The sequence below is a fragment of the Lagenorhynchus albirostris genome, chromosome 10, assembly GCF_949774975.1.
Source record: "Lagenorhynchus albirostris chromosome 10, mLagAlb1.1, whole genome shotgun sequence".
NCBI classification, from domain to species: Eukaryota; Metazoa; Chordata; class Mammalia; order Artiodactyla; family Delphinidae; genus Lagenorhynchus; species Lagenorhynchus albirostris.
The window spans coordinates 85,174,944-85,463,301 of record NC_083104.1 but is presented as its reverse complement, the minus strand read 5'-3'; the positions used below and the strand labels follow the sequence as shown (position 1 = coordinate 85,463,301).

Sequence of the window (288,358 nt, the reverse complement as noted above, 5' to 3'; positions counted from 1 at the left end):
CACTTTATTTCTTCACATTTCTGCTCTTATAAGATTCATCTAAAGTGAGTATTTCTACAAGTCTCCATTCTGACCAGGGCATGTATTCTGGATAATGTCTCCATACATATATCCACTGTATGGTTCTATAACTTACTACTGATTTAGCATTTATTTAAATGTAAGCAATAAAGTACTTTAAATTGTTATAGACAAAAGAAAATCAATACATAATCACCAAAGAAGAATATCTGTTCTACTCCCTGAAACAATATATTATCTATAAAATGTATTTATGTTAGAAATCGAAAACTTGACATGCTCTGTCTCTTCAAAGCTTCCTGTAAAATAAATGTATTAAATTTTTACTTATATTTCCAAACACATGTGCATGCTCACATACAGATGCACATACAAACATTCAATAAGTAAAGGGGAAAATCACCTAAATAATCACATAAGAACGATCTTTTTTTAAATAAATTTATTTATTTTTGGCTGTGTTAGGTCTTCGTTTCTGCGCGAGGGCTTTCTCTAGTTGTGGCAATCGGGGGCCACTCTTCATCACTTTTTAAAGCCCTCAGAATGTGTACTATCACTATACAGGTTTGTGATTTGTTAAAAATAGATCTAAACTCACCAAGTAAGCAAGATAACTTCATGATCAGTCTCCAGAATAGTTCTTAGAATTTAAAAATTGCCTATAAATAAAATGACTTACACATCTCTTTGATACTCACATCACTCTGTTGTTGGTCAAATCAGTCATACAATCCACTGGGTCATTCCATCATTGGAAGACTTGAATAATATATATATATATATATATTTATATATTTTATACAGCAGGTTCTTATTAGTCATCAATTTTATACACATCAGTGTATACATGTCAATCCCAATCGCCAAATTCATCACACCACCACCACCACCACCCTGCCGCTTTCCCCGCTTGGTATCCATACCTTTGTTCTCTACATCTGTGTCTCAATTTCTGCCCTGCAAACCAGTTCATCTGTACCATTTTTCTAGGTTCCACATATATATGTTAATAAACGATGTCTGTTTTTCTCTATCTGACTTACTTCACTCTGTAGGACACTCTCTAGATCCATCCACATCTCAACAAATGACCCAATTTCGTTCCTTTTTATGCCTGAGTAATATTCCATTGTATATATGTACCACATCTTCTTTAACCATTCATCTGTCGATGGGCATTTAGGTTGCTTCCATGACCTGGCTATTGTAAATAGTGCTGCAATGAACATTGCGGTGCATGTGTCTTTCTGAATTATGGTTTTCTCTGGGTATATACAGAGGAGTGGGATTGCTGGATCCTAAGTAATTCTATATTTAGTTTTTTAAGGAACCTCCATACTATTCTCCATTGTAGCTGTATCAATTTACATTCCCACCAACACTACAAGAGGGTACCCTTTTCTCCACACCCTCCCCAGCATTTGTTGTTTGTAGATTTTCTGATTATGCCCATTCTAACTGGTGTCAGGGGATACCTCGTTGTAGTTTCCATTTCCATTTCTCTAATAATTAGTGATGTTGAGCAGCTTTTCATCTGTTTCCTGGTCATCTGTATGTCTTCTTTGAAGAAATGTCTATTTAGGTCTTCTGCCCATTTTTGGATTTGGTTGTTTGTTTTTTTGATATTGAGCTGCGTGAGCTGTTTATATATTTTGGAGATTAATCCTTTGTCCATTGATTCATTTGCAAATATTTTCTCCCATTCTGAGGGTCATCCTTCCGTCTTGTTTATGGTTTCCTTTGCTGTGCAAAAGCTTTTAAGTTTCATTAGGTCCCATTTGTTTATTTTTGTGTTTATTTCCATTACTCTAGGAGGTGGATCAAAAAAGATCTTGCTTTATTTATGTCAAAGAGTGTTCTTCCTATGTTTTCCTCTAAGAGTTTTATAGTGTCCGGTCTTATATTTAGGCCTTTAATCCATTTTGAGTTTATTTTTGTGTATGGTGTTAGGGAGTGTTCTAATTTCATTCTTTTACATGAAGCTGTCCAATTTTCCCAGCACCACTTATTGAAGAGACTGTTTTTTTCTCCATTGTATATCCTTGCCTCCTTTGTCACAGATTAGTTGACCATAGATGCGTGGGTTTATCTCTGGGCTTTCTATCTTCTTCCATTGACCTATGTTTCTGTTTTTGTGCCAGTATCATACTGTCTTGATTCCTGTAGCTTTATAGTATAGTCTGAGGTCAGGGAGTCTGATTCCTCCAGCTCCGTTTTTTTCCCTCAAGAACGCTTTGGCTATTCACAGTCTTGTGTCTCCACACAGATTTTAAGATTTTTTGTTATAGTTCTGTATAAAAGGCCATTGGTAATTTGATAGGGATTGCATTGAATATGTAGATTGCTTTGGGTAGTATAGTCATTTTCACAATATTGATTCTTCCAATCCAAGAACATGGTATATGTCTCCATCTGTGGGTATCATCTTTAATTTCTTTCATCAGTGTCTTATAGTTTTCTGCATACAGGTCTTTGGTCTCCCTAGGTAGGTTTATTCCTAGGTATTTTATTCTTTTTGCTGCAATGGTAAATGGGAGTGTGTTTCCTTAATTTCTCTTTCAGATTTTTCATCATAAGTGTATAGGAATGCAAGAGATTTCTGTGCATTAATTTTTTATCCTGCTACTTTACCAATTCATTGGTTAGCTCTAGTAGTTTTCTGGTACCATCTTTAGGATTCTCTATGTATAGTATCATGTCATCTGCAAACAGTGACAGTTTTACTTCTTCTTTTCCAATTTGTATTCCTTTTATTTCTTTTTCTTCTCTGATTGCTGTGGCTAGGACTTCCAAAACTATGTTGAATAACAGTGGTGAGAGTGGACATCCTTGTCTTGTTCCTGATCTTAGAGGAAATGCTTTCAATTTTTCACCATTGAGAATGATGTTTGCTGTGGGTTTGTCGTATATGCCCTTTATTATTTTGAGGTAGGTTCCCTCTATGCCCACTTTCTAGAGAGTTTTTATCATAAATCGGTGTTGAATTTTGTCAAAAGCTTTTTCTGCATCTATTGAGATGATCATATGGCTTTTATTCTTCAATTTGTTAATATGGTGTATCACATTGATTGATTCGCGTATATTGAAGAATCCTTGCATCCCTGGGATACATCCCACTTGGTAATGGTGTATGATCCTTTTAATGTGTTGTTGGATTCTGTTTGCTAGAACTTTGTTGAGGATTTTTGCATCTATATACAACAGTGATATTGGTCTGTAATTTTCCTTTTTTGTAGTATCTTTGTGTGGTTTCAGTATCAGGGTGATGGTGGCCTCATAGAATGAGTTTGGGAGTGTTCCTTCCGCCGCAATTTTTTGGAAGAGCTTGAGAAGGATGGGTATTAGCTCTTCTCTAAATGTTTGATACAATTCACCTGTGCAGCCATCTGGTCCTGGACTTTTGTTTGTTAGAAGATTTTTAATCACAGTTTCATTTTCATTGCTTGTGTTTGGTCTATTCATATTTTCTATTTCAACCTGGTTCAGTCTTGGAAGGTTATACCTTGCTAAGAATTTGCCCATTTCTTCCAGGTTGTCCATTTTCTTGACATACAGTTGCTTGTAGTAGTCTCTTCGGATGCTTTGTATTTCTACCGTGTCTGTGGTAACTTCTCCTTTTTCATTTCTAATTTTATTGATTTGAGTCCTCTCCCTAGTTTTCTTGATGAGTCTGGCTAATGGTTTATCAATTTTCTTTATCTTCTCAAAGAACCAGCTTTTAGTTTCATTGATCTTTGCTATTGTTTTCTTTGTTTCTATTTCATTTTTTTCTGCTCTGATCTTTATGACTTCTTTCCTTCTGCCAACTTTGGGTTTTTTGTGTTCTTCTTTCTCTAGTTCCTTTAGGTGTAAGCTTATATTGTTTGAGACTTTTCTTGTTTCTTGAGGTAGGCTTGTAGAGCTATAAACTTCCCTCTTAGAACTGCTTTTGCTGCATCCCGTAGGTTTTGGATGATCGTGTTTTCATTGTCATTTGTCTCTAGGTATTTTTTGATTTCCTCATTGATTTCTTCAGAGATCTCTTGGTTATTTAGTACTGTATTGTTTAGCCTCCGTGTGTTTGTGATTTTTTACATTTTTTTCCCTGCAATTGATTTCTAATCTCATAGCGTTGTGGTCAGCAAAGATGCTTGATATGATTTCAATTTTCTTAAATTTACTGCGGCTTGATTTGTGACCCAAAATGTGATCTATCCTGGAGAATGCTCTGTGCGCACTTGAGAAGAAAGTGTAATCTGCTGCTTTTGGATGGAATGTCCTATAAATGTCAATTAAATCTATCTGGTCTATTGTGTCATTTAAAGCTTGTGTTTCTTTATAATTTTCTGTTTGGATGATCTGTCCATTGGTATAAGTGAGGTGTTAAAAGTCTCCCACTATTATTGTGTTACTGTCGATTTCCTCTTTTATAGCTGTTAGCAGTTGCCTTATGTATTGAGATGCTCCTATGCTGGGTGCATATATATTTATAATTGTTATATCTTCTTCTTAGATTGATCCCCTGATCATTATGTAGTGTCCTTCCTTGTCTCTTGTAATAGTCTTTATTTTAAAGTCTATTTTATGTGATATGAGTATTGCTACTCCAGCTTTCCTTTTATTTCCATTTTCATGGAATATCTTTTTCCATCCCCTCACTTTCAGTCTGAATGTGTCCCTAGGTCTCAAGTGGGTCTCTTGTACACAGCATATATATGGGCCTTGTTTTTGTATCTATTCAGCAAGACTGTGTCTTTTGGTTGGAGCATTTAATCCATTCACGTTTAAGGTAATTATCAATATGTATGATCCTATAACCATTTTCTATTATAATTGTTTTGGGTTTGTTTTTGTAGGTCCTTTTCTCCTGCTGTGTTTCCCACTTAGAGAAGTTCCTTTAGCATTTGCTGTAGAGCTGGTTTGGTGGTGCTGAATTCTCATAGCTTTTGCTTGTCAGTAAAGCTTCTGATTTCTCCAGCGAATCTGAATAAGATCCTTGCTGGATAGAGTAATCTTGGTTGTAGGTTCTTCCCTTTCATCACTTCAAGTATATCACGCCATTCCCTTCTGGCTTGTAGAGTTTCTGCTAAGAAATCAGCTGTTAACCTTATGGGACTTCTCTTGCATGATATTTGTCATTTTTCCCTTGCCGCTTTTAGTAACTTTTGTTTGTCTTTAATTTTTGCCAATTTGATTACTATGTGTCTCGGAGTGTTTCTCCTTGGGTTTATCCTGTATGGGACTCTCTGCGCTTCCTGGACTTGTGTGGCTAATTCCTTTCCCATGTTAGGGAAGTTTTCAACTATAATCTCTTCAAATATTTTCTTGAGTCCTTTCTCTCTCTTCTTCTTCTTCTGGGACCCCTATAATGTGAATGTTGTTGTGTTTAATGTTGTCCCAGAGGTCTCTTAGGCTGTCTTCATTTCTTTTCATTCTTTTTTCTTTATTCTGTTGCGCAGGAGTGAATTCCACCATTCTGTCTTCCAGGTCACTTATCCGTTCTTCTGCCTCAGTTATTCCGCTATTGATTCCTTCTAGGGTAGTTTTCATTTCAGTTACTGTATTGTTCATCTCTGTTTGTTTGTTCTTTAATTCTTCTAGGTCTTTGTTAAACATTTCTTGCATCTTCTCGATCTTTGCCTCCATTCTTTTTCCGAGGTCCTGGATCATCTTCACTATCATTATTCTGAATTATTTTTCTGGAAGGTTGCCTATCTCCACTTCATTTAGTTGTTTTTCTGAGGTTTTATCTTGTTCCTTCATCTGGTACATAGCCATCTGCCTTTTCATCGTGTCTATCTTTCTGTGAATGTGGTTTTTGTTCCACAGGCTGCAGGATTGTAGCTCTTCTTGCTTCTGCTATCTGCCCTCTGTCTCCCTTTTCTTTTGAGCCGTATGGCTGACACGGTGGTCTTGGTGCTCCAGCAGGGTGTCATGCCTGTGCCTCTGAGATGGGAGAGCTTAGTTCAGGACATTAGTACACCAGTCATCTCCCGGCTCCACGTAATATCAAAGGGCAAAAGCTGTCCCAGAGATCTCCATCACAACACTAAGACCAAGCTCCACTCAACGACCAGCAAGCTACAGTGCTGGACACCCTACGCCAAACAACTAGCAAGACAGGAACATCACCCCACCCATTAGCAGAGAGGCTGCCTAAAATCATAGTAAGATCACAGACACCACAAAAGACACCATTGGACGTGGTCCTGCCCACCAGAAAGACAAGATTCAGCCTCATCCACCAGAACACAGGTACGAGTCCACTCCACCAGGAAGTCTACACAACCCACTGAACCAACCTTACCCACTGAGGGCACACACCAAAAACAATGAGAACTACGAACCTGTAGCCTGCAAAAAGGAGACCCCAAACACAGTAAGTTAAGCAAAATGAGAGGACATAAAAACACACAGCAGATGAGGAAGCAAGGTAAAAACCAACCAGACCAAACAAATGAAGAGGAAATAGGCAGTCTACCTGGAAAAGAATTCAGAGTAATGATAGTAAAGGTGATCCAAAATCTAGGAAATAGAATGGAGAAAATACAAGAAACGTTTAACAAGGATCTAGAAGGACTAAAGATAAACGAACAATAATGAACAACACAATATATGAAATTAAAAATTCTCTAGAAGGAATCAATAGCAGAATAACTGAGGCAGAAGAATGGATAAGTGAACTGTAAGATAAAATAGTGGAAATAACTGCCACAGAAGAATAAACAAAAAAGAATGAAAAGAATTGAGGACAGTCTCACAGACCTCTGGGACAAAATTAAATGAACCAACATTCGAATTATAGGGGTCCCAGAAGAAGAAGAGAAAAAGAAAGGGACTGAGAAAATATTTGAAGAGATTATAGTTGAAAACTTCCCTAATATGGGAAAGGAAATAGTCAATCAAGTGCAGGAAGCGCAGACAGCCCCATACAGGATAAATCCAAGGAGAAACACGCCAAGACACATATTAATCAAACTATCAAAAATTAAATACAAAGAAACAATATTAAAAGCAGCAAGGGAAAAAGAACAAATAACATACAAAGGAATCCCCATAAGGTTAACAGCTGATCTTTCAGCAGAAACACTACAAGTCAGAAGGGAGTGGCAGGACATATTTAAAGTGATGAAAGGGAAAAACCTACAACCAAGATAACTCTACCCAGCAAGGACCTCATTCAGATTCGATGGAGAAATTAAACCTTTACAGTCAAGCAAAGGCTAAGAGAATTCTGCACCACCAAACCAGCTTTGCGACAAATGCTAAAGGAACTTCGCTAGGCAGGAAACACAAGAGAAGGAAAAGACCTACAATAATAAACCCAAAACAATTAAGAAAATGGTCATAGGAACATACATATCAATAACTACCTTAAATGTAAATGGATTAAATGCTCCAACCAAAAGACATAGACTGGCTGAATGGATAAAAAAAACAAGACCCATATATATGCGGTCTAAAAGAGACCCATTTGAGACCTAGGGACACATTCAGACTGAAAGTGAGGGGATGGAAAAAGATATTCCATGAAAATGGAAATCAAAAGAAAGCTGGAGTAGCAATTCTCATATCACACAAAATAGACTTTAACACAAAGACTATGAAAAGAGACAAAGAAGGACACTACATAATGATCAAGGGATCGATCCAGGAAGAAGATATAACAATTGTAAATAGTTATGCATCCAACATAGGACCACCTCGATACATAAGGCAAATGCTAACAGCCATAAAAGGGGAAATCGACAGTAACAAAATCATAGTAGGGGACTTTAGCACCCCACTTTCACCAATGGACAGATCATCCAAAATGAAAATAAATAAGGAAACACAAGCTTTAAATGATACATTAAACAAGATGGACTTAACTGATATTTATAGGACATTCCATCCAAAAACAACAGAATATACTTTCTTCTCAAGTGCTCATGGAACATTCTCCAGGATAGATCATATCTTGGTTCACAAATCAAGCCTTGTTAAATTTAAGAAAATTGAAATCATATCAAGTATCTTTTCTGACCACAACGCTATGAGACTAGATATCAATTACAGGAAAAAATATGAAAAAAAATACAAACACATGGAGGCTAAACAATATGCTACTAAATAACCAAGAGATCAATGAAAAAATAAAAGAGGAAATCAAAAAATACCTAGAACCAACAAATGATAATGAAAACACAATGACCCAAAACCTATTCGATGCAGGAAAAGCAGTTCTAAGAGGGAAGTTTATAGGCATACAATCCTACCTTAAGAAACAAGTCACATGTCAAATAAACAACCTAACCTTACACCTAAAGCAATTGGAGAAAGAAGAACAAAAAAACCCCAAAGTTAGAAGGAAACCAATTATAAAGATCAGATCAGAAATAAATGAAGAAGAGATGAAGGAAACAATAGCAAAGATCAATAACACTAAAAGCTGGTTCTTTGAGAAGGTAAACAAAATTGATAAACCATTAGCCAAACTCATCAAGAAATAAAGGGAGAAGGCTCAAATCAACAGAATTGGAAATGAAAATGGAGAAGTTACAACTGACACTACAGAAATACAAAGGATCATGAAAGATTACTACAAGCAATTATATGCCAATAAAACGGACAACCTGGAAGAAATGGACACATTCTTAGAAAAGCACAACCTTCTGAGACTGAACCAGGGAGAAATAGAATATATAAACAGACCAATCACAAGCACTGAAATTGAGACTGTGATTAAAAATCTTTCAACAAACAAAAGTCACAAGCACTGAAATTGAGACTGTGATTAAAAATCTTTCAACAAACAAAAGTCCAGGACCAGATGGCTTCACAGGCAAATTCTATCAAACGTTTAGAGAAGAGCTAACACCTATCCTTCTCAAACTCTTCCAAAATATAGCAGAGGGAGGAACACTCCCAAACTCATTCTACGAGGCCACCATCACCCTGACACCAAAACCAGACAACCATGTCACAAGTAAAGAAAACTGCAGGCCAATATCTCTGATGAACATAGATGCAAAAATCCTCAAGAAAATACTAGCAAACAGATTCCAACAGCACATTAAAAGGATCATACACCATGATCAGGTGGGATTTATCCCAGGAAGCAAGAATTCTTCAATATACGCAAATCAATCAGTGTGATAAACCATATTAACAAATTGAAGGAGAAAAACCACATGATCATCTCAATAGATGCAGAACAAGCTTTCGACACCCATGTTGATAAAAACCCTCCAGAAAGCAGGCACAGAGGGAACTTACCTCAACATAATAAAGGCAATATGTGACAAACCCACAGCCAACATTGTTCTCATTGTGAAAAACTGAAATCATTTCCTCTAAGTTCAAGAACAAGACAAGGTTGTCCACTCTCACCACTCTTATTCAACATAGTTTTGGAAGTTTTACTCAAAGCATCAGAGAAGAAAAAGAAATAAAAGGAATCCAAATTGGTAACGAAGAAGTAAAGCTGTCACTATTTGCAGATGACATGATACTTTACATAGAGAATCCTAAAGATGGTACCAGAAAACTACTAGAGCTAATTAACAAATTTGGTAAAGTAGCAGGATACAAAATTAATGCACAGAAATCTCTTGCATTCCTACATCATTCCTAATGATAAAAAATCTGAAAGAGAAATTAAGGGAACACTCTCATTTACCATTGCAACAAAAAGAATAAAATACCTAGGAATAAACCTACCTAAGGAGACAAAAGACCTGTATGCAGAAAACAATAAGACACTGATGAAAGAAATTAAAGATGATACAAACAGGTGGAGAGATACAGCTTGTTCATGGATTGGAAGAATCAACATTGTGAAAATGACTAGACTCCCTGAAGCAATCTACAGATTCAGTGCAATCCATATCAATCTACCAATGGCATTTTTCACAGAACTAGAACAAAAAGTTTCACAATTTGTATGGAAACACAAAAGACCCCAAAGAGCCAAAGCAATCTTGAGAAAGAAAAACAGAGCTGGAGGAATTAGGCTCCCTGACTTCAGACTATACTACAGAGCTACAGTAATCAAGACAGTATGGTATTGGCACAAAAACAGAAATATAGATCAATGGAATAGGATAGAGACCCCAGAGATAAACACACACACATATGGTCACCTTAGTTTTCATAAAGGAGGCAAGAATATACAATGGAGAAAAGACAGCCTCTTCAACAAGTGGTGCTGGGAAAACTGGACTGCTACATCTAGAAGAATAAAATTAGAACACTCCCTAGATCCATACACAAAAGTAAACTCAAAATGGATTAAAGACCTAAATGTAAGGGCAGATACTGTAAAACTCGTAGAGGAAAACAAAGGCAGAACACTCTATGACATAAATCACAGCAAGATCCTTTTTGACCCACCTCCTACAGAAACGGAAATAAAAACGAAAATAAACAAATGGGACCTAATGAAACTTAAAAGCTTTTGCACAGCAAAGGAAACCATAAACAAGACCAAAAGACAACCCTCAGAATGGGAGAAAATATTTGCAAATGAAGAAACTGACAAAGGATTAATCTCCAAAATTTACAAGCAGCTCATGCAGCTCAATAACAAAAAAACAAACAACCCAATCCAAAAATGGGCAGAAGACCTAAATAGACATTTCTCCGAAGAAGATATACAGATTGCCAACAAACACATGAAAGAATGCTCAACCTCATTAATCATTAGAGATGCAAATCAAAACTACAGTGAGGTATCACCTCACACCGGTCATAATGGCCATCATCAAAATATCTACAAACAATAAATGCTGGAGAGGGTGTGGAGAAAACGGAACACTCTTGCACTGTTGGTGGGAATGTAAATTGATACAGCCACTATGGAGAACAGTATGGAGGTTCCTTAGAAAACTACAGAGAGAACTACCATACGACCCAGCAATCCCACTACTAGGCATATACCCTGAGAAGACCATAATTCAAAAGGAGTCATGTACCACAATGTTCATTGCAGCACTATTTACAATAGCCAGGACATGGAAGCAACCTCATGGAAGCAACCTAAGTGTCCATCAACAGATGAATGGATAAAGAAGATGTGGCACATATATACAATGGAATATTAGCCATAAAAAGAAACGAAATTGAGTTATCTGTAGTGAGGTGGATGGATCTAGAGACTGTCATACAGAGTGAAGTCAGAAAGAGAAAAACAAATACCGTATGCTAATACATATATATGGAATCTATAAAAAAAAATGGTTCTGAAGAACCTCGGGGCAGGACAGGAATAAAGACGCAGACGTAGAGAATGGACTTGAGGACATGGGGAGGGGGAAGTGTAATCTAGGACAAAGTGAGAGAGTGGCATGGTCTTATATATACTACCAAATGTAAAATAGATAGCTAGTGGGAAGCAGCCGCATAGCACAGGGAGATCAGCTTGGTGCTTTGTGACCACCTAGAGGGGTGAGATAGGGAGGGTGGGAGGGAGAAGCAAGAGGGAGGGGATATGGGGATATACGTATAGCTGATTCACTTTATTATAAATCAGAAACTAACACACCATTGTAAAGCAATTATACTCCAATAAAGGTGTTTTTAATAATAGATAAAATAAAATAAATTAATTTAAAAAAACAGGTCTGGGCTTCCCTGGTGGCGCAGTGGTTGAGAATCTGCCTGCCGAGGCAGGGGATGCGGGTTCAAGCCCTGGTCTGGGAAGATCCCACATGCCGTGGAGCAACTGGGCCCATGAGCCACAACTACTGAGCCTGCGTGTCTGGAGCTCGTGCTCCACAACAAAAGAGGCCGCGATAGTGAGGCCCACGCACCGCGATGAAGAGTGGCCCCTGCTCGCCACAGCTGGAGAAAGCCCTTGCACAAAAACGAAGACCCTTACACAGCCAAAAATAAATAAATAAAATTTAAAAAAAAAAAAAACAGGTCTGTCCAAACCAAATCAGAGCTATAGCTCACAGTGTAGGATGCATGGTTGCCATAGCTACAGTAGACTTGTGGTTCAATAGCTTGGGCAAGGTAAAAAAAGAGCAAGGTAGAACTAAATGTACCTGGGGAAACCAGTGTAAGTTTCAGAGAGGAGGTAACACTTGAGCAGAGAGGATTTCAAAAAGAAGACAGGGTAGGGAGGAAAAGAGGCATTTCAACCTAAGGAGCAATCTCCTACTGGGGTTTGAGTGATGAGGATCAAATGAGCTCTGATAGCTATTTAAATCCAATACTTTCCACTTCCTTGTTTGGGACAGTTGATCTGTTCACTTGATCTGTTCACTCCAGTAGTATTTATCGAGCAACTACTCTGGATAAGGCACCACATTAGGCACTGTCATGGATACAAAGAATATTCCAAAGCACACTCTGCCTCCAAGGATCTTCCTCGAGGAAGGAGCTGACTAGGTTAGCTCACTCTTTTTTTCTTGGCTGCGCTGCACAGCATATGGGCATCTTGGTTCCCCAACCAGGGATCAAACCCATGCCCCCTGCATTGGAAGCGCTGAGTCTTAACCACTGGACCACCAAGGAAGTCCTGGTTAGCTCACTCTTTATCCCTTTTCTTCTGGTCTCACAATGCATGTGTAGTTGTCCTCCCACCCTGGCATAGAAAGCAGGTATAAAATGTTTCTGATTAGAGCATAATTCCTGTTACTCTAAGATTGACTATTTCAAATAACAGAATACAGGTTATGAAGATTAATTTTATTTTCAGGAGAAGCAAAACTGTGTCAGTGTCCAAACTAATAAATTTGAAAAATAATTAGGGCTCTAGTTTAACCTAGACTATGAATGTGAAATGTGATCCAAAAGTGAGTTGACAGAGAGAGTATGACGTTTCCATGGAGCGCACTTATGATGAGGAAATTCCAGGCTGGAAATATGAAGAGGTGAGCTCATGGTGCAGGCTAGGGAGCAGCGTCAGAAATTGAACCCAGGTATAGACCAGATGTTAATGAGCCTTCTTTGAGCCTGGTAAACACGATGAGAGGTTATGTAGATGGAAGGAAAGTGATTAGAAAATCTACTGCAGTTTTAATAAATTTGAAAACTTATTACATTTTCTATGATTGTATGACAAAGCACGATTACACCACTTGTGCACACTCTATTTGCCCCAGGAAAAGCTCACTGGGTGAACAAGATGTGCCCCCTTTTCCTGTGGGTTCCATAGTCAAACTTGATAGGAAAACATGTAAATAGGCACTACTGTTACTACTAATGGTAATAATAGTAGCTAACATGTAAGGACTGTCTTTTATGTACCCAGTGCTTTATCTTTATTTTCTCTAATCCTTACACATACTCTGAGGCAGGTATTATTAACTTCATTTTACAGGTAAGTTAACCAAGACTCAGAGAAGTTTAGAAACTTTCCCAAAATGACACAGCTAGTAAGTAGAAAACCCAGACTAACTTGAAACCCAGATTAACTCGAAAGCCCACCGTTAAATGCCTCCTCCAAAAGGCTCATATTGCTCAGAGTAAGAGAAGAGATTGCCATCTCGGACATGGTAACTGGTGGCTGAACAAGATAACAATGCAAGAGACCTGGATTCAGATCTTGGGTGTGCCACTTGCTGACTCTGTGAGCCTTGAGCAAGTCACTAAACACATGGACCTTATGTGCAGAATGGAAGTGGTTCTTGAGAGAATTAGTATATCTCATTTCACGTTAAAAAAGTGCCAGAACAATACATAGCACATAACAGATTCTCATTTAAAGCAAGTTGAACTGAGTAACCAAGTATATTTCACTTTAGGAAACCAAAACTAATACGCCAAAATTAGTTAACCAAACTCATATTTCCATTTCCAAAGAAAAGGATTCCTCTAGGATACCATTTACAGAAGGATATTCTTAATGTGTGTAAAATATAATTTAGTTTATAGGGCTTCCCTGGTGGCGCAGTGGTTGAGAGTCCGCCTGCCGATGCAGGGGACACGGGTTCGTGCCCCGGTCCGGGAGGATCCCACATGCCGCGGAGCGGCTGGGCCCGTGAGCCATGGCCGCTGAGCCTGCGCGTCCGGAGCCTGTGCTCCGCAACAGGAGAGGCCACAACAGTGAGAGGCCTGTGTACCGCAAGAAAAAAAAAAATGTGTTCATGGTATCTTTAATTTAGAGCCTATTTAAAGTATGGATTCTTCAGGAAGGAAGGAACGGAGGGAGGGAGGAAGAAAGGAAGAGGGAAAGAAAGATAGAGAGAGAGAGAGAGAGAGAGAGAAAGAAAGAGAAAGAAAGAAAGAAAGAAAGAAAAGAAAGAAAGAAAGAAAGAAAGAAAGAAAGAAAGAAAGAAAGAAAGAAAGAAAGAAAGAAAGAAAGAAAAGAAAAGAAAAGAAAAGAAAGAAAGAAAGAAAGAAAGGAAGGAAGAAAGAAAGAAAGAAAGAAAGAAAGAAAGAAAGAAAGAAAGAAAGAAAGGGGAATGAAGGAAGGAAGGAAGCTTTCCCTTCACCCACACATGGACCACATTAGGCAAGCAGCACACACATTTATCCAGGAGATTGACGTTACAGCCACAAGGGATTCGTTCACAAGGGGAAACTACAACCCTCGAAGAGGCAAAAATTATGAGTACATCAGGCTTAGCAGTAAAGCCTCGTGCATTTGCAGGTCTATCTGTCCTACCATCTCCCACCCCAACCTCCCCGCACCTTTTTATGTATTTCATGGTCTTTTGTAGAACTAATCAACTGCTGGATGAGGTGTGAATTTGGGCTCCTTTGCTTGTATCTGGCAAGACTGCTTCCCCTACCCTGACAAATTAATTACCTGTGAATACGTCCTAGCAGCCCCATTCTCTCTTAGATGAAAGAACAGTGGGTACCCTGTCCGTGCTCACCATTTCAAAACAAGAGCATAATAAATGAAGTGATCAAAACACAAGGCTCTGACCTGGAGCCAAGAACAGAGAGCCTGCTGAGGGTTCTTTTCGACATTGTTTTCCTCAGCATCAAGTACCACAGAGCACAAGTCCGAGGAATGCCAGCAGAATAGATTTAATATTGCCACGTGGGAGGAAGGAAAAGCCACAGGGGCAAAGGAGCTGTTAGAAGGAGAGAGGCCCCTAGTAACTGGGAGGCTCAGCCTGGAAAGTTCTCCCGGAGAGCGAGAGCTTTTAAAAGATGGAGGAGAAAGAGAAGGTGAAGCAGGAGAAGCTGCCTACCCTAATGGGAGACAGAACAAGGGGAGGCCCCACCTGCACAGGGTGTCAGAGCTGGTTCTGCGAACACCAGCTCCCTGTGTTCTATTAGCACTTAGGGCTACATTTTCATTATATTTGCAGGAGCTTGCTTCCAAGTTACCTTGCAATTTCTCCTTAATTGTTCCACCTAGATCTGAGCCTCCAGCTGGTTTTAAATGTCTCAAGGGCAGGAACCAAGGTGGCCATTTCATTTATAACTTTCTACAGGGCTGGGCAGCAAAAGAACATTTGTATAATGCTTTCTAGCTTACAGATGGCTTCTTGTACATCAGCACATTTGTTCTTCATCATAACCCTGAGAGGTGGGAACTCTTATTATCCTTATTTTATGTGGTCAGTGCACACATGAATGCTGCTTTATCTGTGGATGATTAGTCCATTTTGTTAAGAGGCTAATATATATATATATATATATATATATACTTTATATACTGGGTACCTATAACATACATAGAGAGAAGAGGAAAACATGCACAATTTTGTGAAAGACAAACTATATACAAGTTAAAGGCCTGGAGAATTTTAAATATAGGCTTTAGTTTTGAATACCTCCCAGGAGTATAAAAGGATGTGACAAAAAAATGAGATTACATAAGATAGGCCTTGGTCTTCAAGTACATCCAGCTGAGAGGCTTGCAGAATTCCCTGGAAGAGAAGTTCTTTATCTGTCAGCACAACGGGTTCTCCAAACCTTGTGGACACCAAGCACCATCTACAGCTGAATAAGTAATATGTCTTATACATACATACCCATTTTATAAGTGATGCAATCATACTCAAGAATTATTTCACTCACAGTAGCCTTTTATCATATATGTATTCTCAAACAACAATTCCTAGAAGAATAACTGCTTTCACATGAGAGCCATCATATGGGGTCTTCACACAGTAGATGGTCTTACTGCCCAAGAGCCGGTGTAGTATCTTGGAATGGACCCTGGGTTCCTGAGCCCCAGATGACCCTCGGGACAAGTGTGAACAGCTCAGATGCCATACTGGAGAACATACCATAAGCATCAGCTACTGCTGAATGATGCTTGACCTCCTTAATCAAAGATCTCTTCAGATCTCATCTGTGCTTTGTTCTAAAGAGACTTCAATCAGGGAAAAGGGCTCATCTAAGGAGAGAAACAGTAAAGAGAGACGATGGCTCATCACCATCACGATCATCTTCACTTGTCCCAGCTGATCCTATTTGGAAATCCAGGAAATGCTCTGACAGAAATCAGAAATCCATCTTTGTCTTCCTCGTCAACAGTGTCATTATCATCATCACTTCCCCCAGAATAAAGCTATGCATTCAATATGATTTCAATAAAAGCCCGGTAAATTTCTTCACAAAACATTCAAACTGATTCTCTAATTCATTTGGAAGAGCAAATGGGCAAGAAGAGCCAAGATAATTTTATAAAAGGGCAGAATTGGAACCAGCCCTCCCACATGTCAAGACATTAAACACTATAGCAATTATATAGTATCAGTGTCTGAACAAATGGATTATTTGAAGAGAATCAAAAATAAAACAGAGCTCTGTATATGTAGGAATTTATTTGATAAAGATGACACTGTAAATCTATGAAGAAAAAGATTATTCAGTAAGTGATGTTGGGAATAATGGACTTTTTTTGAAGCAAAAAACATTTTTTCATATGGAGATTCTATATGAATTAAAGAATTAAATATAAAAAATATAGCTATAAAAGTGCTTAAAAAAATTAGGGAATATCTCTGTGACTCTGAGGATAGGGAAAGTTCTCCTTAAACAAGATGCAAAAAAAGTGTAAAAACAAACACAAAATCACAAAGAGAATGATAAATATAGGCACATCAAAATTTAAACTATTTATCAAATGACATCATAGACTAATTGAAACATATGGAAAAATCGGAAGAAAATATTTGCAACATAGAGTACAAAGGATCAGTATCCCCTATTAATAGTAGAAAAATGGGCAACATATATTACCAGGCAGTTCACAGAAAAGGAAATATAAATGTCCAATAAAGATGTGAAAGGCTACTCAATCCCACTGGTCATTAGCACATTAAAACCACAAATGATGTATCTTTTCTTTTTTTATCCACAAGATTAGCAAAACTGTTAAAAGTGTTGACAAGTCTGACAAGAGGATAGGGAAAAGAACTACTCTTGTGTGTTGTGGTTTGAAATCTAAACTGGTAGAGTCATTTTGCTGGTCATTGTGCAGAAGTAGTTGAAGCTAAAACTGTGTGCACCTTATGATCCTACATATCTAATTCCTGATGGCTTCCCCTAGAGAAATACTTGCACAAGAGAGCTGGAAAGGTATTTATTGCAACAGTGCTTTTGTAAGTGAAACACTAGAATTTACCTAGATATCCATCAATAGGGAAATGGCTTTAAAACACATCATGCACACTTAATAAGGGACTCTGCAGTAGTTAAAAATAATAAAGTTATTTTACATCTATTAACTTGGATAATTTTGAAAACATAGTGAGTAGGAAAAAAAGCTGTGGAATAATACTATTGATATGTACTATCTCTGGGGCAAAAAAAGAAATTTTATATATTTCAATACACAGCAAAAGACCAGGAAAGATACACCAAAAAATGGCAAGAGTAATTACCTCTCAATAGAGGGGTAGAAGGATAAGAAGGAAAATTTTTTTCAAGCCAGCACTGGCAGACTCCATCACACAGAAGACTCTGACTGGATTCTTTTCCTAGGTAAGGTAAGCCCAAAGGCATAAAGACAAACAGCAACTGAATTATCTATCTGTTCACTGAAGCTGGCAGTTGACTCAAGCAACTAAAGCAGTGAAAGGAGGAGTTTGAGGAGGAGAGGAAGCCAATGAGAAACTTGTGATGATCTCCTCTGAGGACTTTTAAATCAGGCAGGTTATGTTCATTTGATTTAAGTGATTTGCAATGTTGTAATATAAATTCCCTCTGTAACTCTGAAGCTCTTGGTACGAGCAGGCTCCCTCTCAACCCTGTGGAGACAGTATTCTTGGGAGCAAAAGCACACCAGAGGATTTCTAGCATGGAATAATATTCATTAATTCAACAGGGTGCTGAGGCTGAGACAATCCCAATAAACTGGATGAATTCAGTAGAAGCAAGAAAATAGAGTTAATGAAGGAAAACAATCCATCTCATCCTATTCAATCAAAAGCCTCCCAAAGAGACTGGGAGCATCCCACTGCCAGAAGAATAAAGGTTCAAGTGAATTCCATTTGACTTTCAAAAGCCAGTGTGACCCCAGTGAACATCTGTATTACAGAGTCAAATTAAATTGCTTTCTTTCACGTTTTGCCTTTATGTGTCATGTCTTAGACACCAAAAAATAAAATAAAATGAAATAAAAATAGGGCAGACTGGAAGAGTCAGTCCCAGTGTCAGTTGATGTGAGCCTAGTAGAAAATAAAGTTGGTCATGAGCAAAGTATGTGGCCAAGAAATCTTAAGTAGAACGACAGATCTGAACCAAAGTCCAGAAGGCAAGCATGGGTGAGGGAGGAATAGGAGGGAAGGGTTTTCCAAACGGGCAAGCAACGTTCTGTGTCTAGAAAGTCAATACAGTTGAGTAGGACAAACACTGAGTGAGCCAAAGATAAATGAGCAGCACCTCCAGGACCAGGGACTCAGCAGAAGCAGAAGGGAGAGGTTGGCATCCCAACAGATGGCTCAGAAGCTAAAGGGGCAGCTTTCCCCAGGTGGCTGGATGCTGATCATCAAAACAGCAGCAGAGGGCTTCCCTGGTGGCGCAGTGGTTGAGAGTCCGCCTGCCGATGCAGAGGACACGGGTTCGTGCCCTGGTCTGGGAAGATCCCACATGCCGCGGAGCAGCTGGGCCCGTGAGCCATGGCCGCTGCGCGTCCGGGGCCTGTGCTCCTCAATGGGAGAGGCCACAACAGTGAGAGGCCCACGTACCGCAAAAAAAAAAAAAAAACCAGCAGCAGATGCTCTGTGCCCAGGCGTGGGGTCCCCTCCTCCACGTGGGTGAGCCAGGTTGTGGCTGAGGTCTGTTAGAAAGAGGTGGGATCACAGCCTGAGGCTACCTACAGCTGACAGTCTCCTCTGGTGGTTTTAATGATCTCTCAGCTCTGCTCGCAGGGCACGTGGTAACACTGTAGGCCACAACTTCTTTGATTCAACTACAGGCGGATGACCAGTCGTCATCTTTTGCCGTTTTTTTTTCCTCTCTGTGCGAAGCCAATTCTTAAGGAGAGGCTCCTGCCAGTTGAAGTTTAGTTCATCCCTTGTAATGAGCCTGCTGACTCTAACTGGGCAACTATCATTCACCTTTGGAAACCATAAAGGAAAACACAATATAACAGCTTTGGTGAGAGGAGGGGAATATTTTAATGGAAAACTTGACCATCAACAAAATAAAAACCAGAAAGCATTAGTGAACACCAAATACCCCAGGAGCCCCATAGCAGCTGTAACGTAGACCAGGACTGTCACGTCTGGCTACGTGGAGTCCTTTTTGTCCCCCTTTGTACAGAGAACAATGAACTAAAGGAGCAACAGACCTATGAGAGGACTGATTATTTTGAAACGCTTGCACATTTTTTTCCCATAGGAATAAATTCTTTTGGTCTTTAGCCCCATGCAGCTCAGAAGAGAAGGAGTTTGGCAATTAGCATGCCACTTGCACACTCAGAAAATCTCACACAGTCAGATACACCCTGGAATTCATCTTGGTGATTTTATTAAGTCTCACTCAGCTCTAAATTACTGATTCTGAGCTCAGAAATGGCACCACAGGGGGCTGAAAGAGGTCATTTGGATTCCCAGCGTTTCCACGTCCTCCTGAGTCTTCTGGCCAACACACCATTGCTGAGGAAATTAGGCAAGAATCTAAGGATCTAACCATTTCTCAAAGCCCTCACTTCTCCCCAGCCCCCTGACACCCCCCAGCTCTGACCCCTGTCCTTTCCTGGAGGTCTTCCCACATCCAATCTCACCCCTTCCCAACTTCCACATAGCAACACAGAGTGATCATTCTAAAGAACAAATCTGATTATATGATTGCTCTGTTTAAAAGCAGGTTAAGGTCTGCTTAACATGATCTGGCCTCTGCTTTCATCTGTAGCTTTATCCTTCACCACTGTCCTCACCACATGTCCCCATGCTCCAGAGACATTAAATTTCAGGTCCTGGAGCACCCTTCCTCTCTTCAGTCTCTGGACCTTCCTACTTGCTGTGCCCTTGGGCTGAAACAATGACCCTCTTGCATCTTTGCCTAATTAAGTCTGATTCACTCCTTCCAGGTTGGATGCAGTTTACTCTGGGAAGCGTGTCCTGATCCCAAGGCCTGAGTGAGGGACTCAGCAGTGCTGGCCAGCATCTGCCGCAGCCCTTATCACACACTCCTTTGTAATACACTCTGATTGCTTGTCTGGTCGTCACGGCCACACTGTCAGCCAGAATTCAGCAAAGCCACAGGATACGTACATTACTTCACAGAGTACATGTACAATCAATATCTACTGACTATATAAATGAAAACAAGAAGCATTGAGTAAGTATAATACACTGCATCCGCATTATCTCAAGTAAGTTAAAGAAAGATAGTAACACTTGCATAAAACCTTAACTTTTTTTCTGATTTTGTGTGTGTGTGCAAATCTCTGAGCCCATCACAAGTGTTAGATTAGGGGGCGGACAGGCAAGTGTTAGTTTGCAACCTCAGGAATTACCCCAGGTGAAGTCTGGCCCCCATGCAGAGGGGCAAAGAGAGACAGAAGAGACAGGCCATCCAGACTGGTAGGTGGTGGATTTAAAAGCAAGGGGACTCACCTGTGAGGCTTATCTAGGTGGCTGCAAGACCAGGAGATCTCTGCAACCCCCTCCCCACCAGAATCTTAAAAGCTTACATAGAACCCTTAACTGGGTTCAGTCACATATTCAGTCCAGATGTTGATTCAGTCAACCACACTCTCTAGGCTGTGTCCTTGAAAACAGCTCCCACTGTGGGAACAGTAGGCAGACCGTATATTCCAAGGATGGAGGAGGGGGTGTGATTGCCTGGCTCCAGCTCAAGGGTCAACTGGCAGGCACATCCTCTCGATGGCCTCCTCCAACAGCAAGCCATGAAAGTTGGGAGATCTGCACCTTGCCTAAAGTCCTCGTGCCAGGTCTTCCTAAAACCTGCGCTAGATGCCCTCCACTGCACAGGCAACCCATTACTGCATATGGGAGGAAAAAATCTGACTTCTGGCAAAGACAAGAGCCTCAATGGGTTCCTGTATGCAACATTTAGAGAGCAAAAGAAGTCACCATGCAATATATGATTATCTTCAGAGAATTTTTAGGTTGTCAACTTCAAATTCTTGGAAGAAAAATAATCACATTGCAGACAATTTCATTTGTTCATTTCATTTTTTTTTTTTTTTGCTATACGCGGGCCTTTCACTGTTGTGGCCTCTCCCATTGCAGAGCACAGGCTCCGGACACGCAGGCTCAGCGGCCATGGCTCACAGGCCCAGCCACTCCACGGCATGTGGGATCCTCCCGGACCAGGACACGAACCCGTGTCCCCTGCATTGGCAGGCGGACTCTCAACCACTGCGCCACCAGGGAAGCACTGTCCATTTCATTTTTTAATGGGAATATATTAAGGTGAGAGGAGAAAATCTAAGAATCAAAGAAAGAACCATTTTCATGACACTATCTAGCATCAATCAAAGGGCAAATGCAGGGAGGAGGCCAGCTGAGGTAGGAGAGGGAAGCTGGCCAATAAGAGAGCCCAGCTCGTCTGTTTCTCTGCTCTCTTGAACTTGTTATTGCTGAACAGACCTTGATTCGAAAAAGTGCCACCCACATCCAGCAGCTGCTAAGAAGCCCTGACTAATTACCTAACTGTCAGAGAGACAGAATGAGAGAGAGAGAGAAGGAGAGAGAGAACCACAGTCAGTCGTTCCTAACTGCCTCCAAGGGAACAGCACAGTTGTAAGGGTTTGAAAGCATTTGGTGGTAACAGCCCTTCCTCATCTGTCCTCCTTACAAAACAGTCTACAAAAGTTTCTTAGCAGCAAGAAATCAACAGCAAGACATTAAGCACCCATTATGTTCCTGGCCTTGTGTTTGGTGTAGTCCAGTATTTAAGGAAAGTATAATAGGCAGAGCCTCTGCCCTCAAAGAATCTGAAATCTCACTGGAGAGCAAACGCACATGGAAAAGAGGAAGGTACACCACGGACAGAGAGCTTTGTTGAAAACAAAAACATTGAAGTCCAACTTGCCAAACCACAATGAAATACCATTTCACAACCACTAGAAGGACTAAAATCAAAAAGGCTCAGAACACCCAGTTGGTACTCTCTTACACTGCTGGTGGGACTGTAAAATGGTGCAACCACTTTGGAAATCTGTTTGGTGGTTTCTGATAAAACTAAACATATACTTAACCCAAAGATCCCACTGTGGTACACAAAAGACATGAAAATATATGTCCACCAAAAGGCTTGTATGAGAATGTTTATAGCGTTCTTACTCATAAGTAGTCAAAGCTGGAAACAACCTCAAATGCCCACTAACAGGAGAATGGATAAATCGTGGTATATCTTTACAATGGAATGCAACCCAGTGATTAAACATAGTTATCTACTGATATATGAATGAATCTCAAAATATTATGTTGAATGAAAGAAACCAAACACAAATGAGTGTATACTGTATGATTCCATTTATATGAAACCCAAATACAGGAAAAATGAATACATTGTGAGAGAAATCAGAAAGCTGTGGAGAGTACAAGTTACCAAAAAGATGCAGAGAACTTTCTGAGGGAGATGGAAATTTTACATATCTTATTTTGCGTGGTAACTATATAAGTGTATGTAACTGTCAATATTCATCAAATTTGTCTTAAATCCATGTTTTATTTTATGTTAATTATTTATCAATTAAAAAAAAGAAAAAAGTCTAATTTGCCAATTTGGCAAAAGGAGCCCTATTCAGAGTTGCCAGATCTTCCTGGTCTGTATACTTTACTACCAAGTCCTTCCTTCTTAAACCTTTTATATGCCCCAAACCTCCCAGAAAAGGGACTTGTCAACATCTCCAGGTTTTGAGAATAGATACGGTCTTTGGGGAAGACAGATATTATTATTCCATTTTACAATAGGAAACAGAAGCTCAGAGAAGTTAAGCAACTCTCCCAGTGTCACCCAGCTGGTAAATGACAGAACCAATATTCAATGTCAGACTACCTGTCTTTAAAGTTGATGTCCTTTTCAATACCCCTATGACATCATTCTATAGGGTAGATACTTCCCAAAAATTCAGTACCAAGATTCTGCATCTGGTGTTCCAAAAGAAGGAGGAAATTTTATGACCCATGGAGTTTCTCAGGGAAGGGGAGATTAATACCCATTAACAAGGAATAAGAGGAGATTTACTCAAGAACAAGGAAAAGCAAACCCTTGCAATGTGTCTAACAAACAAATCTTAACCTCCAAAAGACATAAAGACCTCCTACAACTCAGTGAAGAAAAGCCATTGAAGAATGGCTGAAAGATCTGAAATAGCAATTTACAGAAGAAATAAAAAAGCAAGGGGCTTCCCTGGTGGCGCAGTGGTTGAGAATCCGCCTGCCGATGCAGGGGACGTGGGTTCGTGCCCCAGTCTGGGAAGATCCCACATGCCGTGGAGCAGCTGGGCCCATGAGCCATGGCCGCTGAGCCTGCACATTCGGAGCCTGTGCTCCGCAACAGGAGAGGCCACAACAGTGAGAGGCCCTTGTACCACAAAAAAAAAAAAAAAAAAAAAGCCAAAAAACATGCTCAATCTTTTTAACAATTAAAGAACCACAAGGTAAATAATGAAATATGAATTTTGTCCATAAGTCTGTCAAATGTTTTTAATCATTGATAACATCCTATGTTGGCAAGAATTTGGAGTATTCATATATGTAGTGTAAGAGAGTTAAATTGGTACAGCCTTCTGGGAAGACAACTTGGCAGTATCTATCAAAATATAAAACATAAATTCTCCCCAACTCACAATCCCACTTTCACTGTACAGAAATACAAATCCACAAAGGCATATGTCCAAGGATTTTCATTAAAGCATTGTTTGCAATGAGAATAATTAGAAGCAATATAAATGCCCATGAAGAAGGAACTGATTAAATATATGACACTAAACCATAGTAAAATACTATGCAACTGTTAAAAAGAATCAAGTGGTCTTAAAGTAGCAAAGAAAGGGTTATACTTGTAAAGTTGTCTATGATAAATAACTAAGTGGAGGGGCTTCCCTGGTGGCGCAGTGGTTGAGAGTCCACCTGCCGATGCAGAGGACACAGGTTCGTGCCCCAGTCCGGGAAGATCCCACATGCCGCGGAGCGGCTGGGCCCGTGAGCCATGGCCGCCGAGCCTGCGTGTCCGGAGCCTGTGCTCCGCAACGGGAGAGGCCACAACAGTGAGAGGCCCGCATACCGCAAAATAAATAAATAAATAAATAAATAAGTGGAAAAAGCAAGCTGCACAGAATATAAGTAAAATGTTGCCATTTTTATTTTAGAGCAAAGTAGGCAGGAGCTAAACTATGCCCTGAGCAATGATTCCTCATTCACTAGACTTTCAGGTATTGAATACGATTATGTATTTGAGCATAGTAGGAACTCAAATACGATTTGAAATTTAATTTCAAGAATGGTAATTTAAGTAACCAGCAAAGAGGACAGATGCTGATTCTTGGCAGGAATCCTAGGAGTTGAGGCAAGGTCCCATCTTGATAATCCACTAAAATATAAATGACAGCAGTGTTTTTTGTTTCTTCAGTACATCAGAGTTAATGAAGTGCTTTCACATGTATTCTCTCATTTAATTTAATACTCTCATCAATTTCTTGAGGTTGGCATTGTCATCCTCATGCTGTGGCAAGGAAATCTTCCAGTAGGTTAAATGAATAACACATGTCAACTCTAGAAAGCCACAGATCAAATCTGATCAATTCCCCCACAGGATCCCAGGCTCCTATCACAGTACATCACAAAAAGGGTGAGGGGGCACTCAAAAGTTTATTTGATGAATGTGTGAATGAGTGAGTGAAAGTGAGCAAATTTGCCCCCAAGGTCTTCGGTTTGTTGATTGAACCTCTTTCTGTTACCGACTCGGGGCCTTGGACTCTTGAACCAATAGAAATTGAGCAGAGGCCAGAAGAGGAATTTAGGCAAGGCTTTACTGGGACTCACGCTGCAGCATAAGGGAGCGAAAACAAGTAACAGGTGCCCTTGCTCACTCCCCGAAGAGTGCGACCTAGTCCCTTTAATGGGATGAGGGTGGGGGCAGATCGATGGGTTAGGCAGGTGGGATGGGATGGCTTAGGTGCTCTGCTGACCCCTTTGGTGGTGCTGTGTGTGGGGATCACGTGCAGTACCCTGCTTTTGCTCCCAGCACCTCAGAAGTGGCTGTTGGGTTTTGGCCTTTTTGTATCTTATTGTTCATAATTTGCATGCAATTATTTTTAGTCCCTTGTAGTTTCTTTTTATTCTGTTGCTCGAGGAACGCTTATCTAGGTGTAAGTGCTCCAGTAAAGGGTCCCAGGTCCCGGACTATCTCATTTCCACTCGATGCCACCACGGCCAGGAGGTACGCAGGCAGGAAGTGATCAATATGAGACAAGAAGGTCTCAAGAACAGAAACCAAAATGTCCAGCAGCCTAATTCCCATCTCCTATAGTAGTGAGAGCCTCTAGGGCAGAAGGAATGGCTCCTAGTTCTGAGCGTCTGCGGCACAGGCTTAGCAATGCCAACAGATGCCAGCAGGGCAGTCTCTGGGGCTCTCCCATTACTGTGAGTTCTAGCTCCCACAAACTCCCTGATCTCTCTTGCATCAAAACATGGTGGAGTGTGGCAGAGACGTGACTTCATATCTCTGCTCTGCCCCTCACTACCTTCATGGACTGAGGCAAATCATGTAACTTCTCTGAGCCTGTTTGTTCATCTGCAAAAGAGAGATGCTAATAGTTGCTACCCAGCAGGTATATGAAGGATTAATGGGATCATGAACAGCATCTGATACCTGGCAAACACTCAATAGTTTGCTATTAGTTTCTAATTATGACATGGTAGGAAAAACATCAAAGGTATGGCCACAGAAAATCTGCAGAGAACACAGGAAGCCAAGACGTATGTGTACAAATGTGTGTGTGTGCATGTGTATACATTCGTGTGTGTATGTGTGTGTTTAAGGAGTGGGGAGTCTGGGTCCTGAGCAGAGAAAGGGCTATTTTGAATAAGCTCTCTGAAGAGTGAGGTTCTCAAACTGTGTTAATGCCCTTTTGGAAAACCATTAAGACAGTTCTCAGGCCCAGACTAAAGGTTGGAGTCACCCCAGGCATCTCTCCCCTGCCTGAGTGGCCTCTCTAACATCCTTTCACACACATGGGTACAATCGGGGCTCCTGTAGAAAGAAGGCATTCTAATTGGAAGCTTGCTGTTCCATCATTCAGCCCCCCAAGTAGTAATGTTTTGTTACCTGATTATTGTAAAGAATGAAAGTGATGCCACAATTTGCTAAGCTTTTGTGATCCAATCGCATTTGTTAATCAAGAGTCTCTATTCCAACATGGTACCAAAGTGTTAGTCCTTCAAATTGGAGATGCCTCCATTAGCAATTTTTTTCAGTCTATAAACACTGGGGAAATGAAAAGAAATAGCTTTTCTGTTATCACTCTCATCTCCCACCAGAGATTCTTCACACTCCCGTTATTAACAGAGCAGTGCCAATCACAGGGACTCAGCTGTGTTTTTCCCACTGGCAATGTTGCCACGATACTCTGAGCAGGCTGCACCAGAGGGGCAGAGCCTGGGCTGGGCTGTCTCTCTCACTAAAACCCTCTAATACAAGATCTTAAGAAATATCATGGAGTAGCACAGGCAGCAAAGAGGAAGGGAAGACTTTTCAGAACAATCATGTGGCTCCCCACACCACACCAGCCCCTGCTCAAAAACTGAGCATTTTCCCAGCAAAACTGCCTCTGCTTTCTGTTTCTTTCCAAAAAATAAAAAAAGAGCAGCTGTGGTATACTCCTCACCAGCCTGCCAGAATTCTAATGAGCTCACATGGGGATAGCCTGCAAGGATTGGTGGAGGCCGCCCACGGCACTTAGATACATAGTAATGCAGAAAGCCATAGGGTTGCAGGGGGCAGTGAGGAGGGAGGGAGAGCTGGCTGAGTATTGCTAAGGTAAAAAGAAACCGGGTGGCCCCTTCCAGTAGTCTCTACATGAGCTGTCTGCTAGAGTCTCCAAGTAATATTCCTAAAAAAGCCAACACAGAAGTTTCTGTTTTGGGACACCAACACGTGTAGATCATTGTCCTAATGCTGAGTATATAAAAATGAGCATAGCACAGGTCTGGCCCTTGAGGAACTCGCAAGCTAATATTAAAAGGTCCTTGGAATTCCCTGGCAGTCCAGTGGTTAGGACGCCACACTTCCACCACAAGGGGCACGGGTTTGATCCCTGCTGGTGGTCAGGGAACTAAGATCCCGCATGCCGTGCGGCACAGCCAAAAAAAAAAAAGAAAAAGAAGGTCCACCTGCTTACCTGTTGCTCAGATTTTAAAAAACAATGACAGAATATGATACTGTTACAGCTTGAACTGTGTTTCAGAAAAAGATATGTTCTAAGCCCCCAATACCTGTGAATGTGACCTTGTGTGGAAATAAGGTCACTGCAGATGTAATCAAGTTGAGATCAGATCAATTAAGGTGGGCTCCAGTCATTATAAGTGTCTTTATAAGAAGAAGAAAATACCAGTGAAGACACAGACACACACAGGGACAATGTTATATGATGAGAGAGGCAGAGATTAGAGTGATATAGCTGCAAGCCAAGGATTGCCAGCCATCACCAGAAACTAGGAAGAGCCAAGGAAGGATTCCATCCAGAGTCACAGAGGGAGCACGGCCCTGCTGACACCTTGATTTTGGATTTACAGTCTACAAAACTGTCGAAGACTAAATTTCTATTGCTTTATGCTGCCCAGTTTATGGTACTTTGTTACAGCAGCCCTAGGAAACTAATAAACTCACCATATACTGTTAAATGGAAAAAAAAATAGAAAACACAAAACTTCTATTCTCTCACTAGTGAGTTAGTATTTTTCACTATATGTTTACTGGCCCTCTTAGTTTCTTATATGACTTATCTGTTCACACACTTCCAGGAAAGGTAATTCTTTTTTTTTAGTTTTATTTATTTATTTATGGCTGTGTTGGGTCTTCGTTTCTGTGTGAGGGCTTTCTCTAGTTGCAGCAAGTGGGGGCCACTCTTCATCACGGTGTGCGGGCCTCTCACTATCGCGGCCTCTCTTGTTGCGGAGCACAGGCTCCAGACGCGCAGGCTCAGTAATTGTGGCTCACGGGCCTAGTTGCTCCACGGCATGTGGGATCTTCCCAGACCAGGGCTCGAACCCGTGTCCCCTGCATTGGCAGGCAGATTCTCAACCACTGTGCCACCAGGGAAGCCCCAGGAAAGGTAATTCTTGAGGTTGAGAATTAGTCAGCTCTGGGTGCTCCAGGACTGACCGCTTGGCCAATCCCCTTGAGTCTCCTTTGCTCTACTCAGAGCAGGAACTCAATGCTGTGAGGGTTAAAAATCTCCCCTCCATTGCCCCTTAGTTCCCTTCCAACAGTTGGTCTGGCCACTGACCTGAGCTTCTTCTTTGGCACAGAACAGATTTAATGCAAAATCATTTAGCTTCAATTACTCCCAGTGTTTCAAACACATTTCCTGTTTCAGGACTACAGAATTAGTACAATAGCTTAGGAACATTAAACGTTGCATAAATTGCCTGATCGGACTCTTACTGTTGTCAAGCTTTTGGCTGACCTTCCTTGGAATTTAAGATGGGTCCAACTGGGCAAGATGCATATTCCCTCCTGTCCCTTTCCTTCCTCACCCAAGCCCTCCACTCTCAAAACCCAACACTGTGAGGTGGGAATTCACAGGCATGAGAATCTGCAGACTTGCCCTCCTCCCTCCATGCCTCTCCCCATCTACAGCAAGCCTCAGACTCTCTCCCTCTCCAGAGGAGGCTGGCCACAGGGCAAGGCTGTTGATAGGGGGACAGGGCATGACCATTTTACAGGACACACTTTATGGCGTCAGTTGCTTACTAAGTAGCTTCAAACTATTCACCTTGCTAATATGTAGAGATTTCTAAATATAATCTGCAGTCATTACTGTATAATTTTTCACAAGTAACCTATTATCTTTATTATTATTTTTTTTTTTTTTGCGGTACGCGGGCCTCTCACTGTTGTGGCCTCTCCCATTGCAGAGCACAGGCTCCGGACACACAGGCTCAGCGGCCATGGCTCACGGACCCAGCCACTCCGCGGTATGTGGGATCTTCCCGGACCGGGGCACGAACCCGTGTTCCCTGCATCGGCAGGTGGACTCTCAACCACTGTGCCACCAGGGAAGCCCCCTATTACCTTTTTTAATCCCAAAATAATGAGTCTCAAATTGGGACTACTCAAAGTAGCTATCGAGTATAAACCCTGATTCTCTTATAGCCTTTATGTGTTGTTTTATGTACAAGCATGGTTTTATGTACATGTATGGGTTTCCATACCAGACTATGAGCTCTTAAGTTCAGGGTCATGATTGTTTTAATTGTGTATCTTCCTAGCTTGTACCTTGCATGGTACATGCTCAATACAGTCAATGTTTTCTTTTGTTTTTGTTTTTGAAAGATTGTCAAAAGCTTAATCTGAACATCTTCAGCCCCAAATTGGCACAGGATGGAGGGACATGTAAGAGAGAGGTACAGAAATAATCAGGATACCCTTATGGAATAGTAGTTGGAGCAGTTTAGACAAGGTCTCTCGTATGAGGTGACCTTTTAATTGAGCCTTGAAAGGTGACCATAATTTCATCAAATGGGAAGGGGAAATGATTCAGGAACCAGCACAAGATGGTGCACAAGCAAGTCTTTGGAAAACTGTAATTAGCCTGGTATGGCTGGAGCATAAGATGGAGAGAGGACCCAATGGAAACTTGCAAAAAGTTGCAAAGCGTTTTTCCAAATTAGCCCTTGACCAATAATGAGCACAAACATTGTACTGTGGTTTCTTCCTTACTTTCAATCCAACCACTCTTTCTCTCATTCAGCAAGCACATTGAGTACCTATAGAATTTGGGGCACTCTGTTAAGATTCAGTATCTGCGTTAACCCCACCCCTACAGTAGATTATCCATGCTTCAGAAATGTTATATGGATGTTTAATGTAGTTTGCCTTAGCTCTGATCATATAGGATAAGCTAGAGATTGCATCTTTAATTCCTTAATATCTTTCCACACAATCTACATAAATGATTTATAGACACTGTTGTTTAATAAATGCTTTCAAATTGAGTTAAGCTAACTTTAAGAGGAAGGATAGTAGAAGGAAGAGGGTTAATAGGCAGAAAGAATAAATGTGAAAAGAAAAACATAGAAAGGAAAATATTAGTGCAAGGAAGGAAAATTAGAACTGAGAATAAAGGAGAATTAATTAAAAGATGTTAAAGAGCATAGAATCTTAGGTCTAGAAGGGATGAATCTGAGGTTTAGATGGATTTCTAGAAGCCACCACTTAAGGATACCTAAATTTTGTAGAAGGATAAACAGGCCTCTAACGTTCAGTCTAATGTCAAGGTTCTAGGCAGCATACAGCAATATTACTTTGACTCATATTTGACTAGGCAACTGTAAGACTATTTAAATACCCCTCCCAAAGATGTGGCCCTTATGCCCACATTCTGAGCCATCTGGCAAAAGGTGGAATGGTAGTTATAGCAGCTGAAATAACTCCTCGGTATTGAGAAAATTAGGTTGATAGAATTTCAAAGCATTTTTTAAAAACCACAATACTCTTTCTTCGTTATTTCAAAACTAGAGTGTTCAAGTTCTGAGCCTGTGAAATCAGAGGACCCTGTCTGGATTGCATTATGTATCCACATGCATTATTTCTGACAGGCCAAGTTAACAACACTGTTTCTAACTTGTGCAAATCACACTGCTCTTCAAATTTGCTGCTTCCTGATAGAAGAAACATTCCTCCAAAGTCCTATCTGTCCATTAATGGTCTTGGTGGGCATACAGGCATCATAATAGTGACACATACCTCTCCTGTACTGTTATTATTACATCAGGTTCAAGGGGACCTTGGACAAAAGATGACTAATGACACCCCCTCCTCCTTCAGTGTGGCATAAATGAATCAGACACCACACCAGGAAGCAGTGGAAATAGAAGAAGACTATGAATCAGGAGGCATGGGTCTTAGTTAAAGTTTTGTCTCTAGCTAGTGATGAACTCTTACAAAAGTCCCTCGTGGCATCATTGATGACCTCCTCTTTAAAATGTGTCCCCATTAAACTTTAATATTACTGACTCTTGACTAGTCCCCCCAATCTAATTGAATTGCTATTTATTGTGAAATAGGTTTTATATTTTCATTGTCTGAATATTTTGGAGAACGAAGTACTCTACCCAGGTACTTGGATACCTGCTGAGAAAAACCCAGCTTATGCTTCTTTGTCTCCATGACAGCAATTTAAAACAGAGAAAGCCTTCAGCACTGATTCCTCTGGAACTTAGAGAAGCTACTTCATATGAGGTCTGCCACTTAGTTAGATGGAATTTTTTAAGCATGTGCATGCAACCAGCAAAGCTGGAGCCAAGGTAAGCTAGGAGAAAGAAGCTATTGCACACACTTAGTCATTTTACATTATAAAATCATGCTTCCATTTCTTCAAGAATTCAAGGCATTCATTAGACTACCAGGTTATACTATTAGACAGAACCCAGAATGGAAGAAATCCGTAGTCTTACTCCACAAGAGGCAGGGACATCATCAAATTCTTTGATGTACTCTATTCATCTTACAAAATAGTATAAATACACTAATATTGTTACTGATGGTATTTATATTTGCCATGACAACAAAGAGGGAAGTCATCCAGCTTTAACCTAGAGAACATAAAACTTCAGAAGGCAGCTATCATCATGATTGCCAAGCATTTATTGAGCATGTACTAGGAACAGGAATTATAAAAATTTGAGAAGCTTCAAATCAAATTGGAAGAGGTAGGACATACGTAGAAAAAGAAAAAAAAAAAGAACCCAGAAGTAAAAACACTTAAATTTCTAGAGCTATGAGGGTCCACAGTGGGCATCTCACCAGTCTCATCTCTGAATTTTCTCCCTATAGTCACGAGTTTAAAAATCTCACTTATGTTTCAAGATCCAGGTCATTCGCAGACGTAGAGAATGGACTTGAGGACACAGCGATGGGGAAGGGTAAGCTGGGATGAAGTGAGAGAGTGGCATGGACATATATACACTATCAAATGTAAAACAGATAGCTAGGGCTTCCCTGGTGGCGCAGTGGTTGAGAGTTCGCCTGCCAATGCAGGCAACACGGGTTCGTGCCCCGGTCCGGGAAGATCCCACATGCTGCAGAGCGGCTAGGCCCGTGAGCCATGGCTGCTGAGCCTGTGCATCCAGAGCCTGTGCTCCACAACGGGAGAGGCCACAACAGTGAGAGGCCCACGTACCGCAAAAGAAATAAAAAATAAAAAAACCCAAAAAAACAGATAGCTAGTGGGAAGCAGCTGCATAGCACAGGGAGATCAGCTCTGTGCTTTATGACCACCTAGAGGGGTGGGAGGGAGAGGCAAGAGGGAGGAGATATGGGGATATATGTGTATGTATAGTTGATTCACTTTGTTATAAAGCAGAAACTATCACACCATCGTAAAGCAATTATATTCCATGTTAAAAAAAAAAAAGATCCAGGTCATTGACCATTGACCATACTTTTCCCAAAGGCTTCCCAGATCTATCCCATTTGTCCACATATCAGAAGTAATTTCTCAGCTCTTTTAACTCCAACAGCAGCTTATCTATTTCTCTCCTAGGGTGCCTTCTACCTTGCATCATAATTATTTATGTACATGTCTTATTTCCAGGGCCTGATTAGATTAGAAACCTCTGGGAGACAGAATCTTACATATCTGTGAACCTCAACATAACCTAGTAGAGAACATTGGCCATATAGGTAATACATGTTTGAGGAGTGAATCATTCATTGTAACCTGCTCATTTGACAGTTTAAAGAAGTAAGAACTAGAGAAACTATTAAATATCTTGTCCAGGGTCACACTATCAGGGCTGATGTTCAACTGGGAAGCTCCAGTACGACCTTACAGGATGCCAGAATATTGAAACACATCTGTGTCAGTTCATAAGTAACTACTGATCCCAAGTGGCCTCCTGCTGTTCCAGAATATCCCTTGGAATCTCTTGGGTCCCTCATCCAGCATCTACAGAAGTGATAACCAGCAGAGCAGGGGACTTCCAAGACACTGCTAGTTCTGCTGCTGACATCCATCTGGATTGTTCCATGCTCCTGCTGAACCAGTTATTAATGTTTTGAATATCACCATGAGCATAAAATAGTGACTTACAGAGCTCTGACAAGAAACAAATGTCTTACTGCTCTCCCCAATACACTGATGCTAATTTAGCATATGATAAACTGAGTTCTACAGAACAGAATTCACAGCAATGAGTTCTTAGTGACTGGACTTTTTAAAAGGAGTTGAACCAGACCTCAATGTTGAAAAAATAAGAAGAAGCTGAATAAGCAGAGTTTTGGGAGGTCACTCTGAGCATGAAAATGAAATCACAGAATGGCTTAGGAGCAGATCTTTCGTATGTTCTGTGTTGGCTACATAATTTGCAGAACCTGGTATAAAATAAAAGTGAAGAGCCTCTGGTCCAAAAAGCAGGAAAAAGTCTTCTTCCTTTCTTGTGGGATCTCTCTCCCAACCTGTCGTGTGTTCTTTATTTGCTATTTAATGTTGTGCTCCCTTGAGCACAAGATAATCACAGAGCAAGTACATACCCTTGTAGGAGTCCAGGGCCCCAGTTATATACATATGACCTCAATTCTCCCAGTGTCCCCACCAAGCCCAGGCCAGAGAGAGCTGAATGAGTGGCTGGCAATCTGTCCTGAGAAGGTGGGTGGGGAAGCAGCAGTAGGTGGGACCACATGTAAACCAAGGCTCCAAACCCCCAGCACATGCTCCATTTTCCCATGAGACTTCACTTACAAAACACAAATCAAAATATAAAATTATTAAGAAGTTCAAGATGGCAACCACAGAGCAGCTTTCAAGCGCAGAGCCCCGTGTAACTGCACTGGCTGCATATGCCCATGAAAGTGGAGCTGGATGTGTCCAGAAGGCAGTGGACAACAGAGTCGGGTGGGAGTGTGGGGCCCGTGTAGGGGAGGAGTAGGACGAGGTGGGGCAGGAGAGGTGTAATCTGTAGGGAAAGCCCACAAGCCATGCATCGCAACACACATCTTAATTTCTATGTCCCACAAATCAGTTACTTTGGGGACCCAAATAAAATTAAGCAATAACAAAGTTTCTAGCTACCCCTTTAAGATCCTCCCCTTGACTTGCTTCTCCAAAACACTAAAAACGGTAGTCTAGAAGGAGAGGAGAGGAGAGGGAGGAAGGGGCAGAAAGCACACTTGAAGAAATAATAGCTGAGAACCTCCCAAATCTGGGGACAGATATGGATATCCAAATTCATGAAGCTCAAAGCTCACCAAACAAAATCAACTTACAGAGATCCTCTCCAAGACACATTATAATAGAACTATCAAAAATCAAAGACAAAGAGAGAATCTTAAAAGCAGCAAGAGAAAGCTTACAGGGAAACCCCCATAAGGCTATCAGAAATTTTTCAGCAGAAATCTTACAGGACAAGAGAGATGGGATAATATAGTCAAAGTGTTGAAAGAAACTGCCAACCAAGAATACCTTACCTGGCAAAGCTGTCCTTCAGAAACATTACAGCGATTAAAGAGATTAAAAACATTCCCAGACAAACAAAACTTGGGAAAATTTGTCACCCGCAGACCTACTTTACAAGAAATGCTGAAGGAGCTCTTTGAGCTGAAATGGAAGGACGCTAATTGATAACATGAAAATATAAAACACACTGGTAAAGGTAAGTATATAGTCAGAAAACTATAATAATGTAGTATGGTGGAGTGTTAACCACTTAACTCTAGTACAAAGGTTAACAGACAGAAGTGTTACAAATAAGTATAGCTATACTAAGTTGTTAATGAATACACAATACAAAAAAGAGGTAAATTGTGACATGAAATAGGAGGGGAAATAGGACATACAAGGAGAGGAGGCAAAGGATAGATTTCGTGTGTAATCAGAATTAAGTTATCAGCATGTAATAGACTATTATATCTATAAAATGTTTTATGTAAACCTCATGACAACCACAAAGCAAAAACGTATAATAGATTCACAAAAATAAAGAGAAGGGAATCAAAGCATACCACTCTGGAAAATTATCAATTCACAAAGGAATGCAGCATGAAAGCAAGAAGTGAATGAGGGAATACAAAACAGCCAGAAAATAATAAGATGGCATTAGTTAGTCCTTACTTTCCAATAATTACTCTAAATGTAAACAGATCGAACTGTCTCTCCAAAGACAGCAAGTGGCTAGATGCATTCAAAAATAAGATCCAACTCTATGATGCCTGCAAGAGACTCACTTCAGCTTTAAGGACACACATAGGCTCAAAGTGAAGGGATGGTAAAAGATATTCCATACAAGTGGAAACCAAAAGAAAGCAGGAGTAGCTATACTTTTATTAGACTAAATAGCTGTTAAGTCAAGAACTGTAACAAGAGACAAAGAAGGTCATTATACATTGACAAGGGGTCAATTCATAAAAAAGATACAACAATCTTAAGTATACATGCACCCAACATCAGAGCACCTAAATATTTTAAGCAAATGGTAACAGATCTGAAAGGAGTATAAACAACAATACAATAATAGTAGGGGATTCAATACCCCACTTTCATCAATGGATAGATCATCCAGAGCAAAAGCAATAAGGAAACAATAGACTTAAACTATACTTTAGACCAGATAAACCTAACAGACATGTACAGAACATTCTACCCAACAACAACAGACTACACATTCTTTTCAAGCACACATGGAACATTCTCCAGGATAAATCATATGTTAGACCACAAAAAAAGTCTTGGAAATTTAGGAAGACTGAAATCATACCAAGTATCTTTTCTGACTGAAATAGTATAAAACTAGAAATCAATAATTTAATATTATTATTAAATTATTATTAATAATAAATATGAAACTAGAAATCAAGAGAGAAGCTTGAAAATGCACAAATATATGGAAATTAAGTATCACACTTCTGAAAATACAAGTCAAAGAAGAAAACAAAAAGGAAAATCAAAAAATACCTTGAAACAAACAAAACTGGAAACAACATAAAACTGTGGAATGCAGCAAAAGCAGTTCTAAAAAAGAAGGTTATAGGGCTTCCCTGGTGGCGCAGTGGTTGAAAGTCCGCCTGCCGATGCAGGGGACGCGGGTTCGTGCCCCAGTCTGGGAAGATTCCACATGCAGCGGAGCGGCTGGGTCCGTGAGCCATGGCCGCTGAGCCTGTGCATCCGGAGCCTGTGCTCCGCAACGGGAGAGGCCACAACAGTGAGAGGCCCGCGAACCGCAAAAAAAAAAAAAGAAGGTTATAGTGATAAATTCTTACATTAAGAAAAAAGAAAGATCTCATATAAACAACTTAATTATCTCAAAGAATAGAGAAAGAATGACAAAATAAGACCGAAGTTAGCAGAAGGAAGGAAATAAAGATCATAGAATAAATAAAATAGAAACAACCAAAAAAAAACAGAAAAGATCAACAAAACTAAGAGCTGGTTTTTGAAAAGATAAACAAAATTGACAAAACTTTACCTAGAATAATCAAGAAAAAAAAAGAGAAAACTCAAATAAATAAGATCAAAAGTTAAAGAGGAGACATTACAACTAATACAGCAGAAATACAAAGGATCTTAAGAGACTACTGTGAACAATTATAAGCCAACAAATTGGACAACCCAGAATAAATGGATAAATTCCTAGAAACATAAAACTTGCCAAGACTGGGGCTTCCCTGGTGGTGCAGTGGTTAAGAATCTGCCTGCCAATGCAGGGGACACGGGTTCGAGCCCTGGTCTGGGAAGATCCCACATGCCACGGAGCAACTGGGCCCGTGAGCCACAATTACTGAGCCTGCGCGTCTGGAGCCTGTGCTCCGCAACAAGAGAGGCCACGATAGTGAGAGGCCCGCGCACCGCGATGAAGGGTGGCCCCCGCTTGCCACAACTGGAGAAAGCCCTCACACAGAAACGAAGACCCAACACAGCCATAAATAAATTAATTAATTAAAAAAAAAAACTTACCAAGACTGAATCACGAAGAAATAGAAAACCTGAACAGACCAATATGAGTAAGATTGAATTAGTGTTCAAAAACTTCCCAACAAAGAAAAGTCCATGACCAGATGGTTCCATTGGTGAATTCTACCAAACTTTTAAAGAATTAACACCAGTCCTTCTCAAACAGTTCAAAAAATTGAAGAGAACACTCCCAAACTCATTCTATGAGGCCAGCATTACCCTGATTCCAAAGCACAAGAAAAATATTACAGACCAGTATCTCTGATGCATAGAGATGCAAAAATTCTCAATAAAATATTACCAAACTAAATTCAACAGCACATTAAAAGGATCACACAAATTGATCAAGTGGGATTGTTAGCACTGGGACTCAAGAATGGTTCAACAAATGCAAATCAGTAAATGTGATGTACAACATCAACAGAATAAAAGACAAAAATCATATGATCATCTCAATAGATGCAGAAAAAGCTTTTGACAAAATTCAACATCATTTCATGATAAAAATTTCAACAGGGCTTCCCTGGTGGCGCAGTGGTTGAGAGTCCGCCTGCCGATGCAGGGGACGCGGGTTCGTGCCCCGGTCCGGGAAGATCCCACATGCCGCGGAGCGGCTGGGCCCGTGAGCCATGGCCGCTGAGCCTGCGCGTCCGGAGCCTGTTCTCCGCAACGGGAGAGGCCGCAACAGTGAGAGGCCCGCGTACAGCAAAAAAAAAAAAAAAAATTTCAACAAATTAGGTACTGAAGGAATGTACCTCAGCATGATAAAGGCCATACATGACAAGCCCAAAGCTAACATCATACTTAATGGTGAAAGGTTGAAAGCTTTTCCTCTAAGATCAGGAATAAGACAAGGGTGCCCACTCACCACTTCTAATCTACGTAGTACTGGAAGTCTTAGCCAAAATAATCAGGGAAGGGAGGGAGGGAGGGAGGGAGGGAGAAAGGGTATCCAAATTGGAAAGGAAGAAGTAAAGTTGTCTTTGTTTCTGAATGATATGATCTTACATAAAGTCCTAAATACTCCATCAAAAAAAAAAAAAACTAATCAGTAAATTCAGTACAGTTTTAGGAGACAAAATTAACACACAAAAGTTAGTTGTGTTTGTATATAGGTATACCTCTCATTTTGTTGTACTCTGGTTTACTGCGTTTCACAGACATTACATTTTTTACAAACTGAAGGTCTGTGTCCACCCTGCATCAAGCAAGTCTATCAGCACCATTTTCCAACAACATTTGCTCACTTGGTGTCTCTGTGTCACACTTTGGTAATTCTTGCAATATTTCAAACTTTTTCATTATTATTATATGTGTTATGGTGATCTGTTATCAGTGATCTTTGATGTTACCATTACAAAAAGCTTATAACTTGCTGAAGGCTCAAATGATGGCTAGAATTTTTCAGCAATAAAGCATTTTTAAATTAAGGTATGTACATTTTTTAGATATAATGATATTGCACACTTAATACATTACAGTGTAAGGTACTTAATAAATTACAGTAACTTTTATATGCACTGAGAAACCAAAGAATTCATATGATTCCCACTATTGCAATATTCGCTTTGTTGTGGCAGGCTGGAACCAAATCCACAGTATCTCCAGTGTGGCTGTGTGCTAACAGTGTAATATCTGAAGGAGAAAAAAGTACTCCCTCCAGTCGCCTGCTCCACCCGAGCAAGGCTAAGTGCCGCTGCCGCTCCTGCCCACTGCACCCTCTGTCCACACTAATCTGCAAAGCAAAGATTTCCTGCAAAGAGGGAAGCTGGGCCTCAGAACTGACCAAACAGAATTTCTCAGCCCAGGATTTCAGAAAATGTGAAACTGGATCTTGATCATTGGGAACCTGCCACCATCATGAAGCAGAAAAAAGCAGACAGACATCTGTTCTGTCCAGGAACACAGAGAGCATACTAATCACAAGCTACTGCCTGGTACAGAACACTGTGGCCTTGGCATGGCAAGCTCACAGCCAGGCAGGCAGAGGCTGACCAGGCTGCAGTAATCCCAGGAGCAATCGAGGCCACCACCAAAGTGTCCAGTGGCTGAAGGCTCTGCCTCTCAACAGTGGTAAATGAGTAACATGGAGTCCCTTCTCCATCCTCCTCTTAGGGACCCTAAATTCCAGGAACAAGTCTGAGAACTGAGCCTGCAAGCTGAATCTTGTGCTTTTTTATTCCCTAAGCCTGTCATAATACTCTCTTCTCTCTTCCTTTTATCCAAAACTTATCCACCTGTCTCTCCAGATCCCATCATTCATTTACTAATTTATTCATTTACCATAAATGAGCGCTTAATTTTTACAAAGTGATGTACTACACAGTGAATTGTAGGTAAATCCTACACAGTGAATTGTAGGTAAATCCTTCCTTCACGATGTTTACAAGCCTAACAAGGGAGAGTAAACAGATATATAAATAACGCCAATACAAGGCAAAAATAAAAGTGGCAGTACAAGATAGATATAGTCATATATATATATATGTACATATATATTCAAAATAAAGAACAATGAATCATATTCAAGCATATCAAAGAAGGCTTTATGGAAAAGACACTCGCCACGCTAGGACCAAACAACCAGCACTTGGAGACACAGATATGAGGGAAGAAGCATAGAGAACCACTGAAGTAAATAAAGGCAAGGAAGAAAGTACAAGCTGTGTTTGAAAAACACCGAATATGTTCAGTGCGATGAGAAATGAACTTGGAAGGGGAACAGCATCCCTCTGGAAAACAACTCAGGAATTGGCAATCTCTCCTGACCTCTCTTCTCTGTGACTTTCCAAAATGCTTCTGTTTGTATCTCACCCTTTGTGCTCTAAATGGCAGACACTAAATAAATGTGTGTTGAATAATGAATTAATAAGGCATTTGCTGGTAAATATTTCTATGTAATATAACTCAGGGAAAATGTGCAGTGTGTTTGAAGTGAAAACTTAACTGCTTCAAAGTGATCTCTGTTCCCTAATGTTTGCAAAACTCATAAAAACTACGGTTTGTAAAATGCAAGATAATGGTGATAACTCACATTTTAAGGACATCTTTGGGTGTGTAACTGATATCTTACTTTATCTCACTAATTCATGTTACTTCAGATAGAAAGAAAACCAAAGGCAGATGCACTAGTGAATCTGGAAGACCCGTATTGCCCCCAGGTTCCTGGATAGGTATGTCCATCCCTGTGTTACTTCATCAGAAACTTACAGAAAGGCCAGAGATGCCACAGGTTGGAAACAGATCTGGTAAAAGGAGATGAAGCAAGTGGATAGTGCCTAAGAAACTCAGAAGGCTTGAGACTCCAAGCTGAAAATATTCATAGGCTCCCAAAAGGTTTAACTAAATCATCAACATCATCATCATCACATCATCATCATCACCATGGCTATCATTTATTGAGTAATTTCTAAGAACCAAGCATTGTGATAAATGCTTTATAAATATAATTTTATTTAATTCTCATAACTACCATATGAAGTAGCTATTACTATAACCATTTTTTAGATGGAGAAAATGGGGCCTACTGTGGTGAAGCAACTTAACCAGGTTAAACAGCAGGAGGTTGTAGAAGCCAGGATTAAACCCACATCTGTCTGATTCCAAGCCCTATTTAGACTAACTCTCCGGATTAATGGATGATAGATTCTTCGTGCATTGTCAAAAGAGACCATCACACTTAGTAGAAACCAAAAAGAAGTCAGCCACGCCCTTCCCAAAGACTAACCTCTGATAGATGTACAACTCTGAGCCCCTGAATTTTTCCACATGTGCTGATTCTTTTGGACTTTCAAGGATAGGAAAACACAGTAGCCATGTCACAACCTAAGAATAAATAAACCTTCACCGGATCCACACACTGAATATGGAAAAAAAGCAAGCTAACAAGCCACAAGTCAAAACTCCTGAAAGATGCACTTTCATGAAGACTGGGAAGGGAGAAAGAAATAAGTGGCACCTACAGGCTTAAGTGGTGTTGAAACTGGGACATGAGTTGCAAACCAGAGGAACATGGAAAACACAGCCATCTTTTGGTTCTCCTCAAAGCATTTGCTCGACATTTGCTTTGATATATTCACTGTTTAATAAAAACAGAGTTGTTTCTTAGTTTTTTTAAGCAAAATATCACTTATACCCTAAATCCTCTCCAGGAGATAACTTTGTAGATTCCAGTGCCCCTCCACCATTTAGCAGCTGTGTGACCCGTGACGAGCGATTGTGAGCCTGTATCACCATGGGGGCAGGTCACTTCTCTCTATGCCTCAGCCCCCTCATTTGTAAAATTGGAATAATAAAGAATAACCCCCACACATAGGGCTGATGTGAGGATTTAATGATTTAATATGCATATAATGAATATATATATGTACAATACTGAAAGCAACGCCTGGGACATAGTAAACACCACGTAAATATTGGATGTTATTATGTGTAGAATGGTTGTGCAAATATTAATTATTTTAGTAATCATTTTCAGCATTATGCCACTTACCAGGGGTCTGCAGAAAGTTTCCTGAAGCAGGGGTCGTTGTATTTATATGCTAACCTGCCCACACCTACACACATTTTTCTGAGGTGTTCACAGGTAATTTTCTAGTATGTTCTTGCCTTCGTGCATTTGTGTGTTTTTCTTGAATATCATCATTTAATTCATTTTCTCCATCATTCTTCCACATCACCCATGTAAGTCTAAATGACCTTGGGATCGGGGGTGAGGGGAGACACTGAAAGTGCCCAACGCTGACAAAAGTGAAAAGGTTCTTTCAGTCGGGCACCGCTCTGCCAGCCGAAGTTCCTCACCTCGGGTCTCGTCAAGGACAAAAAACAGGGTCCGGATAAGCCTTTACAAATGGGGGGCCGGGGTGGGGGGTGTGGAAGAAACAGCAGGTCCGTCTGCCTTCTCCATCCATCTAAAAAATACGTGTATGGAGGCCGCTACGGCCAGATACTGTGCTGGGCAGAAGAAAACTGGACATGGCAGAAGGCAGAGAAGATGCCCGTCCCCGTGGAGCTTCCGAAGAGCGAAGTAACCAGCCTCCCAGAAGGCCGGCCACCCTCCTGTGCGGACCACCAGACTCGGGGCGCCGGAAGCGGGACTGGCCAATCCGGGCCCCGCCCACTCGCCTCACGTCCGCACAGCGCCGACCCGGCCCCTTCGGCGGCGGCGGCTGCGCGGGCCTCAGATGCGCGGGCACGCGGGACGCCCAGCTGTCAATCACGCGCAGGTTGAGCTCAGCTAGGCTGGAGCAGCAGCGGCAGCGGCGGCGGCGGCGGCGGCGGCGGCGGCGGCGGCGGCGGCGGCGGCGGCGGCGGTGGCGGCGATGGGACCCCAGCGAGAGATCTGCGGCTAGCTGGCTGCATTTGCTCCACGGGTCAGGGGATCGCAGGCGGCAGGTAAAGCCTTGCGGAGCCCAGGGGTGAGGTTTTCTAGGCTCGATGTGTCCTTCTCCCGCTCCTTTTTCTTTCCTTCCTCTCTCCACGCGCACAAATATTCATATTTTCTCTGTCTCTCTCTCTCTCTCTCTCTGTCTCTCTCTCTCTCAGTCTCTCACACACACACACACACACACACACACACACACACACACACACACACACACACACACACACACCACCCCTAACTCGTTCACGATTATATGGACACAAATCTCTACAAAACCCATGCGTATTAAAATCCACGAACACGTACAAATTAGGAGTAGCTAACTCCATGCTTTGGCGGTTTGTGGTTTGTGTTATGTAAGAATTTGGGAGGTATACAGGGAAAACTCAGGAGTTTCTTTCCTGTGAGACAAGAAAAGTTGTAATATTAGATAAGAGTAAAAATGTATGTATTTGGAGTTTGCAAAACTGATTTGATTTCTTTTCCAGGCTGAATTTACCCCCTCCTTGCCTTCCCCACTCCTCTGCCGTATCTAAAGACGTCTGAGTTTTTGATATGATCTCAGCACCTACTTCTTCGTGTTGTTAGAAAGGGGGCTTGGGTGGGGGTCCTACCAAAGCTGATGACCTCAAAGAAAACAGAGCTGGAGTTGAACAGCTTATGTATACTTAATTGGTTCCTGGCTCTGTAGCAGAAATGTTTTCAGCACCTTGAAGAGCTCCTTTGGCTCCAGACCAAGCCAGCCTTTAGTGAAGGGCATGTGTGGAGTCAATTCCCTCAAAGAAAAGGGGGAAGGCGACAGATAAAAAGAAGGGACATTTAATGAGAGAGACAGGCACAGATGAGAGACAGACAGACAGACTTGTTTTCTTTTACTTATCCAGACCCAGAATCCTAATATAATTTGCTTCTTTGTCCAAATCTGCTCACGTACCACCCACAAAATAAAATTTCAGGACAAATAAATGAGTCTTGAAGAAGGCTGGCTTGGCCATGGTACATACAGACTGAACCTGGAAAATACTGAAAACAGTTTTTCAGGGCTCAACTAGGCGTACACTCCTCAAGTCTTTGAGATTCTCCTGCATATGGATGGGGAACTGTTCATCAGAAAGAATTCTTAATGCCTCTTGAAAAATACAGCCCGAGTTATTTTATTTCACATGACTACAGTAATGTAGGAAACCAATAGCTCTATAGCTGGCAATGGCTTTTTAATTAAATCTTGCATGGGCACCTGCTTTTCTTAGGCAGATGGAAAGTAACATGATCGTGATAGGAAGAAAATGGATATAGGAGTAAAAATCAACCTAATGAGTAAATCATCCAAAGAGCCTTAGTAAGTCTAAAATGCATGTAAATGGATCATAAAATACAATAGCTATAAGATTAATTTATTTTACACTATAATGGGATAGGCACCAAAGAGATCAAGTCTGGAGTATCTGGGAAGCAAGTCATCTTTTTCTTTACAATTTGTAAAACACAAATTGGTCAGTCTAGTTGGTATTATTGACTACATGGAATAGAATTATATCAAAATGAGAATATATTTGTATAATGTGTTATAGTTTACATAGCCCTTTTCATTTATATTGTTTCATTGACTCTATAAACTCTCATGAGAGCCCATTAAAAAGTTATAAAATATGTTATACTTTTGTAAAAAAGAAAAAACTATCTTTGCTCTTGAACAGGAAGTCCTTTGTCAATGTTTTTGTCAATATTAAATGATTCTTTACAAGTTATAAAAATGACTTATGAAGTTTAGACTTTTATCTGGATCACATTCTGCAGAGATTTTTGTTCTTAAATAGGTTTGAAGAATGAGCCATTAAAAGGAAAGGTCAAAGAGTAAACAACAAGAAGAGGAAGAGGAGGATTTCAAAGGTAAGACTCAAACCTTGTCACATGTAAATTCATAAGCACCTTCTGGCCTGCACATCGATAAAGAAGAGGTTTAAAGAGAATATGGGTTCTGTTTCTCTTCTCATTGCGGTTTTGGACTTTATTTTACCTTACTTAAAAGTACATCTCAAAGGGGCAAAGTAATAAGATAACTGCGTATCATTACCCCCTTTTTTAAAAATTATAAAAGTGGCTGCATAGCCACTGACTTAGAGGAAATAAAAATTCACAGTGCAGAGCCACAATCTCTACCACTATTCCAGGACAATAAAATATCTCTGAAATGGTTCATTGGTAAAAATACATTTTCAGGTTTTAAGGTTATGCTTATATAATTCTAGAATGCCTGATTTAAATATGAAAAAGCTGTTAGCAGGCTTTCATGCCTTCCTGTATCCACTCTTGAGTCTAACTGATTCTTTTAAGCGAATTGACCTTTTGGTGTAGTGTTGGATAAATGGTCTAAATCAGCTATGCGCCTATACCTTGCAGCACTGGCCCTGTGGAAAAGTGTCTCTAATGGGAACTTCACTCTCATTATCTCAGAATGATTTTATGGGAGAGAAAAGCGCAGTATGAAAACTTGAGTGATCTTTCAGAGAGAATAAATAGAACAGGGCCTGTGCCTGGCTTCACAACTGACTCACACATAGAGCCATGGGAAAACACTCACCCTTTTTGTGCCTCAGTTTTCTGCCTCTCTTCTCTCAAGGAGACCATGTAGACAAATACCATAAAATCTCTGGTATTCTTAAGGTTTCATGAGGCATAAAGCCTTATTTCTATTTCCATGGCTATGAACATTTTTCAAGTAAAATAAAGAGTAACTGCTTCTATTAGACTGAAATTCAAATTTCCAACAAACTGATACTTTAGTGTAGTAGTACACATATAGATCATGGTAACACACACATGAGTTTGTTTGCTGAATAGAGTAATCATTCGAGGGATTCTCAGCATTTATACTTCTTCCTGCTGCAAATACCTCGTTTTGGTGCCCATTTTGTTGCACTTACTGCTTCAGAAGTGTTTCTTCTTCTAACCCGAGTCAACTGAGAGCAAAATGTGTGTCCCACTCATCTTTGTAAGCACCGTCTCACGTAATCTGGCATATAACTAGTGGTTTAAAAACACCGAAGGAAGGGAGGAATGAAAAATCAAGGACCACTCAGGCCATCATCCACACCAACCCATCTGGAACTCTGTGCCAAGAAATTTCAAAGTGGTAAACAGGACAGAAAATGTCCTTGCCCTGGTGAAGTTTACAGTTTATCATGTACAAGTTCTATCAGACCATCAAATAAACCACATAACAGAGGATCAGGTAATAACAAGTTCTATGAAGGGGAACAAATCTAGACAAGGGGATAGAGAGTAATAGAGGGCTGATATTGATTATGCTCATTGTAGAAAGCCTCTCAGAAGAGTTTGGGGGTTTGAATATCCATTTAATGTATAACTGTGCATGCGGTTGAGATAGATACCATAAACAAATAATAAAAAGAAGAAAACCATGGATGGATCCTCACTTATCAGCACCCATAAGGTCGTTCAGGAAAAATGAAAACAATTCCCCCTTCATAGATGACCAAGTAACCAGACACTTATGCTGCTTGTGCTCCATCACGATGGCCATGCTGGCAGTGAAGATGCAACAGGCTCCACCAGAGTGTTTATAAAATGAAAACTCACAAGGACTCATTTAAATACAATACTGGAGAATATTTTCACTCACCTCCCCCTATGCATGTACTTCCTAGGATGTTAAGTCTTTCTCTCAAGAAAGGAGCCCCTTCAGGATCCATCACTAACAGCAGCCATAGATTTAACATTACTGTTTTTGCTGCCACTACTACACCTATTGAAACACAAACACGGCAATTCTCATGAAACCTTACTCATTAAATAAATGCTGAGGCAAGCTGAAACGCCTTTGCACATAACTTCCCTTTCTTCTCAACCCTGGTGTATCATATACTCATTGCCCAGCTTTTAAAGTGACTTTATGAAATGACCTCATGTATATCAACCAGGTAGATTCCAAATAACTGTAACATTTTCTATATTGGGACAAAAAGTTACCTATGAGGAATGTAACTCTCTTGAGTTTTTGCAAGTGCAAAATTTCTACTCTAAAATGTTATATTTTAAAATACATGTTCTACCAAGTGATCCGTCTCCTCTAACAGTGAATTCCAACAAATTATATGTTTGGAAAGAGGTATGAAACCTCTAAGACCCCCCAGGGACTACTATTTTAGGCAACATACACTATACTAAAATAACTTATTGAACAAATAAACAATACACAACCATTCAGTCTACTGAATACCAAGTAACTAACCTAACTAGTAGCTTATATACTCTTTTAAACTAAAGCTTCATGCACACTATAATAAAGCAATCTGACAATCAATCATTGAGAGCATGGGAGGAGATGGGAAATCCCTAAACCCAGTTGTTTATCAAACAAAAATAATCGACTCATTCTGTAAATTCATGGCCAAAAACTCTTGAAAAATCTATGTCTAGAAGGAATTAGAGGTTATCTGGTCCAGCCATCTTATTTTAAGGACGATGCAACCATAGCCCAGAGAGGTTACTGAGCTTACCTGAGATGTCAAAACCAGTAAGCTGCAGATCAAGAACTAGCATTAGAGCCCATTCTCTGCTCGGTGTGGTTATCACAGCGCAGGCCGTGTTCTTGTACTTTGTACGCCTGGAGGGGAGAATAAGATTTGTTGGGATTTCTCTTCTGGAATGTATCTAACATCACTAAAAATCTATTCTGACTTAGAGTAGAGCCATCTATCACTCAGGCTCAAAAGCATTTGTTTTATGACATTTTCTATCTCTTTTATGATTTTACCTATATTGTGTTTAACCAAGTTGGACTACTGAGTCTCATCCTATAAAGCAGAAACATTTAACCTAGTGTGCTGGAAACAAGCAGTGCAGGGAATGACTACAATATGTCACAAGGTCCTGCTCTGCACCAAAGCTAAATCCTGAGAAAGAATGATTTTAGCATCTAAGGAAGATAACTCTTACTGTTGCTATGAGGGATTGTTTTTATTCCTATCATATCTATTTTTGTCCTTTTTTCATGTTAAAGTCTCCAATGCTTTATTGAAAACCTGAACATATATATTTGTATGAGTTGGTTCTGATTATGCAAATATATGATTCAATCTATACTCCTGTTTACTGTATTGTCATCTTTCATCTGCTCCCTGACTCATGATATAAACTGTAGCAGATGATTTTTCTTTGCCTCAGTTTCTTCAGTGACAAAGCAGACTTAGTAATACTAATCCCATTTCCCCTTGACTGAAAGTTTATTAGAATGTCTTAAAAGAAAGTGCCTTTAAAATTATTCTACTTGGATATCACTAGTAATGGCCCCTTATTAATCATCTTCTTTGTGTAAGCATTAAATAAAAGGTACTGAAGAGATCATCCTAGCATTTAAAATATGAAAACTAGGTTAACAAAAGAATTTGGTCCATCAGACATTGCAGCTCTAATCAGGCAAAGTCCCTTCTGAAATCTTGATTTTTTTATGAAATAATATCCTTCTGAAATGTTAAAAAGCAAAAAAACAAAAATAAATTTCCTTTCCTGATCTCTCCTCCTGGGTGATTTCTTTAGATGGTAGCTGGACCTGAGACAGGAAGAAGTCACTAGGAGGTAGGCACTAAATGTAACATTGACCAACACTTTAAAAGATGAGGTTATCAGTCACCATCAGTTACACCTGTTTGCATCATTTTTCTAAGGTCAGGGCCACATTTTCCTGAATTTGACCACATGTTCTAACCAAAACCCACTTGTGGCTGAGGGCACACATTTACAAGATATTCTTAAGGGTTCACTTTGTGGCCATGGGACAGTGAGTCCCTGGGTTCAACTTTGACTTTAGCCCCATGATTCTATACAACCAAATTAAGTGGCCACACAGGAACACCTGCTAGAATTTTAGATTAAGTTTTTCTTGTAGGTAAACATTACTACTTGGTTTCTTGGCAAGTAATTGAAAACATTTAATATGTCTTCTTATTGCCTGGATTATAGCACAGGTCCTGAGAACCTGGGTCAGTGAGAAAATTATCCTCCTTCTATATCGTTCCTTGCTTTGTCATGTTGAGACAGGGAAAACTGTCTAGAGTTTAAAACTATGTCCACACAGGGAAAACCATCTAGAGGATAACTGAACAATCTAAAAAAGTATTTCATATTTCTAGCTACCTATTTATCTGCTTATATGGAGATCAAAAAACCAAAGAACAAACAGAATAACTGAGAATTCTCTTACTCACCAAAATTTCTGTCCTTCAGTAATTCCTTTTTTTTACCATGAATTATTAACCACATGCCTCTAAGGTCAAATTAGATCAGATCAAGTTGAAATTTCCATCTGAAGAAGGCAGAGTCCCAAACAACCCACCCAGAGCTTAGTGTCATTAAACAATTCTCTGAATTTTTTATTTATAGTAGACACTTAATGGGAAATAGTAAAAGGCAGGTCTACCTTCTGCATTATGCTCTAGCATCCCACGTGGACAGATGTATCCACAAATAATGCCTGAAATATCTGGAGTTAGAGTCAGTGAGGTATCAATTATTGGCCAAGCCATTTGTGATAAAGCATGAAGCAACTTTTTAATAAAGCTTCTGTACAACTTGACAATTGTTAGAGCAAGATACATGAGATCCGAAGGCAAAATTTCAAATAGCTACGTAACACCATGTAGTTTCCACAAGGGAACATGGTTAAGCATTGAAGAGGACAGTCCAGGACAAATTCCATCTGTACCAAGTGAGAGTGCCTTCCTAATCCTTTAACATGGAAGTGTAAAGACTACTAGATTCTAAGAGATTAAAGATTTCTTGTCAAGACACTGAAAATCTCAGCTTCTTTGTTGCCATTTCTCATGTGCTTCCTGCTTAAATTTTTGCATCATCTAAGTGAGCTGTGCTGTTATGTCTTGTTTCATTTATGGAGAACCAGTTCTAGACATTGAGTGTTTGGGATAATTTTGCATTCAGTAGAGAAGAGCGGCTTGGGTTAAAAAGGCAGGTCTTTAAACATGTCTTTTCTTGCCAGAAAAGAGCATTGTTCAAACAGGCTGACATTATTCAGCCTGGTTCTTACCTTTAATTTGCCTTTTGATCCTGAGGCCAGAGCTCATGTGGTTGATGCCTGTGGGTGCTGTCATTCCAGCTGGGAAGGATGAGTTCTTGCAGCAACGTTTGTGGGTCCAAGCAGGCACAGGCTGCTACCGAGGGCGGGTACCAGCGCTATGGAGTCCGGTCCTACCTGCACCAGTTTTATGAGGACTGTACCACCTCGATCTGGGAGTATGAGGATGATTTCCAGATCCAGAGATCACCTAACAGGTGGAGCTCAGTATTCTGGAAGGTAAGTAAAGAGCATGTGTTTAACTCAGGAAGTGGAGAAGTCATTTGATATGGGAAATAACTCAGCTATAGAGAACTGAGAAGTCTGGGACTCTGTGTGTGGATCCCTCTCAGTGTCACTAAGTTCAGTTTTCTTCCTTAGGAAAGGAGACTATAACCCTTGGGCTGAAGAAAGCCTCTACACACAGCACAATTGTTGATTTGCAGGTTAAACATAAATAGATATAATTGCCATCATTAATTATTATTTTTGCTATTGTTATTAACATGCCACTAAATTCACCAACTATGACAGCCATCCAAAGGCAAAACATGCTTTCAGCCTCCCTTAAGGTTTGGTAAGTATCATTTGACAAATTACAATAATTATTAGAAGAAACAGTTGGATATTAGAGAGAGTTAATACTGAGACATAATACAGTGGTCAGTCTGCCAGCTCTGCCTCTCCTGGATATGTGGTCATGAGGCTTTATGAGCTTCAGCTTCCTCAAGTGGAAGGAGCCTCACTAGACAATAAGTTCAGTCATTCAGCATATAATTAGTGAGCACCTACTCTGTGCCAAGAAGTTGCAAAGTACCAGAAATTAAAGTGGTAAATGGGAGAAGAAAAAGTCCCTTGCCCTCAAGGAACTTACAATCTATCGTGGGAAACAGACCATAAACAAATAAACCACACAACAGAATGGTAGTGGCAAGTGCTATGAAGAGAAATAAATCAGAATAAGAGGATAGGGAAGGATGGAGAACTGGTATTTAGTTGTGCTGATCACAGAAAGCCTGTCAGAGGAGATGACCTTTGAGCAAATACCAGGGAGTAAACCATAAAATTACCTGGCTGAAGGTCACTGTAGGCTGGGAAAATAGCAAGTCCAAAAGCTCTGAAATGGGAACACTGGTGTGTTTGAAAAATAGCAAGAGATCCAATCTGGTTGGAGAGGAATGAGAGAGGGGAAAGAACAGATGATGGATTCAGAAAAATAACAGGACACAGATGATGTGTGTGGAGCCTTGTAGGTGACAGTGAGGACTTTGGCTTTTACCTTGAGATCCATGGGAAGCCACCTGAACATTTCAAGTAGATGAGTGACATGACCCGACCAGTATTTTAACAAGATCATTCTGGCTACAGTACAGAAAATAAATTATAGGAAGGCAAGGATAGAAGCAGCTAGATTATTTAAGAGGCTGTTAAAGTATCCAGGCAAGAATAATAGTGGCTTAGATTACGGTGGTGTTAATGGAGATGGCGAGAAGTAGTCAGATTTAGCATAAAGTTTGAAGGGCAAGCTGTCAGTACATGTTGGCATATTAGAAACGAAAGAAAGAAGAGTCAAGCATGACTTAGACTCGCAGCCTGAGCTCTTTAGTGGATGATGTTATAATTCACTGGGATGGAGAACACCAGGAGAGCAGTGGGATGGGTGGGGAGTCAAGAGTTTGATTTTGGCATTGCTACATTGGAGGTGCCTATTAAACATGCAAGTGGAGATCTCTAGTAGCAATTTAAATATACTTCAGCTCATGAATTGGGAGTCGCTGATACATACAGTGTATATAAGGTACCAGACTAGACAAGATCACCTAGGAAGAGAGTATAGACATAAGAGAGAAGAAGGCATCGAATGTTCCAACATTTAGAAATCAAAAAAAGGACAAGGATGTAGGAAGGGCTATTGAGAAGGCACAGCTTTAGATGATGCCTCGGATTCCCTCCAGGTCTAATATTCTGTGTTTTGGAGGTTTCTGATCATCCCCAACTTTCTCCCGAAAGATCCCAGAAACTTTGACATTGATACCGACATAAAGTTACAATGTACTGGCAATAGAGTTTAACAAGAGGCAGTGTAACATAGTGATGATTATGAGCACGGACTCTGGCCTCAGATTACATGGGTTCAAATCTCAGCTCTGTAACTTTGGGTAATTTAATTGACCTTAAATGAGCCTCTAATGGTGATACTTATAGTACCTACCACATAAGTTGTGAGAATTAAATAAGATAATAGATGCAAAGAGCTTAGAACAATGTCTGGTAGGCACTCAATAAGCACTTAATATATTAGCTCCTAGTACCAAATGTCATATGGAACACTGAGTTCTGAAATAGAAATAAAACTGGAAATCTAGTTAATAAATAAAATATTGGTAATGTGATTATTACTATGGATTACCCAAGACCTGTGTTGATTCAAAATCTTACTAGTGTCAGGCACTCTGTATTAGAATTGGTCAAGCCAGCCTTCTTATTCTGTACAAGTGTCACCTCTGATGACTCCGTACTGGCCTGGACCAATGAAATACATAGCCAAGCTTGGCACATCTTGTATTTACCCAGGCAAGTGGGTGGTTGCTTCTCTATATGTCAAAAAAACAAATATTTGCCTCACAGGTCTATTGTGCCAAGAGCCTAAAATGCCACTGACATACAGAATACTGCAAATGCTAGTGGTTCCAAAGCACTAGTAGTGATACGAGTTGTGAAGCTATAACTCCATCAAATAATACATGGGTATGGATTTACAATAAAGAACTCTCAGTAAATTACCAAGCCTAGAATTCAGATTTCAGTATTTTCTCTCTTCTGTTTAACGCAAACAAGATCCAAAAGTATTTGTTGCCTGTTGTGCTTGACCTACTTCAGAGAATAAAACCAGGCAAAAGTCCATGGCCTCACAGAGATTATATTCCAGCAAAATCCAAATCTTAGACTTACATCCTAACCATAAAACACTAGACTGGGCACTCAGAAGCCTACAGTCAACTTGAAAAACCAAAGAATTCACTGTCTTAGAGACCTCACCCCTACCAAGGGAATAAACCAACCATTCTTGGGTTTCCTCCTAGGGAATATAAGGGAACTCATGCCAGCGAGCGTATGAAGTGCTTTGAATCAACACAGAGAGAAGCACTGATTATGCACGTGTTTCTATTATGATACTTTTCTTATGTTTTTTCTTTCATTTCAACCTGCATCTTGTAAGTGGTTCAAGATGTGGGCTCCCCCTTCCCTCTCTTCCACTATAGCATTGCTGAGGCCACGTGGGTCTCTCACTGTGGGCCACGCTCACAGAGCCTCAGGAGGACTCTGCTGGTGAGCCAGCTCCTTAGCGGTGGGCAGCAAGGAGGGGCTTAATGAGAACAGGGATTGGAATCAAATGGGCCTGAGCCAGAAACTTTGCTCTACCACATGGACCGATGTAACCTCGCTCTCACAATGCTGTTCTTTCTACACATGTTTATATGTCCACTGTGCACAAACCTCTGTGGTGGGCTCCGGGATTCAGTTGTGAACACAACACTGTTCTTCACCTGACGGAGTTCACAGTCAAATAAGGAAGGTAGATGTGTACAGAGATTGTTACAATCCACCATGCCAGTTGTTGCAGTACTTACTGGACAGATCTGATGCAGCCTGGGGAGGAAGTGACTCCACAGAAGAGTTCACAGGCACAGAAAAGCACTATAGAAAGAAGAGCATCGCAGAAGCTGCGTCATGAGAGAAGATGGCATGCTCAGGAGATGCCAACAGTTCACTGTGGCTGGGGTAAGAGTTAGGCGTGGAGGACAAAGGCCAAGAGATGAACACGGTAATGTATACAAGAGCCAGATCACAGAGACTCAGCAAGGCTGTGAAGTTTCTCCAGAACCTTCCTGCTTGACTGAGTACAGTGAGTAGGTAAGATAATAAAGCTAGGCTTTCTTGGGAAGGTTGTCTCACAATCAGGTGTAAACAGCCCACACACACACACACACACACACACACACACACACACACACACACACACACACACACACACACACACACACACACACACACACACACACACACACACACACACACACACACACACACAGTATTATACACATTCTCTGTGCCTCACAGCTTCTGGATTACTGCATGGTGGCCTCCGCCACTGCTAATTTACCTGCAACTGCTGCCATCTGCAAAAATCTATGTGACACAGTCCCACCTACCCCCTGCCACCCACTGCCTCTGCCCAAGGGCCTAACAGGCTGTGGTGGAGTTTTTCTTTCTCACCCTTGCACTTGACCTTGACTAAGACTGCTGCTACTTGATGGTGCAGCAGACAGCTGAAGTACTGCAGGTATGAACTAATGGGAGCAGTCTTCTTACCCCAGTCGTTCTTTCCTCACCCCAGGGTTATCCTCCTCCTTACCTTTCCCTCAACCAATATCAGAAATCTCCCAAAGGGTGTTAAATAGCAACGGGCAGGTACAAGGCAAGACCGCTTCCTCCACAGACTTACTAAAAGTGAAAATGATGCTGGTACCTCTCTTTTCTCTCAAGACCCTCCTCCTACCTGTCCCAATCTCTCCAGTTTCCCCCTTAAGCTAAGTCAGAGTTTAAACTTACATCTTGGATTTCTCTTCAGAGTCTTGCTAGATATTAAGGAGATGGTTTTATTCTAGAAATGAATAAGGAAGTCCCTTAAGAGGAGAAACCATGTGGTATTATTAAAAAAAAAAAATTTCTCAGATGACACTTGAAAAATGGACAAAGGATGAGACTAGCCATGGAGACCATCAGAATGCTGTTGCAATGATCTGGCCAAGAGTTAATAATGCTCTGTTACCATTAGAGTAGCTGTAGTGATGGAGAGACAAGATTCAAGAGAATTCTGAGATAGAATCAATAAGATTTAATTATCCATTGACTACGAATGTGAGGAAGGACTCAGTGAATGGGCAGGTGGCAGGAATGCAGAAAAACTGGGAAGGAAAGAAGAAAGGAACACCATTTTGAATATTTGGGTTTTGCAGAGCCTTTGGGACACTTTTGTGTAGATCCTCCCATTGGCTGTCATAAATGTGGGGCTACAGCCCAGGAGAGAAATCTAGGCTGGAGCTGGACATTTGGAAGTCACTGGTATATAGATGCGAGTTGAAACTGCGGCCACAAATTAAACCATAGAGAGAACATATTGAGTAAGAGATGTGAGTCAGGGCTGGAACCCTGGGGGACACCAATAATTTAAGAGTGTCTGGCAAAGCAGGTTAAGAGTGAGTTGGTAAAGACAGAAGTGGAAGAGAGTTGTGTCAGCGATAATCATTGGTGAGGGTTTTAAGAAAGCCTAAGTACTTAAAATCAATGACTGCAGAATATGCAAATGAAGAAAAGAAAAATTGGATTTGACAATTAGGAAGTCATCAGTGACCTCAGAGAGAGGGGCTTCAGTGAAATGGTGGAGGACTAGGCTTGGCTACCAAGGGTAGGAATGAGTTCAAGCAGTAGCTAGTGGAGGACACAGGGCTCTAGAATAGGTTTTGAAGATGGAAGTGATTGAATGTGCTGACAGGCTGGAGGGACAGAGCCTCTGTAAGGCAGCGGAGCCAATGCAGGATCCTGCTACCCAGGTGAAGGAGGGCTGTGGAGACTGTACCAGGTGACGCATATGTGGAAGGACCTGATCCCAGCCCGGCACTGGTCACTGCTTTGCAAAGCTCAGTGTCCCTACAAGCAGGTCAGGCAAGAGGGTCAGGACAGATGAGTTAGAATCTGCCATCACTCTGGCAGGTGACAGCACTCCGAGCTCAGGTCCTGCTAAGGAGCGGTGGGTAGCAGCCCTCAGGGCTGATGCAGAAGAAGAAAAGCCAGTCTTCACTCTTGCTGCACTTCCTCTGAATTTTACCTCTAACCCAGAAGGCTTCTTTCCCATTTAGCTCCATCCAGCAATCTCTCCCCACATGCCGCTCTTCCCTGCCATGCTGGTTCTTGCCTCCACCAGTCATTACCGCCTCCTCTCTGCCAGAACAGCTGTGTTGCTCCTGCTGCCAGCTCCGCTTATTGGAGTGAACTGCATTTTCAGATCTCATCAGCTCACAGACAGACCACGAAGGGGATGCTGGTCAAAAAACAGCAGCTTCTGGCTTGTGGGCCCCAGAAGCAGAATTTCTGGAATCCAAGCTCTCCCCTCTGTCCAATCCTCCTTTCCAACAGCAGGGACTGGGTTTTCACCCATCCTTTGCACAGTCAAGAGAGTCATCAGAAGTCACAGCACAAAAACTGCTCTTGCTGCTCTCTTTAAAGTTTGCTTTTCATCACCTGGAGAGGCCCTTCTCTCTCCCTATTGGTGCTGATCTAACATCCCACACCACCAGGCTACTCTGGGAAGTCCCTCACCCAGCAGCATTGCAACTCTTTGCATGGCTCCAAACAGAGCTGGTTTGCTCTCTTAGAACCTTTTAAAAAAACCTCTGTGTTGCATTTCTTAAACTCTATTTAATAGAACCCCTTTTCTCTTAGACCTGGGACCACTTCAACTTAGAGCTGTGTCCAAAGTTTATGATACCATATGGCATCACTCCCAAAATTTTTATTCCATTCAGTACTCCAAGATGGTACCAGGATTAAGCTGATATATCCCAGCATCCCTCCTCACCACTACTACACTCAGGGAAGTATTCCCAGCATTTTCCCTTCATGCCTACCATCCCACGCTCTCCCTGACATGTTTTAACAGGTTTGGAGTCCCTCTCTGGGCACATCTTTTGGAGATCCTCATTAGACTTGCATTGATGGCACCCTCAGAATCCTGGGCATTACATACTATTCATTACGTCATGCTCCCCTCCACAGATGGCGGGCCTCTCTCTGATCCTCTGATTTAACAGGGAATAGGGAGAAGGCTTGGGGAGGCCAGCCACTTTCCAGTTCTTGAAATGAGCAGGAGTTCTGCCATCTGCAAGGCAGGGTTTGCCTTTTAGCTTCTGAGTGATATTCCAAGAGTGGATTTTAATCTATAAAGCACTGCTCAACTGAGGAACAGACTGCTCTGAGAATCAATCACCTGGCTCCGGATTCAGCAGTCTGGTGGTTTAAGTGAGTCAGTCAGGAATATATATTGGACACAGGCTGGACTGACTGCTGCGGAGAGAAAGACAGAAATAGAAGATGGAGCACCCTGGCCTCCCTTGCTCTTAAGAACCTTAGAACCGAAGATGGATACATTTTTGCTGCCCTCAATTTTTGAGAATCTGTACCAGTTCTTGAGGAGGGAGGTAATTTAGTGACATATGAAGCATGTCACCATGGATATTTAAGTTAATTTAGTTTGTGCATTCAGAATATTCCAACGTGAGTCATCTTTTAAATATTGTAACGGTTAGTCTTTGAAGGTGAATTTGACACCATTCTTCAAAAAATGTAGAAAGCCATCCAAAGTGTGATTTTACGACCCAATTTTTTCTGCAGTACTTATATCTTATGTACAATAGTTTTTCTTTTTTTCCAGAAGACATTATACTGACTCTTTTTGTTGGTTTTTCAGTTTCTTTACACTATTACATAATGGAAATTTGTTCGTATATGGTGACTAAAACTTTATTGTAATTTTTTTTAAATTATAGAGGTAATGTACAAAATAGTAATCGGTGAAGTATCATGGGAGAATGAAGTCTTAGAAGTCATGCAGACCTGGGTTAGAGACCACGTGCTTAAAGAGTGGACTTTGAACTATGTTTCTTCAATCCAATAAACCTCAGTTTCTTATAGGTGAAATGGGGATAAAAATATCTACATCTCATAAGATGCTGGTGAGGATTAAGTGGAAAGCACAGTGCCTAGGTCATAATCGATGCTCAATAATATGAGCTCTCTCCCCCCCTTTGTTAGAGTGATGGATTTGCAAATGTTTTCTATTATCCAAACTCTCTACTAAAGAAGTATCTAATAAAGTGTATTACCCTGAAACATAGTAAATAAATAGATAAATATACTTTAGATGTTCAAGATTAAATGGTGTTATACATTTGGTTATTTTTCCAACCTTGTTATTTTAACTAAAAGCAATTAGGAACAGGAGGAAATGAAAAATGTGTTTAAAAAATAAGCTGTATTAGCTGTTCTTTATTCCAAGTACTGAGTGACTGTTGCAATGCTCTTGCCAATGCAGCATAATTTTACAAGAGGCACATTTCCAAATAATAATAATAATATCTACTTATTAAAATGTATGACTTAGGCAGGCACAGGGCTGAGTGCTCTCGTTTTGTCCTCACAGCTTTATGAGGTAGGTACTGTTATCATTTATCATTTTATAAATGGGAAAATTAACGAGAGTATTTAAGTAACTTTCCTTCTATGATTCAAGTACTAGTTGGCAGTGCTAGAATCCAAGGCTGAGTCTGTTAATTCCAAACCTCCGAGCTTAAACTGCCAAATGGTATATTACTTTCCATTTTCAGTGGGTTACATTTTATTAGAACTTGAGCTAATGCAGTTTCATCTCCATCTGCTGCTCTTAACATTTCTCAACATCTGCACAAGTAAAGCCCAAACAGCTACATGTTAGAAGAGAAAGAGCACTGGCCTGGAGGTCAGATCTGTGGCTTCTAGCCCATCCTCTGCTACTTGCCAGTTGTTTATCTTTGGGGCAGTGACCTACCCTCCACGAGGCTACATTTCCTTGCCTATAAACTGGTAATGATGGTTCCTTCTTCACTTGCTTGGGGAAGGGGTGAGTAGTTACACAGACTGTCGATGGCCACCTGCCGAAATCACCTCTATGTTGAACAAGTTGAGTATATTACTCATCACAGTGAGACAGAATGACACCATAGGGGCTCCTGGGCATTTCAGTAAGAGAGTGTAAGAAAGGATGTATTATAGGATGTGGGCTTTAGTTGGGTGACTTGGGATTGCAGGGGTTTGGGAAGTCTACAGGAGCCAGAGTTCACTCTGGATTATCAGGAATGATCCTATGATTGGGTATCTTAATAAATCCTATCTATACAGAGGGCGGACTAGAGTGAGACTAAGACTGTAACTGTAAAGAAGCAGCAGTCATTTATATTGGGTGGGGTGGGAGGTGTGCAGAATCTTGTGGTTTGCACAATGACCTTGTTTTTGTCTGCGCTTAGACAAAATTATGAAGTGGCCTTGGTTTGTCACACTTCATCATGGGTGCAGAATGAGCCTGTCTGATGTTGAGGTTCTGCAAGATTGACTGTGCCCACAAAACAACATGGTATCAGTGGGGGCCCCAGGCCAGCTTCTAAGAACATCAAAGCCTAGTGGATAGAGTAAGGCCAGCTCCTGGGTATCCGGGCTGCTTTTCTCTTGCTCAAGACCAAACAAGACAAAGTAAACCAAAGGGGGCGCTGTTGATTGCAAAGCATTGGACAAACAGGAAGCTCAAAGGAAAAATCAAGGCAGTGCTGCAGTTCCTGGTTGGCATCAAAATCAGAAAAGTCCTCCTTCACCTTCTTTTTTAACTACAAAAATTATGCAGGCTTCTCATACAAATTAGAAGTGACTGGGGAAAGTCTCTTCTCTCAGAAAACAAGGCCAGTCCTGCCCTGGAGACCTGAAGTACCAGGTTTACTCTGTCTTATTTCACTGTGTCTTTCGCTAGGTTGGACTCATCTTGGGCACAGTCTTCGTGATTCTCGGATTGACTGTCCTGGCAGTGGGCTTTCTTGTGCCCCCCAAAATCGAAGCCTTTGGTGAGGCCAATTTCGTGATGGTGGACACACACGCTGTCCAGTTTAATGGAGCCCTTGACATGTGCAAGCTGGCGGGCGCCGTGCTCTTCTGCATCGGGGGCACGTCCATGGCAGGGTGCCTGCTGATGTCAGTGTTCGCAAAAAGCTACTCCAAAGAAGAGAAATTCCTTCAGCAAAAGTTTAAAGAGCGAATCGCAGACATCAAGGCCCACACCCAGCCCATTACAAGAGCTCCAGGCCCGGGAGAAACAAAGATACCAGTCACTTTGTCCAGGGTTCAAAATGTCCAGCCCATAGCGGCAACCTGAAACATTTTCCAGCCCGGTCCTCCCCTCTGTAATTTATGCCCAGTGTTACAAGGGAGCAGACCAGTTTGGGAAATGATATAGATTTGGTGTTGACCTGCCCCAAGGCTGTGCTGGGCTGTGGGCAGTGTGGTGTGTGAGCTCACACTCATTCCGTTCAGTGGCCCTGGGAACCGTTGATGCCATGGGTCAGCCTGGGCACATGCACCCGGCTGCTTAAAAGGTGTTGCTGGGTGCCCACCAGGAACTCTCTGGAACTCCCCTCTCATATAGTGTGACTCTGTGTCATTTTCTGTGTTCTTGGAAAGCGCTGAACAGTTTAGACCAGCCTACCAATGGCTGACGTGGTCCGTTTTACTTTCTAGTATTGGTTTTTCTAATCTTTCCTGTGTGGTGCTGCCTTCCATTCCTTGTCTCACTACATGTAAGATATTGTCCTGTGTTCACAGAAAAATCAAGTTCCCTGATTTTGACCCAAACTTTGGTCTTTTAACTCTAACTTAACATGAGGTTCTTGAAATCAGACACAAACGTATCAGAATTCTCCATAAGTCTTTTGCTGTTTTCTGTAGTGTTTTCCCACTTAAAGAGCTCAAATTGCCAACTTTAGAATCTTGGGAAATAAATTAATATTAGGAGAATCTATTTATGCAGTGTACAAAAGCACTGAATTAGAAGCCAAGAAATTTGAGTTCCTATTACTAACTAGCTGTGTGATCTTGGGGAAAGCATTTAACCTCCCAGGCCTCAGTTTCCCCACCTGTAGAACAGGCATCCTGGTCTGTGATGTCTGAGATTCCGTTTTTGCCGTGCATCATTGTGTGTCCACGACCAAGGATGTTTACAGTGTTCTTGTAGCTCTCACCACAGTGGGATTCTTCCAGACCTGGACTCCCAGAAAGTCACCAAATCAGCAGCCTCGATGCCACCTACTTCTAAATATCCAACTCCAGCAGTTTATACAATGCAGTCATATTTTTATAAAAACAAAAGTAAGCCATCCTCCAATAAGAAACCCCTGAGTAGATATTAACCTTAAAGAGGGTTTTCTTTCTCAGAGAAGACATTTTCTTCTCCAGTAAAATGTTCATCTCATCCCTTTACACTTTTATTTAATCTGTGGACTTAAACTAGCCTGAGGGAAATGGAACACATGACCTTGGTATCCTCTCAGAATCTGTGACACCTTCAAAGTCTGCCTTTTTTTTTTTTTTCCTTTCCTTCACTGGATAAATAAAATATGTGAACAAGCAGAACTCGAATTGCATTGTCATTCCTTTGGTGTGGCTGTTTTCTCTCCAACATGTAATTTTCCATTCTGAGGCTAAGTGAGCTCTGCTGGTCCCCTGGCAAAATGGAAGAATAAATGAAGCAATTAGTGCTTTTGTGCACATGGTTTGTTTTGCATCGTCCAGCATAAAACACGGGGCAAATTAGCATCCTTAACATGGATCATTAGCTAGGTTCAGGAGAAACTGTTCTAGTTTCCTCAGGTTCTTACCTTCCTGTGGCAATGCCGTTTTACTTTTGTTCTTTGAAGCCTTATTCAAGTCCCCAGGCACCTGTTCAAGGCAACATCGTGAGGCTTTCCATGTTGGCTTGTGTTGTATACCAAGAAATCTTTGAGAATGAGATGACTTTCAAAAGCCTCCAGAATGAAAAATAATGACTGTAGGGCTTGGGAATTTTTAGGTGCAGGCATGCGAGCAGCCATAAAAAAATCAGCTCTGTGCCTCATACAAAGGCCTCAAAGGAACAGAGATGGAGGAAGTAAGAGCTGAGTCTGAAAGAGGGATTCGGCATGCCCTGTCTTTGCTGTCCTGCCTAAGCTTTGTGGAAACAGGTACTTGTAAGGACCCTCCCAGTCCGTGGAGCAAGGATTGAGGGATATTGAAGGAAAGCAGAGGAAGGAGGCTGAATGGTATTAGGAAATACAGCTTGATCTTTGCAAAGAGTACAGGCCTGTGCAATCAGAGGGTGAGGAGCAGCCAACTAAAGACTTCACAAAGCCATTTTCAGGCCTGTTTGGGCAGATGTCAGGGGTATGGCAAACTGCAACAGTCCTAGAGCCTTGGTCTCAGCCTGCTTGCTGGCACTGAACCAATCCATCCCTTCAGTACTGAAACTTCTAAAGCAAAGTAAAACCACAACCCTACAGTTGGGGAAAGAGGTGGACAGAAGATGCTGGGACTGCAACAGAATAAACTCAGAAATGAGTTCTGGCCTAGAGATCACATAAGCTGAGGCACGTGGAGTCAGTAAAACCTCGAATGATGTAGGACCAACCCAGGCAGAAAACCCCACGCCCACCCCACATCAGCTCTGATCTAGCGACCTCCATTCGCTCAGGCACTGCCAGTGACTGAAGCCCTCCTTCCTCACAGGACAAGCCACTACATCTTCTGATGGCTCTAGATGGTTAGAAAGCTTATCTTCACATCTTCCCAAAATCTGCTTTCTAACCCTTCCATGTCTTGGGCCAAATTCTCTAATTCAAGGTTACCTACAAGCCTAATCCCTCTTACAAAGGACCACCTAACCTCCAGTCCATCACCACCACCCCAGGCTACGAACGTTTCCATTCAATTACTTTCAATCCTGTCACCTCTTTGATTATCTTCTTCAGGGAGACATTTCTATAAAATCTCAATGTTCCCCATTTGTCCATGTGAAACTGAGCAGGACCCTGTGGGGCTCCTGGACACAAGAGCCTTCCTGTGTCCCCTTCCCTGAGTTCCAAAGGGCAGTTTCTCTGTAATCAGAGAAAGGAGGAAATACAGAGATAAGGGAGGAACAGTCAAAAAACAATAGCGTAGCCTTGGGGGCAGGGTCCTGGTTCCCCCTCAAGGGATACACATCACAACATCTTAGAGCTGTTTTGCAGATACTGAAGCCCCCACCAGGTGGGAGAAGTTAACAGTATGCCACCTACTAGCAGGTAGACCCCAGACCAGTTGGAACCAGAAGGTTGATGATGCTGACTCCCACTTACCTCACCACCAACCAGTCAGAAGAATATCCATGAGCTGATCACACCCTCTTTGAACCCTTGCCATAAAACTTCTCGCTACCCCTTCCAAGTTGGGACACACAGTTTTGACAGCATTAGCCCACTGTGACCCCCTTTGCCTGGCAAAGCAATAAAGCTATTCATTTCCACCTCACCCAAAACTGAGATTTAATTCAATGTCGGGGTACAGAGGCCGGATTCAGCTTCACATGCCACCTATTAAATGGAGCACCTAGAAGTTTTCAATTTGACGTAGGTTGTAGATTCCCTGACTTCATTAATTGCCTTGCTTACTATGTACACAGTACCTCAAGCCAGAAAACTGATTGTGCAAGCAGCAACTCCGTGTGCTTCCAAGGCCTCCTGTCATCTGGTCCAGCTCCTCTCTAGTTTTATTCTGACACATTCCCCGGAACCCTGCATCCTACTTGTACTCAACCACTCTCCTCTCTAAATGTGCCTGCACTTTCATGCCACCGCGCCTTCACTCAGCATGCTTATTTTACCAGCAATAACCATCTGCCCATTCTCTGCCTGTTGAACTCTTCATTCAAGGCCACATCAAGATACGATAGCAATAAAGGGAAGAACTAGTATGTACTGAATGGGAAGCACCACTGAAGCATTTTGTGTATAGTAACTCATTTAACCCTCATGTTAGGGGAAACACTGACTGAAACAGCCCGCCCTGGCCAGGCAAAGACAGTAACAATTTGCATGAGTTATTTTATGACAGGAGATCCTGGTAAAGAACACGGAACTAACAAGCCACCATCAAGCAGAATAATACAGGAAAGGTCAAAAGGAGAGAGGAGACACCACTCCACATTTCCTACCAACCTCCCAGAATCCTCCTTGTTGGAATCCATCTTGGCTGAACGGTTCTGCTCACCACCCGAAAGGACCCTGAGTCAGAACGACTGGCCAGAGACAACCCGGAAACTAATCCCATCACCATAAAACTTGAGACTGCGAGCCACGTGGCAGAGCAGTCCTCCTGGGTTCCCTTACCCTCCTGCTCTCCACCCGGGTGCCCCTTCCCAATACAGTATCTTGCTTTTCAGCACGTGTGTCTCCTCAGACAATTCATTTCCAAGTGTTAGACAAGAGCCCACTCTTGGGCCCTAGAAGGGGTCCCCCTTCCTGCAACACTCACAAAAACCCTATGAGGTTGGGAGTATTATCATATGCCCATGATACAAGGGAGAAAACAGGCAAAGAGAGGATAACTTGTCCAAGGAGAACTAGTAAGTGACAGAAGCAGGATTCAAATCTAGGCAGCCTGGCTCCAGGGGCTGCAGGCTACACTTTCATCCAATATTCTCTTCTGCCTCTAGAAAGTCACCTTCTGTCTGCAGCGTTCTCGCTCTCTCTCTCTCTCTCTCTCTCTCTCTCTCTGGCTCTCATTCTCTCTCTCTCTCTTACTCTCCCCATGGTTCAGACTTAATGTCTCTTCCTCAAGTGCCAGCATGTTGTACAAACATATTCTATTGCACTTATTATAGTGATTTGTTTCCATATCTGTTTCTTCCATTAGAAGCTAGACTATTAGCTGTTTGGGTACAGGGAGTATATCTTAATGAGTGGTGAACCCTCAGAAATGAATATATAAAAAGCTATGTGCTATTATACGGTCATTTAAAACAATTATTGCATTTTTACTTAGAGCCAGGCATTGTGCTGGCACTACAGAAAACAAAGAGATGATTAACAGGAGCACTAAAGTTTTTTCATATCTAACGTGTGTGTGTGTGTGTGTGTGTGTAAAAAAATGGATTTTGGGAGAGGACTAAAGACTGAGAGTATAGATTTGAGTACCCCTGAGCAAAGCTCTCCTTAATCTAACATTTGGGGTGGGGGGAGCCTGGTCTAATGGCTAGCTGGCCATTACTATATGTAAAAGCAAACTTCTCCAGCCAACCAGCCCTGCTCTGGGGAGCAGAGCTACCAGCTGTACTTCCCAGTCCTGGAAGGAACTGATGGAAGAGATAGACCTGCCTAGTCATGAGCAAAGGAAGTTGTCTCCAGCAGTCCTAAATAAACAACCAGATCTTCATCCTTAAATATGAAAGTAAAATCAGAATCATCAGACATCTGAGGGAAAACCAGCACCTTGAAAGAGTATATACGTATAACAGACTTCATAGGAAACATAAGTATTTCAGAAATCACAGGAGAATTCTAAAAAAAAATCCAATTAGTCTTCAGGAAGAAATTGCATCTGTAAGATAAAAATAGAATACTATGAAAGGGAACATCATATAGTTTTAAAATAACAAATGAATAAAAGAATAAGTTGAAGAAGTTTTTCAGAACGTAAAATCTCCCTCACCCATTAAAAAAAATTTTTTTAAATGAGACAAAAGGTGAAAGACATAGAAACTTAATCAAAGAGAAAAATACAGGAAAAAAGATTAGAAGTTTTAAATGAATTAACAGAAGAAAATTTCTCAAGGCTATAGAATACAAAAATCTTCAGACTGGAAGTACCTGCTGAAGATTCAGCAGTGTGAACGGTTAAAAAAGGTCCCATGTTTTTGTGAAATTTTAGAAAAGATAAAAGATAAAAAGAAAAGATAAAAAGGATCCAAGAAGCTTCCAGAGAAAACAACCAACATCTATAAAAAAATAAAAATCAGACTGGGAAAAGAGAAGGGCTGTGATTTCATGCACCAGATGGTAAGGTAACTTTTAGTCTATGGAAAATACATTTACTCTCATCAACAAGGGGGAAAATAAGCAATAGAAACTCCAAAAGGAAAATTTAGAAATTTACAAAGCCAAAATAATGCAAACTGTTTACTTGTTTTCAACTTTCATTATCAAATTAAAGTCTAAATTATGATTATGAAACTGACTGCATATGTGATAAATCTGATGATGTTAGAGTAAAGGTAAAGCTAGCAAAAATCTGTAAGCAGAAGGGAAAAGATAATAGGAGATAATGGTAGGAATACTAATGTCCTCACCTAATCTAGTGAGAAGTCAAGAGTAACTGTTGAATGTTTATGGAAAGAAATAATGGCCTAAGTTTATAATTTGCAATTATAAAGATAACCCAACTAAAGAACTAAAAATGAAACATAAACACTGGAAAGGAGAGAGAAAATAACATGAGATGTAGAGAGAGTAAATTAATCCCTCATCTTTCATTACAGGAAATCAATCATTACTGTGTCAGTTAATAAATCAAGATATTATAAATAAGTACATTATTTAGGGTCATGGAAGAAGTCACTGGAAGAATTTCAAACAGGAAACATTAAAAGAGGCTGCCCTGAGAAAGGCTGGGGGAGGCCAGGGGTAAGGTCAGACTGTATTTATTCACATAATGAAGACAAGACAGATGCAGTTCCTGCCCCTGTGGTCTTTATATAGACTGTAAGCAAATCACTGTTGTATTAGAAGCTACAAAAAGGAGTATCAAGGGATCTTGCTTAAACAAAGGGATTTTTCCTAGATTAAGGTTCTGGGAAGGACTCTCTGAAGTGATCATGTTAATCTGTGTCTTGAAATATGAGTAGAAGTTAACCAGAGTGATCCTGGCCTAAGGAGAAATTTGTTCTTCTGGTGTTGGGGGGCGAGGGCAGTGGACTATGGGAAGAGAGATGAGCTTTCAAGGCAGAGGCAATGGCACCTACAAACTCACGGGGCCAAGAGTGAGCACGGCACAGTGAAGGAACTGTATTTAGTACCTTCTAGATGAAGCGACCACACACCCTGGGAAGAGCGTCTGGGATGCCAAGGCATCTGGGATGAGCGTCTGGGATGCCAAGGCCACCCAGCCGCACAACCCCAACCTCCAACATGAACAACACCCCCTAGAGTTGTGCAACAGGCTGTATGGACGATGAAGGTGAGCAATAGTGCAGGGTAAGGTTTTCTAAAGAAGACAAAGATTAGGCCAGAGGAGACAAGAGAAGTTTGAGGATAGCAGAGGACCGCTGAGAGCAGCCACTGTGGGGACAGCAGCTGGGAGTCGATCAGAATACCCTGAATACAGAGCTGATGGAGGAGAGGAGATGCCTGGTGCCCCAGTGCTTGAGTGCTCTGGCTTCTTCTCCAGGTCCCTGTCTGCAGCACATCCCCAACCTCAGAGTCTAGTCCAGAGGACTCACTCCCTTGTCACTTCCTTTGCCTTCTGAGAAATGAAAAATGCCAGCAAGAAACTCTGAGCTTCTCACTCCAATATCCTACCCCTGCATAAATTTACTATCTGCTCTAGGGGGTAAAAACAGAAGAAAGAATCTATCATCTTTGTTTTGCTAGACAGCCTCTTCCAGAGTACTGCATGATGCCATGGAACTCAGAAATGAAACAATGCCCAGAAAATAATGAAAACAGCTTATGCTTATCGAGAGCTTTCTCTGCTGCATGCGATGTGACAAAATTCTTATGCATTTTTGCATTTTATTTAATCTATTCTTGAAAGAATCCTAAGGCTGACGACTACTAATTCTTCCATTTTACAGATGAGAAAGTCCAGGCTGAGAAAGATGAAGCATTGATAATTCACCCAAGAACATGCAGCCAGAAAGTGATCAAACCAGCATTTACTCTCAGGTAGCACCTCAATGATCTCCCTCCCTATGAACAGATTCTTCTGGAAAGGATGAGAAAGTAGGTACATCTCGTCTCTGTTCAAAATGTCCCAGATTAAACATGTCCTTTATCACAGAGCTCTGCACTTCTATGGAGCATTAAAAAATGGGCAGGAAATATTATATACGTATGTTACCACTACATGGGAATTCAGTCTAAACCAGTGCAAGGCAAGACTCCCTCTGAACTCAAGTGCAAAGTTTACCAAAAAATCAGTCCAGATTGCTATTTGTTTCCCCAGAAATTTGATAAAGGGAAAATCTGCTAATCTGTGAGCTCCTTGAGGTCAACACCTTGTCTTACTTGTATTTCTCCCCAACACCTAGCACAGTATCTGGTTCCCAGTAGAAACTCAATAAATGTTTGCTGAAGCTATGTGTTTTAGTTCAAAAAAAACTGCAAAAATTGTTTTCTCCAGCCCAACCTCCTGGTGACCTCCACCACTCCAGATGGCATTGGTAAGAATCACGTTTCCCCTGCAGCACCCAAGTGCTTCGCATTGTTTGATCTGTCCTAAAATGCGTTTGCTGGAACTCCCAGAAGTATCAGTGCCTCAAAACTCACAGGAAGCTTGTGCATTTTTAACTATGTGAGCACAGCCCAACCCCTAGTTGCGAGAGGCAGCAGAGCCTACAGGTTCTGAAGGTTCTGGACACAGGCTCTGGAGACAGACCTTGTCAAATCTTGGTCCTGTCACTTTGTAGACTACAGAACTCTGGCAAATCACTACAAATCTCTGTGCCTCAGTTTCCTCCACTATCAAGAATGATAACAGCGGGCTTCCCTGGTGGCACAGTGGTTGAGAGTCTGCCTGCCGATGCAGGGGACACGGGTTCGTGCCCCGGTCCGGGAGGATCCCACATGCCGCGGAGCGGCTGGGCCCGTGAGCCATGGCCGCTGAGCCTGCGCGTCCGGAGCCTGTGCTCCGCAACGGGAGAGGCCGCAACAGTGAGAGGCCCGCGTACCGCAAAAAAAAAAAAAAGAATGATAACAGCATGCATCCACAAGGGTTGTTGTTGAGGAGTAAATGAGTGAATGCAGATAAAGCAATTCGGAGCAGTGACTTACACAGAGCTGGCACTTAATAAAAGCTAGTTGTTATTTACAGGGTGTGGCTCATTTAAAAGGCACCACTTAAGGCTACAACAGAAGGCAGGTGTCTCCTGCACACACTTGCAGACACCCCTACAATCACCCCTACTGTCGGTCTAAAGTGATTTGGAACACGCCAGACAGGGCACTGACCTTTTCAACATCAAGTTTAATTAAGGTTGGTGAGGAGCTAACATGAAATGTTTCATGTCTTTCCATGTAGCTCAGTAAGAAAGATTTATTAACTCATTAACATGTCTTGTTAGTTATTTTCAGCTGCTCAAAATGACTGCTCTTTCCAGCCAGCGACTTCTCCCAGGAAAGACCAAAAATAGATTCTGACCATGTTGACTTCCTAGGCTGGCATTTGCGTCACTAGACCATGTTTCTCCAACATGAGTATCAAAAGCTTAAACAAGTGTGGTGCTTGATTAAAACTCACCTGCCTCTGGTAACATGCAGAAGGCTGTAGATGTGTCATGGTGAGGCCACGTCAGGCTAGAACTTTCTCCTGCTTCTCCTTGCTATGGAGTGTTGCACTGGCCAGAGGAACCTGGTTCCAGAGAGCCGGGTCTCTGTGATGTGCTGACCTTGCTTCCTGAAGACCAACTATCTGAGCCCATCAAACTCAAGCTAATTCACCCCACTCTCCATTTAGCTCATCAGACTGTGTCCATTTCTACAACAATAAAACCACCCCAGCTGTTGCCCCAGCTGCCTCACCCTACCTCTTCTGTCAAGTTGCAGATGTCTTCTGTTTTTTTTTTGAAGAGAGCAGAAATTCTCTTCAATACACAACTCCTGAAATTTCTTTCTCACCTCCATCTCACAAAATGTGCTTAACTCAAGTGTACAATAATAAATCCCCGCTTACATTGTTCGTGGATATATGCTTCCTCTCTGCTCTTTCTAGTGTTTTCTGGCTAGATTAGAAGCAGTAAAACATAGTAGTTAATAATGTGAGCTGAGAAGGGAGGAATCCAGACACTTCTTTTTACTAGCTGTGTAACTTTGAGCAAATTATTTAATTCATGTCTCACACACTTTGTCAAAAGCATGAAAGTCATAATAGTACCTTCCTCATACGGCTGTTGTATTAAATCTTTTAAAAACCAAATAAGATGCTCAGAAGAGTGTTTATCGACAGTTATGTATCAAATTAATACTATCATTTTTGTTGTTGCAGTTTTGTTGCTGTTATTATTGTTACAACCTGCTAGTGGGCAGGGGTCAGATCACCCAGTCATAGTGCCAAGCAGAGATAGATATTTAATAAACTTCTTTTGATAATGGCTATTGATGAAGATAAGAATGAGGGGAGAAAATGCCAAATAAGGTCTGGGTTTTTAATAAAGTAGGCAAAAATGATTTCCCTAGCAACCAAATTTCTGAATGCATTTCCACCATCTTCTCAAGCTTCCTATTTATTATGACAATTTCCTGCTTTCAAATATTGAACACTAAACAGGAAATTAGTTTGAGGATGATGGTCTCCAGCCAAGGAGAGTAATGCAATTTCCGTGGCAAAAGTAACCAGACACTCTTCCTAGGACACTTTCTTCAGAAAATGGATATAATGAACATGGACCTTGAAATAATCTCAGTGGACTTAAAAGTTTCACTCCTAGAAATGAAGGGCAAAGTTCCACTTCATCTGAATAGCCCAAATTGTCATCACAATTATGGTTAATTTTCTAACTGGAGACTGCCTTTCATAAACGCAAAGAAGAATCTGATGCTGCAAGTTGGAAAGTGGGTGGCCCCCTGGCGACACCCTCACGGTGTCAGGGTCACTTATGTGTACATGAGCAGAGAGGCCAGGATGAAGAGCCTGGAGGCACGGTGCTAAAAGTGCAGGTGTTACCACCGTAGGGGCCTTGGACACTTTAATCAATAGAAATAGGTAAGAAGCCAGACGAATTCAGGAAAGGCTTTATTGGGACTCGTGCTGCAGCATGAGGGAGTGGAAACAAGTAACAGGTGCGCTTGCTCACTCCCCAAGGAGGGCGAGCTGGTCCCTCAAATGGGGTGAGGGTGGGGGCAGATAGGTGGGTGGCGTTGCAGGGGTGGCATAGGCAGTCTGCCCACCCCCTTGGTGGTACTGTGTGCAGGGAGCATGCACAGGACCGTTTTGCGCTCCCCACACCTCAAAAGTGGCAGGTGGTTTTGGGCCTTTTTCTATCTTATTGTTCATAATCTGCCCCAACGGTGCATGTGCATGCCTGCATTATTTTTGTCCCTTATAGTTACTTTGTATTCCACTGCTCAATAAACATTTCATTTAAATATTAACCTTGTGAATAATCCTTACACCATTAAAACAAAACTCCTTGAGCAACATCATAATTTATATCTATATCTGTATCTGTATTTGCATATAGTAAACACAATGAAAAGGATAAATAAAAATAAACATTTAATTAATGATGAAGATGGTAATTTTTAAAACTTTACACTAACATGATGTCCAAACCAGTATCTGGTTACCTACTAGTATTTCATAGAAAGTCTACCACTTTGGTCATTTCACATTCACATAATAGAAACTTTCCAATATGCATCCAGATTATCTGTGGCTTTTCACTTGGGCTGCGTGGGTTGGGATTAACAGTAATTAAGGCTCTAAGGTAAATACAAAGAGGAAATCCCTGAATTTTACATGTAAACAGCTTGTGTGATCAATGTAAAACTTACCAAAACTAATGCCAAGATGATAAAACATCAAGCAGTATGGGTTTGATCCACCCCACTCTCATCCATACACATACTCACACACCAGCATCACCATCAACACCATCTCCTCCTTAAGATTAATCAGCAACTTTAGTAACAGACAAAAGTTGTGAACCTAGCCGGTCCAAGCTAATATAGGTACAGCAAGACCGAAAGTATGAGCTTTGGAGAGTATTTTTGTCAATAATGGAAAAGCACCAATAAAGAATCAATTCTGGCTCAAAGGTGGATAGTAAAGAGGCGGTAAGAAGCCAGGGAAAGTTGGCAGGAGTCTCAAAAGAAGATGCCAAAAACCAAGTCAGAAAGCTAATAATCCTAATATCTAACAGCTGCGGATGCTTACTCTGTGCTGACTACTGTACATGCGTTCTCTCTTTATGGCCTCCCAGGTCAACAAGGTAGCTACTATTATTTTCTCTTTTGCATAAATAAGCAAACTGAGGCTCAGAGAGGTTGAAAAAGTTGCCTAAGTCACACAGTAAGTGTTGAAAGACAAAACTCAAACCAGGTCTGCCTGGTGCTGAAGCCTGGGTATTTAAGCACGAGGGACAGTGGAAGTGACCCAAGAGGAAGGGAGTAGAGAAGGCAGCAGGAGGCGGACAAGCCCTGGTCATCCAGCACCTCCACGGATGAGGGATTATGGCTCAGGACAGCATGTAAAAAGCCAAGCTCATACTTGTCTGCTCATGGCATCTGTGTCTCATACGAAGTAAAGAATCCAGAGATAGTCCTACACCAAGTCTTGGGGTCCCAGTTCTTCCCCACTGAGGACCTGACATTGCCACAGGGGACTTGCCTAGGCTGAGAATTCAGCCTTCTTTGAGTTCTTCGACCTAGGTTTGGCCTTCAGCTCTATCTGCCTTTGAATGTAAGAAAAAATAATTCTTTTAAATGCTGCCAATGAGGCCCTCTGTATTTCACACTCAGCTTTAAATTCTTGATTAATAGATCCGAACCTGTCATTTTCTTTCTTCAATGTTTAAAGGATACTTAGCAAAAGCAACCTAATTCCATAGCCCTCCTTAGGGTAACTATTTCCCCACATACCTCTCAAATCCCAGAGACACTGCATTTATTGCATCCCCTTCCATTTATATACTGTCCCAATTTACCACAAGTGACATAATATGCCAGAGAGACCATCAAAACTCCACCTACCCCAGTGATGGGGTATTGCTATCTGGCTGATGAGTTATCCACCTCCAGAATTCCATCCTAAAAATCTATTTCCAAAGCCTGTGCTATTATAGGACCCCCGTCTTGGGTTATGTCCCCTAGATGCAGGACCTGAGATGGGGGTTTTTATATGATTTATTGATGGAGGGTTCTTAGAATAAGAGGAATGCGGAAAACAGGGGAGGGCAGTGGCGAAAGGAGAGCAAGGATATACCTCAGCTAAAAAGTGGGCTGATCCCACAGGGAGTCCTGGAGCACAAACTGCACCACGGAGTTAGCCCTACCTTGAAAAAGAAGGTGGACATTTTTTCCTCCCATGTCAGTCAGTCATTCACTGTAAGCTACCAGTGTGAGAATGTAACCTCCTGGGAAATGCAGCTTCTGTTTGGCTGAGGGGAATTCTCTGAAGGAAGTCAGCACTCATAGCATTTGGTGGAAGGGTGCCCTGGCCAAGTAAAATGGGATCTGGATGGGGCACCAACAGCATCACCCATTTACCCAAGAGTCAATGAAGAAACAGAGAAAATTACAAGCCAAATGACAAAAAGAAACAATATGTCTTAAAACTTGTGGTTATAGCTAATGTGATACATACTGGTAAATTTATAGCCTCAAACGCTTATGTTAGAAATGAATAAAGCCAAAATATATTAGCAAGGCATTCAACTTAAGGAGTTACAGAAAACACACAGAAAGGAGAAGGAAAGAAATATTAGTGGTAATAAGAGAGAGCAATAATGAAATAGAAAAATTATGCAGAGGATCAAAGAAATTGAGTATTTTTAAAACATTAATAAAAACAAATATCTGGCAATATTGAACAAAAAAGAAAAACACATATAAACCATGTTAGAAATGAAAAAAGAGAGACTATGACTAGATTTAGACAAGAGTTTTTTAAAGTTCTAAAAGAATACTATAATTTTGGCAAATAAATTTGAAAACATGAAAGAAATGAACAACTTTCTAAATAATATCAGTTGCCAATTTGATTCGATAAACAGAAAACCTGAATAGACATATAACCTTAAAAGAAATCGAATCTTTTAAAACACCACTTCAAACATACAAACACAACACCAGGCTGAGGCCATTTTAAAAGATTCTTCCTTCTAAGGAAGGGCACTCAGTAGCAGAAGATAAAAACTTAATGTTATCTTGAGTATAAAATAAACAGAACTTGTTTTAAAAAAAACACTTCTGAACTAATATCTTCTCATGTATATTCACTGACAAAAAAAAAAAATATCCCATTACGTAATTTAGGACTCAGCAAAGAGAAGGAATTTATATTAGTCGGCTCAGCCGCCATAACAAAATACCACAGACTGAGTGGCTTAAACAACAGGCAATTATTTTTCTCACAGTTCTGGAGCTAGACGTCCATAATCAAGGTGCTGGCAGATTTCGTTTCTGGTGAGGCCTCTCTTCTTGGCTTACAGATGCCTACCTTCTTGCTGTGTCCTCTCAAGAGCCTTTCCTTTGCGCCTGTCCAGAGAGAGCGAGCTCCTCCGGTGTCTCTTCCTCTTCTTATAAGGACATCCTTATAAGCATATTCTTATAGAATAGAACCCCACCCTCATGACGACATTTAACCTGAATTTCCTCCACAAAGGCCCTGTCTCCAAATACAGTCACACTGTGCGTTGGGAGCTTCAACCTACAAATTTGGAGGAATGTGATTCAGTCCATAATAGGCTTGTCCTCCAAACTTGGGCCAAGAATTTCCCTAAAACACATGAGAATTTGGTATAGTTCCCAACACAAATTAATGCGGGAAAACCGCATGTTCAATAAACGCCGCTAGTGTAATGGCGGGTGGGGCGGGCGGGCGTAGCGCTCGACCTTCCGCCGGAGACCTGGATACCGCGAGACTGTCTGCGCGAGACCGGGAGCAAGGCGGGTCGAGGTCCCGCTCCAACAGTGGTCAGCGGGGAAGGGTTCCTCCCGGTGACAGGCGCGGTGCGGCCGTCTCCGCAGAGCCCTCCAGGCCCTCTGGCCTCGGGCCGGCGGGTGAGCTGGGCGGCCCAGGGACAGACTGGGAGCTGTGTTCCTGCAGAGCTCCAGAGCCCTCGCCACGGCCACCCTCTGGCCAGGGCCCAGGCCTTGAGGCGGCGGCTAACCTATCCCCCATCCCCGCCTCCATGACCTGACGGTGGCCGCGGTCTCCACGGGTCGAAGTTCGCAGGACCCGGCGGCCTCAGGAACAAATACAGTGAAACCAAGGGGAGTATCTCATTGAATTTTAAACTCTGTGGGTATTTTTTGCAATTTAAAATCATTTTTGTTATTACTAAACCCATAATAAACGAAAAGAGAACGGCGGGACATCCTTGCATCATTGTCTCTTTAATGGAAGATTGAGTTTGTGAGGGCATTTGAGAGACCTGTACGATGATTTAGTAGATTAAGGTCACATTCCGGGGAGAAAAAAACACTTAGAAACCTGCAGAAAAGCTGTATGTTTAGTCTCATAAATATAACCAATGCATGCTAGCCATTTTACAGCACCTTGTAGAAATTACAGTCCTTGTTGGTTACGGGAAGTTTCTAATGTCAGTTAGCCATGTGGTCTAAAGAGATTTGACTTTGGCAATCTAGATGCCTCCTCAGTTGCCCAGGTTTGCCTATGGAATAACAAAGATACAGGGGTCAGCTATACAAGAGATGCATTAATGAGTTCTCAGTGATGGTACCTGAATCACACCCATTTTGTTATTACATATTAAGAAGGCAAAATGCTTTTGCTTAACTGTTTTTGCTTCTCAAACATGAAAGGAAAACACAAAACTATTTTAATTCAATAGAATGAAGGCAGTGAATATCTTACAAACTGAAGCAGAATTTTAACCAATCTCTTTGTAAAACTGTGAATTTATTCCTATAGCTATATCTACACTAAATGTGCATAATTTGTTTTTACCTTTATCATAACAAAAATTCTGAACCTGTGTTTCTCTAATACCATTTCATAAAAGAAAAAACTGAGTTTTTTTAAAATATCCCTCAAATTTTTATCAACTAAACAACATGTATATGAAGCTGTAAAAAAATTTTCTTTACATAATGAAGTTTAATATCTATGCCAAATAGAAACAAATATCTTTTAATGTGCTGAATTTCCACATGGTTTAAATCAAAAGTATCTATTACGCTTGTGAAAAAATGTCATAAAAACAATTAATACATGAAATATTTGCAACACAACATCATAAACAACAAACTATCCAAACCCATTTTAATTATATAAAACACAGATCTATTTGCTAAAAAAAATACAGCAAACTTACAGAGTGAGCACTGATACAGAAGTAAAAACCTAAAAGCTCGTAATTTGATCAAAACAAATAATTGTCCTTAAAAGAAGAGTTCTAAACATATACAAAAATGATGAGCTCAACTTAATCTTTACCTACAACTTCAATAATCACCCATTATCATTGTACATATTAAGGATTTAAGACACAAGAAAAACACTGAAGCAAAAAAAACAGAATAGGTTTTCTTCAATCTTCTTCTAAAATTGACTACTGTCATTCCTTCTTCCCATATGCCATTACATTTGTGACAGTAACTCAACCCCTCAATTAAACTATGTGGTTTAAGTGGATTAAGCAACAGAGAACACATTTGGTTCCATTCATAGATTAAAGCTAAGTCGTTGTTGGCTTAAGTCAGCGGAGCTCCATTAGTTACCTCCTGATTTTATAAATGCTTTATTGTTATCCAGACATTTTTTAATTCCCCATCTCCTACAGTATGCTATGCCTCTTCAAAAATAATATTTTTCTTCCTCATCAACATGTAGGGGCACATATTCATTCTCCAAGTCACTTAGACTTCATGGTAGGAAATATACAAATTTCATGTGGTAAGAACAAAAATCAGACCCATCTAAATACCAGGATAGTTTCTGAAAAGCAAAAATCGTACACTATTTACAAAAATGATATTTAATAATGAAGAACTGTATGTGCTCATCACCTTAGAAAAACAGACTAACCTTGAAAAAAAAATCCTTCCATTCCAGGTTATTACACTCATACAAGGAAGCTAAAAAGCTTCTGCACTGAACTTGAACATTAGATAAACTAATAGACTAATAAGTCATACTTTTATTCTGTTTGTGGTGAACTTGGCTACTTGGTACCGAAAAGAGTCCTCTCTACATGTTCATGGAATTCACACACACATTCACAAGCAGTAAGGACCTTTTGACAGAGCCTGTGTTTGGTTGGTACAAAATATTCTGAGCCAAAGTATATGGTACTTAAGACTGATTACAAAGGACTAAAGAACTGTATTCTGTAGTTACTTTAGAAAAAAAGATTTTATATATTAATATATATCTCACCCCTCCCTAGAATAAATTTTCCATTAAAATGCTGGTAGCTTTTTTATTTTGAGAAGAATGTTAAACCTCTTAAAGTCTTCAGGAACCATGTTTTAAAGTACCATTGATATACATCATTTCTTAGCATTTCCTTACCAACAGTTTTTGTCCATTGCTTCTCTCAAAAGAGCCCTAGTCCATTAATAACATTTTAAAGTGTGTGAGTGCATCTGTGTGAGTGTTTGTTATGTGTCTGTGTATATCTACATAGTCTATTTCTGTTCAGATTGGCAACAGTTCAGATGTGATGCTTTCTGCTTAGCAATTAATCTACTTTATAAACTTTTGCCTTGGCTCCTTGTTGAGCAAAAAATGAAAGGATAGAGCTAATTCTTTAGGAGAGTCAGTTAACAAGATAAAGAAGCCTTCCTGTTGTTCTGTGGCCACAATTTTAACTAGGTGAATTAGCTTTATCCTTTGCGTAGAAGGTAAGTTATTTAGTGAAATTTTCGAGGATGTTGGTTTTTGAGCTATAACTGAAAGAGTTAACATGAATAAGCTCACATTAATATGGCTTCACGATCGTGAGCCTACAGAGAGCTCTGACTGACTCTGAGCCACATATATATAGGATGGGTCTGTGCTTACAGACGACAGCAGGAATCAACACTCTCATCATAAAATGGGAGGCACGAGAGGGTATCATACTCTTCCTATGAGTCTGGCTTTCTAATATTCCCCCCCAAAATGTCTTAATAAACAAAAAGTCATCCTATGTCCATAGAGAAATATAATGAGGAAAAAGTTATCTTATGGCCAGAGTATCTTGTTTTATAATTAGAAATCCATGGATGCTCAAATGCAATTTTAACAGAAGCTAAACCAGGTAATACGTCTTTTGCATGAAAATGACTTTAGTTAAAAATCTTCTTTATTTGCGCTGCAAAACTCCTAATGTTCCATTTCAACTAACAAACCAGTTGCTGACAAATGTGTTAAAACCCAATTAAATTTAAGAAAAGCATTTCATTAAAACTATGAAAATCTATCACAAAGAACAGATGAAAGCATTCTGTGATTGGTTACCACATAAAAGCTCCATGAGTTTTTCTTATTAACACCCTCTATAAAACAATACCTGAAGCCTAACCAAGATCTCTTCTGCTCACTCACATAAATGTTCTCCAAATCTGTCAGTGAGTCTCACTTAATTTGTGGAGCTACTCTGCCACGGAGGCCACCATTCCCACAAGGAAAATGTCCACATTTGGAAGGTGAATTAACTTTCATCATGTGTGTTAAAGTCATCTCCAAAATGACATTTACAATTTTAATCATCTGTCAGTGATTTCTTCCTTGGTTGGATGACATAGTTCTTTTTTTTTTAGTAACATATGCTTGCAAAGTGTTTTAAAGTTATTAGTGACTGTTCATCCCTCAAGTTAAGTCACAATTATATCCTACAGACAGGTGGTGAAATATGCACATAAAAGGTAAGTATTATGTCCCAATTTTTTAATTTTTTGCTACAGGTATTGTGGCCTATCACCTTCTTGAAGTATACTTAAAATACCAAACTTTGTTTTTCATTTAAAGTAACATTGTGCTTCACTAAGATGACTATTAAAAAGTTCCTGAAAACCTAAATATTAAATATGATGAAGCAAAGAACAGGGGAAAAAAAGAGACAGAATATCTTTATTGAAGAAGGAAAAGAGAGAGAGAGAGAGATAAAATCCTCATTAAAGAAAGAAAAAAGAATCACCTTGATAATCAGTTATAATTTCTTATATGTAATCCCACATTTTTATAAACTATTTGAAATCATTAACCCCAGGCCCGGTAATAGTGTGGGAATTTAAAAGACCAGGTAGTCTATTTCCCTAGCAACAAGAATTATTAAGATTGTTGCTTATAGTCTGCAATGCTTTACATTGTCCCATTTGAAAAAATAAGCCTATTAGTAGAAAGCACCATCTCGTGCTTATATTAGAAATACAGGACCCCATTTATAATCATCCTCCCAGATTACTATACCCTTATATCAGTATCTCTTTCCAATACTGTTACATTATATTCTCTGCATATACTTCCTATTTGTGGAAAACATTAAAATAGCTTCTAGGAAAAATACACCAGTTTTCTATAGTATTATTAAGTGCTTTATGTAACTACTTTGATTCCAAGTGATTGGTTACGAAACCTGGAGGGGAAAAAAATCTTTTAAACTTATCATTAATAATGAATTCTATGAAAGCACAAGAAGTTAAAATTTCAAATTTATAACTTATACATAATTAACAAAAATATTCTTTAATATGAGAAAAACATATTTCTATATTTAAGGAAGAACTGCATCATCTCTTAAGAATTCAAAAAACTAATACGATTATTTTTTTCTCCATATATACCTAACAAGGCAATTTGAGTTAATTAACCCCTAAAACTGTAATCAGGAACTGGTTTCATTATGACAATTTTTAAACTTTTTTCAACAATTTCTATCCTATAGCTTCTAATTATATAGAAAGGAATCTGCTTGAAAGTCTAAATATAACTGACCATGAAAATAAATATTTGCTGATACCCCTAGAGGAAAAAATATGACAAGGCGGTCCTAATAGAAATAAGGCAAAAGGCAAGAGAAATTGAGGAGTAACAAACTCTTCATATAGCCTACTTTTTTTCTACTATGCTGTCTTGTTCTTTCTGTTAAAAAACTGTTTGGAGAAAATTCAATCTTTGGAATAGCCAATATTGAGTTTTCTAATATTGAACAATAATGCAGAGAAGAGAGGAGTATTATTGGTAATGGTAGACTGGATCAACGAAAATCCATAGGATACCAGAATTTGCAAAACACCCAGCCAGGCTCAGTGATATAATTGGGTGTTCCTTTATAATTCCTTCCTGAGTATGTGTCATTAAAGCCATAAGGATTAAAACCTGCAGCAGTTAAGGGAGGGGCATGACAATATTTGTCAGGAATACACTGAATGAATACTTCCTCCTTCCAAAATGAATACCTTGCATTTTCCTTTTTGTTCTCTTAAGGTGGATTTTGGCTAAGGAGGAAGAAAGAAAGGAGTGTCAACAAGACACAGAAACATTTCAATCTATTGCCATCTTCAAATTATCTCTGAAACTAAATTGCAATTTGTTTATTCAAGAGTTTATTGCTTTAAAAAAAATAGTACATGCTTTCCTATTATCATTTTTTTTTAATTCTGTGCCTTCTTAGATAAGTGCTTTAGCATAAGCTGCCATCTAATAATCTCACTTACCAAGAACAGGAATGATCTTGTTCTTTTTCATCTTTACAAAGACAAGTGGCCAATTGTCTTCCAGTGCAAATTCCCCTCTATTACTCTTGTTTAATTTTTCTAAATGACTTTTTAAAACACATCTCATAAAAAGTCACTCTGCTTTAGTAGCTATTCAAAGTTATCTAGTGTTTCCCATTAGTTTGGCCTCTAACTTTAAATTTCAGTAGGTAGTATTCAACCATATTGTCACATTATGTTTAGCAATAACTATATGCTTATTATTCGAGTATTATAACCCTTAATTTTTCTTATACTCAATATACTCTCTTTTTAAAAATCATCCATGCTATAACAGATTATCCTTGTTTTGTTCATTGTTATCATTTTCTTGTGAGCTGGTGATTTTTACTTCTGGCTTTGGTGGTCTTTGAGGGTCCAAGTCAGCCTGGAGGAAAACAGATGAAAACAAAGATATTTAGCTCTTTAGTTACAGAGGCAATAAAATTTACAAAGGAAAAATGACTCACTATTGCCTTTAATCTTATAAATATTCAACTAAAAATAGTTCCTTGGGTTCCCTATGTTGTTTAGTCTATCATCACCCAGTGGACATGACAATCTCAAACTTTACTTGTTCAGAAACCCTTTCTGGGACCATAACCTACCATGTGCTTAAAGGGCACAGACTCACCTCTTAAGCTTCAGGTGTTATTTTTCTCAATTTTTTTCTTTATTTCCTTTTGAGCTTTTCTTTTCAACAACATACCTATACTTTTCATTTTAGCATTTTCAGAGAAAAGGGAAGAGTAAAATGCAGTTCTCCTCTCATGTCACATTAATAATCCAGCCCCATACCAGATGTCTTTTATTAGTTTTCTACTAGAATTCACAAATTCTTTGTGACTATGGTACCAAGCACCATCGAGTAGATAAGAGGACAGAAAATGAAAACATAAAGGCAGCTTTTGGAACAGCAACCCTGCCCCCTTGGATTTCTCATACATTAATGATATCTCATTACAGTTTGTCTTTTATCCACTGGACTGAAAACTAAGGGGGTAAGATTAGAATTAGCTGGTTTTCAAACTCTGTTCCATGGAATCCTGGAAGTGCCATAGCTTTCAAGTCCTAAGTGCTTGAATAATTCCCTAAATGTGAGCACAGATGCACACACACACACACAAACTTCATACATGCACACAAGTGAGCAAAAGCAATAGAAATACCTCTTCACATCCACTGCCAGCTCCTTGAGACTTTATTTCCTCGTCCACTGCTTCTTGAAGCTCATTATTAACCTGGTCCAGTTCCTCGCCATTTTCTTCATTGGTGCCTCTGCTCACACGAGCAGGACCTGCCTGCTCCTCCCTGTGATCCAGGATCTCCTCTGCTTGCTCTGGAGCTTCAGTGGCCTCCCCGCCTCCTTCCTCTTCAACTCCACCATTCATTCCTGAAAAGTCTTCCTTCTGTCCCACTTCCTTATTTTCTTTCTCTCTATCTTCCTCATCTACTATTTCTGCTGGCCTCTGATGGATCAAAAGGAATAATGGATAAAAATAGAAAGTATAACAGAGATTTTCCATGGCACATTATAATAATGTAATAATTATAATATTACTGTCAAGTGAAACTTCCTTACATTTGCATATATACAGTATATCTTGTGTTAACCTTTACAAATATACCACTCTTCACAAATATTGTCTCATTTAATTCTCACAATCATCCTGTGAGGTTGGTATTATTCCCATTTTACAGGTGAGAAAACTAAGGTCTGGGGAGACCAAGTATCTAGCCCAAGATTCCACTGTTTGTAAGTGGAACAGCCAGAATGAAAATGAACCATGTGACTCCAAAATCAATGTTCTTAATCCCCATGGCAAAGAGAAAACTAAACTGCAGGATACTTGGCCAATGTCTAGTGGCCCAGAGGAGGAGGTAAAAAAAAATTCTTTGTGGAGAGATTATCATCCCCACCACTAGTGTCTGGTATGTATTTAAATCTCTAAGTATGAAAAAGGGCAATGGCGATGGCCAGGATGTGAAGCCTGGTTTTCTAAAAATAAACATGGACAGCTTTCCATACAATGCCTAAGAGAGTTGACTGTATATCTCTAAATAACAAAAAGTGATTGTCGAGGGGCTTCTCTGGTGGCGCAGTGGTTGAGAGTCCGCTTACCGATGCAGGGGACACGGGTTCGTGCCCCGGTCCGGGAAGATCCCACATGCCACGGAGCGGCTGGGCCCTTAGCCATGGCTGCTCAGCCTGCGCGTCCGGAGCCTGTGCTCCGCAACGGGAGAGGCCACAACAGTGAGAGGCCCGCGTACCGCAAAAAAAAAAAAAAGTGATTGTCTTGCAGATCCAAGGCCAAGAAACTATATATTCTTTCTATAAAAAATAAGAAACGCTCAAGTATTTTATAAACTAGGTATTTTTACTGTTATTTAGATACATGTAAGTCTGTTTTAAAAGAGAACAGGAGGCCAAGTTCCAGAGCCAAGACTTTGGAGAGAGAAAGACCCAGGTTCAAGTCCTGGCCAGGCACTTACTGGCTGTTACCTAACTTCTTTGAACTTCATATTCCCCACTTGTAAAATGAGAATATAATAAAACTTCCACGGAGATTAAATAAGTTACATACAGTGCCTAGCAAAGCACCTGGCACATCATGATCCTAAAAAAAAAAAAAAATTAAAATATCTTCCCATTTGTTATAATCTTTCCTGGACCTACATGAGTTTTTTAAAGGATAGGGTTGAAAGAGAATTTGTTTTATGTTAGGACCCCACTCCTGCCGCTTTCTAGTCATCTGACACTGGACAGGTCAGTTAATCCCCTGGTATCTGTAAAACAAAGGTTTGAGGTGCAATTAACTCTGACCTCCCTTCCAACTCTGGAAGTTCATTCTCCTCTAACTACCCAAATTCTTATTATGGGACTATTAATGGTCTTCTTATAAAAGTTATCATAATGCTCTCAGTTTAGGAAGTAAAGAAGGAAGGAAATGGAGCAGAGTAGACTAAAAAAACTCAGGATAAAATTCAACACAACATTATTTGGAAGAGGAAAGGGGCAGAACCATGAATTCTTATACTCTGTCCAACATAAAGTCTCAGATTTGATTACATGATATCAAAGATGCCCTTTAAAAAAATGAAGGTTAAAAAAATGAATTCTTAAAATATTCCAATAACCATCGTGTTTGTCATCAAAGACGATGTCATCAAAGACTAAATTAAATAATAGTACAGTGCTTCTGCATCTTTCAAATTTCCATTCAGTTGCTTAATGTCAAACTGCGTAGAGCCCTAGTGATCCCTAAGCATGCTGCCCAGGGGGAGGCCCTTACGAAGGCCAAATGCTGGACAGAAACTAAAGGTGGGAGGGGATGGATCTGCCAGATGATGTGGAAAGAAAAGGCAAGAGATTTATAAAATGAAACCCACAGCGCTTGGTAAGGATTTCTGGTTTTTATGCATGAGACCTAAATGAATGACGGTGAGAAAATTTTTCAATTTCCAAAGGAGAAAACACTGTGTTCCCATCTCCACACACTTGTCCCACCCTCTCTCAATGCAGAGAACAAAGACGGCAGAGCATTGACGCAGACGCACTAGAAGTGATGACAGGAGAGTGTGGCAAGGGACAGGGTGGGCACTGTCATTGTGAAAACAGAGCAGAGGAAATGTCTGGGGCCAAAGATGACATTTATGTCACTGAGGAGAAAGGGCTTCTGAGGGACCCAGGGAAGGAACCGGCAGCACCAGGAGGTCCAGAGGCTTCCTCAATAAGACACTGGGACACAGAGGGGACTCTGGGTGGGAGAGAGTTAGAATAAAGAGCCATATGTAAAATAGATAGCTAGTGGGAAGGAGCCACATAGCACAGGGAGATCAGCTCGGTGCTTTGTGTCCACCTAGAGGGGTGGGATAGGGAGGGTGGGAGGGAGACGCAAGAGGGAGGGGATATGGGGATATATGTATATGTATAGCTGATTCACTTTGTTATAAAGCAGAAAATAACACACCATTGTAAAGCAATTATAGTCCAATAAAGATGTTAAAAAAAAATTTACAGAGAAAAAAAAAAGAGCCAACTCAGAGAAACACGGCGGGTGGCTCCCCACTAACCTATCAGAAGAGGCCATGAAAAGGCTCAGGGGTCTTGGACCAAGAGACAGCAAGTTCCCTTGCTGGTGACTCTGAGGGATTTTTTAGGCTATACTCACAGGGGGAGTCTGAGAGACACTGGAGGGCTCTCAGGCACCATGACTCGAGCTAATGGGCCTGGAGCAGCTGTTTGTGCTGGGCTAGATGCCAGGCATTCAGAGACAAATACGACTGTGACATCAAAGAGCTCAGAGCGGTACAGCAGCACATCACAGTGATCGTGGGGCAGGAGGAAGGAGCAGTAACTCAGGGTGGGGTGTGGCAGCCTGGGGCCACATCCCACACAGTCTGGGCACTGAGGTTTCTACAGCACTGTGTGAATGGTGTCCATAGGTGGAGAGCAAAGGACAGGCAGCAAATACACCAAGCACCCGTCACCTGTATGTGCCGAATGTCACTCTCAGCATTCATACATTCATCGTTTCCTAAAACCCTCACAAGAACCCTACGAAACAGGCTTCTGATGCCCATTATATGAATGAGGAAAGTGAGAAATCCCTCAACGCTGCCTGCATCACACCGCAGGTGAACCAACAGGGTTAAGATGGAACCCAAGGTGGTCTTGTCCCAAAGTCCTATATTCTTTCTCAAAGTAATAACACAAGCAGTTGCTAATGTACCTAGCACTGCTCCAAGCACACCCAAGTATACTTTCAATGGCCAGAAAATATGACGTCTGCAGTAGGCAACGTGACTTTTATTGTTTAAAGAATTACTGACCTGAAAACAAAACATTTCTGGATTTCTATTAAAGACTGGTAGATCTAGGGAAGGAACATTATAAACATTGTTAGTCAGAGTACTTGAAGCAGGACATAACGAAAATCCAGAAATACTACAGCGCTAACGGCCAATGAGAGCAAGAAGATTTCTGTGCAAGTTACCTCTGAAAATTGGATAATCGTGTATCGCACTTCTAGAAATTGTAATCCTTACCGTGCCTAAAGTTGCCTTATTCAAAGCAACTTTGGGTTTTGGGTTTTGTTTTTTTTTTTGCGGTACGCGGGCCTCTCACTGTTGTGGCCTCTCCTGTTGCGGAGCACAGGCTCCGGACGCGCAGGCTCCGCGGCCATGGCTCACGGGCCCAGCCGCTCCGCGGCATGCGGGATCTTCCCGGACCGGGGCACGAACCCGTGTCCCCTGCATCGGCAGGCGGACTCTCAACCACTGCGCCACCAGGGAAGCCCTGGGTTTTGGTTTTAAAGAGAAGTTATACAGCATTTTTAATACAAACTCTTTAATAATGATACCAGAAAACTCAAATTTTATTTTAACCATTCAGGAATCTAGATATGTCCCTTGCCTCTGAGAATCTATTACAAGAGCTTGCTAAAGTCTGCTAAGGTGACTACGGCTGTCTAAATGGGAAAAAGTCTGTTTTCCTTTACTGATATCTGGATTTATACCTAAAAGTTACAGAATGATAGTGTTGGTTTCTAGTTTTTAGCTTTAAGTCTATCACCCTACCCCTTTCTTTGCTCCCAATCCCCAAACGCATATACATTTTTTCCCCCTTTAATGAAAAGAGCTGGGCTGGGATATACCCTAATCTCTTTTTAAGGATGGAGACACCTAGCCCGAAATTCAGCTCTGTTCTCTTCACTGTTATTACCACCACTACTAACAAGCAGTATTATGCTTTCATCCCATTATTTCTATTAGACTTTCCCAGCACAGCTATTTTAGTAGTCATCAAACGAAGCCATATCTGGTTGGCTCAACTTTAAGAAATGCTGGATTATGGGGCTGAAATACCAATTTGATCAATTTAAATAAGATGGTAACATTAGTTAAAAGGCTTATAATCCTTTAAAATATCCTGAGTGTAGTACGAAATTTATTATTACTACAACACAATTCAGGACAAAAAAAAGAAAGAAAGAAAAAAATGCTTCTATGACAGATCTGTAATGAATAAATGAAAAGCAATGCGCTTTTTGGTGTAATCTCCTTTGAAGCAAGCATTAAATTATTAAAGATGTTTCTAGTGTATACATCAATCAAATCATCCCCAGAAGGAACACTGAGTTTTACACCTATACACATGCACACAGATAAAATCTATACCGTGGTTAGGGCCTACAAAGAAGTAAAAAAAAAAAAAAAACAGCACTCCTTCTATAAGAGAGTGGGTGTCCATTATTAGATAGCCACACTATATTTGAATAATGTGTTCCCACTCCACCCCACCAAAAAACAAAACAAAACAAAACTTTGCAACTATTTAATTTCTTCAAAATTCCCAAGTAGTTCTCAGCCTCTGCCCGTTTAGCTGGCCCTGCCTGATTGCCCAGCTAAGCAGGGACAGTCACAGCCAGCCAGACGCCAGTGTTAGCGCAGTGAGCCGGGGTGACGTGTACACAGAACCCACCTTCCACCCGCACCTCAAAGAACCTTACAAGATTCTGATGATGTTTGCAATGTTGACAGAGAAAAGTGGACACAGGAGGCAAAAGGGCGAGGGTGGAGGGTGTGGGGAGAAAGGGACAGGGACATGGATGGAAAAGGTAAGAGTTAGACATCGCAAGTTCAACTTGAGAGAGTGAGGAAGGAGGAAGAGAAGCAGGAAGGGAAGAACCCTCTTTCCCAGGTCCAATCACACTGTCCCTTTTACACTGAAGGGAAGCAGAGCTCCCACATGTGACGCTGCCTCTCCTTCCTGCAGAAGCCAGTTCTCATGTGATTCCAAGAGACTGTGTTCATAACTGAAGAAGCTCGCCAGGCAGGGGTGGGGGTTCCTGGACAAAATTTCTGCCTGCTGATGTTTTCTACAATGGTGATGTCAGCTGCGTGAAATGAAGCAGCCGTGGTCTGTTGGGAAGGCAGGGGTCACTCTGCAGCTTCAGGCTAGTGAACCCACCTCACCCTTTGGAAACTGAGGATAATAATGACCTCACAGAAGTGCAGTAAGGACCAAATGAGATCATGCACATGGAAGACCACTATAAACTGAAAAAGCTACAAATATATATATATACATATATGTGTGTGTGTATATGTATGTTTATTATCGTTACCACTCCATTTTTCTTGCCCTTGGATGGAAAGAGTTGAGAGGCTGTTGTCTGATGAAATAGTATAATACAGGATTTGCACTACAGTCATGAAATCGTATTCTGGTGGGCCACTTAGAGCAGTGTCCCTTCTAAGTCTCATTCACATGAAAACAAACAAACAAAATGTATCAAGACACTTAGCAGTTATCTTGCCCTTCTTAGTTAATACAGTTAATATGCAGGCTGGTGTTCAACTTCTGGTCCAATGAGACGGTTAGGTGTGATTTTCATAAACTAATCACCCTTGCTTTTAGTTACTTAGTTTATTCTTTGCTTCTGCGTTCCCTGGTATGCACTTCTCACAACAAATTTACCATCCAATAGCTTTTATTTTTTCTGAACTCTATTCGCTCTTAAAAGTAATACAAATGTACCAGCAGTAAATACCAAAAAAGGGTGACCTCGTAAATGAGTACATGCATTTAGGGAACGCACGACTTTGTCTTCAGTTGTCATGACAGGTTGGCAGTAGCCGGTTATTCATCCTGTTTCTCCTACCTTTACCCGGAAGGCTCTTCCTTCCCTTCGTTAGACCCACCTTCTCTCGAAGCCTTCCTGCTCCCCTCAGGCAGTTGTCACTCCTGATTTGCGCCCTCAGAACACCTGTCAAACTCTGATCACAGTGTGCCATTATCCCCTACTTATGTTTGATATGAAAATAGTGAACGTGGGGCACTTCCCTGGCAGTCCGGTGGTTAAGGCTTCGCCTTCCAATGCAGGGGGTGCGGGTTTGATCCCTGGTCAGGGAGCTAGTATCCCACGTGCCTCTCGGCCAAAAACCCAAAACATAAAACAGAAGCAACGTTGGAACAAATTCAATAAAGACTTTAAAAATGGCTCATGTCAAAAAAATCTTTGAAAAACAAAAAAGGAAAACTGTGAACGTGAATTGCTATCGAGTACGTAGATGCCTCAGACGATGTTTGGAATGATTGTGGAATAATGGGGAAATAACCTTGGCTCTAGGGAGGCCTTCTGGAAGTTTCTAGAAGCAAGGGCTCTTTCTTCTTCATCTTTGTGTCCATCACCACATTTCCCACAGGATTGTAATTCACTGTCTTGAATTAAACCCAAATGTGCCTCCCACAGATAAAAGCCACCAGAGTATGTGCCTTCAGGAAAGGACAGATGATGGTGACAAGGCTCACGTCTGTCGGGCGCTCTCCAGGGACCTGGTCCTATGTTCCATGCACCTCACCTGCCTAATCGTATTTAAACTAACCTCACCACCATTTGAGGAAAATACTATTCTCATCCCAACTTGCAGATAAACAAACTGAAGCATAAAGAGTTAGGTAAACTTGTCCAAAAGCCCACCAATAGTGGCAGAGGGATAAGAATGCTTTTTTGACCACAGGACTGTACTATTTCCCCAAGATAATGTACAGAGCAACATCCCAAACTCAACACGATGTTAAATAGTTACTCCCAGCCTCGTGTCTTCTAAGCCAATGCCTCTCCATCACCGGGCATCCTGTTAAATGCAGATTCTGAGTCAGCAGTTCTGAGCCTCTGCATCTCCAGCAGCTCAGGTGCTACTGATGCTGCTGGTCCCCAGGTGACACTTGGTGAGGCTCTAAACCACACGTAACACAGGTATGGTCATAAATACACCACCACCCCTAAAAGACATCTTTGGTTAAAATTTCTAATTGTAATTATGCCTCGTTAGATGAAGGTCATATTTTAACTTAAAAAGTATGAATTTTATTGAAAACTGGGAGAAAATAGTACTGACTGTTGACAGAATGATATTTAGCCATAAAGACAGTTCTACAAGATTTATTCTAATTACATCACCCTGCCACTCTTTCTTAGGAGTCACTTTATAAAAAAGAAACACATCATTGCCAAGGCGATAAACCAGGAAGATATTTTTACCTGTGCTTAAAGGTCTTCTCCCCTGGTGTTTATGTTGAATTTAGTCAATTTGTGACTAAAATTTTAAGAGAACCAGTTTTCAGGTAGACACTGTTTCTCCATCCTGAACTTTCAGGACTAGCTCATTCCTATGAGTAATTGTGCAATACTATATTCTGTATAAAGCACAATTCTTATGTTTCGCTGGAGTCAAGAAAGGGTATTCATTATACTCTCTCCTATATACTCACTAAACTGATGTATATAATGATTGCACAAATCATTTAGATGGTTCCAGTCTCAAAGCCACACTGACATCAAGAACGTCCGGAGTGCGGCTAGATTAACAGACATATTACACATATATGTACAATTACAGATAATACGTACCCTTAAACATAGAAGTGTTTATAAGAAAGGTGAGACTTTTACCTTTCAAAAAGCACTTTATTTATCATAAGCAATTGCTCTTGATACTGTTACTAGAAAAGTGACACCAGATTTTCTCCCTAACATGACACCAGCATTGATATTCCAAGCGCCTTTTTGCCTGCATTTGCCTACGTGCATATCTTACTATTTATTTTGTAAGGGACATCCTGGGAAAATGGTTGATTTGTATGGCAAGACAGAAAAGGTCTGGTAGTTATTATTGCTGTCTGCATCCTAGCAGGGACGGCTCAGGGGAAACCATAAGTATTCAGGTTTTCTAGAGAATATGCATGCAGTTACAAAGGTTAACTCAGGATTCCTGAGTGGTAAGAGGAAAGAAGATGGAATATGGAAATCATATGGAAATGAGCCACAAAATATCAGAAGCATCAATTACTTGGAAGGTATTTTCACAGACAGATGAGGCTGCTCAAGTGACTTACACTTTAAACTCGCATCACACCTTTGACAGTAACAGCGGCACCAAAATTTAGAAATGGGAAAAGGCATCTAAACAGACAGTACAACTGATGTCCCACCTACTTTAGAAGTAAATGTTGGGACTTCCCTGGTGGTGCAGTGGTTAAGAATCCACCTGCCAATGCAGGGGACGTGGGTTCTGAGCCCTGGCCAGGGAAGATTCCACATGCCGCAGAGCAAATATGCCCTCGCGCCACAACCACTGAAGCCCACGCACCTAGAGCCCGTGCTCCACAACAAGAGAAGCCACCGCAATGAGTAGCCCCTGTTCACAGCAACTAGAGAAAGCCCATGTGCAGCAACAAAGACCCAATGCAGCCAAAAATAAATAAAATATTAAAAAAAAATTTAAGAGAAAATAAATGTTGCTTTTTCTTATATTTATATCAGAATTCCCTGAGGAGTATATTTGAATGTTTAAGACCCTCGCTATCTGAGATAACAGCACACGCTACAACTTTCTAGGCAAGAGAGCCTACCTAACCACCCAACTGTCCTCCTCATTCTTACCTGTCAGGTCTCCCTCCCTGAAATACCCTAGACCTAGAAACTGGAGCTCAGAACGCCCCCATACACACACACACACACATGAAAATACTACCTTAAATGTCCATTTCTCCATGAAGCATTTGCTATCTTTGAAATTTGGGAGTAGGATTTGTTATAGGCTTTGGATAGAAGGTGTTTCTGTGGATTTGATGGCAGAATTCAGGCAGAGATGTTGAAAGTAAGGAAGTTACTACACTTGTTTTTATTTCTGTTCCCATAGAGACTAAAATCATCTCCTACCCAAGCTGAATGAGGTGTTTGGAAATAATCAGTTTCAATTTTTCATGACAGCAAAGTACTGCTTCCCGTTTTCAGCTTTCAGAGGCTTACATTCACAGAAGGGAAAAAATGGTTTAATGTGGTTTGAAGTACAATGGCCTACAAAAAAGAGTGGTTCTATTTACAGACATGACCCTCTAAGGACACAGGGAGAGGGAAGCTTTGGCCAGCCACCTGCTGAGAGCTGGCTCACCCAGGCCCGCTGAACTCCACAAGTTCCCACAACACTCATAGAATAAGATATAATACCTTGAAAACTTATATTTATATAGCTATTTAGTCATCTTAGAAAAAAACCTGCCCCATTAAGTCTTCTCACTTTAGAAGTAAATGTTGATTTTCTTTCGCTTACATCAGAAATCGCTGAAGGCTATGTTTTAATGTTTAACACCATTCCATCAATTAAACACAAATCAACAAAGGGGATGTCACAGAAGGCCTTGTTGATGATGCACAGGGAAGTTAAGAAGCCAGAGCATCCTCATCTTAGCTCTTCCCACTGTGTGTGATGCTTATAGCACCAACCACGAACATGATTCACTAAGAGGAGGTGACCTGAACGTAGAGAATGGTGAAAATACTGTTTGCACGCAATTCCTTTCATTTCAGGGAAGGCAGTGGAGGCCGAGTAGCCCTCCGCACAGATGGAATCTGTTTGTGAGATAATTAGAAGCCCCTAATCTCCCCATTTCCCTTCCTTGAAGTGTTGAGACAGAGCACCAGACTGGAAGCCAGGAACCCTGGGCGCCTGTGTAGACTCCCCAACCCTCAGCAGGCTGTGTGTTTGTGGGAAAATGGCTTTCCTCACTATAGTATGGGGATTTGTTTCTTCAATGGCAAAGCAAGGAGTTTATTCCAGCCTCCTTTCTGGTTCTGAACATTTCCTAATTCTTATTTTAATAAATACATTTCACTGAAATAGATTCAGGGGTCTGGTCAAAAGAAGCAGCCTCCTTTATCTTTCTGTGTATTTTACACATGAACATGAACAAGTAACACAAACAAGCTCTCCATTGAGCTTACCCTTCATAAGAGAAGCTGTCGGTGACTGCTGGTTCTCCAGAAGGGACAAAATATGTCAATGGGCATATCTGGACTTCAAACCTCCTGCTTCTGGTTATAGCCTCTAGGCTGCAGATTCTTTAAAATGGCATTGTGTTCTATATGTGTAGATCAATCATCACAAACTTAAATGCCCCCAGTGGCTGGGCAAATAACATAAATATGTAATTCAGGACAGGTGTGAGGTAATAGGGAGTGCTGAGGTCTGCAGTAAACTGAAGAGTACACGCCCACTAAAGAGATTCCATATTGTAAGCCCTGGGCCAGCCAAAAAAATTCTCTCATAGGAGATTTGGTCACAGGCTGCCAGTTTATCATCCCTACTGCAGATTCTATGAAGACAGTTTATTTTCACAGTGATGAATTAGTGTGAAAGATTTCTGGTTAAACACAGCAGACTGAACAAATGTGTGTGTGGGGGGTTTGTAGCTTCCTTCCAATTTCCCTCTAAATTTTAGGTAAGCCACAGAATTTGGGAAACTGTAAAGGCACTGGACATGGGGCCGATTAACAGCAGAACCAAGTAAGCTAAAATTTGAGTCTGTAGGGAGGGGAAGCCAAGAAGCAAACTTTGCACATTGAAAAACCTATAGAAGGCTTGGGGATTGGAGGCACCATCTGTCTCTGGAAGAATGGGCATAGGTATCGATATAACTAAAAACAGGTGGATTGGCTTAGAGTCTTTAAATGAAGGAGGCAGACTCCCAAGATCCCCTTGCTGACCTTGGAGAAATAAATGAGGTTTATTCTTTAAAGATATTGAACTATAAGGAAGCTGCACTCAAGCACAGTGAGAACAAGGGCACCGTACTGAAACCCAGAAGGATACATCTCTCTACTTCAAGTCTTTTACTTAAGGTCCCCAAGCCACATTCCCACAGTCAGATCCCAAAGTGCTCACAGCCGGGCTTACACCATTAAGGCAAGAGGTTGAAAGACTCCACTCAAAAGAAATAGACCAACGCAAAGGAACTACACAGATACTGAAAATTGGAGGTACGCCAATGAAATGGCAAAACGAATCACTCTACAGTGAAACATCCCCAGCCTGATGAGCTCTGCCTGTACACAGAGAGTTTCCTTAACGCTTCCTTCTAAAATCTAACCAGACATACACCTTAAATGTATACAATGTTACATGTCAAATATATTGCAATTAAAAAAAATCTCACCAGACAACCAAGGAGAGCCTCTAACATGGAGACAGAGATCATGGAGATAGAAAGAAAAAAGAAACAGAAGAAACAAACATAGTTCTGGAAAAGAAAGTTTAAAATAATAGGTTAATCCTTGGAGAAATAAGGGAAGAGACCACATACATAAAATAAGAATAGGATGCTATAAAAAGGAACATTCAGAGAATATGAAAGAGCTCTTAAAAATTAAAACCACGATGGCTAGAAAAAAATCAATAGATGGAAAATAAACCCTGAAGCTTGTTGATTTTTTTTTTAAAGTTGAGAAAATAGAAAAAAATCCATAGAGGTGGAAAGTAGGAGAGATAAGTAGAGGATCAATCTAGGAGGTCCTATATCTGAATACTTGCAGTTCCAGAGGAAAGTAAAGAAATAGAAAAAAATTATCTAAGACATAATTCAACAATTTTTTCCAGAACTGAAAAACAAACATTTTCAGAATAAAAAAGCCCATTGAGGGACTTCCCTGGTAGTCCAGTGGTGAAGAATCTGCCTTACAATGCAGGGGACGTGGGTTCGATTCCTCGTCAGGGAACTAAGATCCCACATGCTGCAGGGCAACTAAGCCCACGAGCCACAACTACTGAGCTCACGCCTCAACTTAGAGAGGCCATGTGCCACAAACTACAGAGCCCGTGTGTCCTGGAGCCTGCGCACCACAACTAGAGAAGAGAAAACCCGCATACCACAACTAGAGAGAAGCCCACGCGCTGCAACAAAAGATCCCACATGCCTCAACGAAGATCCCACGGCTGCAACTAAGACCTGACACAGTCAAAAATAAATGAAATAAATAAATAATAGATAAATAAATCTTAAAAAAAACACAAAAAGCCCATTGAGTACCCAGTCGAATAAGTAAAATGACCTGCACCAAGGCACATAACTGGAAATTTTCAGAACACCAGGAACAAAGGAAAAAGCCTAACAGCTTCCAGAGAGAGAAAAAGGATTATTTACAAAGGATCAGGAAACAGAATGACATCAAACTTCCCAACTGCAAATCTGGATGGGAAGGCCAACTGAGCAACACATTCAGAATTCTGAGAGAAATTATATCTAACCTAGAATTTTATATCTAGTCATGCTTACAGTCAAGTTTGCTAGAGAAAAAAAAAAAGACATTTTCAGACATGCAGAGTCTCAAAAAATAAAAGTTCCTCCCATGAAGCTTTTCCGAGGCAGCTGCTAGAGGTGAGCTCCACAAAAACAACGAAGGTATAACCAAGAAAGAGGAAGATGTAGAACCCAGGAAATAGGGAATCCATCCACGGGAGAAGCAAAAAAATTCCCAAAATAATGGTGAAGAAAAATACCAGGATGACTCTGAAAAGCAGATCCAAAGAACAACTAACCAGCCTGAGGCAGATGATCGAAAGGCTTGAGAAAAAGATCCAATTGAGATTTATTATCACTGTGTACATCTGAGTACATCAAGAGGAGATCAACAGTTCTGGCAGAGTTTGGAGATGGCTTGGTAATGACTACAGAGAATAGAAAACTAAGCAAATGAAAAAAACATAGGCAATTACTAAAATAGGGAGGAGGAAAAAATATTACACAAGAATATTTCTCTATTCCATGAGAAACAGCTAATAGCTCAAATCGGTTAGGTCTATAGAGCAGGAAGAATCCAGGCGGGGAAAGCTGGGGCAAGTGGTTGCAATTTTTGTCATAATTTTTCTTGGATTGGTTGACTTTTAAAAAGAGTACATGTGTAACTTTGTTATTAAGGATTTATTACGTTTTAAATCAATCAACAAATAAGAAAATAATATATACCACAACCTCCAATTTAAAAAAAAAAAGAAAGCTTTCACTGCTCCTGTGTTCATGACGCTGGTTTAAATGCTATTTAATGAAACTACTTAGCATAAAAACATCTTGCAATTCTCATTTTATTACTACTCAAAATCAACTACAAGTGGATGGAAAAAGCTATAAAACAATCCAAAACCACGCTGAAGTTACAATCCACATCTTCTGCTCTCTTCTCTCAAATGGAACAAAATCCAAAATATAATTGCTTCTTTGCCTATTTTATAGGTATGTATTTGCCTGTGTCTTTGAGATGGTGGCTTCTCCTGCCTGATCTTTACTTACTAGAGGCAGTTTACTTAACTATAATGGAACGGTCTCATTTCTTGCCTCCTTAGCTTGGAAAAGCATCAGTTTATAAATGGAACACAATGACACATAAGTCATTGGTGCCAGGTATAGCCACAGATATTGGTTAATCAGGCACTTGCTTCACTGCTTACGGGAAACCAGATTGATTTAGAATGTGCATGCAAAACAATTAATTTTTAAAAGAGTACTTTATTCTTATGAGACCTAAACTCTCCCCTGAGAAAAGGTATTTGTTCTGGCCTCCCCAAACCTATAAAAGAATGTGACATTCTTCAGTTTCCCATGGGTTTGGACATAGTATTAGATCCAGGATCATTCATTTGTCTCTAAAAAATTAAGAGTCTAGACCTTGGGACAGAGCTCACACATGTTTTTAGCTGAAATTAGTCCACAGTGCCCCATTACACACACTTAAACACATAAACACAATGCCAGATGGGATCAGTAGAGGCTATGAAAGACTATGGAAGATCTGAAATTTTTCCATACTTAACAAGCTAACACATCAGCCTGCCATCTCTTCATGGGTGCTGGCAGAAGACAAGAGACTACTGGGTCAGAGACAAAGGACTTTATTGCTCACAGCAATAGCAGTAGCCAGAGGATCAGCATTTGCACCCACTCCCTGAGGCCCCATTTCCACAGGGCAATGCGAAGGGGGTGATACACATGGTGGCTTACATTACAGGGGAAGGACCCCATGCTTAGAGAACCCAAATCTTTTTTCTCCAAATATTTTCATTGTGATAAAATAAACACAGCAAAAAATTTGACCATTTTAACTAGTTTTAAGTATAAAATTCAATGGCACATCTTTTATAATGGATAGTAAACGTGCCTGACCTTTGCACTCTAGGGAGACATTATCTTTATTATACTGGACCATCAACAAACCTAGCCTTTGCTCCACACCAGGATTTCTCAGTCTCAGCACTATTGACATTTTGCACTGGATAATTTTTTGCTGTGAGGACAGTCGTGTGCTTTACAAGATATTTAGCAGATTCCCTGGCCACTACCCACTAGATGTCAGTAGCACTCCCTCACTTACAATGATCAAAAATGTCTCCAGAAATTGCCAAATATCCCCTTGGAGGCAAATCACCTCCAGCTGAGAATGACTGCTCCAGAGGAAGTCACGATCTCTGTCTTTTGAGGCTGTTCACTACACAAACATCCTGGAAAAAACAGTCCAGAACAAAGGCAATCTGTGCCTCTACTCACAAAACATGCAAAACACAAGAGATCCACGGAGAACTGCCTCTCAACAGAGGCCTTAATATTTACTTCTGAAACTTGATCTGCTTTTCAGGCATAGATAAAGTACTTGGCCAATTTGCACATGATATTACACGCACACACACCCTTCTTCGTGGTACTTTGAAAGGAAATGTATGTATCATTTACAGCTGAGCCAAGTAGTATATAACAGTTCTTTTCTTATGCAGGAATTTTTCCCCTCCTTGGGTTAATGATTGGCTTTTGTGGGGGAGGAGTGCATTTAATACTCTTCCCCAGATCACTCCTGTGCTTTGAAGTTAGACACACCTGCATTCAAATCCCAATTCCTCTACTTAACAGTACAAACCTGGACATGTAATTCCACCCATAGGAGCTTACTTTATTTCCATACATAAAGTGAAGGTGATAAGACCTATCTTACAGGGTTGTCATAACAATTATATGAGAAAGTGCCTAGTACAGTGCCTGGCACTCAGTAGGTACTGAATAAAGAGTAGCTATTGCTACTATTACAGGTCCTCAGAGTGGTTCTTACTATAATGGAGCTTTACACTAATTTCTCCACACTCTCACTTGGTTTTTCACAATATTTATAACATAGCTGCTTAGGATATGGAGCAAAGACCACCAGGCCACAGAGAGAATGACTCTAAGACCTGACTTCATAAGCATCTCATGCCAACCCCATGAGCTAAACAATCCTAACTCTATTACTAATAGGGTCAAAGAAGAAAGCAATTCTGACCTTTTGTTACCTGGTTTTCTTTTCTTCAAACTGACCTCAATTTGTTGATATTGCCCAGCTTTCACCAATCTGTTTTTTTTTTTTTTTTTTCGGTACGTGGGCCTCTCACTGTTGTGGCCTCTCCCGTTGCAGAGCACAGGCTCTGGACGTGCAGGCTCAGCGGCCATGGCTCACGGGCCCAGCCACTCCGCGGCATGCGGGATCTTCCCGGACCAGGGCACGAACCCGTGTCCCCTGCAACGGCAGGCGGACCCTCAACTACTGCGCCACCAGGGAAGCCCTACCAATCTGTTTAATCTGTCTCTCCTGCATACTTGTATTTTAATAAGTTAGCACTCTTGTGTCAAATAAGAAATCAAGCTCTGCAGACACTTTGGATGGCTGTTCAAGTTATCATCAGGGATCAACTCGTCTCGTGCCCTCCCCTTCCTGGTGATCATGAAACTCACAAGAAATACCGATCACAGATTTCAAAACTAAGTGATTAACAAAGAGATCTCCTTTTTGGTAATAATGCTATGACTTTCTCTTGATATTTGGTATTTTTGACTTTGGAATATAAATTAGTCTTGGTTTCTGCTGCTATTAGGTGTTGTACATACGTGATGATTTCTCTTCTTTGTCTTAAAATATAATATTTAATTATAGCTTCGCTGAAGACTTAAAATTCCAATTTCCCTCAGGGGAAAAAAAATACCTATAACTGGAGCTTATGAAAAATTGTTAGTTGCAGCTAATCCTGGATAATAACTTGGATTTTTGAAATCTGTGTGATTTTTAACACATTAAGCTTTTCATCAGGAAGGTGATGCTTTTACAGAGAATGCCTGTGGAATAATCAGGCAGCAATTTCACTGCTGCAATGTTAAGACAAATACAGCTGAGAACATCAACTATGGAATTTGCTGGATTGTGAGGTTTGCTCTTTGAAAAGGAAATATCACATAATAGTCAGGAAAAAAGTGGCAATTCCTGGTGACTTTGTATTCCCTTGAGCCTGGGATTATGAATTCCCCCTCCTCACCTAAATTCCAATCCTCCACTTAGGATTGTAAGAAACTTGATTGAATTCTATTAAAAAGCCTAAACAACTTTTATTTCTTGTATCATTTAGCCAGAATGAACACTACTTAGTTCCTTCTATAAGCACATGTGTGTACACACACACACTCCTAAAAGTACAGTGTCCCATTGGCCTAAAAAGAAAATCAATACACACTTAGCAAATATTTGAGCTGCATTTATATAAGCAATTCCTTTACAAAAAACAAATTCCAACCATCGCCATTTCAAGGACCCTAAAGGAGAGAAAATAACGGCACTTTTAAACTGCTTTTCTAAATGGAGGACTTTTTTCTAGATTAAAAACGCCCAAGCCAATACTCTTTTTTGTATCAAACTTTCGCCCTCTGTTTCTCATACCTAACTCCAACCCACCTCGTTCTTCAATGCTGTTTATTAAAGATATACCATTGTCTGTAACAATAAAGACTCTGTCCAAATGGCTCCTCTTTGTGGGAATATGAGGAAGGACTGAAGGTGTTTTGTTTTATTTTTAAGGTCGTTCAGCCACATAGCTAGCACCTGAGAGCGTTTAACTCGCATCTGCATAAGAACAGCACAGGGCAGGTAACACAAAACTTGAAAGAAAAGTAGTATTTGGTTTACACATATTTTTAAGGCATGGAGACTACCTGGTCAAGTGGAATCTCAACTTGAGTATCTTCATCTTCTTGGACTTCTGCAGCCCCCCGCGTTTCTGATCTTTCCTCTCCAGCTTTGAAAACGCCTTCATCTATTATTTGAGAGAAATACACAGTGAGAATCAAAATCCAATTGTGACATCGTGTGGCTGAATGTTGAAATTACAGTCAAATCCCTAATGAAGATTATTTTTTGTAGGTATTCTGATTCCCCTTGTATTGACAAGATTTTTGTAGCCCCCATTTCTTCTATATTTTCATTGGGAAAAGGTTCAGTGACCAAAACAAGGCTGACCCAGAAGAGCAGGGCTATTTTCCAGCCTCTCCTCACCCCCTGGCTACTGATTTAATAACACAGCGCTTGGGAAAACTGGACAGCTACATGTAAAAGAATGAAATCAGAACACTCCCTAACACCATACACAAAAATAAACTCAAAATGGATTAAAGACCTAAATGTAAGGCCAGACACCATCAAACTCTTAGAGGAAAAGATAGGCAGAACACTCTGTGAAATAAATCACAGCAGGATCCTTTTTGACCCACCTCCTAGAGAAATGGAAATAAAAACAAAAATAAACAAATGGGACCTAATGAAACTTAAAAGTTTTTGCACAGCAATGGTAACCATAAACAAGACGAAAAGACAACCCTCAGAATGGGAGAAAATATTTGCAAATGAAGCAACTGACAAAGGATTAATCTCCAAAACATACAAGCAACTCATGCAGCTCAATATCAAGGAAAAAAACAACCCAATCCAAAAATGGGCAGAAGATCTAAATAGACATTTCTCCAAAGAAGATATACAGATTGCCAACAAACACATGAAAGAATGCTCAACATCATTAATCATTAGAGAAATGCAAATCAAAACTACAATGAGATATCATCTCACACCAGTCAGAATGGCCATCATCAAAAAGTCTACAAACAATAAATGCTTGAGAGGGTGTGGAGAAAAAGGAACCCTCTTGCACTGTTGGTGGGAATGTAAGTTGATACAGCCACTATGGAGAACAGTATGGAGGTTCCTTAAAAACTAAAAATAGAACTACCATATGACCCAGCAATCCCACTACTGGGCAGATACGCTGAGAAAACCATAATTCAAAAAGAGTCATGTACCAAAATGTTCATTGCAGCTCTATTTACAATAGCCAGGACATGGAAGCAACCTAAGTGTCCATCGACAGATGCATGGATAAAGAAGATGTGGCACATATATACAACGGAATTACTCAGCCATAAAAAGGAACGAAACTGAGTTATTTGTAGTGAGGTGGATGGACCTAGAGACTGTCATACATAGTGAAGTAAGTCAGAAAGAGAAAAACAAATACCGTATGCTAACACATATATATGGAATCTAAAAGAAAATGGTCAGAAGAACCTAGGGGCAAGATGGGAATAAAGATGCAGACCTACTAGAGAATGGACTTGAGGATATGGGGAGGGGGAAGGGTAAGCTGGGACAAAGTGAGAGAGTGGCATGGACATATATACACTACCAAACGTAAAATAGATAGCTAGTGGGAAGCAGCCGCATAGCACAGGGAGATCAGCTCGGTGCTTTGTGACCACCTAGAGGGGTGGGATAGGGATGGTGGGAGGGAGGGAGATGCAAGAGGGAAGAGATATGGGGACATATGTATATGTATAAGTGATTCACTTCGCTATAAAGCAGAAACTGACACACCATTGTAAAGCAATTATACTCTAATAAAGATGTTAAAAATTTTTTTAAATTAAAAATAAATAAATAAAAGAGAATTGGATTAAAAAAATAAGCCAGTGTTGGGAAAAAATAAAAATAAAAAATAACACAGCCTTGTACAAGTACTTAGATGGGAAGGATTTCCTACCTACTACCTCTGCTCTCTCCTCCTAGCCCTGAAACAGTGATGATGCTTGATGCTTGAAAATACTCCTTTTAGAAGTTTGCCTTTCCCAAAAGAATGTTATACACCGAAATAATGTATTGGAATAATTCTCTCTATTCAGAGTAATATAAAAAAATATTTTTTACTGTACCAGGATCATAGAGCTGACTCCACATCTCACACAAATCAATCTTTTACTCTGAAGGTGTCCACAGTATTTTCACAGCCTATGTCTTAAAACCCTTAACGATAAAATGTAACCCAAATTTCTAAGACTTTAGGTTAAGCTCCTTCGACTTGTTCTCCCACAGGAAGCAATAAGAGCTGTTTTCCATATTTGAAGTAGTTTTAACGTCTTCCCTCCGTCTTCTCTTCTCCAGGCCAAGTAATCAAAGAATCACAGGACCATTTGTCATTCTGTCCATCTATTTGCCTCAGGACAGGTCTAATGCTTCAGTCATTCGCATGGATGTTTTCTCTGCCCAATCATTTAAAATCCCTGGGGATGGAGATTTCACCTCCTTGTCTGATCATCTATTCCAGTATTTGATTACCCTTACAGTCTAGAAAATGTTTTTATCTTTTGTCTTAAAACCCCTTCTATTTCTCAAATGGAAGCTTGTTTCCCAGAGCACAAATAGTTAACACATTTCACATGATAATACTTCATATTGTTAAAGTTATGAAGTCACTCTTAATTAAGCATAAAATATGTCTTTACCTTCACTGAGGATCAATTATATGTAAGGCACAATATGAGTCGATGTGACCTCCTAGGATATAAATGAGATGTAGACTTTTTCCAGTTGCTTACAGACCAATGAGTAGACAGAAATACATACACACCACTAATAAGGTGCCCTGAGGTAAGAGGCATAAGGGCTATGGCAGGCCCTAGTGGAAGCTTAGAAGGTACAGCCAAGTGAAAAAGGAAGGAAGGAAGAGAGAGAGGAAATATAACCAAACTCAAGCCCTTTTTGTTTCTCCTAGAGAAACAATTTTCCCTTTTAATTACTTTTTAATTACTTCTCTACTATCCTTTTCAAAAACCAGGAACAACAGAGCTATCCCCAAAGCTGATTAGACATGTTAGATTAATTTACATGGATTAATTCCATTTTTTATTGAAGTATAATTTACAATGTTGTGTTAGTTTCAAGCGTACAGCAAAGTGGTTCAGTTATACATATGTACTATTTTTCATATTCTTTTCTATTATAGGCTATTACAAGATATTGAATATAGTTCCCTATGCTATACAGTAGGTCCTTATTATTTAACTATTTTATATATAGTAGTGTGTATATGTTAATCCCAAACTCCTAATTTATCTCCCCGCCCCCTCCTGCCACTACCCCCTTTGGTAACCATAAGTTTGTTTTCTATGTCTGTGAGTCTTTCTGTTTCGTAAATAACGAATTTACGAAACAGAAAGATGTGTTTCTAAAGATGTGTCATACTTTAGATGTGTTTCTAAAGATGTGTCATACTTTAGATTCCACATATAAATGATATCATATGATATTTGTCTTTCTCTAACTTACTTCACTTAATATGATAATCTCTAGGTCCATCCATGTTGCTGCAACTGGCATTATTCTTTTTTATGGCTAACATTCCATCGTGTATATATACCACATCTTCTTTATCCATTCATCTGTCATTTTGAGGATTACCTGCAGCAATAATGTAATCCCAGACTGGTTTTTACTCTCAGCCAACAACCTTGTCACCTAATAATCCTTTCCTTCCACCAGCTCATGTGTGCATAAGCAATCCAAGGTAATTTTTCATTCACTAGAGTTTTCTCAGTTAAATCATCCTGTGTATATATTAATTGAATATATATATATAATATATATATATTATATATTATATATATATTATATATAATATTAATATATAATATATTAATATATTAATATATATTAATATATATAATATATTAATATATTAATATATTAATATATTATATATATTAATATATATATTTTATATATATATATATATATATATATACAGGAATCACTAAACAATCATCACCAAAATGATGATTTCTGCATAGGCAGCAGCTATTTTGGGTTATCTCTGCAACCCATCTCCCCAAGGACACAGCTCACCTAGCAGGTCTAATGATTCTGTCCTAACTCCATAGCATCTTATAACTCAGAGCATGGAGGCAAACGAAACTGCAGTTCAGCAATATCAGAAAAAAGAATATAGAGAACAAAACAATATGTGATGATGTTCTCATGTATTTGGCCTGGAGTAAATGCAAAGTTATGGTCACAAGCTCAACAAAGCAATCCTTGAGCTAAGAAAAGTACAGGGAAGGACACTTCAAAGGGCAAGGAAAATAGCTTACAATTATTCTGTCCTAAAAGAAGTGAAAGGGAGTAATCCAAGTCTATAAAATTGGAGTCAACAGGATAGGGCAAGCTGATGTTTGTCTCTCCATCAAATTCTGGAACACAGAACTCAAGGAAATAATAAACATTACATTGATGGTAGAAAACATTAATTAAATGATAGAAAAATAAATTCCACTTTATTCACATGTGGAGTCCATAATTCTGAGAATGTACAGAGGCAGAATAAACTAATTTCAAATAGGGTTGCACATTTTATCAAATGTTCTCTCCAAAATGGTTTAAAAAGGAAAGTTAAGGTGTGTCTGACATTCATTTCCACCTTCTGAAATACCTTAGAAGACAACAATCATACTCATCCACAAAGTGTCCCTGGAGTCAACCGTCTGAGATAGATGCTGGTCTCAGTAGACTATGACCTATGTCCATGACTTTTTTGGACAACGTTTTTTCATCCAAGTATGGCACCTGCTTTCAAGGGAACCACAAAGAGAAACCTACAGATACCAGAGAAATATATTGTTAATGCTCACATTCAATGAAATGTTTAACTGTATCCAAGCAGAGCTCTGAATGGCTTGCAGATGTGTTTTAGGATAAACATTTCACAAGAAAAGAAGAATGAGATCAATAATAACAAATAAAATGGAAAGGGCACTGAGATGGAAAATGGCAACCATAATGATATAAACAGCAAGGAGACAAATCAACAAAGCTCAACATTGAGTATGGTGACAAAAAGAGAAAATACGAAGATAAAAGTGTTTGGTTGAGCCATGGTGTAGGATTTGTTCACCACTAAATGGAGATGTGTAAGCCACCTCCTTCAGCAGCACAGAGCAAGAAAGTAAGGCTGGAAAGGAATTCACAGAAATAAACAGTGATGGAAAAAAGAAAAGCAAGAAAGTTACTTTGTGATACGAAAAAGGACTTGAATTTTTATTAAAAATGTTACATAAAATTTAAAATAGGGGAATATGAATTTCCAGGGGAAATATTTTTAAATAGCATTTTCTGATTATAGATTATTTAAGACACATGCATGCATTTTAGAAAACTTGGAAGATGAAGAAAATAAACGTCCTAATCTCCTGATCCAGAGTTTCTCTCTCGCTCTCTCACACACTCATAAAACTGAGATACTAATGTATATATAATTTCAAGAGATTTTTAAACTTTGAAATCATATCATGAGCATTTCCCACATCATTAAATGTTATCTGAACACATAATAAATTGGTGGTACCATGCTGTAATTAATGGACAGTGAACCTGGATTCTTGCATCATCCCATACTTAGAAAAGCACTAAAACCATTAACTAAGATGTCTGTTCCTCACAATTAGCTAGCAATAACCTTCTGTCAAGATGAGCGCTTGAATTGGGTGATTGGGATTGACATGTATACACTGATGTGTATAAAATTGATGACTAAAAAGAGCCTACTGTATAAAAAAGTAAATTAAATTAAATTAAAAAAAAAAGCTGAGCGCTTGATTGCATATATCCCTTTGTCAAAATCATATATATGTACTGGCCTCCCCCCTTTACCTCTTCAAACAGTTCTCAGAGCTCTCAGAGACTGTCTTCCAGGTTATAATCCACAGATTGGCTCAAATAAAATTCTCCATTTCTTGCTTAGATTGACTATTGACTTATTATTTCCACTGAAAATACTATCTTTTTTCCTATATGAACATACTACGATAAACTTTAATTTCTAAATTAGGCACAGTAAGAGAATATCCGAATTGCCAGCATCACTACTCTTGCACTTTGGGGCCATTATTAAGTAAAATAAGGGTTACTCCGAACACAAGCACTGCAATACCTCTACAGTCGATCTAATAACCAAGAGAGTCTTTAGACTGAAGTATCTAAAGAGCGGGCCACACCAGACAAAGGGATGCTTCACCTCTCAGATGGGAAGAGGTGGGAGAGCACAAGATTTCACGGCGCTTCTCAGAACAGCCTGAAATTTAAAACATGTCAACATAATAAAGGCCATGTATGACAAACCCACAGCCAACATCGTTCCCAATGGTGAAAAACTGAAACCACTTCCTCTAACATCAGGAACAAGAAAAGGGTGCCCACTCTCACCACTATTATTCAATATAGTTTTGGAAGTTTTAGCCACGGTAATCAGAGAAGAAAAAGAAATAAAAGGAATCCAAATCGGAAGTGAAGAAGTAAAGCTGTCACTGTTTGCAGATGACATGATACTTTACATAGAGAATCCTAAAGATGGTACCAGAAAACTACTAGAACTAATCAATAAATTTGGTAAAGTAGCAGGATACAAAATTAATGCACAGAAATCTCTTGCATTCCTACATGCTAATGATGAAAAATCTGAAAGAGAAATTAAGGAAACACTCTCATTTACCATTGCAACAAAAAGAATAAAATACCTAGGAATAAACCTATCTAAGGAGACAAAAGACCTGTATACAGAAAACTATAAGACACTGATGAAAGAAATTAAAGATGATACAAACAGATGGAGAGATATAGCATGTTCTTGGATTGGAAGAATCACCAATGTGAAAGTAATTATACTACCCAAAGCAATCTACAGATTCAGTGCAATCCGTAACAAACTACCAATGGCATTTTTCACAGAACTAGAACAAAAAATTTCACAATTTGTATGGAAACACGAAAGACCCCGAATAGCCTAAGCAATCTTGAGAAAGAAATACGGAACTGGAGGATCCAAGCTCCCTGACTTCAAGCTATACTACAAAGCTACAGTAATCAAGACAGTATGGTACTGGCACAAAAACAGAAATATAGATCAATGGAACAGGATAGAAAGCCCAGAGACACACACATATGGTCACCTTATTTTTGATAAAGGAGGCAAGAATATACCATGGAGAAAAGACAGCCTCTTCAATAAGTGGTGCTGGGAAAACTGGACAGCTACATGTAAAAGAATGAAAATAGAACACTCCCTAACACCATACACAAAAATAAACTCAAAATGGACTAAAGACCTAAATGTAAGCCCAGACACTATAAAACTCTTAGAGGAAAAGAGAGGCAGAACACTCTATGACATAAATCACAGCAACATCCTTTTTGACCCACCTCCTAGAGAAATGGAAATAAACACAAAAATAAACAAATGGGACCTAATGAAACTTAAAAGCTTTTGCACAGCAAAGGAAACCATAAACAAGACGAAAAGACAACTCTCAGAATGGGAGAAAATATTTGCAAACAAAGCAACTGACAAAGGAATAATCTCCAAAACATACAGCAGCTCATGCAGCTCAATATGAAAAAAACAAACAACCCAATCCAAAAATGGGCAAAAGACCTAAATAGACAGTTCTCCAAAGAAGATATACAAATTGCCAATAAACACATGAAAGGATGCTCAACATCACTAATCATTAGAGAAATGCAAATCAAAACTACAGTGAGGTATCACCTCACACCGGTCAGAATGGCCATCATCATAAAGTCTATAAACAATAAATGCTGGAGAGGGTGTGGAGAAAAGGGAACCCTCTTGCACCCCCTAACACACCATTGTGTAGCAATTATACTCCAATAAAGATGTAAAACACAAAACTAAAAATGTATAAATTGAAGAAGTAAAATAAAACTTATGAACTGTTGTTTCTGGAATTTTCCATTTACCATTTTCAAACCACAGTTGACTGCAGAAAGCAAAACCACAGGTAAGGGGGAACTACTGTACTTCATCCAGGGCCAAGATCAGTGAGCCAATGTGAATGTTCAAAAATACGATGAACATTCATGATGAGTGTTCAAAGTTATGTGAACGCTCAAGATGAAAGTTCAAAAGCAGGCCTGAAAACCAGGAAATTAACACCAAAGGATTGCCAGCAAGGCCAAAATACAATGGTAAAGAATTTGAACGATACAATATGTTCCCCTTCTGTCAGTGCCACAGTAAAAAGCAACTAAAAAGGGGAGGGGGCGGATAAATTGGTAGATTGGGATTGACATATACACACTGCTAAATATAAAACAGGTAACTAATAAGAACCTGCTGTATAGCACAGGGAACTCTTCAGTACTCTGTAATGCGCTATATGGGAAAAGAATCTAAAAAAGAGTGGGTATATGTATATGTATAACTGATTCACTTTGCTGTACACCTGAAACTAACACAACAATGTAAATCAACTATACTCCACTAAAAATTAATTTACAAAAAGAAAATCACACACAAAGAAGCAACTAAAGACACACTCCATGGAAGAAGGTAAAGATGCAACATTAAAAACTTAAAACACCTTCTTGCGAGGATAGATTACACAAGAAATTTAAGTTTTTACAAAACTATTCAGTTTTTCATCGAGGGCAATATTATGCAAGCACTTCAAAACCTCACATTTTCCCTTTCTTACGACCGCTCGTTCAAAGTGGCACAGTAAATTTAGATCGTAACAGCCATCGTTATGCGCAATCGTTGTATAGTTACTGCTATAAATAGCTCAGACGTCCTAACCACAACCCACTAAGGGTAGTTGCCAGCTAGGGTAGGGGGTTTAGCCTCTAATGGGACACGTGATTAGTTTTAGCGTCCCTCAGGATTTTCATAAAAACAGAGGTTTAGTCTTACTCGATCCCAATGTCAACAGGTAAGTGTTCCTTTTTGCCATATACCGTCCCTCCGTGAAATTCTGGTGTGCCATATACCGTCTGGCACACATTCAAGATTTCTTCTAATCCCCTTATAATAAGCTTTCGCATAATTTTCAACTGCTCATGAAATTATTTCTTGTTTGAGTCTTAGCAATTTTGCTTCCTCTGAATTTAATTGTGCACTGTAAATGTAATAATGGAATGCCTGTACATCATAGAAAAATAAACTTTTCTTCTATAGGTAGGAAAAAGTAGGTTTTTGGAAAAAAAAGTGATAATGCAATGATTTCTCATCTCAAAATGCCCCACCCTAGCTGAACACCTCATGGTAAGCTGTCTAAAATCACTGCCTCCATCCCTTACCCACGTACTTAGCCCCACACCTAGTCCAACCTCTGTAGCAGCATCTCATAAAGACTGCTCTTGTCAAAATCAGTGACCATAATGGTCACCTTTATGTTCTCATCTTACTTGATCTCTTAGCAGCTTTTAATATAAGCGATCTTTCTCTTTCTCTTTCTGTCTACCTATCTATGTGTCTGTCGGTCTATTTCTCCATTTCACTCTGGTTTCAGCAGAATCAACAGATACTTCTCTTCAGTCTTCTTGGTCAACCTATCCTTCTCTGTTCAACTTCTAAGTGTTGCAGTACCCCCAGAGCTATATCGTGAGTCTACTTCTCTATTTACACACGCTCCTTAGATAATCTCATCCTGATGATGGCTTGAATACCATTAATATGTCAACGACTCTCTAATCTATTCAATATACCAGCCTCTTCATAGGTCCCCAAGCTCATATAACCTATTGCCTAACTTGACAACTTGCCTTGGATGTCTAATGGGCATCTCAAACTTAACATGGTCATAAGAGAACTCCAGGTCCCCACTGTAAACTATTCATCCTCTATATTCCTCATCCCATGACATGGTACCTCCACCCAACCCCCAAATCTGGAAATTATCCTTATTTCCATCTTGTTCTCACTCCCTATATCCATTCCATTCTTGGCCTGTCAATTCAATCTCCTTTTAAATATATCCCGAATATGTGAATATTATTTCCAGCTCCACTATTAGCTTGGTTTAATCACCACTATCTGTTGGATGGGCTATTACAACAGCTTACAAATTAGTGCTCCTCTTCTTCTACTCTTGCTTTCCTCTGAATCATTCACCACACAAAAGCCAAGTAATATTAATAGGTTATAAAAATTACCTGGAAACTCTGACACTTTCCAACATACATAGAATCCAAGTTCCTTACCATGGCTTACAGAAATGTGTTCTGGTCCTGAACTCCCTCTTAGACCACATTTCATACCAATTTCCCTTTGCCATTAAACTCCAGGTACATTTTGTTTCTCCAGCAGAAAACCCATTGCTACCTTATGGCTTTGCCCTTTTTACACCTTCTACCTGGAATGTTCTTTCCTCCCTTTTCCCAAGGTAAGCTGCTCTTTCTCATTCAGATCTCAGGAAACCCTCCTCCAGTTCAAGGAGTCACCCAGTCATTCACATTGCTCTGTTTTAATTCTCTCTCACTAGCACTTATTACTACCTGATATTTTTCTTGTTTATTTGGTGTTTTAGTGTTTGTCAGTCTCCACCAAAGTGCAGGCTCCAAGAGAGCGGGTACCACACCCATATTGTTCACTGCTCTGTAGCTAGCATGTAATAGAGCTCAGCACACAGGTGTTCAAAAGGTGTTTGTTGAAAGAATAAACAGCAGGCACTCAAAAATATTTGCTGCATTGAGATAGAATGTAAGGAGAGTACAATTTAAAAGCCTCTAGCCCAGTCCACTAATTCTCTGTGTTGCCCCAATCTGGCCACACTTGGCTGTACAGCTTTTTTTTTTTTTCCGGTACGTGGTCCTCTCACTGCCGCGGCCCCTCCCGCTGCGGAGCACAGGCTCCGGATGCGCAGGCTCAGCGGCCATGGCTCACGGGCCCAGCCGCTCCGCGACACGTGGGATCTTCCCGGACCGGGGAACGAACCCATGTCCCCCGCATCAGCAGGCGGACTCCCAACCACTGCGCCACCAGGGAAGCCCGGCAGTACAGCATTTTGAGGAGGAGGATAAAGAGGGGTGAAGAGAAAGAAGACTGGAGTACACCTACACAGGGATCAATAAATTAGGCTATGTGTGGTGAGATAATACCCGCCCCCCCACCATGTCTCCATCCTAATCCTCAGAAACTGAATATATTACATCGCATGGCAGAGGTGAATTAAGGTAGCAGATGGAATTGCTAATCAGCTGACCTTCAGATGGGGATATTATCCTGGATTATGCAGGTGGACCCAATGCAGCCACAAAGGTCCCTGTAAGTGAAAGAGAGGGGCAGGGGAACCAGTGTCAGGGTGATGTGATGTGAGAAGGAGTTGACTGACCATTGCTGGCTTTGAAGATGGAAGGGGGCCATAAACGAGGGAATTGCAGACAACCTCTAAAAACTGGAAAAAGATAAGAATTGAAACTTTCCTCTTAGAGATTCTAGAAGGAATAAAGCCTCACCAATACTGTGATTACAGCCCAGTGAGGACCCTTTTGGAATTCTGACCTCCAGAATACTAAGATAATAAGCATGTGCTGTTTTAAGGCACCATGTTCGTGGTAATTTGTTACAGCAGCAATAGGCAACTAATACACCATGTGTCCAAAAACTATGGTCTAGAAAGAATACTGGGGTAGTAGCCCCTGCAAATCCCCTTTCTGACTCCTTCAGGTACTTGCTGGGTGAGGGCAGGCAGCTGAGACACCCCCTGTTCCTCCTGCTGTGAAGGCAGTGGTCCAAAAACCTCCTGCAAGTCCTCTGCCTCCTGTTTTCCGTCTCTAAATGTTATTACCTCTCTCTCTCTCTCTCCCTCCCCTACAATGTACAAAAAAACACCACTCCAGATACCCACATCTGCCAGAAAGAAGAAAAGGGATTCGATTTTTTTAAGTCCTCCCCTACCCGAAAACCTTCGTAATAAAAGCCATTTGCTAACAAACTAAAGAGCGAGGATAAATTTGATACACAATACTGCTCTCATTCAATTACTACACTGAGGATCAAATTCGATGCTTGGATGCACACTACACTGCAATTCAGCTCTAATCTTTTTTCTTTGAATCATGAATAGACATTTTAGTGTATATTACACAGCAAAGCAATAACAAACACTCTAGTAAAAATAAAAATGCTCCTCAATTATTTTTCACTTATCCCTTATGAATTTTATTGCCTAAAAAATGAAAGCAGAGCTGCTGAGGTAGGGCAGTCATGTCATTAGTGTGTAGCTCGTAATAAATAAGAATCTGTTTCCCGTACAGAAATGGCAAACTAGTGCTTGTGCATTTTTAGCCTTTCTGCAACTAGAACGGCTGAAATGAAAGCATTTCCTAGTTTCAGTACATCAATGTGTTAGTTTAGTAACATTAAAATATTTTAAATATGTTAAAATTTTAATGTTAAGTAAGAAAAGTTACCAAATAATTAATGAATGATACATTCAGGTAATTGCTAATAATCAGTATTTAAGCCCAACGATCTTGTTTAAAGGATACTTTCACACCACAATTATTAAAAGTTCTTTTAAAATAATACTATAAAACGTATTTGAATGTGTTCAGTGTTTGAAACTGATTGGAACTTACCAGGATAAATAAAAAGAAAAATAACAGAGTTAACGCCCAGTTTTAAATACTTTATGGAAATATTAGATATCTATTAAGTGGAAGCTCTTTTTGTAAGCAGGAAAGTTTAGCGTGACTATAAACATTTTACTATGATTTACTACTGAGACTTTCTCATAAAAATGTTAAATTAAAAACAAAATATTAATTTTAAAAAGCAGCTCATTAAATCCAGTAGATTACTGAGAAAAAAATGTGAGCAACAAGGAGCTCACGGCTTTCAGTATATAAGATAATATTCTAAGAAGAAAAAAGTATATAGATCTGTTTAAGAGGAAGATTATGCTGTCTTTGTGTCACATCAGTTACCAGAGGCGTAATTCGAAGTAAAATTGGTAAGAAAGTGACATACAAATTATTTTCATTAGCTAATGCTAATGTGAACTATATTCATATGTGAAATATATTGAATTTCCAATAAAACCCTTCTTAGATACAGATTGTTGTCATCACAACATCTTAATGAAATTGAAAGAAAGCACTTCCAGAAAGGTAACTCTATGTGAAGTTTAGCAAGTAGGGAGGTGGAGAGGAAGAGGGATTCCCATGTGATAACACTTCCTGATGAAAGGATGCTGGCCAGCCCTCCTCTGATCCTTATAACAACTTGCACAGTATCTTCCTCACACCACTCACCTGAACTAAAGAATATTATCATTAGGCAGAATGAAAAACTAATCAAATAACAGCTAATATTCTGAGTGTATCTAACTTAGTACAGCCATATTACCCGAAAGTTTTTTAATCACTAATTGTCTCCATATGTTTCATTCTGACCCATAAACTCAAATGGAAACTCTTTACAGGAACAAGAATATCACAAGTGATATTTTTCTTTGGCAATTTAGAATATTACATGAAAATAACTTTATCCATCCACTTAGATAGGCTGAGTTTACTTAACTGCAGCTTGAAGTGTATCTGGCTTCTTTCTATTTCCTGACTCCCACTCCAGGTATTAAATATCATCTGTTATGCAACTGATGTTTAAATGTGACTATTAACTCTTTGCATAGACTTGATCTTAACCACCATGGTTAGTTCACCTTGACTTTAAATGGGTATAACACAATTTTCTATGTGTGGACAGAAAGTAAAAGTAGGATTATTATCATTGATTTCCCCAGATCAAAGGTAATTTTGTTCTTATCCCTTCATTTCTAGTTTATTCTTTTCAGATACAGATGTTTTAGATTTTCATCAAAATCAGCAATATTCAAAGTACAAAGACTAAAACACATATATATAATATGTAGAATTCATGACAAATTATTTTATAATCTATATAAATTTTGATATACTTTATAAAGTCCATAACAGATACATGGATCTGAGAAAAATAAAATACTTCTGAGTTGGTTTACCTAAGCCAACAAGTATATGTAGCTATATTTTTTTTTCATTTCTAATTTTGTAACCTTATAAAAATTACACTGCAAATTAGTTTTAGTTTATCAGAATAATTGAATTGTTCCTCAGTGGACCCCAGTGACTTGACGTTACTTAATAAGTGGCCGAAAAATCATGATTCCTATTCTTAATTCTGGCTGGTCCAACTACCTCCAAATGACCTTGCATATTTCAGTCTGTAAAAGAGTTAGCCATACTCAAATTACTTCTCTACCCTAGAAAATGTATCAAGGTAACAAATGGCGTACTTGCATATAACAGAAATACACAGTACTCTTAAATTCCTCAATTTTTTGTCCATTCATTCATTCATTCATTCATTTACTGTGCCAATATTTACCAAACCTTCTCATGCCCAGGCATGTGCTGGATACCAGCCACGGAAGAGATGAACAAGGCACTGGTCTCAAGATGCTTACTGTCTACTAGAAATTTAAATGGAATTTAAATTTAAATTTAATGGAATTTAATTTAAATTTAAATTAAATTTAATTTAAATTAAATTAAATTTAATAGAATTTAAAATTAAAATTTAATTTAATTTAATTAATTTAATTAATTAAATTAAAATTTAATTAAATTAATTAAAAATTTAATTTAATTTAAATTTAAATTTAATTTAATTTTAATTTAATTTAAATTAAATTAAATTTAATTTAATTTAATGGAATTTAAATTTAAATAGAAATTTAAAAATCAGTAGAACAGAATGATAAATGTAACTAGTGCTACACTGGCTATCAAGAGTTCAGAGAGGTAGGCAAGGGTGACAGGTGGGCGTGGTGGTCAGTCAAAGAAGGCTTCTGAGAGACAGAAGCTACAGATCAAAAGACAAGTAGAATTAGTTATTGAGGAGCAGAAGAAGGGCATTCTAGACAGCAAGATCAGTATATGCAAAGACTCAGAGGCACTGGAATGCATGGTCTGTTCCAGGGACTACAGTCAGATGAGCATGGCTGCAGCAAGGAGGCAGGGATGATTCAGACAACCTTGACTGACAAAACCAAAAATCCGAACTTGAGCCTGAAGATGATGAAGAGCAACTGAAGGACTTGATGCAGGGAGCATCGGGCTGGGGGAGTGCCCTGGAAAGAGGGCTGCCTAGGAGGAAGGGAGTGCGGATTCATGGCAGGGTGGGTGTGGAGGGGAAGATAAGGAAGGAAGGTATTACTCAAGGGTCTCTAGGACGATATTGCTGATGTGGAGATAACGGGTCAGAGCGAGAAGATGAGCCAGGATTGTAGAAAGGAAAGCCTGTAATATGGGTCAGACTGAAGTGACAGAAGGCTGGTATCCTGGAGAGTTCAAAGAAATGGAATGGGAAATAAAGTATGGAATGATGGGTCATGAGGTTCTGAAGCACAGAACCCACAGCCCCCATTGGGGTAGTGGGACAGGCACTGTTCTGTGGGGCTGTGGAGACACACTAGACATTGCAGGTCCTGAATGAAGGCATTGGCAGCAGGATGGACAGAAGGGGACATGAGAGACACGTAAAGGTACTGACAGGACTCCGTGACTGCCTGGATGTGTGAGGTGAGAGAGACGGAAGGGTCAAAGGGGGAATCTAAGGTTTATGGCTTGGGTGTCTCAGTGGTTAGGAGAGCTATTTATCAAGACAAGGGACAGAAAAGGAAGGGGGTGGGCGTGGTTAAGAAGGGAGAGTATGAGTTCTGATTTTCGTATGCTGCTTTGAGTCCCCCGTTAGGCATCTTGAAAGACATGTCAATTAAGTGGTTGGAAATATAAATCTGTTAACTAGGATGAAGTTCTAGGTTAAGGATACTGATTTGGAAACTGTCAGAGTACAGTTGGTAAATAAAGCCAAGGGTCTGGGAGAGAACTTGGAATGAAAATAGAAGACGGCTGGGGGCAGAATTCTAGAAAAAAAAATTGAAGGGATGGGAAGAAGAGGAACTCACAAAGATTGAAAAGAAATAAGGAAAGAACAAGAAAAAATAAGAGTGAGATGTTACGGAAGCCATGGAAAAGCAAAAGTCAAGTGCAAAGGAATAATCAGTATTAAAAAGTGTCCTCTAGCACCCTGATGATCTGGTCAACTAGGTGAGAGTTATTTTAGCAGAGCATAAAATATCAGATTATATTGGGGTGCAGTATAAAAGGGTGGTGCCTATCACAGAACACAGGCAATATGGACCACTCTTTCAAGATGATTGGCTGTGAAGTGGAGAAGAGAGACCATAGTCCTGTAAAACCCAACTCAGAGGCCTGATGCCATGGAGGTAGTAAGGGCTGACCAGGGTTAAATCCCACCTCTTCTGACTCCTGCCTTCCAAAGAATTTGTCACAGATGTCAGCACCATAAAGCTGCTGCTAAATTTATGTCCCTAACGCACAAGCATGTCTAATGAAACCCAAGCACTCTTGCAGACTCAAACAATCCCCATTCACGCATGGCCAAGTTAAACCAAAACGGATTATCTTCATCTTGATAATATAAATGCAGCTGGAATTGTATTTCATGAAAATATTATCCTTACTACACAGACATTTATTGGAGTTTGAGCCTTAGCCAAAAATCCTAAATGGATTACAACGTGGTAGTGTGGCTGCAGGGTGTGGGGGGTATGGGGAGAGAAGCCTATGGGCAGCACCCATCCCGGGAAACAAGGCACCTTCAACTTGCACACCTGAGTTAAAGCATTCTATTAGCATGGTCATTCACAATCATTTCAGACAAAGAAATGAAAGACGCCTTGGCTTCAGAAGACTACTAAGAATTCATGCAAGGAACCTAAAAACCCAAGGCTAAAAGAGAAACCAGGATTGTAAATTTTCAAAATCTATCTGCAGTTGATCAACTTGAGATGGAAGGCTGAGATACTTCTCTAAAAATTGTTTCCAAATTATATACACAGCATATACTTAAGGGATTAAATACCTAGCTCAAATATGAAAATAAAAATGAACTTAACGTGCATTTTTAAAAAGTTGGTTATTAATCCCAATTATTACTAAATTACTCTTTCATCATCTAAGGCTCCAATATTCTTTCAACTTACTAGAATAATATGCTTTAAAATAATATGTTTGGGCTTCCCTGGTGGCGCAGTGGTTGAGAGTCCGCCTGTCGATGCAGGGGACGCGGGTTTGTGCCCGGGTCCGGGAAGATCCCACATGCCGCAGAGCGGCTGGGCCCGTGAGCCATGGCCGCTGAGCCTGAGCGTCTGGAGCCTGTGCTCCGCAACGGGAGAGGCCACAACAGTGAGAGGCCCACGTACCGCAAAAAAAAAAAAAAAAAAAGCCTGAAATAAATAAATTTAAATGAGTCTATTGAACTCCATGTTAAGATGATTATCCAATCATAAATATGACCATATATTTATGTCCATGTATCAGCAATTGATAGACAATCAGATATAAAGTGACTGTCACTTTATACAGATAGAAACTTAGTACCAAATTTGAGAGAATCAAGTAAACATAAAATGTCCAGGCATGAATGGGAAGAGATCTCAACAGCTTCAGATGATAATGGGAAATATGCAAATTAGCTACAAAATAGTATTATTTATTATGAAACTATCAAGGAGTCAAAACTGATCAAAGCAAATCAGTCAGCATTTTGCTCACTTTGATTTAATGTTGTTCCAACAACAGGTATTGACGGGATATCCACCAGATTCTGCACTCTTTTCGTTTAATGTTATCACTTAGGGATTTAGTTTGGGTCTATAACAAAAATTGATGTTTGCTGTATGTTTGCAAAGATAGAAAACGTTCTCCTCTAGCATTTTAACCTATGATTGAAGTTCATCATCTAACAATTTCATTACAAAAGGAATAATTCGGGTTCCTTAAGCTAAGGAATGGTATCTTTCAGATATCCTTGCTTCTTTTTTAACTGATAATTGACAAATACCAGTAATCTATCTGTTTTAATCTTGGAAAGGAGGAACAGAAATAAAGCAATATTTCATTGAATTTTTCATTAAACTGTAACTTTTAAGTATTTTCATTGCATTAAGGGTGGTAGGCATTAACTTTCATTTGAATATTATAATATTTCCCATACTTGCAGTCAAGATAAAACACAAGTATTGGTAAACCTATTTACAAATATCTATTTTAGAATAAGTGGAGATGCTTACTGTTCAGTAAAGAAACACTTTTTTCTTCAGCATTTACCTAGAGCAAGATGTAAATTAATAATAATGGTAACAATATTCACGATGATGATCATCTAATACTTATTGGATGCTTATTATACGACATACATCATTCTAAGCATATTACGTGTATTAACTCATTTAATACCATAACAGCTTTATGAAGTAATTAATAATATTTCCTGCATTTTATATATGAAAAACGGAGGTCCCCTAAAGGTCGTAAGCAGCGAGTGGTGAAGCAGGATTCAGATCTAGCAATCTGACACTACTGTCTACGTTTTTAATGGTGGGTTTCCTAATCTGCCAGTTATGACCCATTAGTGGATTGTGACATCAATTTAATGGGTTGCAACTATGTTTTTTTTTTAATAAGACAGAAGAAAACAAAATATTGATTGTTACGCCAGGGTCAGCTTCATGGGCATGTGACCTATACAGTCTCATAGGGCCCCATTCTATGAAAAGCCCCCAACTTGGCTTAATGATCTGCTGCCACCATCTTGAAGTTCTTAATAATTTTATCTTTGAACTTGTGTTTCATAAGTGAAGTCCAATGAGACAATGGAGCACATTCATGAGGGGAGGATATATGCATAATATGTGTGCCAATTGTTCCTTACCTTAGGGTTTGTGATGGCTGGTGAGTACAGAACTCAGGTGGACTCATCAATGGGTGGACCCATCAATCGCATGGGCGACTGTCAAGACTCAAATGAGTACAGGATAAGCATGTTACGTCTGCATCTGAGAAAGGTGTGGTAGGGCCACACTTTCCAATAAAACCAGAACTTGCTTCCAAGGAAGAAAGAAGCCAATGGCATTGTAAGAAATAAGAAAGACCAAGGATAACCCTAGCCTACTCTTTTGTTGATAGAATGTGCATATTAAAAGTGAAATAAATAGTTGAGCTAGTTTTATATACAGTATTTCCACTATTCTGATAAGAACAAAATGCATATGCAAATATGAGCTAAGAAATACAAATTGTGCAATTTTGGTGATTCCATATATGAGTTAAGTGGTCTTATACTATAGCATTATGGCATTGCATGTTATAAAGACAAATGGTATGATTCATCTTAGTAATTTTTTTTTTTTGGTTGAAAGGAAAGTTTGCTTTCTTTTTTTTAAAATAGATCTTTATTAGAGTATAATTGCTTCACAATACTGTGTTAGTTTCTGTTATACACCAAAGAGAATCAGCCATAGGCATACATATGTCCCCTATCCCCTCCCTCTTGAGCCTCCCTCCCACCCCTCTAGGTGGTCACAAAGCACCAAGCTGATCTCCCTGTGCTATGCTGCTGCTTCCCACTAGCTATCTATTTTACATTTGGTAGTGTATATATGTCGATGTTACTCTCACTTCGCCCCAGCTCCCTCCTCCCATCCCGTTTCCTCAAGTCCATTCTCTATGTCTACATCTTTATTCCTGCCCTGCAACTAGGTTCATCAGTACCTTTTTTTTTTTTTAGATTCCATATATATACGTTAGCATATGGTACTTGTTTTTCTCTTTCTGACTTATTTCACTCTGTATGACAGTCTCTAGGTCCATCCACCTCACTACAAATAACTCAGTTTCGTTCCTTTTTACGGCTGAGTAATATTCCATTGTGTATATGTGCCACATCTTTATTCATTCATTTGTCGATGGACACTTAGGTTGCTTCCATGTCCTGGCTATTGTAAATAGGGCTGCAATGAGCATTGTGGTACATGTCTCTTTTTGAATTATGGTTTTCTCAGGGTATATGCCTAGTAGTGGGATTGCTGGTTCATATGGTAGTTCTATTTTTAGTTTTTTAAGGAACTTCCATACTGTTTTCCATAGTGGTTGCATCAATTTACATTCTCGCCAACAGTGCAGGAGGGTTCCCTTTTCACCACACCCTTTCCAGCATTTAATGTTTTTAGATTTTTTGATAATGGCCATTCTGACCGGCGTGAGGTGATACCTCATTGTAGTTTTGATTTGCATTTCTCTAATAATTAGTGATGTTGAGCATCTTTTCATGTGCCTCTTGGTCATCTGTATGTCTGCCTTGGTGAAATGTCTATTTAGGTCTTCCACCCATTTTTTAATTGGATTATTTGCTTTTTTTGATATTGAGCTCCATGAGGTATTTGTGTATTTTGGAGATTAATCCTTTGTCTTTTGTTTCATTTGCAAATATTTTCTCCCATTCTGAGGGTTGTCTTTTCATCTTGTTTATGGTTTCCTTTGCTGTGTAAAAGCTTTTAAGTTTCATTAGGTCCCCTTTTTTGTTGTTGTTTTTATTTCCCTTTCTCTAGTAGGTGGGTCAAAGAAGATCTTGCTGTGGTTTATGTTTATGTCAGAGAGTGCTTTTCCTAAGTTTTCCTCTAAGAGTTTTATAGTGTCTGGCCTTAAATTTAGGTCTTTAATCCATTTTGAGTTTACTTTTGTGTATGGTGTTAGGGAGTGTTCTAATTTCATTCTTTTACATGTAACTGTCCAGTTTTCCAGCACCACTTATTGAAGAGGCTGTCTTTTCTCCATTGTATGTTCTTGCCTCCTTTGTCATCAGTTAGGTGACCATATGTGCATGGGTTTATCTCTGGGCATTCTATGCTGTACCATTGATCTGTATTTCTGTTTTTGCAGCAGTACCATACTGTCTTGATTATTGTAGCTTTGTGGTATAGTATGAAGTCAGGGAGCCTGATTCCTCCAACACCATTTTTCTTTCTCAAGATTGCTTTGGCTATTCAGGGTCTTTTGTGTTTCCATACGAACTGTAAAATTTTTGTTCTAATTCTGTGAAGAATGCCATTGGTATTTGATAGGCATTGCATTGAATCTTCAGATTGCTTTGGGTAGTACAGTCATTTTCACAATATTGATTCTTCCAATCCAAGAACATGGTATATTTCTCCACCTGTTTATGTCACCTTTGCTTTCTTTCATCAGTATTTTATAGTTTTCTGAGTCTTTTGCCTCCTTAAGCAGGTTTATTCCTAGGTATTCTTTTTATTGCAATGGTAAATGGGATTGTTGCCTTAATTTCTCTTCCTGATTTTTCGTTGCTGGTGTATAGGAATGCCAGAGATTTCTGTGCATTAATTTTGTATCCTGCAACTTTACCAAACTCATTGATTAGTTATAGTAGTTCTCTGGTGGTACCTTTAGGATTTTCTATGTATAGTAGCATGTCATCTGCAAACAGTGACAGTTTTACTTCTTCTTTTCCAATTTGTATTCCTTTTATGTCTTTTTCTTCTCTGATTGCCATGGCTAGGACTTCCAAAACTATGTTGAATAAGAGTGGTGAGAGTGGACATCCTTGTCTTGTTCCTGATCTCAGTGGAAATGCTTTCAGTTTTTCACCACTGAGTACGAAGCTTGCTGTGGGCTTGTCATACATGGCTTTTATTATGTTGAGGTAGGTTCCCTCTACGCCCATTTTCTGGAGAGTTTTTTATCATAAATCGGTGTTAAATTTTGTCAAAAGCTTTTTCTGCCTCTATTGAGATGATCATATGGTTTTTATTCCTTAATTTGTTAATGTGCTGTATCACATTAATTGATTTGCATATATTGAAGAATCCCTGCATCCCTGGGATAAACCCCACTTGATCATGGTGTATGATCCTTTTAATGTGTTGTTGGATTCTGTTTGCTAGTATTTTGTTCAGGATTTTTGCATCTATGTTCATCAGTGATATTGGTCTATAATTTTCTTTCTTTTGTGGTATCTTTTTTCAGTTTTGGTATCAGGGTGATGGTGGCTCTGGAGAATGAATTTGGGAGTGTTTCTCCCTCTGCAATTTTTTGGAAGAGTTTGAGAAGAATCGGTGTTAGCTCTTCTCTAAATGTTTGGTAGAATTCACCTGTGAAACCATCTAGCCCTGGACTTGCGTTTGTTGGAAGATTTTTAATTACGGTTTCAATTTCATTACTTGTGATAGGTCTGTTTATATTTTCTAATTCTCCTGGTTCAGTCTCGGAAAACTGTACCTTTCCAAGAATTTGTCCATTTCTTCATGGTTGTCCATTTTATTGGCATATAGTTGTTTGTAGTAGTCTCTTATAATCATTTGCATTTCTTCAGTGTCAGTTGTGACTTCTCCTTTTTCATTTCTAAATCTTAATAATTTAAACTTCCAATTTAAATTTTCTTTACTCAGAATGACAATAAAAGCAAAATAAAAGGCACCATGACAAGCTGAGAAAGAGACCACAGAAGAAAGGAAAAAGTATATATTTAAGTACCTTTAATAGCACTTTTTACCTGCATTTTGAACAAAAGGTCCCACATCTCCATTTTGCACAAGACACTGCAAATTACATAGTCGGCCCTGTGCAGTACACATAACCAGGGTAACTACTGTTTCACAAAACTTTTATTTCATGAAACAAATATACATAAGCATATGCAGGTGTCCTGTATCATGATGTAAATATTTTTGTATGATGAGTCACAGAGAGCTTAAAAATCACTGCACTACATTGGAGAAAATAAAAGGCATAAAAACCCTCTCTTCTTGCCGCCTGGAAGACAATCCACTTAACGAGGGTAATGCAATTACTTGAACTCCAGCTCCCTGTTATGTTCCATTTCAAGTCTAAAGTCCTCTGTTCAATTCCTAAAGACCATCATACTATGGACTGACTTTCCAACATGCCCCACAGCTCTGCAACTAGACCCCTCACCCCCAGCGGAACGTGATGGCTCTCGCTTCCCTGTCCTCCTCACCTCCTGGCCTCTCCTGAATCAATCTCCTCCCGGCCACAGCGCTTGTCCATCCTTCCCTTCAGGACACAACTCAAGGGCCCCTTCCTCCAATGTCTTTCAAGTCTCTGAATTTTTTTTTTTTTTTTTTTGCAGTATGCGGGCCTCTCACTGCTGTGGCCTCTCCCATTGCGGAGCGCAGACTCCGGACGTGCAGGCTCAGCGGCCATGGCTCACGGGCCCAGCCGCTCTGCGGCATGTGGGATCCTCCCGGACAGGGGCACAAACCCGTGTCCCCTGCATTGGCAGGCGGACTCTCAACCACTGCGCCACCAGGGAAGCCCTGAAATTTTTATACTTACTCTCTGTACCGTAATGGTACCACATTATAGGCAATTTAGATATTGCCAGAGAAAGGATATTGAGATTGTCTCATACTCATTTCTCCCAAAGCCCCTGACATGCATCCTGGCTGGGCTACACGTAGCACTCAATATGGAGCCAGGAGAGGGAGAAGGGACCTAGTTTTTTCGAACACCTACTATGTATGCTAAGCACATTCCTCACGAGTACCCTGTGAAGTAGGTGTTTTTATCCTACTTCATAAAGGATCTGAGGATTAAAGAACTTGTCTAAGGCTTCACAGAGCCAGGACCAAGGCCTCAGCTTCTCCCAAGCTTCGGCCTTTTAAATGATACCTTGGAAGCAGCATCACCAACATTAAGGTAATGAACCACATGCTAATTAGACCAAACCTGAGCCAGTGCTGTAAGAGTCATGGGGAGAGCTATTTTACTTTTGAACACTGAGGCTGCCTTCTAAGTTATGGATGAGAAGAAGCAAATTCAAAAACTGAAAATGGAAATAGCAGGTCTGAGTGGAGGGACACGTGAGGAAGGGTGAGCAGTTTTGAGATTTTTCTGGGAAAACAAATGAGAAAAGGGGAGACAATACCCTTTAAAATAAGTAAAAACTGTAGGACAGTGTGAGAAATTAAACTCTGTAGGAATAATGGAGAACTGTCAATTTTTAAAAATGGATGGCTCGGGCACAGAGCTCAAGGCATGAGCTTGAGTCTGCCATGTGTTTTGGACAGAGCGGGAGGAAGAAAAAAGTTTCCTGTGTGTTTTGCTTAATGAATGGAAAGTGGAGGACTCTCTCTGTGAGCTTTTCTTTAAAAATTTTAACCTCCGATTGAATCTTCTAACCATCTTTTAGGACAACGCTTCTTCCAGATGAAGTAAAAACAATATTTTTTCCTAACTTAGGGTTTAGCTGTTAGAATCCTTCCATAAAAGGCATAATTGCCAAAATAACCACAGGTTTAATACCTGATTATATCAGAAATCCCTGTGGAAATAAAAATGTTAATGTGGAATATGAGTGGAACAGGCATTAATATGCGGTCTGAGGACATCCATAACAATTTTATTCTTAGCTCAAAAGTGAAAAGCAAGAGATTTAATTTCAGGGTTAAAGAAATTCTGTAAAGCCATCTGTTTTCTTTAGATGTTCCTAAAGCTTACGTATATTTTATTTCATTGAAAGAAGAGCTAAAAATAAGAAGAGAATAACGCATTGAGCTACAGGTATAACAATAGTACATCCATAAGGCAGTGGGACAAACTAGAATGCAAAATAAAAATAATCAAAAAATTGAATAACTGTTTAAACAGTGAAGTCACTAAGTTTCATCATAATCAAATTTATTTTTATTTCCAATCACATTTGCTTATTTGAACATATTTTCTTTTGCGGGGGGCAAAAGCTGAACCTTCATGAAAAAAAGGACTGACTAAAATGTATATGTTCATATGGGGATGTGTGGATAAAAAAAATTGTTATGTTCCTTTTCAAAAAGTCCGTGGCCAAATGAATTGAGCAGAGATTAATGAATTCCACCCCTGGGTATAAATGTAATCTGGCAATCCTCTATCAGAAAACTTTTGGAAAAAGCTTTTAAGCAAAGAGGGAGCTCATAATATCATTGCAACTGTGCCTAAGTGAACTGACTTCTTTATGAGTACTATTCTAAGAATATTCACACAGTCCAATTTTACATTTAAATGTGTTACATGTTGTTCTTAAATATATTTTAAACTGCACATTTTTAAACCAGATGATAAAACCATATGCAATGGTCTTGAGTGGTCACAAAGGAAGCAGAGACAAGGTTGGTATTTCTGTACATACCAACCTTGTGTGAGTTGGGCTAACTCTACCCCAACACTGACAGTTCTTCACTGGTCCCGTTAACTCAGCAACGGCAAAACTACCTTTTATGTATCAAGCATCCCCTCTCACTTTCTCAATTCATCTGTTTTACAAAATTCATGCCATTTGCAACAATTTTACCTTAACTTTGGAAAGGACTTTGAATTGTTAGAGATGGTACACATTGGCAAATTAACAACTAAAGAAATAAATGCATAAAGACAGACATTTTTACATTAAATAAACAATCCCTGTAAATGTGTTGCACACCTGACATACTTCCTTGAATTGATTAGCTTGCAAAAAGAAGCTGTAAGTTGCATTGCGTAGGGATCATGACAACCAGGCTTATTATAAATTATCCTGTGTCTGGGGATTTCCAGCCAATAGTTGCCTATGTAGCCACCAAACTGGCACTTACAAAGAAAAGGAAAACTGACAGAGAGAAAATGGTTAAGAGTACTATTCATTTGAAAGAGGTTAAAAGTAGAGACTGTTCTTAAATGTCACTGTACTGAGCTTTCCCACCAGTGGGAAAGAAAGGTAAAAAGTTGCTTTTCCTAATGCATTAATGACCTTGACCTCACCCTTGACCTCCCTTTTAACACAGAGGATTGAGACAATCTGGATCATCTGCAGATGCCCACCAGGCACCCAGATTCCCACCAACCCTCTCAGGAAAGAGAAAAAGAAAGAGCTCGGGAAGGTCTCTCCCTGACAGGCAGAGGCAGCAGGGAACTGGCATCACCAGAGTCCACTGGGAATGGGCTCCTGGTCCAGCTTTACAGTTTATTGGCCCTTCCATTTGTCTGTCCCATTCATTTGTTCATCGTCTGAGCGCCAACTCTGTACCAACCACACCAGCTGCTCTTTAGGTGCTGAGGATACAAAGAATAAGACAGCCCTTGCCCTTGAGGGAAACGGCAATGACTGCAAATCAGCACAGCAGCTGTCCTAGAGGTCTGATGGGCAACAGCTCGGGGTACAGTGGTGCACAGAGGAGACAGTCGTCGAATATCCAGGGAGAAGAATACCCAAGGAAATCATGCCTAAGCTGGTGTGAAAGAATGAATAGCATGAGCAAGGCCATGCAAGTTACAGAGCCCACTTGGCCAGTACATATGAGGAGCTGCCTAGAGGCACTGGAAGTGAGGGGTCAGGGTGGTGAGAGGTAAGATCTGCAGGGTGGGCTGAGGCCAGCTGGTGGAAAGAGCTTTGTAAGCCAAGTAAGGGGGTTTGGTCCTGCAGAGGGGAGCCTCTGCAGCGGAAGAACATGCTGAGATTTGAGTTTCACAAAGACCACTCGGGAAGTGGTTAGATTTGAGCTGTCGTAGCGGCAAGTGGGAGGCAGGAGAGCCCCGGGGGTGGACCAGTGTGTTAGCCTGGGATGTCGGGACAAACCCTGAGACCTTAATATTTAAGGGGAGGCAGAATAAATAAGAGAGGTCAATGAAGAAGGCTGAAGGATACAAAGAGGTGGGGGGACAACCCAAGAGTGCTGTCAAAGTTACCAGCATAGAGATTGTTTTCTAGAGACTGATCAGGAGAGTTAAATAACAGTAGCATTTAACTATGCTTGCTTTATACCAGGCACTTTGCATATATCAACTCAATCAATACTCATAGGGTTGTGATAATAATAATCGTATTACTATCTCATTTTATAATTGAGGAAATCGAGGCAGAGATCACTTAATGAACTTGTCCAAGATGACACAATGCTAAGTGACAGGGTCACCCACATGGGGCAAAGAGGCCAAGTAAAAGGAAGCTGTAAAAAGGTCATTGGATTTAACCTTCCAGAGGTCAAGGACAACCTTGGCCAGTGTGCTTTCATTAGAAGGTTGAGAACTGAAAAATGATTCCAATAGGCTGAAGCATGAATTGTAGGTGAACAGTCAGAGATATCAAGGGTGAAGGATTCTTTTACATAAGCCAATGAGATCTGAGTCTTGACTAATACGATCTGCTCAGTTCTTATTAGCCAGAGCATTCAGTGAGTGTGTGTGTGTGTGTGTGTGTGTGTAAGCACATGTACACATGTGTACACACACGCGTGTTGTATATTGATGCTTGAAAATGAGGAGGTGATAGAAACCAGAAGGTGAAAGAGCTTATGAGACCCTCTCAGGAGTGTGGTCCCGAGGATGACAGAGTGCTGCTGACAATGACCTGATGCGCATCCTTCCCGAAGACTTCCACCTCCATGAAGCTCGCCCTGGCCTCTCAGCCCGGTTTTGGCTGTCCCTCTTCTGTGATCCCCCAGTACCCTGGCCCTGCCCCTGTCATGGGCGGCACCCACCTCCACTCCTGGACTGTGAAGACGAACTCATCTGACTGTGAATGCCTCGAGGGAGGGGCCCATGTCTTGTTCATCGTTGTATCCTTAGCCTCTAACAGAGTTATGACATCGATCAATAAAAAAAGAAATGTGTGGATAAGTGTTTCTGCCAGATTATGTGCTCTGAAATATTCTTCTTGGAGCCACGTAGATGATGGCATAGAGAACATGGGAGTGAAGACATTTCTTTTAAACACCTTATCTGCTCTTAGGTCTCCTCCAGTTTGGCGGGGTGAGGGAGGGGGGATTTTTATAAATGGTTGCTGTGTCCATGCTCCAACAAAAATTTGGAAACGCAGAGCTGCTGTGGGACTCTGTGTGCTTTCCAAAAATTTTGAAACGGAACTAAATGTTTGCATCATTTCCGTTAGATACACAAAGAAAATTAGGTTGACAGTAAGTAACTGTTGAGTATCTGCTACATGTTGGACAACTTATTAGGTGTAATCAATCTAGAGTAGGGAGTAGACAAGTAAATGAGCAAGTTTGTCCCTGACGGGGACAAGCATGAAGCTTAACCGGATAAACATACACACACACACACAAATGGGTGTGCATATATACATTATAATATATACACATATATACATATGTATATAGACATATTCATAGGAAGATGGATGGAAAGTTCACAAAGGAACATGAAAAAATGAAGTAGGAACCTGACTATGAAATCAGTCAGCCACAATGAATATTCTAGCCTGCTTCCCTTCACAACCAGTCCCCAACCCCAGTCATTCAGTCATTGCTTACTTCTTTATGTAAATGATATAGAACTTCTAATGTTAGCAAGCCCTTGATTTACTTATATTTGACACATTACATAAAGAGAGCCTTAAACAGGAAGTTTTGCCTATACCATTACACACATACACATGCTAATATGCATGTTCTGAGACTACAGCTCTTTGGTGGGTCTGAAACTCCTTTTTCTTTTTTGACTAATTTCACCTAAATAAATATTCCCCCTAAATCCTGGCAACTGGTCTCCTGCTTTAAGATCATGTGCTCCCATTCATACCAGAGCAGTAAAACAGTACATCACTCTAAAGCATAGTGCAGCAAATCTTCATACACGCCCACACATCACTGTGAAACATCATATCCAATATTTCAGCCACATGCCTACGTGCTACAGTTCCACTTTCACTTGCTTACAGCTTTAATCACAAATTAGCCAACAAGTATTTATTCTTTGTCACCTGTGTGTTCATAACTGTATAAGGATAAAAAAAGTTTAACACATAATATTTGCCCAGTAGTGGATCTGTATGCTAATTGGAAGTGAACATCCATTGATTGACAAACTTTCGTTGATACCTGCCCCCCACCCCCTATGATCCAGGTATTATGCCAGCATTCAGGATACAAGGATGAACAAAGGCACAGTCCCTGCCCTAGAATAGATCATGTTCACGATAAATAACATTTTAGATAATAGGTACCCTAATGAAGGTCTGTGCGAAGGGCAAGTGGTACCCTTAAAAAAAAGAGTGCTTATTTTTGACTGAGGGCTCAGTGACAGTTTGACAGAGACAAAGAAGTCTGAGCAGACTCTCGCAACACTTTCAGGAGCCCAGTGGCTGGACCATCCCTGTCTGAGCACGAGCCATGAAGACTAGAGCAGACTCGACAGGACTTACAAGCATGTGAAAGAGACAGGCTGGGCTCTGGTGAGCAAGAAACCACCAGAGTTTCTAAGATAGAGTCCTGATCCTGTCTGCATTTCAGATGATAACTTGTGACTGTCAAGAATAGATGAGAAATGAACAAGATTGGAGTCTGAGAACCCCTCAGGTTCTGCTCAGGTCGGACTGCTCATAGGTAGAGAGGGTGTGACCCAGGGAACGGCAGTGGGGTCTAAAGGCAGAAACTCCTTCCAGAGATGTTAGAAATAGACCAAACAGCAGCCTGTGGGATGCGGCAAGAGAGGAACACAGCTGACAGATGACTCTGAGGTTTCTCACTTAGGCATCTGAGGAGAATACGTGAGGAAGACATAACTGGAGGGGATCCGCGAAGAACGGGTTTAACTGAGAATCTAATTTAAGCTCGAAAATTCTGTACTATCAGTGAAGGCATGCAGGAGGTAGCTGGGATGCAGGACTCGTGTTCCAGGGAGATGTGGATACAGAAGAGAGAGCCTGTGACCTAACTCTGAGGGACACTACACTTGAAGACAGATAGGGAGACAAAGGGGTTACCTTTCTTCTCGGACTGAGAAGGAGCAGAAAGGGAAAGGGAAAAGCAACAGACAGGATTTTCACAAAACCAAGGGAAGAGGAGTGGAGAAGATAGCAGGGTGCCCACAAAACTTCACCTTGATCTACTGATTTAATTAAGCGATAAATAACACGGATACCTTTTTGCGAACAAACCTCTATCTAAGATGCCAGTTTTGTGACTCAGTAAGGTCACAAACGTGAAAGGTTAAGATCAGTGTGAGCGAGGATGATAAAGTCTTCCCTGGGGGAGGCTGTACCACTTCCCCTGGACTTTCAGAGAACGTAGGCTATGCAAAAGAGATACGGTGGGGCAGGACACACCAGTCAAGAATTAAAAATAAGAACAGAGCATTGGAGGCGCAGGGATCATCAAGGGACCTAATTAAAGAGACCAGTCCTCCTGGATTCATGGTGAGGGGTGGTGGGAGATGAGCGGTACCAGTCGAGCAGGCTATCGTGGAGAGCCTTGCGGGGCAAGCAAAGACGCTGGACCATCCTAGGTTAAGCCATAGATCTGTCTTCAGTCTTGTCTGCCAGGAACTCCCTGCTCTGTACTAGTAACTGACCACAACAGCCCCGAATGATTCTTGGCAACTCTTCCCATGCTAGCTTCTGCCCTGATAACTGGCTGGGCAAGAAAACAGAATGACAGAAACGGCCTGCTGGTTTTGCTCACAGGCTGCAAATGACCCCTCCTGCCCATTTTTCAGCTGACCCTTCCTGCCCAGTGTTCACAGCTGACTGTCCCTTGATTCATCTGATAAACAGAAGGGGGCATTTCAAAGATGTCCAGTGGCTCACCCCTCGGAAATTCTCATTAACCTGACTATCAGGGTGGGAAAGAGAGATAAAAGACCTGCACTTTCTCATTGCTTAAAAACTGCTCAAAGGTGGTGATTTTCACACCTGCTGATTTGGTCTTTAAAGAGCCTTGTGAGATGAGAAAGATCACTGTTCATTTTTTCTTCCAGCCTCTTCCTTCTCTTCTGTGGTTCGTGCAAAAACACCCTGATTTTAATTCCTAGGTGGAATGTTGGCAAGCTTCGATAATCTTCTTTCACAATTTCTACTAAACACACATAGCAGCAGATTATATGTGAATTATCAGTATCTTAAATAACTGAACCCGATGAACAGAAAGGGGTTTCACTCTTAAGTAATTAGGTGAAAATCAGGTCTGGCTTCTCTTTGGAATCTGGAAGCCTCTTTCTCCTGGAGACAGGAGCAAAAGGTTACAGTAAATTTGAAGAAATGTCTACACCCAGCTTGGAGAAATTTACACATTGGCTTTTTAAATGAAGGTACTTTTTTTTTTATAGCATTAATTGGAGATTTTAAGCAGCGGGTGGTGTTATTTCATTTTATTTTGTAAGGAAAAGTCTAACAGTGAATTATTTTGAGGTTTTTCTCAAGCTCTCTGAAATGAAGCTTTTACTGCCTGCTGCGTAATGGCCTTCTTTTGCCATGTAAACATGAGATCAATATAGTTTTAAACAGAAAGGTTTTTCTAATGCATTTTTGGTATTTTTCAAGCTGTGATACAGCTGATAGGAGTTCTTATAAAATGTGAATTACAGGAAATTCATATTTATAAGCTTCTGCAAGTAATTTTAGAGCGCTGACTTTTTTTTTTTTTTTTTTTTTTTTTTCCCCTGTATGTGGGCCTCTCACTATTGTGGCCTCTCCCGCTACGGAGCACAGGCTCCGGACGCGCAGGCCCAGCGGCCATGGCCCACAAGCCCAGCCGCTCCGCGGCACGCGGGATCCTCCCGGACCGGGGCACGAACCCGCGCCCCCTGCACCGGCAGGCGGACCCTCAACCACTGCGCCACCAGGGAAGCCCCTAGAGCGCTGACTTTTAAACACCTGCTAATGAAGAATTCCAAGAGTAGCACTGTGCACTAACTTTTAATATTTCCCCATATACATCTCTTTCCCTAACCCAGGCCATGGTGGAGGAATCATGGCTTGAGACCTTGCCAGTGTGGGTCTCTTTTTGTGAGCTTCTGGCCACTGTCCTGAAGTGAGGGTGTGACTCCAGTCTCCTGAGGGAGGTTCATAGTGGCCACTGCCAGGTTTGGCCATCACAGTCTCCTAAAGTGCTTTGTGATTCTGTCTTTTAATTTTCCCCGGAAGAATACTGAAAATACCACAGCACTGGGAAGGAGGCATGTGGCAAAAACACAAAGACAGGTTTCCCCTTACTCTTTCTGTATTGGTTTGCAATTGCAGCTGTAACAAATTAGCACAAACTTGATGGCTTAAAACTACACAAGTTTGTTATCCTACAGTTCTGGAGGTCAGGGTCTGAAATGTGTCTCCCCAGGCTAAAAAATCAAGGTGTTAGCAGGGCTGCGTTCCTTTCTGCAGGCTCTAGGGGAGAATCCATCTTTTCGCCATTTCCAGCTTCCTGGAGCCACCTGCATGCATTCCTTGGCTCGTGGCCTCCTTCCACCTTCAAAGCCAGCAATGGCCCATCATTGAGTCTTTCTTACGACGTCAGCTCTCTGGTTCTGACTCTTCTGCCTCCCTCTTCCACATTTAAAGGACCCTTTGGAGTCCACTGGACCCACCGAGGTAAGTGAGGACCATCTCCCTGTTTTAAGGTCAGCTCATTAGCAACCTTTACTCCCCTGTTGCCCTGTAACATAACATATTCACAGATGCCGGGGATTTGGACATGGATTTTGGAGGGCCATTATTCTGCTTATCACATTCTCACTAAATCTTTCAGGAAAGGAGCACAAAAGGTTTTCAAGACACTTTTAAAGAAAGTCAGCTGGTCAAATAGAAAGGTTGGTTTAGTCTGTGGGAGCAGTCTCTTCAGAACACATTCTAATATGATTAAAAAAAAAAAAAAAAACCCGAACACTTATGACCATCTCTTCATACAACTTGTTAAATGAAGGTAAATTGTTAATGTGTCTCAGTTCCACTATTTTACACTCATGCCCTTCAGAACCAAACTACAGAGGGATGAGTCCCTCTGTCCACATTTAGACCTGACTACTCTCAGGATGGGAGGAGAAGTCAGAGGGTCGCAAGCCCAGCGAATGGCCAGCTCCCTCTCCTGCCATTTTCCCTTTGAGATGCCTGGGGTCGGGCTGCTGGCGTCTCTGCCCCCCTACCTCCACCCATACCCCCCACCCTGCTTGGATAACGAGCCCTCTCCTACCTGGGCCAGGACAGGGTTAGCACTTGCTTCCAACCCCTAAGTCCCCAAAACAAACAGCCCTCGTGAGATTTTCCTGAGGGATTTTACAGGTTGCTGTTGTTGTTGCTGTCGTGTTTTGGGTTTTTTAATCTTTCGTCTCTTTGAGGAAGAGGTGTAGCGGAGTGCAGGTCTGCCTGCACCTGCCCCTGCCTCATCACATGTCTTTGAAAGATACCGGAAAGACACGTGTGGAACCAGAGGTGGCAATTCACCAAATTACAGCAGCAACATAAAATCTTTGGAGAAAGTGTGTGATGATTTGATCAGAGGCGTGAAGGGAAAGAATCTCAAATTGAAAGGACCAGTTCGGATGCCTACCAAGACTCTGAGAATCGCTACCCAAAAAAAAATCCTTGTAGTGAAGGTTCTAAGCCTTGGGGTCATTTTCAGAGGAGGACCCACCAGTGACTCACTGACACACATGGTCCTCCCGAGATTGTTAAGGTGACTTTTTTCAGCATTGAGCCCCGGTGGAGGCTGAAGTCACTGCTGCAGATGCTTAAATCAAACTTTTGAAAGTTGATTATAAGTTGTTAAAAAAAAAAAACTTTTGTAATTCAACAATATTCATTGAGCACCTACTACGTGCCAGGCCTTGTTCTAAGAACTAGGAATTCACATAAGCAGAAATCTCATGGCCTTGTGGAGGCTGGGAGTAGAAGGGACAGTGGAGATTCAATAGACACAATAATCATAAATATTACATCATATAAGTGCTACGGAGTGCTAGAGAGAGGGAGCAATGTTCGAGCCGTAAGGGCAGGCCTCATTTTAAAAATAGCATGTAAACAAAGACTTAAAAAGCATGAGGAATGGATATCTGAGGGGGAATGCTCCAGGGAGAGGAAATGGCTGGGTCAAAGGTCCTGAGGAGGGAAAGAACACAGAAGTTACCAAGTATTAGGAGGGTATAGATTTTTCACAACAAAAGCTAAAGTTCATTTGAATGCAAAAAGACTAGATCCGATTTTTCAAAAATTCTCCTCTACAACTGTCTTCAATTTTTTTATCTGAAGACTGTCTATTCTTTTGACCACCAAATAATTTGCCATTTTCCATTCAATAATGGCAGGGCCCAACCAAGGACCTAAGAGAAACTGGAAGAAGTCATCACTGAGGGGCAAAAATGATACAGAAAAGGGGGGGTTTGTGGAAGACACACTTGCCTGACCTGTGACTTGTTCTCCAGATGCAGAAATGGAGCCGTGAGGAAGTGTGCGCTCAGGGCACCTCCACCCCCATGACCTCGATAGCATCCCTGCTCTCTGACCTGCCTTACTTCTCTGTTTCCTGGTTCGTCGTCTCTCTCCCTCATGAGAAGGTGAGAATATTCGCGCCCGAGAGCAGGGATGGTGCCTGACACCACTGATCACCAAGGGGACTCTGGGCCAGTCTAGCCCTCAGTAGCAGGATACTTGGGCTGTCCATTCTGAGACCAGGCCAGGAGCCCTGGTTATAGAAGCAGGCCCATGTGAAAGGAAAAGATACCAGGCCGGAAGCTGAATCTTTCTCTGGAAAAATACTGCAATTACTACATGCAAGAAAAGTTTAGTTTGAAAAGAACAAGCTCCTGTTTCCTGGTAGCTCAGGAAACAGCTCAGGTCCAGCCATCTCAGATCTGGGTCGTGTTGAGGCAGAGAAACGACCCTTCTCCCCACCCCCACCACTCCCACCAAGTGTCAGTACTTGGGGAAACCTTTATCTGAGAAGAGAGACATTCTCCTCACTCAGATGGAAAGCGTTTGAGGTGGGGAAGCAAGGAATGGCAGGAGGTATTAAAAAAATCAGAACTGTAATTATTTACGTGATGAAAAGGTTGTGCTGTACAGAGACACCATGTGATGGAAATATTCCCATCACATTAATAATAATAATAAAAAGACCTTCACCTCCCATGACAAGAAGCTGCAAATCTAAATAATTTTATCTTCTCCTCTGAATATTTCCCAGGGTACAACAGTAGCTCTCAGGCAGAAAGAAATTATTCACTGAGAACATGAAAATACTCCCTTTCAGAAATGACTTCAAGATAATATTTGCTATGTGACTTTGGTAATTTTATACACATACGTATAAGTTTCTTTTACTAAAATGCTCAATTTTGTTGATGGAGCAGTTTAAACTTTATACAGCAATTTCATCCACTGTAACAGATATAAAAAGATCTATGTCTCTGCCATGTCTAAAACATCAGGATTATCCATAAAGTCAAGCAGTGCATTTAAAAATTTGTTCATAGGGCTTCCCTGGTGGCGCAGTGGTTGGGAGTCCGCCTGCCGATGCGGGGGACGTGGGTTCGTGCCCCAGTCCGGGGGGATCCCACATGCCGCGGAGTGGCTGGGCCCGTGAGCCATGGCCACTGGGCCTGTGCGTCCGGAGCCTGTGCTCCGCAACGGGAGAGGCTGCAATAGTGAGAGGCCCGCGTACCACAAAAAAAAAAAAAAAAATTTGTTCATATAAAATGCCATAAAATCAAAGCACCACATCTCAATTAACCAGGCACGGAAATATTTTAACTATTGTCATATAGCATAATAAATATTAACTCATTAAGTTTTCAAATACCTAAGCAATGCAAGTTTATACATGCCCTGCAAACAGAAGGATGTTTTCCCGTTTAAATGAACACACCATTGCCGTTGTATTTCAGAACTTTGTCTTCTGTGCAAGTTCACAAAGTTAACTCTATCAGCATCTTCAGGTACTAAACACACTCACAAATACTAAAGTGTAAGCCAGAAGACCATCAAAATTAATTAGATCATTATATTTTAGAGCCCCCAAAGGACTCAAGAAAGCAAATGGTTCAACCCTTTCATTTTCCAATTGAGGACAGAATTGTTGGATAATTTGCCCAAGGCATGACTAGACCTATATTTCTCACTTAACACAGGCAATGCTCTTTAATTTACACGAGGCTATATCTGGTTGCTAGACAAAATATTATTGCAGGGTAGAGGGGTGTTAAACATGGGAAATCAATTCATGGTGTTGCTTTAGCAACCATGGAATTCTCTCTATAGCTTAACACAGTGCCTTTTGGAGAGTCAGTAAATAGTTGCTAAATGTGAATGAATGGATGGAGTTCTTGGAAAAAGTATATTTGCTTCAAAGTATACTTCCTTCTGGCCACAGGAAAACCTGGCAAACTTTCCTTTCTGCATTTGCCTAGGAGCAGCCTGGGAAACAGCTTTCCCGAGTCTGAAGACATTAGAGCATGACTATACCAGGTAGCACTTGATGGTTTTCCCTATGTTTAATTCATTTTTTTTTCCTGTTTCTAATGTGTTTTCAAGTGGATGTAAGCTCAGTAGGCACGAGGTTCTTATCTGATTACAGTGGTATCAGACTTCATAAGAAAGTTCTGATAAAACAGCCCCTATTCCAAACATTACACAATTTTTCAATTTAGGTGTACTAATGTGCTTATTTCTAGAATAACCCTAGTAGCCTCACAATTCACTCAACATAAAATCACAGGAGGTCCTGTTTCCCGGACCTTCACCTGATTCCCTTCCTAAATAATTTATATTTTTTGTAAATTAAGCCTCTGCCCATTCAAATGTGGTGCAGCTGGTTGTTTGCTTTTTCTTTGTTTAAATCGCCACTGTTTCCAAAAATGCCAAACACTTATCATCGGTGCCATTCTTTTTGATACTGGACTACTTGCTGAATTCACTGTTACCTATTTCATGTGTATGTCTCCTTCTGCCAATGAAATTATAAACTGCTTAGTGTCAAGAGGCACATTTACAATATCACAGGGAATAGTCAATAAATTCGTGTTATTTCACCTCCAGGTTAATTGTTTGAAGCTACTGGAAAGAAAGAACCATGTAAAAAGTGATCTCCAATCAGGCAGTTTAACTAGAAATCTACTCCTTCCAGAACTGTTTGTGTGCATTTAGGAAAGGAGGCAATAATGGAAAGAAGTCCAAAATAAGTTCACTTAGCATGTCATTAATGAGGAAATTTCCTTATTTCTTTTATACAGGGCTGCTAGTTTGATAGATGAAGAAAGCATCAAACATAGAATATTTGTATTTCAACATAACAGTTAATGGATTCACTAATCCACATATCTTTGTGTATATGATGGTAAAATTTGGGTTGGAAAATAACATGAGTATGTGTATATAAGTGGGTTGATTCATCCATTATTTTACTTAACAAATATTTACTAAGTATCTACTAAAGACCAGATTAAATGCAAATTACAGTCACCCTTCCTTCAGTATCCACAGGGGAATACCTCCAAGACCCCTGTAAATACCAAAATCTGCGGATGCTCACGTCCCTCATATAAAATGACATAGTATTTGCATATAACCTACCCTAGATTACTTACAGTACCTAATACAATGTAAATGCTATGTAAATAGTTGCCAGTGTGCACAAATTCAAATTTTGCTTTATGGAACTTTCTGGAAAATTTTTTTCACATATTTTCGATCTGCAGTTTGTTGAATACGCGGATGCAGAACTCACGAAGGAGCACGCCTAAGCTGAATCTTAAAAACAAGTAAGTTTTGACAAAAAAAAGTTTGGGTGACAGTATGAATGCGGAGAATTTCAGACAAAGAAGCCAGTAAAAACCAAGAGGGAGCATAGGGCATGGAGGAAATCCCAAGCCATTTAATGTTGTAAGAGCATCAAGCCCAGTTTAGCAGGTATAGGAATACGATGTGAAACAGTCATGAACTTGGAAGACCTTCAGCTTTGTCTGTGGGTGACGGGGAGCAACTGGAGGGTTTTAAGCACGTGAACCACACACAGTCAAATTTTGGTCCAGACAGGTGACACTGGAAATGAGGACAGAACAAAACTCAGGGGGAAAGACCAGAAAAAAAGGACACCTGTTAGGAAGTTACTGTTGCCTGTTGAGAGCAAAGGCGAGCCTAAACAAGGGCTGTGGTAGAGAGATGAACATTGGGAAACTGTCCTAATATTTAGCAAGTAAAGTCAGCAGGATGTGGTGAACAGTTGGGAATATGAGGTAAGGGGAAGAAAGAAGTCAAGATTGTACATCAATTTTCGGCACAGATAAATAGTGCTGTCATTGATCGAGACAGAAAGTGTTGCGGTGGGAGATGGTTAGTGTAATTTTAGGAATGTTGGGTACAAAGCCTTTGAACCACAAAAAATGCTCATCCGCCTCCAGGTGTCAGTTTGAAGAAGAGTCTCTCTCATGGACCCTATTTGCTTCAAAAAACTTATAAAAATAGTTGGATACCATGTAGAGAGCACACTGCCAAATATCCAGATTATGGTAAGGTGGAAAAGATAACAAGTTACAAAATCAAGACCCAAAATTAGGTGAACAGGCTGAAATACAGACCAACAAGATTAAATTTAACAGGAAAACATGAAAAATCCTGCATTATAGGATGGGAGGATGTAACTTGACAGCTCTCCGTGTGAGTGTAAATGGAAATTTTAGTAGCACTTAAACTTAATATAACCTATATTGAGTCTGAAAACTTGGACTCCATTCATAGAAATATGTAATACATTTTAATCATACATTTTTCAGATTGGGGTGGGTCACAAAATCCTGAGTTCCATAAAAATGTTTCAGCGGCCACCACAGTACATGAGGAGGAAAATCACGAGCAGGTGGGCCTCCCAAACTATCCAGAAAACTCCCTGCAACCAGAAAAGATCTCCGTTTATGTATGACACAAAGGGGACTTTTTGTAAAATTTCCTCTAACGAAAGGGCTCCACTTCCCAAACCACTGACTGTGATCCTAGGGTGTAATCGGCCCATAGTAAATTCTGCACAAGTCAAACCACATCTTGGTGTTCAGTTCCAGGCATCTCATATTAAGGTGGCCACTGAAACACTCCAAAGTTTGCAGGTAGAATGTAACCGGGATAGGAAGATGAAGCAATCCTTCTCACTGAGGAGTGGCTGAAAGAATTCCGGACGTTTTACCCGGAGAAAGACTGAAATGAACATCAGCACCTGTCTCCAAATTTCTAAAGGGCTACCAACTGGAAGAGTCATATTCTCCACGCCGTCCTTCTGATGGCTTCGCCGGGAGCAGAGTGGAGATTACAAGCAAGTAGATTATGGGCCAACACAGAAAAGTATTTACATTTAGAGTAAGAGAAACGGTTGCCCTGTGAGGACAAGAGCTCCCTGAATATATGCAGGCAATTCTATCGGCTGGAGGAACCATTATTAGCTTTAACAGCTATTGTCTTGCAATTCTAGAATAAAAGACATGTGTAATCCAACTGTATTTTCATTCGATGCCTCAACTCTGCAGTAGACTGCTATTCTTCCCATTTTCATTCATTCTGCCAGTACCAAGCATTCACTGGAAACATGAATATTTTCAAACATGAATTAGATGTGATCCCGGCCCACAAGTAGCTCACAGTCCAGTGCAAGAGGCGGATTTGTCAAGAAGTTATTGCAGGTGCATGTGGTAAGTACAGCTGCGGTAAGGAAAAGCTACGAAACCTACCGGGAGAAGGAGTAACATGAATGGCATCCCCTTCACGTCAAACGAAAGGACAGGATACTAACCTCCTGCTAGACTCAAGTCCCTTTTAGAAACACATTTCTCCCCAGCACCACTATCTTATTTTCAATAACAGGTGGACCACCTCATGCAAAGTCTTTTCTCACTTTGTTCGGTAAGTCTGCTTCACCCAAGTATTGTAAGCACTAATTGGGATGACTGCCTGGTTCACAGGCAACCCTTTTTCCTTCTTGTAACAGCACTACTCCTTCAAACACTGAGGTGGTCATGTGACCCAGCTCATCATAAATCATTATTCCCCAGCCCTGATAGGCCCCAGGGGTGGACACATGCTTGTAAGCTGGGCCAATCAGAATCCTTCCCTGTGATTTTTTTTTCCCCAAACTGCAGTTGAAAGTTCTCTTTACTCTCATGTTCCTGGGCTAAAAGGATATAATCCAGGAGCTGTCTATAGCCACATTCCCCTCACAGGAGGAAAGTCTGTGTGCAATAAGGGAGAATGAAGCCAAGGGGCTAGAAGAATCAGAGCTGAAAGATACAGAAAGAATATTGTGGATTTTTGTGTCCCTGGTTCCAGGTTCTGAGGTCCCTGGCTTTGCCCTGGACTTTAAAACTCTTTTTTCAATTCTGCAAATTACCCATTTCAGTATTCAAAGTCACTTTCAACAAAAAAATACATGTAATGAGATTATTCTATAAAACAAAACTTAGGATATAACACACCAACCCAAATGGGTGTGAGATGCATAAAAACAGAAACAATATGTATTTCCATTTTTCAACTAAGAACATTTCTGAGCACTAACAATGTGGCAGGTGATGTGTAGGTGCTGGAGACAGAAAACAGATATGCAAACCAGTCGGTACAGGTATGGACAATGTAAGTGCCTATAGATTTGGGTGTAGCTGTAATGTAATAGTTAAAATATGCATAAAGGGGCTTCCCTGGTGGCGCAGTGGTTGAGAGTCCACCTGCTGATGCAGGGGACACGGTCCGGGAAGATCCCACATGCCACGGAGCGGCTGGGCCCGTGAGCCATGGCCGCTGAGCCTGCACGTCAGGAGCCTGTGCTCCGCAACGGGAGAGGCCACAACAGTGAGAGGCCCACGTACCGCAAAAAAAAAAAAAAATATATATATATATATATATATATATATATGCATAAATATCATACATGGCATAATTTTCAGGTTAAAAAGTCAAAATATTTGAGAACCAATGAACAGCGGCACTGACCAGTTAGAAATCATAAACAACTAGTGTGGCTACTGGCCATAGTAACAAGTACAAGCTGAAAATCAGCTCTTATTATCGTCAGATTACTTCTTTTAATTCACCCTAAAAATTAATTATCCTCCATAACTCCTCAGTGGCTTTAAGGGGATACATCAGAAAGTAGGAAGAGCTTAGAGGTAGTAACTGAACATTGAGCTCATGCCAGTTTTTCTGATTACAGGCATCACGCAATTTATCTCCCGCTAATTGAACTGTAAAGTTTTTTTCCATGGGGGTTTTGGGCTACATTTGAAATGGGTGGACTTTTATAAACTCCTTTGGTCAACAAGATAAGAAAAGGCCTTTCAGTTGTATTGCTTTCCAAGCTCTTTCCATGAGCTAATTTACACTGTGGGCCTCAATGGTGGAAAATCATTAATGTTATTATTTTGATTACTAGGTATTTTGGAATAAATGACTTAAAGACTAGAGGACTAGTCAGTTTCAACATCAAAGTAATCCAAAGAGGCTAATCAGCACTCTGCCATCACATATGGGCTGGATTGATAGAACATGTTTAATAGCATCATGCTGGGGGCAGAAACAAGAGATAGCCTACACAGGGAAGTACCTGATAAAGATGGGAAGACAAAGAACCAATCCCTTAGCAGCTGAGAGTTCAGGATATTCATAAAGCTTCCACTACCCAAAAGCAGCAGGGGCAACTTCATTTCCATTAAGAGAATGGGAAGGAAATTGAATATCATAACAAGATAATGGGCTCCTGCTTGTGCACCACTACTTGTATAAAGTCAGAATGTCTGCTGACAAAGTGCTTGTTACTGGTATCGAGACAACCAGGAACAATGAACGTCATTTGTACATGCTTCCTCAGGGGAAATTCTTTTTCCCTAGTTGTGGGATGCAAGTACTTTTCAATCTCAGTAACAGAATACAGGCTGAAGTTTCACCATCTGTTTAGAAGACCTGTGACCTTCAGCCAGCTGGGGTTGGAAAGGAAGCAGTTTGATGATCCATGATAGCTATGCATAGGGAACATAAACATTAAAAGGGGGAAAAAAATCGCTCTTGTATTTTACTTTGTAGTTCTCCTACAGGAGGCCTTTCCAAGACTATGACCAAAAAGGATAGAAAGAACTATGAGTCTTAAGCTTGTACAATGCTAGCGTTTTCTACATGGAGCTTCCAGGATGGCAGGACATTTTACTTAAAATATATTTCATGTCATTTTACACTAAAGCTTGACTATATCTCAAATCACGTCTCACAGGTCACAATCAAAGGTACAATCACCAGCTTTCTTCATATTTTGATGGGAAGGTTTCAATGAAGAAGTGAAAATTGAAAGATCTGCAGAAAAAGTATGCAGTGAATCATATTTTTAAAATACCATATGTCCTCTGGAATTTTAAAATAATTTCTAAAATATTCCCTGACTACAAAAACTCTACGGCAAAAACAAAAAAACCCACTACTTTTCCATATTCATGAAAAGCTCACTAGGGAGAATATTTAAATATCTTTTGGCAGTGTTTTTAAAGACTTACAAAGCACTCAGAGAATAATCTCAAGAGAGCATATTTAAATAGTCCGCCCTCCCCAAAGTTCTTCCAACCTGTGATTATTTACTGTATGTCTTTCTGTATTTTAATTTCTATAGTTTTCTATAGCCCGAAACCCTGGGCTTATGAATTCCTCTTCTAGAAAAAAGAATTAGTGCGGGAAACTCCACACCTGTAGGGTAACCAAGTCTTATCCCACTTGTGATAGAAACCAAAGCTAGGCCTGGTGGGAGGCTACCCACCTCTGCAGACTCAGACAGACTACATTTAATCCAGGCTCTTCCACCTGCTAGCTGTGTTATTCTGGGCAAGTTACCAAACCTACCTGTACCTCACTTTCCTTATTTGTAAGATGAGGCTAATAAGAGTCTTACCTCATGGGGCTGTTAGGACTAAATAAGTTAATGTATTTAAAGTGCTCAGAACAATACCTGGCACTTTACAAGTATTGAATATTATTAGTACTACTATTATTTTTATTATTATCATTATCGTTGTTAAGAGAATGACAAATTCCACTTGCCTACTGCTACAGCTTGTGTGGGGCTGAGGACTAGTTTGGAAAGAAGGCGCAGGCATGGCCTGCGGCCAGAAGCTGGACCAAGTTGTCACTGGATCCATAATTGATTCTGCCATGAGTTGGAGCTCTTACGGGGCAGGAACCCTAGACCCCTGAAAGCAGATGGAGGCATCCCAAAAAACTGAGGAATAGGAGTGGGAGTAGAGTGGGAGTGAAGAGAGGTCCGGAGGGAGACAGAGCAGAGAAACAGACAAAGGTCTAGAGATAAAACTCAATATGTCCTCACCACCTGTTTCACAATTTGAGTTAATATTTACTTCCAGGCTTCCCTGGTGGTGCAGTGGTTGAGAGTCCACCTGCCGATGCAGGGGACATGGGTTCGTGCCCCGGTCCGGGAAGATCCCACATGCCACGGAGCAGCTGGGCCCGTGAGCCATGGCCGCTGAGCCTGTGCGTCCGGAGCCTGTGCTCCGCAACGGGAGAGGCCACAACAGTGAGAGGCCTGCATACAGCAAAATATATATATATATATATATATATATTTACTTCCTATCTCAATGCCTGTTCTTCATTTCAGAACTCACACCTATAAAAATCACTAATAAGGCTTACAACGCAGCTTCCTGCTGAGAACTCATCTTCTCATCAACATATATAAGTATCATTCAAAAGACCTCTGAACAGACAACCGAAGTTTCTGCTTTAGAAGCAAATAGTTGCCATAAACAGAGCATTTTCAACCTAGAAAGTAAAATCCAGAAGACTTCAAAAGGGATCATGTTGCTGCTAACAATGAAAATTTAATTCTGTTCCTAAAATCTCTAAAGGAAAATCCAGAAATGGTGACCGTCTGTGTTTGCTTCTAACAGTCCAGATAAAAATACAAGTGGGTGCAAAAAGATTTGGAACCAAGAAGCCTAATCAAAAGATTTTCCTTAGGGCTTCCCTGGTGGCGCAGTGGTTGAGAATCTGCCTGCTAATGCAGGGCACACGGGTTCGAGCCCTGGTCTGGGAAGATCTCACATGCCGCGGGGCAACTAGGCCCGTGAGCCACAACTACTGAGCCTGCGCGTCTGGAGCCTGTGCTCCACAACAAGAGAGGCCGCGATAATGAGAGGCCCGCGTACCGCAAAAAAAAAAAAAAAAAAAAAAAGTATGTGAGATGGGCTTAAGAGTAAATCAAGGGTGGTGGGGTAAAGACAGAAAACTTACCCACTGTAAAGTTACATGAGATGAGTTGTAATCACCCTGACCTTTCATCACATGGATGCCTCTGACACCTTAGACTCTCCTTCGCTTGATCTGGCCAAGTAAATGTCACCAAGTTCAATGAGAGCAACAAATTCTTTATCTTAAGGGCAGAATCACCCTTAAGCAGAGTATGAAGCTGGTCTCCCCACCTGCCCGTCTCCCGTTCTGGGTCCTTGCCTACACTTCCTGTCTAGTCTCTACCTGGAGACCGATGCTCCGTGTCCTCCTCTGGCTCCTGTCAGTGCCCTCAGGGGGCTCAAAGCCCAACCTTTCTTGGCAATGCTCTGTGTCCCAAATCATTCTTTCCTCCACCTGCAAACCCCAGCAAAACCCCTCAAGGCAAACTCATGTACCAGAAACTGAAAGCAACATGATGGACTGAGGTGACCCAGGTTCTCTCCTGCTACAAATACATAAAATGACAGATAAAATGTGAACACAAAAGTTTCATTCATTGCTGAGCTCTAAAGAAAGGGCAGTCCCCAGCTACTGTACATAAAGAAGGGTGCCTCAGGGGTTCAAGGGGAGATGGACAGGGATTTAGGCTCTAGGGTCTGGGAGCTAGGATTTTTTTTTTAACATCTTTATTGGAGTATAATTGCTTTACAATGGTGTGTTAGTTTCTGCTTTATAACAATGTGAATTAGCTATACATATATATATATATATCCCCTCCCTCTTGTGTCTCCCTCCCACCCTCCCTATCCCATCCCTCTAGGTGGTCCCAAAGCACCAAGCTGATCTCCCTGTGCTATGCAGCTGCTCCCCACTAGCTATCGGTTTTATATTTGGTAGTGTCCACACAGTGGAGGGCTGGAACCAAGACCACAGCATAAACCTGGAACCATTTCAGGGCTTCCAGATCTCTGACAAGTGGACTTTAACACCAGGAACAAGACTAGGAAGCAGCAAGGAAGCTTGGCATCTCCCTGGGGTCCTTGAGAAATCACAATTCCTACCACATACTATGCAAAAGGCTGTAAGATCTAAAGTTGTACTATCCAAGTACTGAAGAAACCTCCAGCCAAGAAACTAATCATAAAACTGGTCCCAAATCAGGAAAATTCCCATGGTCTTAGCAGAAGAAAATGCACTCTGAAGGGATGCTGCCTCAATCCTAGGCACACAGGACTGTCTTAGCAAAACGAACGAGCTTCCTGTGGAAGATTAGCTCACTGTCAAAATTTGCAGATGAAGTGCAGAAACTAACCACCATGAGGGAGAGTCAGTCAACACAACAAAGAGAATCAGCACTCCCAAGGGCAGGAGATGATAGAACACTTTTTAAAGTGATCACTGAAAAGTGCATTCAAATGATTAGAGAAATAAAAGAGAATAGAAAGGAACAGTACAAATAAAAACTAGCAGGTTTGGAAAAGGGTCAAATAAAACTTCTAGAAATGAAAAACATTGTCATTAAAGTTAAAAACTCAGTGGACAAGATTAAATACCAAATAGATTAAACAGATTATCCTAGTTGAAGAGAGTATTCTGTGATCCGGCAGATAGAGCTAAGGAAATCACCACAATGCAAGACAAAGTAAAAATCATGAGAGATCAAATCCATCTGGCCAAATTCTAACAAAGCAAGTTGAATATTTTTCCATAAAATGGTTACAAATCATGAAAGTATGTAATGTTTACTCTCAAAGGATTATTTATATTTCTTTTAAAAATTTTATTGTTCCAAGTGACTAGATTTTTAGCAGTAACAATTTAGAGAATATTAATTCCCTAACCGATTTAATTACATGCCATCTTCCAGGTATTTACTTGATGAACCTTAGTGTAAGATCTGTCTTAGTTAATGATGAAAAGTCTCAAGTTGGTAAATGGAAGAAAGCCAGCTTTTGTTTTTTTGGTTGCTTTGTTTGCTTTTAAGTAACTCCTGTCTTTCCTATATGCATATATATGCTTCCTGTTGCTTTGCTTCATAGAGCACATATAATGAAGAGAAATTGCTGTGAAATGAGTCCCACTTTCTCAGTAATTTTCATTATAAAATCAGAAGTGTATATCTGTAGGAAAAGGTAACCCCAAAAGAGATTAAAACATCCTGTGAAACAGTTTATTGAGGATCAGGTTGGTCTTAATATACATAAAGGGAGTCAACTACAGTCATGTTTTGAAGAATCCCAAGAAAAATATTTTCCAGCCAGTGCCTACTACCTGGGATTCCACTAAAATAATCTCAGCAAATGCCAAACGACAAGACATTATTATTTTTAACTTGGTGCAACTGAGCTTCTTGTCGTCTTTTCAACAGGTGATTTTACTGGGAAGGGGGAGAAACAAGAGATGGTTGGAGGGCTCTAGTCACCTAAAGATGAGGTACTCTAAACTGAAGATGCATGTGCTAAAGAAGGGAAACAGATACTGAAAGAGAGGAAGGAGAACTCCAAACTTTCCAAATAAAGCTCCATTCAGTCTCTCTAAATACACGCTGTGCTCTCTTTAATTCAAGTAAGGACTGGTTATGGGTCATTATCACACACAAAAGGAAAGTGGTTTAAAGGAGTGCTGTTTGGAACGTAGGTACAGCAATGGGCTCTGAAGCCAGAGTGACCTGTTTTGAAACTCAGCTAAGTCCCTTAATAGCTGTGTGATCTTCAGTCTGTTCTTCAACCTTTCTTCAGCTCAGTTTCTGCACTGGCAAGTTGGAAATGAAATGCCTTCACAGTTGTTGTGGGTATTCAATGAAAATGTGTTGAAAAGCACTTAGTAGAACACCAGCACTAAGTAGCTGCTCAAAAAATTTAGCCATCCTCGTTACTGCAAGACATGGCATGATGTAGTTCCAGGGAGCCGGGCTTTGGATACAAACCTGGACCCCTTCACTTACCAGATCCAGGACTTCACACACGAGTTACATGGTTTGAACCTCTTCAAGTCTCGGGTTCCTTATCCATAAAACTGAGATAGTAGCTGCCTTGTGGCACTGTTATGAAAATTAAATTATACCGCATGCATAGAGAATTTAGTATGGTGCCTGGCACATAGAAGTCCTTAATCAGTGGTAGGCACAATTTGCTAAAACCAGTTTAAGTGGCAGGGGATGTGTGATTAAGCAAAGGTCACTATATGACCTTTGGAATATTAAGACACTAAGAGGCAAATTTTAATCCATAATTCCCTTGAGGGCAGAAACATCTGTCTACTATATGCCTGGTCCTCTATATATTGAGGGCTAGCCCATACAAAAAGATGTGCTGGGGCTTCCCTGGTGGCGCAGTGGTTGAGAGTCCACCTGCCGATGCAGGGGACATGGGTTCGTGCCCCAGTCCGGGAAGATCCCACATGCCGCCGAGCGGCTGGGCCCGTGAGCCATGGCCGCTGAGCCTGCGTGTCCGGAGCCTGTGCTCCACAACGGGAGAGGCCACAACAGTGAGAGGCCCGTGTACCACAAAAAAAAAAGATGTGCTGATCCACCTCACATAAAAAACACAACAAATTAAAATGACTATAAACATTTTCAAAATATGAACCTCTGCATAGGTGTTAAATTAAAATGGGAGCTCAATAGGGAATAGCTAGTAAGATGTTCGAAAATATAATGCATCTGTCTTCACGTTATGCCAATTAACCTAATGCCCTTACTCCTTTAAAACTGTAACTGCCAATGACCAATGTGCCATCCAGTGAAAAGCTTTAGTTTCTTTTTTGCGTTTAATCATTTTAGGCATTTGTTTTCAGAAATTAAATAGAAAGATGTAAAATGAGGTGACCGTAATCTCGAAGGTTCCTTCTACTTTGATTTCTGTTATTCTCATTCAATATATTAAAACTCAATCCTACAATAGACCATTCATTCTGAAATGACTCACTTAAGAATACTGGGTGATTCCCTGAACAAAGGAATTAGCAGAGTGAAAGGCTCTGCTTTATGATTCTATTTAAAAGAAGGTTAATGTGAGCTGATTGCTTTCAATGCCTCCGTAATTAAAAATATACTACAATCATAGCTTCTTGGAGATGGGTTAGAAACCTATTTAACTACTATAAATTACTAAAATTCTACTTAGGGATCTTATGGTTTGAGTTCCGTGGAGGAAGACAATTCTCTATTCACTACGGTACCTTTTTAAAAATTTATTCCATTAAGAAGTTCAATACAGCTTCTCTTGTAAAATTTTCAAATAGTAAAGCCCTAACTTTGCTCACAGCTGTGCTCCTATAATATACAGTAATAGAGCCTTTCCTGAATGAATAAGTTCAGAAGTTTCAAGATAAGGAGTGGATGTGTGAGTTACAAAATGCCTGTACTTTAAGTATCTATCTCCATGACCCTGTGCGTATTTTATCCAAACCTAAATAAACCCAACCAAAAGTGTTCAATTAAAAAACAAAAATATTAAGGGATGGAGAGTGAGGACAGACTTCATTGAAAGGACTGCCAGTTATTTGGAGAACCACATTCCTCAGGAATATTGTACACTTAGCCCAGTGCTTGGAGATAGACTCAGACTTGCTGAGTGAGTGATTCTGCTCCCTCCCTGATCCCGTTTCCCCTCAATATTACATTTAAGCTGCAATATTATTTGAATTGTAATTTTAAGAGTTAAAGCTCTTTTTTTTCTGTTTCTGAATGAGATCACTAATAATAGTCTAACAGGATGAAATATGTTACATAGGGAGGAAAAATTACTTTTACTCTGCCCTCTGCCAACGAAAACATTGTCACTTGCCATCTGGTTCCAGAGGAATGACGTCACTAGCCACTGCCGTCACTGACCTTCAACACACCCTGAAAGGAGTTCAGGGTGGAGATGAGGAATGAGGCAGGCACTCTGTGCTCTGGGAAAAACTGGCAGAAGAGGCCTTCAGATAGTTAGATATTTTCAGGAGAAGACTTCATGAGCTCAATTTCTTGCATCTCCTTATATCTAGAAAAGCACTAAAATCATTAACAGAGACATCTGCTCCTTGCGACTAGGAGCAAGCCTCTGCCAAAATGTGTGCTTGCCCACACGTACCCCCTTCACTAAAATCGATGTAATACTGACCTTCCCCCCTACCTCTTCAGAACAGTTCCTCAGAGCTATCTGTGAGGCCATATCCCAGGCTACAGTCCTCATTTTGCCCCCAATAAAACTTAATTCACAACTCTCACACTGTGCTTTTTTTATTTCAGTCAACACCTCTCATGTTTAGTGACTGGGGTTTGTGAATCAAACTGACAAAAAATTAACAGGGGAAAAGGTTTATTCACATGCACATGGAGGCTTCACAGAAAAGAAGTGAAAACCCAAAAAAGGTGGCTAGGACTGGGGGCTTATATACCATTTTAACAAAGGGTGATACACTGTAGAAAAGTGAGTAGACTAAGGGGCTTCTAGGGGTGGTAAATTGCTGGATGGTAAATATGTGGGCGAAACTAATGGAAGATAAGGGTTATTTTGGTGAGGTTTGTTTATACAGTCTTAAGTCACTGCCATCTCCAGTGGTAAGAGCCTTCCCCGGTGATTAAGAGTTGTTCTCTTCCTGGTATGGGAGGGGGACACAACTTTACAAATGAAATTTTATGCTCTGCTTTTAGGCAGAAAGGGAGAGGAAGGAGAGTTCCTCTGATGTCTGCTGTTTCCCAGTGGTCTTCAGCTCAAAATAAGTCTTATGCCAAAATGGCATGTATTGGGGCAGCACACTCACTTTAAAAACAACCGTGTAGCAATAAGTGAAGATAGTAGTGGCTTCATTCATTAGCCACTGGTCTGTGCTTTAAGGCAAGTGTCATTTGAGAGGCTTAATTAGCAGGCTCAAGTCCTTTGTGATTCGCTAGGTTTTGACCCCAGTTCCTGGCAGCCTTCCTCTCCCATCCTCTTGACTTCATCTGATAATCTCTCACCTGAGGGAGTAAGGGGTGGGGGGGTGCGATGAGTGGTGAAAGATACCCACTGGCAAAAAGAACCTCCAGGCAAGTTGGAATCCACTGAGTTAGAGGTGAGTGTAAACAGGTAACCAAGAGGAAAGAGGCCAATATCAGATTGTCAAGTGCAGGTTACAGGGCCAAAGGAAAAGAGAACAAGGCCAAAGGTCAACAGAGAGTGGACTGAGTCACAGGCCCTTGTCTGCTGCCAGTATTGATGGCTGACTAAGGTATAAGTGGCCCCACTGTGCTTAAAAGACAAGGACCAAATGAACCCCACAGAGCTAACAGGTTTGCAAATACTATACACTCCCTCCTTATGGCAATAAAAAATGTGTTCTGAATATTCATATATTCTATGCATTAAATTTTTAAAGGCATGTTGTGCCTTCTAGTGCTACAAGGCAAAAGTTATTGGTGGTACAATTATAACACACACAATATGCACACACAGATACATATAAAATATGTGAACAATTCTTTAAAAAGACTGCTTTAGAGGGCTTCCCTGGTGGCGCAGTGGTTGAGAGTCCGCCTGCCGATGCAGGGGACACGCCGGCCGGGAAGATTCCACATGCTGTGGAGCGGCTGGGCCCGTGAGCCATGGCCGCTGGGCCTGCGCGTCCGGAGCCTGTGCTCCGCAACTGGAGAGACCACAAGAGTGACAGGCCCGCGTACCGCAAAAAAAAAAACTTCTTTAGAATGGAAATAATACAAATTATTCTGCAAAATGTCATTCTCCAACTTACATTCCAATCCTTACACCTATCCTATTAATTCAGCACTAAAAAAAAAAAAAAGAAAATATAAATCATACCCCTAAAGCCCTACTATACCAGACATCAAATTACATGGCATGATGATGCATAATTATGGCACTTTCAAACAGCATTTGAGAGTGTGTCACAAGTGATGAAAAATGTAATTTATTTCTACTGACAGATATTAATTGCTCTGTGTTAGAAAATGTTTGAACCATTACTGATAAGCAAAAATGGTAACATAAATGCCTCAAAAACAACGGCAAGGGAAGAGGTATAGTTCTAATCATAAAAACTCCCATAGCATAAGGAAAGGCAATTTCTCAAAGAGGACATCTATTATTAAAATTTGTAAGTCGTTGCCATGACACAGTAGGAAGAGGCTCAAATGTGAAGTCACTTCCAGCAGGTCTAAAGTGTTATTAATCTCTTATATAGCACTGGCTAATTGGGGTTTAGGATTTTGCCGTTTCCTCAGCAAATTGTCTTTGTTAAGGTGAAACTGGATGGTTGCAGGGGAGCTTTCAGAACGAACAGGAGCGTATGTACAGAACAGATTATTCCTTTAAAATTGAAACCGAAATGGTCACAAATGAATTTCACTTGCGGTTTAGCAGGGCCGTGCTTTTCCCCTGTTACTACTAGGGCTACTATTACTGTTCGTTGATTTCAGTCTGTTACTTTAGAGATTATGAAATTGGGGCAGCAATGTTAGGTGATGCTGGCTTCCATAGCTTGTGTGGCAAACAGAAGTCATCAGAAATCTCATGAAACTCTGCTATCTTCAAGAGAATTCTAGGTGAGCTCCTTCGGTCTGCCAACTCCATTGCCGCCCAAAACCTATGTCAACAACCACACCCTTTTCATTATTAGAGTCTGTCTAATCTAATCCACACCTGTATAGCATTGCTTCCAACTCTCTGGTGTTGGGCACCATTCTGACACCTTGTGTCTAAATTCTGCCCCACATCCTTACATCTCTATTTCTGTCAATAGCACTGCTAGTCTCTTAAAATGCTAGGCGGGATTTGTTGAATTATCATTGAATCCACCTTAACCCATCCTCTAAGACTCCTGATTAATCTGTTACCACCTTGCTATGCACATTATCATCTCTAATCACATAATTTTTTCCAGGGCCTTTCCAGACTCCTTCCAGTCCCATCCTGTACACAGACATCAGATCATTCTCCCTAAAACACTACTTTCACCACATCAGAACACTGTGTGCATACTCATTCTCTCCAATGCTTTGCCTCTGTAGCTGCAGAATAATTTCTAAATGCATTAGCTTGACATGTAAGGCCCTTTATGATCTGACCTCAGCCTACCTCTATGGACCAGGCTACCATCACTTTGCTAACTAATATTGTTCCCTCTAGCTAGTGTGATCTGTGAAATATAAACACAGAGTAGTTAAGTTTTCTTGCCTCCGGATTTTCACTCTGGCAAATTCCCTGTGAACTCACATCCTTGTTTCCCATTTTTTTAAATTTCAGATCAAATTCCAGGTTCTCTGCAAAACCATCCCAGCCCATAATGACTGTCTTCTTCTCCCTACTGCACTCATGCAGTTTGTATTACATCCTTCCTTGTACTGTCCAATCTCTGTAAGTGGGGCGTCCTGATTCCAACCAGATCACAAGCCCCCAAGGGCATAGACTATGTCAAATATTTCCAGAATCCCATAACCTATGCTCAATGAATGCCTGCTGATAGAGCTGTCTGATCAACTTCTTTAACAAGTAGAATCCAAAGGAAAGGGAGAATGCCATGCTGGCCTACAGAGCAAAGCCACAGAACCAAAGGGATAAGGGACAATGACTGGAACCAGAATTTTAAGTAGAGGATAAGACAGAGCTGAATGAAACCATGTGGAAACATATACAAATTCAAACACAGCTAGACCAAAAGAGGAAGTCATGGTAAAAGCAAACAAGAGAGCAAGAGGATTTAATGGGCAAGAAAGTGGTAGAGTGGTGACCATTTTGCAGTGTATACAAGTACTGAATCATTATATTGTACACCTGAAACCGATACAATATTAGCTGTCAATTATATCTCAAAAAAAAAAATTTAATGAGCAAGAAAATAGAAAGCAGATCGTAAGGGTAGGATGAACCTGGAGCCATTCCAAAGCCAAAGTACAAAATTAAGAAATGTCACCTACCTGACAAATACAGGACATGGCTCTCAGCAGTGACAGCACAGAAACATTTCTCAAGGACCTCGGGAATTGTTACCAAGTTTGGCCCTATGCTGAGTCACTAAGCAAGTGTCAACAATCTAAAGAGATTGAAATTATTTAAGTATGTTCTTTGACCACAGTGGAATTAAGCTAGAAATCAAAAAAGATACTAGAAAATCCAAAAATTTACTGTTTTGCAATTAAGTAATACCATTTGAAATAACCCTGGGTCAAAGACAAAATGACCATGGAAATTTTTTAATATTTTCTATAAATAATGAAAATAAGACAAAGTAACACATGTTGGATACAGCAAAAGCTCTGCTTAGAGGGAAATTTATGATTTCACATGTATAGATTAGAAAAAGGACTGAAAATCAATGTTCTAAATAGCCATCTCAAGAACTTAGTAAAAGAATAAGTTAAACTCAAAGAAAGGTGAAGAAAGGAAATAACAAATATGAGGGCAGAAATTAAATGAAAAATAAACAACATATACCAGAGAAAAATCAACAGAGTCAAAATTAGTTATTTTAAAAGAACAGTAAACTTGAAGGACCATTAGCAAGACTGATTATGAACAAAGTTTACCAATATGGGGGAGTGATAAACAGTACATTAGTATAGATCCTACAGACGTTTTTTAAAGACGATATAAGAAATAACTTTATACCAATAAATTTCAAAATTTAAGTGAAATTAACTTTTAAAACGTAACTTACCAAAACTAACACCAGAAAAGATTAAGAAGCATAAATATCCCTAAAGCTATTAAAGAATTTTAAAATTCACATAAAGAAAATTCCAGGTCTAAGTAATTACAGCAATGAGATACAAAAAGGACAAAACATCGTAGACAATTTGTTTACTCCAAAAATACAGTTAGTTTGATATCCAAAAATCAATATAATTCACCACATTAGAAGAATAAAGGGGGAAAAAGCATAAATATCATTTCAACAGTTACAGAAAAGCACTTAATATGATTCGAAATCCATTCCAATTTTTAAAAAGTCTCAGCAAACAAAAAAGGAAACTTCTCTAATAAATAGAACCTCCTAAATCTGATAAAATGTATGAAAACTTAGACTAAACATCATTCTTAATGGTGAAATACTGAAGGCTTTCCCCTTGGGATTAAGAACAGAATAAAGTTGTCTGCTATCACTAATTCTATTCTATTTTGTACCAGAAGTATAAAAAAGTAAGGAAAAGGGCTATAACAGTGAAAAGAAAGAAATAAAACTGTCATTATTTGCAAGCAAAATGACACTGTATTTAGAAAATCCAAAATAAATCACAAAAACTATTTTAAGTGTTAGGGGAACCACTGACCAAAACCACTCACCCTGGCCAGGCAAAGACAGTAACAATTTGCATGAGTTATTTTATGACGGGAGATCCTGGTAAAGAACACGGAACTAACAAGCCACCGTCAAGCAGAATAATACAGGAAAGGTCAAAAGGAGAGAGGAGACACCAGTCCACATGTCCTACCAATCTCCCAGAATCCACCTTGCTGGAATCCATCTTGGCTGAGCGGTTCCGCTCGCCACCAGAAAGGACCCTGAGTCAGAATGATTGGCCAGAGACAACCCGGAAACTAATCCCATCACCATAAAACTTGAGACCACGAGCCACGTGGCAGAGCAGTCCTCCTGGGTTCCCTTACCCTCCTGCTCTCCACCCGGGGGCCCCTTCCCAATAAAGTCTCTTGCTTTGTAAGCACATGTGTCTCCTCAGACAATTCATTTCCAAGTGTTAGACAAGAGCCCACTCTTGGGTCCTGGAAGGGATCCCCCTTCCTGCAACCTAAGTAACAGTTAAATTTAATAGTGTTACAGAAAACAATGTCAAATATATAAAAATCAATTGTATTTCTAATAAATCAGCAACAAATAATTATTAAATTTAAAACAACAGTATTTATAACATCACCAAAAAAGCATAGAATACCTATGAATAAATCTAATAAGAGATATGCAAAATATATAAAACATAAGTGAGAAAAATTAAGAAAGACAAATAAATAGAGGGACATACCATGCTTATGTACTGACTCAATATTTTAAAAATTGGTCTATAGATTCAATTTGATCCCAATTAAAATCCCAGCAGGTGTTTTTGTGGAAATGGGGAAGTGGATTCTAAAATGTACAGACAGTCTTAAAGAAGGACAAAATAAGCTGAAAGCTTTATCTTAACTGATGTCAAGATTTATGATAAAACTAAAATAAAGACAGTGTTTCACGAGGATAATAGACCAATGGAACAGAATAGAGCAGGCATAACTGGATTCATACATAGATAAACATCGAATTTAAGACAGAGGAAAATGATGAAATTTTCAAGAAATGGTACAGCATCGACTAGATATCCACATGGAGAAAAACTAATCTTGACTCCTACCTCATACCATAGACAAAAATCAATTACAGACGGATTGTAGCTTCAATAGCAGAAAATAAAACAATGAAGCTTCCAAAAGAAAACATGAGCCAGAATTGAATTGAAATGTAGGGCACCTAGTTGGTGTTGGTGAATTGGAGAGATGGTGTGGAAGAGACACCACGTACTTGGTGTCAGGGAAAAAAACACAAAACAAAAAACCTCGCACAGATAATGTGCTATTTCTTGATCTGGCTGCTGGTTACGTGGGTCTACTCAATTTGTAAGATTCATCAAGATGTCAACTTACGATTTGAGCACTCTTCTATATATATGCTATGTGTCCATAAAAAGTTTTTTTTAAATGTGCCCAGTGTATACCAGTGTGTGTGTCTGTGTAGCCACTCACTCTTCTGGGAGACACTGGGATGCTCAAGGGAAGAAAAGGATTTCCAAAGATTCAGACATTTCTGCTGCTTGGAGCTTAGGAGAATAGAGTGAGTAGCCTGGGTCTGTGTATGAACAAGAGAGGGATTCATTAGGAGGCTGACTGAGCCTTTGTAAAATTTCGTTTGGTGGGAGGGTAAGGGGGGACTCAACTGATAGTTATGCCCCACCATTTAACGTGAGAAATTAGAAATGTAAATAATCTCTAATCCAAAGTGGCTTTTAAATCCTCTGTTAATGGAAAATCCAATATCATGCAGATAGCACTACACAAAGAATAATTTCGCATTATAAACTGAGTAAGATTCATCAACTCAGTTTGGTTTTAAGAGCCTCCATGTTTTAGTGGTATCTTCGTAAGGCTGTTAGCTTAGCAGCACAGTGCACCAATTCAGGGGCCATCCGACCACGCTGATTTTTTTAAATTAAATTATAACAAGAATTAATTTTTCAGTTTTCCCCACATAGAGCCATATATTGCACCTCGGCTTTAATACTGATTTATTAAGTCAAGTAAGCAGTCTTTTCCCTAACCTATTACCTCTCCTTGAATTTAAACAAAAATGTCTCCATTTACATGGATGTATATCTCCTTTGCCTGGGCACTGTAGCAGGCAGAGACCTTGTTAATCTCTAGGCCACTGGGAGATGTTTGGTTAGAAAATCTGTTTTAATCAAGCTAACTTTGATTAAGAAATATCATCATAAATAACTGCAATGCCTAAATTCAAATAAAAGCACAGCAAAAAAAAAAAAAAAAGGTCACACAGTGTTTGGAAAAATTCCGTCATTCTCTCATCACACTTTACAGGGAGCTAACTGCGTGTAAGGAAATGAGCCAGATGCTGGAGTCATGAAGATGAATAAGGCAATGATAAGGAGGAGTCCTGGCTCGCAAATTGTTCAGGGACCAGTGGAGAAGGGCGACGTAACACGCGCTATGGCAGCCCGAGAGAGGGAAGGCTCAATGCTGAGAGTGTCAGGACCAATTTGACAGAAGGGATGATGCCACTGTGAGTCTTAAAGAGAATAAAGTTGATGGGAACCGGGAGGGTATTCTAGGCACATACAAATGACGTGGCAACAGCTCATGCCATCAAGAAAACTCTCAAAAGTTCTGTACGCCCGACGTGCATGCAGGAGGCTGGTGGAAGATGAAGTTGGAAAGAAAGGCCATGAAAGTGAGAAGCTCCTGAAGGAGTTTCATTAGAAACAGTTTTGCGGTTTTAGGACATTGCTGGCACAGTTATGAAGGGCAGACTGGGAGGGCGCTCAGGAGACCTAATCTAGAAGGCTGCCGGGGTCTGCGTGAAACATACGGAGCTTAAATCAGGAATGACCAGGCGAGGAGGACCAGATTCAAGAGACTCTAAGAAGGTCAAACCTGTACAAATTAGTCCTGATTGAGTGTGGAGAATGAGGGACATGGAAAAGTCTAGGCTGACTCTAACGATGACAGGATTAAAATGATGGGAGAGGTAATGTGGAGGGGATTAGAAAGGAATGGGGCAGGGATGGGTCGTGTCCCGAACTTCCACGCCAGCTGGCAGAAGCCACAGACTCCCCCTCTGGCCCCCACCCACCAACACGCATCACTCCTGGGTTTCTGGCTCCATGGGACACTGAGACAAGGAATGAGTGAGGAAAACTAAGTATACAGAGGCAATTCAGAGTTTGGGGAATTTTTTTTAACATGTGCATGTAGGGTGCCTGTGAGAAATCAAGGTAGAAATTGCAAGTAGTCAGAAATAGGACCCTTAGTCTAAGAAAAGTGGTTGAACCTGGAAACAAATTCCATGTCCTGTCCGTAAGGATGCATTAAGGGCGTTTCCTAGCAAGGGATACATAATAATGAAAAATGAAAGTCCTTTGGTCACTTTAAGGAAAAGTCACAATTTTTGTTGTTTTTATGGGCAATGGCCTTTACTGTAAACTGTGATGTTCACTGCTCCCTAATTCCAGGTACTAAATAAAGTTCCTCATTTCTGACTTGGAGATCGTCTCAAACTAATTCCGATCTCCTTACATAGATATTGCTATTAACCACTAGCCTCTTCAGGCACTTTGTACTTTATAAAAGTGTTTTCACATTCATTTTCATTAATGTTCCATTATGATGAAAATGCTAAATAACCATAATCGTGCTTTTAAATTATAACCTAAGGGTGAACATGGGAATAAAGTCTAAAGAGAATTTGATGATTCTCTCAACTAATTTCTAAAAATTAAACAGCCAACCTGCCTCACAAATGAAAAATTGCCTTATATCCATCTACCTACTACAGAAACTTTTTATTCCTTTGTCCCTTCTGTCTGAGGCTTGCTCAGAAAATAAAAACCCCTGAGGGGTGAACTCATCCATCTAAATGCTATCGAGTGCTGTCGTAATTAGATCTGGAACTCTGTTTAAGTTAGCAAACGTTACCAAATTGAAAATGTAATAAATCTCAAACATGCGAGGATGGAAAGCACCAGAGAAAACATGGAGACCATTTGTTAGTAATGGTGCTTATTGGTTCCTTTTAAGTTTTTGTCCTGGGTGGCTAATCTTCTTGTCTCCTAGAATAATGACAGCCCACCCCATTCATTCCCAAATTAGATGAAATCATTGAGAACTTCGGTGCCAGTGAGGGGTAAAAGATGGTATTCTTTTATTTAATTGAGAAAAACAGTCATTGTTCCCTTTTGCTCCTAATACATTCCTGGGCTAGTCTGACATGGGAACTGTCTATGCATTCAATTGGATCTTTTTGGTAGTTTTACAGTTACAGAGGAATAGTCATTCATTTTCAGACTGCAAAATTTTCACCTCAAACGAAAAACAATTTTAGAATTCTGAACTATCATTTCCTTCGAATCTCTCACTAAGTACAGTTTAAATCAATTTTCTTGCTATGATTTTTTGGTGTTCAATTTCTCTACAGAATGACTCTGCCTCTGTTTTTGATCTGAGATGTTAATGCATTTTTACCTTTCCTGCTGCTGTGCACACAAGGTTTATAACACTGCACTAGGGACAATGTCTGGAGGAAGATCATTGCACTGATGTGAGTTCAGTGCCTTGCATTTGGCCTTAGCTTTTTGTTGTTGGTGGTGGTGGTGGCTTTTTTTGTCTTATAAATGAATTTATTTCTTAAATTTATATAACATCGCGGCCCTGTAGGTAGATTTTTTTTCTTATTTGTTATCTATTTTATACATATTAGTGTATATATGTCAATCCCAATCTCCCAGTTCATCCCACCACCACCACCACCCCCTCCCTTGCTTTCCCCCCCGTGGTGTCCATATGTTTGTTCTCTACATCTGTGTCTCTATTTCCGCCTTACAAACTGGTTCATCCGTACCATTTTTCTAGATTCCACATATATGTGTTAATATGGCCTTAGTTTTATATAAAATAGACATGGAATCACTCCAACACATTTAGGCAACTGTAGGCAACTGTAAAGTCTGATTAGAGAAAACTCTAATCATGGGGAAAACTCTAAACTTGGTGGCAAAGGACCCTGTTCACAGGCTGTGATACCTTGGAAAGAAATCGCTGTCATTTATTAAATGCCTTCTGGCTTGCTGAAGACTGCAAGACACTAAACCTTTCTGCACTTTGGTCTTTGGCTCTGTAAAATGGAAATTATGATTTCCATTTATGAATAATATGATTTCCACTTAGGAATAATACCTACTCCTCAGTGTTTGTTCCATGAAACACGTGAGGTAATTAGAGGTACAGGTGCTAACCAAAGGTTTTTCATTTCTACTTCTTCATGCTTCCTGTACTTGCTCTTTAACAGTCAGGTTTGGCCCTTCTCTTCTCAATCTGTGGGTCCTTCCTGGGCATCTTCTCCTTTACCTTGGCTTCAGCTCTCACCTATTGGCTGATGACCCCCAGATCTCCATCTGCAAGGGGAGTCTTTCCCTTTCCAGCTGATCCATGCACACCTCCACCAAATGCCAGGTAGGTCCCTCTAACTCACCGGGTACAGCCTTTCTCTCCTCCTGAACACATTCCCTGAGAGTTACTGACACCAACCATCCCCCTTGTTACCCAGGTCAAATACTCAGTGTCCCCTTGGATCCCACTGACTCTCTCCCACCTTCCCAGATGGTCTCAGGTCGTATTGCCTATCTCCTACGTACTTCTCAAATTTGTCCTCTCCTCTCTATCCCACTGCCAAAGGCTATCAAGTCCACCATCATTTCTCTCCTTGTCTACAACAGGCCTTCTAGATTCCCCTATTTCCAAGAAATCCTCCTCTGATGTCCTGCCCATAACCTCGTAGCCCAACCCAGAGGTCTAGGGCAGCTTCTCTGGACAGTTCCCATACACTCCCAGGCCTTCCTGCCTCAAGTTCCCGAGTCTCTGCCCTAGGCCTTTCTCTGGCCACAGAAGCTTCTTCAGCCTGAGTGTGGGACAGGCCAGAGTACTCAGTGAAACGTGGTTTTTATTATGGCATTTTAAAGGGAATGAAACCTTGCCCAACTTCACAGAAACAATTTGGTATTATCATCTACTTGTATAAATTAAGAATAAATGGATAGCTTTAAACCAACAAAGCTCAAAAGTACTCTATACATATTTTCTCTTTATCTTTATCCCCATTGTGATAGCATGCTGCATGGTGATTTGCAATAAAGATTATATCTTTTTTCAAGAACAACTAGGATAACTGAGAAGAATAAAAGTAGAGTTCATAGAAAAAATAGCCACAGTGTACAAAGGAGTCACAGCACGTTATATGAGTGGAGAAATACCTCTCCCCTGTCTGGTAGTACCAAGTAGTAGTAGTAATTCTGCCAGACACCGTATTAAACACATTTAAGCAGAAATGGCCTTGTTCTCGGGTACTGTGCTGCTACTTTCTAAATAGGCAAAATTGACATGGAGCCCCAGGAGATGACTTAGTACCAAGGAGGAACAAATTGTCAATGCTCACAACATAAACACATTTGGTATTTATGCGCAGTCATGGAAATGGAGAAGGAAATTTTTCTTCTTCCTCGAGGAAAATGTCTTGATAAAGATATAATTACAATTACCCGAAGTAAATGTGTAAGTGCTAAGCTATTAGTATACAAGAGAGAAAATGGAGTTGCCCCACCGATTAGCAAAGTGTGGTACATAGTAAGTGCTCAGTAAATGTTTATTGAAGAAATGAAAGTGGTGTTCTAGAAAAGGGGGTGGGTTCATAAGTCTAAGGGAAGGGGAAGGAAATTCAGACGCAGTGACGGGCTTGGGATGCAAGAGCTTAAGTCCTAGGATATTCAAATAACTATTAAAAAATGGGATTTGGCCATTTGATAAATAAACTAAAGGTCAACCTCAAAAATATCCACCTTCTTCAAGGTTCCCAACCCCTGAAAAAAGCAGGTTTGGTTGCTGAAGACTCATCCCAGCCTGGTATATACTAAAGACTCATTATTATACCACATTGCGGAAGAGGAAAATCTCCTTGCTAGTAATATAACTCCTACCACCTACAAAACAAAAAGCTCAAATCAACCATTCTCATTTACAAAGAGAATATGAAATCCTGAAAAATGGAACAGGGAAAAACGGAACTCCTCAAAATCTCTCAGATAAGCTTCAGCATGGACTGTGATATGTCAACACTCTTCACTAAAGGAAGACAGGTTGAAGCACTTACACACGAAAGCCTCCGTCCCCTGGACTCCTGGCATCAGTGCCCTACAATTGCATGAGGGTGTCACCTCTTAGCCAGTGTAGGCCAGCATGGCAATTTCTAGAAATCATTAGCCATTGATACACCCTTTGACTCTGGGAATACTGGTTTCTCCTCTTTTTCCCCCTCTTGTAAAACTAGGGAAATGCTGTTTACCTAATTCTGAGGATTTGTAGATGAGGCCTATAAAATATCAGATTAAAATCCATAGTTGAGATGTTCTAAAGCATCTAAAGTATCAGAATCGTACCATTACCCAGTGTTTGGAATTTGTCACCCTTAATTTCAATTGTCACCACAAATGTAGGTATAATGGACCTACACACACACACACACACACACACACACACACACACACTCAACACTGAGTGCTACTCTGAGCAGGATACTCTGCTGGGTGCTTGTCTGTGTATCACGTGTGAATAATGGCCGAGGAGCTGCTGATAGTCTAATGGACCAAGTCCCCATCCTGGTTTTATTTCACCACAGGACTGGCAATAGGAAGAGGAAGTTGGGGAGGGGGGAAGGGTAGTAAATTCCACGACTACTTCTTCCTGTCACACTGTCACCTCCCACCATCAGCATCTCACAGACATTCCTGATATCAGACCCCTCCCAAACCAAGTCTAGGTCTGGGCCCTACTTCAGAACCTATGATGAAACACCCGGCCGGGGTAACCCAATTTTACTTTCTCCCTGAAAAGTAGAAGAACTACACTTCAGAAACTCCCCATTGGTTTGGATCCACATTTCTCTATGATAAGGTACAGAGAAGTTCAGAGCTAACTTCAGAGGCAGCGGAATCAAGGGAATGCCGTGAAATTTGTCTGGGTCCTTGATGGGCACGGAAGGAGAGAGGAGCTACTTAGAAGTAATAGGCAGCATCTATGAAAAGGGAGTTTGGCAAGCCAAAGCCTCAAGCCAGGGGAAAAAAATCAAGATGAGACACTCCATACATCATTCTCTTTCAGAGGATCAACTGCTACAAGAACCTCAGTCTGGACCTCAGTGTCCCCACCCCTATAATTCCAGGTCCAGCCCCTCAACCTCTGCCTTTCTCCTCAGACCCAAACCCCATGGGATCCCCAACCTCAAGACTCTGGCCGACACCAAGAATTTGACCTGGGGCAGCTCTGCATCCCTGGGCACCAGGGTAACGCGAGTTCCTGGCATTCAATATGGAACTTCTAGCTCATTTCCCACCAGGAACATTACGGTACGCTGCTACCTCCATGGCGCCACGAGTACAAAGCCAGAATTAAGACACATTATGGGTTAGATAGAACTGTACGGGCTACTTGTACGGAAAATGTGATGCAATTACCAAAATACCTACTTAAAACAAATTTCTGCAGTAAAATCTTCCAAAGGTTTGGAAATACCTACACAATTCAACAGCTCACAAACTTCTCCTTCTGAAAACAAAGAGTATCTTCACATCCCAACCCTCAGCTACATGAAAAATAGCCCCCAAGAGAAGTTTACTGCCTCAACCTGACATCAGCTGGAAAAGAATGCCTTTCTCACAGTGCTGCTCCATCCAATGTACAAAGTGTGTGAGAGGGCAGGATATGAACAGAATCTTTTCTAGAAAGGGCTAGGTTCTTACTCCTCTCAAACTGAGATAAACATCTTACTGGTATTCAGCCAGCCTCTAATTTCTCAATATCCCAGCTGAAAGTGAGAGTATATACAGGCATACCTCATTTTATCGTGCTTTGCAGATACTGCACTTTTTACAGATTGAAGGTCAGTGGCAACCCTACGTTGTCAGACGATGGTTAGCATTTTTCGACAATAAAGTATTTTTTAATTAAGGCATATACACTGGATTTTTTTAGACATAATGGTATTGCACCCTTAGCAGACCACAGTATAATGTAAACATAACTTTTATATGCACTGAGAAATCAAAATATTTGTGTGACTTGCTTTATTGTGTTATTTGCGTCATTGTGGTAGTCTGGAACAAAACCCACAATTGCTCCAAAGTATGCCTGTATTCCTAAACTAATTTTTTTTGTTTGTTTGTTTGTTTGTTTTGCGGTATGCAGGCCTCTCACTGTTGTGGCCTCTCCCGTTGCGGAGCACAGGCTCCGGACGCACAGGCTCAGTGGCCATGGCTCACAGGCCCAGCCGCTCCGCGGCATGTGGGATCTTCCCAGACCGGGGCACGAACCTGTGTCCCCTGCATCGGCAGGCGGACTCTCAACCACTGCGCCACCAGGGAAGCCCCTAAACTAATTTTTATTACTAGAATTTGAATAGCACAATAAAACTTCAAGGGATTACTAAGACCCCTGCTTTGTGAAGTCATCTTGGTGCCTTCTTACATACTTTCCTCCGTACAGGACATCCTTAGTGGGTGAGACTTGGGAGAGCACATTTGGAAAACACGCTTCCTGTTTTTATCTTGAGTCTCTTGGGACTGCGAGAACCGTGCAAGTGCCTGAGCTGGCTCATCAGCTGAACCAAAGAAGCTCAAGTTTCCATGTCCCCTGATCTGACTCTGAGGATGGACTGCACTAATGCTTCATGCTTGGGGCGACGCAGCAAACCATGTGCAGCTTGTAGCCATTAGAAAAATTCAAGAGCATGACTGCCCAAGGGCAGTCACCCAGCAAGGTCATAATATTCAGACACCCATTCCCGGCACTGCATCTGCTCCCTATCATTAATCAGGAGTCTAAACATCACACGTTCCTTGGAAACAATCAGTGAACGATACTGGGAGCAAGCTAGGAACTGCATCAAGGGTACTAATCCGTGTGTGCACACGTGCACGCCCACACATGGAAACAGAAGGAGAATCACATCCTTCAAAATAAAACAAGTCTTGGGAATTCACTGGCAGTCCAGTGGTTAGGACTCTGCCCTTTCACTGCAAGGGGCACAGGTTTGAAGAGAAAACAGGTCTTGTTTTTGCTTACATTTTAATACTCTGCTTTTAAAAAGTATTTATAATTATCAATACCGCATAAACCATAGCGATAACAGACCGGGATATTTTCTCTACAGATTTCCCAATATTCTAAGGAGCCCTAAACCCACTATACTTCCTGTGTTCCAACAACTTCCTGTGTTTTAAAAAGTATTTATAATTATCAATACCGCATAAACCATAGCGATAACAGACCGGGATATTTTCTCTACAGATTTCCCAATATTCTAAGGAGCCCTAAACCCACTATACTTCCTGTGTTCCAAGGGGTCTAAAAAACACTAATTTTTTTTCATGTAAAAAATTATTAAAAATATCAACGAATACAATCAATCCCAAAACACTATACAATATTTCAAAGCAATCATCATTACAGCTTTGCTCAGAGAGGAGAGAATAGCTAGGTAACAGCCTCTAAAACCTATCTCAAGGCACCACTCAGGTGGAAAGTGCAAAGAAAACATACGCTGGTCACTTAAGCTGGCATTTAAATGCAGCACTAAAAATGCATTTCACGCCCAACTTCATCAATCACCAACCAATCTTACTTTGCATCTTGGCTACCAAAAGAAAATGGGATTTGTTTCCCTGAAGAAATATGTCACTGCTCTGCTTGAATTATTAAGCTTTATTATTACAGAGAGAAACTGAGTCGGAAAAAAAGAAGAAACAAGAAAAAGAAATAAAATTAGACCCAGGTTGCCATCTACAGACTGTTATCAGCACTGCTCACTCATGAAGCATTAGATATCAGAGTATCAGTAAATATCAGCAGTAAAATAAAAGGATAAATGTATGACTACAATCGTAATGATAAAAATCAAGATAGCCTACAAAGTCTCCTTTTTTCTAATTAACGTGAGAACACTGATCAAAAATTTGCACAATTTAACATACGCTAGAAAGGAATCATCGATATGCATCCTAACTCTTAAAATTTAACACTTAGAAATAAAATTGAATAGATTACTTAATTCAAAATTTTAAATATTTTTAAGCAGCAAAGACTGTTTCATCTCTATAATCAAATTCTTCCATTTTTTATGCCATATTTGTATGTATTGAGAAATGATTACCACAGTAAGTCTAGTCAACATCTGTCCCCACACATGGTTACAAAACGCTTTTTCTTGTAATAACTTTTAAGCTCTACTCTCAGCAACTTTCAAATGTGCAATACAGTATTAAATTCTTGCACTTTTGATTCACTGACTCACCATACACCTTCCCTTTCATTTTGCTTCAAGTCCTTATTGCTTTTCCCTTTCTAAGGAATAAGAGCCCTCTGGAGGCATGAATGTCCAAAATCGCGCACTTGGTTCTAATTACTAAAACAGATGTCATTAAAGCAAAAAGCAACTGCAATAATAAATGAATATGGAGGCTAAAGGAGTAATAAAAAAGAGAGAGAGATAAAGACAGACACTTTTGATAACATAACATAGAAAATTTCTATACCCAAAGACATCTGGAGGGAGATCTGATAAGGAGAAATAGCTCAATTTTCAAAAGTAGGGATTTAAGCTAATAAACTTATCAAGTGATGATTTAATCTCATAAACTACACAAAATCTTTTTTTCATTTTCCCTGGGAAAACTGTTTTTGGAAGCCAAGATTCATTTTCCAGGTCATATGTTCTCTCCATCAAGATGAAAAGATACAAAATGCTTCGTCTAAACTCTTATATATGCTTCTAGATCTGTGGTATAAGCCTCTTACTGGGGAAAAAAAGAAAATTCCCCAAACCTTCATGTGAAAGACAGCAGCCGTAGTTCTATGTTAACATTGAGATACAGCAGTGAAAAACCTATCATCTGCACATTATAAAACTAGATTGCAAAATGTACACTTAACATGGACAATTAAAACAACTGCAGGATTCTCTAAAGACACAGTAAGAACAGCTGAGGGCTTCTACCCTTTCTTAGCACTTTAAAAATGTGACTTGTTTCCGTGGTCAACCTGTTTTTGTTACTTTGACCCCCACAGATACAACTATTGTTGGAAACTATTTGTGAATTTCTATAAAAACAAAAACACTGATGGGGGGGTGGGATGAATTGGGAGATTGCAATTGACATACATACACTATTATGTATAAAATAGATAACCAATAAGAACCTGCTGTATAAAAAATAAAATAAAATTCAAAAAGAAATAGAGAAAAAAAGTAAGTAAAAAGTGGATATATGTATAACTGATAAACTTTGCTGTACAGCAGAAACTAATGCAACATTGTAAATCAACTATACTCTAATAAAAATTTTTTAAAAAACACTGATAATTCAACTTTTTAATAAAGTTTACTTTCCTGTGAAACACGGAAATGCTGATTCAGCCTCTTGTGTTCCCAAGTTTCCACGAATGAAATCACCTGAAGAGATGATGGTCCCCTTTCTTTTGAGGGACAACTACTGAATCTCACTAAAGACTTTCAAAAAATATATTGGAAGTAGGAGTTGGTATTTTCATAAGCTAGTAAGAGCCTTGCAGAAAATAAAAAAGTAGCACTTTATAAGAGCCTTTAATCAAAAATAATTCATGAAGAGTTTAACATGAGTCCTGTTTCTTAGTGGGTTTTAAAGTATTACAGAGACTTATCTATTTTGTAACTTCCATCATTCATCCATCAATATTTATTAAGCGTCTCATCTGTCAGACCTGTGCTAATTGTTGGGGACTGAAAACAAAAAAAACAGTAAGACATAGCTCACGGCCTTGGGAGTTTCACAATCTAGTATATACTGATTAAAATAAACCCTCTATTCTTTTTTTTTAATATTTATTTATTTATTTGGCTGCACTGGGTCTTCGTTGTGGCATGCGGGACCTAGTTCCCTGACCAGGAATCAAACCCAGGTCTCCTGCATTGGGAACGCTGAGTCTTAACCACTGGACCACCAGGTTAGTCTCAACCCTCTATTATTTTTAATGCTCATGGCATGGCATGCTTTTCCAGGCTAGCTTTTTCCTTTGGTGCCTACCATTCAACAAGCATTCAATAAACATCCTTTGACTGCATTTTACTGGCCTCCCTGTTTCAGAGTCACCAGAAAGGATTGCACAGACTTAAAGGCAAAAGCAAAACTTTGAAGATAAGTCTTAATATGAGCCCACATGTTGAAGAATGCTAACGGGGCTAAAAGAAGTTAAGTGACTTGCCCGAAGTCGAGAGCAGAACTGGGACAAGAATCTAGGATTCTCAACTTCCAGCTAATCTCCACCATTTAAATCTCTGAAGATTTTAAAACCCCTCCACTTTCCTCTCTATGGAATTGGCTCCTTCCATTTCACCTGTTCTTTTAACTTAGTCTTACACATTTTTCTTCTGAAACTTTAATCATCTGAGCAGCGTCTTCTAAACACTCACACAAGTTCATGGTGTCTCCTCAGCTGTGAAGCCCACTTGAGCTGTAATTCTAATGTGACACTTCATGTGGACTTTGAAGTGAGCTGGAGCTCCCAGCTGGAAGCCAAGCTCTGGCCATGAATCTGAAACTTGATCCCATTCATCCTTTTCCAGGGCAGCCTGGCATGTCTTCCAGTGGGGGTAAGTGGATCCCAGGGGGAGGGAGAAGCGTCACTCCTCCAGCCTTGTCCCAGCCAGCCCCCGGCCCACAGCATCACTCCACCCTCGTGCGCTCGCCCCACTGAGACCATGCTCCGAGTGAAGCCGAAAAGAGCTTGTCTTCACAAAAAACTAACATGAAAAGTTCACAATTCTTTTGGCACTCATCCTTAGTTTATCACACTTTTATCTTGAAATCTTGTACAAAATGTTTTAAATTATTTTATACCATCTCTCGCCTGGTCATGCAAGACACGTAACTAACTTGGTACATATTGTTTATTGGTAAAGTTGTATGTGTGTGTGTTCTCTTGGATATCAGTAAAATTGGTGAAATATCTTTTTGGAAAAAGTGATCTGTGACTAAAAGCAATTCGTAATGAATGTGAACAAGGGTTGTATACACACAAATAAGAGAGATCAACAGTGGTTGGCAAAAATGTTAATCGAGCCCTTTTAGCTGGAACACAGGATGGTAAAAGTTACCTTTTCCAATACGACCACTCAAGACATATTTTACCTCAAAATACGTGTCCTTGGGACTTCCCTGGTGGTGCAGTGGTTAAAAATCCGCCTGCCAATGCAGGGGACACAGGTTCGATCCCTGATCCAGGAATATCCCACATGCTGCGGAGCAACTAAACCCATGCACCACAACTACTGAGCCTGTGCTCTAGAGCCCACAAGCCACAACTACTGAGCCCATATGCCACAACTACTGAAGACTGTGCGCCTAGAGCCCGTGCTCTACAACAAGAGAAGCCACTGCAATGAGAAGCCCACGCACCGCAACGAAGAGGAGCCCCCGCTCGCCGCAACTAGAGAAAGTCCATGCGCAGCAACAAAGACCCAAAGCAGCCAAAAAAATTTTTTTTGATAAAAAATTTAAAAAGCACATGTCCTCGTAGCAGAATCTCTAATTACAAATAGAAATTAAGCATGAAAAACAGCAGCATCTCTCATACGCAGAAAGTCTTCTTTGAAAACTCTCATATAGGACAATAAGGAGTCTTTTCTGTAGGCCCAGGAAAACAAATGGATCTATTTACAAATTAAAATTGTATCACAGCCTTAAGATAATGATAATCAATAATAACAATATAATAATAATAACAGCAAACTTACCACTGTTTGGAATTGTTTGCGGCGAACTCTTTAACTTTACACTCTGTTTCCCTTTCGTGGGTTTTTCTGAATTCACATCTTTTTTCCCTTTCCTCTTTGGAGGCTGAGGAGATGAGTTGTCGCTGGATCCGACTGTTGACTTAGATTGGCGATCATTTCCCTACATGGCAAAAGATTAGACCCTCACTATTGGCTGATGAACTCCCTAAGCGATTAGTATTCAGTACAAGTCACTAACTAGTGGTAAAAAGGGCAGGGGCGGGAGAAATGGGGGTATTGTACTGATTCTGCTGCTGTCCACTACCTACATTAACTCTTCTTGGTGACAGAGGAAGGGTCTATCAGAGGAAGGAGAATAAAAATAATAGCACTTGACAATTGTTGAGTACTTAATTGTACCAAGTGTTCTATGAAATTGTCTCACTCAGTCCTCATAACCTGAGAGACAGGTACTGTTATCACCCCATTATATACACAAGCAAATGAGGCTTAGTGGTTAAGCCTGCCCAAGGTCAGCCAGCCAGCAAGGAGCAGAGCGGGTCCGCTGTCTTAACCTTCCTCTCCCTCCTGCACCTTTCAGAAGAATCAGCAGCCAGCTATTGGATGAGGAATAATGACAAACCCGTTTGATCAGTTAATCTAGAAATACCTTCTTAACTGGTGGTCACTGTGAGTGTATCGGTATCATCATACAAGCACTGTGCTTGTAGAAATCCTCTGATATTGACTCATCTGTTGGTGACTGCCATAGTCTCTATGAATCACAAACCCAGAGCAACACAGACACAAGCAGCTCAAGACCACATGCCCTTCATTCCTGCAAGGCGGCCCCCAATGATCACACTTTTGGTGGTTGCCTCTGATTCCCGTGTGCCTCTCGAAACGAAGACCTTGCATCTGCAAAGTGAGCTTCTCAGCATGAAGGTGAGGTTGAGTTCAGTGGCTCCTGTCACTGGCCCATATACAGCTCCTGGGGAGCCACACAGAATCACTACAGTGGTGGCTACTGTACCCAAGGAACAGCTGTGCTGATACTCAGCCCCTGCTTGGCCATTGCGAGAAACACCCTCCGAACAAGACAGCCTTGGCCTTCAGACGCTCAGGTGCTACACTTATCTGAGTGTGTAAGGTGTGAGGCTGCAGGTAGTAGAAAGAATGCACGTTTTAGAGACCCAAAATACCCATGTTAGGGACACTGCACTGCCACTAACCACCTATGGGACCTTGCGGTAACTAACTCCTACCTTCTTTGAGCCTGAATCCTTATCAATTGAATGGGGTCGATGTGCCTGCCGTGAGGTCCATCATTAGGATGAAATGGTAACGTTTATAAAGTAATGAGTACAGTGCCTGGCATGTAGTTTTGTTCAAAGACGATCAGAGTGCTTCCTTCAAGAGCAGAGAGTTAATATCTTTTTCTTAAAAATCACACCAAACTCACACAATATTGGGTGCAATCTTTATGCAACATCTGTAGTATGCTAGTATCTGAAAATAAGTGTAGCAATATTAAACAAACAAATCTGCCTAGAAACCTACTATAACTGCCCAGTTTAAACATTTATATATTCAGTCATCCAGAAGCATTTAAATAGTTTTAGCTATCACCCAATTAAGAATAGAAAAATTCACAGCCTTACAAATGAAGTTATTTATGCTATTTTGTCATAGCCTACAAGAAAATGAATTATGCATAAATTTATTAACATTATGAAAACTTGTCCAAACCTATAACACTTTTTTTGCATAATTTAATTTCCTATTCCAAATGTAATTTAAACATACAGTTTCCATTTAATTATTGCATTAACTGCAACCAGAGTTGGGTTTTTTTCTTTCCTTTTCTTTAATGATTCTTCCTCACAAGGCCATAAACTTTCAGGCAGGAAAAATGACTAATGTGATTATAGAAGAGATTCCAAAACCATCATGTGAGAAGAAACCAACACCCAGGTCTCACATTCTAGTCTATTTGCAAACAAGTCTATTCGTCCCAAGATTCTAAAACTTTAAAAGCCTTGAATGAGAGGAGTAACCCTTCTAGCAAGCCTACTAGAATGTTCAGAGATGCTGTTGAACTTTCAAGGACTGAAATGAAACTTAAAGAATGAGAAACTCTGGATCTCAGCATAATGGTTTTTTACCACTCTCTGGGAAAACTCTTATTCACAAAGGGGTAAAACAAGGGAGAAGCAGATGCCCCATCCTGGAGTGTCTGGGGATTCATATAATTTTAAAAATCAGGGCTCCCTGGTGGCACAGTGGTTAAGAGTCCGCCTGCCGATGCAGGGGACACGGGTTCGTGCCCCGGTCTGGGAAGATCCCACATGCCGCGGAGTAGCTAGGCCCATGAGCCACGGCCGCTGGGCCTGCGGGTCCGGAGCCTGTGCTCCGCAATGGGAGAGGCCGCAACAGTGTGAGGCCCACGTACGGCAAAAAAAAAAAATCAACTCTGTTGTTGAATGTACAGGAAGTTCTGATTTACTACACCTCTATTAGGGACACTCAAAAAGGCAATTTGGGAGCATCAAGAAAGACTAGTTGATTCCAATAACTATATGAGGCATGGCTTTGGTAATTGACACTCATGCAATCAAATATTGATTAATGACTAACTGCCAGGCACTTGGTGAGTAAGAACTAAATTAAACTGAGTAAAAAGGAAGAACTGTTTTGTAATTTGAAGACGGGAAAGAATTTAAATGCTTTTCTTTTTAAAAAAGAAAACATGTCGTATAGCACAGGGAACTCTACTCAATATTCTGTAATAACCTAAATGGGAAAAGAATCTGAAAAAGAATAGACATATGTATATGTATAACTGAATCACTTTGCTGTACACCTGAAACTAATACAACATTATAAATCAACTATACTGCAATATAAAATAAAAATTAGAAAAAGAAAATATTGATTCATCTAAAAAAATGAAATAGATATATAATAAACACAAAGATATAAATAAATTATATAATATAAATTATATATACTCATTTATATAGTTAATTATATAAATTACAGATAATATGTAAATAAGTTATAGAGAAAGGGAAGGGCAAAGGAATGGAGAGATGGATTTTCCTTTCTTTTGAGACTTCTGCATGTGACTCATAACCTGGATACATGGATAGTCATTGCTATTTGTGGGGCATAGGGAATAGGGGAGTTCTGCCATCTCATAAGAGCTATGATAGTTGATAAGACAATATTACTAAGTACCTCTTGTGTGCTTAGTACTCATAACCCCAAATATTTACCAAATGTATAGATAGGTATTATTATCACTATTTTACAGATAAAGGAATTAACTTTCTCAAGTTTACCCAGGTCTGATTTTTCTGCTACACTGAACCTTCCTAATACCCAAGACACTAGAAACAGCTATTATACAGAATGGTTCCCTAAAAAAGCTACCTGGAAGTAATAGATGATGAGTTTTTCCCAAAGTGGAAGAAATCAAGAAGCAGCCAAATTTTACAGCATGTCCCATGTGAAAACTAGACCCCATGTGACACTTCAACCACTGTCCTGCCTTTGCCACACACACATACCAAAATATCTGATAGGAATAGAAAACCTCTGGCCCAAACAAACAAAAAACTACAAAGAGCCCTTTGATCACCCCTCACTCTACTGAAACTGGGATTTTTTTCAGTAATTCCCTAGGCTCTTTCCAACAAGATCCAATCAACTCAGGTTTCTTTCATTATCAAGGTAGACTCATTTTCAGCCCCCATGAACATGTGTCAAAGACATATGGCCATAAAGCATCAAGTTTAAAATAATTTTGTGACGGATTTGCCACACACAGCAGCCTTCACAGTGTGTGTATTTCAGCGATGCACCCAGGAGACCTTCTGAGCAAGGGACCAGACCCAGACTTAGGCTGGCATTTCTCTCACTGCGCATCTAGTGATGGGAAGTGTGAGAAACCCTTTTATCCAAATTGGACCCCGTTTCCCAAAGGGCAAAATGGAATTTGGGAAGCATTTGTAATTGACCTTGCTTCACCGTGACTCTGATCATGCCGTTTTCTTACCAAAACCTTAGCAATTACAATATTTGAACCTGTACATTACTGATCACAAGATACATCAGCCACATGGTAATAAGGACAACTAAAGACAATTTAACGTCGTCTTTGGCTCTTTCAAATACGTCCCTGATTTTACATCTCTTCCACTAGAGGGTGCTTGGATTCCGTGTGGTGAGACCTCGCAGCTAGAGAACAGCCTCCCGCCGGTGGGTTAATTTTTCAAACTTAATAGGACTTCAGAGGATTCCTTTTGTTTTCAAGGCTAGAATCACAAGGTAAAATTATTCTTAATGTGCTCATCTCTGTGACTCCCCAGTCTGAACAGGGGTAACTTCTGGCATTCCCTGGCTGTTTTGAAAGGGTCTGGTGGACCCCCCTGAACCCCCCAGCCCTGTTACCCACACTCCCTACCACAAGGGTGGGGCCTCGCGGACACATCACCCCTGCACAGCAGGGTCCTCTATGCAAACTATGGCAGCTTTCTCTCTCTCTCTCCTTTTTTGTTTGAAGTTCTATCAGGCCCCCACTCACACTCTCCTTCATGCTGCAATACAGCTATTCCTAGAAGGCGGTGTGGAGAAATGATTTCCTAAAAATCCAGTTGTGTCCCCTTTGATTTGCATCACGGGTTCGGAGATGCCTTCCCTTTGACTGGACAGTAGTTCCGAAAGTCTTAAGCCTGCTCACCTATAGTCCCATTCACTCACAGCCCCACTCAGTGCCAAGTGGTTAACGATCTTAAAAACACGTACATTCTCCAGGGAACCAATTAACTAAAGGAAAGGAGCAAACTGATCCTTCTCTTAAAAACCAAGTTTGTGCTTTTGGAACGCCTGACATAGAATATCCTCTCTGTGCGGCTCACAGCACTCACTCACACATCCACTAGACGGGTTTCCTGAGAACCTACTGTGTGCCCGGCGGGTTACTCCCCTTGGCTAAATATAACCTCCTAAAGGAGGCCCACCCTGGCCACCCAAAGGATACTGTGCCCTCTCTTTCTCTTTCCATATCCTCAAGCATTTCTCTTCAGGCTTATCCCTGATTAATATCACACGTGTATTTGTTTGTCTTTTTCCTCCTCCAGAATAGCAGCTTCATACATTTACAGTTTTCTCTGGAATCTCTGTCTCCCCTTCCCCACAAGCGCTAAAACAGTGCTCGGGACATAAAATGGACTCAATAAACAGTTACTAGATGAACGGTTCAATCAGTGACAGCAGTTACAATACGCTCCAAGAAGAAATAGGATAGATGTCCATCTGCTCTGCTGCCTCCTGTCCAAGTCACCTGCATCACTCACCTGGATGCCAGCCGTCCCACTGCCTCCTGCTTCTGTTCTTGCCCCGCCCCCCTTCTCTGTAGACAACACAGCCAGAATGATCCCTTAAAACTGCAAATCAGGGCTTCCCTGGTAGCGCAGTGGTTGAGAGTCCGCCTGCCGATGCAGGGGACATGGGTTCGTGCCCTGGTCCGGGAGGATCCCACATGCCGCGGAGTGGCTGGGCCCGTGAGCCATGGCCACTGAGCCTGCGCGTCCGGAGCCTCTGCTCCGCAGCCGGAGAGGCCACAATGGTGAGAGGCCCGCGTACCGCAAAAAAAACAAAAACAAAAACAAAACCCTGCAAATCAAATGATACCACTCTCTACTTGTATCCCTCAAACGGTGTCCTGGTAAGGAATAAAATCCAAACTCCATGCATGGCCTACACGATCGGGCCCTGCCCGCCCCTCCAATTTAATCGCAGACCACTCCAGCCTTCTTTCTGCCCCACTCCTTTATGCCAAGCTTTTTACCAAGGGCCCTTGTGACTGTTTCTCCTGCACCCACCTTGTGTGACTGGCTCCTTTACATACATTGGCACATTAAGGTGCCAATCTCAGAGAATCTTATATCAATTAGTGTCCTAATTAGTGCCCACATTTTATTGTCCTCATAGCACTTATCACCATCTGAAATTGTTTATATATTTGTTTATTATTTATTTATTTTTGGCTGTGTCGGGTCTTAGTTGCAGCTCACAGGATCTTCGTTGAGGCACGCGGGATCTTTTGTTGCGGCGCGTGAGCTCTTTGATGCAGCCTGCGGGCTTCTCTCTTGTTGTGGCATGCGGGTTTTCTCTTCTCTAGTTGTGGCGCCCAGGCCCCAGGGCACGTGGGCTTTGTAGTTTGCGGCACACGGGCTCTAGTTGAGGCGTGCGAGCTCAGTAGTTGTGGCGCGCCGGCTTGGTTGACCCGCGGCATGCGGGATCCTAGCTCCCCGAACAGGGATCGAACCCACATCCCCTGCATTGGAAGGCGGATTCTTTACCACTGAACCACCAGGGAAGTCCCTATATTTGTTTAGAGATTGATAGTCTGTCTACCCCATTCTTCCACCCTCCCTACTCCCACACAGATACAGGCACTAGAACAAAAGTTCCTTGAGGTCTGAAACCTTGTCTGTCTGTTCATTAATCTATGCCAGTTGCTTGGAGCAATTCCTGGCACTCAGTAAGTGCTCACTAAACACACGTTGGATGGATGGCTGGATGAGCAGATGAATGGATGGATGAATCTACAGAATGCTTAGGGAGCATGCATTGTGGAAAGAGAGGTACACTCTGCTATCAATGTATTTTTCTAAGTCATAGCATGGCAATATAATTTTGAGTCTTTGCTGTGTATGAGATGGAAATTCATCTCAAAATATAACTTGGAGTCTTAAAAGGCCACTTCCTCAAAGAGGTCTTTTCCTGACACACATATCTAAGTTCTCCTTTTACCTTCTTTCATATTGTTCTATACTTTTCCTTCATTTTAGTCACACTTTGTAATTACATATTGCTTTGTGGCATCGCCTACGTAACCCTTGTCTCCCTGAGTAGGCCAGGGCTAAGAGAGAGTGTTGTGTCTTTTTGCACAATACCATCTCCCTGGTGCTTAGTTCCATACCAGACACACAGAAGACTTCACCAATCATTATTAGATGACCCAGTATTCACAGCACAGGTCCAAACAAGCGAGCAAGAAAGAGGCATGTATGTGCCTCCTGTGTATGAATTTTAAAACGGGAAACACATTACACATTTTTAATAAAAACTCAGACATTCTAAATTTCAGAAGAGTAAGCACCTAATCCTGAAGTTCAGTAATTGTGGATGTAAAGAGCTGAGTCCTGATCTTGGTTCTGACATGAACTTTCCCTATGACCTAGGTCAGTTACTCAACTACACTTGGTCTCTGTTTAACCATCACCTTTCCAGCTGTACTGTGAGAGTTAATGAGCTCACATGTGCATGGGATGTGGAAGCGATTCCACTCCAAAGTCCTGAAGAAGAGCAAGAGGACAGAATTTCCAAACCCTAACTTCCTGGTTTTTATTTAGCTTTATTGTGGCTAAAATATATTTTTCAGTTACTAGAATTCTCTCTCTCCCCTTGCTCTCCACACACATGAAGTTTTGGGTCCTCTGTGGTTCTCACTGCTCTGTCTGTCTGTCTGTCTCTCTCTCTCTCGGCACCTACTCCCCCATCCTCTCACTCAACAGCATGAAGAACCCTGCTCCCTGCCAGGCTGTGCTGGGTGCGAGGAAAGAACACCACCATGACACGTCTCTGCTCTTCGACTATGACCATCATGTGGATCAACTTGCAAATCAACATCTGATGTCCTCAGCCTCTGCCATTTACAACTGCTAGCTGAACATTTTTCACCTAGATTCCGTGATGACACAACTCAATGCATTGGAAAGTAAGCAGGTCACTCTTTCCTCTAGTTGCCCCCTTCTTAGCCATAGTACCACCATTTTCTCTGGCATCCAAGCTCAGAAACTTGCAGTTATCTTTGGCTCCAACTGCTCCATTAATCCCCTGTATCCAATCACCTAGCAAGTCCTTTGTTTCTTCATGAGCAAAAATCACCTACTGCTGCTCCCTCACCACCTACCTGGTCTAGGCTCTTACCACTTTACGCCAAGGTTATGGAAGTTGCTTTGTAATTGACAGCTCATCGATGGCCTCTCACCATATTAAGGTTTTCTCCACATAAAAGATCTGGCCTTTCTAGACTGGACTTGGATCAACATTCTCACTTCTCTGAAGCCTTCATGAGCTTCCCTTAACTCAAGGCTAAAGACTAAACTCTACATTCTGACATTCAAGGTCATCTAAAACTGCCACCAGGGCTTCCCTGGTGGCGCAGTGGTTGAGAGTCTGCCTGCCGATGCAGGGGACACGGGTTCGCGCCCTGGTCCGGGAGGATCCCACATGCTGCAGAGCGCTGGGCCTGTGAGCCGTGGCCGCTGAGCCTGCGTGTCCGGAGCCTGTGCTCCACAACAGGAGAGGCCACAGCAGTGAGAGGCCCGCATACCGCAAAAAAAAAAAAAAAAACCTGCCACCACCTACCAAGTGAGCATGTCAGCCTCCACGCCAGGAGGGGCCTCTGTTCCAGCTGGCGGGAGGGACTCATTGTCCCCCTGGGGTCAGAAGCATTAGCTCCCTCCAAGCGGGCCATCCAGACTCAATCCTTCCCCTCCGTTTACTCAATGGAGCCTTTGGAGATGCTACTTCTACTATCTGTGTTTCCTTTTCTCTTTTTTTTTTTTTTGCAGTACGCGGGCCTCTCCCACTGCGGAACACAGGCTCCGGAGCGCAGGCTCAGCAGCCATGGCTCACGGGCCCAGCCGCTCCGCGGCATGTGGGATCTTCCCAGACCAGGGCACGAACCCGTGTCCCCTGCATCGGCAGGCGGACTCTCAACCACTGCGCCACCAGGGAAGCCCTCCTTTTCTCATTTTTAAATGCAATAACAACAGTACCTGGCTCATGGGGTTGGGGTTAAATAAATCACATCTGTAAAGCCCTTGGCATGGTGTTGAACCCTCGAGTGTTCACTAAATATCAGCCAAAATTATTGTTTCTCCATGCGCTCATCTCTGCTCCTTTCTCCACACTGTCCTTTCTATCTCCCCTTTCCTCTCACTAACCTTCACCCGAATCTTAAACAGTCCTCAGAGGCACAGCTCAAATTCAACTTCCTCCATGTACTTCGGCCAAATGCACATTGATTCCTTTTGTCTCATTCCTTCCGTATACCTATCTCAGCACATTTTTTATATTTAGCTTTAGCTTGTTAGTTACCTTTTCAAACTATTTTCTCTATTTCAATTAGACTGTAAGTTTCTTGAGAGCAAGAGCTTTGTCATAAATAGTACAATAGTTACAGCGAATGAGTGGGTATGTCTGTTGTTTGTTATACTGAGATCAGCACTATTTCTTCACACAAAATTATTTTTCTTTTTCAAGAATTTCACATGGTATTACAGAAAGGGGGGAGGGGAAGAAATATCTAAATCATCATTAGGAGACAGTATCATTGCCCAGCAGCCACTTGTTTTACAGAACACCAGCATAAGCGTTTTGCTTATTTCATTCAGAAAGGGGAAATGCCAGATCACTTCTGACCACTACAGGTCAGGAAGTTCAACCAAAAGAGTAGAAAGAGAAGTTTCAGCCAAGAAGACCTGTCAAAGCAATTCTCCAGCATGACATGAAACCCACCTCCATGAGGGGGTACAGACAAAAAATACAAATAGGTTAAGAAGTTACCTACTAAATACTTGTCACAGTTCCCATATAATAGGTATTTAGTAGACATTTGCTGAATTAACAAATGAATGAATGATGGATGGAAAAGATTCTGATAAGGAGATAAATATTTGGAATGATTCTCAATCTTTTAAAGGAACATAACTGAGGATTACTATTCTGTTACAAAAACTTTCTTTTCAGTCTTGGTCAGTGACAGAAAACAAGACTGGGCAGACCACTGGTGTGATATAATACAGCATTTCTTCTCATTTGTGTATCACTGCCTAGATTTCAACCATGGTATAAATTTTATCAGGTCTGTATATTAGGAAAAAGATATTTTGAAATCCATATTTTTAAAATGTTAGCTCTCCTTTAGAAACTTAGTTGTAACATTAATGTTCTAGTGTTGTTTCACATAATTGCTTATATACCACAAGGTGGCTAAGTTTCATTTCTTCGAATTTAATTGAAACCCAAAGGACAGTCTCTGTGTATCATACAGAAATATAGAACATTAATGAGTAAAGTATCTGATACTTACACTCCCTTTAGACTTTCTGGATCCTACAATAGGAGGTAGCGAAGAGGCTTTCTGACTGCGGAAACAAATTGCAATTTAGAAATCTGAGCATTATTCACAAATAATATATAAGGCAAGATAATCGTCATCTCAATTTGTCATCCTGACATGGAACTCAACTACTTACTGACATCGGTATTTCACAAAAAGTCCCATAGACTTTCCCAATTTCACAAAGACCACCATAACATTTCCAAATTCCATTCCAAAAGACCTTTAGTGTTTTCTTGTATAGTATTTTTTAATATAAATTTATTTTTTTTTAAATTTATTTTTGGCTGTGTTGGGTCTTCGTTGCTGCGCACGGGCTTTCTCTAGTTGCAGTGAGCCGGGGCTACTCTTCGTTGCCGTGCACGGGCCTCTCATTGTGGTGGCTTCTCTTGTTGTGGAGCACCGGCTCTAGGCACGCAGGCTTCAGTAGTTGTGGCACGTGGGCTCGGTAATTGTGGCTCGCGGGCTCTAGAGTGCAGACTCAGTAGTTGTGGTACACGGGCTTAGTTGCTCCAAGGCATGTGGGATCTTCCCGGACCAGGGCTCAAACCCACGTCCCCTGTCTTGGCAGGCGGATTCTTAACCACTATGCCACCAGGGAAGGCCCTCTTGTATAGTATTTTAATTGATGCTTACAAATAAATTTAGTACTGTCTTAAGTTTTTTCGTAGCATTTTAAATCAGATCTCTAAATTTTCTATTTGCATTTCAAAAAATCATTTCCCAAGCCGAGTGATGATTTTGCCAGATGGCATTTAAAACTATAAATTTCCATAGTTTTTATCATGTCTATAATGTCTGCCCCTGATAGAAGCATAGAATAGTAAAACACTGGCATGTCTATTCAGGGAGTTTCTAAACCAGTCATTCTGACCAAAAAGTAAAAAATTCTCTTCGGCTCTAAGAGTAAGTTATTTCCCAGATGTTTCTATTATAGGAAAAGATCCATCTTAAAACCCAACCCATCTTGAAACCTAACCCTCTCTGAAAGTAAGGAGGCCACAGAGATAAAGGTAAATCTTACCAATCTGTCTGAGAAAGGCCACCATGAGCTAGTTTTCTCACTGCCATCAAGTACAAGCTCTTACTGCAGTGTGTACTGCAACGCCCAGCAGCCTAACCCAGTATTGTTTAGCAAAGGTTGTGAAGGATTTGATTTCATGGATGGGTAAGGATGGTTAGCAGTAAGTCTGCTTGCATACTTCAAACACCACCCCTGAAATTCCATTTCATCTATTACTTATGAAACCCTTGGCTAGCCTCTCCATCAAGCTACACAGATTGCAAATTAATGGAGAACAAATTGGTGACATTCTGCTCTATCTCGGCCACAAATCACCCACCCTAGCAGAGGACAACTACAAAAAGTCAGTTTTCTAGCAAAGTGGACACAGGAAAGCAGCAGAGATGGATTGCAGTGCACCATGAGCAAGCCAAACGGTTCCTGCATCCAGGGCTGGGGCTCTTCATGAAAATGCATGCCTCAGCGTACATCCACTGGGCTGAAATAAGGCATTCTTCACAAATATATGACATCTCATAGAGGAAAATGGTCCACTGTGCGCTGTGTGTAGTTAATAGTGTAATCTTTAAAATTCTGCATGTAATAATTACACACCCAGCCATTCTACTTATTTGTACAAAAGGAACTATATCATTTTTATATTTTACTGTTTTTATTTTTTAAAGTAGAAAATATTCATTTTTAATGACCTTTAGAAGTTTCTCTACGCACCACCTGAAAAGTTATTCCGTCTAGCTAACCAGTTAAGATGCTATTAAAACTTCTAATAACGTATGCTGTTTAGAAGCTTACTGCCCTGTATCTTTTTCACAAAAATAAGTCTTCATTATAAATTCGTAAGTGAATGGTAAAACAATACTATATAGTCTATCATGGATTCCTCAAAATTATATTTTCATGCAATAGTTCTCAATCTCCAGTCATGGCAAAATAAACACCGATCAATTTATTTCATACATGCTTTCCATTTTAACTGATAAACAAGATTCTATAAAATAGACCAGTGGTCAGCATAAGACTCAATGCTATTTCAAGTGATAATTAAAATGTGAGAAGTGAATGAGGATGCAAACTTACCCGTAAGACCTTCTCATCGTTGACTTGTCAAAAAGTAATTCACTGTAAGGCAATTTCTTAAACTTATCTCTGCCGACAGCCACGTAAAACTGCCCATTCTCCAACTCTGCCCCACTCTCAATCAGTTTTCCTTCTAAAGTATAAAGTCTGCCAAAATATGAATGCCAGCGATTAAAATTTTAACAAGCATTGCAAGAACTGCTTAAAATCACAGAGTCAATTAACAACTCTGTTCTTAAGTTGGCTCATTCGTTACTATGCTAATTACTGAATTATAAATGCTTCAAAGTCATCAGACTCAGCTAAATGCCATTGCTGTAATGCAGATGCAGTTACTCTCTAGCTGTACAGTGTTTCATCCCAAGAAACCTGACAATCTAACATAATGATCCCCTACTGCTGCCCTATTTAGATTTTAGAGGGAAAGAATTAACTTGTAGAGAACGTTGTGCTTTAAATGAAGCTCGCCTTCCACTGAAGTTTGATTCTTCTACTTATATTCTGTGAGCACCTTTAAAATTCATTTTCTTAATGCCTTGGTCAGGTTGACAAGCCACTTACTGCATTCCATGCAAGAGCAGCCCTCAGCCAAAACTTTACATCCAAGCACACAGAACTGGGTCAGAAAACAAGAGGTGAGAGGGCAGGCGGTAAAAGAACCCATTGCTAGTATTAATGATGCAGAACTGCATAGCGTTCATGCTTCCTTTCTTTTTTCTTTTGCCTTCCCTCATCTTCCCAGAATCAAGGGATTTCACAAGAACTTCCCTTTACTGTAAAACTGCTGCCGCAAACTACAATATGTTACTTATTAAAAGAACAGTGATAACTCTGCTGGACGATTTAAAGTGTCCACAGAACTTGTTTAAAGAACAAGAAAAAACAGGCTATTAGAAAACTACACCACAAACACAAGGCATGTCTTTGAAGGTGATAAACAAAAGAGTTAGTAACTGGAAGGGTTTTAAGATAATAACTTTTAAGATTCTCAGACTTCTTATATTATATAATTAAGGGCAGTGATAGTTGCCATTGACCTGTCTACTTGTTTACTGATTATGTAAATGGCCATATCATATGGAGTCAAGAAGTAAAACAAAAACAGCCACCAAACCCCCTAAAATGTGTTAGTACTGAGTTGGTATAAAGATGCTAAAGTCCTTCTTTATAATGTAATTCTATCCCTCAAAGTCTAAATACCAACACTTAACCCAGATATCTGGATTTCCTACCTTGACCTACACCAGGGTTGCTGAACATTATTGACATTCTGGACCTGATAATTGTAGGAGAGGTGGGGAGGCTGTCCTGGGAATTGTAAGAAGTCAACAGCACCTTTGGCCTCTACCTACTAGATGGTAGATGGTAGCTGCCCCTATTCCCTATGGCTCCGGACACTGCAAGCATCCCCTAGTGGCAAAATTGCCCTGGTTGAGAACAACTGGCCTAGATCCAGTTATTCTTCTTCTTTCATTTTCCTTCAAAATAGGAAGATCTGAATCAGTAGTTAACTTTTTTTTTTTTTTTTTTTTGCGGTACGCGGGCCTCTCACTGTTGTGGCCTCTCCCATTGCGGAGCACAGGCTCCGGACGCGCAGGCTCAGAGGCCATGGCTCATGGGCCCAGCCGCTCCGCAGCATGTGGGATCTTCCCGGACCGGGGCACGAATCCGTGTCCCCTGCATCGGCAGGCGGACTCTCAACCACTGCGCCACCAGGGAAGTCCAGTAGTTAACTTTTATAGCTAGAAATTAAAAGGCAGCCAAGCTGTGACTCTGGAAACAGTCAAAATTTGACTGGTTTCCTCAACAGGTAGGTAAAAGATACTGAATAAATTCTAGCCTGTGATTTGAGCCTTCTTTTATATGACTCTTGTTGACCTGCTTTCTTACTTTGCTACAAAGCACAAGAATCATAAACAAGGAGTTGAACCAATTTGTGTGGGATGCTTTTGATATATATACTGATGCACAGGGAGGGTCCAACCCTTCCTGCTCTGTTCCGTTAAGGGAGGGTAGGCGTGTCCCAAGTGAGCAGCAACCAAATCTCATTCATGTCTGGCATTACAGTAAGAATTAAGCCTCTCCAAGTATTCAGGTGTTCAGGGGACATATAACTATATTCTCATTTCTGTATTTGTTCTGGAATGTATTTTATTTCTATGTATCCATTTGTTCATATCAATATATGTATGAATAGGTGTATCTGGGCATGCAATTGTGTGTATGTATCTTTGTGTGGTTCATATTATTTATGGAGTGGGTTTACATCTATGTATGTGTCAAAAGACAAAACTATATATCTTTTAAAAAATATCAGTGTATAACTGTTGAGATCTGCCTTTACTCCTGATGCCAAAATGAAGTCCAAAAGGATCAAAGGTTTAAATGAAATTTAAAAGTTGAAAGACTGAAACATGGGAGAATATTTTTATAATCTCAGAGTGAAGAAGACCTAAGCTAATCACAGAACCTAATGATTATAATGAAAGATTGAAAATTTGACCGCATCAAAATTCATCATATCTGTGTGCAAAAAGAAACATAAACAGTTATAAAAATACAAACTGGAAACATATTTAAACATATTTAAATATGAAAACATATTTAAAACTCATATATGAGAAAGGGCTAATTTCTGTAATATATAAAGAGTCTCTATAAATCAATAAAATAAATGTGCAAAGACCATGAGAGATATATATTCATATTCATATGTAATAAATATGTTCATTCATATATAATGGGACATAAATGTATGGCATTTATTTACAGACTAGCTTGGTAGTTAACAGCACAGGCTCTGGAGCAGACTACCTACTAGGTTTGAATTCCAGCCCTTCTACTCATTACCTGAATAATCTTGGGCAAGTAAATTTCCCCCTCTATGTCTCATGTTTCATGTCTATTAAAAGAGAATAATAGAACTAGTCACCTCAGAGGGTTGATGAGTTAATTAAGTTAAAAATGTAAAACACTTGGAATAATGACTCGCACACAAGAAATGATCAGTGGTGGTGGTGTTGTAGTATATTAAATAAATAAAATTCAAGAAACAATGAAATACTACTTTTTTTTTTTTTTTTTTGTGGTATGCAGGCCTGTCACCGCTGTGGCCTCTCCCGTTGCGGAGCACAGGCTCCGGACACGCAGGCTCAGCGGCCATGGCTCACGGGCCCAGCTGCTCCGCGGCACGTGGGATCTTCCCAGACCGGGGCACGAACCCGCGTCCCCTGCATCGGCAGGTGGACTCTCAACCACTGCGCCACCAGGGAAGCCCTGAAATACTACTTTTACCAAGACAAAATGTTTGTTAGTTTTATAGTATAGATGAGAGCATGAAAAACAGGCCCTCTCATGCACTTTTGGTAAATTAGTACAGACTCTTTGGAAGACAGTTGGCAGTATCTATCAAAATTTAATAGCATTCACCACTTGATACAGCAATTCAACTTCTACACTTTCATCTCTTAATAAACTCTGCTTAGATACAAAAATATGTACTGTAATAGCAAAAGGCTGAAAATGACCGAAATTTCCATCAAGAGGAGACTGTTAAATAGATTAAGGTACACCCATAAAATGGAATATTTTGTAATCGTTAAACACAGTAAGATAGACCTATTTGTGCTGATAAGAAAACTGTCCAAGATTTTTTGTTACAGGGAAAAAAGCAAGGTGTATTTACATATTTATTCATGTGTGTGTGTGTTCCCATTTGTGTTTCTATGAATTCCAGTTTCCATCCTGCAAGGATGCAGAAAAGTACTGGAAAGAAAGACTGGGGAACCTGAGGTGGGAGAAATCGTTTTTATTTATATTCTTGTCCTATTTGAATTTTTTACCGCATGTGAAGTATTACACTTTCAATTAAAACAATTATATTTAAAATCACAATGGTTGTGAAACTATATATACTAATATATGTAAATATGCATACATTAATCTGTACCCACATTTAACTGAAAAACGTACAACCATCTGAGAGCTTATTTTACCCTATATGTCTATAGTGTTCTCTACCAGGGGAGTATGTTAGAGAGACTGGGTGAGGATAATATTCAAGAATAACTACCAGAAAACTCTTCATTGGATTTCAAACATTTGTGTGTCACATATTATATATAATCTCTGTACATGTCTATATTATTTGTAACCTTCCCACCTAGGAGATAATAAATAAGTGAGCCTCCGTCAAGGTATAGTTTCATAGGCTTCACAACTTAAAAGCCATGATTTTAATCTTCACTTAAATATTAGAACTTGAGAAAAATGTTTTTGATTTCTCAGGTTTAGGCAACCCCACTTAATTATCCTCTCTAACTTGCCTCCTTCCTAAACCCACTAATACCTCCTGATGTCTGATTTTTTTACCTGAGGCAAATAATTTGGACCATCAGATAATTATAAATATCTCCTAAAGGAAAGGACAGTTATTTAAGAGTCAAGAAGCTGGCTCACTCAAAAAAAAAAAAAACAAAGAAGTCCTTCTCAAATAAAGCAATGCTGATGCTTGCCTATTCGCTGTAAATCAAAAGAAAAAAATAGTATTTGTTGATGTGCTCTATGTGCCAAAGAATATAAACAGTTAGTATTTGTTGAGAAGTTACTATGTGCCAAGTACTGTTCTAAGCTCTTTATATGGATTAACTCCTTCCTAAAACAACTCTACAAGGTGTGAACAACTATATACCCATTTTACAGATAGAGAAACTGAGGCATATAGAGCCTAACTGGTGAGCTGAAATTCAAATCTAGGGACCAGTGACTCCAGAGCCTCTTGGGAATTTCCTCAGCAATTCTGAAACCCATCCACTTGCAAGATTACTTTGACATACCTGTGGACAGCCCCACTCCTCAGAGTTATTTTTTCCGTGACCATTTGTAGTACATGATCCCACTGATTCAAGGCTTTTCTAGGGATGAGGAGTCTAGAAGCTGGGTTTATAAGGTCTCCATTTGCAATCAAGCTGGGAAAAAAGAGAAGCCAGTGAGCCAAACCGTTTGACACAGTTATGTCTTTAAAACTACAAAATAAATCCCAACCCAAAAGGAAACCACCACATCAATTTTAAGTCAAAATGTAAAGGGCTCCAACTTACAAGATAGCGCAGGGTTCCAGAAGCGGTTTTCTAAAGCGAGCTGACACGTTGATCCTGCTGTGGATTACTGGTTTCACCTTCAAAAGCAAAGAAATACAAATCACCGAGCTTATGAAATACAAAGCACCGAGTGCTTTTTTTTTTCCCCCTATGAGGAAAAATTACAGGTTTCCAGGGAACTGGCTGAGACCTGTGCTGCCTTTGTTAAAACCTTGCTTTTTTTCCACTTACATAAACACTCCGGGCTCACCCTCTATAGATGGCATGTTGCCTTAACAGAGCTCTCAAGAAAAATTTCACTTAAGCCCTGGGCATACTGCTCATGATCTGTGCCAACAACAGAAACTGTTGAGCTATTATGAGAATTTTAAGGCAACTCTGTTAAGCAATTACTTTCTGTAAAACAAAAATAAAATAATAAAATAAAATAATCCTATAAAATCTTGAACTCCCAAGTGTCCTCCCCCTCCAGCCACAACACAGTGTTTGGTCATCTCTCCTCACCCGCCTGCTGCCTAGAGTTTCTGGGTCCCCACCAGGCACTTGACCCCATCCTATTTTCTTGAGACTGACTTCATCAACTTTTCTCGACTTCACTTCTTTCTCTATCCACCAGCCAGACTCTGACCACCAGCCTCCATTCCCGAACCCCTTGCATCTGGGTAGGTCTGGTCATCTTTCCGGCTCCTTTTGCTTCCAGGGTCCAGGCTGTTGTACCGAGAACCACATGGCCCCTCGGGCACCTTGGCCTGAGACAAGGCTTTGGCATCGGCCAACCCTGTCCTCCTCCCAAATCAACAACTTCTTACATTTCCCACAGTGAACGGTCCAAATCCCTACCTTTCATCCTAAATCCTAAAATCACACTCCAGGCACACTCACTCTCAGCACATCATTTCCCTCCAAACTTCAAGAAAATAAAGGCCAACAGGCATGAAGGCTTTCAACCTCCCTTCCCTCCATAACCCACTTCATCTACATCTTCACCACTTTTCTCCTTTGCTGCCTGTCTCAGGAGAGGGATCCTTATCCCTTTACAAAGCTAAGCCCCCATCTTGATTTTATCCCCTGCTGCCTCTACTTGTTCCATTAAATAGCTAGGACCCTTCACCCCCATCTGGTGTCTTCAATTTCTCCCTTGACCCTTTGGCCCTTTCTCTCCTCTTCATCATTCCTCTTCCTAATTCCTCCCACCCTATCCTCTCCTCAGTCTTCTGCTATCTGGTTTCCACTGAAAGATATATCCCAACTCTTAAGCTTGGCCTACAAGGACCCCCATGACCAACCACTGCTTCCTTGGTTCCCTCATCTCCCACTAACACTCCTTCCTCCCCAGCCCCTAGTTGTGAGTTCAGGTCAAACTAGCCTACCTTCCTCCATTAATCATCAAAACTATGCCCTGAATAAGTACTTACTATTTAACCCCATTTTACAAATGAAGAAACTGGAGCTTAATTAATTAATTTGCCTAAAATCACACATACTAAGGGGCAGGGTTGTCCATACAAGTGAACCACTATTTGCTTTGCACTTTGGTAGTTATTTTAGAGATAAATATTAACCCTAAATAATTTATGGGACTCTCTCTTCAATCAAATTATGCCATTTTGAGAAGAACAAGGGGTAGAATTCTTCTTGACTCTCCAGTGCCTAAAACAGCACTTGGCAATGCCTGCTAGTTGAACAATAAATGTTTATTGAAATTTAATTAAAAGAGACTCTAATTTAGAGTAAAAAATTTTTAATCAATCACAATAATTTTTTTTTGCATTTTAAACCCAGAGATTCTTGGCCCTAAGCTAATATTTGCAGTGATGTTGACTTTTTAAAAAAAAAAGTTTAACAGATAATACATGCACCTGACCAATATTCAAGTGGTAAAATGGAGCATACAGTGAAAAGGAAGACTCCTTCCCATTCCTGTCCCCCAACCACAAAGCTGCAACCAGAATTAGCAATATTCATTCAAAGGCAGCCTATACCTACATATACATATTGTCTTATGTGAACATTTTATACAAGTAATTTTTAAACACAGGGATAACCTGCTGCTGTACCCATTCTTCTGCACCTTGCTTTTTTCATTTAACAATTACCATGGCAGTTGTTCCATACTGGTAGTTACAGTAAGGGTTGCTTCATTCTTTGTAATAGCTGTGTATATTCCACACCATGGATGTGCTATAATTTATTTAACCTGTCCCTCAGTGACAATCCTGTTGGTTGTTTCTAAATTTTGCTGTTGCAAATAATGCCATGATAGGTTTCCTCGTAAATATCTATTTGCATAAATATGTAAGCATTTCTGTAGAATAAATTATTAGAATTGAGAATTTGCTGAAATAAAGAAGAGGCAGTTTTTTCAGTTTAATGGAATGTATTGCAAGCTTACTCCTGATTGATCCCAAGGGTGCCTTGATTTATTTAGTTCATACTATAGCATAAGAAAATAGATTCGATTTCCAAGGAATAAAGTTTTGTGGCCAGGGTTGTAGTTTATAGCACCTTGGATGACTACAAATCCCTCTCCCAGCAGATTTGCTTCTTCTTAAGGCTTAGCTTGTTTAACTGCAAATGAGTCTTTGCCTGTGTGAAGGACAGGCCTTTCTGATTCTGCATCTATGCTGATAGTATCTGCTTCGTGAAATCCTCCCCACCTCTTAATACTGACTCCCTGGCCACTGAACTTAAAGCTTCTGCCACATACCTGGTTCTCTATTGCCCTTCCCTGCCTTTTTGTTTTTTTTAATAGCACTTACCATCATCTATCATATTGTACATTTTACTTATCTGGTTTTTAATTTATTGTCCCTACTGTTACTTTGTAGTTACCCTCAATATTAACTAGTAATGTACTGAGCACATACGTCATACCAAATGTTATTTTTTCAAATGTCTTTCCTTCCAACCTTGATTGCTTAATACCCTGTTAGATTGTTGAATTAAACATGAAGGTGAATACATTAGACAAACAAATAACTTGGAAACTCCTGTTGAGCTGCCTGATATATGCTATTTTTCTTTAGCGCATACATGTCTATAGTTATTACATATAGAAATTCACAAATAGATGATTTTTTAAATAATTATATAACTTTATTCTGAGTCTGTAAGTTGTTGCTTGAATTAAATTAAACCATCTGTCTTGAATAAGTTGTTTTCCTCATTCAGTATGACAAAAATACTCTCCAAATGTTCATGATTAACCAGCTGAACTGAAGATTAATCCTAAATATGTATTTCTTTGAGTAATTTTAGTTAAAATAACTAAATCAGTCTGTTTCCAGATATACTAATAAAAGAATTTGAAAAAATAATCCAAGTAATATGTTTGAACTGAAAAAAAAATGTAAGACCATTGTATAAAACAATTAGGACTTTTGAGGGGAAAAAATACCATTTTTCATTAAAAATGCATTTTTCTAATTGGTTTTTTTTTTTTTATAAATTTATTTTTGACTGCATTGGGTCTTCGTTGCTGTGCACGGGCTTTCTCTAGTTGCAGCGAGCGGGGGCTGCTCTTCATTGTGGTGCACGGGCTTCTCATTGCAGTGGCTTCTCTTGTTGTGGAGCACGGGCTCTAGGCGCACGGGCTTCAGTAGTTGTGGAACACGGGCTCAGTAGTTGTGGCTCGTGGGCTCTAGAGCGCAGGCTCAGTAGTTGTGGCAAATGGGTTTAGCTGCTCCGCGGCATGTGGGATCTTCCCGGACCAGGGCTCGAACCCGTGTCCCCTGCATTGGCAGGTGGATTCTCAACCACTATGCCACCAGGGAAGCCCTCTAATTGGCATTTTAAATAATAACTTAAATCACAAAAGAATTAAACAAATCAACTACATATAAGGGGAGCTTTCCCAGAGCCCTTATCAGAGATTAAGTGTTGGTCACTTGGTCGCTTGGTGCTAATCTAGAGACACTGTGGCTTAGATATGGGAAACATAATAATCGATTAGAATATATTTTTAAAACACGTACATTTTCTTATTAGGCTGTACACTTTCCCTTGCCCTTTGAGAATAAATAATGTTTGAAATATGAGAATAATGTTAAGTATCAACACACCTGGTTATGGAGGGATGGACCCCAAAGGATTGAGTATGAGGTACTCCCACTCAGACCCCTGTGTACCAGGAATGTCTTGCTGGTGAGCATCCTGACCAGTGTTAGGTGTAATCTGTGACTATGGAACCAAATCGACTGAAAAGGCATCAATGCAAAACTTGAACATTCATTGTGGACTCAGCAGAGATCATACTCCCGGCTGGCTTTGTCAGTTAGTGAGGGAACCACCACCAGGCAAAAGCAGAACATGCTTACAGCTGACCTCTTACCTTGATTCTGCACTGGGTTCAACGTTGTCTTGGAAAACCCAGTTTATTTGGATATTGAGAAGTAGGTTAGCCTGGTGAATCAGAGAGGAGTCACTCCCTGAGTAGAAATTAGACAGCTGGATGGATAGATAGATAGATTAAATATTTGGCTAACATTTTTCTTGGAAACATTTCAAAGTCAAAGAGGGCAAAAGTGACTTAAGCATGTTCACTCTGCTAGAATGGGATGAGCCAGGTCTTTGAATATAAATCACATGCACCTTTCAATATAACACTCTGCCTCTGGTATCTTATTTAGATTGTGTTTATGTCACAGATGGCTATACCAAAAAACAAACAAACAAACAAAACCCAACAACAAACAAAAAAAATGTTATGTGAATTTGACAAGTCTAAGTATATAATTTAACTCAAGTTCACAAATTCCACGTGACACTTGGACAATATCACAGCTGGGTCAAATTCAAGGTAAAACCTGCATGACTTAAAAACATGAATTTTTATTTAAAAAAATAAACTCAATGAAACTAAAATTGTTGTTATGAAAATACATATTTGGATTAATAAGAACAAGATCTACAAACTGAGGAACTGACTAAAGGTCTGAAATTCTGAACTCCAGGACTGATTGCCAATTCAACACCTCACACCTCATTTTCTTGCTCTGTAAAAACAGAGATAATCCTGCTAAACTAGCCCAAAGGGATGCTCCATGAACTAATTAATGAAGTGGCAATACCATTTTCTGGGGCTGCTAAGGCTGAATGCTTCAGGTCTACCTGCCTCAAATCTCAGCACTCACCACCTCTTGAAACCCTAGGCCAAGTAAACCAAAGTCGGTCTAAGAACCTGAGGAAATGATGCCTTTAAACGACACCATCATGAAAATCTAATGACCACTGATCTCTTGTAAAAACTCCTGATACATTTTAAAAATTCAATTTTAAATTGCTTTTTTAAAAAAAATCACATGGGCTTCCCTGGTGGCGCAGTGGTTAAGAATCCGCCTGCCAATGCAGGGGACATGGGTTTGAGCCCTGGTCCAGGAAGATCCCACATGCCGCAGAGCAACTAAGCCCATGCCTCACAACTGCTGAGGCCGTGAGCCACAACTACTGAAGCCCAGGCACCTACAGCCCGTGCTCCACAACAAGAGAAGCCACCGCAACGAGAAACCCGCACACCACAGCGAAGAGTAGCCCCTGCTCGCCGCAACTAGAGAAAGCCCGCACACTGCAATGAAGACCCAATGCAGCCAAAAATAAACAAAATAAATAAATTTTTTTTAAAAAATCACGTTTTTGTAACTGTCCATATATGATAGACTTAGGCATTTAGGAAAAAAACATACTGAAGCTACTTATTTGCAAAATATAGCCCAACCTACACAAAGAGCCTTCAACTCTATTTTCCTTCACTGCCTTCAGATGAAGTCCACATGTCCTGGACTTGGGTATTTGAGATCACATATGATCTGGCCCCATCTTTTCACACTCTAACCTCATTTCTCACTATTCTATCGCCTACCCTCCACTCATCTGGATATAATTCTCCTCAGAAATTCCATATCATTTTGTCTGAATCTCCGTACAACATTTTTCATAGGTATAACATATTCCCCTTATGTTATCAATATTTTCATGGACTGCATCTCTTTTTTATTTTTTTTAGTAACGAGCCTCATCTATAACTCAAAGATCCATTCATGGCACTTTGGCACTTTGGACATAGAATTCACTCAGTAAATACTTTTTTTAAATTGAAGTATAGTTAATTTACAATGCTGTGTTAGTTTCAAGTGTACAGCAAAGTGATTCATAGATAGATCGATCGATAGATAGATAGATACTTTTTCAGATTCCTTTCCATTACAGGTTATTATAAAATATTGAGTATAGTTCCTTGCGCTATACAGTAGGTCCTTGTTGTTTATCTATTTGATATATAGTAGTGTGTGTATGTTAATCCCAAACTCCTAATTTGTTTACCCTCCTCTCCTCTATGGTAACCATAAGTTTGTTTTCTATGTCTGTGAGTCTATTTCTGTTTTGTAAATATGTTCATTTGTATCATTTTTTTTTAGATTTCACATATAAGTGACATCATATGATATTCATCTTTCTCTGTCTGACTTAATATGATAACCACTTAATATGATAATCTCTAGGTCCATCCATGTTGCTGCAAATGGCATTATTTCAGTCTTTTTTATGGCTGTGTAATATTCCAGTGTGTGTGTGTGTGTGTGTGTGTGTGTGTGTGTGTGTGTGTGTGTGTGTGTATACGTCTTCAGTAAATACTTTAATTAAACAAAACTGGGACCCATTTTTTTGAGCACATACCATGCCCAGAATTGTATCAAACACTTTCCACATGTTACCTTGACTTTTTGTAATATCTTTATGTTAGTTATTTTCAAATAAGTTTACAATTGTAAAACACAACAGAATTTATAAAATGCTTTCACACTTATAGTGATGTTTATTCCTCAAAATAATATTATAAGGTTAGTATTATTCCAGTTGTATAGAAAGGAAAAGATGAGCCTCGCCACCCCTCAAGGTCACCCAGTAAGCAAAGAAGCAGTCACATGAGTCCACTTCTGATTCCCAGTGCAGGGTTCATTCCTACTGCTAATGTTGCCCAAGACAGAAATTGGCCACTAGCAGAAATAGTAGACACATATTTGTACCCATTTAAGTAAGAGCTTTCTTGAATTATATACAACTGAATATCTGTAAACATTTATAAATATAGGCATATCTAGACCAGGCTTATTCAGTGGTTCCAGTATCTTCTCAAGACCACCCAAGTTTCTCTCCCCTTCACTGCTACCTGCCAACTATTCTTTACATGATCATATCAGTATAATTTATGGAACTCCAATGGAATGAAAACTGAAATCTGTTAACCCCCTGAAATTTTAGAAATTCCAGAAAGGCATGGTGGCTAAATCAGCCCAGCCACTGAAATATTTTCATCAGCATTGTTATATAATAATAAAAAATTCCAACCACGCTAACTTCAGCGACAACCTAGTTATAGGAGATGTCTCTAATTATAATGAACCAGCTGTTTAGAACATTCCCAGAAGGGTCCAATTAGTTTCTATGAGCTGATGCAACCACTCATCTCTACCTGGGTCCTCTACAGGTCCCTGTGTTGTTGTACCCAGTCCAGGGGCTGATACCCAAAGGAAGGGTTACGATTCATCTAACAGGTGTGAATTATCATCTCTTATTCAGAGGGTCATTTTTCTGACAATAATGGATATCTTAGCATCAGTTTGCATATCTGGCTTTTGAACTGTTCTCTAAATGAATGTCTCCCCCTTCACTGAAGCAGGAAAACAAGTCAAAACAAATTCACAAAATGACATGGCTATTCAAAACAGCAAGGTAAAAGATTTCTTTTAAGCTTAAAGGTGACCCAAAAGTTACATGTCATTATACATTTGTCTAAACCCATAGAATATATAACACCACAAGTGAACCCTAATGTAAACTATGGACTGTGGGTGATTAGGATGTGTCAGTGTAGGTTCATTAACTGTAATAAAAGTTACCGCTCTTGTGAGACTATGCATGCCTGGGGGCAAGGGCTATATGGGAGATCTTTGTACCTTCCCCTCAATTTTGCTGTGAACCTAAAACGGCTTTAAAACGTAATGTCTAAAAAAAATTTTTTAACTTTTATAAAAGTAACCCAAAAGATAATATACCCATCATTAGTAATACCTTCCTTGAAAAATTCTTAAGTATTCTTAAGCATATATTTAAACGTGTCCATACTGCTAAATCTTTTTGTCTTAAAAAACAAAATGCCCACTAATTTTCATCAAATTCTGAACCATCAAATCAATTTCCCAGCATACCACAAATTTTTAAACTATTGGCTTTCTGGTTTAATTTTCTCTCTCTTGCACTTTGTGGAATATTTTGAAAGATCAGATAATCCCAAGCATTCTGAATATATAATGTTAAACCTCATATTTGTTAACTTTATTCTAAAATAATTATTTGCAATGGACACTCTATCTTATAGCAAAACTAAACAGGACTTGAGTCATTTTTAAGGCATTCATAAGTCTGCATGGGTTTCCCTAATGCTATGCTGAAGAGAATAACATGACCCTCATAAAGTTAAAAAATAACCAATTAACCCAAGAGAACTCTTAGGAGTAATTACGGAAACCACTACTAACAAGGCATTGAAAAGAAAAAAGTTTTTGGATTGTCTTTTCTTTAATATTCTTCTTCACTTACTACAACTTGCTTTCTATTTCACCCTTGTCATTTTTGTTTGGTTTGTCTTCCCAAATGGGATTCTGGTTACCGAACCAATCTAGGCAGTGGAATGTAAAATTTCCACTAAGAATGCAGAGCAGCGGGAAGTGTGTACATAACAATGCAAGATGAAAGGTTACCAATGCCGAGCACGCGGGGGCAGAGTACAGCCTCCACCTGCATTTAAATAAGTCATTTCGTCCCCAGGATTCCCACTGGAGAATGTGCCAACTGTACAGGATCTAACTGCTGTCTTTCATAAATACTAAGAAAGCTATTAACATGTCAACGGATGGCCAGAGAAAGTACACTAACATACTTAGCAACTATTAGTGGTTCACACACAATGCGCTCAGGGCTCTGTGTGGAGGATTCAGAACTGTTCACGAAGGGCAGAGAGGGCCTCCATGCTCAGTGACTGAGCTTCTGTATAGGGTGGGATGCAGGAGTGAGAGAACCATGTGTGATTAGAAGGTTGGAACTTTCAGTCTTACTTCCCAGACCAATAGGAAGGGAAAAAGAACTGTAGGTTGAATCAATCACCAATGGCCAATGATATACCCAACCATGGCTATGTAATAAAAAAAAAACAAAGGACAGGGTTCTGAGAACTTCTGGGTTGGTGAACACATGGAGATTCCGGGAGAGTGACCAGCTCAGAGGCATGGAAACTCGGTGCCCTTCTCTAGGCATCTTGCCCTATGCATCTCTCCCATCTGGTTATCCTTTTATAACAAACCAGTAATCTAGTAGGTAAAATGTTTCTCTGAGTTCTGAAAGTCACTCTAGCAAACAAAAAGAGGGGGTCACTGGAACCTTTGATCTATAGCTGGGTCTTCAAAAGCACAGGTAACAACCTGGACTTGAGATTAGCAAGTGGGGGCAGGGGGACGGTCTACCTATCTCCAGGTAGATAGTGTCAGAATTGAGCTGAATTGTAGGACACCCAGCTGGTGTCAGAGAACTGCTTGGCGTGTGTGTGTGGGGGGGGACCACACATTGTAACTGGAATCAGATCGTTAGGAATATTTTTTGTAATTATAAAATATTAGAAACAATCTAAATGCCCACACATAGGAGAATGGTTGAGAAAAGTATGGCACATCCATACAATGAAGAGCTCTGAAGTTGCAATTAAGAATGAGAATCACCTATACGTAGATTCCCAGGATATATTGTTAAGTGAAAAACAGCAAAGTGCCAAAGGATATCTATAGCGTGGACCCTTCATATAGAAAAGAAAGGAATACAGATATAGAGATAGAGACAGAGGTAGAGATACATATCTGCTCATTTGTGGAAAAGGATAGGATAAAGACAGAAACTAAGGAGAATGGTTTCTTATGGGGAATGGACAAGAACCAGGTGTAAAGAATGCAGAACCAAGAACCAAGCAGTAGGAATGGGAGTGGGGCAGGGGGTGAGAGACACTTCTCTCAGTATATCTTTTTGTACAGCTTATGACTTTCAGGACACGGCAAATAATTAAAATCAAACACAATGTTGTATACCCAAAACAGAACATAAACAGGAACAAATGAACCTAACTGTATTATAATAAATAACACACCCACACTGAAAAAGAGGGCAGTCATCAGTTAGATCCCTTAAACTATAACTTTCTTAATAAATAATATACTGTAACCTGCCTTCACTAACCAAGCTTGCTATAATTGTTCTTGCAAACTGCACACCTTCCAAGTTTCGCGTAGCTTAGACATACATCACAAGACTTCTTTGACCTCCCCCTATAGATAATACCTCTGACATATAATAACTGTTGCTTAAAATGTTTTTCAGGATCATGGAGCTAGTCTTGCCCAGCTCAAACCTGTCAAGACCACCGACCATTCAATGGGGCCTGTACAAGTGTCCGATGGATGACCTTTTGACATCAGAGGGCCAAAAACTCCACCCTCAGATCATGTTAACACTGCCATTTTCTGAACATATATCCCATGAAAAAGCATGTTCAGCCTCCGCAGAACACCGATTATTTCACCTTTTTCTTTCCTCCAATCATCTTTCCCCCACACCTCAGACCACCCTGCTCCCTTATCCCATCAATATCCCAAGCCCCTTGCCTTCAGGGAAGTGGATTTGAGATTTGTTCTTGGATCTCCCCCCTTGGCTGCCTTGTGAGTAAAACTTTTCTCTGCTGCAGACCTCAGTGTCTCAGTGTTTGGCTTGCTGTGCATCAGGCAAACACAAACCTGGTTCCATAACAAAAGGGATGAGAAAGAAAAAAACTAACCTAAGTAACTTGGGACAATAGTGTCCTTACTGTATACTGGCAAGCTAAAGACAAAAAGAACTACACAAATACTGACTCTAGTCAATTAAATGTTTCTCATAGGAGTATGAGGTAGCAATTTTTAAACTATTTTGTAGGTACATTGAAACTGAACAAATACATGAATATATTGTGGATAATGAGAGTGGGGTTTCCCAGTTGAGAGAAGTAAGTTTCATATAAGGAATGGGAAAGGACAGAATGAACCCTGTGCTGCTGGTGTAGAATTGGAGGTATCAGTATGCACTCAGTTTTTTAAATATATATCTGCATATATATACAAATGGATAGATATAGAAATAAATGTAGGTGTGTGTACTTGCATATATACATATATTTTCTAGCTCTGTCTATTGAGAGGCCCTAAAAGCCATGACATCTCAGTAGCAAGGAGCACCCCTAATGTCCAGATATTGGTTTCTAAATACCATTCTCCATTAAAATGAACTAGGTTTCTTTGGAGAAGCAGTTGATTCTAAGGGCCAGAGAAGGAAAGATACAAAATGAGCCTGGAACATCTTGTGGTGCTAGAAAGTAACGAAGTGCTCAAAAAAATGTTAGGACCATGTCAAAACGACACAGAAGCCATCTGGAAAGAGTCCTCAATGGGCAAAGCAGGAATAATTTAAGTAACAAAATGAATAATGATGGTACTGGATTTTAACCAAGAGAATAAAATAAATATCCATGAGTCCACACTGATATAAAGAAATAACTGAATGAATGAATGAACAAATAAATAAATGTGAGAGAAAGGACAACTCTCCCGTACAGTAGAATTCCAACTAATAAATGTAGAAGGCACAATGGAAACAGGAAACTATCATTAGGTAAACACCACTGTAATAACTGTTGCAGGCAAGAACCATCCATGGATAATAAAATTTGTGAGTGATATCCTGAATGATGAGAAAAAGTATATTTGCATAGGTTCAAAGTATCTCCCCTCAAGATACTTGTTAATTACAAAGGAAACACAGTAACTTTACAGTGGAGAAAGCTGTTAGATTCCACCTTAACCAAGAGATCGAAGCTAGTATCACCAGTAAGAAGACATATCAGCATTATTTACTCTAACGACAAATACAAATTGAAAGAGGATTAATTCTCGCTGATGAAATCAAGAGATTTCCCTTCCTAACTTTTTCTCAGAGCATTTACTTTAGAAAACTTGCAACTGTAAGCACCTTCTCCTCTCTTTGAAAGGTATGTATAATCTCTTTGAAGATTAAGATAGGCCTTTGTCAACTTTATCACCTGGTAATGTCTTTCTCAAAGACCTAGGATGTAAACATCAAGGGAGATGGCACCCCTATTTCCCACTTCCTGTTGGAGGACAGAAGCGTAATTTCAATGGACACCTTGCTCCAAGTGGCAAAACTACCTCCTTTCATAAAGATATGAATACTATAGTTTGTTTTTCTTCTGGATAAAGCCAACTAGCTAACACAGATGGTCACCCCAATTACCAGGTGAACTGATGATGAACTGTGCGTGACAAATGGTACTCTCAAGTCCTCACACTTCAGGGCTAGTTATTGTTTATCTTGAAAACATGTATGTACATTGTGGGTGGCACCTGCTTGACTATATAAAAGAGTAAAATTTCTTTTTGTCATTGCAATTTCTTAGATTGCCTGTGATTCACATCATATTCTGATTTAATGCATATTCAGTAATAAAAGTGCTTTCTTTCTCTACTACCTCTGAGGAGAGGATTTCGGGATTGAGGGATTTTGTTTTTAATTATATTTCCCCAACAGTACCCTCTGACATGATGCATTGAACAGGGCACAAGATCACCTCCTGGTATTCTTGCCAAAAAATAAATAACCTCAAACCCAATCACAAGAAAACATCAGGCAAACCCAAACTAAAGGACATGCTACAAAATAACTGACCTTCAGAGTTGTGAAGGTCATGAGAAACTGAGGAGCAGTAACAGGTTAGTGGAAACGAAGGTAACATGATAAACTAAATGCAGTGTGGGACTCTGGATTGAATCCAGGACCTGAAAAAAAGACATTAGCATGAAAACTGGCAAAATTTGTATAAGATTTATAAATTAAGTCATTGTATCAGTTTTAATTTCCAGCTTTCAGTAATGATACTAATGTTATGTAAGATGTTAAAAGAGGAAGCTGGGCGAAGTAAGGGGTACATAAATTCTCTGTACTCTTTGACAACTTTTGTCTAAAATTATTTCAAAATAAAAAGCTAAACAGATATAATCTTTAACACCCCTTACCATAACTAAAGATCTGATACATGGGAGGCCTCCCTTGCCCTGTCTTCACCTCCCTCACCCTATCTTCTCTCAATAATCATGCACAACTCTGCACTAAAAATGTAAAAAAAACCTCCTGAGATAACCAACAATAGCTTCCACTTGTAACTAGAATAAACTTAGGCACTTCTGTCATGCGATTACATTTGGGTTTTGGTGTAGTTTCAAAGAAACTTCACCTTCTATTACTTTGTCAAGACAAGAGACAACTTGGAAAGAACAAAAAAATAGTCATCCTAAATTCCACACTAAATTAATCATTTCTTGCACCGCTAAAACAGAGACGAAAGCACAGTTATCTCCCAAAGATCAGTCATGAGTTTTGTCATGAATACACAAAAAGTGGTGGGGGAGATTTTTTTCACATACCAGGCCTACTAGCTCAGAACAATAAGAAACAATGATTTGTTGTTAACCGGTGAACCTAGCTTAATTGGGAAAATATCTGCAATCCCTTAGGGGAGAACTAGGTCAAAAGAACCTCACCTCCACATCAAAATTGCACCATCCAGGAGGTCAAAGCACATGATGTAGATAAAAAAGAATGTTCAAGGTTCAGTGAGGTTTTTTTTCCTCAAAAAGCAACCGTTTAGGGCTTCCCTGGTGGCGCAGTGGTTGAGAGTCCGCCTGCCGATGCAGGGGACACGGGTGCGTGCCCTGGTCCGGGAAGATCCCATATGCCGCGTAACGGCTGGGCCCGTGAGCCATGGCCGCTGGGCCTGCGCGTCCGGAGCCTGTGCTCCGCGACGGGAGAGGCCACGACAGTGAGAGGCCCGCGTACCAAAAAAAAAAAAAAAAAAAAAAAAAGCAGCAACAGTTCAAGACTATCTATGGCGCAGCGACCCTTCCTTCTGTAAGTAGCTCTCCCTCCTGTGAGCTTATCGCCAGCCCTTCCCACCCCACGCCCCCAAGCCCCGCAAACAAATACCTTCACCTGAGAACCAAAGACGAATGACAGCACAACTCTTTTAAGTAAAACACACAAAGAAGTAAACTCTGTATTTGGCCCAGACCCTGCATTAGGACCTCAGACCTTCAAAAAATCCAAGTTTATAATTACTTTGTGTCTCACTTGTAAATCATTGTTAGCAAGAAAATCAAAGCCTATTCCCTCTTTGTCCCATCTTTCTCATACTTCATTTCCTTCTCTATCTGGATTGCTTGGATGAGGGTCACCCATTCAAGAGCAATGGCATTTGGATCATTTTGGTATCTAAACTATTTGTGCTGCAACACAAGAGATAGAAGAAAGGGCTTCACATCAAGCCAATTAAGTAAGGCCAAGTTCATTCTACTCCCAATCTGACTATTGCAGGGAAAGCCTTGGAATCAGAAGGTCCTTGAAGTGAACTGAATTGGAATAATCCAAAACCAAAATCTTGGGCTTCCCTGGTGGCGCAGTGGTTGAGAGTCCGCCTGCCGATGCAGGGGGACGCGGGTTCGTGCCCCAGGCCGGGAAGATCCCACGTGCCGCGAAGCGGCTGGGCCTGTGAGCCATGGCCGCTGAGCCTGCGCTTCCGGAGCCTGTGCTCCGCAACAGGAGAGGCCACAACAGTGAGAGGCCCTCGTACCGCAAAAACAAAACAAAACAAAACAAAGATCTTCAGAGAACCCACCTGGTTCAAACTCAAACACTCCATTTAGAGTAAGGGAACAAGACATCCACTTCCTCATATACTGCCTCTTTCTGCCTCAGGTAAAGGCACTCACTCACAGGCCACCATCTTTAATTATTCCTTGAACAGTTTTTGCATTACTGTAAATAGGAAACCATAAAGTCCTCCCAGTGGTTGGAAAAACAGCACGGAATGTAGGTTCTTATGCCCAATGGGGGAACTCTGAAAGTACTGAAGCCTCAAACTATCCACCTTGGAAGGATAACTTAGACCTTGGCTCCCACCTACAAGGACAGGGGGTTTTGTCCTCTACCCTGAGAGACTAGATGTCCCTCACATCCTGAAGGCATCACAGGAGTCCTGCTATCGCAAAGAATGTATCAAAGATTTCAGTTACATTAGCGCTTCTAGTCCAGAAATTTTGAACAAATGTGTTCCACAAAATTTTCCATCATTCCAAGTAACATTTAGCAGATAGAGTGGATTTTTATTATTTTTTAAAATAAGTTACTAGAGAAAATCCAAAACATTTTCGTCACTATGTCTCTCTCTTCTTTGTCACCACACTCACATCTCAGCCTACAGCAGGGCTTAGTCCTTAGCATAATATCAAGGCCTGTTTACATAAAACAAATACTGTACATGTAAGTGGGAGATGAGTCACATTCATTTTACCACACCTCTGATTTTTAAATAATAAAATTTAAAAGACTGGAAACTGTTTGTCAGTCTCGCAACCTCCCTATTCTTTTTTTTTTTTTTTTTTTTTTTTTTTTTTTTTGCAGTACGCAGGCCTCACTGTTGTGGCCTCTCCCGTTGTGGAGCACAGGCTCCGGATGCGCAGGCTCAGCGGCCATGGCTCACGGGCCCAGCCGCTCCACGGCATGTGGGATCTTCCCGGACCGGGGCACGAAGCCACATCCCCTGAATTGGCAGGCGGACTCTCAACCACTGCGCCACCAGGGAAGCCCTTAATACCATAATATTTACTTGATATTACTTCAGGTCTCCCTTCCCCACTGCCATGGTGAATCCCAGGCCACAAACTAGTATAATTTCTCTTTATTACCATCATACATAGGAATATGGAATTCGAATTGATCAAGTTTCATGCAAAGTTCCAAAGCCAAAAAAAAAAAAAGGAAAGAAAGAAGAGAAAATTTCTGTTCTGGTCAACAACTGAGGTAATGGATGAAGCATAGGTACCTGTGTATAATTTGCAATTTTGTTAGTAAGCACACCTACACAAAACTTCCAATTCTCCCTGTTGATAGAGAAGAGATACAGATAATCAAAGCATTAGCTAATCCAAAAGTCATTTAAAATTAACATTTACTCAATCAGCCTTTTTCATTTTGCCAATATATTAATTATCTCCCTTTTTGACTCAAACTAATGTCTAAATGAATCTTTATTCTTAGAACACATCAACCAGCAAAAAGACATCCCCTCATAACTCTCGGATAGTAGAAAAACCAGTCCAAATTTTAAAATTTACTGTAGATGATCCATAAAACCGAAAATCACACAAAGATTAAGAACTGTTAAAAGGACTGACACATATCTTAGCTATAAAGAGAGAAGATGTAGAAAAAAACCCAGTTTAGCCGGGGGAAAAAAACACCATCATTCATATCAATAAAAACCAAGAATGGGGCTTCCCTGGTGGCACAGTGGTTAAGAATCTGCCTGCCAATGCAGGGGACACGGGTTCGAGCCCTGGTCAAGGAAGATTCCACATGCCGCGGAGCAACTAAGCTCGTGCGCCACAACTGCTAAGCCTGTGCGCTAGAGACCTCAAGCCACAACTGCTGAACCTGTGAGCCACAACTACTGAAGCCTGCACGCCTAGAGCCCGTGCTCCGCAACAAGAGAAGCCACCACAGTGAGAAGCCCGCGCATCGCAACAAAGAGTAGACCCCGCTCACCGCAACTAGAGAAAGCCTGCGTGCAGCAACGAAGACCCAACGCAGACAAAAATAAAATAAATTTATTAAAAATAAACAAGAATGGGGCTTCCCTGGTGGCACAGTGGTTGAGATCCGCCTGCCGCTGCAGGGGACACGGGTTCGTGCCCCGGTCCGGGAAGATCCCACATGCCGCGGAGCAGCTGGGCCCGTGAGCCATGGCCGCCGAGCCTGCACGTCCGGATCCTGTGCTCCGCGACGGGAGAGGCCACGGCAGTGAGAGGCCCGCATACCGCAAAAAATGAAAAATAAAAAATATAAAGAAGAATGTATGAAGAACTTTCACTTACATTCTTCTTTAACCCATTCTGGGTACAGGATTTGTTGCCTGCTGTCTCCTCAGACAGATGGTTCACTCTGTGAGCCCAGGTACTCTGTTTTTTTCATATTTCTAATTCCTCCAGCACAGCCCAGGGCCTGGCACAACAGCAAACATCTGTGGAGCCCTCCACGTGACCATGAACCAGCCAGTCAGGGTTCCTAGACTATCAGGGTTTACCATTAACGGGACAGTATGTGTTTTGAGTTGAGTTGAATTACAAGGAAACCTAGGTTAGAACAGTTACTGTTGTCATCACCAACTCACAGCTGAGGAAACTGAGGCCATAAAGCAACCGAGCCAGGACTTCCAACTCTAACTCCTGAGATCTCTCTGCTTTACATAACAAGCATTCTGTTTTCATTTCTACTGACACTTTCTCTGTGAACCCTACTTACTTAAAACTAATCTCTTCTAATATCTTCAGTGTCTTTTAGCATGTGATGTGTGTGAATTTCACACATATCATTAGTTTTCATTGCAGCGATCCACTTTTAATCAATCTCTTAACATTATAAACTTATAATGAAGACATGAGATGTTACAAGCAAACAAAATGAATATTCTTTAAACAACAAAGTTTTATAGTTCAGTGCATGTACTAATATGTCTTTCCCCTTGCATTTATTTGTCTCTGCTTAATATATATTTAGCTTGATTTACACTTTAATGCCCCACATTTGTTACTCTCCAGCAGATGGCTAAGACGGCAAGCACAAGGAAATGAGGTCTAAATTAACGTCCTTCCATTTTCAAGGAAGAAAATATAGACTGCCTTCTGAGTGTAGTATAAATTCCCTGACAATGAACATCAGAAGATGTCAATAAATAGTATTTGTTTAGGAAGCAAAGAGGAATACTTTCTCCAAGGGCATATATCTCCTCCACACATACAGAAACTGGATAAGCTCTCCTGCTCAGTCACAGAGTAATTCCAAATCCCCTGCCTACTGGCACTGAGTTGTTGACAACTGAGGATTTTAAAGTGGATTCCCCTGTGTAGACTTACCTTTACAGTTATTAGATCTCAAGGTAATAAAGAGTTAAGATTCCTGTAAAGTTCACTACCAGGGATATTAAACTAGCTGTGCTTTGGACATCTGAATATGCGATGTTTATGAATTCAACTAATTGAGGCCACAACTTGTGTATCTGAATTATCTTCAGGCAGAGGGGTAACTTGTATAGCTAGAATAACCCAAGAGTTGAGAATCACAGCTTTGAGGACTTGATATAGCCAAAGCACATTTCTGTCAAGTGTGAGGCCCATGGCCTACCATACCCCAGAGGTCACTGCTCAAACTATTGGCCAACACAGCTACGAAATTTTATGCGTCTATGTCCTTGCTCATGGCCTGCTTACCTCACCCTCAATATGTCTACTGAACTACTGATTTTTCAAGACCCAGCTCCTCTCTGAAGTGTCCTTTCTCTGACCCCACTTGCCACGCAATATTAATTGCATTCCCCTTGGTACGTTCATCCACATCAGGCTTACACACTGTGTGCATTTATCACACTTCTCTACTGTTATCTGCACGCTCATCTATCATTCCTGTGAGACAACAAGCTCTTCCCTGGAAAATAGGGGTCACATTTTCTCATTTTTCACCCCAATCATCCGGTTCAGCATCTGACACATGGTAGATATTCACTTAATATTTCTTTTTTTAATATAAATTTATTTTATTTATTTATTTATTTTTGGCTGCATTGGGTCTTCATTGCTGCACGCAGGCTTTCTCTAGTTGCGGCGAGCAGGGGCTACTCTTCGTTGCTGTGCGCAGGCTTCTCATTGCGGTGGCTTCTCTTGCTGTGGAGCATGGGCTCTAGGCACGTGGGTTTCAGTAGTTGTGGCATGCGGGCTGCAGTAGTTGTGGCTCGTGGGCTCTAGAGCGCAGGCTCAGTAGTTGTGGCACACGGGCTTAGTTGCTCCGCAGCATGTGGGATCTTCCCAGACCAGGATTCGAACCCGTGTTCCCTGCATCGGCAGGCAGATTCTTAACCACTGCTCCGCCAGGGAATTGCACACTTAGTATTTCTTGATAACTACAACTTCAAGCCAGAGATAACTTTTTCCAGTTCCCAATGAGAAAACAGTACTTTAGGTCCCAGGATCAGGGTTGACACTCAGGCCTATTTAGTTCCAAAATCCATGCTGTTTCCACTAAGCCCTGCCCTCTCTCAATGATAAATGATGCTAAACTGAAGCATTCAGATAAAAATGGATGGGCACTCACCTACTGACGGAAGCGTATAAATTAAAGTTTGGAGAGATAATTCAGGCTCAATAAGCTTGGTTACCCAAAATGCATGTGGATGTGTAGTGAGCAGGGGGACACGTACAAAATAATAAATAACACAACTGAAGGAAAGTGTTTACCCTCGTTCCCTTTCCATGTAAGACAGACTTCTTGGAAAGCCTTTACCATGTTTGTTTTTTTCTTTGTTTTCCTGAGCATAAACTGTCACATTAAGAAAAAAAACAGGGCTTCCCTGGTGGCGCAGTGGTTGAGAGTCCACCCGCCGATGCAGGGGATGCGGGTTCGTGCCCCGGTCCAGGAAGATCCCACGTGCCGCGGAGCGGCTGGGCCCGTGAGCCACGGCCACTAAGCCTGTGCATCCGGAGCCTGTGCTCCGCAACGGGAGAGGCCACAACAGTGAGAGGCCCACGTACCGCAAAAAAATTAAAAAAAGAAGAAAAACAAGTTCAATGAAATCTTTTATCAACTCAGGTTTGTTGAAAGAGTCGTTTGAAAAAATATCACTGCATTTTTGCTTCACTTCAACTCCTCATGTCTACCCTGCAATCCCAAAATTTTAAAGGTAAGGTAAGGGAGAATGGTGATAGCTTGGAAGTAAGGATACAGTGGAGACAGACAAGCAACATTAGCCACCTAATGTCCCCAACAGAATGGGAAATCGGAGAGGGATTCCTTCTATCATCCCCAAATTGGAACCAAGCTATTTCTGTGATTAATCTAGGTTTTACAAGAAGAGGCCTAGCTTACTCTGTGCCTAATTACATTCAATACAAACAACTCAAGAAATCCAAGAGATGACACAAAATCATGTCCACATGAAGCACTGAGACTTCCCTGGGCTATCTTCTATTCCGCCTGCGTTTATATTTAGTGTCAAAATGAAGACATGAATGAATAAAATGGTCAGAGGGGTGTTCAAATTTCCACGCTGTATTCCTTTCCATTTTGTTGTAGTGTTTATATAATGTGAAATACTGAAGGGGAAAAAAAAGCACATTTATTTAAGAAAGCAAATCTCTTACACTTGCTTGGATATGGAGGAAAAGACAGCTATTTTAACCTGCAAATGAGAAAGAATGTTACTTCATCCAGTAAGTCTTCAGTGAACACATTACCAGGAACTGTGGAATTTTTCTTTTTTTTTAAATTCCACCAAACATGCTTCAGAATTACTGTACCCCAATTAGCAATAACCATAAACGAGAAGCCAGCTTTGTTTGCAAGGACTGTCTAGTCCATTCCCGACTGATCCCTCCCGGTGCTACTTTCATTATGCACGCTCAGAAGAATAACTGTGTTTGGATGGCTTGTTGTTGCAATTAGGTTTCCAGGTTACCAGTTACCAAACAACCCTGGACTAAATGTAACTTCCAGACATACTGTTCCAGAGATTCCGAAACCTGCCATATGCATTCAAAGATAAATTGCAATCTTCACACCCGTGGGGAGCAGACTAGTAAATCAAAGTAAAGGGTCACCCTGTATAAACAGTATTGGTTGGGCAACCTTGCAGTAAAGTCATTCTGTCTAGCTTCAAAAGAGGAGGAATTTAGCCTCCCAAACTATCTGAGAACTTGGCCTTTTAAAATGGACCACCACAAAGAACACTTAGGAATTTTTATCTTGTAAATTTGCTTTGTGGGCGTGTAAGGCAGGCTGCCTTCTTTTTTTTTATTAAGGGAATTCCTTTATTTTTATTTTTTATTTATTTATTTTTGGCTGCGTTGGGTCTTCGTTTCTGTGCGAGGGCTTTCTCTAGTTGCGGCAAGCGGGGGCCACTCTTCATCGCGGTGCGCGGGCCTCTCACTATCGCGGCCTCTCTTGTTGCGGAGCACAGGCTCCGGACGCGCAGGCTCAGTAGCTGTGGCTCACGGGCCTAGTTTCTCCGCGGCATGTGGGATCTTCCCAGACCAGGGCTCGAACCCGTGTCCCCTGCATTGGCAGGCAGACTCTCAACCACTGCACCACCAGGGAAGCCCCAGGCTGCCTTCTTGATTCAACATTGGTCCATCTCTTTCTAGATTGCTGGGGGCAGGTAGGATCCCACAACTCAAGAAGGACAGAGAGAATTTGGAGAGGAAAGAGCCACAGCCACTGAGGGGCAGGAAAACAGGATCCCAGAGGAATGATGTTTTAAACGGACACTATTCGTCTGAATAAGAGGGGGTTAGGCTGTGGTTTAATCATATTTTTCAACTTTGTGATGAATCTTTCCCTAACACAGGGGTGCCTGTTTGTGCTCCCAAAAGGCTTGAATTGCAATTTTTAAAACTTGAGTATTTTCATCATTAAAATGAATTAGAATGAAAAGCAGCTGGAGCATTTTCTCTACTCTAAAAACACAATACTGGGGGAGAAAAGGAATACTGGAATAAAAGGAAGGCAAAAATTGAATGCCTTTTCCTTGTCCTTTCCAGCACGATAAGGACACATGCTGTTATGCATCAGCTTGCCGTCTAGTACTCCCAGCTCTTCCAGATGTCTCCCTTCTTACACTCAAACAGCTACTGAAACCTCACCCCTTCTGTAAAATCTCTCCTATCTAACTGGAGATGGGCAGAGAATTCTCCCTGGGGACATAGACTTCCCCCAGCTCTCCTCCACTCATAGTCCTATAATATGCCTTGAGCCACTGCTTATACACAATGTTAATAAATCAATCTAAGTCCTAGTCCAATGTTTCTTAAGTTGTCCTATACCTTTGTCAGCACTACCTGTCTTGTATCACAAGCTCCTAAATGACTGCCACCCTCTCTGTTTTGATAAGCTGCCTGGCTCGGTAGCTTGATGACTTGGAAACATCAAAAGAAAGCAGAAGATTCACCCTCGTGCAGTGCAAATAGTTTGATACGAACCGCTTTCTTTTGTAATTCTATGTGAAGTCTTTTTAAATTTCTTTAAATAATAAAGAAATCACAAAGTTGACAGGTATTTGCTTCTGAAAAAGAAAATGTAGCTCAGATCAATTAAGGAAAAAAACCCCTTATGTGGTTTAAAGAACAAACAAAACTGACACGTGCTTGCTGGCAGTTACACTTCTACTAAATACGTGAGGCCCTTTAATTTTGATTAACTTCTAAATCATATACATCATTTATCCTCTCTGAAAGAAACAGGTATTACTTTTGCCAAATTACTAGTAAATTCTCTACGTCTTCGGGTTAGACAGGAAAGATTCTGTATCATCTTAACCTGACTTCAAACATTTTTATCAAAACAGTCTTCAAAACTTCACAACAGAAAACTCTATTTCCTCTAATGAGAATGGATGATACATTATATATAAAATGGTAATATTTTAAACCTGATCCTTTATTTGACAACAGTCACTAAAATTATCTAAACATGGTGCAGACTCAGTGACATTCAGATGACAGCTCAGACTGGTATTGTAAGGAGTTACCTCGTCACTCATTCACTTATTTCTTAAGCAGCTCTTTCATTTATTAAATTTTGCTAATCATAATTTGTTTTTATCTTACCTATAGCTTTGACTCCCTGGTATTTCAATCCCTCTCCTATGCTAATCATTAAGCCAAGTCAACCGCAAATACCAATTGCAGAAATGATCTGGAGTATTTTTCACCAAAATTAACATGTTAATAAAAATGTTATCAAGAAATAAAAGTCGGGACTGCCATGGTGGCGCAGTGGTTAAGAATCCGCCTGCCAATGCAGGGGACACGGGTTCGTGCCCTGGTCCTGGAATGTCCCACACGCCACGGAGCAACTAAGCCTGTGTGCCACAACTACTGAGCCTGTGCTCTAGAGCCCGCGAGCCGCAACTACTGAAGCCCGCCACGCCTAGAGCCCGTGCTCCGCAACAAGAGAAGCCACCGCAATGAGAAGCCCGCGCACCGCAACGAAGAGTAGCCCCTGCTCGCCGCAACTAGAGAAAGCCCGTGCGCAGCAAGGAAGACCCAACACAGCCAAAAATAAATAAATAAAATAAATAATTTTTTTAAAAAAGAAATAAAAGTCAATTGGTGTGGGGAGGGGAGATGGTAGCCAACAACGCATGCACTTGATCAAAAATATCTTCACTTAATCAAGACATCACAGCATATATACTTTTTAACTTTGAAAATAAGACATGAACACACGGGAAAGAGATGAACTGAGAAGCTGGCAGCTGAAGTTTTCTTTTTTAATCATGTTTAATAAGCACAGGAAAGGCTAGAAGCTGAACATGGGAAGAGTTTAAAGAATAGTGAATAAAGTAAGAAGATAAAGAAATGAAAAAAATTAAGAGAGTAAGGATGAGGATATCCAAAATGCTAAATATAAGTCACTTAGAAAGAAGAGAAAAAAAAATATTTGGAAAAAACGTAAATGTGACCTAATTTTTAAAAATTAAGCACAAAAGTTATTAAATAATTATATTTAGGATTAACTTCTCTCTACTACTTATATCTAAGTATATATATTTGTTACAATAAAAATATTTGATATAGTTAGAAATATCTAAATTCTTTCAAATATTTCGTCATAATTACATGAAGTCACTTTTTCAGATTATCTGCATGTGAATGTTCAAATTTATCAGATTAAATTCTACATGTTAATAGAAGGTTTCTACTCAGTTCTACTGACAAATTATATTTCAGAAGATCAAATTAAATGGTTCCTTCATGATCTCTTTTCTGTGTTGTCAATACTCTACAGGAAAAATTTCCCAGAACAGAGTGGTGCTTCCTGAGCAACCAGAAAACTAAGGAGAAGTTGTTGATATTGGGATAAATCATATATATACAGTGTAGTTAATTCTATAAGCAATTAAGTGAAAAATCAGTTTGTTTCTGGATACTCAAAAATAAGAGATATGAAAAGGAGGAGAGCCTTTGTACTAATTCACAAAGTAATCATCAAAATATTGACATCTGAAGGTATGCAATGACCGTACCTAAATGCTATAACAGAAACAAATTCCCAGTGTGGCAGAGGGTGTGTTCCAAAAATGGCCACAGCGATATTTCTGGCCCACTTCCTTTTCCAGAATCTTGCCACTCCCCACTAAGAGGTGAAGTCTGTTTCCCCTCCCCCCAAACCTGGACAGGACTTTGGACTGCCTGGAAGAATAGAATGTAAGGGAAGTGATGTTGCATGACTTCTGCGTCTGTCTCTCTGCCTGTCTGTCAGATTCTCTTTCAACACTTGCCCTTACAACCCCACCATCCTGTGAAGAAGCCCAATCTAGCCCACAAGGAGATACCACGTGGAAACGGGCAGGTGAAGAGGAAGTAAGGTCCAGCTGACAGCCACCATTCGCCACCATTCATGTGAGTGAACAGCCTTCCCATGGGTCCAGCAGTCAGCCTGCAAGTATTCAGCTAGGGCTCCAGACTTCATGGAGCAGAGAAAAACCATCTCTTCTGTGCATCCCTGAATGCCTGACACACAGGACCCACCGGCAAAATAAATCACTGTCATATGCTTCTAAATTGTGGGGTAATTTATGGCGCAGCCTTAAAAACTGGAACACTTCATTTTCAAAAAAAATCTAAAAGTTTTTAAATAGGAAGGCAATAGTAGTATTTAAAGCAAAAACTGATCACAGCCGTTTTCATATACCAGGGAAGCAGCATGATCACTATTCATTCATCCAAAAACAATTCTGTGTGCCAGATACTGCGTTTGATGCAGGGGCGGCACAAAGGTGAGTGTAAACCCATATAATGACTGACCCCTTGGAGCTCATAATCTAGGGGGAGAAAGGACTTCAATCAACTATTCAGCTACACAAAGGCAAATGCAACTGTAACAAGGAGAAAGGCCCAATGGGCACCAATAGTGGGGGAATTTGATCCAGTTAGGAAGGTCAGAGAGGGCTTCCCTGAAAAAAATGACACTTTTGGGGTTGGGGTAAGTATGAGCAAAGGAGGCAAAGAGAGGAACAGGGGAGAATGTTCCAGACTCAGAGAACAGCGACGTGCAAAGGTCCTGAGACAAGAGGTAGCATGGGTACGCCATGGTCCGAAGGAAGGCCGGTAGTCATGCAACGTCACTTCTGTTGCATCCTATTCTCCCAGGCAAGCCAAAGTCCCATCCAGGTTCACGGGAAGAAAAATTAGACTCCACCTCTTGATGGAGAGTGGCAAGGTGAAGAGAAAAGAGCAAAAGAAAGTGTTGGAAGAGTGGATCTGGAAGTATATGAAGGTACAAGAACACGTAAGACAATATCCTTCAGGCTTTTATTGACCACCACTCAAAGAAAGGAATACATCTTACACTGCAACTTAATTCACATGCACACACACTCGATCAAAATCAGTTTCACAAAACAGGAGTTACCTTCACTACTTATCATGCAATCTACTATCGTCTATTCTATCTTTGTATGTATTTGTCACAACTAAATTGATTTTCAATGTACTAAAGGGTCACAACCTGAAGTCTGAAAAGCACTGGCATAAGGCCTAAGAGGGTAAGTTAAGGAATTTATCTCTATGCTAGGAGTAATGGGAAGTCACTGAAGGGTTTTAAACCCCATGGTAACATAATCAAATCTGTGTTTCCAAACTCTGGTTGAAATAAAAGAGAAAACAGAATGCAGAAGAAACAGAATGAGTATAAGACAAAGTGGGAGACTACCAAGGAAAACTGGGCAAGATATGATAGTAGCTTGAATTATGATGATAGTGGGGGTAGAGGTGGAGAGAAATGGATGAATTTCAGATACTTGAGAGTTAAAACTGATGGAAGTGATTAACTACACACTGAGGATGAGTGAGGTTTTTGACTCTCAAAACAAGATGGGTAAGTAGTACCATTCTCTGAAGAAACAGGAAGAAACCAAGTATAGAGCAGGAAAGACAGCTCTTGCAAACAAAACTGACTTCTAGTTTATGGTGATTGCTCATTGGGGTACAGTAATTTTGAAGCACATTTAGTGAAAAAAAATATTTTAATAACTTCACAGTCCCAGATACTGTGTTCATTGAAGAATAGTTGAGACTAACACTGGATGAGGTATCACCTTTTATCACCATGGATGTACTTGCCGAAGACTGGACACAATATACTATCTTGAGCAGCTAGAAATAGCCCTGAATTTTTGCTTAGCTAGTTTATTAAAACTGGGACTTAGGGCTTCCCTGGTGGAGCAGTGGTTGAGAGTCCGCCTGCCAATGCAGGGGACACGGGTTCGTGCCCCGGTCCGGGAGGATCCCACATGCCGCGGAGTGGCTGGGCCCGTGAGCCATGGCCGCTGAGCCTGCGCGTCCAGAGCCTGTGCTCCACAACGGGAGAGGTCACAACAGTGAGAGGCCCATGTACCGCAAAAACAAAACAAAACAAAACAAACAAACCTGGGACTTGGTGGTGGTCCTCAATAAAGAAGTTAAGATGCCAAATTTTCTTCCATATAATTCAGAGCCAAGGTCGGCAAATTATTGCCCATGGGCCACATTCTGCTTGTTCTCTGGGGCACAGCCACCACTCACGAGCGGCCAAGAGCTGCTTTCATTCTACAACAGCAGAGTTGAGTACTTACAGCAGTGACTGTATGACCCAAAAGCCTAAGGTATTTACTGCCTGCCCTTTACAGAAATTAGTGAAGTGACTCCAAGGAAGGAAGCAGCCAAAGACTTCAGGAGACAGAAATCTTGGAGTAGAATTTCATGAGCGCTTCAGCCACTAATCTCCTACCTATGTGACTCAAAGAAGGATCCCAAACACCCTCCCTTCAACAAGGCCTTGAGGAACCCATGGGTGAGGAACATTGCTCCAGCCACTCTAAAAGTGCGCTGGTGCATAGAAGATGCTGCATTTTAAGTGGGCTCTCTGGTTCCAGCGGGGTATCAGGATTGTTGGGGTGGCAGAAGGAAAAAGCAGCACTTCATCTCCAGAGACAAAGCAGGCAGAGTAACCATAAGAGGCAGCAGAGTCAATGTCGTAACCACAATAAACTGACCTGTAAGGCCCTATAATGCTGCCTGAATGATCTTGGGACTTCTAAGGTTAAAAGAGCTATGCGACTCACTACTTCATTTCTATAACAAAAATCTCCAGATCTTGTAAACAGAAGCCTGACTCAAACTTCCAGTTGTCACAGCCCACAGTCAATTATCAGACCTCACAGCCCCTGAAGGTATCCTGATACCTGAGGCCTGGCCCTTGTCAAACGATCCTATATCCTAATATCACAAATAAAAACTTTTGAGTCTTCCTCGAAGTCCTTTCAATGAGACCTGAAACCATTCACCAGAGAAGTATGCCCTGGGGGGGAGTAAAATACTCAGCCCACTGAGGAATGAACAGACATTGGCTCTTGGGCACAAACTCTCAATATATCCCTTAAGGAGAAACTCTTGTGTTTATGAACTGAGATATGCCCAAAATATTTTCAATAGTAATACAAAAAAGAAAGAAGGAGGAACGATTAGAAATAATCCAAATGTTATCCATTGGAGAATGAACAAATAGTATTATATTTATAAAATGGAATACAGTGCTGCAAGGTGAATGCAAGAGATACAACTCCCCACAACATGAATGAATACCACAAATAATGTTGAGCAAAATAAGCAGGTTGCGAAAGAACGCATAGAGTATGATTCCATTTACCTAAGTTCCAAACTTAACTACATATTGTTTAGGATTACACATATATGTAGCACAACTATTAAGAAAAACAAAAGGCAATGAGATGATAAATATAAAATTCAAGATAGTGCTTACATTTTGGGAAGAAGCAAGAAATGGGACGAAGGAGAGACATAGGGGCTTTAACTATATTTGTTCTGCTCTGTTTCTTAAGCTGAATGTGGTACACAGATGTTAATTTTATTGTTCTACAAACTGTAGCTATGGTTTCTCTTTTGTAGGTTATATATAATTCATAGTTTCTTAAAAACAATGATGTTAATGGAAAACATCAGCAATCCCATATTGACAACACTACCAACAGCTCAGATCCCTCCAGAACAAACATGTGAGCCACCCAACCAATTAAGAATCCTAAGCAGATGAAGTATGGGTTGGTCAAAAGGTTCGTTCGGGTTTTTCCATGAGATGTTACAGAAAAACCCGAATGAACTTTTTGGCCAAACCAATGTTAATGAAAGGTAGGAAGGAGGGTAGAAAAGGAAATCATGAATACTATCTCTAGTCTCATGATTCTCTGAAGAAATACCCTATTTCCTTTCTTGTGATGTCTTGTATATCTTGGATATTGTCTATAACTAATATCCTCCCCCCCATCTCATTGACTTATATGAGGTAATATCAAAATATTGAGTTAGGATAGCAACAGAACTAGAAAAAGAATAGACATCACCCAGAGATCCTGACTTGGAACAAGATACAATAACTAAGGTGACAATGGGTAACCTCCTTCTGAGGAAGACGATGAGTATGTCTTCAGAGGTATCAGAAATGTTACCATTGATTTTGGCAGAAAGATGTGTAATAAATACTTGTCAGATTTTGGCTTTCCGGCATCTGAATGCGTCTTCCGTAAGAATAGAGTTCCCATCACATGAAGCTTGGGGAGAAGCAGATCCTACCACTAGTCACAGAAGGTTAAAAAGGCCAATGTCCACTTTATCAGCCCTACTGTAAGCTAAACCATCAGAACATGACCTTTGCTTGGCCCAGCAGTCCCATCCAGGGCTTTAACACCAGTTCCAGTGACACAACAAAGCAGAGAAGGTAAAAGTGGTACCATCAGTAGCAATGAAGCCCAGTTTCTAGGGGTAGTGTTTACCACATCTACTGTGAAAAGTTTGGGGCAGTGGCCTGAGAAGCTGAATGTCTCCATTGATCATGGTGGTGGCAGTACCATCCTTAACGGCCTGGCCCTGTGGCATAATGCGGTCTGGATTCTAGCTGCTTCAATTCCCTCATTCTCTGAGCTCAGTTCTGCAGCTCTACCAGAGGTTTTAAAGGATATCCAATATATTTTTTTAAATTCCTTTTCCACTAAAATAAGACACAGACATTTTCTTTTCCTTCCCGACAATATCCCGACTAAGTCAAGTGTATATTTTTCACTCTCTATATATCTCAGTCTTTATGAAATTATGTAAACCCTCAATATTTGAAGAACAACTCCAAGATTCAGTCTCACGCCCAAGTTTACTGTATGCTACTTTATTTACTAATGTATTTCCTCTTTCATGTATTTATATAATAATAATCTCAACCATTTATTAAACATCTAATCTATGGTCATCCCAGTCAGAAGGAGTGATAAGTATCACCTAGCATCCGTAGAGGGTTTTGTACTCCATCGAGCATTTACATTTACATTTTCTCCTTTTGGACATAGCCAGTAAATGCAGCCAATACAATGTCAGTGATCCATCTCTTACTTCACTTACCACAGGGCTCTTGTTAACATCAGTAGCAATGAGGCATAATTTCCATTAATTGAGCTCTAACTATCAGAACAGCGCTGGAAGTTTAGTGTGTGTCATTCCGTTAAGCTCCAAACCCTCCCACATGCAAGAAGGTCTAAAATGATAACAGAAACACAGAGCACCCCATTGCCAGACTCCCCTTCTCCACACACCACAACAAAGCCTTCTTCTATAATCGTTTAGGATCACTTAGATGGAGTACTGGAAGACTGCCATTATGATTCTATAATTCTGTCTATATACTCAGAATAATCCCATGTGTCTGGGACACAAGCTAAACGGACATTTCTACAGATTAAAATGCAGATATCTAACCAAGATTGTCTTTCTAGGATAATTTCATTTATAATAAGCATTGGACAGGTTCTCTTGGCACCAAATCTGACACACACAACTCCACTAACTTGACACCATAAGCTAGAGCAAAGGGAATTCATAAACAGAGAATTACAATTTGAATATGGTTCTATATAAGCAAGTGAATTAGGGAAGTGGAAGAGAGGAAGAGAGTTTAGGAATAAATAAGAGTCACTAAGTAAAATGCTGAAAAATCCCAATGACAAATTACATTGCCTATGCCTATACTTCATTATATATATATCCATGTATACATGTTTAGATAATAGGTAAGAAGAGTCAGACAAAGTTAATCAATATTATTGATAAAATAATTGAAACAGGAATAACATAAGGGAATAGCAACCTGATTAGAAGAAGTACCAACTAGAGAAAAGTTAATTCAATCCAACTTCCATATACTATTTGACTAATTTAAATATTAGCCAATTGAGAGTTCATGAGAAACAGCTACACTGCAAAAGCCATACTAAAAGAATCTCTATGCTATAGTAAATATATATATTTGTAATTTTTAAATTGATATTTCAAATCCTTTGTTGTTGTTTTTGCTTTGGGGGTTTTTTGGTTTTGTTGTTGTTTTGGCCACGCCTCACAGCATATGGGATCTTAGTTCCCGGACCAGGGGTCGAACCTATGCCCCTGCAGTGGAAGCGTGGAGTCCTAACCACTGGACCACCAGGGAAGTCCTCAAATCACTTTTTTAATCCAGCTTTTTTTTGTTTGTTTTAATTTATTTTTGGCTGTGTTGGGTCTTCATTGCTGCGTGTGGGCTTTCTCTAGTTGCAGCAAGCGGGGGCTACTCCTTGTTGCGGTGCACGGGTTTCTCATTGCAGTAGCTTCTCTTGTTGCAGAGCACAGGCTCTAGGCACGCGAGCTTCAGTAATTGTGGCACGTGGGCTCAGTAGTTGTGGCTCGCAGGCTCTAGAGCACAGGCTCAGCAGCTGTGGCGCGTGGGCTCAGTTGCCCTGCGGCATGTGGGATCCTCCCAGACCAGGGCTCAAACCCGTGTCTCCTGCATTGGCAGGCGGATTCTTAACCACTGCACCACTAGGGAAGTCCCCTAACCCAGCTTTTAAAAACCAGCTGTGGGAGATCCCACAGCACACAGGCTAATGCAAAACTCATAGTACAGGAAATTGAGCTATCTGTTCACTTCTAGAAAAACAAGCTGTGACTATGGAGTTTTATCAATCACCATATAAGTTACAAAATGGAACTTGGGTAATATTAGATGACTTCTTTTATAAATATTGCCAGAAGTTGGCAGCCCAGTTACATTAGGTTGTATAATTTGAAATAGCAAGATGGCCATGGAGGTTCATAAATCTTTGAAACTCAAAAATACTGCCAGAAGGTGAGGAAAAAACCACAAAGCAGCATGGACTGACTGCCACTAGAAATTTCCTAGAGAGAAATGTCCCAGGTTAAACATTAGACATTGCAAATATACCAAGTCCATTTAGTTTTCACTCTCCCACAGGCCCTTACCACTTAGTTTTGTCCCCAGCTAACAAGTGGGCTGAAATCAACCTTCTTTCAACAAACCAAACATCCAAACTATGTAATCACGGGATGACATCTGAGCTTGATCTGGCTGGCTGCTTAAAAAGGAGTCTTTCACAATAATAAATGGGCATTTTCATTGTTGACCAAGCTAGATACTAAAGCACACCACCTTTATACTTCAGGCTGAAATAAACCAAATGTAAATAAATCGCCCTACCTTTAAAACATGCCTCCATGCATCCATTTTGAAGGACACAGAAATATGTTTTATTTTGGACACGAAGATAAGATTATCAGCCTACTACCTGTGGGACACGGACCTTTTTAGTTCTTCTCCAATACGGTGATAGATGTAAGCTGAAGTTCACATACATTCTCACCTATGCCTTAAACAATGCCGCACTTGAGAGGACAGCTAGATGTTTGGGGGACAGTCTGAGGCCAGGGACCTAGTAGAACTGAGAGTCCCATGGGGTCCCAGTCCAAGTTCCTGCCTTCATTAGCATGGTGTTCTCACCATGCTGTTCCACGAGGAACAGTCTAAGGATTTATTGCTGCTCTGTGCTACTCTGGATCTCTGAAACCAAGTTTCCACAAGTTAGGCATTTAAGATTGCTCCACGGCACACACACACAAATCTGTTCTTAATTAAAGAGAAATATAATTGAAACTGTTTCTATATCCTAATAAGAAATAAATGCATCATCATAGATGACCTTACATGCTTGTTTATTATTACTGATTCCTTTGAGTTTCCCTTCACTTATTCCTTTAACACCTCACTCTCTTGGGTTTTCTTTTCTGAATGTACAATGTGTGGGAAAAAAAACCTGAAACATCTCTTTAGATGGTTGCTGTATCTGTCAAGGAGGCTACGCTACAGTTCCAAATACAAAAACCACATTCCAAAACAGGAATATTCTCCAAACCCTTTACTTTCATGGTGTGCCTTCAAATTTTGTTGCTTTTTAAAAATTCTGACTGGAAGTACCAGCAAATCACAGCACCGCCTGCTTATTTACACAGAAGAACTCTCTGCAACTTGAGAAATCACAGCGGAAGGTACCAGCACGGATTGCTGCCAATTACCTGGGCAGTTTCCTCCCACACACTGCTCCCTCCATGAGGGGCTGTGATGACAACCTGGGAAGTAGTCCTTCTGGGCTTTCCAGGAAGACTCTGACGGCAACCTAACCCACAAAACCTGAGGTTAGAGGGAAACCTCAATTCTCCTCTGCCATTTTGGTATGAAGCTGAAATATGCAAGTCAAAGGAATGGATTTATATTTTAAAACAGATGAAAAGAAGATACGACACTTTCTTTCAACAAATGCTTAGTAGTCTTAACCAAGTTTTTTAAAGCTTTCTTTCAATCTGACTGAAATTCTTCAAACTTCACACCACAGCTTAATTTTTTTTCCCCTTTTCGGTACCCAGTTATGATGGAGAAGACCTAGTCACCATATTCTTTATAAGCATTGAAGCCAATTATTAATTAGGTCTAAATAAAAAATTCTCTCCCCTTGGGTTAACAATCTCTGGTATTATTTTTCCCATCTTTTACACTTTTTCACATAGCGTTTCTTTGAAAACTCTTTTCAGCGTCCTCTGACAACAATTACCTTGTTGTAATTTCTGATTGGCACATACTCAGTGTCTTTTTATATCTGTGTGGCTAGAATCTAGCCCACTGCCTGGCATTCAGCAGGCTCTGGATAAATATTCTCAAGAAACTGTGAAATCGTACATAAGCAGCATTCAGTAAATGGTTGAGCATAATTTGTCTTCCTTGACTATACTTTGCTATTTGGTCACGTTTTCCTATTATTCCTACCATGTGGAAATAATCATACTTCCATCATGAATTGTCCCTTTGACTCATAAGAAAATGCAATAAGCTCATTCTAAAAATTATCCTAAAATGTGAACCTAAGTACTGATTTTCTAGTAGATGCACAGTATCCATCAATGAAAAGCTTGGTATACCTTGGCAGAACTTCAAATCATACTAAATATGCCTAAAATTTCATCTTCTGTGTTTCCAAATCTCATGCACTGTAAGAACAAGAAGTTCTGTTGGTGTTGCCAAAAGGGCTTTATTTTAGTGGGGCCAATGAAATGTCTTACTGAGAATAGTTCAATACTTAGATTTAGTGATATTTTTAAACACATACAATTAGCTAGCAATTTATTTTATTAGATACTTTTTCTATTTTTTCTTAAAAGGTTGATTTTTTTTTTTTTTTTTTTTTTTTTTTTTTTGCGCTATGCGGGCCTCTCACTGTTGTGGCCTCTCCTGTTGCGGAGCACAGCCTCCAGACGCGCAGGCTCAGCGGCCATGGCTCACGGGCCCAGCCGCTCCGCCGCACATGGGATCTTCCCGGACCAGGGCACGAACCCACGTCCCCTGCATTGGCAGGCGGACTCTCAACCACTGCGCCACCAGGGAAGCCCCAATAATTATTTTATAACTGTTTATTAAATGTCTGTCTTTGCTTAGAACAGCTTATTACTATAAATAGAAAAGATATATATACCCTAATTTGCACATCTTCCAATTTCACAGACATTCTAAAATCATGTCTAAATGCCAAATAGAAAATGCAAGATATTTGGAACAAATGCCATGGCACATGTTAATGGAGAAACTAAAATCACCAGTCTTTTAGCTTTTGATCAGAGCTGAATACGGTTATTAATGGATATTTTTCATTAGACCAATATTTTCCAGGTTGACATAAAGACTTCTCTCTTTCTTCCTCTTGTTCACACACATACACACACAGTTCAATACTGAGAAAAGTGAAAAGACAAGAAAGCGTGAAAGAAAAATGAGGGACTTCCTGGTGGTCCAGTGGTTAAGAATCCACCTTCCAATGCAGGGGACATGAGTTCAATCCCTGGTCAGGGAACTAAGATCCCACATGCCGCGGGGCAACTAAACCCACGTGCCGCAACTACAGAGCCCTCGCACCACAACTAGAGAGAAGCCCTCGCACCACAGCGGAGGATCCTGCATGCCGCAGTGAAGATCCCATGTGCCGCAACTAAGACCTGACATGGCCAAAATAAATAAATATTTTTTGAAAAGAAGAAAGAAAAATGAAATATGGCCAGTTTTGTTCTTCAACAGAAAACTCTGTCTTCCTAGAGACTTGGCAAGGTCATAGACACCTTGGAATCACCATGACCACTGATGTGAACTGGATGGATGTCCTTAAAAGAATGCTTCTCACTTAGCAGATACATTAGAGAGATGGGGGAAAGGTGTAAAATAAAAGATTGGAAAGGGGCTTCAATTATTGTTGGAAGAACTCACAAAAGTGGGTTTCATTTTCTTTGACTCTTCGATAAATTAGTAAACTTGACTAACATAATCTGGAAATCTTTCCCCAAGTTAGAGAAACAAATATTTAGGAGTTTAACTATTTTGTAGTTCCCCCTTTGAACTCAGAATTCCCAGGCTAAAGATTAGTTAGTGAAACCACAGAGCCCCATGCCTTCCTGCAGTAAGGTTAATAATTACACCCAATTTAATGTCTAGAAATCCATTCCCAACCCAAAGCCTTTAAGTAGCAAATCTCATAGTATGTTTCACTGGAGATGGTGCCTAATGATTAAACTGAAATGTGAAGTTTTGACAATGATATTCAAAATCTTAAAGACATTCACTGGGTGACTGACCAGAAGTACAACCCATGTTCCCACAAACTTTTCAGACCAGGCCAAGTTCTGAGGTTTCAAAAACTCACTTCCTTTCTTTCCTCCCCTCCAAGGTACTCCTACAATACTCTACCCCATTAAGAAGAAACAATGGTTATCCAAATTCTCCATAAATGAAAATCTGAACTGAGAGAGGTGTATTCAAGAGGATCCAATATGATGTTTATCCAACGAGGAAGCTTCCACGCCTTGTGAAGACATTCATTAGTGTCTTTGGATTTTAATTTGAAGATTTATTTTTAAGACAGCAGCTCAGGACTTCCTTGGTGGCCCAGTGGTTAAGAATCCGCCTGCCAATGCAGGGGACATGGGTTCAATCCCTGGTCCGGGAAGATCCCATATGCCGCAGAGCAACTAAGCCCGTGCACCACAACTACTGAGCCTGAGCTCTAGAGTCCACGAGCCACAACTGCTGAGCCTGCGTGCCACAACTACTGAAGCCCGTGTGCCTACAGCCTGTGCTCCACAACAAGAGAAGCCACTGCAAAGAGAAGCCCGCGCACCATAACGAAGAGTAGCCCCCACTCACCACAACTAGAGAAAGCCTGAGTGCAGCAGTGAAGACCCAATGCAGCCATAAATAAATAAATAAATAAATTTATGAAAAAGAAAAGAAAAAGAAAGAAAAGAAACTGGAGTGGGAGTAGAACAGAGAAGAGAATGGCAGAGGGAAAAAAAAGAAAGAGGAGGTCAAGAAGCAAGGTCAAAGACTAGAACCTGAACTGGCATATAAGACCAAGCTATTTTTAAGAATGAGGAAGTCTGATATTACATTCTGAGTTGTTGGCACTTCTAGATTACCTATAAAACCCACTTCATTTCCACAAACCATTGGTAAATTTCACCACACACAAACTTGTGGGAACGGGGTATCTGTGTGTACATCAATGAGAGGATTTCACCTCTGAGTTGGTGGGGCCTTAAACAAATACAACCTGTAGAGGAACAAGACAGTCCATGAACTCAGCTAATACTTTGGAAGCAGAAGCTCAGGCAAAGAGGTGAGCATGAGGTAATAATCCCCGCAGGAATTCACAGAAGTCTTGGGAAGAATGTAGGACATTCCAAAGGCTAAGTAATGGAGGTTCAAGCCAATTTTATCTCCACCATAGGAGATGGACACCTCCAGCCATTATTCAGGTTACAACTAGCAGCTTAGGTGTTTATAACTCCAGGAAAATGGAACAAATTTTCCAGAAATTAGGAGTTTATTGCTCCTCAAAAATTAGTCCCATTATTTCCTGACCCATTATTGAGAAAGTTCAAAAACTGTTTAGCCCTTAAAATGTGGGCTTTTGAGCCAAAGAAACCTACAAGTTCTACAACAAAGATCAATGTTGGTAGAGTTAAGAGTAAGGTATGGCAGGCAAGGAAGGCTAAAGAGTAGTCAACTCCATGAGGACAGGGGCCACGTTATTTGGTTCTCAGGTGACAAGCACAATGGCTGGCACATAGCAGTCACACAATAAATCCATGTTAAATGAATAACATTCATTTAATATAGCTCCAAATTCTAGTAGAGACAATAAATGAATCACACAAAGGTTTAACTCAACTAATTTTATCCCTGAAACAAAAGCTAGATACATAGTGGCCATGAAGACTTTTAAATTATTTGAGACATCCCACCCATATGTGAAATGCAGAATCACCAGGCACGCTTGAGGCAAACAGATGTCTCCCTCAACTGTGATAAGGAACATTCAACACCATAGAGAATTACGACGACTACCAGCCTATTAATGCTAGGCACTCTACAGAATTAGCGGACCTCCGAGGGACGTACAATCTAACAGGCAGCTCTGACACATGTGTTAAAGCCTAATCAGTTGATGGCTACCAGCAACAGGAACAAGTTTGTAGTCAGACAAAATCAGATTTATTGATTTGGTGCAGCGAGGGACGGCACTCAGAGAAAGCACAAAATGACACTGAGAAAGATGGAGAAGGGAATCATCTTTTGTAAGGTTTGGGCTCTCGTTGAAGGATTCCAAGGAGGGTCTAAGGGAAGCCGATTCAGTTCTGGAGTGACTGCAGTTTTGAGGTGAAATTAGATGTGGGGGTTAACTAGGGGTTGTTCTGAGGTGAGGGTGATTTAGCAACTAAAGATGTCCAGTAGGGAATTCCCTGGTGGTCCAGTGGTTAGGATTCCACGCTTTCACTGCTGTGGCCCAGGTTCAATCCCTGGTCGGGGAACTAAGATCCCACAAGCTGCGTGGCGTGGCCAAAAAATAAAAATAAAAAATAAAGATGACCAATAAAATATGAGAAAAGCAAAGCAGGTCTGGAGTGTCAGCCACAAGTAAGCATTAATCACTGAAAGGGAGGCCCTTATGGCATCTTACAGCTGCTGCATAACTGGGAGAAGCAGTGTTCTATGATAACTTTGCAGCTGGCCTAACTTTGCAGCTGGCCTGCTATGTGTCTGTCCTCCAAGCCTGACTAGTGGCAAGGCTGCCTTTGTTGCTTCTGCATCCAGCTGATTTTCACTCTGTCAGAGACAGGCTTTGATCTTCACACAGATACAAGTATTAAATAATCTTCCTTAATCAAAGAGTAGAAAGGGACATTCTCAAAACCTTAATCTAAGAGAAATGGGCCAAAAATAAAAGATTCTGTTATATTTAAAATCTTTTCAAAACTGACTGACCCATAAACCTAATCCCATCTACCCTTCTTCAGTCCTCCAAGCATCCCTCTAGCCCAGCACATGTGTCCTGGATAATAATAGTTGGTTTACTTCCCTGTCTTCTCCCCTGGACTCCAAACTCCAAAAAGAGAGGGGAAGTACTCATTTTATACCTGGTGACTCCCAGCTCCCAGCGCATCCTAAGTGCTATGTAGCCAAGCTGACTGCTTGTCTCCTCTGTCCAGAATGGCCCTATCCAAGGCCTCTTACACAGTGAAACAGATTTTGCTCTCTAAGTAAGTGTTAAAGAATGTCATAATCTAAAGGATTCACTCCATGGATGAGACAGGGAAGAGCTGAGCAGCCGATCAGCAACATCTACAACTCTAGGTCGAAGAAGAAGGAAGCTTCCCTTTGAAGAGCTCACCGATGGCTTTGTTGCCACCTGATAAAGTCAAAAGCACTTGAAATAAACAGCTCAACACAAGTGGAGTTGAACCCCTACCAAACTGAATCGCTTATTATGCAGTACTGGAGATTTTCGTGTATCTGTCTTTTCAGCAAGACTGTAAATTCCTGGAGGTGAGAGGTTATACATGTCTTGTTCATTTTGCTCCCCTGCTCTCTGCCTACCATGCTGCACGGTACGGGTGTTCAATCATGCGAAAGCAAAGTGGATAAAGCAGAAAAATAAGAAGACCCTCCTTCAGTTAAAGGGAAAGCGTCAAAGCACAATGCGGGCTGGCAAGCAAGAGGAAAGGTATCCCACACGCGGATCAGAGGCCCCCAGTGCATGAGGACAGAGGGCTCCATAGACGGCTTCCCTGAAGAGGAAAGGAAGAAGCTGGTGAGTGGACTTGGAACATGGAAACATAGCACGAGATCTGAAACTGGGCAGAGAGGAGCGGGGAAAGGAAGCAGAGAGAGGACTGGGAAGACAAAAATAAGGAGATGAACTACCAAGGTCAGAAGATGAGAACACTGTCTTTGTTAAAACCACCACCAGGGGCTTCCCTGGTGGTGCAGTGGTTGAGAGTCCGCCTGCCAACGCAGGGGGCGCGGGTTCGTGCCCCGGTCCAGGAGGATCCCACATGCCGCACAGCGGCTGGGCCTGTGAGCCATGGCTGCTGAGCCTGCACTTCCAGAGCCTGTGCTCTGCAACGGGAGAGGCCACAACAGTGAGAGGCCCACGTACTGCAAAAAAAAACAAAAAAAACACCACCAATGCAGGGAAAGCAGGAAGATGAAAATATAGCTCAACACAATGACTGGGGAATAGGGGTAGGAGTCCAAGGGGGGGGGCCCTAGAAGGTCTCTTTATCTGGATGTTATTAAAAGCAAGACCTGGTGTCGAGAGGTAAGGAAGGGCTCAGAGCCCACAGCGCAGCCCAAATTTGGAGCCAGTGCAAACCACAGTCACCATTTTGGTTTTCTTTCTCCCATCTCCTTTCTCTTCTCTGTCTTTCCTCCGCTTCCCCTCCCCCTTCCTCCTGCTGCAAAAAGTGTTGGCCACATAAGACCACGTACTTCTTTCAGGTTAGTGGAACAGATGCATTAGAGTTCTGCCTTTGTCTGTCCTGCTGACATGGCTACAAAGAAGAAGAGGAATAGGACTAGCTGTCCTTTCAGTGTCTCTTCAAACGTGAGTTTCATGGCACAGAAAGGCAATGACAGAAACCACAGCAGAACCTGGAACGTCAAGATGACATGCCCATTCTCGTTACGTGACCTGCAGTCAGCAAGTGGATACCACTGCGTCTAAACTATTAACTGTCTAAAGAACAAGCAAACTGTATTATGGACTTGGGCGGGGGGTGCTCCGGGAGGACGAAAGGAATGCTGCTGACCCCCAGCACGCACTGGCTGGGTTTCCTACCACATGCGAAAACCTAGCCACAGCTGTGGTACCCAACCCCACACGTCCTACAAAACCCCAACAAACGGCAAAAGTCCTTCTGTTATAACGTGCACTGTGAATAATCAGAATTAATATGCTTCAAGCAATTAGAAAAACTGAATCATCTACCTCAATGTGGTGGCTTTCATTAGGTAACCCCAACACTGAAAACTTAAACAATATGAAATACGTCAGATTTGAGGGAAATGTCCCCAGTTTTGATGAATAGGTAATTTTACTAACTCTTCATACCGAAACATCTTTGAATAGACATTGTTTGTGCTACTACTGCATTGAAACTTCTTCTCTGAAACAACTCTAAACTCTCCAATTCTATGTATTCATGTTCCCACTTCAAAATTATTTCTGTGAATCCCTCCCTGTGATTGGGAGAAAGATGTGTTATCTTCCTCCAAAGAATAGCAGTCATCAACAGTATTTTACCAGGTGTGCACTCTTTTCTCAGTAGACACAAATGTTGAAAGGAAATCACCACCTTAGATCAAGAAAATAGAATCTGGGGCTTCCCTGGTGGTGCAGTGGTTGAGAGTCCGCCTGCCGATGCAGGGGACATGGGTTTGTGCCCCGGTCCGGGAGGATCCCACATGCCGTGAAGCGGCTGGGCCCGTGAGCCATGGCCGCTGAGCCTGTGCATCCGGAGCCTGTGCTCCGCAACGGGAGAGGCCACGACAGTGAGATGTCCGTGTACCGCAAAAAAAAAAAAAAAAGAAAATAGAATCTATAATATTGTGAAAGGCCAGTGTCTGTCAAGTTTGTTCTCAAATTTTGAACATAGATTGTCCTCTAACTTATAAACTTGTGGAATTCTAAAAATCTGATGGTTAATCACTTGTGAAAAAGAGAGAGGTATTTCTGCCCAGTAAGAACTACACACACAAAAGTGAGGTTCTCAGCTCAGCCTACAAAAGCCTTTCTGACTTGTGCTCCACCTAAAACAGCATCAATAAGACTGCAGAACCAACAGAGAAAGTGATATCTCTATGGGAAAATGCATTCAGAGTTCCTATTTGGGATGCCCGGAACCCAAAACTCTCCCTTGCTGGCAATGAAAACAGGGGTCCCCTTGCTCAAAGCAGGCTTTGCGTGTGGTCATGGTGTGGACTTTGGGGAGGAGGGTGTCTGTGTTGAAGATCAAGACTGGAAATGCAAGGGACTTCCCTGGTCCAGTGGTTAGGACTCCTCACTTCCACTGCAAGGGGCACGGGTTTGATGCCTGGTTGGGGAGCAAAGATTCTGCATGCCACGCTGCGCAGCCAAAAAGGAAAAGACTGGAAATGCAAAGTGAGGGAAGTAAATACACTGCTGTCTAGACTGGGAGGGAAGGTTGAGGGGGACAAAAGTGGGAGAGTGGGGCTTGGGTGGGTGAGGGAAAGTGCTGAAGGTCACGGACAAACAGAACAGTTTCTCACCACCTCCTCCCACCTGCTCTGCATCCCCAAAATGACCCCCTTTGGAAGACTGCGAGGGGAAGGACTGAGAAGAAATGAAAGGCTACAGCAGGACCCATGCAGTTAGAGCAAATGAGAAGGTGCAGGAATCACCAGTAAGAAGTAAAGTGCGAGAGATAGTGTTCTAGAAGAGGGAGAGATGCTGTCTTCTAGTTGGAGATAAGGGGTGGATTTGTCACATGTAAGACATGCATTCATAAATCAGAACCTTGTCTGTGTGGCCCGTGCACAGGCCCCAAGTAAAGAGAAATCAATAGTTACTGCTCCAAAGCGGAAGAACAATTAGCAAATTAAATTCACTAGAGTCCTTGTGAATGCTTCTTTCGTTAAGGATAAGCTTTTTTTTTTTTTGCAGTACGCGGGCCTCTCACTGTTGTGGCCTCTCCCGTTGCGGAGCACAGGCTCCGGACGCGCAGGCTCAGCGGCCATGGCTCACGGGCCCAGCCGCTCTGCGGCATGTGGGATCCTCCCACACCGCGGCACGAATCCATGTCCCCTGCATCGGCAGGTGGACTCTCAACCACTGCGCCACCAGGGAAGCCCAATCTTTTTTTTTCAAGTATATTCCAAAAATTTTTTGCACACCTCTTGCAATTTGCCAGACCCAATGTCTTCATCAAAGACACTGGAATCCAGAGTAGATATACACTCATAATTTTTTTGGAATTCACACATTTCAAATCCTACTGCAGAAATTTGGCTTCAGTCACTAACATCAAGAAAGGTATTGATAGCTTACTTCAAGCAATTGTGTGTCCTTCAAACCATATTATATCCAGAACTAATACACTAATGTCTTTTCTTACTACTTGTTACAGATACTAACTAGCAGTCATTCTTTACCTGTAACATAAGCACCACCTGAAAAATTTATATTTTTGTCTACATTAAGCTATAAGTCTTATCACTTTCATAAATTATCAACTTTTCAAACACTGAAAATCAAAAATACAAACAATAATATTTTAAATAATGTCTGGGATTACCACGTTTTCCCACAAATTATTTGAGTGATGAATTTAACGTCACGTTATTAAAAATACTGCACAATTAAAATTTTTTCTTACGTAGTTTTATTTTTTTTTCCTAGAGAGACCCATTTGTTCCTGTTGGGCATAAACCCAGCATAGGAGGAAATGGCCAGAGTTGAGGGGTCTCCCTGGGGCTCTGCACTACAAATGAGGAAAAACTCCTCTCCTGTTTGTCATTTCTTCACTGGCAGGACACACCCACTGGGAGCACTTCACTCTGTGGGGTCCAAATGGGAGGAGGGCAAGTCTGGCTGGTGAACAGAATCCCAATCTGGGTTTAACTATCATTTTCCCTGTCTCACTGGGATGTTTAAGGCTGTTGCCTTAATTTTGTTTTTAATCTATTTTTTCATCCATAAACTAAGGAATACATCCTATAGAATACCCACTAGAGATGATTCCACTAGGGACCCTGATGCTATGTGGAACAGAGTGGAATGAACATCTATGTCACAAGACTCATAGCCAGTCTTCATGCAAGCTTCTGGTGACCACGCTCAAGTGAACTTTAATGCAAGTTAATATGGAGGTGTTTTCCTGATATCACAGGAAGTCTTAACAGGCTCCTTTGAAAGCCTCAGGGCCAGTCAGAGTGATCCCGGCCATTTCAGACATTGGACTGTCAGAAGCAAGTCAGGACAGGGGATGTAGTTTTGGCAAAGGTTGGTATCACGGTGCTCAGAATCTCTTCTCACTTGACAGGGAAAATCCCTATGGGTTTCAACCAGAGAACACGCAGCTAGAAAATGGGAGAATAAGAGCATGTTGTGTCTAGTCCTACACATCTGAGGACACCTACTCGGTCTGTTTCTGATAATGATCCACAGAAAGGGTTATCTTTGCCTTAAAACATCTAATGTCCTGTTTATATACATTAGACAATTTATCTCGATTAGAATGTCTTCCAAATCTCTAAAACATAAGAAACACAAAGCAGCACTGTTACTATTATTTGCATTACCTCTGTATTCACAACTTCCATCGGTCTTTTCTTGATTTCTCCTATGTCCAAGTAACTGGGGGAAAAAAAAAACAATAAGGGCTTCTTTTATTACTTTTGAATCAGCTATGTAAATTGCCTTTTTAAAAATTATTAAAATGTAAAGCTAGCCATAGGAAATACTTCAGCCTAAAGCAAAAATCAATAGCTACTAATTAAAAGCCATTATAATAACAGGAACTGCTTTCAGGGCTGACACATGTCCATGCTAAACTTCAATGAAATTGAAGTCCTAGAAATACATACTTCCATTGGGGAACATTTTTCCCCACAATGGTCAGCTACTTACTATATATATGGTATTTCTTATTTTTATAGCAATTTTGATATAAAGAGTGGTTTGTGTGTAAAGCTGCTTAACAGTTAGTTCTATTAATCACAGACTTTAGGCAAAAGAAAGTAGTACTGATCCCATGCATTAGAGGAACAACTGTGAAAAGCTGGGAAATCTTTTTTCCTGGGAGAGCACTTTAATGATCCAGAATGCTCAGCCATGTGGGATGGATGGTTTAGGCACTGTTTCGGCTAAAATACAGATGGGTAAACTAGTTAACCTCTGGAGACCCCTATTATTCCATTACTATTTGCTACATATGTTAACTAGTGATCATTCTTTAGCTATAGCATAAGCACAACCTAAAAACTTTATACCTTTGTCCACTTCAAGCTATCTGTCCATCACTGTGATCTCGTTCCACTGTGCTTCATACATAGAAGGTGCTAAATAAATGTTTTAATATTAAAAATAAATATAAATCTAGGATTTAATTTATAACCATAGATAGAAAGATAGATACATTCTCTACCTCAACTACCATAATTGCTGAGTTGCCAAAAAAGTTCATATTAGAATTAATTTTGGCTATGTTTTATTTTGTTGTTTTTTGGATAGAACGCTTTACTTAATCCATACCTCTGCAAATTATCATGTATTTCTCTTACATAAACAGTATTATACAAGACAGTGAAAATTCTCCCTCCGCTTAACAATAAAATGGGTCTTTCGGAAATCTTCAGGGACTGATTTCTGACATAACAATAAAACATTCTAACTGTCATGTGCAGGAAAGTGATTTCAGGTCCACATGTAGTAGAGTCAATGTCCCAAAATGCATAAGGAAAACTGGGGAAAATATCAATCTCTAGAATTCTCTGCTATAAAATAAAGGTTTAATAGCTACCTGAAGTTTAATCACCGTTTCAAAAATATTAGAAGAAACATGAGTAAAAGATATGCAAGAACAAAGTTGATCATTTTCATTTGAAAAATATTTTTCCACCATTGTTATCTTCCCCAACATCAATTAGGGTCTACATGGCATGAATTACCCTCAATATCTTTTGGGCTTTCTTTTGTTCTGCCAGTTTCTTCATTTATTATGTAAACTTAAAACTGCAAAGCTTCAAATATATTCAGCATTTAAATCTTCTTGCCTTCTATCATTATAACCATAGATACTACCACTTTAACACAAATAAATATTCATCTGTCAGCATGGAAAATTAACCATGGACACTGTTATTACAAACTCAGGGTTTTTGTGTGTGAGTTAAAAGCAAAAATAACCATGCAAATCTCTTATATATAAAGAGTGATTTGAAGTGCACTTTCTATTTGGTTTGGAACTGTACCTGTTTTTATCTTTTGAGTTGGTAGCACTAAATAAACAAAAGAGAATATGAAATATTAAAGTGAGTCTGGAATTGCAGATTTACATTCCCATGAAATTGCTTCATATGAAAACTATTTAACTTAAAAAATTAACGAAGTATATAATGAAAGGAACTGGACACAGATGCTTTGCATTTATAGCACTTCGTTGTTTACAAAACACATTCACATCCATCCCGTTTACTTTCTACAACAAGACTGTGAGGTAGGAATGGTTATGTTCCTTTTCTGCATTAGGAAACTGACTAGCTGTGTCAAGTGAATTGCACAAGGATGCAGAGCTAATGAACAGCTCAAACACAAGTCTCCTGACTCTCAGCTTTAAGTTCTAAGTTATTTTGAAGTACAGTTTCATTTGGCTCTTTTCTAAGGAAGTTAGACAAAGCATACTAAAGGAGGTTTCAGGGAAGGGAAACTAAATCCAAATGTATCCCTCACCTCCCATAAAAAGAACATCTGGCATAACAAAAAAGCAGAACTCCTAGAACTCAATTTAAACAAACTTACACAAGCTAGGATGATATTAGATAACTTTAGTGATACTTGGGAAAATAGTTCTACACGATCAGAAGTCACAAGCATAGATTTTATGGTAAAGGCTTTTTTCCCCATCCTGAGGCCCAAGCTGAATTTTAATTAAAATATTATATTTAAAACTATGGGGGGAAAATACCTATGGAATATAGACTTACCATACAATCCAGCAATTCCACTCCTAGGTATATACCCAAAGAGAAATGAAAACTTATACATACCCAAATAATGAAAACTTGTACATACCCAAAGAGAAATGAAAATGTTCATAGCAGCATTATTCATATTAGCCAAAAGTGAAGCAATCCAAATATCTATCAACTGATTAACAGATAAACACAATGTGGTATAGCCATATCATGGAATATTATTCAACAATAAAAAGAATGAAGTACTGATATATACTATAACATGATAAGCCTTGAAAACATTATGCTAAGTGAACGAAGACAGAAACACAATAGGTCATATATTGTATGGTTCCTTTTACAGGCATACCTCATTTTATTGCACTTAACAGATACTGCATTTTTTTACAAATTGAATCAGGTTTGTGGCCACCCTGCATGGAGCAAATCTATCAGCGCCATTTTTTCCAACAGCATTTGCTCACTTCATGTCTCTGTGTCACATTTTGGTAATTCTTGCAATATTTCACACTTGTTCATTATATTATATTTGTTATGGTAATCTGTGATCAGTGATCTTTGATGTTACTACTATGACTTGCTAAGGGCTCAAATGATGATTAGCATTTTTTAGCAATAAAGTATTTTTAAAATAAGGCATGTACTTTTTTTTAGATATAATGTTATTATTGCACACATGATAGACTACAGCATAGTGTAAACATAACTTTCATATACACTGGGAAACCAAAAAACTCCTGTGACTTGCTTTATCACAATATTCACTTTATTGCAGTGGTCTGGATCAGAACTTGCAATATCTCCGAGGTCTGCCTGTATATAAAATGTCCAGAATAGACAAATCCATAGAGACAGAGAAACTAACCACTACTGATTAGTGGTTACTAGAGCATGGGGAGAAGGGGAAACTGGGAAGGTACAGGGTTTCTTTTTGGAGTGATGGAAATGTTCTAATATTAGTTTGTGGTGATGGTGGCAAAATTCTAGGAATCTACTAAAAACCACGGTGGTTTATGTTACGTGAAATATATCTCAGTAAAGCTATAAAAAAACCCCTATGGAATATTAAATTCTACCTGTCCTACAGTACCCACCCCCACAAGGAATAATTTCTCTCAACTCCCATATAACTTTAACTATCTTTCTAATTGCACTCATTCTTTTGTACTTTGCATTAAAATTACTGGTGTGCATGTAGTCTGTCTCCTGTTAGATTGTGAACTCCAAAAGACAAGGAATCCTGTCTTATCTTTGTTCCCTTCAGAGACCTAAGCACAGTTTGCTGATTCACTGAACGCCCACAATAGGTGAGCGCCCTGCCCCAGGAACTGGGGCTAAGCACCACTAACGACCTCTGTCCTTGAAGGTTTAACCATCAAGTACCTGGTGACAGACATGTAGACAAATACAGCAAGCCAGTAAACTTTTCCAAGCATTAAGGAAATAACATAAACGTGCAGGAGGTGGGAGGAGGGTCACAAAGTGGGGTGTGGTCAGTTCTACTTGGAATTGAAAGGTTGAAAGCACTTTTCTTCATGGATGACAATACTTCCAAGTGATTTTTAAGAAGTCTTCATTTAAACTCAAATGATAGGTTCCAACATTGTAAATCAACTATACGGCAACAAAAATTAAAATGAAATAAAATGATAGGTTCCAAGCAAAAGTGGAAAGAGAAAAAGCAGAACAGAAAATGCCAAATATCTAACATGACATTTGTGTTACTCTTTCCAAATAGCTAGTCACGGAATACTTTTTTTTTTTTGATTCCCACTCCTTATACACACATTTAAAGTCTGTTCCTACTGCTCCGTACGTGAACTTTCTTTTCCAATCACACTTTCAACCTCTGACCCCAGCCGCAGCGGGAGCCTTGAGTGGCATCAACCCGCACAGTCACAGCCCCTGAGCGCACCGAGGTGTGGGGTGAGGCGGGGGTTATTCCGTTCCACCTTAGAACCCTCTGAAATGACGGGCGGTGGGGATAGAAGGACTCACTTGAGTTTCTTGAAGGCTTCCTGGCCCCCAGCCACGTAGTTGCCCCCGGTCTGGATCTGGTCTAGCTTCCGGATGCGGTGCCCGGTCCGCGGGGTGTAGATGTTCCTGACGGCCCCAAAGGGCGCCTGAACGCCGCCCGTCACCTCCCTGAGGAAGGCGTCGAAGCTGGACACCTTCTTCTCGTGGAAGACGAAACGGCGCCCCGCGAAAAAGGGGTCCCCGTTGCGGTACACCAGCACGCTCTTCACGACCGGCTGAGACAAGTGGCTGGACCTGGCGCTGCTGCCGTTCATCTTCCCCACTGGATGCCGCTCCAGCTCGCTTCTCAGCGGGGAGGCACCTCCGCTGCCCCAGCGGCCTCACGGCACACGCGGCGCGGGGTCGCGTCCTGAAACGAACGGGCAACAGACAAGCTCACGGGTAAAGGCGAAGCAAGTGCGTATGCCGGGCTTTCACCCCGCGAAGACCCTGCAGCTGCAGGACACGTTCAAGTATTTCACCAGAGTCTGCACAGCCAATCAGCAATCGCGGTGCGCGCACGACACCTGTTTCACTCGCTACCGGCAGAATCGGGGTGTAACCACCTCTGCACGGGAGCCGCGCGGGGGGCTTGAAACAGGCAAACTTCGTGCGCCCGGGAGGGAGGTGGGAACACACACACACACACACACGAATTATAGAATTATAAATGTGGTGAAACTTCTTTCCTCGCCTGGCTCTCTCCCCTCTCAATCTTCTGTTTGTTCCAAAAGTAATTAGGGTTCCGGCTGGAATTGCCCAGATTTTTCTTTGCGGAGAAATAAATGCCTAAAGTGCATTGAGAGAGTTTCCCAGACCCCTCCCCCCTCCCCAGATGACCTGCACCGCCCCGCGGCGAAGCTCCCATGGGCATCTTTTGAACACCTAGGGCAGAGGCAGGCAATCAAGCCCCAAGGCGGGGGGTAGTGGGTGGGATCCCGGGAGGCGCCCGCGGCCGGAGTACCTACCGACACCCGAGGCCCAGTTGGGGGAGGGGCGGCTCGGGCCGGGCCGGGCCGGGCCGGGCCGGGCGGGGCGGGGGTGGGGCAGGGGCGCCGCGGTGAACTCGGCTGCGGCCGCGCGTCGCTCCCAATGTTCCTCCAGCTGCCGTTGCCTCTGCGGGCCTCCGTCACCCGGGGCGCGCGGGAGGAACGGAGTTGTTATTTCTCGCCGTTTCCATAGCAACTGCAGCCACGCGCAGGGAGCGGAATCAGTGCACTAAGCCTGGCGCGCTCCCGGATCCCTCAGGCTTTGCCCGCAGCCTCCGGCAGACTCGATAAGTGAGTGTTTTGGGAGGAAGGAGGGGAAGCCTGGGAGTCATTATCATGCAGTCACTCTATAAATGGACGCCTACTGGGTGCCAGGCGCTGTGTTGGAAGTTGGGGGATACAGCGGCATAGAAAAAAATCTAATATTTTGAAGTGCCTACCATATGCGTAGCTTTACGCCGAGAAGAGGTTGCCTCAAGAAGTCTAAGTGGCCCTCGGTGCCCAAGAGCCCACATCCATGCTGTTTGTATAGATTGGATCGATGTATGGTAAGATGGGGGAGAGGAGCTTTGAGACCTTCAGTGAAGAGGTGCTTTGTCCAAGCTACTGTGGGACACATATTATGGAAGCAGGAAAATTCTCTTTAAAAAGTTGAAATCTTCCAGCTCATCTCTCCCTGTGTTCCCTTTGCTCCTCCTAAGACGTCCCTACTATGTGTCATGTGCAAATTTCATTACTGGCTGTTCCTAATTCTTCATTTATGAATAAAAATAGTGTTAATAAAAACTACCATTATGGTAGTTAACTACCATAATGGTAGTTAATAACTACCATTAATTGAACACTTACCATGTGCATTGTGTTAAGCACTTTAGGTTATCTAATTTAATTAGATTATCTAATTTAATGTTCACAGCCTTCAGGGGTAAATACTCTCTCCTCAGATGAGGAAACTGAGGCGTAGAGAAACAGAAGAAATTCACCTCAGGTCGTGTGGGAAAATTCAAACCCAGTTTTCTGTGATTCCAGGACCACCTTAACCACCACGTCATACCAATCTGAGAGACGAATGTATGGGACATTGCAATCTGGGGCAGAAATGTTATTATTAAAGTTACTTAATACATCAATGCCTTGAAAGTTAACAGTTTTCAAAAGAAGACTAAAGGGCTTCCCTGGTGGCACAGTGGTTGAGAGTCCGCCTGCTGATGCAGGGGACACGGGTTCGTGCCCCGGTCCAGGAAGATCCCACGTGCCGCGGAGCGTTTGGGCCCGTGAGCCATGGCCGCTGAGCCTGCGCGTCCGGAGCCTGTGCTCCGCAACAGGAGAGGCCACAACAGTGAGAGGCCCGCGTACCGCTTAAAAAAAAAAAAAAAAAGAAGACTAAAGAGGAGAGAACAATACAGAGGGAAAATAGAAGAAGGAAATTTTGTGAGCTGGTTGTGAAGAATACACAGGTTGAGGGAATGGATGGGGAAAATATCTGTGGGGATGTGCTACCAAGTAGGTGAATAAGACAGAAAACCTGTTTTGAGGGATGAAAGGCAGTAAATCAAGCCACCCCCAGACCACCTAAACCTCCCTACCATCCATACCCAAACCAGCCCAGAACAAAATAAAAACATGTGGCCTCTTGTTCAAAAATTATGAATTTCAAGATGGTGGCCACAGAACGATAAGCTAAGCACGAGGATCTTCTGAGTGTGAAGCCTTGTCATCAGCCCATGAAGCAGCCCCACATCCGTATTCTGATGCCTCCCCCAACACTATCTCCAGTCCAGATTTGTCTCCTGAGCCCAGACTCGTTTATCCATTTGCCTCTTAGACAGTGATATGGCAATAAATGTTTACTGGTTTGCAGGGTGGGGAAAGCCTTGATTCACAGCACTTGCCAACTTTGGTAGTTTAAGTCGTGCAAACAAGGCCAGTTTCCAGCTCCAATCTGACGTCGCTGAAAGCATGAGATGTGCAGTAGCATGTATGTTATTTCCCCCATTCAGATACAATAGATATATAACCTCAGAGATAATAGTAAAATGGGGGTGGTGATGAGTTTTGAGTAGTTATTATCTTTATTTTTAATGTAATTTATTTAATTGTATATTTATGCAATGACAATGTTTAAAATTCCTGGAAATGTAACAATTGAGTCGGGGTTTCCCTGGTGGCGCAGTGGTTAAGAATCCGCCTGCCAATGCAGGGGACACAGTTCAAGCCCTAGTCCAGGAGGATCCCACATGCCGTGGAGCAGCTAAGCCCATGTGCCACAACTACTGAGCCTGCGCTCTAGAGCCTGCGAGCCACAACTACTGAGCCTGTGTGCCACAATTACTGAAACCCTCGCACCTAGAGCCCGTGCTCCACAAGAGAAGCCACCACAATGAGAAGCCTGTGCACCAGGCTTATCTATATTTAACTATGGCGGAGAAACAACAACAGAAATAGTCATATATTTGCAGTCTTTCTCTCTGCTCCTTTTGCTTGCTGAATTTGTGTTAGAGCTCTTCTCTGTTATACAGAATCCCAACACAGCAAAGGGAGAAGGATTTCAGAAGCCAGAAAAGTTAGATAAACACTGATCATGGTTATCATCAAAAAGGCCACAAATAACAAATGTTGGTGAGGATGTGGAGAAAAGGGAACCCTTGTGCATTGTTGGTGGGAAAGTAAATTGGTGCAGCCACTGGAGAAAACAGTATAGAGATTTCTCAAAACACTAAAAAAAACACTAATTCGAGAGATACATGCCCCCCAATGTTCACAGCAGCATTGTATACAATAACCACACTATAGAGGCAACCCGAGTGTCCATCAACAGACAGCTGGATTAAGAAAAGATGATCAACAAAGCCAAATGTTGGTTTTTTGAAAAGATTTATAAAATCAACACAACTCTGGTGAGATTAATTAAAAGAATGATAGCATAGGGCTTCCCTGGTGGAGCAGTGGTTGAGAGTCCGCCTGCCAATGCAGGGGACACGGGTTCGTGCCCCGGTCTGGGAAGATCCCACACGCTGCAGAGTGGCTGGGCCCGTGAGCCATGGCCGCTGAGCCTACGCCTCTGGAGCCTGTGCTCTGCAGCGAGAGAGGCCACACAGTGAGAGGCCTGCATACCAGAAAAAAAAAAAAAAAAAGGAATGATAGCATAAAGAACAATGGCAAAAAAGGAAAAGGTGGGACGTACTGTATATGCCACAGACCTTTAAAAGATAATAAGATTGATACCATGAACAACTTTATGCCAATAAACTTGAAAAAGAATGAAATGGACATAATCTTAAACATAAATAACTTCCCAAATCTGATTAAAACAAAAACAACTAACAGGACCCAAATGACTTCACTGGCAATTCACTGGTGACTTCTGCCAAACATTTAAGGAACTATAATTTCAGTCTAATGCCAAATCTTTCAGAAGCTAGCATAACTTTTATACCAAAATCTTGCAAGAACAATATAAAATGAAAATTACATAAATGCAAAAATTCTAAGCTAAATACTAGGAAACAATTACCATGAAGATATACTATAACTAAATTGGATTTATGCCAGGAATGCAAAGTTGATTTGACATTAGAAAGAGCCATTAATTTAATTCTGCATGTTATAGATTAAGGGAGAAAATCAGATGATTATGATTTGGGATTTAATATGGATTAAGGGGACTTCCCTGGCAGTCCAGTGGTTGAGACTCTGTACTTCCACTGCAGGGGGCATGGGTTCGATCCCTGGTCAGGGAACTAAGATCCTGCATGCTGTACAGCGCAGCCAAAAATAAAACATAAATAAATAAGGATTAAAGTTAAGAATTTATGTTCAAAGAAAGAAACCAAAAACAGAAAAAAAAAGCCACAAACTAGGAGGTGATATTTATAAAATATATAACCAATAAAGGACTACTTACTGAGAATATATGAACTATTCAGTATCCAAAAAGGTAAAGAAAAAAACCCTAACTCAACTTTTTAAATGGGCAAAAGAGGGCTTCCCTGGTGGCGCAGCGGTTAAGAGTCCACCTGCCGATGCAGGGGACGCGGGTTCGTGCCCCAGTCCAGGAAGATCCCACATGCAGCGGAGCGGCTGGACCCGTGAGCCATGGCCGCTGAGCCTGCGCGTCCAGAGCCTGTGCTCCGCAACGGGAGAGGCCACAACAGTGAGAGGCCCGCATACCGCAAAAAATAAAAAATAAAAAAATAAAAATAAATGGGCAAAAGATTCAGACAGCCTCTGAACAAAGGAGGAAATCTAAATTAGCAATAAACATATGAAAAGATGTTTAGCTTCATTAGAAATCAGAGAAATTCTAATTAAAACCTCCAAGATTTTGCCCCCAGATTGGCAAAAATTAAGATATGACAAACCAAAGTCATCGAGGATGGAAAGCAACAGGAACTCTCATCCACCACTGGTGAGACTATAACCTAGAACAACCACTTAGAACCAGCATTTCTTCTACTTTGTAAATACCCTAGAAAAACTCCTGCACGTGGTGCATCAGGAGACATCTACAAGAAAGTGTGTAGAAGTATTTCTCATATTAAGAAAAGAGACAATCCAAATGTGGAAGAACAATAGAATGGATAAATAAATAGATAAGACAGTAGAACACCATATACAGCAGTGAAAATGAACTCAACAGCATACACCAACATGTACCACCATGGAAGACTACCCACAAACATAATGCTGAGTCAGAAAAGCAAGGCACAGAAGAATAAATATGGTACATTTTCACTAGTATAAAATTCAAACACATGCAGAACTAAAGAATTCACTGTTGAAGGATCCCAAATGGTAAAACTATAAAGAAAAGTAAGGGAGAGTGATAGACACAACATTCAGGACAGCGGTTACCTGTTGGCATTGGGGCTGGGGTGGGGGGAATACAGGGGATGGGATGTGGCAGGAGCATTACGATCTATTGTAGGAAAGTGGTAATATCTCATTCTTGGATTATAAATGTGTGGTGGTGCACACATGTACTTTGTATTATTGTTAATATTTTCTATCCCTCATATACCTTATAAATATTTTGTTATATATTCAAATTTTAGGCTTTTTTCCCAAAAAAGAGTTGGGATAAATAAGCTAATTCTTATTTAGAAGGAAGGAGGAGAAGGAAGAAAGGGAGAGGGGAGAGGGAGGGAAGTAAGGGAAGGGAGAGGAAGTGGGGAGGGAGGGAGAGGAAGAATTGGGATGCTTGTAGGCATTCAGCAAAGGAGAGATTCATGGGAACAATAGCAATTGGGTAGGGCCACCCAGAGGAGGTGAGTCTTGAGGTGGGCCTTGAAGAATTGATTGGATGTGATACAGTGAAGAGATGGAGGAGAAATGAAAGGAGGCTTCATGAGGAAAGGATGATGAGCAAAAACAATATGGAGGAATAAGCCTGGGAAGAACCCAAAAGGCAAATAGTCGTCTCTGACCCAGGCCTGGCTCAGGAGACAACGGGAGGCCTGTGTCTGCTGGGGGAGCCCGTGGTGAAGGACAGTGAGGCTGGATGGCAGAGCCCCAGCAGAGAGGAAGCCAGGTGAAATGAGAGGCTGCCTGAGGAGGCCCAGCCTGTGGTGACCAATGTCCCTCCCCTCTGAGGAGCTGAAAGGGAGAAACTGACCCCCTTGGGCATGCGAGAGCCTCCTGAGTCCCTTAGCCATCTCAAGGAATCCAGGTTTTATACTCCTGCTCTATCAGAAATGCCCCACGGTGGTTGGAGAAATCCCTACTCTTCATCTTCTAGGGCTTAACTATGTGGAATCTGGAATTCCCTGAGAATAAGGAGGCTGCGGGCTTCCACTGCCTTCTCCTCACTGTGATCCTGCACCTGGGCTGGGACTTCCCTGAAGCTCCCCTCCCTGTGGACTGAGGTTAGAAACCCTGAAAACCATACGCCCAGAGGCCGTATTAGAGTGTGTGGTGAGTTGGGAATATGGCTGTACCCCGAGAGGGATCTACAGAGGATCCCTCCAGCTGAGGGCCCTGTGAGACAGGGCCACTCATGTGGGTGACCCCAACATCAAGACAGACCCTAACATGATACCTGAACGAGTGGAACAAGTCAACCAGGGGTGGGTTCAGTGTAAAATCCCACTTCGTACATCTTTAGGGGCAAGGGATGCTCTCTAAGGCAGAGTATAACATATAATATAAATAAAGGTGTAAGTACTGCCATTTTCTCTGAATGGAATGCTTAAGTACCAGGTTTTTAAGTACAGTTGAGTCTTTCTTGTCATTCAGCTCTCAGCTGAATGTTTACCTCATCAGAAAGGCCTTCCCTAATAACCTTATGTAAAGTGTCCCCTAGTCACTGTAGGTCACAACACCCTGTCCTGTTTCTTGTTTGGGGCGCTTGCCACTCTGTAGGATGTCCAGGAGAGTGGGACATTGTCTGATCTGTCACTGCTCTATATGAAGTACTTAGAACAGTGCCTGGCATATAGTCTAGCAAATGAATATTGTGTGTGTGTGTAAAAAGAGAGAAAAGGGAGTAGGAGAGAAGAAGGAGGGGAGGAAGGGAGGGAGGGAGGGAGGAAAAGGGTAAAGGAAGGAAGCTGTCCTAGCTCAGGTCTCCAATATGTCCCCTACAGTATTCATGTATGTCTGAGCATGTCTGCCAGACTGTTAGACCCACCAGGAATGTGTTTTTATGAAAAACTAAGGCATCACTGGAAAAAAAAAACAAAACTCATCCTGAAGTAAAAAGGTGTAAGAGAAGTAAACCCAGTAACAAAGGTTAGATCGTGGGAGAGGGGCAATCTGAAGTTTAGCATCTCACATGCCAGGTTCCAATCCCCATGTACTCATTACGGGGAATTGGATGTGGCTATCAGCAAAATTTGAAATACGTATTTCACTATAAATTCTATAAGGCATTGAGCACAAACAGCTCTTCTTTTATGCTGTGTGTAAAATAGAATGTGGAAGGGAGATGGAGAAGAGAGGCTTTCTGGTGCAGGGAGCAGAGTCACCTTGGCGGTGCCTCCCTGGATCTTGTGGACTGTAACGTAGCATCCATGGCGCTGGGACCTGGCAAGAGACAGCATCACCTCACAGAGGCAACGGTACACAGGTGGCAGTACCTGGCTTCACAAGCAGTAGAGGCCTTAGCAGGAAATAGCACCAAAAGGAGCTAGAGCTGGAAATGAGGAACATGCAGAAGCTGGGCAGACTTAAGAGCTCACTCCCTGGGAACTCTTCGAAGTAACTGCAGGAAGTTTCAGGGGGACAGTTATGGGATGCACATGTATGCTTCATAGGAAGCAAGAACCTGCCAAGCTGTGCCTTAATAATTTCGACCCGTTTTACCCACTGGCCTGATATGACCTGAGAAAATATAGGGGTTTGAGATCTTGAAAGTGAGAGAGGTATACTCAAAAAAATTAATAGAACCTAGTGATGTTGAAAAAGACAAGAGAGTAACTATTTTAAATATCAGTGTGGGTTTTTTAAAGATAAGAAATGCCTCTGTATTAGAGAGTTTCATCCAGAGATTCTGAAATGCAGCATCACATCTGCTTCACGATTGCTTCACAGACATACCACTTCTGTAGATCCCATTGTAAGAGGTATGATTAATGAGATTCCTTACCCTGTGACTAACCAGTGCAAGGGTCTGAAAGCCCTCCTCCCTTGCTTTAGGTTGGGTTAATTCTAAGGCATAAAGTATACTTCAGAGCTCCCCTGTGGAATCAGGTTGAAGTGGCCCTCAGTGGGATACCGCCTGAAATCACGCCCTTACCTGGCTTCTTACCAATTCCTTTAAATGCACTTTCGTAATAAGTCACTATATACAAACCTATGACCCTACCCCTTCTGACTCTCTAACCTCCAGTCCTGGACCTTAGCTGCCTACCTAATGCATGCACACATTCATTCATTCATTCGTTCATTCATTACCAAATACTAGCTCAGAACCTCCTCTGGGCAAAGCACTATTTCTCATTTATAGAGTATAGTAAATATTCTGCCCTTTCTCCACCTTCTGTGCTCTAATTTCAGCTTCTTAAAAGGATTCCTGTCATATTGTATTAGAACTTACCCTAATGATAATTACCTCTTTAAAGATCTCCAATTACAGGCACATTCCGAGGGAATGGGGCTTAGGACTTCAACATATGAATTTTTGAGTGGTACACCTCATAACATCCATTATTTGTAATTCGAGTAGTGCCAATTCTATCAAATCACCACTCTCCTTATTTTACATATTGTTTTTTCTAAAGAACGTCTAGTTATATCTGTTAGTTATATCCATTCACTTCCTTTTTGGGTAAGTGGATAGACCCATAGGTCTTAGAGTGAACCCAAGCTGAGTTTAAATCTGGTGGTGAATGAAAAACACTAACCATGAAATGTCTCAACGAACCTATAAATGCTAGCTCAGTGGCATGAGGTACCAGTAAAGGATGCAGCAGAACTGGAACTATAGCGACTTTCAATTCTTTCAGTCAAGTCATTACCAATTGACTTACTCTTTGATTTGTTTCAGTGCATCTGTTGGCAATATACATCATTTGTATCATCGATTTGTTTTGTTCTTATACACTATAGTTTCTGGAAACCGAAGAACAAAGTATTACACTATTTTACAGAAAACCAGAACCCCCTTGAGACTTGATCATTTACAACAACTGAGGACTAGAGCAAAGAGCTTGGCTTTTTAAAGGGTTTCTGCCTCAGCTTGGGAGGTGTAGGAAGCTGCTAGGCTGACTTGGCTTGCCTGCAGGACTGCTGGAAGCTGATGTAATGTTGATACTTTTCTTTGAGTAATTCCCCTTACAACACAATTTACTCTGTCCTACAAGGAGTTTGTTGTGACAGTTTGATTCTTTAAACAGAAAAGCTATTTAAACAAAGCAATTTCTCCTCCATGGTGATTTAACTGTCCAACTATAGGGAGGGGAAAAAAAAAAAACTTTCACAAAACTAGGCAACTTAAGCTCAAAATCCTTTCAACACTTCATGCAATTCTCCATTCCCTTCACTTACAATTAAATTATTTGCATCACAAAAATAAACTCAAAATGGATTAAAGGCCAGACACTATAAAACTCTTAGGGGAAAACAAAGGCAGAACACTCTATGACATAAATCACAGCAAGATCCTTTTTGACCCACGTCCTACAGAAATGGAAATAAAAACAAAAATAAACAAATGGGACCTAATGAAACTTAAAAGCTTTTGCACAGCAAAGGAAACCATAAACAAGACCAAAAGACAACCCTCAGAATGGGAGAAAATATTTGCAAATGAAGCAACTGACCAAGGGTTAATCTCCAAAATTTACAAGCAGCCCATGCAGCTCAATATCAAAAAAACAAACAACCCAATCCAAAAATGGGCAGAAGACCTAAGTAGACATTTCTCCAAAGAAGATATACAGATTGCCAGCAAACACAGGAAAGGATGCTCAACATCACTAATCATTAGAGAAATGCAAATCAAAACCACAATGAGGTATCACCTCACATCAGTCAGAATGGCCATCATCAAAAAATCTACAAACAATAAATGCTGGAGAGGGTGTGGAGAAAAGAGAACCGTCTGGCACTATTGGTGGGAATGTAAATTGATACAGCCACTATGGAGAACAGTATGGAGGTTCCTTAAAAAACTAAAAATAGAACTACCATACGACCCAGCAATCCCACTACTGGGCATATACCCTGAGCAAACCATAATTCAAAAAGAGTCATGTACCACAATGTTCACTGCAGTACTATTTACAATAGCCAGGACATGGAAGCAACCGAATTGTCCATCGACAGATGAATGGATAAAGAGGGTGTGGCACATATATACAATGGAATATTACCTAGTCATAAAAGGAAACAAAATAGAGTTATTTGTAGTGAGGTGGATGGACCTAGAGTCTGTCATACAGAGTGAAGGAAGTCAGAAAGAGAAAAACAAATACCAAATGCTAACACACATATATGGAATCTAAAAAAAAATATATATATATATATATATATGGTTCTGAAGAACCTAGGGGCAGGACAGGAATAAAGACACAGACATAGAGAATGGACTTGAGGACACGGGGGGGGGGGGAAGGGTAAGCTGGGACGAAGTGAGAGAGTGGCATGGACATATATACACTACCAAATGTAAAATAGATAGCTAGTGGGAAGCAGCCGCATAGCACAGGGAGATCAGCTAGGTGCTTTGTGACCACCTAGAAGGGTGGGATAAGGAGGGTGGGAGGGAGATGCAAGAGGGAGGGGATATGGGGATATATGTATATGTATAGCTGATTCACTTTGTTATAAAGCAGAAACTAATGCAACATTGTAAAGCAATTATACTCCAATAAAGATGTTAAAAAAAACAAAAGTCCCTTCCTAGCCAAAAAAAAATTATTTGTGTCACCCTCAACAAGACTTTCTTCGATGCTGAATTAATAAAATTGTTAGCTCATCTTCTTCAACTTGACTCTACAAACTGGCCAATACTTTTGGAATGGTTTCACTATGCCAAACTAAGTTCTGTTTTTCTACCTCCCAGTTCTCTATTTATATGCATAATCGTTAAGTAAGTAGGTATAACTATCTTATTTACGTTAGGTCAGGAGTGATGTTTATAAAATGAATATATTTATCTTTAAATATAAGGAAATAAATGAAAAAGAAATAAAGCCAAAGCTTAGTAGTCAGTTGATACCTCCCCCCAGACCCCACAGCCCAGAGAATTCAAGGTCCTCTGGTCTCTGATGGGCTCGCTGCCTCTCCAGGTTGTTATCAGATTTCATTAAAGTGAAAATTAGAGCAATGCATATCTGAGATTGATTTTTTGTTGTTGGTAGACTGTGCTAATCCTTTTGTAATTCAGATTTGGAGCAATAGAACCACACAATGAATGTGGCTTGGGCCTGTCTCCAACATTCCAGGGGCTTCTTTCATATCTTCACACTACTAACGGGCTACATTTCTCCACAGACCTTAATTCTACACAACCTCAGAAGAGAGTTTTTCTTTTCTTTCCTTTTTTTAATTCCAAAATGAAAATCACTATCCTTTAACACCAACAAGTATGCTTCGATGGCTAGTTCTCTGCCTCTACCGTCATTAAAAGGTTACTTCTGTGAAAACCTTAGATGTCCACTTTGGACTAACAATTTTTGAGTTAGTGTTTTAAAGGATTTTCTTTAGGTCACTGATAATTACTGAGGTAAAACAGTATTATCCCTTAGTACCTGGGGGGGGGTTTGGTTTTGTTTTCGGGTCCAATGTGGTAAGCCACAGTGAATTTATTATAAATAGAAGACTTCCATGAAAGAAAACTACCCCCTGCTGTGAGCAAACCAAGAGAGAAGTTAACCATTACAAAGTAACAATTTTGCAGGAAATTATGTCACTAATACAGAAGTTATTGGTTAACTGCAGTCCAGTTTCTGGATTAATGGAGGGAGCTGCTTTAGGGAACTATGATGTTCTGATGTTATTTCAAGTTTGGGAATTCTAATTAAAAAAATGTTTATCAGTCAATAAGACCACGACCGGCATAGGAGATAGTATTATTAAGGCTAGACAGTCTAATGTTTGCTCCTCACATATATCGATTTCTAACTTAATTATAAACTACAGAAGTTTCAGTGATTGCACAATATAACATTTTTTCAACCCTCTGTTTTATGACCTATTTGATCACTTCCCAATGACATGTTCAGATAGTGCAGCAAAACCATACTGAGTGCAGATTTGAAAAGCGCTTCTTAAAACATCTATGTGAGTGGATGACAAGGTTTAAATACCATGTAAGTTAAAATGCAGTAAAACCTTTCCTGATAAGAACCCAGGGAATTCCCTGGCGATCCAGTGGTTAGGAGTCTGCGCTCTCATCGCTAAGGGCCCGGGTTCAATCCTTGGTCGGGGAACTAAGATCCAACAAGCCATGCGGCGCAGCCAAAAAAGAAAAAAGAAAAGAACCCAGCACACCCTGAGCCCTGCCTGACTGACTTTTTCCCATGATTAACTCAAATTTAATCTGAAAGAGACAAATGACAAAACAATATCAGAAACTTACTTAAGCCAAAAGGAAGAAGAGAGGAAAAAAAGAAACAAATAACTACATTACATTTATTTTTACATTACATAAAAGATGCACATTTTTTCCCACCACCTTTACATCTCTGAAATCGGGATGTGCCTTACAAAGTCCCACACTTGTCCTTGACCAGGTGGTGTATTGTGTGAGCAGGTAAGAACCTGGCCGTACTGTTCACAGTGTCACCACTTGAGATATGTTCATGGTTGTTACCTCATATGTTAGGTTTAACTGACTTTTAAAATGAATTTTTTAAAGATTTTTTTAAGATTAATTTTTTAAAGATCATACCATGATTTAGCATTGAAACAAAAAAAGTTTTAGAAATGCCATGATATTTTGCTTACATTTTCCCATTTATATACAAGAATGTCATGTGATAAAGACCTATGTCTAAATAAGTCTAAAAGAGCACTTTCAATAAGTATATAATTTTTTAAATCTATGTTATAAGAAAGCATTGTATCATCATTTAATTGAATTTAATATTTTTCCTTGTTAGGGGTACATAAAATAACGGTGCATCTTGCAATCATGTTACCGAATTGGTCTTATGGACCCTGACTTGGGCCCTAGCCCAGCCAAGGCCTCCTGTTTCTTTTCCTATTCAGATTCACATGGCCAATAATGAAACTGATGCTGAGACTAAAACAGCACAAGCTTTATTGAATGGCCATTCAATGGCTGAGAATGGAAGTGGAAACTTAGTTCACAAATCAACTTCCCGGTCCCCGGCAAGATTTTTAAAGGTAAGGTTAATGAGGGAGAGCCCTATGCATTGGTTTTCTGGGAATGGGTGGGGCTCTTCCTGGAACTGGACTGCCATCTCTGTTTCTTCCTTCTATGGTCCTTCCTGTCTTGGCTGCCAGTAGGTGTGTCATTTAAAATGCTAATATAGGGACTTCCCTGGTGGCGCAGTAGTTAAGAATCTGCCTGCCAATGCAGGGGACATGGGTTCGAGCCCTGGTCCGGGAAGATCCTACATGCCGCGGAGCAGCTAAGTCCGTGCACCACAACTACTGAGCCTGTGCTCTAGAGCCTGCGAGCCACAACTACTGAGCCCGCATGCCACAACTACTGAAGCCCGCGTGCCTGGAGGCCATGCTCTGCAATAAGAGAAGCCACCGCAACGAGAAGCCCATGCACCACAACGAAGAGTAGCCCTTGCTCACTGCAATTAGAGAAAGCCCGTGCACAGCAACGAAGACCCAACACAGCCAAAAATAAATAAATTATAAAAAACAAAATAAATAAAAAATAAAATAAATGCTAATGTAGTACAATGAACATATAACAGGGCTCAAGGTCTGCTGGAGGTCGGGTCTTCTGCCATCTTGGATTTGGCCGGTTGTTCTAATCAATTCTGGTGGCCTCTTGTTTTTCTCTTCTGGTGGTTTCCCATAAGACAAAGATAACACTTGCCCACAGCTTACCTTCCCTCAGGGAAGGGAAAGGGTTAGAGCCCGAGGCTAACAGCCATGGTAACAATCCCAAGTGTCTTAGATTGGAAGAAGTAGTGTCATTCCAGTCGGTAGGGTCACTACTCATAAATCTCTCCAACAGCTTTACGTGTACAGGTGGAATGCCCCACCCCAGGATCTTTCCTGGCAAGTCTCTGCCCTAGTTGCCACCATCATTTCTCCACCACCAAAATCAGAGTTTCCCAGGAAAGGAAGAAGCAAAGCTGGCAGCCGCTTTTTCAGGATGCAGCCATCACCTTTTACTCTCATCAGTCAACTTTGATTATAAGATATTATGGAACTCAAAAGTAAGTCTACCTGGTATAAAACCTAGTGCTAGGGTATTAATCAGTAAGAAATTACATTTAGAATCATGACCCAGATTACCAAAGATTCATTTACTGTTGCAGAAAATAATAATATAGCTTAGAGGGCTTTCCTGGTGACACAGTGGTTAAGAATCCTCGTGCCAATGCAGGGGACACAGGTTCGAGCCCTGGTCCCAGAAGATTCCACATGCCACGGAGCAACTAAGCCCGTGCACCACAACTACTGAGCCTGTGCTCTAGAGCCCGTGAGCCACAACTACTGAGCTGGCGTGTTGCAAATACTGAAGCCCACGCACCTAGAGCCCGTGCTCCACAACAAGAGAAGCCACTGCAGTGAGAAGCCTGCGTACCGCAACGAAGAGTAGCCCCTGCTCGCCACAACCAGAGAAAGCCCGCACGCAGCAACGAGGACCCAACGCAGCCATAAATAAAATAAATAAATGTATAAAAAATAATAATATAGCTTAGAAACATTCCCAATAAGAAGGGTTGAAACAAAAATGAGGTTTAGCTAACTCACCATCAGCTAAATCTTCACTTTCTGGTAAACTAAAATTATGCCATTCTGTATTATAATCAGGATCCTATGAGAACTTCCCTTAGGCATTAGGGTTATATTAAAAATGTATGGATAAAAAAAAAAACATGTATCGACGTACCTCTATCAGTTTCAAAACTTCACTTCCAGGTCTGGTAAACTGGGGAAGGTCTAGAACGTTTCCAACCTTCCTGAAAAAGTGAACTTAAATTCTTCTAACATCTTCCTAGATGATCATATCCGAACACGGCTTCCCTTTGTGTTGGCAGAGGGTGTAAAAAGTACAGGGGCATATCCATATGATAAGCTCGGTTTTTAAAAGAGTAAAATGGTAAAATTTAATAAATTACATACCATGTCATACAAGGTTTTATTCTATTTATTTAACTATCTCGCCCACTCTAAACTTCTTGAAAGTAATTTTTCACCAAATTTGCCATATCATTCTTGGCTGTTGCCTGGAGCCAATTCAAGCACATTACAGTATGAAGTACATGTACATTTATTTTTTAAAGCATACAGATGTACTTCTATTAAGGTCTATTATCTTCACACACCAAAATCTTCACACACACATTTTGACAGCTGCTAAATTTTTATAAAAATTTTTAAGGGCTTCCCTGGTGGCGCAGTGGTTGAGAGTCCGCCTGCCATTGCAGGGGACATGGGTTCGTGCCCCAGTCTGGGAAGATCCCACATGCCGCGGAGCGGCTGGGCCCGTGAGCCATGGACGCTGAGCCTGCGCATCCGGAGCCTGTGGTCCGCAACGGGAGAGGCCACAACGGTGAGAGGCCCGCGTACTGAAAAAAAAAAAAAAAAAATTTCTAAAATGCTGCTGTATATTAAACACCTTCTCAATACACCTGTATTTGGTATATAAAGGTGGAGACTGCACCAGTTATCAGATGTCACCATATACCCTGTGTTTTCTCCAAAGGAGAGGATATTAGTCCTAATACTTTTATTCTGACAAATTCTTTAAACCATCTATACGGTGCAGCAGTCTTTCATCTACAGGTATGTATGGTCAGGCCACTCAAGATGGCTGCTTTCTTGCTCTCTGTACCCTCCCCGCCGGACCAGGGCCTGCTTCACCTATACCCTACTCACAAGTCTGACCTTCCTACATACTTGCCCCAGCTGTTGAGAGCTTATCAAAGGGGCGGTGAGGGGTGTTCCCCTCTGCTGGTTTCCCTGGTAACTAATGAGCCCACCTGACATCAGTTCCCCTATAACTGGTAACCTCCCCCCCCCCCCCCCCCGCCCTCCCCAGGAGTAAGACTACCTCCAACTCCTGCCCGCCTGGTGTTGCTCCAGGACCTGGCTTCAGAAGTGTAAGTTCCCCCATCCACTAAGCCATGGATGTTTCTGATTGCTCACTCCAGGCTCTTTCTTCTATCCTGAAGCTGGGCAAGCACAGCCCTCGTAGGCCTATGGAGCACAGCCCAACAAGGTGCTATCTTACACTACTGGTTTCAAAAAATGTAACAAAAAAATAAATGTAGTGGCAAGTGTTTCAATTATAAAAACGGAGATGTGGTTAGATTCACGATGGGTAAACTAGTTGTGATGGTTGATTTTACGTGTCAACTTGACTGGGCGTCTGCGAAGGTGCTTCCAGATGAAATTAGCATTTGAATCAATGAATTCAGTAAATTGTTCTCCCCAGTGTGGGTGGGTGTCATCCAATCCACTGAGGGCCTGATTAGAAAAAAGGGCAGGAATTCTCCACCTTTTTTATTTTTCCTGCCTTCTGTTTGAGCGGGAATGCCTCATCTTCTCCTGCCCTCAGACTGGTATTCACACCATCAGCTCCCTTGCTTCTCAGGCCTCAGACTCAGACTGAACTACTCACCCACTTTGCTGGGCCTGCAGCTTGCAGATGGCAGATCAAGAGACTTCTCAGCCTTCATCATCGTGTGGGCCAGTTCCTTGTAATAAATCTCCTTCTATCCTCTTGGCTCGAGTTCCCTGGAAAATCCTGACTAGTATACTAGCAGTGTTTCTGATTTCTGTATTAGGAATTCCCTGCATCATTGAACTCTGTGGGACAAGCAGGTATTAAAATAGTTAATAAATAAATAAGCCAGCATGGGAATAGTGCTCCCTCTTGTGGCCAAATTCCTTGAAAATTTTCCGACAAGGGAAACCTATCTCTTGCAGACACCAGGTGTTGTCACGGACCCAGACCCCAGAGAAACCCACTTACCATTGTAGGTGCTGTATGTAAACAGGAACATGATTTTAAAAGCTGGGATTTGGGTTTGGGATAACGCACACAAATAAATAAGCACACACATTTAAGTCATAAAAACAGGAAAAATCATATTTTACTGGAGTCTGGTACCATTAGATTTTCACTTTTTATTGTCTACCACGTGTGAAGAATATGTCTAGAAACATCGAAAGGGATATATCTTCTAAAGGCAAAAATGGTCTTGGGGTTTTGTGGATTCTTCTCCTTGTTATAAAATACAGTAGTTCTCAATCAGGAGTGATTTTGCTCCCCAGGAGAGAGTGGTGATGTCTGGAGACATTGTCACAACTCAGGGAAGGGGTGCTACTGGGGCCTAGGGGGCAGAGGACGGGGATGCTGCTAAACACCCTACAACATACAGGACAGCCCTCACCCCCAAATTATCTGGTTCAAAATGTCAATAGAGCTGAGGTTAAAAAAAAACCCTGGTATAAGAATTCTTTCATCCTTTTCATTCATTTGTAATATATAAACCTTCAACTTAACAAGTAGTAGTTATTCATCTCTTGTGTATTTTTCGACTTAACCACAATACTTCCACCACACCTTAAATGCAAGGGGGATTTCTTAGTCTCTTCAAATAAACATTCAATGTTAAAATTTCAAAAAAAAATAAGTAGTAGTTATTAACTGCAAAGCCACATACATTCTGTTAGAATTCCAGCAATAAAGCTAAAAATTCAGGAAGGATGATTCTTTTGAACTCAGTCTCATGTCTGACTACATCCTTTTGGATTATATATTTCGCCTTATAATGTAATATATTTACAACGTTTAACCATTGTTCTTCAAAATAGAAAATATATTTGGATGTTTTGGTTGCTAGCTACCGTGAGATATAAATTCAGTTATTCTTCTCTCTTAGCGAAATACTAGGAGAGTGAAGCTTTTAAATTAACTCCAGGTGGATCTGAAATGTTTTCATTAGGAAAGCATGCCTGCTAGCGACAGGTGCGTTGAGAGCGGGAGAAAAGAGAAAAGATTGATGTGACATAGTCATCCCTCTGGCAACCAAGGAAAAGCAATTCTTTTAGGACCTGGAGCCCCAGCCTGAGATCTCTGAATCCTTAGGCTCTGTGAAAATAAGAGGAGTCTGAAAGCTATTTTCAACATTTTTAAAATGCTCTAATAACAACTGAACACTTATCTACAAGAAAATTTCTTAGACTAACTAAAATAAAAATCTCTGTGTGTAGACACTTACTACATAAAAGTTCATTTCATCTGATGAAATATTGTAGGAATTTATAGATCCTGTGGGACAAAATAATACGAGGAGTCTTTTGTGATTAAATAAAAAGTTAGAAACTACTGCCCTAAGGAAACCTAGCAGTTGAGATAAGTGTGGAAAAGTATAATCATGATACTACAATATTGCGCCAACTTTTTTCCTCTAGTTTACTACTTGCAGTGCTTAAGCACAGTGCTTGGTATATAATGATAAACTCAAATATTCTGGCTTAACCTAGGACTTTAAAAAGGAGTAGAACCTCAACTTCAGAATGGTGGTGACGACAGTAAGAAAGCCACAAGGGAAACAATAGAGGGACGATGGGCCAGACTCCTAAACCCATCACAGAGAACCCTCCTCTCACATCAACCCTGGGAATCTGCATTTGTTTTTATCAAGGAGACCCATGGGTTGTTTCCTTATGGATCTTAGTGAAATTTAGAGCTAGAGTAACTTATAGGCCCTCTCCGTAACTACTCTGCCACCATAGTGAAAAGCAGTGTTCTTTCAGGGTAACTCCACTATTTTATTTGGGGGTCACCGCTGTTTAGGCCAGTACATGCTAACAACAGACAAAGTACTCACACTCCTCAGCCTCCTTTGCTGGCTCTTCCTCTATCACTCCGGTTTTGGTTGGTGTGCCTTGGAGACTGTGATCTGGACCCTTTTCTCCCCTCCTTATTATACACCCCCTGCCCCCCAGGCAATCTCCTGCACGTCTATAGCCTCACTGATTATCTATACGCCAAATCCCCCACATTTATCCATCTAGCCTAGATAAACCCATATTCTTAGCTCCAGACCAATGATCTGCTTATTATTCAGTTGGATTATTTACTAGGCAGTCTCAAACACAGCAGGTCCAATGTAGAATTCCCAGTCTTTCCTCTGAACTACCTCTTCCTCCAGGTTTTCCTAACTCAGTCAACAGTACCATAATTCAGTATTTTACTTCTCCCAGAGTCATGGATTTCATCTTTACCTTCTGTCATTTAATGAATTGGGTCCCCATATTCATATTTTGAAGCCCTAACCCCCAGGACCTCAGAATATGACTATATTTGGAGATAAGGCCTTTAAAGAGGTAATTGAGTTAAAAATGAGGCCATTAGGGTGGGCCCTACTCCAATCTAACAGATGTCCTTATTAGAAGAGGAAATTAGGACTTACAGAGAAACACCAGGGATGTGCGTGTGCAGAAAAAAGACCATGCGAGGACACAGCAAGTAGGCAGCCATCTGCAAGCCAAAGAAAGAGGCCTCAGGAGAAACCAAACCTGCCAACAGCTTGATCTTGGGCTCCCAGCCTCCAAAAGAGGATTGCCAGGGAACAGCCATCACATGAGCAGCCATCACAGGGCTCTTCAACCTCTCACCTCTCACAATATAAAAGGATTGAAAGACTGAAGACTTAGGGGCAGATATTATATGGAAGATTTGGGAAAAAAAAACTGTGCTTGGGAATCCCACCCAATCTACCACGACCATCAAGAGAAAGGAGTAGGGGAAGTGTTGCCCACTCACTTCAAGTCTAGTGAGAGGAACTTACGAGCCCTCCAAGAGCTGGAAGAGATCCTAGACTCACACCTGGGCAAGGGAGACCAGCTCTGCAGGGAAGTAACTGCACTCCTTCTAAAGGTGCATGAAATCCTAGATGCAGACCTGACAAGAGGAACATCAATCTGAAGTTGTTTTTAAAAGGATCCTGCCCCAAAGAGCAGCATGTCAGGAAGAGAGGAACCTGGTCATCTGAGGCAAGAAGGGGAAGAATCTGAAAGTGATCAGGACGGTCACTGCCCACATCAAAGCAATGGCAATCAGTTGGCCCTGGGTTGGGGGGTGGGATGGGAGAGGGAGGGAGGTGGTCCTCTGGAGACCACGTGAATATGCCCACGATGAAATCAGCTTAAAATCTGCCCTGCCTAGAGAGAACATGGGGCCATCTTTCAATAAACACATTTGGTTCACTTTTTTTTTAGTTCTTTTTTTATTTATGTATTTTTAAACTTATTTATTTTTTTAAATTTACTTTTGGCTGCATTGGGTCCTCGTTGCTGTGCGCGGGCTTTCTCTAGTTGGCGGCGAGCAGGGGCTACTCTTGGTCGCGGTGCTTCTCATTGCAGTGGCTTCTCTTATTGCAGAGCACGGGCTCTAGGCGCGTGGGCTTCAGTAGTTGTGGCATGTGGGCTCAGTAGTTGTGGCTCGTGGGCTCTAGAGTGCAGGCTCAGTAGTTGTGGCCCATCGGCTTAGTTGCTCTGCGGTATGTGGGAACTTCCCGGACCAGGGGTTGAACCCGTGTTCCCTGCATTGGCAGGCGGATTCTTAACCACTGTGCCACCAGGGAAGCCCTGGTTCACCCTTAACTTTGCTTCACTGCCCCAGCAGGGTCAGAAACAGCAGCCATGGAATAAGAAAGGCAATGGGAAAGGGGTAGAAGGAGCTGCCCAGAATCTCTACCCACACCCAAAATTCTTATTTGCCCCCAGGCCTAACAAGAAAAGAGGAACCGAGTCTTTCCTTTGAATGAAGATTGAAACCAATTAGTATACTGGGTCTGACACTGCAAATTACTGAATTGAAGTATACGGGGTGGATGTTTTATTTTATTGATGTATAGTGGATTTACAATATATTAGTTTCAGGTGCACAACACAGTGATTCAAAATTTTTATAGATTATACTCCATTTATAGTTATTACAAAATATTTGCTCTATTCCCAGTGCTGTATCCTGGTAGCTTATTTATTTCATACATAGTTGTTTGTACCTCTTAATCCCCTACCCCTGTCTTGCCCCTCCCCACATCCCTCTCCCCACCAGTAACCACTGATTTGTTCTCTGTATCTATGAGTCTGTTTCTGTTTTGTTATATTCATTCATTTTACTTTTTAGATTCCACATATAAGTGATAACATATAGTATTTGTCTTTTTCTGACTTATTTCACTAAATATAATAGGGAGTGGATATTTTAAATTGCTGAATTGAGACTAAAATGAACATAGGACTGAAAGACCGGAGAAGTCATGGAATGAGCTCCAGTTTTCAAGAGGCAAGAGAAAGACTAGCCCCACTCGGCAGGATTAAAGCGACAAATATAAAGTGGTTTCTATGATTACATCCCATGAGTGCAACATGCTCCAAGTACAAGTCTTAGTGGTTTCAGTGATCAGTTACATAATCTGGGCTGGGTAGAGAAGGAAGAGTATCCAGGAAGGGTCTGATGGGAGAATATAATCACTGTGGGTGTAGAGCCTCCAGGAGGCTATGGTGTGCATAACTGGTATAACATTTCTGAGATGAAACGATTTTGGGTGAGAACACAATCCGGAATGTGACCGTGGGGGATTAGGTCACCAACGTGCTTTGAAGCTCAAGAGGTAAGGAAAGAGATTAAGGAACGTTAAAGCCAAATTGTTATATAGGTGCAGAATCTTTTGGGATTCTGTCATGGCTTGAGATGAAAAGGAAGGTGATGAACAGTAGAAACTAACACAACATTGTAACACAACTATACCCCAATAAAAAAATTTTTTTTTAAAAAGGAAGGTGATAATCCAGATCCCACTTGCTACCACTCTCTGAAAACTGTTCCTGTCAAGATCACCAGTAAGCTCCACAGCATCACATCCACTATAGACAATTCTCATTTCTCACTTACCAAACAGTAGTATTTGACATAACTGATCACTTCCTCATTCCTGACACACTTTCTCCACTTAGCTTCAAGGATCCCACCCTCTCTAATTTTACTTCTCCTTCCTGGCCATGCCTTTTCATATTCTGCTGGATCCATCTTCGATTCTTAACCATTCAATGTTGGAGGACCTAGAGCTGAATCACAGGAACTTTTCTCTTTCCTGTCTCACCTCCTAAGAGATTTTACCCAATCATATGGCTTTAAATATTTCTATATAGTCCCAAATGTATATATCTACTCCAAAATCTCCCCAGACTCCACACTGCTTACTTGACATCTATGCTTAGATATCTGTCTAGTAGAGCTCTCAAATTTAACATGCCCAGAACCAAACGCCAAGCCATCATCTGCTCTCCATCTAAACTTGCTCTTCTCCAAATTTCCCTAGCTCAGTAAATGGCACCATGATTGCCCAGTTGTTTAGGCCAAAAAATTTGGAGTCAGCTTCTATGCCTCTTTGTTTACATCCCATCTGCAAATCTTGTCAACTCAGCCTTCAGTTTATAGCACCAAACCCATCCAGTCTCCACCACCTCCACCTTAACCCAAACCATCATCACCGTCTCTCTGCTTCCACCCTTACCTTTCTGTAATCTCTTCCCCACACAGCCTGAACAATCCATTTAAACATAAATCAGATTTACTTCTCTGCTCAAAGTCCCCACAATAGCTCCCACCCTTCTCAGATGAAATTCTAAATCCTTGACATGAGTTTTAAGGCCATGTGTCTGGCCATGTCCCAGAGTTTTTCTAAGGCTCTGTAAGGGTCATCTTAAATGCTGGGGACTAAGTATTAAAAAAGTTATCACATATTGTTTCCAAGAAATGTCTCTGAAGGCACGCAATGTTCTTGAAAGATGTATTTCATCCTTTTTGCCCTTAGTTACATGAAAAATCTACCAGCCATGTACTATATACCCAGGGCTCTTTTCCAAACCCCACCCCATCCCACTGCCAGGGAAGCACTGCTTGAAGTCCTCCTTTGCCCTCAACGCTCAAGTCAAATGTCCCCTGTTTTGGAAGCCTTCTGTCTACTGCCGCCTAATCCATCCTCAGTCTCAATAGCCTACAGGGGGGGAAAGTTCTCTCGTGTTTCCTCAGCTCTGTATTCATACGTAGTGATTGAATGGGAATCTGTAAAACTTGTGTCTGCCTTGCATTTCTACCTTGTAAGGGACAAGTCTATTAACTCACACTTTAAAAAGATGTATATATACTATATTTCATCAATTCTAAGCCTCACTTTTCTTTATTTTACAGACTGAAATTGGGATGACTCCTAATGATATAATTAGAGAACAAAGTTTATCAGCGATTTTTCTTTCTTGGTGGTATATATAAAATGGCACCTTGAAATTGATACTATCTTACATTTGATTAAATACGGACTATAAATCCTACGCGTTTATGTTCCTCAGTCTTCACTAGCAAAATTTAATATATCATTCCATATGACGGTTAATTATTTTTGCTACATTAAACTTAAATATAAATTGAGTTGGGAATGGGCATAATTTCCTCACTTCCAAATTGCAGACTGCATCATACGTATGAAAACGCTCCAGAGACCGCAAAGCATTATATACATGATGGGTATTTTTTCACATTTAACGATTACTAGTTAATAGAAATGATCGACACTCTACGCGCCGACCTGACGGCTCCAAAGCCCTAAGGGTCGAATCTGGGTTAGATAGTTCGGCTCACGCAGGTAAACGCGCCCCGCCCCCCCCGAGCCGGTCCCTACTCGCTTTACGGGTACAGACTCAGGTGCAGGAGACAAACTCCGATTGGCCGAGGGACACGAGATGCCCACCCAAAAGCACCGTCCGAGCATGCGCGGTAAATTAGACGCAGGCGCGCTCCGCGCATGCCCGGTAGGTAGCGGCCGCAGCTTGGGCGCTCGCGCGGGGTCGTGAAGTGCCGGCTGCTCCGCTACCGTCAGGTATGAAGAGCTGGGGTCTTGCAGCTGCCTCCTCCTCGTTCCAGCGCCATGGAATGCCTGCGGAGCCTGGCCCAGCTCCAGCCCCGCGCGGTGAGGTTGCCCCGGCGCACCCTGTGCTCTCTGGCCTTGGGCTTGACCCCTGGGACTCGCCCCGTTGCCGCCTGCGGCCGCGCTGCCCAACTGCTCGGAAGGAGGTGGGCCGCGCCGCTGTACGGGCCCCGCCGGCTCCCCACGACAGGTACTCCCCTCTGCGCCCCGCAGCCCCGGGACGCCGGGCTTGCAGTGATCCCGGGGCCCCGACCCGACCGCCGGAGCCCACGTGGCTGTGGCTGCTCCGGCCTCGGCCTCCAGGTCCGTCCTTGGGCGCCCGGCTCTTGTCCCCTTGCACAGGTCCGCGTGCCGAGCTGCGTCCCACCAGCCCCGAACGCGACTGAGCACTGCGCCTTGTGCCCAGCTAGAGCCCGACCCGACAGGCCTCTTGTCTTTCCCACCGCCCCGGCTGCAAATCTCCAGGCCTAAGTGCGCTTGTGAAAAGACTTTAAAGAGTTTCGCTCTTACCTGTCATCATAGTGCTGAAGCTAAGATTAGGCTTATCTACCTGAAATATTTTTTTAAGTATTTTCCCTGTCTTCTGTCTCTTCCTTATGGACGGACACATTTATACCTTTTCCAGTTGCTCAGGTAAGGGGTGGGGACGCACCTAGAGGTGAGGCTGAAGACTTTGAAACTTAATGGGAAGAGTTGCTTCTGAGAAAGATCTGACTTTTTTTCCAAGTACTGTGTAACTAGACAGCCAGAAGGAGTCGGGGGGAGCGGGGTTGAAATTTGAGGGGTTTTTTCCCCCTGAATGATAGAGCATGACGGTAATACGTTGACATTTTCACAAATGTGACAGCGTGGGTGCTAATATTGCTGAGAAACAAAAGGCATTAAAATATATGGCTTCGCAAAAAACGTCCTCAAGTAAGTTTCTTAGTTGTACTCTCAAAATGCTCCCGAAGTAACTCACCATCTCCACCTTCTTCCTCATACCCATTAGGAAACTCTTTCCAAATTGGGTTACATTTCATATTCCCTTCTTTGTTTGGTAAATGCCTGGGAACCCAGGTTCAGCCCATCTCATGTTTTAGGACAAAGCATTAGATGGTAACATTTTATCTAACTTGTGACTGATTAGCAAAAGCTGATGTGTAGCTCTTTAACCTTTATTCAGCTGACCCTCATAACATAGTTTGTATTTTGTAGAAGGGAACCAACAAACCTCAGGTGGTAACAAATTACATGTCTTTAAATGTATGTAATAGGAAGGAATAAGATCAGAAGTGAGAATATATCTACACGTTCTGTAGATAGGAATTCTGTTCATTCCTCTTATGTTTAGTATTTTGAACAGTGTCCTTTGTCAGGCATTAAATTTACTTGGTTATACTGGAGAGCTCACTTCAGTTTAAATCACGTGTTTTAAATAGGTTTATTTTCAGATAAAGATTTGTCTTTATTCCAGTTCACTGCGGTCTCCATTCCAGTGCAGTAGGTTATTTCATAAGTATGTTCACTCTAAAGTATATGTGTGGAAAAGAAGGTAGTACATAGAAGTAAAATCAGTAGGTTTCATAATTTATAGGTCAAATAATCCTGATATTGGAATGCTGAAAGGTCAAGTGGTTCTTGGAATGTATGTTTTCTAAACTGTACCAATGTAACTTGCATGAAGAGCCTTTCTAAACTAGGCAAAAAAGAATGGACATTTTATTTTAATCTCAGAACATTGTTATACACTTGTTCATCCTACTATAAGATATCAATAATACTTAGAAAGGAAAAGCGGTGACTGGAATCCATAGATTATTCTAATGCCTCACCTAAGCTACTCTTCATTGCCAAACGTAACATTATCACCTACAAATATTAACAAGAGTGTTTATTTTCCCTCTAGAAAAAAGATTCAAAACATAGTAAAATAGGCTGAAGACCTCCACATACTGTGAGAATTGTATCTTAGCTGCATGTGAAAACCAATCATATGATCACAAGGAATTCTCTGATTCGTTTTTCAGGTGAAATTCACCGGTTTAGAACTTCTGATGTCTCTCAAGCCACTTTAGCCAGTGTAGCCCCGATGTTTACTGTGGTGAGTATGTGTAGTCCGTTTGATGATATTACTTACTTTGTTTTATAATGAATCCTTATAAGTCATTGTCTTTTGCTTAGCCAGTGACCTGAGTACCAGCTAGGTTTGCTTCACAGCACTCTTGAAACTTTGCTAATGACTATAGAGCTCATCTTTTAATACTAGAACAGGTGGCTCAAATCACAATTCAGAGCTTCCTATTTGAATACTCAAGATTTCTCCAGAAATCTATTTAGAAATCCTTGAAGGCTGTTAATTACAAAACGGCTTGAACCTGTGCTATGCAACGCAATATATGCAGAAGCATTTTGAGGGCAGCACAGTGTATTACCTGAGAGTGCATGCTTTGAAGGGTCATGATCTCTGCAGCTTTCTCTTTTGTTCAGAAAAAAAATTGAATAAAATAACACAAATGATGTGTCTCACACGCACACATATTTAGAGAGAGAAAAATAAAGTGCTTGCTCTGAGCCAGAGTTTCTAATTTCATATCTCAACTCTGTCTCTTACTAACTGGATGGACTTGGACAAGTTATAACATCTTTGTGCCCTAGTTTCCTCATCTGTATACTGGGGGTAAAAGTACCCACCTTATAGAATTGTGAGATTTAAATTAACTCACATATGTAAAGCTCTTAAAAATAATACCTCATGCATGGTAAGCATTCAGTGTATATTAGCCATTATATATCATCCTTATTATTTAGGCTTACTAACATAAGAACTTTTCCTTATCAACTATACAGAGCAAGACAACTTTTACACGTAGTTCTGGGGGTTATCACTCTTATTCACTGTTCTGGAAGAGTTAGCCAGTTTAATTAACAGTACAAAATCAGGTGTTAAATATTGAAAGAAGGTTCTTTGCAGGTGAAATCATTGTCTACCAAGAGCACTTAAAATCAGTTGATGCTATTTGAAATAATGTGAGTTATATTACAAGGTAAACATTTTTTAAAAAAAATCAGTTTGATCTCATGGTTTTTTTTAAATCAAAAAAATCCCATTAAGGAAAAAATATAAATATTGAGATGCAAAAATATTCACCATACATTGTTAAGTTGAAAGTGGAGGGGAGACTGCAAAGAAGTGTGTGTAACATGAATATATTTAATAGGAAAAAGTCTGGAAGGACATTCAGTAAAATATTAGCATGGTTTTCTCTAAAATTTGTGACCAAATAGTTTTATTTATCTTTATTTTCAAATTTTCTGCAGCAGATGTATATATTTGTGAAATAAGTTTAAGGAGGAAAGCTAGTGTATATTACACAAAACATAAAGCTTCCCTTGATGTAAATTTCCCTTGAACTCTGATGTTTTATGATACTTGTATATTCCTGTTGATCTTATCTTTGCTCATGAGAAGCAAGCTGAAATATATATTGTGAGGTTTTATTGTGTCATTAAACACAGCATGTGTATTTTCCATGGTAATAACCCAGGACTTGGACCTACAACTGTATCTTACAGTGTGTCTTCCTGAAAATGCATATTTAATAGTAATTAATACAGCCCAGTACCTAGTGATTCATTAAATATTATTTGACATCTTCAAACTTGACTATGGACAAGTATTACAGGAAAACCTTCCCTCTGCTTTATAGGAAATAAGCACAATTTCTGCATTGTGTCCTCTTTTTAAACTATCAGAAGAGGTCTTTTTTGTAAACATTTATTGATTCTGCAACACCCACCAGAGAGACTTCATAGCCTCCCATAGATAATTAGATTCACAAGATAAGCCACACTTGGTCCCAGTCTGTTCAGAAGGATAAAGGATAGGAAGTGCAGAAGGGCAGCATTAGGTGTTTTCTCTTCAAAAGAAGTCCTTACAGCCATGCAGGGGCTCCTGTGGCCCCCTGTGTGACAGCTCAGGTGCGAGGAGAGGATATTCTCAAATGTGGGTGTGAGATCCACCTTGGCTTAGAATCCCCAGGCCCTCTAGCGCCAGTGTCTTGTAACCATCCCAGAGACACATCCAGGGCTCCCACAAGGAGCATAGTCAGTTACAAGAACCACTACACTTGGGAAAGGCAGAACCATGGCTTCCCAACAGGTGTCTGTAGTCTGTTCTTAGTCTTTCCAGTCCAGAGCAGTCTGTCTACCAGTCATTGGACACTTTTGCCATAAGCGGTGTTGCCCAGTAACACAACTGACACTCCTTTATCAGATCTCCCGGGGAACCAAGTTAGAAAGTTAATCCAAGGTCAGATTTGTCCTATCAAAGGGAAAGGGAATTTTTTTTTTTGACCCTTAACTCATAACTGAATTTAACTTAAGGGCAGCTATAGTTTTTATCTGTATTTCAGTATTTGGGAGGATTATAATACCATATGATATGATACCATAAATAGTGTACTGATTTGGGAGAAAATAATATTTTATTATCTCTCTCCAGACAAAATTTGACAAAGGGGGAAAGGTTACTTCTTTTGGTGAGTATCTGTAATTTTCTTTTAAATCACTCATCAGTGAATGAGTGAACCCACTGGAAGTCAAGAAATTATAATATTTTGAGTAGAATATTCTTTGCATATATGGATGTGTTGAAGGAGATCTTTTTCAGCATTTGCCCATCTGTCCTAATTGGAACTGGCAACACCTGACCTGTGTTGTTGTTGTGTCAGGAGACACTTTCACTCTAACAGGATGTTAAGAGCGTAGGCTGGTGTGCAGCTGAGAGAGAAACACTCTTCTCCCTTTTGTTTCTCTTCATTAGTCTCCCTTTCACTGCCCCGGTCCTCATGTCCCTCTCCTCCTGTACCATGTTGAAGGCAGAGAATCATGATACCACTGTTATTGCAGTAGCACTGGGTGACAGCAGACAGAAGGGACAGGGCACTGGATGGCAGTCAGATGGAACTCTGCCAGTGATGGCTCTTATGGACGGTTACTTTTTTAAATGAAACCAAGCATTACTTTACTGTGACCTCAGGTGCAGTTTTCAGGTCTCCCATGTCCTTCCCACCCCGTGGTCCTGTTCCTGCTGTTGCTAAGATCCTAGTGGAGTATTTTGGGCGTTTTTTGGCTCGGCATCTCCTTCGAAAGGTTGTTCTACTTAGAGCTCTGTCACAGGTGTGGCTTGATACTACAAGAATAGATGCTACTACTACCAGCATCATTTCTTGAGTTTCTTCATCTGTTTTGCTTTCTCTTAGGTAATAAATTTAGTTCTTGGGTAGGAGAATCTAGTGTGAGAACTAACTTTATTTTCTCATTTTGTATTAGTCCAAGAACAAAGAAAATTGAACTTGTCTGTTCATAGATTTAAAATGCTGAAGTTGATAATGTAGTAAGGAAAAAATAGAAAATAGAACTGTAGTTCTATACAGTTCATATTTAAAAATCCATGAATCTAGAGCTAGAAATTGATACTGTAAATTCCAATGATGTATAGCTATGGTTTTTATATTGGTCCCAAGGGGCTTTTCTAAGTACAAAGAAATTTTATGAAGTATGGTTAAAAGGAGAAAAGAAAAATTAGTTTGACCAGATTTAGCCTGAGTATGTTTTTGAGGTAGAAATGGGTATTAAAAAGACCCAGTTTAGCTCTCGTTTCTGGTAGTAATAGATTATCTTGGTGGTGGGAGGGGTACTCTAATATAAAAATCTAAACTTTTCGGTTTATTGGTTTACCCACTCTTTTTATTGAACATGTTTCTTTTATAGAAAAGAAGAAGACTGACTTATATCAAGAATTAGGTCTTCAAGCCAGAGATTTGAGGTTTCAGCATTTAATGAGCATCACAACCAGAAACAATAGGATTATCATGAGAATGGAGGTAAAGGATTTTATTTCATATACATTTCTCCACTGCAGTCTTATCTTATAAAAGTTCCTAACTATCTTGATCAATAACTAGGTTAAAAGTAATTTCGTAATAAAAATAGCTGTGTGAAACATAGAATATTTTATAATATAACATGTTGTTAAGAGTAAAACTCATTTTACATGGATTATATACATATACTCAGCAGGCATAGCACTGCTCTATTTATGATGGAAAAGATCTGACTTTGGTCTCCATTCTCACTGTTTGAATTTAGTCTCTAGTTTCTGAAATAAGAGAAAGAATCTTGATTTATAATAGACATTTTCAGTTGTATACAGTTATGTGTAATTGTAGTGTAACTTCAGCTACTAAAAATATATTCTGGTTTTCCAAATAGCCTAAGACTATCCTTTAAAGTTTATCATCTTAATTTAAATTTTTATTTTTATGGAAAGCTTTAAGTTATTTTGGTGGGCTAACGTTTAAGGTTTGGAAATAGATGAGGGGACGCAGGTCTCAATGGTATCGGCCCTGCAGTGGACCTGAGACTTGCTTTCTTCAAAAAGTCTTTGATGGCAGGTTTTTGTCAGTTTATCTAGAATTAATTTTTTAAAAAATTAAAAAGGGAAGCAGTCTTTTCCCAAGTGATTTTTCTCCAAAACACGTTCTTCACTTTTATTATCAATAGCTAGCACCCTTCAAAACAGTACCTCTTTAATGAAGAGATAGAGAAGTATGTGATAAAGCAAATTTAGCAAAATGTTAATTGTATCATCGAATTGGTATGTGTATAGGTATTCACTGTGTAATTTTTCAACTTTTCTGAATAAAAATGTTCATATTATGGTTGACCCTTGAGCCACATGGGGGTCAGGGGCGCTGAACCTCCACACGGTCAAAAATCCACATATAATTTATAGCCACAGTTCTTCCATATCTGCTGTTGCACATCCTCAGATTCAACCAACCACAGATAGTGTAGTACTGTGGTATTTACTACTGAAAAAAATCTGCATGTAAGTGGACCCGCATGGTTCAAGCCAGTGTTGTTCAAGGGTCAGCTGTAAAATGGGGAAAATGTGAAAGAAAAATTTCTGATTTTTATATCACTAATACAGTGGTCACAGGCTACTCTTCTGTGTTACTCTTCTGACATAAGAGATGTCAGTCTTCCTTTTTAGAATAAATTTTTAATTTCATAGTGTTCTAAATTAGAGCGCTAAGGATACATCTTATCTTTATCATTTTGAATTAGCTTAATGTGTCTTGGTGATATTTTAAAAAGGAAACTTTCCCATTTCAGCCAAACTAATCATGATTAAACTAAATCTTTTCTGAAAGGCTGCTGGATACCTGACTTTTAAGAAGACCTTATCTTGTTTCCTTTGTTCTCTATATTTCTCATGATTACCCTGGAAGTCCTAATAAATACATAATTTGTTTAATTCTAGTTCTGTTGAGGCTGAGTTAGAGGTATCAAGACTTGGATTTATTTTAGGCTTCCTCTCTTTAAAAAAAAAAAGTCTTGACTTTTTTTGAAAAACCAAATGAACAGTGATTTGGTTTAGGCTTAGTCCAAAATAGAGTATTAAATCCTATTTTATGAAGGTTATTTTTTCCCTACAACTCTACAACTTACATATGTGCGTGTGTGTGTACATATATGTATATATATTTTTTTGTTTTGTTTTGTTTTTGTTTTCCCCAGTATTTGAAAGCTGTGATAACTCCAGAGTGTCTTCTGATACTAGATTATCGTAATTTAAATTTAGAGCAGTGGCTGTTCCGGGAGCTCCCTTCACAGTTGGCTGGAGAGGGTCAACTTGTCACATACCCTTTACCTTTTGAATTTAGAGCTATAGAAGCACTCCTGCAGTATCGGGTAAGCCTGTTTTTATTTAGATTCTTGAATGTTTTCTGGTTTTACAGTGCTATTGAGGAGGAAGACACATTGGTATTGTTTTAATAGCATTTTCCCTAACCACACCCTCCCCCCAAATAAAAACATTTCTAAGGGTCTTATATGCAGAAAGTACTTAATTCTTAAACTTTATGACCCAAACAAATAGATGTAAAGTCTCTAGGTATGGTATACATAGAGTCTCTTTGACAGTCATGTTATGACATTCAGTGAAGCTCATTTCAGGTTGTCTATCCGTTGTTCAGTTTTAATAAGTGTATTCAGGGATGCTAATTCAAAATACTTATCCTAAATATATAAATGAACATATCAAAAGGTTTTAACTGTACTCCATTTTATTCTCTAAATTGTTGTGTAACTGCTTGCACATGATAAATATTATAGCACAAATCTTTCATCAAATCATTCTGCTAGTTTCCATATCATTCTTTGATTTGTTTGTGTGTGTAATCCTTTGTTTGAGCTAGCTAAATGATGCCTGTGTTTGAGACCTAGTTTGACATAGAAACCGTGTACAATTCTTCTTACGATTCCTCCTTTAAGTTGATAATCATTGAGTGTCTGGGGATCCTGTCAGGCTCTGAGCAAGGATGGTCACTGCTTTCCTGGCCCCGACAAATCTTTCATCATCTTTTCTTCCCCCTATTAGTCAGGATAGTACTGTTCAGGACCTGGCTACATGCAAGAATCAGTGCCATGAGCATGCTAGCCAGAGTGGGAGAAGAAGAGGGGAGAGTAAAGGGGACATGAGGTGGGTGGGGGTTGTTGGAACCTGGCACCCTTCTTTGTCTGCCTTGCTCTACTGAGGGAGTAGGAGATGGGTCCGTTCCTTACTCAGGTTAATGAGGCAATAGCACCAGCTAGTGCCAGCCAATGAGATGGTGACTCGTTGAAGCCAGTTACTAAGCAGGGAAAAAATGGGAAGAAATGAAGGTATAAACAATGGTTGCTGGCAAGCTACACAGACTGACTAAGCTCTCAGCAGCTAATGCTGGGATGGACAGTATATGTTGGAATTAATTAATCTTACTGCTTAATTCAGCTGCTGTTAATGCTGTTTACCAACAGGTATGGAAGAATTTTAATATTTTAAGAACTAGTATAGCTGTATCAATGTATATCTGCTGATTGATTCCTGCTGTGCCTATATTAACCCGAATAATAAATACACTTTTGACTTTTCAAGTTTATTTTGTAAAGTCTAAGGTATGTTTTGGTTTTCAAAAGAGCCTTGTTCATAGGAGTTTTGAACTGTATCCTATTTACAGAGAACATAGGTATTGTTTACCAGATGTAAAGTTTATGTTGTTTTTTTTTTTTTTTTTTTTTTGCGGGCCTCTCACCGTTGTGGCCTCTCCCGTTGCGGAGCACAGGCTCCAGATGCGCAGGCTCAGCGGCCATGGCTCACGGGCCCAGCCGCTCCACAGCACGTGGGATCTTCCCAGACCGGGGCACGAACCCGTGTCCCCTGCATCGGCAGGCGGACTCTCAACCACTGTGCCACCAGGGAAGCCCAAGTTTATGTTTTAACCAAAGAACGGCAGCTCTTCTTTTAATCAGTCCTCCATTCCTTTCATTATAAGTGTCTGGTGTCTGTAGGGGGAAGAGTCTTATGGGAGTTAATTCCCTGGCAACCAAATGGGAGCTTACTAACAACATTATGCATGGTTATCTTTTAACCTAGGAGATCTAGTTTTTAATCATCTGGGATGGGCATTCCAGCAGTGACCATGTTCTGAAATGTTACCAGCTTTCCTAGCTATTACAGATTTCTGTATTTAATCAGAGCATTCACTGACCCTGAGTATTCTAAAAAGATTGTTTTAATCCTTATGAAAGGTCATGTTGTTATCTAGATCAACACTCTTCAGGGGAAACTTAGCATTTTGCAACCATTGATCCTTGAGACATTGGAAGCTTTAGTGGATCCCAAACATTCTTCCATAGACAGAAGCAAACTGCACATCTTACTACAAAATGGCAAAAGGTAAATATGGGTGCTTTACCAACTTGGGAGTTAGACACAGATGTCTTAAACTTCTCTTTCAGTAGTCTTAACAGTGAAATGTTTAACGTATATTCAGGTCCAAAATTAGTGTAACTCTTAGCTGTTTTAAAAATACCAACTAGTCTTGCTAATGATAATGACATTTTTTACTTTGTGACTTACTCTCAGTACCTTCATTTCCATATTTGATTTTCACTGTCTTTCATAACTTTAAGAAAGTAGCCTAGGTAGGAAGTTGAGCTAAAGGGGGCACACAAACTAATGTTTATTGCAAAGCTATTTTGCATAAAATGCTGTATCAGTCTCTTTTATGTGTGTGATGTCATCTCATCCTGTCAGCAATCCTGTTGACATGGTCCTCATTTTGAAGATAAGAAAACTGAGGTCTAAGTGACTTGTCTAAACTTTAACAGCTACTAAATAGCAAATCTAGACTCAAATCCAATTTTCTTTCCCTTCAAGGTCCATGGGTTTTTTTGTTTGTCATAATGCATTCCAGAATTTAAGGATAATATTTTAATTTATATTACAGACTGAATGAACATGCCCTCAGGATTTGTACCCCCTAAAAATCCGTTCAGGAGTTAACAGTTAAAATTCCTGAATCAGTAGTTCTTTGTCTGAAAATATTAGGATGTTTTTATGAATTAAAAGTAAACAGTCTCTTCATCATCTGCCATGCTTATTAAGAGTAAAGATAAATTTCTGAGCCCAGAAGCTTAAATCACAGTGATTATATGTTTCTGAGATAAATAATATATGCTGAAAATTGTATCATTGGTTAATTTTACCACTTAATGTAGTTTTGGGATTGGGAATTGATTCTCAGAGTGCATAGTAAATATAAAAAAAATTTTTTTTTTACAAATCAGTGTTTACCGTGAATTTATAAGTGGATCTACTTGATAAGACACCAAAAAGACACTGTTCTTGTAGGGAAATTATTTTTATAGGTTTATGTTATTGATCATTTCTATGCAACTACTCTTACAGCCTGTCAGAGTTAGAAACAGATATTAAAATCTTCAAAGAGTCCATTTTGGAGATCTTGGATGAAGAAGAGTTGCTGGAGGAGCTCTGTCTGACAAAGTGGAGCGACCCACAGGTCTTGTAAGCAGACAGTCATGCTTTGTTCGTTTCTCTCTTAGGATCAGTTGATGGTCTTTTTCAGGATGACTTTTTAGGGAGGACACAACGTTTTGCTGGGATAGAGGATGTAGGCACTTTTCCTCCCCATTTGTTTCACTGTTTCCTGTACCATACTGCATCTGATTGAATTTAATGAGGACTTACTAAGTGCACACTGTGTACACAACAATATGCTGGGCTTTGACTGTACATGCACCATTACCTTTATTTTCAAAGGACTGGTCACCAAAGTAACATACACATCTACCCAGATAACTTACCTGGAGAGTTCAGCGGGAGAGAGGAGGGAAAGGGTGTGGGGTGCAGGGAGGCGAGTAGAGACACTGGCACAGATTCTGTAAGTCTGGTTAATATAAAAACGCTCTCATCTTGTAAACCTTTTACCTCTTATGAATTTAGGAATCATTTACACTTCTTGTGCACACCCAAGTTTAAATGTTGACTTTTAAATACCCCAAATATTTCATTTTTGTACTTCGCAGATCAGTATCAGAGATTAATAGACACCTTTGTAATGTGCATAGTTTCTGTAGTGTGTACAGATTTTTCAACATTTTGAGAAATTAGTTATCTATATTCTAATGAACGATTAAGATAAAAAGGGCTCTATAACGCTTGATATTAAAGCAGCTAGATATAGTAGCAGAAACTTGATCACTCTTGTAACTCTTGCTTTCTTTGCTTCTTAGACCAATTTATCTCTAATATGCTTTATAAGTGTCTTTTACAGAGTGCTTCATTCCCACTTATCCTTCTTGGTAGGGAGGATAATTTACAATGTGTGCTAATTTCTGCTGTACAGCAAAGTGACTCAATTATACACATATATTTTTTTCCATTGTGGTTTATCCCAGGATGGATATAGTTCCCTGTGCTATACAGTAGGACCTTGTTATCATTCTGTATGTAATAGTTTGCATCTGCTAACCCCAAATTCCCAGTCCTTCCCTCTCCCACCCCCTTCCGCCTTGGCAACTGTTTCGTAGATAGGTTCATTTGTGCCATATTTTAGATTCCACATATAAGTGATACCACATGGTATTTGTCTTTCTCTTTCTGACTTCACTTAGTATAATCCCTAGTTGCATCCATGTTGCTGCAAATGGCATTATTTCATTCTTTTTATGGCTGAGTAGTACTCCATTGTGTGTGTGCCTGTGCGTGTGCGTGTGTGTGTGTGTGTGTGTGTATATATATATATATATATACACACACACACACACACACCCCCCACATCTATTATCCATTCATCTGTTGATGGACATTTAGGTTGTTTCCATGTCTTGGCTATTGTGAATAGTGCTGCTGTGAACATAGAGGTGCATGTATCTTTTTGAATTATAGTTTTGTCCAGGTATATATGCCCAGGACTGGGATTGCTGGATCGTATGGTAGTTCTATTTTTAATTTTCTGAGGAAACTCCATACTGTTTTCCATAGTGGCTGCACCAATTTACATTCCCACCAATAGTGTAGGAGGGTTCTCTTTTCTCCACACCCTCTCCAGCATTTGTTGTTTGTAAAGTTTTTTTTGTTTGCTTGTTTGTTTTGCGGTACGCGGGCCTCTCACCGTTGTGGCCTCTCCCGTTTTGGAGCACAGGCTCTGGACGCACAGGCTCAGCGGCCATGGCTCACGGTCCTAGCCGCTCTGCGGCACATGGGATCCTCCCGGACCGGGGCACGAACCCGTGTCCCCTGCATCGGCAGGCGGACTCTCAACCACTGCGCCACCAGGGAAGCCCATTTGTAAAGTTTTTAATGATGGCCATTCTGACTGATGTGAGGTGGTACCTCATTGTAGTTTTGATTTGCATTTCTCTAATAATTAGTGATTTTGAGCATCTTTTCATGTGCCTACTGGCCATCTGTATGTCTTCTTTGGAGAAATGTCTGTTAAGATTCTGCCAATTTTTCGATTGGGTTGTGTTTTTGTTTCTGAGTTTTATGAGCAGTTTGTTTATTTGGGGAATTAAGTCTTTGTCAGTCTCATCATTTGGAAATAACTTTCTCCCAATCCATAGGTTGTCTTTTCATTTTTTTAATGGTTTCCTTTGCTATGCAAAAGCTTGTAAGTTTGATTAGGTCCCATTTGTTTATTCTTGGTTTTATTTCTATTGCCTTGGGAGACTGACCTAAGGAAACACTGGTACAATTTATGTCAAATAATGTTTTGCCTATGCTCTGTTCTAGGAGTTTTATGGTGTCGTGTCTTATGTTTAAGTCTTAAAGCCATTTTGAGTTTATTTTTCTGCATAGTGTGAGGGTTTGTTCTAACTTCATTGACTTAACATGCAGCTGTCCAACTTTCCCAGCACTACTTACTGAAGAGACTTTTTCCTGTTTATATTCTTGCCTCCTTTGTAGACGATGAACTGACCGTAGGTGTGTGGGTTTATTTCTGGGCTCTCAATTCTGTTCCATTGATCCATTGTTTTGCTTACTGTAGCTTTGTAGTATTGTCTGAAGTCTGGAAGAGTTATGCCTCCTGCTTTGTTTTTGTTTCCTCAGGATTGCTTTGGCAATTTTGGGTCTTTTATGGTTCCATATAAATTTTGGATTATTTGTTGTAATTCTGTGAAAAATGTCATGGGTAGTTTGATAGGGATCTCATTAAATTTGTAGATTGCTTTGGGTAGTATTGCCATTTTAACAACATTCTTCTAATCCAGGAGCATGGGATATCTTTTCATTTCTTTGAATCCTCTTTAATTTCCTTTATTAATGTTTTATAGTTCTCAACATGTAAGTCTTTCACCTCCTTGCTCAGGTTTATTCCTAGGGTTTTTTTGTTTGCTGGTGTGATTTTAAAAGGTATTGTTTTTTATATTCCCTTTCTGATATTTCATTGTTAGTGTAAAGAAATGCAACCAATTTCTAAATGTTAATCTTATATCCTGCTACTTTGCTGAACTCACTTATTAGATCTAGTAGTTTTTGTGTGGAGTCCTTAGGGTTTTCTATGTATATGGTATCATGTCATCTGCATATAGTGACAATTTTACCTCTTCCCTTCCAATTTGAATACCTTTTATTTCTTGTCTGACTGCTGTGGCTAGGAATTCCAATACTATGTTGAATAGAAGTGGTGAGGGTGGGCATCCTTGTCTTGTTCCAGATTTTAGTGGAAAGGCTTTCAACTTTTCACCATTGAGTATACTGTCTTTGGGTTTATCATAAATGGCTTTTACTATGTTTTTATCATGAATGGATTTTGAATTTTGTCAGGCTTTTTCTGCATTTTTAAAATTTTATTTATTTATTTATGACTGCGTTGGGTCTTCGTTTCTGTGAGAGGGCTTTCTCTATTTGCGGCAAGTCGGGGCCACTCTTCATCACGGTGCACGGGCCTCTCACTATCGCAGCCTCTCTTGTTGCGGAGCACAGGCTCCAGACGCGCAGGCTCAGCAGTTGTGGCTCCGCGGCATGTGGGATCTTCCCAGACCAGGGTTCGAATCCGTGCCCCCTGCATTGGCAGGCAGATTCTCAACCACTGTGCCACCAGGGAAGCCCTTTTTCTGCATCTTTTGATGATCATGTGGTTTTTTACTTTTATGTGGTGTCTTACACTGATTGATGTGCATATGTTGAACCATCCTTGTGAACTTGGGATGAATCCTGCTTGGTTGTGGAGTATGATCTTTTTTATATGTTGTTGGATTCCGTTTGCTAATATTTTGTTGAGAATTTTTGCATCTATATTCATCAAAGATACTGGCCTGTGATTTTCTTTTTTGGTGGTATCTTTGGCTTTGGTATCAGGGTGATGGTGGCTTCATAGAATGTCTTTGGGAGTGTTCCCTCCTCTTCAGTCTTTTGTAAGAGTTTGAGAAGGATGCGTATACGTTCTTCTTTGTATGTTTGGTAGAATTCACCTGTGAAGCCATCTGGTCCTAGACTTTTGTTTGTAGGGAGTTTTGTTTTGTTTTTTCACAGATTGTATTTTACTTCTAGTGAATCGGTCTGTTCAAATTATCTACTTCTTCTTGATTCAGTTTTGGTGGGCTATATGTTTCTAGAAAGTTGTCTCTTTCTTCTAAGTTGTCAAGTTTGTTGGCATATAATTGTTCATCGTATTCTCTTATGGGTTTTTCTATTTCTGTGGTACCGGTTGAGATTTCTCCTTTTTCATTTCTTAATTTGCTTATTTGGGTTCTCTCTTTTTTCTTCTTGGTGAGCCTGGCCAGAGGTTTATCAATTTTGTTTACCCCTTCAAAGAACCAGCTTTTGGTTTTATTGATGTTTTTTTCTATTTTTTTAATCTCAATTTATTTCCTCCCTGATCTTTATTATTTCCTTCCTTCTGCTGACTTTAGGTTTTAGTTTTTCTTCTTTTTCTAATTCTTTTAGGTGGTATGTTAGGTTGGTATGTTAGGTGGTATGTTAGGTTGTTGAGATGTTTTCTTGTTTTTTGAGGAAGGCGTGTATCGCTATGAACTTCCCTCTAAGAAGTGCTTTTGCTGTATCCCATAGATTTTGTGTGGTTGTGTTTTCATTGTTGTTTGTCTCAAGGTAATTTTTAATTTCCTTTTTGATTTCCTCATTGACCTATTGGTTTTTAGTAGCATATGGTTTAGTTTTCATATAATCATTTTTTTCTCATTTCTTTTCCTGTGGTTGATTTCTAGTTTCATGCTGTTGTGGTCAGAGAAGATGCTTGAAATGATTTCTATACTCTTAAATTTGTTGAGGTTATTAGTTTTGTGCCCTAGTATATGGTCAGTCCTAGACAGTATTCCACGTGCACTTGAAAAGATGTGTATTCTGGTTTTTGTTTTTTTTGATGTAATGTCTTGAAAATATCAATTAAGTCTAACTGTCCTATTCCATCATTTAGGATCTCTCTTGCCTTATTGATTATCTAGAAGATCTGTCCATTGATGTGAGTGGGGTGTTAAAATCTCCTACTATTATTGTATTCCAGTCAATTTCTTCCTTTATGTCTGTTAGTGTTTTATGGATTTGGTGCTCCTATGTTAGGTGCATATATGTTGATGATTGTAAAATCCTCTTCCTGTATGGATCCTTTTACCAGTATATAATGTTCTTTTCCTTTATGGCCTTTGTTTTAAAGTCTATTTTATAGTCTGATATGAGTTTTGCAACTCCTGCTTTCTTGTCATTTCCATTTGCGTGAAATATCTTTTTCCATCCCCTCACTTTCAATCTCTGTGTGTCCTTTGCCCTAAGGTGAGTCTCTTGTAGGCAGCATATTGTAGGCTCTTGTTTTTTTATCCAGTCTGCCACTCTGTCTTGATTTGAGCATTCAGTCCACTGACATTTAAGGTAATCATTGATACATATGTATCCATGGCCATTTTAAACCTTGTTTTCCAGTTGATTCTATGGATTTTTGTTGTTGTTCCTTTTTGTGGTTTGATGATTTCCTTTTATTTTATGCTTGTGTTCTCTTCTTTTTGGTTTTTGTGGATCTAGTGTATGTGTTTGAATTGTGGTTGCCCTGTTTTTCAAGTATGTTAACCCCTTCCTATATCTGCTTGCTTTAGACTGATAGTCATATAAGCTCAAACACATTCTAAAAAACAAGAATCTACATTTTCTTACTCTCCTTCTCCACATTTTATGATCTTGATGTCCTTTTTTACAGCTTCATATTTATCCTTTTGCTGTTTCTTGTGTTTATCATCCTTTCACAGTAGGGTTTTTTTTTCTTTTTGATCTGTATACTGGCTAACTTAAGTGATTTACTTTTCAACTGTGATTTCCCCTTTCCTATATCTTCTTCTTTTGTATTTAGAGAAGACCTTTCAATATTTCTTTTAGGATAGGTTTGGTATTGCTGTATTCTTTTAGTTTTTGCTTGTCTGAGAACTTCTGTATTTCCCCTCCTATTCTAAATGATAATCCTGCTGGATAGAGTATTTTACTTTGCAGATTTTTCTCTCTCTAAACTTTGAATACATTTTGCCACTCCCTTCTGGCTTGCAGTGTTTCTGTCGAGAAATCAGATGATAGCCTTAAGGGGATTCCCTTGTAATTAACTCTGTTTTTCTCTTGCTGCCTTTGGAATCCTCTCTTTATCTTTAACTTTTGGCATATTTTATTATAGTATGTCTTGGTGTAAGTTTGTTTGGGTTCATCTTGTTTGGGACCCTCTGTGCCTCTTGTATCTGGATATCTGTTTCCTTCTTTAGATGTGGGAAGTTTTCAGCCATAATTTCTTCGAATACATTTTCAATCCCCTTTTCTCCTTCTGGAATCCCTGTTATACATAGATTGGCACACTTTATATTATCCCATAGGTCTCTTATATTGCTTTCATTTGGTTTTCTGTCTACTGTTTTGATTGGGTAATTTCCATTATTCTGTCTTCCAGATCACTTACGTTTCTGCATTATTCATTCTGCTATTCATTGCCTTTGGCTTAGCTTTCGTTTCAGCAAATGAATTTTCTAATTTTTCTTGGCTCCTCCTCATAGTTTCTAGTTCCTTTTTACAGTAATCTGCATCTCTGTTGATAGCCTTTCTTAATTCCTTCAGTATTTTCATTACCTCCTCTTTGAACTCGGTGTCTTTTAGACTGAAGAGGTCTGTTTCATTGTCTGTTCCTTCAGAGCAATTCTCTTAACTGGGAGTGGTTCCTCTGTTTCTTCATTTTGCTTATATTTCGCTTACTCTGAGTTTAGGAGAAACAATTATCTACTGTAGGCTTGGAGGGCTATCTACATGCGGGAGCATTCCTGCTTAGCTTTTGTGGGTTTAATATTTTTTTGGCTTGAGGGCTGTCTTTGGTTTGGATGTTTGCCATCCCTTTCCTCAGCGTGTGCTGGCCATTATCCCCTTGTCAGAGGGTGAGCAGGTGCGTGCTCCGCGCACGCTCCCAGGAGGTCGGGGCAGCGGCTGGTGCCTGGTCACGGGACCCTCGGCGTTGGCAGGCTGCTCCCACTTCTGGAGCCTGAGATGGCAGTGGTGGCTCGTGCCCGCCCCCAGAGCTCATGTAAGCGGTGCCCTGCTGCCTGAGAAATAAGCTCCTGTGGAGGTCCCACCCCTCTCCTTATGCCCCCCCACCCCTCTCCTCATGCCCCCCCCACGCCAGCAGTGGTGCCCTACCTCTCTGGGGGGCCCAGGCTTCTTCCCTCAGTGGTGGCACACCACACCCTAGCCCCCTCAGGCAGCTACCCCCAGTCTTCTCCCCTGTTCTGACCTCTGAAGCCTGAGCCTCAGCACCCGGCCCCCACCCGCCCCAGTGGAGGACCGTCTCGGGCTGGGGAGTGCCAGGCAGTGGCACCAACTGACTGTGGAGCTCTCTCCGCTTTGCCCTCCACAAACTGCTTGTTGTGCTCTCCTACGAGGCTCTGAAGCTCCGCCCCCCCGCCCCCCCCAGTCCCAGCTGATCTGCCCGCCAGGGAGGAGACTTCCCAGTGTTCTCTCACTTTTCCTCTTTCACAGCTCCCTCCTGGGAGCAGGTCCCTTCCCGGTTGCTTTCTCTCTCTTTTTTTTTTTCTTTTGTCCTACCCAGTTATGTGGAGATTTTCTTGCCCTTTTGGAAGTCTGAGGTCTTCTGCCAGCGTTCAGTAGGTGCTCTGTGAGAGTCTGTCCACATGTAGATGTATTTGTGGGAGAAGGTGAGCTCCCTGTCCTACTCCTCTGCCATCTTGAGCCTCTGACTGTATTGACATTTTTCAAAAACAGTTTACTTCTGCCATCTTGAGCCTCTGACTGTATTGACATTTTTCAAAAACAGTTTACTTCATATATGAAAATGATGTTATATATTTACCTTGGAAAGGAAAAGCTCTTTATGTTCATTTTTAATTTTTGGTTTTGTTTTACCTGATAGTGATTTGGGATTTGCACTAATTCATCAGCATTCACATGTCTGCATTTTCCTGTAACTGGTAGCATTGCAGAGCCTCCCTGGGATCAGGGCCATGGAATACAGTGAGGCCTGTGTAGGGATGGAACCCGTGTCCTCAACTACCTGTGTCATGTTTAGGGTCAGTTGGCAAAGCCACTCCAGACTGGCCTCAATCACAATAATAGTAAAGGCAAAGGGTAGTTTTTTCACTGGTGGCTGCATATTTTATACTAATTCAGGAAGTTCTGTGGTACTAAATGTATAATGCATATATTGGAGGCATGTTAATTATGTTAACTCTTAATTAAAGTGAAAAGAGCAGTGCTGGGATTGACCATGCAGAAGAGATGGAGTTGCTGTTGGAAAACTACTACCGATTAGCTGAGGATCTTTCCAATGCAGCTCGGGAACTTAGGGCACTGATTGATGATTCACAGAGTATCATATTCATCAACTTGGACAGGTAAGAAGGCCTCGTATAAAACAATCAGTAAGTCTTTTCTTTATAAAATAATACACAGTAATAAAGCTTTTAAGGATAGCTTTGTTTTTCCATTTTGGAAAGAATTATACCATCATTATCGTTTGTAATTACTACATGGAAGTGTCTTTTTTTTAAGGTGTATGTTTAATCCATGTGGTCTTTAATAGATTATTTAGTGAATTTGCTGCGTGTAGTTGGTAAGATCTTCTGAACTAAGCAGTTGTTCTCCTCCCCAGCCACCGTAATGTGATGATGAGGTTGAACCTACAGTTGACCATGGGAACCTTCTCTCTTTCGCTCTTTGGACTAATGGGAGTTGCTTTTGGAATGAATTTGGAATCTTCCCTTGAAGAGGTGAGAATGTATTATTTCAGTAATCTAGAGGTTGTTTTTAATGTTTTGAAGATAATTTTTTTAATGGATTTTTTAAAAAGAGAACTTTATTTATTTATTTATTTTTGGCTGTGTTGAGTCTTCATTGTTATGCGTGCACGGGCTTTCTCTAGTTGCGGTGAGCGGAGGCTACTCTTCGTTGTGGTGTGTGGGCTTCTCACTGTGGTGGCTTCTCTTGTTGCGGAACACGGGCTCTAGGTGCACGGGCTTCAGTAGTTGTTGCTCGCAGGCTCTAGAGCACAGGCTCAGTATTGTGGCACATGGGCTTAGGTGCTCTGTGGCATGTGGGATCTTCCCAGACCAGGGCTCAAACCCGTGTCCCCTGCATTGGCAGGTGGATTCTTTTTTAACATCTTTATTGGAGTATAATTGCTTTATAACAAAGTGAATCAGCTATATGTATACATATATCCCCATATCTCCTCCCTCTTGCGTCTCCTTCCCACCCTCCCTATCCCACCCCTCTAGTTGGTCACAAAGCACGGAGCTGATCTCCCTGTGCTATGCGGATGCTTCGCACTAGCTATCTGTTTTACATTTGGTAGTGTATATATGTCCATGCCACTCTCTCACTTCGTCCCAGCTTACCCTTTCCCCTCCCTGTGTCCTCAAGGCCATTCTCTAAATCTGCATCTTTATTCCTGTCCTGCCCCTAGGGTCTTCAGAACCTTTTTTTTTTTAAATTCCATATATATATGTTAGCGTACGGTATTTGTTTTTCTCTTTCTGACTTCCTTCACTCTGTATGACAGACTCTAAGTCCATCCACCTCACTACAAATAACTCAATTTCGTTTCTTTTTATGGCTGAGTAATATTCCATTGTATATATGTGTCACATCTTTATCCATTCATCTGTTGATGGACACTTAGGTTGCTTCCATGTCCTGACTATTGTAAATAGAGCTGCAGTGAACATTGTGGTACTTGACTCTTTTTGAATTATGGTTTTCTCAGGGTATATGCCCAGTAGTGGGATTGCTGGTTCATGTGGTAGTTCTATTTTTAGTTTTTTAAGGAACCTCCATACTGTTCTCCATAGTGGCTGTATCAATTTACATTCCCACCAATAGTGCTAGAGGGTTCCCTTTTCTCCACACCCTCTCCAGCATTTATTGTTTGTAGATTTTTTGATGATGGCCATTCTGACTGATGTGAGGTGATACCTCATTGTAGTTTTGATTTGCATTTCTCTACTGATTAGTGATGTTGAGCATCCTTTCATGTGTTTGTTGGCAGTCTGTATATCTTTTTTGGGGAAACGTCTGTTTAGGTCTTCTGCCCATTTTTGGATTGGGTTTGTTTTTTTGATATCTAGCTGCATGAGCCGCTTGTAGGCAGGTGGATTCTTAACCACTGTGCCACCAGGAAAGTCCCTTTAATGGATTTTAAAAAGAAAGTTTTAACATGTATACTCCCCTAGTGAAATAAAATATATACTCTAACTCATTTAAAATTCATGTCGTATTGTTAGACTCTGTTATAACGCAGATAGCCTAGGTTACCTTATGATTCCCAAAACATGTAGTTACACATGGGAAAGGTTTGACAAAACAGTAGTACACTGTGAGGCAGTGTTAATGAGGGATTCTTTTTTTGTTTGTTTTAAATTCTTGTGTGTCAGGCAGTGTTCCAGGCAGTTGCATGCTTTATTTGATTCAGTTATCAAAACTCTGAAAATGAATGTATTTTCCCTGCTTTATAGGTAGGAAAACTGAGGCTCAGAAAATGTTAGTAACTTGACCAAGGGCACAGAGCTAGGAAATAACAGAACTAGGATTTAGTCCCCAAGACTTGCACGTTCCACTTTGCTCCATTTTAATATAACACTGAACTCGCAGAGTTTTTTTTTTTAATTAAATTATTTATTTATTAGGCTGTGTCAGGTCTTAGTTGCGGCACGTGGGCTCTTCATTGTGGCATGCAGGATCTTTCATCGTGGCATGCAGGCTTCTCTAGTTGCAGCACATGGGCTTCTCTCTAGTTGTGGCATGCAGGCTCTAGTTGCAGCACGTGGGCTTCTCTCTAGTTGTGGCACAGGCTCAGTAGTTAAGGCACACAGGCTTCAGAGTGCGAGGCCTCAGTAGTTGCGGCGTGCAGGCTTAGTTGCCCTGCGGCAGGTGGGATCTTAGTTCCCTGCCCAGGGATGGAACCTGCATCCCCTGCATTGGAAGGCAGATTCTTTTAACCACTGGACCACCAGGGAAGTCCCTCGCAGGGTTTTTCATAACATTGTAGGCTTGTACTTTCAGAAGATGTCATACTGTGAGATTTCTAGAAATGAATCTGCATGCGCGTTTGGCAGGCACACTGTGGCGCTGGGTTCTGTGTCCTAGTTAACAGATCTATTCTCTGTCTCCGGCTGTTGCTGAAGTCCAGCCCACGTCATCTCATCAGGACCACTATTCACTTTTATAAAGTGGTCCTTAAAAGAAGCAAATCTGATGGTCACTCTTCTGTGTAAAATTATTCAGGGCGTTTTGATTGTCATTAAGATAAAAATCCAGATTCCTTGGCTTGTAGGGCTTTTCCTGGTCTGCTGCACCCACATCTCCATCTTGTCTCCAGACACCTTGCCATCACCGTCGGTTGATTCATCACTATTCTTACTCACGGGGCCTCCACACGTCTCTCCTCGGCATCCACCTGTTTTTGCCTAGTTAACATCTGTTTCTCTCTCAGGTCTCAACTTATGTGTTACTTCCAAGGAGACTCTTCCCTGACTGCACCCCCAACCCAGCCGAGCAAAATTACTCCCCTGGTTATATGTGCCCAAATAATCCCACACTTCCCATTTGCCGTGTTCCTCAAGTTTGCAGTTGCTGTTTAAAGTCTGCAAAAGATTATGGCTCCCTGAAGCAAAGTCAGCAGTAGTCATTTTAATGCTCCTTATGAGATGTGAAAGAAAAATAAATGCAGCACACTTCATTCATTCATCTTACAGATACGGGTTTTGGTGCCTGTTGCACACTAAACACTGCTTTTAGCTGTGGGGATATAGCATTGAGTCCCTGCCCTTGTGGAGATTCCATTACAGTGAGGTAGAAGAGAATAAACAGATCCATGGTATATTAGGTGATAAGTGCCATAAAGAAAAATAAAGCCAGGTAAAGGGAAAGACTGTTAGCAGGAGGTGAGACGAGGGGCATCCTAGAGATAGGGTGGTCGAGGAAGATCTTTCTGAGGAGGTGACCCTAGAGCAGAGACCTGAATGAAAAGAAAAAGTGGGAAGGCCTGGGAGGAAGGTGATCTAAGCAGAGGGAACCATGCATGGGAGACTGAGGCAGGGATGCACTGAGCTTGTTGAAGGAACCGCAAGAAGGCCAGAGTGGTAGGGGAGGTGCGTCAAGTGGAGAAAGGCAGGGAGAATGTCAGAAGGACAGAGGGGGAGGGCATGTTGATTTTGTGGCGCATGCTAAGAGTTTGGGCTTGTTCTAAGTGTGATAGGAATCTCTTGGAGACTTTTGAGCCCAAATATAGTAGAAAGTCCAGTAGTCGCCAAAATATCTTGTGCGACATAGACCAACCCTGGACATTCTCAGAAGGTACTTCCAAAGACCTTTGCAAATTCCCCAATTTGTGACTGCAGAACTCTTTCCTGTTATTCTCCCAAATTATTTTTGTTAAGAACTATTTTTATGGACATATACTCACTTTACAAGCTAACTCTATCTTAGGTTTACTCTAATATTTTTCTGTAAATGCCCACTTAAAAAAAATAAAGAGTTTTTAGAAATTCCTTTCTGATAGTTTCAGCATATGCAATAATTCTGCTTGTAATGAGATCTGAGTAGAAAGTAGTGAGCTAGGCTTGCCTCCCAGAGCAAGATTCAGATCAGTGTCTCACCAGAGTCGCAAATGACATCTCCAGGTTTCCTGGAGAAGAGTTGAGAGATGTTCATTAAATCTATGAATATCAGAGGTTTCCCTGTTCTTGTATAGTTGGAGTTAATATTTACAATGGTGAATCCAAGATAGGAAAAACATTTTTCTTTTTTAAAATAATACCAGACTGTCTCAAGAATAGTCAAATATTACCATACAGCCTTTACCCAGATTCTTCAAACAGCAACATTTTATCATATTTACTCTATCATTCTATCAATATATACATAGTTTTTTTTTAATCATTTGAGAGTAAACAAAAAATGATGCTCCTTTACATCTAGATATTTCAGTATATATTTCCTAAAAACATGTATTCTCTTACATAACCACAGCTCCAGAAAATTAACATTGAAACAACACTATTTTCTAATCTGTGGAACCTGGTCAGGTGTCACCACTCAGCTCAGTAGAGCCCTTTGCCTCATAGAAAATCTTGGATCGTGTGTTGTTATATAGTTGTCATGTCTCCTTAGGCTTCTTTAGGCCAGTTTTTCCATCTTTGTCTTTCATGGCCTTGACGTTCACAAAGAATGTAGGTCAGTTGTTTGGCCCTTGATACTCTTTCTTCATTATTAGATTCTGGTTACACATTGTGTCAGTGTGTTCCTCACATTGAATCCCATCAGGAGACCCTTGATGTCAGTTTGTCTCATTACTGGTGATACTATGATTATTTGGTTAAGGTGGTATCTGCCCACTTTCTGTCCTGTGAAGTTACTCTTTTTCTCTGTGGAATTAGGTATCTTGTAAGAACTCTTGCTATTCATCAAATTTGTACCCTCTAGTTTTGTTTTGTTTTTTAATTCAAGTATAGTTGATTTACAGTGTTGTGTTAGTTTCTGCTGTACAGCAAAGTGATTCAGTTATACATATATATACATTTTTTAATATTCTTTTCCATTATGGTTTATCATAAGATATTGAGTATAGTTCCCTGTGTTTTACAGTAGGACCTTGTTGTTTATCCATTCTCTATATAATAGCTGACATCTGCTCACCCCAACCTCCTCCTCCATCCCTCCCCCAACCCCCTCCCCTTGGCAACCACAAGTCTGTCCTCTATGTCTGTGAGTCTGTTTCTGTTTTTTAGATAGGTTCATTTGTGCCATATTTTAGATTCCACATGTAAGTGATAGCATATGGTATTTGTCTTTCTCTCTCTGACTCACTTAGTATGATAATCTCTAGTTTCATCCATGTTGCTGCAAATGGCATTTTTTCATTCTTTCTGATGGCTGAGTAATATTCTGTTGTATACACATACCACATCTTCTTTATCCATTCCTCTCTCAATGGACATTTAGTTTGTTTCATGTCTTGGCTGTTGTGAATAGTGCTGCTATGAACATAGGAGTGCTTGTATCTTTTTGAATTATAGTTTTGTCTAGATATATGCCCAGGAGTGGGATTGCTGGATCATATGATAATTCTATTTTTAGTTTTCTGAGGAACCTCTGTACTGTTTTTCATAGTGGCTGCACCAACTTACATTTCTCACCAACAGTGTAGGGGAGGGTTCTCTTTTCTCCACAGCCTTTCTAACACTTGTTATTTGTAGACTTTTTCATGATGGCCATTCTGACCTGTGTGAGGTGGTACCTCATTGTGGTTTTGATTTGCAGTTCTCTAATAATTTGCACCCTCTAGTTTTAGCATCCACTAATTGATCCAAAGTGGATTCATGTCTGAATCAAGTACTGCAATGATGATTATCACATGGTGATTTCTAATTCCATCACTCCTCCTACTTTTATTCTTTGTAAAGTAGAGCCTTCCTTCTCTCCCAGTTATTTATTCATTTGTATCAGTATGGACTCATGGGGTCTTACTTTAGTCAATGAGTTATATAATCTGTCACTACTGTCATTATTTATCGTGGTGTTCAAATTGTTCCTTTCATGCTGACTTCTGAGTACTTTTGACGTGTCCCCATCAGTTTTAGTGCTTTTTTTAGCCTTTGGCACATCAAGATGTTCTAGGCATCTTATTTTTAAGGAGTAGATAGACTGAACAGTGGCAGAGATGAAGAGCTTGAAAGGTAGGTACTTAAACATACAATACTGCAGGGCACGCCCAGAGCAGAGGGGGCATTAAAAATCCAACTCTTAGACACTTGTCCCTTCCCTTAATCTCCTAGAGGTCTCCCACTGTGCTGTGTGTGTATTTTAATGACACATAGAATTTTGGACTTGCTTACCTCTCAAGTTGATCATATTTTAGCATTCCCAGACTTTTGGTTTATAGGGCATTACAGAACCAGTCTATAGCAAAAAACAACAGTAATCTGGGTATGCTAAATCTCATTTAAACGTAATTTTTACTTAATAAATTAGCGCCTTCGTTTAGGATAACTGGAAATATGTTCATCCAAACAGTTAACTCACATTAGCACTTGTCTTCTTGATAAATTATGTCTAACATCTAATCTCATGTTAAAAAGGAGGCAGATTTCTTTTTCATATGTGGCTTGAATTTCCATCGGTGGTTACTGATCGTTTTGGAGGAAATTGAGCTCCCAATCACTGGAGACCAAGCCATTGTTGATAATAACAAATGGCATTTCTGTAGCTGAGACTCCTTCCGTGTGGGAGATTAGTGTAAATTCTGTGATTCTATACATTCACACATGCACTCAAAAGCATCACACTGCAAAAGAGAATACAATTCTGAAAATGACAGTGAGGGGAATTCCCTGGCGGTCCAGTGGTTGGGACTCTGGGGGCCTGGGTTTGATCCCTGGTCAGGGAACTAAGATCCTGCAAGCCGTGCAGCGTGGCCACAAAAAAAAAAAAAAAAGAAAAGAAAATGACAGTGAGGGAAAATGTTCAGTGTAAGCCAGAGGTTCCCAAACTTTCTTGGTTCATGATGCTTTTAGTGTCTTAGTAATTTTTTTGCAGCATCCCTAGACCAAAAGTTTCTTTCATTATGTTAGAGTTTCTGTCGTGTTACCTTACAGTTTCTTTTATGAAGAAGGTAGGTCAAAACAATTTAAGAGTAGCAGTTCTCATGGTATTCCACAGATGGCACTGTGATTTCCTTGAGAATTTAAAGTATTCTGTGGTGCTGTAATGCCAGGACACCTCAGCTCACAGTTTGGCAAATGTGGCTATAAGCAAAAAATTTAAATTAAGTTGTATGTCCTATGTGATCCTAACTATTATAACTACTGAAATTTGTGTGAATGTAAACAGACGAAGGAAACACAAAGTAAAAGCAGTTAATGTGGGTTCATTGATGATCGTAAAATACTCTTAAATCATGTTTTCCTTCTGATTTATTTTCTGACGCTTGGTCTCTGGGTGCTATTTGTTCTTAGTTCCTATAGGAAAGAGCAGTACAAATAACAGAAGGTTTCTTTTAAACTCTGGGGCAATGATAAGTTCAGCAAATTTGATCATTAAGGAAACTAACCTTTTGTGACTGAAATTAACTGTGTTCTCTTTTAGGACCATAGAGTGTTTTGGCTGATCACAGGAATTATGTTCATGGGAAGTGGCCTCATCTGGAGGCGTTTGCTGTCATTCCTTGGACGACAGCTGGAAGCTCCTCTGCCTCCTCTGGTACGAAGGGTCTGGTTCACAGCAGTACCGCAGAGGGGCTACAGTCCTGGGCTCTGAAGTCCTGTGGCCTGGGCTTCAGCTGTCACGGGCTTTGTGACCCTGAGCAGGTTACTTAACTTCTCTAAGCCTCGCTGAGTTTCTGCATCTGCCACCTGCTTCATGTAATTAAAGGGAGAATTAGATAATGTGTGTAATGCACTTATGAGCACAGGGCCTGGCACAGTAAATAAGAAATTTATCCTGTGTGGGACACTGACAAGCATTGTACATTTAGACGGATGTTAGTAACTTTGTGGTGCAGCTTTTGTCATAACCAAAATTGAAATGTAGAGAACATTTATCGTGTATAGGAAAAGATACACAGGTTACCTCTTTTTCTTACGTTTCTACTTATAGTTTATACCCCTGGAGCTCAAGACACTGATACATGGCTTGCAGTCCTTTCCTCGTTTAGTGGTTAATGTATCGTTTTACTGGTGGCTTTTCTTTTAAACAGACACAACTAAAATTACGAATTTTTCTGCTTCATTTAGATGGCCTCTTTACCTAAAAAGACACTGCAGGCAGATAGAAGGACGGAAATGAAACACAGCTTCAGGCCGGATGGACTTGAATCAAGCAGGAGTGTCCTAACAAACCGTTAGGCACAACCCGGTGGAAACTGAATTATTTTTTTATGGTAGTCACGGGAGAATTCTGATATCCTTCTATTATTTTCTTTTATAAGAGTCAGAGACTTGGGGACAAAACCACTGACATTTAAATTATAGTGTCTGATGTTAAAAATATTAACGGCAGTCACAGTACTAGAACTTAATTGCATTTTCAGGATTCTGAGTAAAGAAACAAAGCGCTTTGTAAAACGCCAAAGTTTTATTTCCTACAAACTTAAGAGATTAACTTAACACAAGAATAGATTGTGGTATCAATTTTATTTAATTTATACATGTCAACAAAAGTGCAACCTCATGCCAAATGAAGCCTGGAAACTTGACAAGCCCACAGTTATGAGACCAGGTTGCCATAGTTCTTAGTACAAGGAATCACATTCTTGTGAATTTGTCACTCTCAGGTGACTGAAAAGCTAGCAGAATATATGTTAACCTTAAAACAAACTCTGGGAGTTTGTGCTTTAAACCAGTCTTTGACATAACCTTATTTTCTTGTATTTGCCCCCCTTTTATATAAGGAATTAAAAAAAAAGGAAATGAGTTTAGTGTCAGCTTTATATAGATTCCAGTTAATCAGAATTTTACTTCCTCAACCAATGAAACTATTTTTCTTTGCTTGACTATAATTAAAGCTTTTGGGAATTGAGCTGAAAGAATTTCCATTCTATTACTGCTTTATAGCTGTTTTGGTCATTCCCTGGTTTTTAGAACAGATAGACATGTCACCCCAAAAAGGAAAATATATGTAACCTAGTTAATCTATTTGCCTACACCTTGGGGGTTGACAGATGGGCTTCCTAAAACAAGAGGGTAGATAAACTTTAAAATTGTGATACCTTTTTGTTTTCACAATCAGATTTGGGTTTAAAACAAATGACTGATATTTGTATGTCTCAAAGCTCCTATCCTGGGGCTTCCCTGGTGGCGCAGTGGTTGAGAGTCCGCCTGCCGATGCGGGGGACACGGGTACGTGCCACGGAGCAGCTGGGCCCGTGAGCCATGGCCGCTGAGCCTGCGCGTCCGGAGCCTGTGCTCCGCAACGGGGGAGGCCGCGATGGTGAGAGGCCCGCGTACCGCAAAAAAAAAAAAAAAAAAAAAAAGCTCCTATCGTACTTAACATCTTCTGCCTCTTTTAATGTTGGGTTTATAAACCTGAACGAACCCAAATTATTTTCTGGAGGTTAAGTACAGTTATACAATAGAACATGACAGTTATATTTGCCTCCAAAAGATGCATAGAAGATTCTAGAGTGTTCAGAGCAGCTCTTGCGCTACAAATTTAGTAGTAAAATAAATATGCATACCCTGATGATGTTGGAGGATACCCTAATATGTCATATGAGGGAGTTTAGGGGTCCATTTACCAGGTGGTTTAGTGCTAGGAATAAAAATGATCTTCTAGTAGCCCATTTGAAAGAAAAGTTACAAGTATTAAGTTTTCCCTGTTCCCATGTCTGGTTATGAGAGGACATTAGAATAGCATGAAGCAGGCTGGGCTTGTCTTGGAGCACACTTTATGGTGTGGTTGTTGGAATGTGAATAGCATCATACATCTGTTTGATGATTTCCAGGATGAAGTATCCTTGACAATATTTAGATTTCACAGGGCACTCTTCTCTGGTACACCTCAGAGCACTCTGCTGCTACTTGTGATCTTAGGTCATCACTGTAAAATAAGGTAATAAATATCACTTAACTGTGACCTATGAAGAATCGGAAGTCCAGAGGGCAAAACTTGATTTGGTTAAGATCAGGCATAGGATAGAATTTTGGTCTTTTTTTCTTTCTGATGTTGCTTAGTTTGTGGGCTTACATAAAATTTTTGATGAGTCATGTCGCATCAATAAATGGGAGAATAAATGCAACTACCTCATAAGTCTGATAAAGGGAAGGTACTAATGGTTTAAATTTCTTGAAGGTGGTTAAATCAAGTATGATTTCCAGATGTCAGCTAGCTCTGCTTTGGTGACAGGTAGCAGGATGCTTCTTATATTAAAGAGCCCTCAAATAATAACAGCTTATGCCAAAAAAAAAAATGTTCAGCAGTTTAAAATTTTGAATTTAAATAGACGGAGTATGTAAGGTGAAAGAATACCAGACATTCAGTTATGAGTAAGCAGGCAGTCGTATTCTGTTTAACATGTATAAGTACAAGGAATGATATTCTTAACAGATTGCCTTTGTAAGGCCTTTAAGAAAATGTGGCAAGAATAGACATCATTTTAAGATGCTATTAACACTTGCTTCATCCTTGATAAAGACCGATAACCACTAAATAGTCATATTAAAAAGCCGTTTATTTTGGTGAGTTATTCCAAGAGTTGTACAAGCTTTATGTTTTGGAATTACAATATTAAACTCACTCTAAATTCAGGATTTATTGTCATTACCTTAGTAATAGCTATGCAGATGGAGCATGGAATAGGGAATTCAGAGACCTGAGTTTATTCCCAAACTCACTTCAAATCTCTGTAGGTCTGTGAGACAAAGGCATAGAACAATTCCAGTATTGAAGCCTTGATGAAAGTTTTGGCATATACAGGTAATAGATAAAAATTGCAAATATGTAAATGTGTTCTGATATCTTAAAGGTAATTTTGAGTTAAATTGTATAAGTTCAGGTTTGTGTTCAGGAGAGATTAAATCCCTAAGGTATTTTTTGTTAAGTATTTCAGAATCAATGCTTGGAACTGCAGTTAATACTTAGTAGAGTGAAAATTTAATCCACCTATTAGGATAATACATTAGACTGTCAGGTATTAGACTTTTTTCCTGTATGCTGGGTTTTTACATATATGCCATATACTCAGTAGAAGTACAATTTATATAATTTTGAATATGGGGTTAGTATGGTTTGATATCTTATATGAAAACCTGCTTCTAACGTTGTAAATTTTAACCCTCTCCTCCTGCTGCTTGCTATGTGGTATGTTCAGGCATTGAGAAAATAAAAATCCTCAGGTAAAGAATAATCATGTTTAAACATAGGCCCTATCATTTAGTAAAGCATAACACTTTCTATAATAATGGCAATATGAAGGTATGCATCCTTCTAATCCAATAGTGAAAACA

General features: G+C 40.6%; 3 protein-coding genes and 1 pseudogene across 5 annotated transcripts; 3 read left to right on the top strand and 1 right to left on the bottom strand.

Moving 5' to 3' along the window:
* The first annotated feature begins 42,818 nt into the window (after nt 1–42,818).
* NRSN1 (neurensin 1) lies at nt 42,819–59,974 on the top strand. Its single transcript, XM_060164261.1, has 4 exons — nt 42,819–42,883; nt 44,690–44,762; nt 50,005–50,202; nt 59,576–59,974. The coding sequence occupies exons 3-4, from the start codon at nt 50,014–50,016 to the stop codon at nt 59,972–59,974; spliced, it is 588 nt and encodes a 195-aa protein (XP_060020244.1). The 5' UTR covers nt 42,819–42,883; nt 44,690–44,762; nt 50,005–50,013.
* Nucleotides 59,975–80,529: 20,555 nt separating this feature from the next.
* Nucleotides 80,530–233,276, bottom strand: DCDC2 (doublecortin domain containing 2). Its single transcript, XM_060164262.1, has 10 exons — nt 232,984–233,276; nt 228,592–228,646; nt 185,293–185,369; nt 185,029–185,160; nt 180,194–180,340; nt 178,063–178,117; nt 167,913–168,072; nt 99,079–99,179; nt 81,410–81,709; nt 80,530–80,628 (listed from the first exon to the last, which is right to left on the bottom strand). Exons 1-10 carry the CDS (start codon nt 233,274–233,276, stop codon nt 80,530–80,532), a joined length of 1,419 nt encoding a protein of 472 aa, XP_060020245.1.
* Nucleotides 132,042–132,386, top strand: LOC132528215 (small ribosomal subunit protein uS10-like; annotated as a pseudogene).
* Nucleotides 233,277–257,426: 24,150 nt separating the features above from the next.
* On the top strand, nt 257,427–286,242 carry MRS2 (magnesium transporter MRS2). Of its 3 annotated transcripts, none has more exons than XM_060163581.1 (11): nt 257,427–257,729; nt 259,549–259,622; nt 262,023–262,059; nt 263,294–263,406; nt 265,106–265,279; nt 267,175–267,305; nt 268,320–268,436; nt 276,602–276,754; nt 277,012–277,129; nt 284,502–284,615; nt 285,149–286,242. In XM_060163581.1, the coding sequence occupies exons 1-11, from the start codon at nt 257,540–257,542 to the stop codon at nt 285,257–285,259; spliced, it is 1,332 nt and encodes a 443-aa protein (XP_060019564.1). In that variant the 5' UTR covers nt 257,427–257,539; the 3' UTR covers nt 285,260–286,242. The 3 variants fall into 3 exon arrangements, with proteins under 3 accessions (XP_060019564.1, XP_060019565.1, XP_060019566.1); XM_060163583.1 differs by having other exon boundaries at nt 257,595–257,729; nt 259,428–259,622; nt 285,149–286,241; XM_060163582.1 differs by lacking the exon at nt 268,320–268,436.
* Nucleotides 286,243–288,358: the final 2,116 nt, after the last annotated feature.

Excerpts from the sequence above, each read along its gene's own strand:
- NRSN1 (XM_060164261.1), top strand. The coding sequence starts at position 50,014 with ATGAGTTCTTGCAGCAACGTTTGTGGGTCCAAGCAGGCACAGGCTGCT. Across the intron at positions 50,203-59,575 it reads GGAGCTCAGTATTCTGGAAG|GTTGGACTCATCTTGGGCAC; the intron begins GTAAGTAAAGAG and ends GTCTTTCGCTAG.
- DCDC2 (XM_060164262.1), bottom strand. The coding sequence starts at position 233,276 with ATGAACGGCAGCAGCGCCAGGTCCAGCCACTTGTCTCAGCCGGTCGTG. Across the intron at positions 228,647-232,983 it reads GAAGCCTTCAAGAAACTCAA|TTACTTGGACATAGGAGAAA; the intron begins GTGAGTCCTTCT and ends TTTTTCCCCCAG. Across the intron at positions 81,710-99,078 it reads TTGAGATTCCACTTGACCAG|AGGCCAGCAGAAATAGTAGA; the intron begins GTAGTCTCCATG and ends TTGATCCATCAG.
- MRS2 (XM_060163581.1), top strand. The coding sequence starts at position 257,540 with ATGGAATGCCTGCGGAGCCTGGCCCAGCTCCAGCCCCGCGCGGTGAGG. Across the intron at positions 259,623-262,022 it reads TAGCCCCGATGTTTACTGTG|ACAAAATTTGACAAAGGGGG; the intron begins GTGAGTATGTGT and ends ATCTCTCTCCAG. Across the intron at positions 284,616-285,148 it reads AAGCTCCTCTGCCTCCTCTG|ATGGCCTCTTTACCTAAAAA; the intron begins GTACGAAGGGTC and ends TGCTTCATTTAG.